This window comes from Helicoverpa armigera, chromosome 24, assembly GCF_030705265.1.
Source record: "Helicoverpa armigera isolate CAAS_96S chromosome 24, ASM3070526v1, whole genome shotgun sequence".
Lineage (NCBI taxonomy): Eukaryota > Metazoa > Arthropoda > Insecta > Lepidoptera > Noctuidae > Helicoverpa > Helicoverpa armigera.
In genome coordinates, this window is record NC_087143.1 from 7087858 (window position 1) to 7376215 (window position 288358).

At 35.2% G+C, this 288358-nt stretch overlaps 10 protein-coding genes and 2 long non-coding RNA genes across 22 annotated transcripts in view; 7 read left to right on the forward strand and 5 right to left on the reverse strand.

The window, feature by feature from the left end:
* Positions 1-13596: 13596 nt before the first annotated feature.
* LOC110371191 (uncharacterized) lies at positions 13597-144218 on the reverse strand. 4 transcript variants are annotated; one of them, XM_064040995.1, is made up of 26 exons: positions 143662-144218; positions 74835-74896; positions 73669-73742; positions 51448-51532; positions 45907-46123; positions 45300-45416; positions 44821-44928; positions 44178-44328; positions 43558-43661; positions 42751-42840; positions 41840-41939; positions 41338-41430; positions 40326-40435; positions 39861-39975; positions 39273-39370; positions 29427-29544; positions 27951-28142; positions 27473-27573; positions 26878-26974; positions 25618-25947; positions 25038-25163; positions 24479-24649; positions 23664-23774; positions 23100-23227; positions 22468-22575; positions 13597-14704 (listed from the first exon to the last, which is right to left on the reverse strand). In XM_064040995.1, the coding sequence occupies exons 1-25, from the start codon at positions 143737-143739 to the stop codon at positions 22468-22470; spliced, it is 3084 nt and encodes a 1027-aa protein (XP_063897065.1). In that variant the 5' UTR covers positions 143740-144218; the 3' UTR covers positions 13597-14704. The 4 variants fall into 4 exon arrangements, with proteins under 4 accessions (XP_063897065.1, XP_063897062.1, XP_063897063.1 ...); XM_064040992.1 differs by lacking the exons at positions 13597-14704; positions 22468-22575; positions 23100-23227; positions 23664-23774 and having other exon boundaries at positions 24348-24649; positions 26890-26974; XM_064040993.1 differs by lacking the exons at positions 13597-14704; positions 22468-22575; positions 23100-23227; positions 23664-23774; positions 42751-42840 and having other exon boundaries at positions 24348-24649; positions 143662-144217.
* On the forward strand, positions 33892-39039 carry LOC110371190 (uncharacterized). Of its 5 annotated transcripts, XM_021327318.3 has the most exons (6): positions 34648-34801; positions 36661-36693; positions 37404-37593; positions 38006-38145; positions 38481-38509; positions 38642-39039. In XM_021327318.3, the coding sequence occupies exons 1-5, from the start codon at positions 34764-34766 to the stop codon at positions 38500-38502; spliced, it is 423 nt and encodes a 140-aa protein (XP_021182993.1). In that variant the 5' UTR covers positions 34648-34763; the 3' UTR covers positions 38503-38509; positions 38642-39039. The 5 variants fall into 5 exon arrangements, with proteins under 5 accessions (XP_049706367.1, XP_063897068.1, XP_021182990.1 ...); XM_049850410.2 differs by lacking the exons at positions 34648-34801; positions 38481-38509 and adding an exon at positions 33892-34024; XM_064040998.1 differs by lacking the exons at positions 34648-34801; positions 38481-38509 and adding an exon at positions 34265-34396.
* LOC110371189 (phenoloxidase-activating enzyme) lies at positions 62775-73151 on the forward strand. Its single transcript, XM_064040997.1, has 21 exons — positions 62775-62812; positions 62906-62938; positions 63173-63190; positions 63412-63444; positions 63552-63599; positions 63924-63980; positions 64066-64080; positions 64182-64217; positions 64450-64497; positions 64592-64666; positions 65294-65338; positions 65558-65578; positions 65848-65928; positions 66569-66598; positions 66963-67120; positions 68005-68156; positions 70361-70524; positions 70718-70880; positions 71271-71476; positions 71713-71873; positions 72172-73151. The coding sequence occupies exons 5-21, from the start codon at positions 63560-63562 to the stop codon at positions 72427-72429; spliced, it is 1710 nt and encodes a 569-aa protein (XP_063897067.1). The 5' UTR covers positions 62775-62812; positions 62906-62938; positions 63173-63190; positions 63412-63444; positions 63552-63559; the 3' UTR covers positions 72430-73151.
* A 1429-nt stretch (positions 144219-145647) lies between the features above and the next one.
* On the forward strand, positions 145648-170236 carry LOC110371161 (structural maintenance of chromosomes protein 5). The gene is made up of 20 exons (XM_049850128.2): positions 145648-145863; positions 146529-146670; positions 147004-147192; positions 148852-149072; positions 149944-150190; positions 150413-150620; positions 151166-151313; positions 151546-151687; positions 152812-153017; positions 153282-153445; positions 153799-153928; positions 154854-154989; positions 156206-156412; positions 163243-163326; positions 163749-163970; positions 164412-164521; positions 165110-165227; positions 165800-165957; positions 166620-166737; positions 167396-170236. Exons 1-20 carry the CDS (start codon positions 145793-145795, stop codon positions 167525-167527), a joined length of 3153 nt encoding a protein of 1050 aa, XP_049706085.2. The 5' UTR covers positions 145648-145792; the 3' UTR covers positions 167528-170236.
* On the reverse strand, positions 156864-160664 carry LOC110371162 (facilitated trehalose transporter Tret1). Its single transcript, XM_021327278.3, has 3 exons — positions 159822-160664; positions 158609-158744; positions 156864-158255 (listed from the first exon to the last, which is right to left on the reverse strand). The coding sequence occupies exons 1-3, from the start codon at positions 159846-159848 to the stop codon at positions 156979-156981; spliced, it is 1440 nt and encodes a 479-aa protein (XP_021182953.3). The 5' UTR covers positions 159849-160664; the 3' UTR covers positions 156864-156978.
* On the reverse strand, positions 170141-180960 carry LOC110371175 (armadillo repeat-containing protein 6 homolog). The gene is made up of 9 exons (XM_064041087.1): positions 180707-180960; positions 180162-180311; positions 179273-179490; positions 178790-178946; positions 177916-178051; positions 177354-177519; positions 174342-174435; positions 172081-172230; positions 170141-171163 (listed from the first exon to the last, which is right to left on the reverse strand). The coding sequence occupies exons 1-9, from the start codon at positions 180821-180823 to the stop codon at positions 170948-170950; spliced, it is 1404 nt and encodes a 467-aa protein (XP_063897157.1). The 5' UTR covers positions 180824-180960; the 3' UTR covers positions 170141-170947.
* Positions 172431-173260, forward strand: LOC135118619 (uncharacterized). Its single transcript, XR_010277689.1, has 2 exons — positions 172431-172826; positions 172911-173260. It is a non-coding gene; the product is annotated as an uncharacterized LOC135118619 (long non-coding RNA).
* Positions 180961-181451: 491 nt separating the features above from the next.
* Positions 181452-186618, forward strand: Shrb (shrub). Its single transcript, XM_021327279.3, has 5 exons — positions 181452-181772; positions 183747-183924; positions 184706-184856; positions 185701-185815; positions 186435-186618. The coding sequence occupies exons 1-5, from the start codon at positions 181592-181594 to the stop codon at positions 186476-186478; spliced, it is 669 nt and encodes a 222-aa protein (XP_021182954.1). The 5' UTR covers positions 181452-181591; the 3' UTR covers positions 186479-186618.
* Positions 186619-191652: 5034 nt separating this feature from the next.
* Positions 191653-199179, reverse strand: LOC110371186 (PRKCA-binding protein). Of its 2 annotated transcripts, XM_064041271.1 has the most exons (10): positions 199017-199169; positions 197759-197915; positions 195938-196049; positions 195387-195515; positions 194710-194942; positions 194039-194213; positions 193433-193626; positions 192834-192986; positions 192311-192413; positions 191653-192037 (listed from the first exon to the last, which is right to left on the reverse strand). In XM_064041271.1, exons 2-10 carry the CDS (start codon positions 197851-197853, stop codon positions 191663-191665), a joined length of 1569 nt encoding a protein of 522 aa, XP_063897341.1. In that variant the 5' UTR covers positions 197854-197915; positions 199017-199169; the 3' UTR covers positions 191653-191662. The 2 variants fall into 2 exon arrangements, with proteins under 2 accessions (XP_063897341.1, XP_063897342.1); XM_064041272.1 differs by lacking the exon at positions 197759-197915 and having other exon boundaries at positions 199017-199179.
* Positions 199180-203334: 4155 nt separating this feature from the next.
* Positions 203335-288358, reverse strand: part of LOC110371137 (uncharacterized) — a 118268-nt gene continuing 33244 nt past the window's right edge. For 2 of the 3 annotated variants that reach the window (XM_064041144.1, XM_064041142.1), the window contains exons 3-6: positions 256675-256706; positions 232903-232949; positions 214268-216166; positions 203335-205784 (exon numbers count right to left, since the gene is read on the reverse strand). In XM_064041144.1, the coding sequence (XP_063897214.1) occupies positions 214275-216149 (1875 nt within the window). In that variant the 5' untranslated portion in view covers positions 216150-216166; positions 232903-232949; positions 256675-256706 and the 3' untranslated portion in view covers positions 203335-205784; positions 214268-214274. Of the gene's footprint in view, positions 205785-214267; positions 216167-232902; positions 232952-256674; positions 256707-288358 lie in introns of all 3 variants that reach the window. The other variant, XM_064041143.1, reaches the window with a different exon arrangement.
* LOC126056153 (uncharacterized) lies at positions 236037-241941 on the forward strand. Its single transcript, XR_010277693.1, has 3 exons — positions 236037-236176; positions 236299-236480; positions 241623-241941. It is a non-coding gene; the product is annotated as an uncharacterized LOC126056153 (long non-coding RNA).
* Positions 237513-240176, forward strand: LOC126055265 (uncharacterized). Its single transcript, XM_049843817.2, has 2 exons — positions 237513-238120; positions 238562-240176. Exon 2 carries the CDS (start codon positions 238618-238620, stop codon positions 239635-239637), a length of 1020 nt encoding a protein of 339 aa, XP_049699774.2. The 5' UTR covers positions 237513-238120; positions 238562-238617; the 3' UTR covers positions 239638-240176.

A 288358-nucleotide genomic window follows, 5' to 3' on the forward strand; every position in this document is an offset into this window, starting at 1 on the left:
TTTAGCTAGAATTTGCTCTTCGACGTAAAATTGACCTTTGATTGTGGTTTTGTTATATTTTTCGGCTTTTCCTATTATAATAGTATCTAATGCATTTCAATTTAATTACGTTATTATTGAATAAGCATAATCACTTAAATTGTACGTAATTTTCTCAGAATACGCATTTGTGGTTTACCAAATATTTAACAAACTATTATTTGCACCATTTTCTTTTCAGGGGCAAAGATCGTTGCCAACTTGCGTTATTTGGGACGGTTTTATATTATTACTTTAAAACTTTAAGCCTATATCAACTAAAACTTTGGAAAGTGGTAAATAATTAGAGTATAGATTTTGCAGACAATCCCCGGTGTGAAGTAGGATCCGGAATTCCGAACATTCTGAAAGGTTTTCATTTCGTTATAGGAACGTGGAGTATAAAGCACAGGAAACAGCCATCAAAAATAACAGAAACATGATAAAAACAACGGAACAAGCATAAAATGTAAAAAAAATTTGAAGGCATAAAAGCTATACAAAATACATTACATTCAAAAATCTGCTGCACTATAAATACTTACTCCTTAATAGCCATTGATTTATCAAAAAAACTCTAATATTATACTGGGTTTTTCCCAACCTTCTACAATACCTAACTAAGGCGTCAACCTGTCTCGCTAGAAACGATGAGACACATCGACTTAAACTGGGAAAACCAGACACTTTTGCAGTACAATATACAGTCACCATTCAGTGCATTTTGTGCATACAAAAGCAAATATTTTATCAATGATCTATTTATAGTCCCGTTGCCGTTTCATCAATTCATTCACTTGCCAAGCCTTTTCCCAACTATGTTGGGGTCGGCTTTCAGTCTAAGCGTATGCAGCTGAGTACCAGTGTTTTACATGGAGCGATTGTCTATCTGACTTCCTCAACCCAGTTACCCGGGCAACCCAAGACCAATTGGTAAGACTGGTTGTTAGACTTTCTGGCTTCTGACTACCCCTAACGACTGCAAAAGATGTTCTAATGATAGCTAGGACCTACCATTATATCGTTCTTTACGAAACACGAACCTTATGATCGGTGAAGCTGACGGCAACATATGGAAAGGCAAAGTCAAGCTCAAAGTTCAAGGTTCAGATTTTAACATAGATAATAATCAACTCTATAGAAATTCCATAATAATGTTACAATACCATTTTCCCTATTTACCTACATAATAGATGAGATAATCCAATTATTATCCCTATTAGTTCTCGGAATTTAAACTGTAATCAATATGACATATATTTACCGTTAATTAATTACATTATAGGTCACAGTTCATTCAGGTACGGAAAGTAGTAAAACTAAGGTAAGCATTAAAAATAAGATCATGTTTAGGATCCCACTACCGTTTGATAGATCGGCAATGCGTGACAAATATAACACAAATATCAAATAAGCAAGAAAACCGGCAATATTTTGTAAAATTATTTAAATATTCTATGATCAAAGTATTAGAAAAAACACCAAAAATACCTACAATTACATAAGTTGAGAAAAGCAGTACATATTTACTCCCACCTGAAAGAGTCGCTCAACTGATATACCTGCCTATTTCATTTCTGGCGGCGCTTAAATCACTCGATTGCCGATCTATCTACTATATACACTGCTTTATATATACCTATTCTGGGGAACGCTTCCATAGTCAACAGTTTTTGTATTTTTTTTTTACTAGCTTTAACTCATGTTTTATATCAATATCTATAAATAGATCATCATCATCATCATCAGCCTATCGCAGTCCACTGCCGGACATAGGCCTATCCAAGTGCACGCCACTGAGATCGATTTTCGGCTTCTAGCTTCGATAAATAGATACTTTTAAAAAAGATCTAAAGTCATCAATAAGGTTGTAAAGTTTTGAACTTCAGTTACATACTAAATTCTCTCACTAAAAACTGCTACGTCATACAATGGGTTTGTCCGTGTAGTATGGGCAGGCGCACGTGCGCTCACTCGCGCCTGTAGTAAAATTATTGAGAAGGCGCTTTACATAACAAATCCAGAACAATGCTACGGAAATTCAAATTAATTAAACCCAACAGGGAATTCGTTTGGCTATTTCTTTGAAGCTTATAAAACGTAGAGGTGAAATCCAAAAAGTTATTTGAAGTATTTCATGAAATAAATAAGCTAGCTACTTAAGCGAATTTCATGTAGTTGATCCGCTTGGAATCTCAAAGATCATTCATCGTCATAGCCAATAATGTCCACTGTTGGACAAATAACTCCGAAGTTTGATATGCCCATGGATTTACCGCGCTGGGTATGCATGCTGTTGGCGTGAAAACAGAATTACTTTTGCATTTATAATATTAGTAAGAATAATATAATTAATCCCTTACTTGTGCTTATTTGTCGCACAAATGCAAACCTATATTAAATTCAGTTCCATGTTATCCATATACCTCTAAAATAAGTAGTTAATATATTATGATATATAATTATTTGTTTACTTAATGTAAAAGGAAAACTTGTTTCACAACAATATAGGCACCTACAGGATAATTTTTATTTACATTTTGTAAGGTTTATCTAAATTCTAAATCATTGATTTGTTTTTGAGAGTTGTGAAAACTTTAGAACTAGGGCTGTATTTGAAGTGGTGAGATAGGCATTCGCTCCAGCTGCATAAAGTTAGACTGTAAGATAACCCCAGCATAGTAGGGACAATTTTAATAAGATAGTTAACAATCTGATGATGTCCTTCTATCCGATTACCGGCTACGGCGGCCGTTCTCACATAAAGAGCTTAACCAGCTGCACAGGACATATGATAGTGCACGAGCATTTGCGCAGACACAGGTGCACTCACTATTCCTTGACTCTCATAGCGCGATGGGACGGCAATCCGACACGACCGAAGAGAGATCAGGCGCAGGATTTAGCATTTACGTGCTCAAACTTGATATAATAGTTTTTATAATAGGTATTTTGCAGAAGTTCTAATATATGTTTAAAATACCTACTCATCTTGCATTTCCTGTGACGTCACAATAACAGACAAGAAATGGGAAATCCATTGCAACAATTTATAGTAAATAGTAACAATAGAATACGTAATACTTAGACAGACCTATAATCCCCTAACACTCGATGACCACGTGCTATAAGTGCAATTGCTCTTACGGTGCACTTACATAGTAAAGCTTCATTCTCAAGTACCTACCATAGTTTTGTGGCAGACATCGCCAAGACTTTTTACATAAGAACGTAATATTTTTTGTCACTTCAGCCAACTTATCAGCCAATGAGCACTATCTTTTACAGCAGTAATAACATTTTTATAAACACAATTATAGTAACGGGTAAGAACTGACGGCGTTAGGCGAATACAATAACAGAAAACAAGTAAGTAGGTGCAAGATATCAATCTCTGCTGAAATATTTGTTTCTTCTTTTGGACACTCTAATCTCAGGATCTACTGATCCGATTTGGATAAATCTTGGATAGTGCATTTATCGAGAGAGTGCGTAAAGTAAAACCAGTGAAACTGCTAGCGAAAGGTAAAATCTAGGTAAAGTGGCACGTATGTGTGTATATGAAGGAGCCTTTACAGGAACACTACACTAGGAATATCTATTCCCTTCCCTATGTATTAATTACTTACCTACGTCACGGTTTCAGTTCGCACGTGCGCTTAAACCAATATACTATTAGTGACGTCATTAATTGGCTTTTTGCCTGGGCTTTGCCCTCGTGAGAAATATTTCTCGTTAGTTTCAGACTTATGTTGACTACGACAATATTCATATCAGCTATTTCACACACCCGGAAAAGTAGCTTTTCGAATAAGCGTACCCGTATAAGGTACAGACTAAAAAGTCGGCCGATAGTTGGACCGATGATTTCTTTAATTGAAAATAGGCACCGTGCGTAGCGATGACCCTGCCACCTCGTGACTTATATCCGAAATTTTCCCTCAAGTGTCAAAAATTGTACTATGAAACCATGGAAAAAATTCTGAATATTCGTGTTAAATTTTGCTAATTTAAGTTATCAAAATGTATTGTTGTATTGCTGGATGCTGTAATACATCCAAAAACAACTCCAAGGGTGTAAAATTTTATTATTTCCCTACTAATAGTACTCACATACTATGGCTTAGGGATAAAAGAATTAAATGGATAAATGCAGTTGTAAAACACGTAATACTTTAATAATAAGTTGGAAATAACTCTGCCATTGTCACTCCTTTATCATAACCCAGTAACTGTCGGTACGTTGGTTTGCCCCATTGTTGTGCATAACTGGTTTTCGATTCTACACTTTCTGCAGAATTTACGTAATGCACTAAGGCACAGACGTGCTTACATTGTCCTGATAGACCTGCCTTGCATTTACAAGTTGCACTTTTAATGTTTCTATTGCAATTAAAAATAGAAATAATGATTTTCTAAAGATATTGTAATAACAATTAATTTAAAAAAGGTACTTCCTGTTATCTTAACATAATATACATTTGAAATTTTTGTCTGAGCAACAATTTTGCCAGTTAATATTGTTTCTTGTTCTTGGCCAACTGTTTCTATGACATCAAAAACATGGCCCGACTCGAATAGCTTTTGGCCTTTTGATATATTTTGACTACGCTGCCGATCATTGTTTATTGGTAGAAAACCATATTTTATAATTTTAATCATTGTATTTTATATATTATATTTTTAATCATTGTAAAATCACATTTACAGACTAGACAGTGACAACCAATGGGTTTGGAAAGTTTCTTTTTTTACTCGCACGGTGTCTCTACTGTCGGGATTATAACGCCATCTATAGTTTACGCACGGTGCCTATAGTGAAGTAAATTAAAGTTTTTAGTCGCTCTGATACCGGTTAAATCGGCCGACTTTGAGTTTTTAACTTTTAATTTTAGTATATTCTTTTAGGTTATTTAGTCTCAGTGAGCACGTAAATATCGGTCCTCCGCTGGATCTCTCTCCGGTCGTGTCGGATTGCCGTCCCATAGGGCTGTGAGAATGAAGGAATAGTGGGTGCATCTGTGTCTGCACAAATGCTTGTGCACTATTATATGTCCTGCGCAGTTGGCTAATTTCCTTACATGAAAACAGCCGCCGTAGCCGTTAATCGGCTAGGAGGACATCATCACTGATCACTCTGAGTACCGGGTACCTACTTAGTAACATTTGTATTACCTACTTCGCGCACCCGGAAAAATCACTTTTCATATAACTCGTAAATTTATTGGAACGTGGCGTCAGTAATTCGGTGTGAGCATATCGTTGCAATGGCTTTCCGGGAAACGGATGCTAGAACTTACCTAATATACCTTATAGGTACGTAATACGTAAAGATTTTTTTAATACGAACGTAGAGGTTATGGAATTTCGGCGAAACGAAATTCGATGCAATGATTTCAAAAAATCTCAACAAGCCTGAGGATAGTTATTCTATAAACAACAAAAATAAAAAGTGCCTACCTACTGTATATGGTTGGACACACCCATAATTCAATATGACTTTCAGTATAATTTAAAATATTTCGACGAAAATCAAAATGCTACTAAACTAGTCTCAACTGAGCTCTTTCGATAAAATAAGGTAAAAAGTTGTTCTTATGTACAAACTAATTTAATTCTGACGTCATCATTAAGCTAAACCAGTTTGCTTAGCTTACTTTAATGTAAAAAAGACTAATCCATTCATACAGTTGTAGACGACATTAAAAATCGCTTAGAACGAAGATGTAGTTATAAATAGTCAACTGGTTTAGCATCTCCGATACGTGCACATAATTTAAACGCAGTTTGTTAAAAATAGTAGTGGCCTAGTGGGTAAAGAACCAACCTCTCAAGTACGAGTGTGGGTTCGATTTCAAGTCAAGCAAGTACCAATGCAACTATTCTAAGATTGTAAGTACTTTCTAAATATATCTTGGACACAAATGACCGTGTTTCGGATGGCACGTTAAACTGTAGGTCCCGGCTGTCATTTGAACATCCTTGTCAGTCGTTACGGGTCGTCAAAAGAAAGTCTTGTTGTCGTGGTATAAGGTTGCCCAGGTACCAAACTGGGTTTAGGAGGTCAGATAGGCAGTCGTTCCTTGTAGCACACTGGTAGGCCTACCTAGCTACTACACCTACTCAGCTGCATCCGGTTAGACTGGAAGCCGACCCCAACATAGTTGAGAAAAGGCTCGACAGATGATGCATGATGATGATTTGTTAAATGATGACGACTTGCAGTTGCTACGTCAACAGTTACCTGAGCTCAGCTTTGTCTTTAATTAAACCGAATAAGTTAATTTTTCCTTAAGGTTTTCAGATGATTACGTTACCATTGTTACGTAAATTAGCACGAAACTTAAACCGCGATAATTAGTTAAATTTTAATACATGATTAATATACATAATATTCGCACATTTATGTAGCGTTATCAAGACCGTAATAACTTTAAGCTGAATTCCTGTAATTACAGTACATTTTTGTTTTAGGCGTGTTCCGTGTAAACGTCGTATTCGTAACGGGATAAAATATGGCCTGTTACTAGGGAAAAGTGTAGCTTTCTAACAGTGAAAGAATTTTCAAATCGGTTTTGTAGTTTTGGAACCTTTAGAGAACCAAACAAACAATTAATGAAAACAATGTTTCCTTTTTATTATATTAGTATAGATACCTATAGATGATGTGAATGTAATGTAACATACATACATATGTATGCGACCTATTAAGAAATATTTTGTGTGATGTTGAACTATTTTCCTTCGACTTTCCCTTCCACGATGTTTTTGATGAAATTGTCGTGACGTATAAGGTGTCCTATCATTTTTCCTCTCCTGTTCTCTATGTTATGCAATAGTTGTCTTTTACTTTCTATTCTGTTTATTACTTTTTCAAAGAGGGGAAGGGGTCGTCCAAGGTAAAGTTACATCAAGCAAATTTAAGAGAAGGTGAATGTTGTGACGTTTAAGGAAGTTCAGGAGTTGGCGCTAGATAGGCGTAAATGGAAGGAGCTAGACCGACAAGAGCTGGGCTCTTAAGTTGATGATGATGAGAACTATTTTCTAAAAACTACCGCTAAAAGAAAAGAGGTGATTCCCCTACATATTATAGTATAAGTAGCACAATTTCTTTGATTTCCTTGCAATGAATCAGTTTGATGCACGTCTAAAGAACTGTTTTATAGGGGATTTTCCTGATGACTAAGTAATTATATTCTTTATGCTTTATTATAGGAGTACTATTGGTGCAGGTCTGTATCATACCGTTATCTTAATAACTTCGATGAGTCGGTTGACGTGGGTACAGTAATTTTGAAGGAATTTGTCCCTAAAATTAATGTAACCACAGAGTTTTGGTTTGCCCAATAACAATTGACAGCCGCACGGTTCGATCGATCCTAAAGCAAGCAATCCATGACATAACGAGTATTTTAAAACCGGGAATGACGTGTTTCGGAAGGTACGTACAAATTGTGGATCTTGGACACCTTTTACAGTTATGGTTAGTCAGTAGCTTAAATATGTTAAAAGCGCCAAAATAGCGGTTTTGCGTCTTACACCGCCTTAAAGGTAAACCAATTCAAGCGCCTAGCAACGTCAGCGTACCTAACAGGAATTCAGTAGGTTAATGACAACATATGTACCTACATATGTGTTGTTTTTCAGGCCTATGATATAATGGTTACAATGACACATTTGTACAGAAAGTCCATTTTACATTGTAACTAATTAGTAATCTTTGCCTTTGGTAATAAAAACTTAGCTACTGAAAGTTGACACGAATAAAAAGTATCCAAGTAGCTAGTACTTGATTCAACTTTTTAAGTAACCTAAAGATCTAGTTTACTATAAAATATGAGGTACAAACAGCAAAATCCCTACTAATATTATAAACTAGCCGTTTTCCCGCGGTTTCACCCGCGTCCCGTAGTACTACTGCCCGTACCGGGATAAAATATAGCCTATGTTATCGTGGATAATGTAGCTTTCGAATGGTGAAAGAATTTTTAAAAACGGTCCAGTAGTTTTTGAGCCTATTCATTACAACCAAACAAACAAACAAAGTTTTCCTCTTTATAATATTAGTATAGATGAGAAAGTGACTATGTCTGTCTGTTACCCTCTCACGTATAAACCACTGAACTGATTTTAATAAAATTTGGTACAGAGGTAGAGTTGACCTTGAGAAAGAAGAAGAATTCTCTTGGAAACGCGATATAACCGAACTCTACGCGGACGAAGCCGCGGGCGGAAGCATATTATAAGTAACATAAGAATTACAAAATACCTCAACGGTTAAATCTCCCATGCTTAACTGTCACTTACTTGTTAGGTACATATTGGTACATTTGGTATATGTTACAAAAGTCACTGAACACAGCTTTTGCATTTCAGATTTCAGTTTTCAATTAAGTATGTACTGAATTGTAATTTTCACTGTGTTAATACTTACTGCAACTTTACTTGTGACTGCAACGGTAAATTAGTAAAATAGTGATAAAACGGACCACAGTATGAATTCACGGTAACTCGTCACAGATGACATGTACCTCTAGGTAACAGGAATTCGACACGATAGAAAATTATGTTCATTACATATATATTGTTGTTAGTAAATACTACTTATGTTATTTTGAAATGTTAGCAACCTTTCCTCGAACTGAAGTGACGTAGAACCATGTGGTCATAACCTAGTTGCTATATAGAAATGTGTGCCTATTACATACTAATTAATTAAATTATATGGAAACGTATGCCGAAAACCGCAAATATTATATTATATACCATTATATCAGGAACTGGTCCAATTTGAAATTATAAGTTATCTTATTTAGTTATTGAGAATTTGTGCTTTAAACGACTTTTATTTTTTAACGACGTCAATAATCATCAAATGACCCCTCCCGCTGTGGGTTAGCAGCGGTGAGGGAGGGTCAGACTCTTACTATCTAAAAACCGTCGTTCCGTCGTAGGCCTTTTATGTACCAGGGCCGCGGTAACTCTTTCGCACAATCCCGCAGCCCCCGCAGACCTTGGCCCTGCTGGGCCGAGCTGGGGTTGCTGACATCTCTTTGAGGAGCGAGTGGAACAACGACTCATTACCACATAGCAACTGATATTCTTGAAAAGTCATTTAAAATGATTAGCTACGTGAGTAAAAACATGTTAAAATTGCCTACCAATTTATTATAATTATGTAGGTACAATCACTTGCCTCCTAATTACCACGACCGCACGCGACTCGCGTTGGGGATAATAATTATTAGTATTACACAAAAGGTGACGTTTAATGACGTTTTATGATGATGCAACTATTACATAGGCTCTTTCAGGGTCTACGTGATTGGTAACATGTTTGAAATAAGCCCTTTTGTTGAGCAAGACAAGATAATTAAAGTACTAGGTTAGGATTTACTTAATAACGTTACTGTGGTTTATCAGAAAGTAGCACAAAGTCAGTATCGGTATCTAAGGCTGGTGACCTATGCTTCATGTGTTTAGGAAAACCATAATTTATATAGGTACGTATAGTTACTAATAAGACGTTGAGAAATTCATGACTAAGTAACACACGAGTCGACGGATCATAAGTGAAACTGCTATTAACGCTGTCTATTAATGGATGGGTGAACATTTGTATCATAAGTACCTTGTTTCTTGGTGGGTCTTCATTTCTGTACCAATTTATACATACTTATACATATTCCAACTTCATTAAATCTACGTTTTTACATAAACAAAACTAAAAAGAGGAAAACATTTAAGTATGTATCAAAAAACCTATCTACACTTGTGTATGTCTTTGACGGGGTTTATGAGTGCTCAGAAACTCGGCAGTTGAGTTCATATAAGCAGTAATGTACAAAAGCATTGTTGCTTAGCTGGCGCCGCGGTTGGTTGACCCCAATTAAATCGGGAAAAGGTTAGACATATGATGACACTAAAAAGTGGGAAAAACATGGATGATGTTATGGTGTACAACATATAACATTGTTATCTATGACGTTTTATGTGTAATAGCTTATGTCGATTACGTAGTGTGTACGTCATTGATGCATCAAATAAACAAATGTATGAAGGCAGTTACTTTTTTAACTGATTTTTTGTTCCTCGCGCTGGTTTCCCGGGCCATGGTTTACCACGACATTCACGAATAATGTGGCTTTCTTTTCGTGGTAAAGGAATATTAAAACATCGCCTTTTTTGATCAGAAGATTATCACACAAGTTTGTGACATAAAATTCCTTCCAATCATATAATATTAAAGGCATAGGCGTCGTAGAAGGGACTTGCTGAAAGCAAAGACCAAGCCCATTTCCACCGACAACATAAATGCAATTTTCCTTTAAACAACTGTTTACCTTGAAAAATTAACGTGAAAATTCATAGTAACAATTGTTTTAAGAAAACTTGCGTTTATGAAGTCGATAAAGTAGAAGGTAGGCTATTCTGAAATTCAGTTCAATTCCTCATAAGCAACGAAAATGTTAAAATGTTAACGGATTTGCCAGAAACTTTTAATTGCCACTTGACTGATGACCTGCGTTTTGGCTGCATCCAATTTAACGCTGTGGTTAATTAATTACCTATCAAACCTCTGGTTATTCTATCTTCTATCTTGCCTTGCTGACCTCAAAATAATACCAAAGTAATTTCAGTGTTGAATACACAATCAGACTCTAAAATACTTATTTCTCACGTTATTTTTTACCATACTACTTACCCCACAAATCTATCTCAAGAGTCTCATATCTGCAGGAAATCTTTTGAAACTTCTGGACTTAGTTTGAAATCGTTTCTGCGTTGATAAATAGTTTTTTTTTTCTATATTTGAAGTGACCACATCTTATAGGTACCTACTTGAATCTTATAGCGGCTACCTATAGGTAAAATTTTGCTGTGTTTTTACCTGTAGTTTATAGTATAATGGGAATTCTAAAGCTAAAGTATACCACCTGGATCGGCATCTTATCGCAGGAGGTACAAAACAATGGAATAGCCATTAGAAACAATTGCTGGATAATATTGTTTCCTTGACAACAGATCCGATGTTTTGATGTGCAGCAATCAAATGTGAGGAAAATAATAAATTTAATGGTGCCTGTTATCTCATGGGATATTTAGTGATGTCACTGTTTATAGCAACACTGGAGTAGCAACATCTCTAGTAACATGAGTGACCTTCAAAGTATAAGGACATTTAGACCCGAGTGTAGAGACAACATGAACCTCACTTATCTTAAAAACAATTGTTTGCTATGGATTTTCATGTTAAGTCGCTCCTTGTAAAGCCCTGGTAATCAGCTGAATCCGGTTAGGCTGGAAGCCAACCCCAACATATTTGGGAAAATTGCCGTTTTATGCTGTTGGTGTAAATTGGCCTTGTACAATGTAGTGCTATGATGTAAGTGAAAATAATTAAAAATATATATACAGTTGAGTTTATCTCTAATAAGGTCACATAACATTTTGACCTCATTTGAGAAATCACACGACTTCATATACACACTTCCATATTTCACGCTTACAACTAGCCTTCTATTTATCTATAGATTTATGGTAAGAAGTATTGTAATAGAACAGAATTTTGTGAGACGAGGAAAAAGCAATAAAACACACAGTTTGGGGGACATAATATTGTTATAATTTTCACCATTTTTATATCAATTACATACGTATCTTCTTAACTAATAGTTTAGTAAATCGGAAGGTTCAAATGTACCTATTTTAGTGGAAACTTATGATATAAATGAAAACATGTACAAAATGGACATTAAACATGCTTTTCAGATACAATAAGCATTACTTAAAACCACTAAAAATACCTATTAGGCATTCTTATATAATTTACAATATCATTTATTATAGTCTTTATTCCAACTGCAGTAAAGTCCATAATTCTAAACAGACAACTTTGCAAATGAGTGTATCACTCAATATGTCATATTTGGCGAGTAATGACGTTGACATAAAATGATGTAAGCGACACTGTGAATTTTAGTAAAGTTTTGTATTGAATGAAGTTTACTCTATAAGTTTAATCTATTTGGGATTATTAATTTTTTTGTTTGTTTGTTTTACTAGGATAGTTTTTTATATGTATTGTAAATATGTTAATATCTATGTAAATAAATGTACTAAGGATTATTAATGTGCGTTGTTGGTTGTATCTATATCTAGTTAAATCTGAGATCCTATTTTGAGATTCTGTGGTAAGTGTCAAAAACTAATTGTTTTGTTGTCAAGTTACATTTTATTTCAAGTCCCGTCAATAATCCACTGGTATTGCCTCAACACCGTGTTTATTATGTATTTTGTATGTGTCATTGCACTCGTGAAAAGTAAAAGGAAAAAATGCAGGTAATTGCGTCCTGTTGCGAAATTATGCACTTTTGATGTCATCAATTTGAGATAGTTCCAAGAAAGTCTGTCTGTAATTTGCATTTTTCCTTGATTTTGATTTTATAGTCCAGGGCATTTATTCTCATAGACAATAAAAATATACTTATACATTTTTTTTTAATCGAAAGAGGATTTTTGGCAGTTCTTAAAAATACAGGTTCGAAACATTAAGTGTTGTAAAAAAAATATTTCACTCCTTTTAATAATAGTGTGAAAATTATGTTATATACTTTTCCTGAAGAGTTATGCTAGGTTGTAATGTAATTAAGCATTTCAATTGTAAAACCGGAATAAATAATATAAACTAAGATCTGTTTAGAATGCTCCTGTGCAGTGTTCCATATGACAATACGACTCAACATGACTTTATTGCGAATTGAAATTAATTTTATTTGAATTTTTTAAGTACCAATTTCCACTAAAACAGATACATTGAACAGGAAGTTAATTCGGTGACATTAAAATGGACGTTCATTCAACTCAACTCAGATATGTGAACATCTACCCTACAGATCTATAAACACACTTACACTAGTTTACATATAAACTTATTACATATAGCATTCAGTACTGCTCGTTGCAAACTATATAGAAAAAGTTAAAAATCAAAACGAGCGAATAGTTTCTAAGATATATATAAAACTATGTTTATTTTTTCGAAAGATTTTTTTTAGCCTTTAGCTTTGAATATCCACGCTTTTGATGATAGATAGCTACCTATTATATATAGTGTTATTTAGGTAACATAAGCAATCCTAATTTTTGCTGTCACTTACATGGTTATAAGCTATTTTTCTTTACATGCAGCGTGAAAAACATTGTCTACCTAAAAAACTACAATATTGATCTATAAAACGCTATATTTAAATATATATGTATAATATATTATAAACATTGTGACATATATGTATAGTACGCAAAGATATTTCACAGACACTCAATTAAAGTGCGGTTCCATGAATGCGATTATTTATTTGTCGCTTGAAGGTGAGTTTTCAACGATATGTGTCTGGATTCTGTTAGTCTTAAAATACTAAGGTTTAAACTATTTTAAACTTTATTAAAATTAACAGAATATTTATTAATTATTATAGGTAATATAAATACTAAATAAAATTGTGCTCAACACAATTGTATCAAAATCTTTTGTAAATTATTCAAAAACACATAAAAAGAGTCGAGGAGATATTTTCACAAAGTCGCATTCATGAGACCCCCTTTACTAAGAAGACATTTTCAAGTCAAAGATATGTTGTTAGTGTATATTTCTCAAAGAATTCTCACATTACAATATAGTATACTACAAATTGTTAGAAAACACGAACATTGACAGAATTTGACACGATCAATTGCCATCACCAATTATATTATTTATTTTAATGATAACTTTTGGTTACCACGTTCTTGTTGATAGCAATCGACGCATTACAAAGTCTTACGGACAACAGTAAAGTCTATCAAATCGGTAGATTAATATTCATTGAAAATAATGTAATAGCAAAAAAATAGTTGAACCTTTTCAATATATGTAATGTTAACAAATTGATATTATTTCCCTTAAAAGCTATTAATTTTTATATTTTGAAAATCTTATACACTATTGTCCTGAACCCAATAATTTTGGGATTTTTCATTGTTCACTTTGAAAACACGGAACACGAATTTTAATTTTGATTTTTTGCATTTTTTCACCAGAATCTAGAAATTATTTACCGAATTTTTTGCAACTACTGTTATGGTGGATTTACAAAAACATCACGAAATCTTAATATTTTCTCAATTAAGTAGATTGACACCATTAATCAACAAAATGCATAATGTAAATACGTAGGAAATTATAATTATAACGTCATACTTTTCCCCCAAAAATACATTATAACCCCACAGATATGGTAATTTCAAAATTAATCAGCTATTCAGGACTTTTTAAATATTTTTTATATTTTTGTGTCATCTACCCATTTGGAGTTCAATTTTGCAATTATGTAAACACAGATAGTTTTGCCTGTACCTTGAAATGCATCCATACCTCTTTTGAAATAAATTAGAGCAAAAAAATCGGTATCATTCATATTTGTTTCATTAATCATTAAATTGTATTTTTATGATTGACAATCATTAATTAAGAAGTTCTGGTCAATTTCGCATTCCGTGTTCCAAGTGAATCTTTTCGTCATATAATATTTGTATATGTATACAATATTTCTCGAAATTTCGATAGCATATTCGCATACTCACTTGCAGTGTCCGGTGAAAATTATTTAACGTTTATCGTGCTTTATTTTTTTCGATGTTTCTCATCCTGTAACAAAAAAATATATTTTTATATAAACATAACATAATTATCATTATTCACTTATACTTTTTTGCAACAAAACTGATACTGTTTTATACAAAAACCAATATGTCAATGAGATTTGTAAAGCTAATACAAAAAAAAACCGGCCAAGAAGGGTTCCGTACCATTATTTATAAAAAAATCACGTTTGTTGTATGGAAGCCCCCAAAATATTTATTTAATTCTAGTTTTCAGTATTTTTTGTTATACCGGCAACAAAAATAACTACTGTGAAAATTTCAGCTCACTATCACGGTTCATGAGATACGGCCTGGTGACAGACGGACGAACGAACGGACGGACGGACAGACAGAGGAGCGAAAACAATAGGGCCCCATTTTAACCTTTGGGTACGGAACCCTAAAAAGAATGTACGTTCAGAATAGGACGAAGGAGTTTTGCGTCACTTGAAGTATAAAAAAGTAAAAGTATTGACAACCACCTCCTTTTCGGGAAGTCACTTAATAGTTCATTGTAACTAACACTTCATAACATTACCAAATACGTAAGTGGGACAAACTTAGTTAATGAAATATCCATAGTATCGTGACCACATTGGCGTGCTTTTCCTGTATTTGAAGGGTACTGAAAAGCATCATTATAATTTGTTAGTGTTTCTATGGAATATGTATTCCATGAAGCCCCTAGCAAAGGAATCACACGAATTTTGTTTAATAATTTGTCCATGAAATAACGTTACTTAAATTAATTCGAGTTATAAGCTAGTTGAATTAAATTGGCTGGCATTAAAATCTCTGACCTCTTCAACCTATTTATTTTGGGAACCCGATATCCCATTATAAGTCTAGTCAGACTTTCTGGCTATTGACTACGCATACATTTATAAATATTTAAATAAATAACGACTGCCAAGGATGGTCGAATGACAACCCATCAACTTAACGGGGTTTCCGAAACACGACGAACTCTTTTTGATAAGATGATAAACCATCCACGGACCGAGAGCGCCAATCGCTGCTTAACCCTTAAGATCGCTTTTTTCATATACTTAGAATTAGTTGCACCATTCAACTATTGCGATAACCGAACCATTTTCTGTTGTCAAATCGCCAATTTGACTAATGGGCTGATTAATGGTACACATTGACCTTAACAGTTTAAATTCTCAGCTGTACCCTTATAAGGTATTGTCCTATTTAGTTTACATATTTCACTAGTTTCCTACCTTCCTTATAAGGCATTACGTCAAAGTGAAAGTTTTCCGGTAAACCCACAGAACTTGATTACCACAATAATGAATTAGGTGCTCTTCGTAAATTAGAATGACGTAAAAGGTGGTCACCGTCGTCACTGAATAAAATGTTCATAGGTACTCAAATTGCTACACTACTAATTTTGTACCTACACGCAAAAGTTTGCTCGTCTTTCAGGCAAAAACTACTGAATGAATTTGATAAAACTTGGCAATAATCAAAATCAAAAAAATCAAAAGTCATTTATTCAAAATAGGCTGAAAATCAGCAGTTTTTGAACGTCAATTTTACGAAAGACAGCCCCCAAAACGCCCGCCCTTCACGACTTCCTATGTGTTTTTGCTGGGAAGAAGAAGTGGTGGAACAAACTCCCAAGCAACACCATTCTGTCTGTATGATTTGAAGAACCGTATACAATAAATAATTGTATATGTGTAGCTTAACTAGCTGCTGCAAGAAGTGACACCCGCTTTCCGAGGGAACAACATTCCGCGACCAGATAAAAAGAAACCTATATGTTATATTATTACACATATTTATTTATTTTTATTTCATTTAGTTAGTACAGGTAATATTTAGGCAATTATTCATCACTTTCACTGTAAAGACGTCAGAAATATGTTAATCATTAATTACTAAGGAAAACTCTTTAATTAAATTAATTTAACATAATCTTTATTAAATTATTTTGAGTTCGGGTCAAAGATTGATTTCTCTTTCGTCAATATTTAATGTATGAATCATTGATACCGTTGCAAATGTTTGTAAGTATAGGTGTTTGTTCTTGTTTCACGCAAAAATTAAATTAAAATTAACATTGCTCATATTTCAAAATAACATATAGGTTTTTTTTTGTCTAGGTGCGGGATTAGTTCTCTCAGGGAGCGTGTGAAACCGCTCATCATCTCCCGACTCTTTTCTCAACTGTTAGGGTCGGCCCCAGGCTACACGGATGCGACTGAGTACCAGTGTTTTACAAGGAGCGATTGCCTATCTGACCTCCTCAACCCAGTTAGACTATTGTCAAACATACTAGCTTCTGACTACCCGTAACGACTGCCAAGGATGTTCATTGACAGTCCGGGACCGTTATACATACGTGCCCTCCGAAACGCAGTAATTGGTGTCCAAGACGTCAGCAGCCTGGTAATCATCAATTACTAGGGAAAAGTTTTGAGTTTTCCTCCTTAATTATATTAATTACAATTTATTTTTCATATCAATTTCAGTTCAGGTCAAAGTTTATTTACTATTTCTTCTATATTGAATGTATGAATCATTGTTATCGTTGCAAATATTTGTATGTTTTGAAAGTTTTGAGTTTCCCTCTTAAATTATATTAATTGAATATTTAATTCATGACTCACTATTATCTCACGTTTTGTGGTCAAATTACTTTCATATTATATGTCGGTTATAACATTTTACCAAACTACGATACAATAACGCAAATATTAAATTAAGCCAACTGAATGAACACATAAATAAAATAAAAATCGAGAACATCTAAAAGTAACAGTATTTTCCTGATTGAAAGTCTACCACAGTGTAACATCTTAATAAAATTAAGATTAAAAGACATACAAAATATCTAGTCATTATGTTAAGAACAGGGACCAAGTAGATAATTATTGAATAACCTGGGTTTTCTAATATATTGACCTTCCTCATAATTAGATATACACATACTAACATCATATGTTGTAACAATGGCGTATGTAAATAACGGGAAATCCGATCCTTTAGAATTTATCACTCGTGGTTATATAACTACACATAGTTTTGTATAAGAAATATACCTACCTATTTCGCCAAACGAAAATAAACTTGAATTTCTTTCCTATAACTTTTCATTTAGTTTGCTAAGTACGCTTAAACGAATAAGATTTTTAAATTCATGTATTAAGAATCTAAATTATGTGAAAACCAAGTATAATATGTTAAAATGATCTATTCTAAAGTATTTTTTTTGTTTATTTATTTGTAGCCTAAGGCCCCTAAACTACTGAACCGATTTGAAAAAAAAAAATTCACTGTCTGGAAGCTATACTCTTCCCGAGTAACATAGGCTATATTTTATCCAAGTACAGATAGAAGTTACCCTGGGATGCAGATGAAACAACCAATAACTTATAAAGAGCAGAGAAACAGAACAATTATTATTCAATAATATGGGTTTTCTAATACCTAACCTTCACACTACATAGAAATATATTAACACATATCATACTAGGTATTGTATCAATTTCGTATGTCAATAACGGGAAATTATTGGATTTCCTTTGAGTTTATGATGCGTATATTGTGCATAGTTACAAAGTAGGTACTACACATAACTACAATATTTATTTATTGTGAGATAAATAAAATATTTATTTATTTAATATTTTATGCACATTTTGTACAATGGCGCACTTAAGTAATAAAAATATACGAGGAGGAATACGAAAATAGTCTTTATTTCTATGCTATAAGTTAGTTAATAATATAGCAAGGTTTTTTGTAGAAAATTCCAAGTTTGTTATGCTTAAGCGAACTCACCTAAGATTTAAATTAATGTGTTACACATCTTAATCATATTACATTCAAGTACAGTAAGTTTACTTTATATTACATCAGCTGTTTCACAAGGTTTTACCGGCATCTCAGGAAAACTTATATCCGTACCCGGATAAAACATAGCCCATGTTCAGCGTAGATAGTGTAGCTTCCTAACAGTGAAAGTATTATTCAAATCGGTTCAGTAGTTTCGGAGAATATACATTTCGAACATGGAATGACGTTTTATGAGCAGATTTTAGCAGATTTCAATGTTATTGTATTCTAATTGTTAATTAGAAAAATATCATACCGAAAATAGCTTTCCTATTTATTGTTTTAAAAACAATAAATATACGTGGAATTTCCAGTTTAATTACGTAGATAATTCTGTACATAGGTATTGTAGGATACATCATCGGTGACGAAATACACCTAAGGAAAAAAAATAGGTAGGTACCTATACAATTTGTGCATTTAAAACAATGCTGGATGTTATTATAAAACTATGAAAGTTTATTACCTACGTAACATCGTAAAACTGCTGAAAGGATATAAGAGAAATTTTATATAGAGGTAATTTGAACACTAAAAAGTTTATTAAATAGGATAATTTTCCAAATAGTTTACTCAATCACATACTCATCAAACTCCAGGTAATGCAAATAATTTTCTAAGAAGACGGGTAAAACCAGGCAAAACCGCTTGTTATTAAAAGGAAATTGCGGTAGCCTAGTGGTTTAAAGGACTTGCAACTCGTGTAAGAGTTTTCGGGATCAATTCTACGTCACCAATTTAACTTTTCTTAGGTATATGCACTTTCTAATGTTTATTTGGACACCGATAACTGAGCATCTGAAGGTAAATATCGCGAGAAAACTTGGACTTTAAAGTCTGGAATTGTCTGAGCCTTGAGTAAGCGTGGTGATTAAAGAGCATTCCTTCTTTATATGAGAAGATTCCTATGCCCTGCAGTGGGCTAGTAAAAAATTTATAGTTTAAAAAACATGCTAGTCATGTATTGTTATCAGAACTCGTAGCATGTGCAAAATTTCATCCTTATCGAAGATCGGGAAGTGGGTCAAATTAAGATTCCAAGATTTTCTTACATACATAGTTAGTTACAAGTGATGCTTATAGAAAAAGCCTGATGATGACCTAAAAGTTCAATACACTTATGAGTCAGTGAAAAACCTACCTTAACTTTATAACTACATATAATATGCATATAAAACGTAGGTAGCTGACTACATGTGTACCTACGTCAGGTACACTGTACGTCATTAAAAATTGTGAAGTTTGTAAAACAAACTGATTCATACAAAATGACAGCATTTAATACTATTTTTAAAGTAAGCGGCGATGGGGAAATTCCTATTGGTTAGTAGTGGTTTATGTGAAAGACTAAAATAAGAAAAAGAATATGATAGAATTAAATTAAAAATTTCGCCTTCTCGGTATATTTTGTTCTGCTTTAATATATAATAAGTCTAGATGAGAAAAAAATTAAAAGTGTATTACAATGATTGTTTAGAGGAAAAGCAATCGGGAAATGTTAGTTTCACTTCGTAAGGTACATAAATATATTTTTTATTGCAGTTTAAAGTTTTTAGGTTTTTTTATCTGTCTTTGAACACTACGAAATGTCGCCGCCATGCTAATGACGTCATTACGGTAGTAAACAAAAGTGTCAGTTAAAATTTTCAATACATATCAAAATATGTATTACTGACAGCTGTAGTTTGTTTACTAACGTAATGACGTCATGACAAAAAACAATCATGGCGTCCGTTGTGTGCCGCGTTTTCGCGAAATACGCGCGAAATTTGAAATTATGATAAAACAATTAATTTATATTTGTACATAACGTGAGAAAAAAAAATATTTTTAATTTTTTAGAGATATATTAAGACTAAAGAATTTATTTAAGATATATTTCAAAAATGCATGTAATACCCTATTGTTTTGTTATCGTTCAGCCAACAAACTAAACTTTGTAATTTAAATATTCTTTAATCTCTGACTCGAGTGTTTAAATTCAATAGATAGATAGATAGATATAATCTTTATTATGTATACCATGTGATTTTAAAGTAGGTGACACAATGGGCGGTCTTATCGTTAAAAGCGATCTCTTACAGACAACCTTTGGAAGGATTGAGACAAAAGGAAATACCAATCTCGATTAGATACCGTTATTGGAATAGAACGATTAAAATTGTGAAAGGCATGCGATCACCGTAAGGGTGGGTACACCATGTAATAACGATAGCCAAATGACATCAATTTGACACCAGGTCATAGTTTGGTTAACCTCAAATTCTCAAATTGTAAACACATACGTAATTCACGAATGATTCGTAGTTTGTTGATCAACAATATGACTAAGTATCAAAACATTCAAAACATATTTGCACCCGGTTTATTTAGATCAAAACAGTAGGTACCTGTTTGGTTTTTACGAAATCAAATTTTGATGCGTTGCACTACAAATATGTGTGTGCCACTGTAAAATGTACCTTATGGACTTTGGCGCTTACGTCGTTTAGAAATACAAATTGTACGTGGTTGTTTAGAATATAGCAACATAATGTCGTAAGTGTCAATGCGTATAAGGTACATTTTACAGTGGACTGACACACATAGCATGCTAAAGCAGTGATATCATTTTAAACATGTAAACATAGTGATACATTTGTTTTGTCAATAAATGCAGGAATTATTAAGAATAGTTAAGTTTTAAAATATGATTTTACTTTCGAGCGTAACTGTCGCTTAACCTAATCTTAGTTTTGCGTATAAAATCTTAATATAAAAATACACACTCGATTAACACTTGGTTCTCGATAGGTGGCTGGGCCAAGGGACTGATTCAGATGGCAGTACTTCTTGATACGGTGCGTATTGTGAAGAGGTTTCTATCTATGAAGCCCTAACGACCGGTACCTTGGACCCTGTGCCCGATATCGCTAGCCATCTATTTCGATGTCAAGAAATTATCAGCATATTTTAAAATGACTTTAATATTTTTACGGGTCTTGGTCATTTTGATGAAACTTGGCAGTATTTTAGCTATAACATCAGAATAACATTTAGACCACATGTTATCCGGGTGCGGGACTTAGTTCCTTCAGGATTTGGGTGAAACTGGGTGTTTGCTAGCTAAGTATAAATTCACATATTAATGATTCAATTTCTATGTTTTATGGGAAGGCCCACCATAGAGTTTTAAATCACAAATCCCACTAGATAAGAAAGCATGAAATATACGTCATAATATTGTATGTACACAGAATTTCTTACATACACTACTGTATGGAAATACCGAGCTAAAATCGGATTGAGGAAAATTGTATGCATTGTTTATTTAATAAATATGTGTATTTATGGCGTATAGAATTATTTAGAAATTAATGTCAATGATTTTGACTCTTAATTTCTTAAACCAAAATACCTACATCGTAAATGCAAAAAAACTGTGCTAGTTTATGTCTAAATATTAACTACGAGGATCTATTGATCATAAGGTTAAGCAACGCTTGACCTGGTCGGTCCGTGAATGGATTACCATCTTGTTATGACGAGTTTCTCCGTGTTTCAGATGCCACGATAAACTGGGGGGTCCCGGTTCTCATTTGAACATCTTTGGCAATCCTTACGACCGTTACAAAAGTCTGATAACCAGTTTTAAAAAGGCCTTAGGCAATCCGTCTGTCTGACACCAGGCTATTATTCACATTTTTATATTGCCGGTTTAAAATTACAACGTAGAATAGGATAAATAAGTATTTTGGGGGATTCTCATACAACAAAACGAATTATTCTACCGATCCCTTTATGCGCGAGTTTGGCTCGCACTTGATAGATTTTCTTTGGTTTTGTTGCTCCGTCCTATAGTAAGTTGTTTGTCTTTAATTATTACAATACGAGAAACAATCATGTAATTAAATAATATGGTAAAAATAAATACATTACCTAGCGTATCTTAGGCGCGGATCGGTCGTTGCAGTGTTTGTTGCGGCGTAACGTTGCGCCGCGTTTGATCTGCTCCATCAGCGAAGTGTGGCAGATTCGAGGGTCGGGCTGTCGATACAAAATACATTACAACTTGTGATAATTACATAAATATCTATTTATATTATGTTGTAGCATTTAGCCTGAAACTACGTCCGGGGGGCATTAGTGTTTAGTTCAGTTTAAATATTTTTATTTTTGCTTTAATATCTGAAGAACTAAAATATGACGAGTTTTCTGAAAAACTCCCGGTATTTAACAATTAATCCCGTAGGTATGATATTTGTTCGAATCAGAAATGAGGAGATCAGCAGAAGAACCAAAGTCATTGACATGACAGCCCGAAGAATTGCTAAGCTGATTATACCGCCACCAGTCGGTCGCCGGAGCCTCCTCCGTTTTCTAACGGACACATGGTGCATCATGAAGTTGGCTATTGGGGCAGAAAGATGTTGTTTTGCCCCTTACATCCACTTCTTAACCCCTTATATGTGCGGATCCACGCGAGACACAACTATTATTTTTATTGTTCTCTAATTAGCAACATATAAGAGGTTAATTTCTCGGGAAGAACAAATGAACAGTATATGTACCTGTGCATGAGCATTGATGATGTCTCGTACGGTGTTGGCGCGGGTGTTGTCGAGTTGTCGCCGCTGTTGCTGGATGGTGGCTGAGAGCTTGTCCAGGAACGCGGGTTGTACTGCGCTCGGGACAGTACCTGGTTAAATATATAAATAAGTATAAGTAAAAGGATATCGGCCCATATCCCTTATATCATATACCCTGATATCGAGACACTTGCAAGAATTTATGATGGGTCCACACGATTACAACATAGAATCTAGTTTATAGTACCTATAGTTGTAATTTCTCCCTTTTTTATTTATTTATAAAATAAATATGTAACGCAAATATTTTTTAACAATCGTAAGCGTGGTTTTTAACGCCCAATCCTACTCTATGTCATAGGAGGCCTGTGCCCAGCAGTGGGTCGGTAAAAAGGCTGACGATGATGAGAAAGAACACGTTCAATAAGTCCCTCCAGCTAATTTTTGTAAATAAGCTGTCGTAAAATTTAAGAATCCCATGTGCAGTAGAACAATTAAAAGTCTAATAACAATAACATTCAACACTAAATGAAGTACAGGTCTTACCTTTCCCCTTAGCAGGTGGGTCGGCAGGCGCAATACTGGAGATGGCGCGGCGCGGGCTGCGCGGCGACGCGGGCGACAGCTTCGCGCTCAGGCTCGCGATTAGACCGCCTTCTGGAATATATTATGCTGGATAATCACTTCTACATATGGTGAATAAGAAAAAAAAGAGAAAATATAATCATTTCATACAGCAAGATAAAAAAACTGCACATATTTAGACATAGCCACGTCTAAATATGTGCAGACGTATGTGTCAGATGATACCAAGGTAATTTGAATCTTATCTCAAGACGTCAAAGTCCATCCATATGGACTGTCTAATATCGAAGGATAGCTATATAAAGTTATGGCAAGCGATGACAAACTGAGCACTTGAAAAGGACTTGTGAAATATGAAATATGAAGATTGGGGAAAAAGAAGAAATTTAAATGTCACTGCTTCTATTAAGATGACACCCGGTAAGTATGCTCAATATTTTGATTACAGTTTTCTTTATAGAACTATCTAAGACAACTACTATTTAATTCGAAAAATTAATAAGATATTTGAAAGATTCCTTATGAACATTCTTAATAATGTTGATGGTTGATGCCAGGGGACTGAGTCTGTCGTGTCGCGACATGTTGTTGAAGCCGGCTATTATTTTATCATTAGACATTAATATTTGTACTTACGTTCTAAATGATGTCTGTCAGCACTGTGTGAGCGGGCGGCGATGTTCTTGCGCAGCGCCAGGGGACTGAGTGTGTCGTGTCGCGACATGTTGTTGAAGCCGGCTATTATTTTATTATTAGATATTAATATTTGTACTTACGTTCTAAATGATGTCTGTCAGCACTGTGTGAGCGGGCGGCGATGTTCTTGCGCAGCGCCAGGGGACTGAGTGTGTCGTGTCGCGACATGTTGTTGAAGCCGGCTATTATTTCCGACGGTTGAGCGTAAATCGTGTTGTTACCGTATTTCTTTTCTTGTTGCATTTTGAAGCCTGTACACGAAAAAGGCTTTTGAACTTCAATGCTTGTGTATATTTATATGTACTTCATATTATAAATAGTTAAAGAAATCAGAACCGATTGAACACATGCCCGAGAGGACATGTATAAATGGCTGAATAACTAAACTATGTGCAGACGATTTATAGGTACCCACTGAAAAAATATGAAAGGCATCATCTATATGCACTTTATTAAGTTTGTTGGAACAAGCTAATCTCAGGAACAACTGGTCCAATTAAAAAAATCTTGCAGTGTCAGCCCATTTATTGAGAAAGGCTACTCTTAGCACGGACGCGGGTGAAACCGCTAGCAAAAGCCAATATGTCACGTTTGGATCAAATAATTTGTCAAACAATTTTTCTTCCATAGATAACTTACCCGTCTGTCCATAATGTGACTCGTTAGAGACTCTAGGCCCGAAGCTAGAGAACGAGTTGTTCTCGCCGTAGCTCGGCGTCGACGGCGACGACCCGTGCGGCGAACCGCGACTTTCACCGTAAATCGCTGCGAAATTATTGGAAAAAATTGTTGTGAAATCGTAGAGTACATATGTATCTAAAGCATACTTTACAGTAGGCATAATTTCATCTTTACAATATACATGCTTACTGGCTGTGTGGAGTTATAATATGTATTAATAGGTACATAAGTATATGTAGTTTATCAATTGTTCAAGTTATTTTAGCATCCAAGCACACACAATCTAATAAATAGCTTACTATGGGGCTAATCTAATATAATATCATAGAAACAAGTTTTAACGTAGGAATATTATACTATTCCTTAATTCATAAATGGTGGCGCCTGTTGCTACGTAAAGAGCAAAACACCTGATTAACAAAACTGTACCAATGTAGTAGTTGTAGGGTTAAAAAGAATATTGCATTATAAAATCAAGTTCTTTTTTTTATTTACAAAAACCATCAAAAAAAATATTACATTAATAAAAATAACTCACCAGCATTCAACAAATCCGAGTTCGAGCTATTCAAACTATTTTTCCTCACGTACATAGAATTTTCCACATACGCCATGATTCTGTGCCCTGTCTGCCCGTATATAGGGTTCAAATTCCCAGTGCTGTTCAAACTTGTCGACGACGAAAAATTGCTCTTAGCTTGTTGGAAGGTAGAAAGAGATGGGGTGGTTGGGGATTGCGGGTTGGCGTTATTCTGATTTTGGTTCTGACTTTGTAGTTGCTGTAAGCTTCGGCGGACGATGCCTGGGGAGGCTGGCATGTGTTTCAACTCGGTCAGTTGTTTCACTGTTTCTGCTACGTTTATGTGGGCTGTAAAGAAAATGGTTGGTGAATTATTACAGAATTCGTACATCTCACAAAAAATTGTTTATGCCAGAGTTTCCTTATAGGAACTGGGCACAAAATAATAAGATTTTGATGGAAGTGTTTGCACAATAAAATGCACAATTGTAACAGCCTTTTTATCGTCCCACTGCTGGGCACAGGCCTCCTCTCACACAGAGAAGGATTGAGCAATAATCACCACGCTTGCTCAATGCGGGTTGGTGATTTCAGACTTTATAGTCCAGGTTTCCTCAAGATGTTTTCCTTCACCTTTTTATCAGCCATTGGTGTCTAAGATATACTTAGAAAGTACATACAAACTTAGAAAAGTTGCATTGGTACTTGCCTGACCTGGAATCGAACCCACGCCCTCATACTCGAGAGGTTGGTTCTTTACCCACTAGGCCACCACGACTTTTGCAAAAAATGCACAATAGCAGTAGAAATACATGATTAAGAAATTCTTAAGATATAAATTCTTTTATTGATGTATAATAAGTTATATTTGTGCACAGATAAAAGAAAATAATGTGTGTGCTCTACAGCATCTAGAAAAAAATATTGTGTCTCTCGTTTCAGCAATGTGCATCAAGCAAGTGCACGTTGTGAAAATAAGCTCATTCTATGCAGTTCGGAAACTTACCATTATTGTGTACAAAAATAAAATAAGAAAATGAAAGAAAAGCTACTGAACCAATGTAGATAAAATCGAGTTTTTGGTGAAAGCTCGAGAGCTGACTCTAAGAATAGACATAGGTTACCGCAGTTTCCTCGACATGCAGCGCCGATCCCAAATAAAATTGGAATAAGGGCAGGAGGATGATGATGAATTATTTTGTCACATAACTAAACCAAAACTGCCCCTATTAAAAAAAAATACTAAAACTAATAGAAAAGTGCACAAAGTATGTATACGGTCATAATCACCGGCGTCGGCGTCAGGTTGCAACAAGAAGGCGGGCGGCGGCGGCAGGTTGTCCGCTTCGGTACATAGCTGGGGACTTTGGGTGTTCTGTGGGGAAATATAGATTGTTTTAAGACAATACACTTTATACTTAGATTGTTTGTGTAAGACGCAACTGTATTGTGGTGTTATGAGCTTAGTCTGAATTAAATGACGAAGTAAATATGTGTTTTTTTTTTATGGTCAGATGGACTAGTTTTGATAGTTCAATTTGTAGACTCTTGTTTTATTAGTCTCTTCAAGTTAAAAATATGTCGATAATAATTAAACAGACATAAAGGTCCTCTTTTTCGAGATTTTTCTTCTACAATGGGAAAAAGAGGTAACATGATAAAGTTTTCGAAATCTCGGTTTGCAACTAAATTCCTTATATGCGTACGCGCATAAGACACACATCAACCGTTTACACCTATAAAATTGGTTTCTGCAAAGTGACTTGAGCAACGCCCGAAATTTTGTCTCCTTTATTCAAAGTAATTTCCAATTATTTACCTTGTCCTAGTAAGACTAGGTAAAAATATACACATAATATCATAACTTCCTGACCTGTTGTCCCCTCTGAGGCCGCGAGATGGAAGAAGACCGTCGCACGGGCGGCGGCGGCTTGCCCAGCGAGCTCGACGACCCGCGCCGGCACCATACTGACGCTGGAATATAATAAAATTAATTAATTTCTAGAGCTAAATATATAATAAAATTATTATGTGACTAATGAATAGGTATGAATTAACACTTAAAACATGCAAACACATAAACATAAATAAAAATCTCGTGCAAATTAAATCCTATACAAAAATAACACAGTAAAAAAACTACATGTAAGTAGTGTAGGTACTTACAGTTTCAGCACTCCCAATGATTCAACATCCAAAGGCCAGATCCTCGACGCTGGGCAGTGATTTATAGTTACAAGTTATCTCTAGAGTTCTATACTCACTTTAGAGCGATTCTTCTGGTTCTACCAAAGACCTCATAAAATACTAGTCTAGCCCTCAAAACCGTCACCATTTTACAAATTCCTCACCGGTCATAGAAACAGGTCTACGTTTGGGCACAGCTGGCTTCTTGCCGATGGTCGCGAAGGCTGGAGTCTCACTCGCCTCGTCTAAACACCTGACAGCTTCTTCCAGACTCCCGAGAGATATGGAGAAGGACTCCCTTGCGCTGGCCACTGAAGCCTCGCTGTCACGGCGTAGAGTCACGATTTCGGATTCGACTGATTTTGCAAAAAAAATTGGCATGCAAAGCGTGGTTACAAACATAAAATTAAAGTAAAATGGGTGAAAAAAGGCAACTTTAGAATATCTTTTCTTCTTTAGAATGATTATAAGTTATCTTTAACAGGGCCTTTATTTAAAAAATATGATTTATATGGCACCATGAAACAGCAGACTATAATGAGATAATTTATATATCTAAAGGAACAAGTTTGATTTGCCCAAAGTAGGTATTATTTGCTGTTATGGTCAGCAATATCAACAATTTTGATTATACTTTGATTGAAATTGTCACATTAGATGAACTTTTCCATGGCATAATTAATAAATAATTCTTTAATTCAACAGAAAATTGCTCAACTAATATAAAAAAAGGAAAAAAACAATAAAACTACAACATCAACACAAATAACGAACATCTAACAAACAAATTCACACAGCACGCTTGCTAATCTAATATGAACCTTATATACATCGATATACATACATACATATTCAAATCAGTCAACAACAATTATATTGTAGAAGGGACTGAATTAGGGCGAATATCAGGGACACACAATATTGAAAAAAGTTTTTTACTATTTTGTACTATTTTGATTACTTTACAAGTATAATGGCAAACATTAAACCACAGTATAATGTGATATGTCTGTTGGATAAAGTAAAATCCAGATTTCTGTAAGTTAGTGTCATTTTCCATGTTTGTAATAAGTCAACGGAACCATTGTTATTATTCTTTGTATAAGATCTGAATCTTATCGCTCCACTTTAAAACAATAACATAATGAGAATCAGGGTTTTTTAACGACATCAAATATCATCAAATAACCCCTCCCGCTGTGGGTTAGCAGCGGTGAGGAAGTGCCAGACTCTTACTGACTAAAAACCCATCGAGTTCCTTCATAGTCCTTTTTTGTACCAGGGCCGCGGTAACTCTTTCGAACAATCCCACAGCCCCAGCAGGCTTTGGCCCTGCTGGGCCCCGCTTGGGTAGAATGAGGGTTCTCTGATTAACTTTTACTTAGAAATAAATATTTGTGAAATTCTAAGGTCCAAGGTCACCGACAACACCATCATCTGTTTTTCTTAAACTGTTTAAAGATTGAACATGAAAATTCATAGTAAACAGTGGATTTAATAAAACTGACATTATAATATCGGTGAACTTTTGCCCCCAATGTCCTTATTTTAACTTCGCCACAACCCAATCCCCCTCAACAAACAAACGCCAATCTAAAAACACTCCTATACACCACAACATAAGGTCTAAATTCCCTCACCATCAGGGTGCTGCACTTGATGCTGGAGTGCGTGGTCTTCGGCAGCGAACGCACCCTGACTGCCGTAACCGCTGGACGATTCGAGTGATGATTCACTGGCACTGCTTTCTGAGCACACCTGGAATTTAAGAAGGAAAAACATATTTATATGAACGTTTTTTTGTGATAGTTTAGGACAAATGTCCTGAAAATATTGAAATGATTCTAAATTAATATTTAGTAACAACATTTTATGTAACTGTATTTATTTGCAAGTTAATACTTTCTCTTTGACTTTGCATATTTTAAATTTTAAAAATTTAAAATTTTTCCAAGCACCAAAGTGTGCTGGATTCTAGGACACAGGCCAGAACCAATGTTACTTTTGTAAGCTGCATATTTATTTATTTAATGGCTGATGATGATGATGATCATAGTTTCGGGAAAATACTTTAAAATTTTGACAATATTTTTTTTAATAGCAATTTACATACTTCTACATTTATCCAAGGTCACCTATCAATGCTAGTAACAACACTGAAGATGACTATAATATATTCTTACTATCATAAATATTTACAACATATACATAAAACAATGATTTATTGGAGCGAAAGTTATGGCTATCATAAAATAATAAAAAACAAACAATGTTGGGAAACTTCATAAGATCATTGTATTAAAACTAAGAATAAGCATATACATTTATTATTGTTTTTTTAAAACATAACATAAGTATAGAATCATTTTGCTAATCCCAAGATGGACTTAATAAAAACCAGGAGTTTATGTTTAAACCATCTAGAGATATTTAAGTAAGGCCTACCAATAACTCAAGACTGGGTGAACCGATTTGCATGACAATTAGTAAGGAGGTAGCTTGGACCAGAGGAAAGGTCTTAGAATACTTTTAAACCCTATGCAGGTTCGGAAAATAGCTCTCGACAGACAAGGGTGAATATGCTAGTCAACAGACATGTGTTGCCAGGGAGTTTGTTGCGACACTTCTTCTTCCAGCAAAAACATATAGGAAGTGGTGAAGGGTGGGCCTTTTTGGGGCTGTCTTTTGTAAGTTCCTGATGTTCAAAAAGTGCTGTTTTGCAGCCAGATTTCGAACAAGCGGATGCTAGTTATTTATAACGAATCACGGGATTTTAAACTCCCAAAATATAGTCAATGTTATGTTACTTAAAAATTCAAAAGGTGTAACAATCATTGTAATAAAGTCACAGATGATACAAACAGATATTGTTATGGTGTGCTCGCATATGAAGCTACACGACGCGACGGTTAGATCGAAGTTTTCATACTTGAAACAATGATATGTTTACAGGCGTGAGTGTAGTAAGTAGGATTGAATGGTTTTGATACTTTTGTAATATGAGTATCCAGTTGGTTGATTTTAAATTTGACTAACGCGGAAATCAAACCTTCCGCGTCCTTCAGCGTATCAGGCAGGTATACTAACTACGCCATTTTTTTTTTTCATAAAGTTTCAGGATGAACATGTTTATCTCTGGAAATTATGAATCTACATAGGGGCGATTCTCTGTAAGCTCGTTCAGCTCCATACAAATTCTGTCCTGGCAATTTTTTTTTAAATTTGACAAAAAACCTAGTCCTATGCCAAAGAAAATTAACTATTTATTTAGTTAGACAAGGAGGCCCACTGAATTTGTACCTATTTTCCGAGTTATTAGCGATTTTCCAAAAAATCATAACAGGGGACTGTTTGAGGCATCAGGGGACTGTTTTGAATGTGAACAGAAACACACATTTTATGACTTTTCTATGATCAAAAGCCATATATTTCGGGTTTTTATTACCGCAAGCATGACACGACATAGATCTTTATACGTCGCAACATAGATCTTCCAGCAACTCCTGGTGATTGTTGTAAGTTAATATGTTAGCAGTATGAAGAGCGCTAAGCTTCATGTCTATGTGACTGTGAACTATAAAAAGACGTGTTTCGCCATTTTGAACGTTTGGTTTGATAACCCATTTCTTTCAACTGCTTACCAATGACGTCGCCGGCGAAAAGGCGTCTTGGACCTCGTGGGTAAAGAACCAACTTGTCAATTATGAGGGCGCGGCTTCGATTCCAGATCAGGCAAGTACCAATGCAACTTTTCACCAAAGACTGTGTTTCGGATGGCACGTTAGACTGTAGGTCTCGGCTGTTATTGAACATCCTTGGCAGTCGTTACGGGTAGTCAGAAGCCAGTAAGTCTAACACCAGTCGAACTAAGGGGTACAGGGTTAGGGCACGCCACCATAGTGGGAACCTCTTTGAAGAGTGGCTCGGGAGGAGTCACGGCGCCCTCATTTACCGCATGACGCAGGTCCTCACCGGACACGGTTGTTTTGGGAAATATCGAATAGGTCCTGAGGTGGCGCCCGGGTGTCACCACTGTGCGGACAGTTTCGAGGACACGATGGACCTCACAGTCCAGGAGTGCCCTGCATGGGAAGGACACCGCCGGATCCTCGTCGAGGGCGTCCGGCCCTGGTTCATGCCATGGTCCGGGGCGAGAGGAATGGGATGCCGTCGCCTCCTTCTGCGAAGCAGTCATGCTCGAGAAGTAGGCGGCGGAACGACAGAGAGTTCGCATCTCTCATCCCGGCTGGACCAGGTAGTCACCACGGGTGCCGGGTTGCGCGAGACGACTCCCGGCCACCGTAGGCCTGGGTCTGTGGGCGATGAGTTCAGATGGTTCATCGTTCCTGCGTCTTTTTAGACAACAGACCCGTGTCGGTGGCGTGCGTAGTTCCACGCGCTCCTCAAGTTGATGTCAGCAACCCTAGCGAGGCCCAGCAGGGCATAGGGCCTCTAGGGCTGCGGGACTGTACGAAAGAGTTACCACGGCCCTGGTACATTAAAGGCCTACGACGGAACACGACGGATTTCTAGTCAGTAAAAGTCTGACACTCCCTCACCGCTTCTGACCCGCAGCGGGAGGGGTCATTTGATGATTTTTAGCGTCGTTAAAAAAAGTCGGTTGCACGGGTAACTGAGTTGTGGAGGTCAGATAGGGCAGTCGCTCTTGCCGCTCTGATTCTCTCTTTTTTTGTAGTAATTCCTCTCGGGATAGCTTCTTCTTTTTAGGAGCCATATCACGTGCGTTCGATCAGCCTGTGTCATATAATTCAAGTTCATAAAGGAAAAAAATAATGCGATGCAATGATAGTTTGATTCTAAAATTAATAAAAGAGACAAGCGAATAAATTTACACAAACAATTCATGAAAACTATTAAACCAATACGCAGAATACACAGTCCCCTGTTTTGTTAAACAGTCCCCTGTTGCGTTTTTTGGCAAAGGACTGTTGCCAGAGGACTGTGTATTTCAGTTAGATTTCACAATATTTATGAAACCGATGTCTTATAGTTTTTTAAGAACCTACTGATCAATTAAGGCACAAATAATGTAACAATTAACTATAAATAGAGATAATTTAAGTAATTAAATTACATACAATTATTTACCAGAGGCCTGTGTGTGGTAGCGGCCCAAACGCTTGTTCGCCTCACAAATGACGCTCTAACACTAAACAGAATGGCGTATCGTTACCGCATTTGATAAGTTTGCCAACTTCACAACAATTGCATTTCGTTGCACTAATAAAACGATTGTAAAATATTATAGTTTTTTTTAAATATTGATTTAAATTTTTGGCAGGGGACTGTATTAAAATTCTCAGGACAAAGTTTACAGGAGTTTATTAAAATGAATAAAGTTGTAATGAGTGCTTGTTTTACGAAAATAATATAATTTCATTATTTTTGTTTGTGATATTAACTGCTAAGTGAAAGTAGTTTCATCAAGTTTTTCGGAAATCGCATTTCTAGGTGTGAATGCAGTGAAAGGGACAGCCAGGGGACTGTATTTTTCGAGCTTCTAAAACGTATAGAAAAAAAATTAAAGTAATTATGGTTATAAAAACAAAGGGCCCGTGAAGCTTCAGGGTTAAAGTTTCATAAAATGTGATTTTTTAAATAAGAATTAAACTATTTATTGAAAAAATCGGTCCGGACAGCCGATTACGAGCTTACAGAGAATCGCCCATAGATTAGGCAATTCATAAAAAGCTTAATATAATGCAATAACTCTAAGTCGATTATGGTTTCTTGAGCAAATAAAAAAAGCAGACAAATCTCGATAAGGCTAGAAATTATGTTACTTATCAGATAACGACAGATAGAGTAGAGGGAAATAAGAAAACTGGCACCGACCTCTAATAAAATTATGATAAGAGAAGATTTGATGAAAAGGAAAAGTTACTGTAAATTAAAATACACTATTAATTTTGCCTCAAAAAAAATCTAAGCCAGGCACATTGACAAAATTAATTTAGGGTAATATAAGAAACCCTTAAAGTATCAAGTCGCGTCGCTCCCCACACGGCGCGATCTCAATGAGCGCTAAGCAATATAACTGGACGAGCATGTAACGTGACGTAACATCGCCGGCAGTCGCGCGCGCGTCGTCGCAACGATAGGTCACAACGTTACCACATAACGTAGTCTAGTACATATTACTAAGTATATAGATTATCTCGCGTTTGGTTATATTAGCCATGGTTACAGCCGGCTTCAAAATATTAGTCAATCTACTGTAAGTACATATTTTTTTTGCATATAGCTGTTAAGATTAGTGTACAACGTACAGCGGTATAACCGCCCTTTAGGAACTTCTCTGCGCATCCGGATAATCTTTCATCAATCTTGCTTGTAAAAAAATCCAAGCAAGTATCAAGTCGCATCGCTCCCCGCACGGCGCGATCTCAATGAGCGCTAAGCAATATAACTGGACGAGCATGTAACGTGACGTAACATCGCCGGCAGTCGCGCGCGCGTCGTCGCAACGATAGGTCACAACGTTACCACATAACGTAGTCTAGTACATATTACTAAGTATATAGATATTCTCGCGTTTCGTTATAATAGCCATGGTTACAGCAAGCTTCAAAATATTAGTCAATTTACTGTAAGTACATATTTTTTTGCCTATAGCTATAAAGATTGTTGTGTAAAGTGCTGTAAAAGAAAGAAAATATTGTCTTCCAACGTACAGCGGCCGAACCAGCGTCCTTTAGGAACAACTCTGCGCCTCCGGATAATCTCGCATAAATCTTGCTTGTAAAATCTCTAAGCAAGTATCAAGTCGCGTCGCTCCCCGCACATCGCGATCTCAATGAGCGCTAAGCAATATAACTGGACGAGCATGTAACGTGACGTAACATCGCCGGCAGTCGCGCGCGCGTCGTCGCAACGATAGGTCACAACGTTACCACATAACGTAGTCTAGTACATATTACTAAGTATAGATATTCTCGCGTTTCGTTATAATAGCCATGGTTACAGCCGGCTTCAAAATATTAGTCAATTTACTGTAAGTATAGTTTTTCATTAATTTTGGAGAATTTTCTTTAATTTTTGTGCGTACCGTAATGATTGGCGTGTAAAGTGTTCTATGTAGAAAAAAACAAATATAATTGTCTTCTAACGTACAAGCAGGTTCATCCGTGTCCTGTAGGCAATTCTCAAAAAGTAGCCTCTCTTGATAAATGGGCGATCTAACAGTGAAATATTTAAAAAAATCGGTTCAGTGGTTCCTCAAATTAGTTCGAGCATACCAACACTTCTTCAGTTTCATAATATTGATAAAAGAGATAGCACCTTAATGCGCTATGCGAAAAGTTAAGACAGATTTTTCCTGAAAGATCTTTCAGGGAAAAACAGGTTTCGTTATTTATGTTTGTATGATTTTACATGGCTACAACACATGAGTAATAGTTTTATCGCAATCCTACGATAAGGAAGGCATTTTACGCTAGGTAGGCCATACCAATGGTATTTCAAAAATCTGTGTGTTTGTTTTTCCTTTAGTATAGATAGATTTGTTTACACATTTATGGAGACTAAATTTTATCCGTTTAACTTTTATCAAGGAAAAAAAGGCTAAGCATTGAATCCTTATTTGGTTATTGTTTGTCCATACACATCCCGAGGGAAGGAACTACTTCGGGCACCACGATAACAAGAAAATACAATAGCCAATTTATCATTGAAAGAGTTTTTTATATTATCCAAATAGTAGTTTAGCATAGAGGCGTGTAGCGCCTTCAAGCATGTATTCTATAATATTAGTATTTTATCATATATTTCCTATAGAAATGGATTGGCCTTTAGAAACACTTTTTAGCCGGCTTCATGAAGTTGTTTCTTCATCGAAACGAAGACGGGTAGTTTACCATATCCAAGATGTTGAGCGTCCGTTTACAAAACATAAGCTTTATGTCGGTACTTCAAACAATTCATTGTTTAGTCTACATGCTACTTAAGAGGCTCCTGACATGTACTTATTACCTATCTGAGATAATATGATGTCCTCCCACCCGATTATTGGCTACAGCAGCTGTTCTCATATAAGGAGATCAGCCAGCTGTGCAGGACATATTATAGTACACAAGCATTACCCTATTATTATAAAGAGGAAAGATTTGATTGTTTGTTTGTTATGAATCGGTTCAGAAATTACTCGACCGATTTGAAAAATTCTTTCACTGCAGGGCTAGCTACATTAGACACGATGAACATAGTCTACATTTTATCCCAGTACGGGTTCCACGGGACGCGGGTAAAACCTTGTGAAAACGGCTAATTAGAAAATAGAAAAATGCATATTTCACAAAGAAAACCAACTTGTGAAAACAATATGGTATTATGGATAATTATTTTAAAATTTCTAAATCTAGCGTGCAGAAAATAAGATTCGGTCCGGTAAAGTGGGCGTTAATAATCACTTGAGAATGCTACTAATAATATTATGTGTAAATACTATGCTTTTCATTCAATATAAAACTGACCGTGAACCAATATACCACTTTTTATTATTTAACAGACATTAATATTTTCAAATCGTGTATCGGGAACATGGTTCTATTACTACTTATTTATTAAGATTTTTCCTACATTACAAAATTATTTAAACAATCATGAATAGGACCTCAACTGGTGACTAATAATAATCGTCATCACAGCCTTTTTATCATCCCACTGCTGGGCTGCGGCCTCCTCTCACACGGAGAAGGATTGACCGTTAATCACCACGCTTGCTCAATGCGGGTTGCTGATTTCAAACTATACATATACATACAGTCTAGTAATAATGATATCCTACAAATATTCGCTAACTACATAATTATAATCGCATTTTTACTCTTTAAAAATATTACTTAAACTTTTCAGAATCGCTGTAAACATCCGACACATACAAGCATGGTGAGTTCATAAATTTCTAAGAAATTGATTAAAACGCTCCAAATACTTGGGTTTTATCGGAATTTTAACGATTGAAATCCAAACGTCGTATGAAAATATTGCGCATAATTAATTCCATAGATTGTTCAGTACAAATTGCGATGCTATTTTATTAGTAGTAAAAACCCAGAATCTTGTAGCTTTGTTATGTAATCATACAAACAATTGTGATTTTCAAACTTCTAGTCATGGAATTTGCGTATTTACTTTTAGATCGGTTTGAAGACTATAAAACTGTGAATGTTATGCAAATAAATATGTTCAGGCATAGTTATTTCCCTGCTTGGATTTCCCTTTTATCTGAAACTATTAATGAAATATTATAAAATGTTTTTTATTTTCAACTTGAGAAAATATTTCTGGACTCGATTCTTCTACCAATGATATGCGATATGTTTTTTTTTTTTAGCTTTCCAAAGATATTGAAATTTCGATCAATGAAGGACACATACCACACAATATTTAACAAATAAAAAATTTGTACAACACTTTAAGGCCATTTACACGACAGTAAACAGTAGCTTTAAAAAAAAACTGACATGTATATTGCTAGTGAACCTAACCAAAATAACCCACTAATCGCACCACTATTTTTCAAAGGCAAAGTCATTTATTATTAGCAAACATGGGTACTACTACACTTTTACATTTATAAAACACTATATTTCCAGTCCCCTAGAAGACGTAGAACTGAAAGCAGCGTACAAATCAGGAGAGATCCACGACCAGGACCCTCCGATTACACTAGAAAAGATCAAGACTAAGCTGAAAGAGAGTGAGATCTTCGACTGGGAGGACCCGGGTCTTACTGAGAGGGAGAAGAAAGAGATGAGCAAGCTGTTTGATACTGTTGAGATTATGGTAAGAGTAATTTATGTTTTACTAGCTTTCGGTTTTATCTGCGTCCCGAGGAAATTAGTTCCCGCTTATGGATAAAAAGTAGCTCATGGTTTTATATATTCGTAAAAAAATTATTTTATTAGATACATATAGGTTGTTTTGCGTTAAGAGATTAAAATATGACATAGTTAATATGGCTTACGCTAATGTTAAAATTCAATCTGTAATCAACGGCCTATCCGTTTTTTATAGAGATCTCCCATTAGAGAACCCCAGAGATAATTAAGGCTACTTGTTATATCTGTGCACTTGAATACCAGTAGTTTCTTTAGAAAGTGGGCATTACCACGGGAAAGTTGCGTATTAATATTGCGTTGCTATTTCATGAATTTAAGGATTATTAATTCTAAACAATGAATAATGCCTATTTCAGACGACATCGAGGACCCGTCAGCCGTCCAGCGTACAAAACATGTTCTCATCACTACGTTTAGTAGAAAGAGTGGTTAAAAAGCAACTGAAAGAGGGGCAGATCTCTGAAGCTTTAGCTGCTAAATTCAATTGGGATAAACTGTGAGTATAAACCTTTAATAAAAACATGCATTTATACTTCCAAACTATCTCCAAATAAATTATTTTTAATGTGAATATAGATTTAGGTTCCTTTGAAAGAATGTACTTAGAGTACTTTTTGATAGTAAAAGTTTTTCTTCGTTTAACTTAAGTTAGGTTCTCGTTCAGAAGTTTTTGTTCATTCTTTAATTATTTTAAATGAAACACCCTTATATAAAAAATATTCATAAAAATCTCTTCCAAAAAGCTATGTCTAAATCAAAAGCAAATCATGCTTCGACAAATAAATAAACCCCTATTATTTGTGTAATAAAATTTTATCGATATCATTCCAGCGCAATCACATCCCTACCATAAGCAATAGGTAAGAACAATGTTATATAAAATCGAGTGAGGTCTCATTGTCGCAGGATCGCACCCACTACATCATTGCAGAAATTATTAGAAGCCACTTATGATACCAAGGAGTGAAACCTGATGACATTCTTGTTTGCAGATCGAATCGTCAAAGGCGCGAGAAACCATCGTACTTATTGGACAAAACGACCAACATGAGAATTTTTAATATTCACTAATTTTTTTTTGTGTAGTTGTAGGATTAAAGTAAGGCTGGGTCGCATCAATTAGAAGTTGTAGATTCATCGATATAATTGTCGATAAGTTTTTATCGAACTGTTATACAGGACTATTTTTTATTAAATAAGAAAACGGTATGAGACCTTTTGTATGTTAATTTATTTCAACTTTTGTAAGACATAGGTGATTTATATTCATAATTAAACGAGTATGTCACATGACTGGTTGATAAGATTAAGATTGATGCGAATCAGTAAATTATTTTTTATTTATTTTTGACTGATGTACGATATACTTTTTTTACTAACAAATAAAGTGGTGTAAAAATTGAGTTGTGTTATTTAAAAGAATTAAACCTTCTTTCTACTTTCTCTTGATTCTAAATTACAACTTTTTTATAGATATATTGATAAAAATAAGGCAAATAACTATAGTTTATGTTGCTATCGTAGGTATTATTGGCATAATAAGCACACACATTTGTGAGAAAAAATCTATGCCGTCATAGTCTGTGTTGCCATAACAAAACAAATAGAACATATAGAACATACCTTCTCTTGTTGCGGATGTTCGGCGTTGTGTTGCTGCGCACGCGACGCCGCCAGTGTCGCTAGCTCCGACATGTTCACGTAGAGGGCTTGTGGCATTTCTGTTAGAGAAAAATACATGTTTTATAGCAATATTTATAGGTAAATATTTCTCTCACCATAAACGCTAAGAAGAAGAAGACCATATATTAACACAGATTGGAGGAGCCCTTTGTCCAGTAGTGGACGTTTATCGGAATTGTCAACTACGATATATTTTATATGCATTATTTTACAATTTATTGCTCACAGAAAAATGGTAGGCACTTCAATTACAAGAAATGGGTAAAGATACAGGTTGCACGGGTAATCGGGTTGAGAAGCCCGGACAGGTAGTCAGGACAAGCAGGACAGGCAAGTATATAAAACACACACTTAGCTTAATCCACTCAGGCTGGAAGCCCCACCCAATAAAGTTTGAAATAGGATAGCTAGTCGGTCTATGTACCTAATCATTAGATTGGGAGATACGCAAGAGAAATATTAGACTGCATGCTAAGTTGGTGGGAAGAAGCTAGACAAATAATATAACAATGATTATAAAATGCTTACCTTTAGTAAGATGTGGTGGCAAAGACGAGGGTTTGGTCGGCTTGAACTCCTGTTGGCAAGTGTTCGCGTTGCCCGATTTGTTAGGCACGGCCGGACGTTCTAGTGATGAGCATCTCTGTGAAATATATTATATATGATGAATATGATGCTTTTCACGGTTGACATTAAGACACAAGTTCGCTGGAACATAAATGTAAGTTTTCTTAAAGCAACTAAACATAATTTATCATGATTTTCAACAGGACCTTTTATGTTAGCGTAGGTGGATGAGTCTAAAGAACCTTCTTATCACCTGTAGTTGAATATGCGTAAAGAGAGTACATTAGGTCTGTCTTAATTCGAATATAATCCTTTAACCAATATTTAACTAGTTCTGAAAAATACATTTTTAATTTAACATAAAATGATTGAGAAGTAGTGTGTAATGTGTTCAGAAAACCATCTCATATAACAATATAGACTTACAGTGGGCAGCGGCGGTCGTGCATATATCTGCGTGTCTCGGGGCGCGTCTAGCTCGGCGCGCGAGAACGTGTGCGCGCACAGCGCCGCGCGCGCGTGACCACGCTCATACGCTGCAAGGGAACAAATAGATTTTATTCTGCTGAGTGCTGAACATCGTAGATTTTATTCTGCTGAATATAGGGACACCTTTCACATATAGTCGGTTAAGGCGAGGAAGTGGTCAACAATAATTCCATAACCGGCACGCGCATCTAAGGCGCCAAAAGGGGTCGGAGCGTCTGAGCGGGGCGAGGATAACAATACGCGCGCTAGCTTATAACTAAAAGTCGTAAGCGACAAAATGGTTTTGTAATTTTAATATTTAGAAATGATAATTTAATAAAAATTCCTACTACCATTTTAAAGAGTATGTATATACTCAACTACTAAAAAAGTTAAGAGGCTTAAATCGGTCCCGTTTGCCCATAATATGTGAATCTCTTTTTAAAAAGAGGTATGTTTGATATATTTTTCTCTGTTATAAAAGTTACCTAATCATGTTTCTACAACTAACAAAATAAGGCTTATATCATGAACTTTCAGGTAACCAAGTTGTATTTTGATCCGTTTTGTATTTACTGAGAAAAATTGAAATCCTTGGCGCCAAAAATTCCAATTCGTCCTCTTAAACGCATTGTAAACTAATTGTTAGGTTGTGTTATGTATCTCTGGTTACTCAAATGTCGATGGTCTAAATCGGCTTCGGACACCATTATTATTATTTCCCAAATCATATAACACGACTGGTCCCGTGAATTCGCAGCGATAATTTTCAACAATAGTGAGAAAGCACTGTAACATTACACCAGTCGCCAGTTACATTACGTTTTCAGAAAATCCATAAATCGTTTCTTACGTCCACTTCCTTTACATGCAACCACATTCACACTTTCACATGATCGTCAAAACATCGAAAACTTAAATCAGATTTATAGTATAAATAACAATGAACATTACACATAAAAATATTTACCTGCTGAAATAGTATGTGGTCTTCCGCCCATGATGGCTGAAGCAGCCCTCTCGAATTGTGCAGTGTCCTTCAAATCTGGCCAAGTTGCTGATGCTGACAATTTCAAAATAATAATCAAACATCTTGTATTAGAAACATTCTAGAAGCATATTTTTAAAAGTATATAAACGAATGAGGAGCGAGAAATTCGAGTTTTGAAATGTTTTTGTTCATATATTTTACCTTTAAGTGACAACATAGACGATCAATTGAATTGCGTATCGACCGTATATAGATGACTGTATATGTAATATTGGAGTGAGTGCAATGAATTTTTGCGACATTTTTATTGCACAATATTCCCATGGTAATGCGGAATTTAATTAATCATCAAGATGGCTCCTCGGTTCACATGAATGAAGTTAATAATATAAATACTTCATAGTAATTTTTGATTTTAAATTTGATTTTAAAGTAATGTTTGCCTTTATTTAACTCTGAAATATAAAAGCATGTAACATACCTGCATTACTGATGACGTCATGTGCGTCGGTGTGTTCGTCATCAATGTGGCTCTTCGCCTGAGTGATACACTCGCTGCTCACGCTCTGATTGTCCGAACCCTATACATATTATAAACAAAATTAAAATAATTACTAACTATTACCTATCAGCCCCGGTGTGACACAGGTTTAAACTATACACCAAATCTTTTGTAGTAAAACTCTTTTTGGTAAAATCAACATGTAAGTTTTCTTAGTTGTTTTCGAGTTACGTATGACTGATAGAACCGATTTAAAAATCTTATAAACGCTTAACCATCTAATGTAATTACAGAACATAATTTGATAAATATCTACAACATCGAATTTACAAGCAACACTTCTAAACTAAAGCAACATAAAGAACAAAAAAAGCTTATTAAAGTTTTTATCGCTAATTCAGTTTTCATTCTTTCCTGCATTTCCCCGAGATGATTTATTATATCTATATTTATATTTTTCCTTGCTATATTTTGTCCGGATACGGCAATTAGTTTCCCCCGAAACGGAGGAATCTGTAGTAATCTATACTAATATTATGAAGAGGTAAAATTTGTATTCCATAGATTCCCAGACTCCCTCCACTCAGACGAGGTCGGAGTGCCGCTGTGCCTTTTAAGTAGGTATACCGGGAACGTTTGTACCCCCGACAGGAAAGGCATGCGTAATAGCATTTTTTACCCAGCGACAACAACAAAAAAAGGGGGTAATCTTTGGAATCGCTGGTCGGATTTCCAAAATTCTTTCATTGATAGATAGCTACAATGTACCTGAGTGCCATAGGCTATATATTATCCCGGTACGGGCAGTAGTTCCCTCGGGACGCGGGTGATACCGGGGGCAAACGGCTAGTATTCTTATATATTTCTTAAAGTACATTATAATTATTTACATTGTCAACGTAGAGCGAGCGTCGCTGTAAGGCGTCTTGCGACCTGAAGCCTGAATCCGCGCTGCATACACTCGACAGCCGGAACGCGGACTGAGAGTAACAGAACATAATCAAGCGAGAAAATAAAACATTGAATAAGCAACTTAAATGTAAAAAGCAAAAAATTTATGAATTAAATAAAAAAAAGCATTAAAAGCAATCAATTCATGAAAAATAAGCTAATGTTGAGAATTCTATATCGTGGCTTGGTTAGTTGGAAAATGTTTGATGTTACTTTAACATTAAAAATAACTCCAAGCCTAATTTTGTTGCCAGTAAGTCTCATGCTAGGTATTTTTTTTTCCGACGTCAAAAATCATCAAATGACCCCTCCCGCTGTGGGTTAGCAGCGGTGAGGGAGTGTCAGACTCTTACTGACTAAAAACCGTCGTGTTCCGTCATAGGCCTTTTATGTGCCAGGGCCGCGGTATCTCTTTCGAACAACCCGCAGCCCCGGCAGGATGCTAGGTATCAACACTACATTTTGACATTGGAACGAATACAAAAATTAAATCAGTGTGACCACCCAACAATAAAAAATACTACCAAAATAGTAGTTAACTAAATTGCGAAAGAAATTAACACATTGATACTCGAATACTTGAACATATTTTCCAACAACCAAACCACGACACTATTGTATCACAGCTACATTCTACACACACTACTACAATATCTATCACACACACACGCACAAAGCTAGTCTATTACAATTTACTGCAACATCCTATTAATAGGGCAACATTTTGTATTGTTAAGTGTAAGTACCTGTGTGAGACAGTGGTGCGAGTCGCTGGTGGGCGCGGGGAGGGTGCCGGCGGACGACGCGTTCGATATCGGGGTCGAGCAACTCACTGTCGACCCTGAAACGCCTGGAAAATTAAAAGAAAATAGTGTTTAATAATCCTGCCGGGGTGCGAGATTGTCCTAAAGTGTGAACGCAGTCTTGGTAAACAGAGGGCTTCAGATGGCATAAAGATGGGTTAGTAAAAGTCTGAAGGGTCACGTGATGATTTGCCATATCAAAAAGAAGGCAAATTATTTATTTCTTCATTAAATCCTCAATAGATTTTATATTTAGATTAATATATTATTTATTTATATTATTTATTCAGAATAGTTACCGACGCTACAAAACCTAAGTATGCAGTTTTTGACTTGGGCGATACGGAACTCTAAAGTATTTGCGACGCAAAAAACCTTAAGCACACATGAACGGTACAGCACAGCGCAATTGTTGTTAGGTAGCTGCAAGCTTGCTTTTACAATGCCGCTGGCCATTTATATTGATGAAAAGTGAGTCGCTGGGTTGAAGCTACGCCGTGCCACGCCAATCATCTATGCCCCTGCGTGACCGAATTGATAGCGTTGCAAAAAAAAAGACTTACCATGCTGCGTATGATCAGAGCACTGGCTGTTGAGCGAGGATATAGACGTGAGTGATGACTTGCGGCTGCCGAGCCGCGACGCCGACGGCGAGTGCGGCGCCGACCCACTCTCCGCCCAGCCGCTGTAGCAGGACTTTATGTCGCATATCACCTGGGGAGGAAGGGCATAAATTATAATTTTTAACTGACTTCAAAAAGAGGAAGTTCTCATAATTATCGTCTGTTAAAAATATAAGTTAACGTCCGATTTTCTTAAAACAACTGTTTATGTTGAAAATTTAACGTGGGTAGTAGTGAAAAGGTGCCTAGAGGGAACACTGCTGTGTATATTGAAGTGAACTTGGGCCTATCATGTCCTTATTATGAGCTTGTACACAAAACTGCGTCGTGGCATCGTTAGAATATCTGCGAACTCGCGCGACGCAATAACTTGGGAAATGATTTGCGTCGCGCACTTCTGCGATGTTTTGTCATGCTTGTCGAAAGTCTTCTTTGTTTTTTCCTTTTTTTTATCTCTTGATCAATGATAGTGACAGTGCTAAACAATTGGCTTAGTTTCCAAAAGATATGTATATCCTATGAATAATAACGGGCAATCCACCAAAAGGTACTATTGAGTAAGTACCAAAAATATAGAAATAACCTGTAAACTAGCAGCAGGTAAGGTCCTAGGCTCGGCCGTGTGTCGGATGAGCTGCTCGCTGCCCTCCTGCAGGTGCCCAACCTCCGCTAGCATTGCCACTTCACATTCCTGTAAATTTTCATTTATTAGGTTAGTTTTTGCTCTGACAAAAATTAAGAAGTTACAGAAGGTAGTTTAGAAAACCGCGTTGATACAATGATCACATTTCCATGGTATGGGAAAGGTGCCCCGATATTATTATTAGAAGTATTTTACAAAGGCAAAAACATTGTACTTTGTCAGTAATTCTAAGCATGAAGATTTCGTAGGATATTTGAAGATACATTTTTGGAGCAGGTCGAAGGTTTTTTTACAAATAGGCTCCAGAAACACAACAATTACCAACACGATTATGAATAAATAAATAAGACGAATCCATGTTAATGTTAATAAAGGGCATCCATCTTTATCTCCACACCATAAGAACTAAATCAGCTCACCACAACGGGATTCAGCAGTGACACGAAGTGACAGAAGCGGCTTCGTTCCTCGATGAGCGCGGCTTTCACCGCCTTCTCTTCCATGTCTTCCAATTGTTGTTTACGCTCTTGTATATCCTGGAATAGACGAAACGAAATTATGTAAAACAATTGCTGTTTATGTATTTGTTATAGAAGTTTAAAAAGATGGCGTATATGGAATAGGCTTATGTTTTAACGCCTAAATTTTTTTAAATAGCCAGAATGAATTCTTCAGTTTAGCTAATTTTGGTTCAGGCGTTTTCAGTTTAGTTGAAGATGTATCTACTGTACGGCTTGGGATCCTGTGATTTATACATTACCTAACATTACATGGCACAAAGAATGAAAGTAAATCACTAAACATGCTTAAGGCAGATTGGCGATTTCAAGCATCAAGTTCAGGTTCCCTCAATATATTTTTTTTCATCTTACTTATCGAAATACATACAAACTGAATATTTAATATGCAGTCCCCCCGTTACACCCCGTTAGTAACAAAGTTCAGTAATCGTTTTGTGTTAGGTTCCCGAGTTGGTCAGTAATCAACCCATCAAAAGAACAACGATTTTCCCTCTTTCACCCTCACCTGCATACAAACATCAGCCCTCTTCTTAGCATCGGGCGGCGCTCGCCTCGCCTTCCGCGCGTGTCGTTGCGCCTCCGTCACCCTGCGCCGCAGTTCCGCGCGGGCACGCTTGCACTCCCGCGCGTGTTCGCGGGAGAGAGCACCAGTTGAGCAAGTGCCGCGACGCCATTCGTCCGCTCGCTCTGACAGCGGTGTTATTAAAGTGTCCATTAGGACGCTGAAAAGAGGTTTTGTTAAGTTAGTTTTTACACAAGTGCATCATTATCAGCCTTTGGTTTTCCTACTGCAGGATATAGGACTCTTTTCATACAGAGAGCGAATGAACATTAATCACCACGTTTTCTTAAGGCGGATTGGAGATTTTTTGCATTTTCATTCAGTTATTGGTGTACAAGGGACCCTTAGAAAGTACATAGATATAAATTATAATGTTACGCAGCCTACTTGCGGGACTTGGTATCTATCCGCACACACTCGTACTTGAGAGGCAAGTGCTACCACTAGCTCACAACGAATCAGCCTTTTACTATCCCACTGCAGGGAAAAAAACCTATCTAAAGATTAAGCATAGGTAATTAATGGATATTTCTACGTCACAATTGTAGAGGTAGTTTATTGTTTCTTTGAACGCGCCCAGGAACCTCTAGGTCGAATTGAACCATTCCTATATATCGAGGACTACATTTTACACGGATAAGGTACTTTTTATCCGGCTATGCGAGTAAGTATCTACGCGGGTGAAACCGTATGGAATAGTTAGTAAGGTATATACCACACAGAGTACTCTCTTATTGCAGTACACAAGGAAAACCCAGTCTCCAACTGCAGTCGAGTAAAACCCGTTTATCTAGCACCGGGAGTCAGGTTATCTGGACAATCATAATATTGAAGTGTACGAGGTCATGCACGGTCGACGGACGGGTAATAATATAACTTGTAAGAGAACAGGAAAATATTTAGTTTATATCTTGTAGTGTTTATGTGTGAGAAATATTGTTTGTTTACTTTGGAGTTGTGTGTAATGTTCAGGTGTTTTATAATCTATAAACTGCTACATAATTCTTTTTGTACCCTTAAAAATTACATTGACTTTTGTATACATGTAGTTTATGTTCATTGTTTACAATAGTTTACATATAGTTTGTACATAATAGTTTATCCCAAAATTCTTCTGCTCTATAACATGTCCCGAGCAGCTCGCTTCTTATGCAAATGTGTGAGAACCATCGTGGTCGATTTGGAATTAGAAAAGTTATACAAGACCCGTGTTTGAATACGGTTAAACCCCATGCGTAGCTAGCTAGCAGAGGCTACCATAATAACATATTATTACATGAAGAAGTTGATTCCTTTGTCTTAGCAGTTTAGTAGACAAACTGGGTCCTATAAGAAAAAAAAGACAATAAACTGGTAAAACTAGGGGTACATCAATCCTTATGAACCAGTTTATTTTCTATGCAATTAAAGCGATGTTTTTCATTATAATAGTGTTAGTGTTTGTTATACTTAATGGGGTGTTTTTGTACCGTGAAATCGACACTGCGTGTGATAACTTAATAACATTTAACAACATTTACGATGTAACGAATGACATTATGTGCGCTACCAATTGGTTTGTAATAGGTCGTTTAATGGTCACAAGAAATGTAGGCCGTAGAAGAGTTTAATTTTATTTATTTATTGAACCAAATACGTCGTAGCCGTAGTCGAAGATGGAGTGAGCTATCAATAATTGACAGACTTTTTCGCAAAGATTGTGGCACCTTCAATGAGTTCTGACGGCTGTCCTCATATAAGGAGATTAGACAACTGCACAGGACCGACATTAACGTGCTCTCCGATGCACGTGTGTATCAAACACCAACTTCCAGGCTCCGAGCTGTTTCTGTGTAAGTATCTCAAACCCACAAAGCGATTTCGTCTCGACCCGGGAATCGAACCCGAGACATTGTGCAAAGCAGCCGCCGCAGGTAGACCAACGAGGCCAGATTCAATACAGATTCAGGAATCAATACTATTATCACTTATAAAACAATAAAAAGAGCCATGTATGAACACGTTTTATGTTGACCACAATGACCACAAATTACAGTTAAATATGTCTGACGCTACAACTGGCCAGTAAGTAAAGACGTCACTGAATCTTTCAACTTTTTTTTATTTTATATTTGTGGTTTTGTGTGGTATTGTGACGCACAGAAAATATTCTGGTTCGCTAGCTCTAGCAAACAGTGACAAATTGCGTGCGAACATTTCTATAATATTAGCGAAATAATAATTTTTGTGTGAGAACACGTGCTAACAGTAGGACACGCGCCGAATTGTATACATTTTACAAATAGTTCTCGCACGTTTTTTGCAAAGAATTTCGATGGAATCACAACATTAATGAACATTTATTAAGGTATGACAATGTAACCCTGCAATTCCACCAAAATTCTTTGCGAAAAATATCATAACTGTTTAAAATTATGGTAAAAAAACAACCAAGTATGAGTGTGTGGGCACAGATTATATAATAGTTACTACGTAACAGATAAATCACTCCATACAAAAAAGTCCATACCTACTGTTATAAGCACCTACAAATTCCCCAACTACCTACAAATTCCTAGCTGCGTTATAAAATGAACCTTAAAAGCTCGAGCACTTGATTGTTAATCCAATGCGATAGCGCACAGTTCAGTGACCGCAACCGTGCCGTGGCCGTGCTTAGGGTTGCTTCTTACAATTTATTAATATTTAAGTAGGAAAACAAAGTTACGCTTATATTAAGATAGCCTTTTTTTAAACTGATTTTTTTAATAAAAATTAATATCAAGAATATTTTTCTTTACTTAACTATTGTATTGCCTACTAAAATGGAGTACGGGTACATATTACTAAATATTACCTAATACGTAAGCATCGGTAAGTACCTAAGTAAAGCTTTCGTCAAAATCAAAGGCGGTTTCCAACTATTTTTCGAGCACAAGTGCCATACCCCATATGGTACAACTCCGTCGATTATTGATACATACCTAAAATTGGCTTCTGCGTAGCGACACGCGTAATGTTCCGAGTCGTCATTAAGTTGGACCAGAACTATACCTACTTACACTCGAGATGTGTTTTGAGCTACAAAACTCACAATACAGTTCATATAACTAAGTAGGTAACTAAAGTAAAATAAGTACCTAATGATCTCTATTGTTAAAATCATAAAGTAGATAAGTATTAATTTATTTAAAAAGAATATAATTACTAGATAAGTTCATAAATATGAAATGTTTCTAAATCTTGCAATAGTCGCATATAAACCAACACAACTCAAAATAATACATCAGTTTGTTAGGTAGCTTAACCCTAGAAAGATAATCATATTTTGTACTACGGAAAAGATAATCATGCGTAAAATTGACGCATGTAATACAATTAGATGTAGCTCTAGGTTTATTAGTTTATTTTAATAAATTATATTTTATTATTTATACACATACATTCTAATTATTAAAACTGCAGATATTTTTTCTTACTTATTTATTTATATTAAAAAAAACATCAAAAATCTAAACCTCTTCTATAAATCAGTGAAATTATATAACACTTACTCTTTCAAGTGATAACTAATTTATTATTCTAATAATCGGTCTGTTTTTTAGGAAAATATCAACAATTAGCTTATCCTAAAGTATAGGAACATAAATTTACATAAAAGTAAGTTACAAACAGCTTTGGCACATATCAACGTTATGCTCACGACATATCACTTTCCTATACATTTTTTGCAGGACGCATTTGCTTTTCGCCTTTTTTTAGTAAGGCAATAGGTACAAAAAAATCGTTTTTTCGCTACTGGCTCACAGTCATTGTCTTCACGTGTTTCAGGCACTTCATTTGGTAATATATTAGAGATATTATCTCGCAAATATCTCTGCAAAGTAGGGGCGTCTAAATCACGAAAAAGATAAGCATGCGTAATTTTGACTCACGCGGTCGTTATGTCACCGTAAGATTACAAACATCGTTAGATTACAATCTATCTCGAGAGATTGTAAACTGTCGAATTATTGTGAACCGTAACATCTAATTGCAATTTAACGCATTATTTTTCGCTATATTATAATCTATCGATGAGAAATTGTCAAATTGTCAACTCTCCGAAAGCTCTCCCTGATTGGTCAGTCTTTTTGTAAGATCGACCAATAATCCGTTGTTCCCATGGAGTTCCCGTAGAGTTAGGAATGAAATAGAAGTGTCAGTTAAATAAAATAAATGCTCTTCAAAAATTCTTCAAGGATTTATTATTTAGTACGAGTATGTAATTAATATTCCTGACATATGGAGAGAACAAATTGTAACGAAATATTTATTCTTCAAACAGAAATTGAAATTGGAAACATATTGATTTCTGACACTTACGCGAATATTAGACATTTAAATAAAACTACTTTTACGGATTTTATCGCGGTTATATTATATTATTTAATCCCGACGACGTTTAAAACCGACCGCGATAAAATCCGTAAAAGTAGTTTTATTTAAATGAAATTGGAAAATTATAAGAAACTTTTATAAAAAAAAAAAAAAAAACAAAACAATTAGGGAGTTTGTCTTCAAACACAAATTCATTCCTAACTCTACGGGAACTCCATGGCAACAGAACGGCTGGTCGTGATTGGTCGATCTTACAAAAAGACTGACCAATCAGGTCGAGCTTTCGGACAGTTGACAATTTGACAATTTCTCATCGATAGATTATAATATAGCGAAAAATAATGCGTTAAATTGCAATCAGATGTTACGGTTCACAATAATTCGACAGTTTACAATCTCTCGAGATAGATTGTAATCTAACGATGTTTGTAATCTTACGGTGACAGTTATATTTCAAAATTGGTGGCACTTACCTTATTGACACGTACACCATACGATTATTCCCAGCGACGAATGAAATGTCATAAACGCACAGCTATGAATTCGCGCTAGTTAAAAAGATATAGCAATTTAAAAAAAATGCATGCGTAAATTTTACGCAGATTATCTTTCTAGGGTTAAAAAACCTAATAAAAACCAACAGCATAACATGCCACGAAATAAAAAATAATAATATTGTGTTGCGCGCGGCGCGTGTGACTGTTGTGCGCCCTGAGCCGCGTGGGGCTACCGGTAACCCAGCGAGCGGTAGGCATTTATCGCGCGCAAGTACAGAGAGTGACAGAGGCCTGGTGTGGGTTCGATTCCAGGCAAGTATTAATGCACCTTTTCTAAGTTTGTAAGAACTTTCTGAGTATAGGTATCTTGGACACCAATAACTGAGTTTCGACTGGTACCTACTCAGCTGCATTCGGTTAGACTGGAAGCCTACCCCAATCATCAAATCATCCGTCCCGGTGCAGCGTGAGGGAGTGTCAGACTCTTACTGACTAAAACCCACCATGTTCCTTCTTAAGCCTGTTATGTACCAGGGCCGCGGTAACTCTTTCGAGCAATCCCGCAGCACCTATACTCAGTACTGAGGTCCAATTAAGTGCAATGACGTCACAAACCATGTTGGCTTACCTTATAAACGTCTTCATCCTCGTCTCGATAGCTCTGTGGCGTAGACAGACGCGCGTCAAAGCGGTACCGATCTCCTTAGTTGCACCTGTAACGAGGAAATTATTATTTAGGAGGATATTGCATTTTGTATAAGATGAAGATGATATATTGTGCTCGAAACCAGGTCTTAAATTTATTATATTCTGTATAACCCTTCCTCAATAACTAAATGTAGCTGAGTATTAGTATCTTGCAGAGGGGTAAAGAACTGCCTATCGGACCTCCTCTACTCAGTTACCAGAGGAACACAATACCATTCTTAAGACTGTAAGTTCAGTTAAGAATCACTAAACGTTACGATTATGAAAAAAGAACAAATGACTTCTGGTCTGGTCTCATAATTTAACATTTAAGTTAAACACTTTGTGTTTACAATAAAAAGTTGTACGTCTGATCATGGCAGAGTATGGTTAGAACTGATAACTACAACCAACAACTGATTTGTACCCATATTCTGACAAATAAATGTTTCTTTCTTTCTTTCCACATGACGCAGTAACTCGTTTTGACTTTTACTTGTTTTGCTTTGTAGATGATCACCCGTTCTTGGACCTATCGCACTAAGCGTCATTGACTTTTGATCATTTGATCCGTGTAACTCTGCCACTAATTCCGTTCAATATTTTCATATTATCTCAAATGATATTGGTCTTCTTCAAATCCAGCCTAAAGAACTTCGTCAAAATTCTCATAAATTCCGGAATGTCCGCGATTAACCACAAGGTTATAAAGCATGCACTTTTACGAAGGTGCATCAACTTATCATGACAATAATTTATGGAGTAGATATGGTATTTATCGCGGCTTGACCGAAGATCAAGAACACCGTGATACACTATCATTTTAATTAACAATAACAGAAATATAATGGCTGCTATTTAAATCTGAACAAAAAAAAACTGATGATATGGAATCCCGATTGCTTGCAGTGTACGAGTTTTTGAACCTCAGTGATTAAATTAGAACCTAAATAAAATAAACTTAAACTTCAAAGATAAATGCTTAGGTATTTTTGTACATTGGTTTACCAAAATATGCCGTAAACCTGCCGGACATAACTGGTAGATACTTAGTAATGCTATTCTACTGTTTCATTATAGGACTTAACAGCGTGTTCACACAATCGGTTTTAGTCTAAGGTATACGCTTGGTTTTCTACGCACGACACATTCCCCGCAGAAAAAAAAACCTTGTAACGCGCGCCTACTTTTCGTGGTCGAGTCCATGGCCATATAAGGCCATCGCATGATCACCGAGCCGACCAATACGTGGCCGGCCGGCAGAGGGGTGCGGGGAGCGAGGGCCTACTCTCACGAGCGGGGACGCTCGCTGAGTCGCCAGTCCGGCGCACGACGCCATATATTTCGCACGCTGTGTTATAGCTCTCGCGACCGTGGCTATGTAGTTAAGTACGACGTGTGTTTGTGAACTACCTATGTAACTAATTACCATGTCTGTATTCGAATTACAATAAACTTTCTATAACCAACAATGTGTTTGTTGTTATAACCTGCCGCTGAATTTCAGATTTCATCATTTGAACCAGTAGTTGTCTGCGGGTTGTTCGAAAGAGATACCGCGGCGCTGGTACATAAAAGGCCTATGACGGAACACGACGGTTTTTAGTCAGTAAGAGTCTGACACTCCCTCACCGCTGATAACCCACAGCGGGAGGGGTCATTTGATGATTTTTGACGTCGGAAAAAAAAAAAAAACAGTAGTTGTCAATTGTTTATTGTCACTCGTAAACTGTTCGTAGGAACCGAGCGTTGCCACGCAGAAAATCCGCTGGTGTGAAAACGTTCTAAAGGAAAATATTGAAAGGAAACCTGGATTAACAGATGACGATAAATTATTGTAGACGTAAATATCCCAGACAGGTAAAGTAAGCTTATTAAAGTGACTCATATGTCGTAGGTATCATATGTTATTTTTAAGCATAAAAATACATTTCGCAACAATAGCCAATCTTAATTTATCCGTACTTGCTTTTTCCCTATTATGGTATTTTTTGTTCAATTTTTAACCGTATTCCTAAAGAATAAGGTTTAAAATGTGTTAATTGCAACCATTCTTGCGTTTTTGTTTTGGTAAATACCAGGCCTAAGAGATAGCAACATTATAGGCTTTTAATTAGCTCAGATTAAAATTTATCCTGTTTAAATTGTACATATGGTAATAATAACTTTGTATTTATTAAAACCGCATTTAACGAGGTCGCAAAAGATAACACCATATTATTTTAATCAGTCTTAACAAGGGTACAGGTAAGAGGTAAGATAGACAGTCGCTCCATGTAAAACACTGGTACTCAGTTACATCTTGTTAGACTGAAGGCCGACCCCCAATATAGTTGAAAAAAGGCTAGACATACAGCTTACTTAGCTACAAGCATTTTGAAACTGACTGTCTTCGAATTACTCAAACGCAACTTTCAGTTCAACTCAAAACTATTTCTGCTGTAGGGACATACTTACATACGTAACTGTGACAGAGAGAAGCAATGATGTTTAAGGAATGTTTGAGATCAACGTTTCAGTATTTAGCCATAGGTAATTTTTCTTCTTTAGAATTAACTGTCATCGCATTTTCAAGTGAAATACAGACTACCGTTACTTACTTGTGTTCCGTAATACACTTTATAGAAAAAATACATAAGGATGGCTTTACAATAATAATGTTTCTTGTGGTTTAAAAGTAGCTCATATTGTTCTAATTTACCTACTTATGCGAAAACAAAAACAAGAATACGTGCGTTTATATGTAACAATGATACAATAGAAATAACATATAAGTGGCGTTTTCCTTAAAGGTTACGTAGACTTTTATTTAACTACTGAAATCAAGACCAGGTGAAAACAAAAGAAAATTAAGTGACCTAGGCAAAATTAGTCATGTAAAGTCCCTAAATGCAATGTTTTCTATGTCAAGTATCATGATTGCTACATGTAGATATAACATCAAAATAAAAATTGTTTACTGTTTCAAGACTTCAGAAGTTCAGACATTTCCTTATTTCAGAGAAAATGTAACTACAGCTGACAGCTGTAGTTCTCAGATACATCATTACTTACATTTTCTCTGAAATAAGGAAATGTCTGAACTTCTGAAGTCTTGAAACAGTAAACAATTTTTATTTTGATGTTATATCTACATGTAGCAATCATGATACTTGACATAGAAATCATTGCATTTAGCCAGCTTCCTCTAATAACCGCATCCAATTCAGTTCATCCATTTAAGCGTCCAAACATATTTTTCGACGGGAGTTAAATATTAGGACTGCATACAAAAATCTTTCTTCTAATTCAGTTTAAGATATTTGGCCCAGACTTTTACATGTTTTTTTCTAGAAAACACTTCTACGTAAAAGGAAAAAATAATTATTACTCCAATAATGATTAAGTCTAACGGTAAAAATGATTCAGATGAAAAGGAAAAAGCGCTAAATTATCAGAAAATAAAGCTTAGTCACTTAAGAATCAACACCGTTATTAATTTATCCTCTCATTTTTCCCTAGTTTTAAAAAGGGCCGTTGAGGAAAATATGGAAATTTCTGCTTATAGGAGGAAAATGGATCATTAACTTAATCATTTAATTATAAAACCTCTTTTTATTTTTCAACAAAATAATTAAAAACCCATCAGCTTTTTCAAAAATGTTATTTGTTGAAAAACCCCAACGAAATACTTGAAATTCCTTAAAACTCCCTTCCTCAAAATATTTCCCCATACCTATTAAGTTAAGTATTTAAATATTCATATGTATCAAAAATCTGCAAAAGACGTACTTACATGATTCTACAGGTTTTAGGTTAAAAAAGAAATAATACACACACTGTACATTTTTTTCCTGTTCCAGCTAATTCTAGAGATAGTTTACCGAGAAGAGACTGAAAAATTCTCCGGCAACAATTTAAATTACCTATGTCAAGCTTTTCCTTACATCCAGAGCAATTACCAACCAGCAATATTGGGGCATTGATAAATACTATCCCACCCAAAACAAAAATGTGAAAGACTGCCAAGTTCGATAATATGGGAATGCTTCGCCTATAAAAGAAGTGAGATCTGAATAAGTACCAAGTTCCATACACATACCTCAGTTAAAAATAGTTACTTTTTAATGACGTTACTTGGCAAGTTTCATACACCTTATTATAAACCTACTAAACGCAATGAATCAAGTATTTAATTTTCTATTAAAACTTGCCAAGTAACATCATTAAAAAGTAACTATTTTTAACTGAGGTATGTGTATGGAACTTGGTACTTATTCAGATCTCACTTCTTTTATAGGCGAAGCATTCCCATATTATCGAACTTGGCAGTCTTTCACATTTTTGTTTTGGGTGGGATTTCATTTATTTTTGTAAGGTTGTTTATTTTATTTTTTTCTTATGGTGAAGTTAGTTAAAGAAATGTCTCATTTATACTATCTTTTAGATTTTTTTATTATGCACTATGTTTCTTACAAAGAAATGAACTAGATTAACTAAATGGACTTGATTTACCAACTGACTGACATTACATGTTATCATATATTATGATCGTGGATCAAAGTTACACATTTGTTATTTTCGAAAGTGACTCACACTTGGCCGTTTTCAGATTTTTACTTTACTTTGACTAAATACAAACCTTTGTACCATTCGAAGATATATTTTATGAATATAGATAAATTTAGTTCGTTTTAGTTCCTTAGGGGTATAAATTTACACCGGGTATAAAACACCTTCATTATTTTCAAACCGACTCACACTTGGCCATTTTCAGATTTTTCCCTTTACCTTGACATAAAGACCTACCTCCATGCCAAATTTCAAGTCAATACGACCATTGGAAGTGGTCTAGGTTTTTGATGAGTGAGTCAGTCAGTCAGTCAGTCAGTCAGTGAGTGTATAGTAAAAATAGCGATTTTCTGACGTCAATATCTCAAGACCTACAATAGGTATATTAATGAAATTTTGTATTTTAGATAAGTGAGGGAGTCTCAACAGATACTAGAAATTTGAAACGCGTAAATAAAATAGATTTTGAGTTACAGGGGGGTCGAATTTGGCCCGAAATGGTTCGTGTAATATAACCCACGGCCGGTGTGTCACTTTTTTTGCTTGAACTTGGCGGACACACTGCCGTGTGTCTAGATGTACCACTGCACCGCCTCATCTTCCAGCAAATTATACTGTTTTTACGTATTCTCTGACCAAGATATCAAAATAAAATTACAATATGGATTGTTTACACAAATGATGAGATCAAAGTTTTAAAATTCAAACATTTTGGCCACTAAACCTGTGATGAAATTTATAATAAGTGATAATAAATTAAGCCTTCAACGTGACAATTACTTTAACGTCAATCAAAAAGATATAAAGTACTATCGAACTTGAATGAATTCACCAACTATGGACTCCCAATTAATAATGTATGAACTATCATCAAAATCAGTCCACATAAATCTATCAGACCGTAGAGGAGCACTAATATAATGGGGCATTCCAACGTGAAATCACTATACTTACTTCGAGACCAGTTCTGCGCAAATATTCGTCATCATTACAAACTATATTCAAGCTATTATCAACTGTTTTGGTAAAGAAATAGAGGTGGGAGTCGCTTGAGGGTCTGACGTCACTCGGTATCCATGTGAGATGGTCCGTCGCCACAACATATTGAGCATAGAATCGTCTCAGCGAGCACAGTTTGTCTGACCACCGACCAGCGCGGACGGGTTTCTGTGTTAGTGTACAATAAAATATGCGGTGATATTTTTTCTATACAAAAAAAAAACAACATACAAATATGAATTTGTTCATCCTTGCCGTTTTCGCTGCGAGCGCCTGCTTTGTAAATGGACGTAAGTATTTTGATATTACCCACATGTTTGTTTTTTTATTAAGGAAGTTGGTTGAAAAAACTTTTTTTCGCGTATTCTGTGTAACATCGTGTGCGAAATAGTGTACATATAAGTTCTTCGAACATCATAATGTTTGCTTTATTATGTTTTATTTAAAGTTTCGACGGACAAAGGCCTTCAAGATTTGACTTTATCCTATTTTGAATGACGGGGTTTTACCCAAACGTAATATGGACATAAATAAACAGTTTTTATTCAAACAGCGGTATTGTTAAACAATGTTTTTTGTGCTTATTGTTATTGAAATATCAGAGGAATAACGTTATTTTTACGTAATTAGTTTCTAATGTGAATAGCAATAGAAAAGCTTTCAATAAGATAACAAACAAGTAACTTATTGTTTTAATTATCATAATGGCTTTTTAACAGGTTGGTTAATTTCATTAACTTTGTAATATACCAATCAACATCACGGTAATTACTTCTAAAATTAAGTGCTTATTAAACGATTAATACAACCAAAATACGATAACAATATACATTGAAAACCAAAATAGTATTTTATCAAACGGAACAAAAACAATGACTATTAAGTTTCAACTAAACGTGGTGCTTAAGTCTCAATCAAAAAAAAAAATTACTATCGTAACATACATTATTGATCTACAAAAACATAAACACGTGTCGAACACTTGTCTAAAAAAAGTGTGGCTTCAAAATGGACCTTATTTCAACGTCATAATCTGTCATTTTTAGACAAGTGTTAAACTGACGTTTTTTTTTTTTTTGTGGTATGACTGAATATATTCAGCATAATATTTTGATGAACCACAACAAATCAAAAATGATTTCGAACCTTAACCAATAACACATTAGCAACAAACACACTCCAACTACAAATCCGAACAAATATTTAACAAGCCTTCTAGTTTTCACTAACGAGCTGAAAAACACGGCTCTGCTTAATGTAATCATAAGCAGATTTATATTAACAAATCGATTTTATCCGACACGACAAAGTAGGTATTCACAATTTAATTGAACATGGACGCGACATGAGCCAAGTAAATGGCTATTGTTACCGATTATGAGGGCTTATTTTTGCTTGTTATTAAGCCTCATTATTTTTATATTAACGCGGTTGCACCCGGGTTACGAAGTAGCTACTTCATGTGTTCGGATCAAATAATATAGCCTATGATACTCACATAAAAATTGAATAAGGGGCTTTCTATTACTGCATTATATTCAGAGCAAATGCTTGTGCACTATAATATGTCCTGCGCAGCTGGCTGATCTCCTTAAAAGAGAACAGCCGCCGTGGCCGAAATCGGTCGTGAACGCCATTATTATATTCAGAGACTGCCTCCTACAAAGTCACAAACAAACTTTTCTTTCTTCATAACATGAACGTAGATAAGTCCACTTTTGGACATAGGATGGCAAAACTGTAGTTTAGGACAGCCTCCTTAGAGATGGCGGGAAGATATAATAAGAAGCAAGCAGAAATTGTTAAGGCATAAGTATGGATGAACCAAGGAGATTTTAGTTATACCTACAACTTTTGGATAAAATTATGCATAGTCATATTATCTACCTTCAACTATAGTCAAAAAACTTATCAGGAACGTAAATTCAACAAAGTATATGTATATGCCAGACACGTGACAGTAATAAAAACAGATATGAATGCTTGACAGTGTTTTAATCGCCAAATAAATCAATTCAGACATAAATTGTTTATTTTACGTCTCAAAAGATAAGGCTGATTGCAATAAACATTAACAATATATTCATATCAGGTAATAACAACTGCACACTTATGTAAAAACATGTATGTAAGTTAAAGTATACAAGAAACCGGCTCAGTAATTGCATAGTTCATGTCCAAAGGGTATTTACCTCTTTGCGGTTCCTTCAAGGAATGTCCTTAACTGATGAGTAACCGATATATTTAATGAGAGGAAGTAGGTATATGACGCAGGCTTATATTACCTTCACATTTATATTAATATATTCAATGTAAATTTGATTGTAATTGAAGAAGAATAAAAGGTTAAAGACATAAAGGGAAAACTATAAATAATACAAGAAAATGTTCAAAACGCAAAATACTTGTTACAATCAAAGTGCAGATCTACGTAACAAAAATTAAAACCAAAAAAGCGGTTATCAATAAAAGAATTATACTTCTTACTATACTGAGGAAAACGAAAAATAAGTACCTGATGGACCAAAAGGCAATATCCGCTTAAGTTTTCCGTGACTTCCCATAAATTATTTGATTGGCCAGACAATATTTTAAATACCAAAAAGGTTTTGTATCAGGTCAACGAATCTTATGACCTTACCGTAATATAAGACAAACAAACAAACCGCATCAAATCAATTACCTAAATCGAGTATTTTCTTGCACCTTAATTTTCAAAAAAATTATATTGAAATCCTAAAAGATAAAGGACTTAAAAGGGAAAATTTTAATTAAATATAACTTTTGAGATCATCTTATACATAAAACTCAAACAGTAAATAAGCCTAAGTTTGATAAGCTTGAAGATGAAATGCATCTTAGGCACGCAAACTAACCAACTCCTGACTCTAATGAAGAACATTTGATAACCACAAATGATAAAGATAAAGTAAGTAATGACCATGCTAGTGGGTTTTCACAAATTGCAGAAGATATTTCGAAATTGATAAACTAAGAAACTAACGTAAAGATACATCCTCATAAACAAATTATTTATTTAACTATTTATGTACACGGTAAACACACACGAAATAAGTAGAAGTAACATAAAATCGTACAAAGGTACTGGTTATTTCTCATGAAATCTCTTCCAGCAGACCCGTTGGAGAGATTTTCCATCATCATCTTCCTGCCCTTATCCCAATTTTATTTGGGGTCGGCGCAGCATGTTTTCTCCTTCCATACTCTTCTATCTGCCGTCATCTCACAAGTAACATTCTTTCTTACCATATCTACTTTCACACACTCCATCCATCGTTTCTTTGTTCTTCCTCTTCCACTATATCCGTCCACGTTCATACTCATATCTTGGAGAAATATTATGGTGACTAAAGTCTATCTTGATTTCTTCTACTGTCAGTAGTTAGGTAGACCTCTGGTACCATTCTGCTAAGCTTCTCAATTTTCTAATCGGTAATATATTAAGTTAAAACACTCCAATTTCCCCAAGCTAGATATTTGTGAAAGAGTTATCGCATCATTCTTATCAAAGAAATTATACGTCTGTTGTATTTCCTATACTTTGTGTATAAGCATGACCCATGACTTTATTAGATAAGTATTATCTATACTTATATAATTTGCATTAGTCTTTGCACTTGATACGTAATCAGGTGAATCAGTTATTTCAGATTTATTAGTGTTATGATTTTCATTTCTCCCATTTGTATTGTTTTCATTACGCACTGGATTCTCTTCTGGTTTTGCATCTCCATAATTATAATCTTAACTTTCACGTTCAGAAGCTAAACAGTAGTCATTTATAGTGTTATTATATTTTTGATATTCCACATTTCCAACATTCATTTTATCTGATATTTCGTCATTTAATAAATAAGTATGAGGAAAATGGTGTACTTCAACTCTTTAAACCATTATGAGGAAAACCTTTAAAATCCCACACGTTATTTGTCATTTACGTCATTTAAATTAAAATCTAGACTTTTGTGGAAATAATTAATGTTATCTCAAATAAACGCAATGTAATATTATTTATTTAACGAATTAACAGTGTTCTTATTATCATAGGTATTGATATAAGTCACACTTATGTGACAAACAAAAACCGGTCTTTAAAGTATCAAAATGTACCTCTAATTTTACGTGTGATTTGTGACAATCTAAGCATTTAAAAATAATGAGATGAAATATAAGTAACAATAGGTATATCGGATTGAAGGCATTGTTTCAAAAATAGCTTGGTAACCCGACAAAGGATTCAATTTTCTGCTCGCGTAATTGCCTAATTCAATCACGCACACAAGAATTAAATAAGTATTATAAACAACAATAAATAACTTGTGAAACACAGCGAACAAAAACTAATCAAATACATATCATCATCCTCCAGCCTTTTACCCAACTATGTTGGAGTCGGCTCCCAGTCTAACCGGTAGCTGAGTACCAGTACTTTACAATGAGCGACTGCCCTATCTGACCCCCTGAACCCAGTTACCTGGGCAACCCGATACCCCTTGGTTAGACTGGTGTCAGACTTACTGCCTTCTGACTACACTTAACGACTGCCAATCAAATAATACATATATGATTTTTTTTAATAAATCTTAAATAAATAAATAAATTTAAAAAACCTGAAAGATTATCTTCAAACGATCATTACAACAGACTAAGTAATACTTGATGCAATTTAGTTGATCAACCAAGACTAACAAAACAACTAAAAGAAGAAAAACTAGAAGCGTCCGAAGCACATGGGAACCTGTTGCCCTTTCAAACAGGATCAGCTTGAAATAGAAACTAGACTTAATCCTGAACTGGATAAAGATAATTATTTATAAGACCACAGCATTGGACAGGGTGAATGACAAACTAAGTTTCTACTTAAAGAAGATTAAGAAAATAGAAACGATAGTAATATAGATTTTGATGATATTTTTATTTTCCTAAAAGGTGAGTAGTTTTAAAGCTATCTGACTCGGATTATCAGAAAAACACGTAGCAAGATAGCAACAGAATTGTCAAAACTTGTTGCTGATTAAAAAGTGTAGGTCAAATAAAATAATAACTATGATTTATTTTAAGAATATATTTACCATTAAATTATCTTCAAACTTAACAGGAAAAGTCATCGTAATACTATTACATGATGTGCATAATATATAAAACAAAATGCATAAGATAACATTGAAACTAAGAAGAGGTAGATAAAGTAAGATGTTGATAAACATACTAATACTCCATGCTCCGAGCCTTTTTCCCAACTGAAAGAAAGAAAGAAAGAAAGCCAGACATATGAGACAGACGAACACACGAAGGCATAAAGAAAAGGTTTTCCAAAGAATACAAAAAGCATCAGGATTTCAATGAGTGCTCTCAACAAATAACCATAAGTGTAATGTAGGTTGATTGTCCATCTATTCAACTTCTTCTATTTATGAGTCATAGTTTGTTGTATGTTTAGTCTGAGTCATGTTAAGTCTAAAATATTATGTGGTGGTGTTTATGTATTCCGTAACACCATCATGTTTTATATAACCAATTTCGTCACTATCACTTATCTGCTAATTCCAAAGTCTTGTGAACTTCTCGATCTTACTAAAAGGGAATGTTTTATCTACACACAGCCTTTTATTCAATCATTATGCCTATACCAGCGATGGTAAGTGTATTCTAAAAATTTTAACGAACATGCAAAATCGACTTAGGCTTATGGTTTATTTCTTTAACAGTCCCAGCAAGTGATACATTGTCGAATGGTATGTCATCACCAGTAAATTATTTTAATTAATTAATTTCATCTTCATTATATTCAAGTTTATTTTTTCAATTCACTTACTCTGTTTCGACAGAACAACAAACCACAGCTGCAACCAGTATACAAGGTAAACTCTTATTGACCACTATGAAATCTGTTTTTGTTTTCATTACGAAATGTCCAAAACTTTTGTTAAAAACATTAAAATCCCATTAGACAATGATTAATGCTCAATCCTTCTCCGTGTGAGAGGAGGCCACAGCCCAGCAGTGGGACGATAAAAAAACTTTATTCCAATTAAACTTTATTGATTTCACTAGTAAGAGAACAGATAGTTTATTTTCCTATTTCATTTGTACAGGAACTAATACTCCGGAGGGTAAGTTAAATAAGATTTTAGAAGATATTTTGGATCATCTAGTTGAACTTGAGAAATTAGAAATAGTTGTTTGTTTTAAACAATGTTAATAACTTCTCTGTTCTATTAATCATATGTGATACAGACAGATCGTTTAAATATTTTCAATATCGTGGACAGTGAACTGGTCACTATACAAAACACCAAATATTCAAATCTATACTTATTTATTGACCTTTTAGAAGCAGAAGTAGTGACTGAGTTTGCAATCCAGGGTGAGTTTTAGATAGTACCTCTAGATGACAAAAGAAAATGAATGAGACTAGTTTTAATAGTCACAGAAAAACGTAAAGCGTATAAACAAAGCAATGTTTTTTGACAGATAAATTCATGGAATATTATCCACATATTGTAATCATCAAGCCCATGGGTAAGTTTTTAATAGATTCTGTTTGGAATAGGATAAACTATTGTTACTTCTTTTTTTCACGTAAAAACTACGAACATTTTTGCACCTATGGTTTTCTTTCTTCCTATAAGTAGCTACAGATCCTGAAATCTGGAGTTGTTTTTCAATCTTTCAATAATTCCAGTGACCTATTAAGAATTACGAATACTCTAAAAGCGTTTATGGTTTGACTGATATTCTCAGCCTAGTAACTTTAAACTTTCTGGTATTTAAGAACATTCTTGCGTTTTTTTTTCACATTTTATATTCGGAATAACGATAAATATTTGCCATCATTTTTGACAGGCAATTCGATGAAACAGTTTTCCAGCTATAATACGCCTCATTTCGTGCCATATAACGGTGAGTTTCTTTGTCATGATTGGATTTTGATAGTTACAAGTGTGTTGTTAAAATAAAAATATTTACTTGAAAATTACTTTGACAGAACCCGGAAAACAATGTAAGTTTCATTTGCAATAAGATATTTTATAGAAAATACTGTTTTTGCTTAGTTTTATTCCAATTTTTTTTTAAATACTTATCTTGCTTATATATCGACAGATCAATATTGGAAGGTTTATACGCCTGGGCAAATCCGTAAGTTTTTAATATTACTTTAAAGAACCAGTTTTTGAAAGCCGTTTCACCCGCAATGTGAAAGTGAAAAGCTACCCTACAGCCTTCCTCGATAAGTAGGCTACCTAAAAAATATTTATTCATATCAATCCAGTAGTATCTGAGATTAGTGCGTCCAAACAAACTCTTTAATAAGTTAAAAAAGAGGGAGTTACACGATGTTTTGTATTTTTTTTTTAAATTAACATTTCAGTTCAACCAATAATGCCGCCTGTAGTTTATACTGCAAACGTACCCCAAAGTAAGTTTTATTGCGTTTTCATATTTTTTTTCTTCCTTGATAATAATATTACATAGAATTTATTCACAAAAATAAACCAACTATTTATTATTAGATGGGGTACCAAATCCTGTTATTGCAAATCAAGTTGAAAACCCGATTAAACAACCAGTAATTAATCGCCAAGATTGTAAGTTATTTTACTTAACATGTTTTTTAATCTTTAGCTAAATATTACCAGGAATAAGTAATATAACACTACGATTTTAGACTACCTTCCCGGATAAAAATATGCCTGTCACTCGGCGACAGTGTAACTTCCCAAGAGTGAAAGAATTTTTCAAATCAATTCAGTACTTTCGAAGCTTTTAAACCCTACAAATGAACGAAAAAGACATCTTTATATTATTAGTATACCTACTCAGATATCAACTTCTGAAGCAAAAAATCAGGAAAATAAACATGATAGCGACAGATTCAAAAATAAAAATATGAGGAAAAAGTAGTCGTGATTTAAATTATATTATCATACAACTATTGTTTTGTTTGTTTAAAGAAACTCATCATCAAATATAAAGAGAATACTATACCAGTGAATAATTACTTCTGTGGAATTCCTTTAGCCCTCTTACAAAATGGTAGTTATGGTATACTCTACTAGTCTTACCGCGATTTCACTATACCCTATGTTATTCGGGAATAGTGTAGCTTCCCAGCAGTGTAAGACTTTTTCCAATCTGTTTAGTAGAACCTTTAGGGTATAAACAAACAAGTTTCCTCTCCATAATATTTGCATTGATAACGTTTTATTTGCCAGACCTGGAAGCAAATGCTACCAAGCTACCTGAACCTCATACCAGGGGTGAGTTAGTAATTTGAATTAGTACCTATTTATGCTAGTTTCTCTATTATTCCCTTCTCTTCTCTTGTCTTGTCTAGATCATCGATTTTGATGAAACTTTTAATAGTTTTAACATCTATGCATAAACGTTCGTCTTTAAAATACAACAAAGACAAGCAAACTTACATTTAAATTTCTGCAGCAAATACAAATTCCTGACTCATATTTTCAATTCTCTAGATACTGAATTCGGAACTACTGGTAAGTTAAATGTATTTTATTTGATAATGAAGATTTCCCGAAAAACAACTGGCTGTATATCGGCCGATATATGGCATTTCATATGGCCGACAATTTGTTGTCAGTGAACTTGGCCCTAAAAGTTTACAGAGCGTGCGAGGATCCAAAAATTCAAAACTATACAGTTTTAAGGAATCAGTTCGGTTAACGTAAATTCATGTATTCTAAGAAATAAAAATACCACACTACCGATATGTATAAGTTATAAATTAACAATTAAATTACTTTAGAAGCGCCAGCAAGTGAAAGCACAGAAAACCTCAGTACCAGTTCCCTTGAACAAACTGGTACTATTGAACAAACTTCCAATGGTAAGTTTTTCGGAGAAGATTTTTCGTAATTCTATGTTTGTTTTCAAAATACTCAGCCTATATTAGTCACTTCGGAGTATAAAAGTATCTTCATATACTCTTACAGTCATAACGTTTTTGGGGCTGTCTTTTGCAAAGTTGAACTTCAGAAAATGTTGATTTTCAGCCTACGTTGAATAAATTACTTTTATATCTTTACTATCTGAATTTCATGCTTAATTCTTTCAAATCTTCTCTAACTTTAAAAATAAATGTCATATAAGCAATTTCTTATACCCGTAAAAGAAAATTGAATTTGCGAAAAATGCTTATAGTGGCGGATCAGGTACCGTTTGTTAACATTTTCGACAACAGGAAATTACTAAATAGAGAAATCGGAATATAATTCATTACATACAAATAAAGTAGCTGTGTGAAAAAACATAATGTACATTTGCATAAAGAACATTATTAAAAATTATCAAATTATTAATACTGTAGAACAGCAGAGTATTAAAATTAAAACTACTGGTAAGTTGTAAGATTTTCAATTACAAAACATAAGTCGAAGTTACATAAAATTCATTTTAAAAACATTGTAAAATTCGTAATACTTTCGAAGAAATGTTATTTAAATTAATTATAATTATTAATACCGTAGAATCGCCGATTACCGAAGAACCAACTACAGGTAAGTTTTCACAAATCGAGAATTTTCACTCAGTTTTACTTACTTTACTTTTTGTTGCAGTTTGTAATATCTTGTCGTAATTCTTATTTACTTATGTAAGACGTGGTAGGTTAAGATTTTATTGTTGTTAATTTTCTTGGTGTACAATAAAGAATAATCTATCTATCTATTTTTTTCTTAAATGTTTCATAACCCATTGCATTTTTAGCCAAAGGTTTGCCTACGATTGCCCTCAATGATCCTTCATTGTTTAGTTGTTTTCAAAAATATATTTCTCTCTGCGTTTCAGCTTGTTTGGTTGTGTTATCACCTGCCTAGCCGTTTCCTATCATCATCTAATTCAATGCTTTTCTATTTCTTCCAGAAAATTCTTGCCAGACGCCCAGCGGCGGCAGTGGCGAGTGCATCTCGGTCTACAACTGTCAAGTTCTGCTAGCCCTGGTCAACAAGAAGGATAGGACCAGCGAAGATGTAGATTTGCTGAAGAGATCGCAATGTGGACACGTTGGAAAGACACCAGCAGTAAGTATTACTGATAAAAGAGATTTAATGTATTTTACTTGACAGCGTTTCGTAACGATTCATGAATTAAATCCAAACGCGATATTTTCCTTTGCCAATTATACCTACACTTATACATGTGTTCGTATATGTACTTTATTGTCATTATACCACACAGTGTTCTTAGTAAAATAATATAGATAAAATTGAATACAATGCAAGGAAAATGCCACGAAAATAAACTTCTAAAACAATTTTTATTTTAACGTGCAACGCAACACACAATCATTGCTATTTGCTGCTTTAAATATAGCATCATTTTCAATAAAATCATTATCAATATCCAAACGAACTTTGCCCTGACATTTAGAACCATGATTCAATAAGGCAGGATTTAAAAATGGTGGCAATGCTTTACTCTGAAGTGCGATCAATCCACTGACAGACACCCCTTGAGACGGAGGCTCAATGAATTCAGAGTCATCGATCAAGCTTTTTATACCTTCCTTTTTGATTTCCAATTCGGTTTCCTGGTTGACATTCATTTTGCTTTTTATTTTCTTTATCCCCTACAAAATGTAATGTATGTGGATACTTCCGGATGGAGGATGTGAATTTTCCAGTATATTTAAACGAGAGTCCATCTAACGTTGTTCATTTAAGAAAAACCATTCTTTAAGAACATATTTTCTGTTGTCCTCCATTGTTTTGGGATAATAATCTGTCTTCCACATTTAATTTGAGTACTTCATCCTCCACATCCTCCGAGCCTTTTTCCCAACTATGTATGTTAGGGTCGGTTTCCAGTCTAACCGGATTCAGCAGTACTTCATCCTCCATTGCAGCATCAAATCTTTCTGCACTAATACCTAATCATAAACTAACACATCTACTTAAATTTCCAGGTGTGCTGTCCCAAAGCTCAGCAGCAAGGGAACTGCTTCACGCCTGAAGGCAAAGTTGGACAATGCATCAGCTTGTACTCTTGTCCTCATCTTGCGAATATGCTCAAGCCTCCCGTGCCTGCTGAGAGCATCAGTTATGTGCAAAGATCAAGGTGAGGGGATACATCACTTTATATTTCAAGCAAAGTCGAAATTAGAATAAGCAAAGATTTTGATATTTGTAAAGTTACATTAAATATTGGAATCATCATCATCATCATCCTCCTGCCCTTATCCCAATTTTATTTGGGGTCGGTGCAGCAGGTTTTCTCCTTCCATACTCATATATCTGCGGAGTAACATTCTTACACAAGTAACATTCTTTCTTACCATATCTACTTTCACATAATTCATCCAACGTTGGACTCTTCTAGATAAAATGATAAAACTCTTAGTCAAGCCAACTCTGCAAGTTTATGTGTTATAAGCAGAAAAGGAACAATCAAACAATAAATTACAAGAAGTAGGTACTAAATTCTGATCATCTAGCTGTACGTATAAAAGCATACGATCAGAAAATAAATGGAGTATTCAAATCACCATCGCATAACATAGGGGAATCCTCAATACTAGTAGTTGATGACGTAATAACAGTTAATAACACTGGCAGACGAGGAAACATTGCAACAATAATAAAGAAACCTGCCAGACTGCTATAGGAATGTCAAGGTTTCAATGTTATTGATATACCTACGAATTTTAGATGATTTTTGAGAAATTCAAGTTTTAGATGACATTTCTTTTGAACTTTCAAACTCAGACTAAAGACAAGTTTCATTTACCAAATAAAAAAAATTCAAACAATGAACACGAAGGTCTTCAAAATGTATTCAAATCTAATCAACCAAATATTGGACACGTATGCAAATAAAGCAAAGTAATATAAACAGATGCATATTCAAGAATATTTACTGTTTTATAAAGATGCATACATTTACATTAAAGAGGACGATCGTCTAGTCATTACCCAGATGACTAAGTGTTGGAACAATTAAGTCAAGTTGATAATTAAGTACACAACTCTTTAAACCAGTTACATACAAATAAAACGTTTTATCAAAAACCTGTTTGGACGAGTTGTGAAGGTAATTGAGGAAAACGTCTCATTATTGTTTCTGATAGAAGCTTCAACATGGTTTCTTAAAATTTTGAATTCACTCAGTCAAAAGATTTCTCTTTATATAGTCGCTGCTTGTAGGTAGTAAAAACTACCGCTAAAACTTATCGTATTATTATTTAGACTTCGGGAAGCGAGCTCGATAAAATAAAAGGTCAGGAAAGGTTAAAGAAGATAATATTTACACTAATCTTGTAATGCTGAACTTGATCTTGCTATAACATACACTATTAACCATACTTTTGTTAATAATCTAATCCTAGCTACAAAAAGAATACCGGAATGACCAATAGTAGACGCACCGCTTGAAGCAGGATGTTATTGCAAAAAAGACGTGTAACTCACCTTATAGATGTATCAACTAAAAAACAAAAATCAAATGCGTTATAGAACCTACTAGTCTGTTACTTAACACAGATCAGATCATCTTACTTTATACGTAAGAGGAAAGATTAGTTGTTTTATGCGAAATAGGCATTTTGGTTACCTTAGTGTTTATGCAAGACACTCATAACGTAGGGAAAAAATATTTTCATCCCACCATCTCGGAAAGAGTATTTTTACCCTTTGATAACTGAGCGCAAAAGCCGTTTTTATCCTCTAGAGCGGCAAAGTGATTTGAATTTGGAACATCGTGTGCAATACTCCATTTGTGACAATCTTGATAAGACTTTTCAAACAAATACATATTCAACAAATAAAATACTGCTTAAAATAATTATTCAATTAATTAAGTAATTTTTATTATTGTTTTTACATAGATTTTTGACCTCGTTCAATTTATAACTGAGTTTTCAAATAAATTAACTTTAATAGGTACTTCTTTTTAATTTGATACTCATATGTGCGCGCCATTTTGTTTTTAAATTTCCTCGATGAGGTGGGATGAAAAGTTACGTGTTGCACTCGAGTGCAAAGATTTTTCACCTTGTGCTCTTTTGATTCCCTCGCTATCGCTCAGGATTCTAATTATTGAAACACTCGCTACGCTCGTGTTTCAATTTTAGAATCCTTCGCTTGCTCGGTCATCAAAATTGAGCCCGCGGTTAAAAAGCAACTTTGCACTCTTGTATAACAAATAACTATTAAGGCCTTTTGCAGGTAGTTCTAGAGATCAAAGTAAGAGTATCCTACCATAAACTGTAAGCATTGAACATTTCATGAAATATGTACTGATGAAAAACAAACTTTCTTTTACAGATGCGAGGGCCCAGAGCAATACAGCGTCTGCTGCGGTCCAGCGCCGAGTCGCAACCCATCCGTGCTGCCTCAAGGCAACTGTGATTCCAAGATGTCTGCCTTCCCCCCTGACCCGAGCTCAGGTTGTTGTGGTTTAGACAGCAGAGTGGGCAACAAGATTGTAGGTTAGTATTGCTGAAGAAGCTTATGTATGAGTGGTGTTTTGGGTGTAGAGGTAATATGAATGAAGATCGCATCTACTTCTATTGTATATGTACATGGATAGGTCAATGTCATTAGGTTCATAATTTGAATTTGAATGTGTAGTCTTCCCAAACCTACATACATAAACTTATTCCCGCATTTTCAAAATTCCAGGAGGTACAGCGACAACAGTAGACCAGTACCCCTGGCTGGTTATGATCGAATACGTCAAACTAGGAGTCACCAAACTACTTTGTGGTGGAGCTCTCATCAGCGGCAAATATGTCTTAACCGCTGGACATTGTGTTGCTGGAGCAGTTCTTGATATTGGAACACCGTAAGTATAAGTAGATGCTTTTGTATTTTATGGTGTTATGAAAGAAAGAATGGGAAGTAAAAGGTAGTCATGAATTTGATTCCTTTGTATGACTAGAGTTGGTAATAGAATGAAACGATGTGCACTGTTTACTTATTTCAGAGAGTCTTCCATAACTTTCAAAAGCTTTGTACGTTAATGTCTGTTTAATCTGTAGTCAAGAAATTGCCAAAATTGTTGACACAAAGTTCTTACACTGTTGCAAGAAGAAGTGACATATCGCACAATACCTTAGGATTTTCAATTTCATGTAACAATTTATAATCGACGTTACTAATGTCAGTAACAATATACATATGTATGTAATTATTGTAAACGTAACAGCACATAACCTTTCAATTCTCTTTCCAGTCGAAGAGTACGTTTGGGAGAATACGACATTTCCCACGAAGGCGCAGACTGCGCTCCAGTGGAAGCCGGCGGTGAAGACTGTACCGAAGGAGTGACGAGGATCGAGATTGAGAAGGTCATTCCTCATCCGCAGTACAACCCAGTCAGTGCTTTGAAGAGGAACGATATTGCTTTGTTGAGACTGAAGGAGAATGCTCCGTTCACAGGTTTGTATGCGGTTCTCTTTAATAACAAATCACTGATATAATTAATCCTGGTTAAGTGTCTCATTTTGGTACATGCAATATCATCATAAACACACCATAGCCATTCAGATGATGTGTTTAGGAATTGTCTACAACTAAACTACTTGTACTGTCGGGAATCTCGTTTCATTCCTTTGACAAAGAAGATAGCAAGTGTTGTTGCTTTTGGAGTAATATTCTTATTTTCAATATTTCAGACTTCATCCGCCCAATCTGCTTGCCCAACAAGGACTTGACATTGCCTGAGAATACTCCTCAAAACTTCAGTTTGTATGCCGCCGGTTGGGGCGCTGTCAGCACGAGGCAATCTTTCAGCAACGTCAAACTTCACGTTGAATTGCCTTTCGTTAGCCAGGATGTAAGTAATCATACTCTTTATGTTTATTTGACCAGGCACAATATAAGTCCTTTTTTTTTTCATCATCAAATGACCCACAGCCGGAGCAACTAAGACTCTTCAGTCTCTTACTGACTCTTACTGACTAAAAACCGTCGTGTTCCGTCGTAGGCCTTTTATGTACCAGGGCCGCGGTAACTCTTTCGAACAATCCCGCAGCCCACAATACAAGTCTGGACTTTACTTTTTTATGATTCTTCAATGTCAGATAGATGCATTGTATTACAATAATGTCTAAAACTGTTATTTCTTTCCCCAGAGATGCCAACCTGCCTACAGCCAGCCCGGTCGCAGTGTGACCCTATGGCAAGGCCAGCTGTGTGCCGGAGGTGTCACCGGCAAGGACTCATGCAAGGGAGACTCTGGCGGTCCCCTCATGTTCGAAGATGGAAGGACCTATGAAGTCATCGGTGTCGTCAGTTTTGGACCCGTTCCTTGTGGCATGGAAGGCATTCCTGGTGTCTACAGCAAAGTATACGAATATCTGGACTGGATTAGGACCACTATTGTTCCTTAAGCTACTTTTATCTTGACGTGTAGTGACCTAATCCAATTCAGATATTTTTGGTAGAGATGCATTTTTTTTTCTCGAAGTACAATTTCTTTGTCGTTTTAAGTGTATGTAGTCAATGCAAAAGTGAGATTTGGAGCATAATATTTAAAACTAAATTTGGGTCACTATCAGCGTTTATTTAATAATAAGACTCGTCCATGACTCAACTTGTTATATCTGACCGCAATAAACTGTAATGATCATTTTTTGTTGCATAGTTTTCATGAAATGTTATAGACCTTTTTGATACAAAAGAAAATTTCGCCCTATCAATTTGTTTTTGATTTGATACTTCAACTATTTAAATGTTACTGTCTTTCCGTTTCTTCTGCATTAAGCGTAAATTCTGCTCAAGATTTCCAACATCGAATGCGTCACATTAACTTTTAAGATTAACATAATTTAAGTCAAATAAGTATACTTAACTATTATTATGCTTGTTGTTGAACAAGTTAGGATTGAAGGTTGATAGTTTTTCAAATCTTGCGTCACTGTCATTGACTTTAATACTAATTATATTTTCTGTATCTTATTTCTTACTATCAATCTCTTTCCTTCGCTCCGTAGTACAGCTCACGCGATGCAAAGATCTCAAGACTGTTCGACTTCAGATGAGATAGTTCGTAAGTCAAACAACGTCTATTGAGATTACTACTATTAATAAATAAGTGTGAGAATTTTCACAATACTGTCGTTTTTTTTTTCTTTATATCCTAACCACGTATACTTAAAAACTCACCACTGATGTTTAAATCGCTAGTTTCTCTTAAACTGACTACAAATAAAGCCTTTCCTCCTTTGGTACACTCTCAGTGAACTACATTATACCCTTGTTCAGGTTATTCCTGTATGGTGTATGCAAATCAGCTACGCTTTTCAAATGCCTCATTTGGTGTAACAGTTGACTCATTCAAACTATTTGTCAAATCATAAATTCCTCTACATGCTTTATGCCTGGACTAATTTTGTAAAAGTAAATAATATGTGGCGTGCACTTGGAGAGGCCTATGTCCAGCAGTGGACTGCGATGAGCTGATGATGGATGGAAGTAATATGTGTAAAGTTTTCCTAGGAACTGACAAAATCCGATCGCAATAAAACTTACGATATTTCGGCTTTGCAATGTGCAGTACACCTTGTGTGGTAATTTGAGATTAAACTACACCTAACTTATAAAATAAGTAGAACTCAAATATAACTTACCTCTAGCATTCGTGGCAGCGTCTGCAATCTTCTGGAATGCGTCCAGGAAGGCTGCGATCGCAACCAAGGCTGACCTGCCAAATTGGAAAGCGCATTTTAGATCGATATCCTTATGTTCTTGTTTCGTGTCTACATTAAGGATGGAAACAAGTTATGTATCAACAAAATGAAATTCCTTTCTATAAATACCAATCTTCTGCCTGCTAAGCTATCTCATTGGCACATACATTTCTATATCTTCATTTACTTTTCCCACCTATATGTTTGTCATTTTTGTGTCAGTGTTCTTTTTTTTTAAACTATCTCTGCATACTGCAGTAGATACGAAAGTAGAGGTATTTCTAAGAGATCAGGAAGAAATCTATTTAAAATTGCAGAGACATTAACATTTGCAGATAAACCTACAACTACTAATAATAAAATCTACACCAAACAAACATCAAAACCTCAAATACCAAACCGCAGCCGTGACCTTTACAAGCGAAATATTGACTGGACAAGACGCACACAACAATAACTCTTTTATGTTCGGATCAGATGCAGTCGTATCATTGTCAATTTGCGAGTCAATAGCCACTCAATTGTCGTTCAGTGTACTTCTGTTACATTGCAATGAAGGGGGGTTATACTTATATTTCGCGAGTACGGATTGTATGATTGCACTTGAAAGGTCAGCAAAATGTTTTAAATTCCAATTGGTTTGATGATGTGAGGTTAAGTTTTTGCTACCCTTTTTATTCGTGGTGGTGCATTTGTGTACTGTTGTGAATTTGCTTGCTAAATTACTTGTAATTATTAATTATTTGGAACTAGCTGTTTCCCTCTATTTAGCAGCGTCCCGGAAGCCACTATGTGTTCCTGAGTAAGCATTTAGACAATCTCTTCAGCAGCATAATATTACTTACTACGTCTCATTATCATCAGGATATTTTACCCAGCTGCTTATGCCTAGCTCATCCATACTCCGAGCCTTTTTCCCAACTGTGTTGGGGTCGGCTTCCAGTCTAACCGGATGTAGCTGAGTACCAGTGCTTTACAAGGAGCGACTGCCCTATCTGACCTCCTCAACCCAGTTATCTCGGCAACCCAAAACTCCTTGGTTAAACTTGCTTATGCCTAGCTATCATAATAATTTAAAGACTGAAGAGAAGAATTTTACTACTTACTTCAATGCTGAGTGGAGTTTCGTAGCTTTTGATATAAACTCCTCCCACATCGGTGCGCTGTTCTGTAAACAAAGAAATAAATAATATTAGTTGTAGAATTCAGAATTGCAAAGTTTATCAGCATCATCAGCTTTTTTTATCGTCCCACTGCTGGGCTGTCACCTCATCTCACAAGATATACTTAGAAAGTACATGCAAACTTGGAAAAGTTGCATTGATACTTGCCTAACAAGCAATAAAACCCACACTCATACTTGAGATGTTGGTTCTTTACCATTAGTTATTTAGCGCAAACTGTACCCAGCTGTAACTGTGTATTCGTTTCTATATGTGTAGAAGTGAAAATCAAAATCATATGTAAAACCACATCCAGAACGTCAAAAATAATTGAAACCGTGATGATCGAATTGATCCATCAGTGTAAGCCATTTATCAATCAATCAGTTGGTAAAAGCAATACATTAGCGCCTGCGGATATAGGAACAGCAATCAATCACATTAGTGCTATCCTGATTGTTTGCTGTTACATATTTTTCAATTAATATTTTGGTTATGATTTACAAAAGGGCTGAACGTATGTTTATATTATTATTTCATGGAGTTGTTTTAGTTAGGTTCACCTATGCCTTTAGAATCTTTTTTTCACAACTCTGCAATAAATAAGGCAACAGATTTTTACTTTTCTGCGTAGTAAAAGGGTCATATTTTCAAAAGTTAACTTTGCGACGAACAATACCATAACGATACTACTTTTGAAACTAAAACTTCATGAAATAGGGAAAGTCATCTACTACCATTTAATCCCAAGGTTTTTGCCTTGTAGAATTTGCTTCTGTTTTTAGTACCTCTATCCCTAAATTCCTACCTTACCCAAATTCTTGATCAAGTGAGTCTTCCTAATTCATACAACCTTCAACTCAATTTTCAACTTTATCACCTTAATCCTTAAATCAAAATTCCCTTACAGAAGCCCAAATGTATCTCAAGGTGGTCACTGAATGGACGGACGGGAGCAATTTGTGGGTACAGGTGAACGGAGAAGGTAATTGTTCCACTGTATACATGAAGGATGAACTTGTTTAGTTACTTAAAACGTCCGTTTTGAGGATAGTTTTTCTGCCGAAGACGCGGTACATGCAAAATATGGACATGTAAATGCGGATTTAATTCAGGTGTGTTAAATGAAAATGTGTCAAAATCAAAATCACAATTTTTTAAATAGAAGTGCTCTGAAAATAAGTATTAAGATAAATCCTTAGGATGACGGAACCTACAAAATCGGTCTTCATTATGGTGTAGGTAAAAAAGAACGAAAAAAGATAGATAGGTCCTCGCTTATCGGACTATGCAAAACTGGTTTCTTATTTCATAAGGAAAAAGTATTCAAAAGAACTTGTATGCGAAGATGAAATACTAATCAACTCCTTGATTGACAGGGTAAATAAAATCACAGAATAGCTAGGTATTCTTAAATACCGATAGACTGTTGATTAACTATTGTATATCCAAATAATAATTTGAAATGACTATAGTCTTACAAAAACTGAATTCAGCTATTTATTAATTGAATCTGAGCATGTTTTTACAGTAAGGTGATTGACTACTTCGGTAAATTAAACAGTAATTTACTGTAGACCTTCAATTGTCCAAAACACTAATCAAAAAGCAATATACCAAATCATTTCAAGGTTCCATCTAACATGCCTTGACTCGCCCTTAACATCGTCAATAAAATTCCATTCAACACTACAGAACGCCAAATCACTTCTAATAAAATCTATGAACAAAACAATGTATTAATTAACGACCTTTTCATTGATTACATTAACCAAAATGAAGATGACGTGTTCACTCAACTATTCATTGGGTTTAATCAAATTGTATGCGAAACAAAAAAATTGGGAACAATCAGATTCGCAAATGGGGCCGATGGAACAATTCGGTCACCGTTGATTGCAAATGAAGTCATGAATGTTAATGACTGCAGACTATTAAGATATTAAGAAAGGCTAGGCTTGAATGTTGATTGTAGAGAAATTGAAGCAATTGATTTGCTTGAACGTCACAAATGGGTTGTAAACGTTTAAGAGACCGATAAGCACGGAGCATGCAAGTTTAATCGTTTCCCACGTTACCAATTTTCTCATATCGTGTAGCACCTATTAATGCCTGGGAAAAAATGTCCTTAGTCCTGAAGTAATTTTCAATCGAACACAATACCAAGTTTTATGAAAATCACCTGAAGTTATGAGATACGTAGGCGCTTAGCGGTAGGTAAGCTCAGAAATGCGTCATTTGATACAAAGATGAAAGAAGACGCACAAATAAAATTAGTATAAGGGCAGAAGAATGATGAGCGGGGAAGCACAATGATTTATTTTCGCTATAAGCAAATTGTGCCTCCGCAAGAACAAATTAAACAATCGTTTCCCTAAATAGAATTAATAACCTAGAGCTAAAAATAAAAGGAGCGTGGGCAGACCTGATAATAATATCATACGCCTACGATGTTTTGTACGAAGATCGTTTTCCCGTGGGCGTAATCAAACTCAGTCAGAATTAAGACGCAATCGTTTAGGTCTTCAGATATAATGGTAATTTGATTATGATGATACCCTTATCCTTCTAAATCTCATTAATCTATTTGAAGATTAGACTCTTCCAAAAAACTCAAAGCTTCTAGAAACTAATTATGGGTATGTTCATTCCAAGCAGAAGAATCTTTTATAAAAACTGGATACTAAAGTTTAAAACCAACAAATAATTACGCAAATACCAGACTTTTTGCTCAACAAAAATGCTCGAAATGGTCAGACAGATGTATGTTTTTTTGGTAAAACAATCTGACCAAGCCAGATTGTTTTACCAATCTTTCTTTTTTCAAATTCAGGATTTTACAGACATCTGTCTGACCGATATCAACGTAATGCCAACGACAAAAAAACTTTTGATACTTATTGCGGACCTAAGCAACAAGCTCAAAATAAAACTTGCCAGGTAGGGATTTCGCTCGTACACGAATTATCGTATTTCAAATGGAATATCACTTCAATCACTAGAATTTTAACGTTGAAAAAAATCTAGCACATGCCACAGCCTAGATAAACCAACCACCTCTTTTGGAAGTCAACATTCAGCAGAGGATGGATGATAGATGGTAGACGTTGGTGTCCTATGACTAACACGATGATGATCAATAGGGAAGCTTTAGCAACACAATATCGAAACAATATATCCTATAGCAGCCCAAAAGCAAATAATAAAACAAGTCACTCCGTAACGGTGATTGAATTACTTAGAATGAATTGCAAGAAGTTTTTGTTCGTATTCAATTTATTTGTTAACCTTTATTGAATAGGCAGCTATACACTAGAGCTAGCGCCGCTGAACCGGGGACGACTAAAGCCTATGGATTTGTCCATGTTCCGATGTTCCTAAGCCTATTGTAATGCTACGCTTTTGTAGAAAACTGGCTGTACCTATGTATTGCAATCCCCTTATTTTTGCGAAACAAGCACATTTTTGCCAGATTACATTCAAAGGTAGACCGGCAATCGATGGTCATCCACCGTCTTGATTTTATATGTGTATAGATACCCGATTACTTGTGCTCCCAAAACTGTAAATTCATAATCTGACAGACAGCTTGTCATCAAGTACCACATACATTTGTCAAACATATTTGTGACCCGTGAGAAATATCAACAAGGTTGTATGTAAATGCTTTTATCAGGTTCTACAAACGTTATCAACTGTTGACCGTCATCCCTGTTTAGGGTATCAAAAGTAGAAAGTTTTGTTGACTTGTCCTCATGTCTCTTTTCATCATGAGTTATGAAATTGCTGAACATATTCCCATGTACTTCTAAAGTTCCCAACCATTGTAAATCTTGCAATATCCAGAAACTGATCATTCATTCATCTACTGCTTATCCTTATTTCATTTGCGGTCAACGCTACTCATCTTCTTCCATATTTCGAATGTATTATCCTTTCTGGTCATATCATCTTCAACACAACTAATATAATACGCCCCAAAGATCAAAACCTTTACCCAACAAAACCAAAAGTACACTTCGTTTACTCCACAATCCTTGATAGAAGGCCATATACTAATAAAACTGTTGCTAATATTAGTATGACCCCTAATCTCTGTTGATTTAGGATCTGTGGCGTAATTATACGTGAACCCGATCAACTGAGAGGGGTCGATTGAAACATGTGTCAAAGGTTCTATGTAGATAGGTATACAGGATGTGTCGTTCACATTTACATGTGGAGATCTAAGGGGGAGGCCTATGTTCAGCAGTGGACGTCCTATGGCTGAGATGATGATGATGTTGATGATGAACGAAACACCCGATATAAAGAGGCTTGAAACATTTGTCAAAGGTTCCATATAGGTATGTATAAGGAGGTTGTATAAAAGGCTTATAGCCGTGGCAGCGGTCAGTAACCTCTTTTCTAAGTGTAGCAAACCTTTTTAGAAGAAGTTTATGGCTTGTTGTGCAAGAGTTACTAGTGTAGGTCTTTAAGTAAGTTGCTATGGGTGATTATTGTGTGGGATGCTGAACTATACTGAGTAATTAGATAAGTAAATAGTCATCTCATATACGGGTGGTATAGCTGTTGTTTTTTGGGCATACTGAATTGAAATGCTGTCATAGTTTTTATGTCAGTCACTTTAAGGAAATAATAGAGTACAAGATGATCAAGAGCAACAACATCAGAAAGATGTATAATGCATCCTACCATCACACAGAAATATCTGCATAATTTGCCAACTCAAAAAACAATTAAGACCCTGCACATACCGCAAATACACCAATGTTTCATAAACAGAAAGAAGCTCAAAGGACCTTTACACAGGCAAAATTAATAAATCAAAAATAACTCGATCATAAAACGTTGAAAGATGAAAGGCCTTATTTGTTAAACATCACTTTCAAGTAGAACCCAGCAACACCTTTCCATTGAAAGCCGAACCAAAGGACCAAATATACAAAACCACATTAATTACTTAATACAAGCCAGAAATACTCCTAATGGGGGAAATTCTATTTATGATTTGAACAATTAACCCTCTTAGCCTACGCGTACACTACAGACTAAACAGTCGGCCGACTGTTGGCCCGGTGCTTGATTTTCTATACTTCTATACTAATATTATAAAGAGAAAACTTTGTTTGGTTGTAATGAATAGGCTCAAAAACTACTGGACCGTTTTAAACCTGATTCTTTCACCATTCGAAAGCTACATTATCCACGAGTAACATAGGCTATATTTTATCCCGGTACGGGCAGTAGTTACCATGGGACGCGGGTAATTTTTTTATAAAATCGTAAATTCAATCAAAGTTTTTAGTCCAGTAGTATTTAAGTAAGTAAGTATTTCCATTCATTGGTCACTGATTTATGACCGCAAACCAACTATCAGCCGACTAAAAGTTTGATGTATGCGCGTACTTTGGGGGAAGGGGGATCCAACCCTTCAATATGGAACGCACTCATGTAGCCGCGGTTCGGACAGTCCGAAAGCTCTTGAAGCGCGATAATGTTTGTGTCACATGCTACGCTTTTAGAGAGGACGGTACGATGACGACACGATCATGATGGAGTGTCCTTCCATGGATGGTGGACAAGTTATGTAGTGGACACAAACGTGGAAGGGTGATTGATAGGTTAAAGTCAAATCATTGAAATCCAGTGTGATCTTCGATCAATCATACTGAAGAGTGTGATGATAACATTCTACCAGGGTAAAGGGCAAGGATCACTCATCCATTTTACCATACCGTTTTGCGTCTCTTATAACCTGCGTCATGCTGCAGTGCCGAACTTGCCGAATTACTTTTGAAAGTCGAGTCGTAGTACATTTTAAAGGTAACGCGTTCTATTATGTAAACCCATAATGATGCACCGTTTTTAACTTCTTTGAAAAAAAAATCTTCAAACTAAGACAAGAACCTCCATGTAGCAAGTAAACAGAAGCTTTATTACAACTGACACGAACACGACACGATCTCACATTAAACATATACTACACAAATCCTACATTTACTAAAGAACATGTTAAAGTCATATAAAGTAGTTGCCAAGGCCAAAGAAAGATCCAAAAGGGTAGGATAGACCCTTCTGTATCCCGGTCTCAAGACCCAAGGGTCATAATTGACGGCTAAAGCTAGTTCAGCCGTAATAATATCTGAGTGTCACGCGAAAGCCGTTACACTTTACGATACGACAGTGGGTAGTAGGAAGATGCCACTTTTGTTTTAAGAGGTTGTTTAAGTCGTTTTAGCTTTTTATCTCGACTTGTAGATTTTGATACATAATTTTCGCATGTAGAGAGATAATTAACAACGTAAGTAATTCTTCTTTGAAAACCCCTAGATATATGGCGAAAACCATATGTAAGTATTTGCATCTAAAGAGAAAATCGACACTTACTATAATGCAGTATATGCAAGAATATACACATTAAGAAGAGGATTCTACAACGAATGCCATGTCATTGACGATTACTGATGATCACTAAAATCACCACAAGTACGATTACATAAACAAGAACTAATGCAACCTGCAACTTTAAAAGAGAAACTCCATACAAAACAAACACATCAACTGACAATAACGACAATTTGTTTACTTCCATACAACTGACCTACTTATTATGAAAATCGCACGTCGCATCGTCACCGTACCGTGTAAGTGATGCTATAAAAGTCAATGACCCGGCCGGGCCTTGTTAAGGGCAAAGCTAGAGTTGGCTAAAGGAGCCTTTAGGCCTTGGAAGAAGCAAGCTTTTGCGAATGGGGATTCCGAGGTCTTTGACGGTGAATTTGGTGATCGTTATTTGTTACTAGGTAGAAACGTAGCCATAATCGCTCTAGCGAAGGTCGAGTTTCTATTACGATGTTTGTCAAGACTGAGCTAGTAACTGAAAACAATACAAATTCTTGAGATAAATCCTATAATACGGTCCAGTAGTGTTTGTGCGATGCTTGAACAAAGACGGATAATATTGATAGTACTATTATAGATTAGATTACATCATGGTAGAACTACGGCGACCCACTATGTGCAGACAATCGTAAGATAAGAATTGTGGTAATGAATGAATAATGGAGAGGCTTTTATGAAATTGCATAAACTATGGAACATCAGGAATTATTTGCTCTAGATAGTCTAAGCTAATATAGAACAGGACGTCCTGTTATAAGGTAGAAGAGTAAGGTTATAAACACAGCTTCAACTGCAAGAATTGATGGTGCAATATAATGTTATACTGCCACAGATTTAAACTTATATTTATGACACATACGGAAGGACAGGTGGCGACCTATTTTTGGGTTTATTTGATCCCATAAAATATCTAATGACTCGTGTGTTTGAGGAAATGTTGGAAAAATCTGTGTCAAAGATATCGACGATTGTGACAAGGCTGCAAGTTAACTTTACAAGTCTAATGAAAATATCGAATAAAACTCCTCCAATGCGGAGGACGATGGCTTTTTAGGGGCGAAAAGTTTCAAGATGTAATGAGCCTGGAGTCACCTCTTATTCGTGCTATCCTAAGTCCTGGAACAAGATAACCTGAGAGATAAAGCGATTAGCGGAAGTCGTGATATTGGAAGGGACCCTGAAGACAAATCAAATCATATTGATTGATAAAAGATTTAATACTGTGGTGTCCAGTCAGTGTCCACAATTACTTTCAGGCTCTATCGCCATAATTTCCATAGAAAGATTACTAGGGTACTAGAAAGCAGCTAACTTATCAAATTAATGAGAATACTCAAACTCTTGAAATAAACCAAAGTTTACATATTCCGCAACCACAAAATCATATCACACCACATTATGACCCAGTCATAACTCGTTGCATCCAAATAACCCGAAATAAAACCATTTCATCGGTTCACCCCGCCAATATAAACTGTTTGGTTTGAACACGGCGTAAGGAAAGATGATCGGAGATGCCATAATGCGAGTAGGCCAGCCGCCTTCTTGTAAGTCAGATGTGTATAGTGGGCATGACCAAAACGGTCAGTTACGAGTGAACTGACGAGGCGTTCAGATTCTTTGAGACATTTGTCAACGATTTTTGGTATTATAAAAAATGGTCAGGTCCAAAGAAGGCGTATAAGGGCGAAAACAGTATCTAACGTTCCTCGTCTCCCATACGCCCGCATTTTGGCACGCTACTTTCTTAGAGGAGTTCCGTTATGGAACCTCCGCTAGTCATTTTGTTCTCCATGGGTCGGAACGTAAACTTGCAAGTCCGTAGATGCGAAATTGTGTAACCGAGGTTCTGTAAACAGGAGCCGAGGTGTGTGCACAAGTCGTTAACGCAAACGTAATTGTAACTGTCTAATGGGATGGTATATTTGAGGTTTGTGTTAGAAAGGTTCGTGGGTAATTGAACTACTAAATAACTATTAGCGAAAGTTAAGTACTAGATGTTGGTTAGGTCTACAATGTTAGCCTAGACATAAACCTAAATAAAGCAATAATACTAGTAGTTAGAAGACAATAGGCTTCAAGACCAACAAAAATGTACCTATTGAAGATTTCCTTACTCCATGCAATTATTTTCATAAGAACTTTTGTGGCTACATAGGTCGTTATCAACAAGTTTATGTCTATAAATGGAATTCCAACCTTTGTGAGTACTATAGCCGCATATCTGTATAAGGGTAAAGTAGACATGACATCACATCATCTCATAATTCAAAGTTCACCATTACATCAGACCATTGTATCCACTTACTGGATAACTTTCAAGAAACAAAAGAAGAATACTCCTTAACTCAAGAATCAGAGGCGTGACGATTAAATACTTTTCGCAACGATTTGGGCTCGTTTCAACGGTCGTTGAACATGAGATCAGCAATGACTTCTGTCATACAGTCTTGCGAATCTGTTTGGCTAGTCCAGGGAGGAAGGAAAACTAGCGGAGATGCCGTAGGGAAGGTAGATCAGGCTCCTTCTTGTAGGTCAAGCAACGATCAATTACTAAAACTAATGAGACGTAGGGTTCCTTGTCAAATCAAAACTTATCTGTCAAGAATTGTTCTTGATTAATTGGTGATTTTATTTCTAAAAGGGTGAGTTCTAGGGTAAGGGCGGAGCTAGTAACTTTCCTCATCCCCCGAAACCCGCAATTTGGCGTGTTTCTTCCTTAGGAGATTTTGCGTTATGTCATCTCAACCTAGTAATTCATTTTGTTCTCCATGGGTTGTACTGTTCATGGAACATTTGTGTTTCTTGATTTATAGCTTCGGCTGGGTCAATGACCGAATGTACAAATGTTTGAGGAGCATCATATTTGGCTGTCATTACATGGTTCGTGAGTTTACTCTTCATGTCTTTGTTGTCCAAAACGGCTTTTGGGTTCGGTTCTATGCTGTTTGATAATGACTTTCCATACTATTATATGTAGATGCATGAACACGATATGTGTTGTCCACAAATTAAAGTTGGTACTTTAAATATATTTAAAAAAAAAAGGTTCAGTTAAACTACAAACTGATTATCTATGGTAGAATCAACAGTAAGTCAATAACTTTTACAAAATCAAATCATACGTTACTTAAACTTTCTATCCGCAATCATTCAATAATCTTATCTGAAATACTAATCGTAATACCATACTTTAACATAAACACCCTACTTACCACCGTTCGACGAGACAAAAATAATGACGGAATAGGAACAGTTTCCACCAAACCAAACCAAACGTAGGGTTGTCAGAATTCATTCAAAGAATCGTAAATGGAGCAAACAAAACCATACCTATAGAAAAGTGTGGAAGGAAAGAACATGCTGCGACCGTAAGTTGATGATGATTATGTCATCTACGATGAAAATAGCGACTTATCAGTAATTAGACTTAGGAGGTCATCCGTGAAATGAACAAAAAAAACTGTTCAAACTACCAGCCCTGAACCACATCATGTAAAACTAAACAGAGACGTTATAAAAACGCATTACGTTGTACCAGCGCTGACAGAACGAAACAAGATTAGGTGCGCGTGCCACTGTTTACTTTAAACCACGCATAATTGTACGAGTTTGTTGAACTGGAGCACGTGGGTGAAGTAGGAGTATGATATATGAATTTGTTGATAGGGTAAATAGATATGGTTGTTGAGGTTGAAGCTGTTAAGGAGAATATGAGGAATAAATTGGAACACCCAAGAGGGAACGAAGACATGACTTAGTAAGTAAATGAACGGAGGAATCATTTCATGACTCATGAACTAAAAGAAAGAGGGTAAGAACTACATGAAATCCCAATATCGAATTAAATTTAGAGATACGTGACGGAGACAGAATTGTAAAGACACTGCCATATTGGAAAGGATCGATAGGTACAATTCGATGGTAGCAAAGAAATAACAACAAGGAAGTGAACCCCGATAAAGATCTTCAAAACACTTATGATAACACAAAACATTCAATTATTCAAAAACCTTACACCAAAACCCCTTAAACCATCATTTCCAGTACCATACGTCCCCACCTGTGTCCCATAAACAAAACTGACAGGTTGCCGGAACATATTTCACATCGATACCACAACTTACATGTCATAACACACATTTGGCTCCCCTACCAATTAAATGGAAGGAACTTTGGCTCCCCTTATAGATATGATGGTATGGTTGGTAGAGTAATTAAAGGCGTAGACATTTCTACTTTAAGCTTTGACGGGTCTACGATGATATCACATGATTTAAAGATGTCGACCAACACATCAGTTATCATCAAGATTTCAAAGTGAAGCAATGGCGGGCTGTGTCAATTGCACAATTTTTCATTAATGAAATAACAGTTTCCACGAAATATTTTTCTTGGCAATGATGGAACTAAACGCTGGACGACGTCGTTTCGTAATTTGAATTGAAGTCTCCAGATATACCCACTTATATGCTACTGAGAGACAACATTCTGATTTTCGGTTTGCCTATACGAGCACATTATCTCGAGCAGATCAATCAGTGAGTCATATTTCTTTGAAAGACCTTTAAGGGTACGTAGTTGAATATGACATCGTCCTGAACTCCTATACAGCAAAATAATGACATAAACGGGACATTGACACAAGCGTGACTTGATGCAGTTAAATCATATCTGATTTGGGTGCAGCGGCATTCATAATTGTTGTGGCTAGGGACGTTTTTGGGGCACGTAATAAATAACTTATTTTTCCAACGAAGTAATCAAAAAGGACATGATATTGTTATGTTAGGGGTTCGAAGGGTAGGACTACAATATGAGAGAAAATTCATAACTTATTTGGGACTGATGAAATTCAGCAATTTTGAATGGTCAAAGAGATTATAAATATAACTATATCTCTGAATAATCAGCGTCCAATAAACATAACTTAAGCGAGTTTATTTTTGGTTTCCCTTTAATATTCCAGCAATGTTCCAATCAGGTTGAAAGGACACACAAAAAAGTTTAAAAGGAAAGTTTTTCGACAAAAAACAGACGCTTCCCATAGCTATTTAAAGAACATAATTAGTTCAGGCGCCGATGATGGGGACGCAATCAAAGATTCCTAAAATAGACATGGAGCTAGGGTAAAGGAAGTAATATCATCACTTGGATAAAATGCTTTTTTATTCTACTCAAATTCAGAAATGTTCAGACGAGAGAGAAAAAAGTTGAGTAGCTCTTTGCCTATGCTGTTTTCATTGCAGAGCAAATTATGAGATATGCGGAGCAGCTTTTTAATTTTGCATAAGGTTGCTTTTAGTGCATTAAGGTCTAATGAACGAGCTGCCGAAATGACTAAGTTTGCATTTGGGAGAAGTAGAATGTTGCCATAACTTTTAAGGCTAAAATTATTATTTAAAGTTCGTAGAGCAAGGAATTTTAATTCACGATACAATAAACCAATTCCTGGCTGCGACTTCAAAAACCTGGAATGTAGTACAACAAACGAACTACGTAATGGAATTTGCATAAGCATAGATGCAATCGCGAGATAATCTGATATAAAGTAAAATAGGCCAAAACAGCGTTCCATCACTTATGTCCACAAGATAAGGATCGGAACTAAGCCGTTGTAAGTAATCGCTTTTGCATAAGTAGCTAATTTTTAACAAACTAGAAAGGTAACGTGAAAAATGTACGTGAAAGCAAAACATTGGCAAATATTAAAAAAGATTAAGATAGCAAAGAAAATAAACGTAATAAAGAAGATGCAATACAAGGCGACAAAGAAATGAATGAATAAATCAGAGACACAAAATGTTCAGGAGCACAAACAATATGAAACAAACAGCGCAAACTAGGAAATGGGAAAGACAATATTAGATTTCATACAGGGGAGCCACTGGAATAGAATTATGGCTGCAAAGTGGGGAAATATGGAAAGCGTTTAGGAATAATTCATGCTTTATTGCAAACGCTTACTGAATGGAAACTACGCGTGTTTCAAAGGCTGAAAGGGCTGTTGGAACATAAAACTTCTGAGAGTTCTAAACAAGAATATTTTGCTAATAAGCATTAGTTTTCATCATCAACTTGAAAAATATCATACGCTATAATCCCTTTAACTACTTAGCTTTCAGTTTGAAATATCGTGAACCCCAAAACAAAAACGCATCAAGATAACTTTCAAAACTCTTTAAGTATGATGCTAACTAAAGATAAAGAAGCTATTATTAGATCAAAATACGTAAAAAAAATATGATGACGTCACAAAATGAGTCTAATGATAATATCGAGCCAACTCGATTTAGAAGACGAAGGGTGCACTAAGAGCGCCTTAAATTCGTTTAAAGTCTCCGTTATTGTATCGTAATAGGCAGGAAATAGGGCTTCTTACTCTAGGGCTCTGAAATTGATTAAAAAGCAGATAATTCTAGTTCTATTTCAGTCAAGGTTTTCGTCTACACAATCTAGTACACAGAATTTACAAAACAACTGCAAAAGCTTACAAGAAACTAAACACTAAAAGCAATTAACCTAATTGAAAATCTCGCTCAGAAACTGCCCACTTTCTTCGTTACACAGCTAACACAAAATTCAGTAATTTAACCACTACAGAACCAGCATTAAAAGAAAATGCTAATAAACACCACAAAAGTCATAACCCTTCAAAGCCAGGTAACCCTGAACACTTAAGCACACCTCAGAAAACCCTTACGCATACAATATTAACACATCAGTCTGAAATTTTCCGCTGACGATGGCTCAACGTTAAGGGCATTTACGTTTAATCCCCGACCGCTCTCGTTTTGTATGGAGAGCTCTCCACGTAGACGCAACGCCCACTCGTCGCAATTAAAAACAAAAACAGGGATAGAATAGGGCTGCTAGAAAACCGCTTTACCACTAGCTCCCATTTTTTACACACACTGTATTTTTTTGTATAGAAACCAATAAAAATACGAACCAAAATGAAGGTAACTAAAATACCGAGCTGGACAATCAATTAAATGAAATGCTACGAAGAATAGCTAGAACATAACAGCTAGATAGAACACAAATTTGTGACAGTAATAAATATAATACATAATCAGATGAAGACAAAGAACATCTAAAGGTTAATTTAGCTACTGAAAAGGATATTTATAAATGAAAGACTGACTCTCATTCGTATCTAATAACCAAAAGTGATATTAGTAAGCTAAGAGTTCTATACAACCTTGAACATAAAGATTTCCCCGTCATATGTAATCAATTTGTCAACCCTACTTTCACGAGGTCAGGTTTGACCTAAATCGTTTGTAATATTTAAAGGGTCTTAAAAGGTAGACCTATATTAATGAATAGGCTTTAAACTGGAGCACTGAGAGCTCTTTGATAGGTAAAAGTGGAACAAAACATTGATGAAAGCGAAATTAAAAATAAGAGAAAAACTTGAAAAGTAAATGGAGCGCGTTCAGTCAAAAAACATGGGTATTACAAAATTAAAAACGAAAAAGCCTTTGGTGAAATACAAACACGTTTTTTTGTTACTGATAGTTTAATTAAGAAGACAAAGGAGTACGGTCTATTGGATTTCGTTCGACTGGTATTAAAAAATAAATCAACCATTGTGATTTTGTGATGGAATCGAAACTTAAATGATATCTATGATATTTCAGACGAAACTACACTAGAAGCTACACTTGCACGACTACCCAGCATTACAAAAACAATCAAATCATCAACTTAAACACTAGCAAAACTTCTTTTGACCTCGTAAGATCGCCAAAAAGGAGCTAAAGCCTTGTCTTATCCTAAATATTGTTCCTAATCACTAACAATAGAACCAGTAGCTCCAACATGCAACATACACGAATAGATTAATGACTATGCTTACAAAAGAGTGACAATGACAGAGAAAAATGGTTGCCCATTGTTCACAACGTATGAAGACTTGAAAATTACACTTCTTCAAGCAAATGTGTCGACGAAAACACGGCTACGAATTTTGTGAAGGTTGTTTTGAATACCTTAGTTTTTACATATTTAGGAAGTCTTAGCATTTCCCTAGATTTACCTACAGACATCTGTGAAACCAATTTCAAAATTATATCCTTATGATATGACCTCAATATCTTATTATTTATTTCTTTACAATTTTTGTACATACGTAAAAAAGGAAGAAAACAGGAAATAGGGAATTTGCAAAGGTAATGCTTAATTCTAAAGAAATCTCTTCCAGCATACCTACGAAAGGAAAACGAGAATAGAAGTGATGTAGACAATGTGTGTGTGTAAAGAGCAATTGGAACAGAAATGAAAAAGAAAGAATACAGCTGTATACTGTATATGTCATTAGATAACCCTGAATCTATAATGGCTTCATAAGATACCTACCTGGAAAAGCGTTTCCCTTTTGTTACTTTTCAAAGAACATTAAATCTCTAATGACGGATGATAGTCGGAAACCAACAGTTTGTTCTTCACTTTCAAAATGAATTAAGTTGATGATATTATTGCACATAAGACTTTCCACGTGTTCCGCATCGAATTCGTATTAGTGGGCGATGGAAGCTCATATCCGATCATTTCAAACAACGTAGTAAAGCACCTTTATTATATCAGAGGTAAGGTTCAAAATAGCATGTCAGAGGCTCCGATTTTACAACTCAATATAAAGGCGATCGTTATTATTTGGCCATTAAAGTTCAATATTGTTTGTCTCGTTACCATAGTGAATGTATCGTAGGCAGACGTAGTGATGCGAACGTGACTAGAATATCGACACAATAATTCGACATTCTGATATCTTGACACGTATTTCGTGTGTAGAATGCGGGATTTTCTTATTATTTGGAATTTTGCAGCCTATTTAGAAGTCTGCATTCGTTTTCTTATAACAGCACTGTTTAAGAATGCGGTCAATTGTGACGTATATTGTTTAATTCCTCTTTCGAAGAAAATTTAGGAAACGTAAACTGTTACAATTTGTTTAGGTTTTTTTTGCACACACGCTATACAAGTCGACATTTCAAAACTCACAGCCCACTGCTAAGCCCATAAAATCTATCGATACTTGTCTCTATCCACATGGCACATCACCAAACGTCCTACAATCAGGGCGTAGGTCGTTCATTGTGAAATTCGGGCCGTACCTCACAGATCAGAAGATAGTCCCTTATTAAGAAACCGCTGAACAAACGCTAAATATTTCTCCGCAGACTTTACAAAGGCACTTCAATAGTGAAATTGTATAGTATTGTGAGGCTTGAGTTATGCACGAAAATACTCAGATAATCTGAAGAAATAAAGATATCAATGATGGTATTGGTGAACTGGATAATTCTAAAGTTAAAATACGAAAATTATGAAAATCAGTATCTGAAAGAATGAGTATTGAAAAGCTGACAAAAATAACACTAGCATAGTCTTATTTACTGCAAAGCAGATACTTTATTACATACCACTTTAAAATGAAAATATTCTAAAAACAAGTCGAAGTTTTTTCTCAGACATACAACAGATTGGTCTCCTCTAAAATTGGTTAGACTTACCTGTCTGAACTAATGAGCTTTAGGCCGGCAATACACGGTCCGCTTGAAGCAGTCAGGGGCGACAGCTTCAAGCTGGCGACCGCCCGAATCAGTTGCAACTGCTTGAGCGTTCGTGTATGTACGACCATAGAACTCTGCAGTTCACTGTGCAGTCGACAGCTTGAAGCTGTCGCCCCTGACTGCTTCGAGCGGTCCGTGTATTACCGGCCTTATATAAAACATCATCATTATCCGTATCGAAGTTATGAAACAACTTGTAACGGACTGACCCACTTTCATTCATGTTAGATCTGACCTTGAGAGAGACGAGACTAACTCCATTGATTGCTGTTGCCTTGCTTGACATTTCTATTGTGACAATGAGTCTTAGTACATTATGTAGTCTAGTTTAATCTTAATGTTCTAATCTTATTTAATAAGAATAACAGCACACTGCAATTTTTTATAGCGGATAGTTCGATCAGGCTCATAAATCAGTATGAAGATGAATGGTAGTGCGCACATTACCACGATCAGGTATCAGATCGACTTAAAAGTTTGATTGGATTGACTAATGTAAGTCTTTCAAATAAACTGTCTGTTGTGTCTGTTTAGTCCGCAGAGTGCGGGGGCTACAATATCTAAAACCTAAAGGTAATGGATCTGTCAAACGCATTCGATATCTAATTCTTCAGAGAAGATACGTGATTCGTTTTACAAAGTATTAGGAAAACTAGTTGAATATTTCAGTGAAGGAAAACGTAGGATTAACCTGTCATATGCCACAGTAACTAAGGTAATGGATATTACTCAATCATATAACTCAAAACAGACACAATATAGGCATTCAAGGATGTTCAAGTATTCGTATAAGACCAATTGGAGATTGCATAGCGATAGAAGATATAAATAATGGACACAAAAGATCAACCACAAATATATCACAAAAAAACAACAGTATTATAAAATCAGCCGACGTCCATCAAAGCAATGGGGTCAAGTATCCAAATTTATTCTTCCTATAAGAGACCTTGTGTTGGATAGTTTTGGCCGAACGCCAGTACAAATTGGAGACGGTAACAATGATATATTTAGAAAGTTTCGTGATTAAAAAGTGGGAGTATTTCAAAACACATCAGCTGTTTATTGTGGTGCCCAAGTTGCAGAAAACTGAGGAGAGTATACATTAAACTTGGAACATTTGCATGGTGAAAGTCTCGCTCCGTTGGTTCAGTGTTCTGAACTTTAAAGACTTTACTTAACAAGGCGAGCGAAACTTAATTAGTGAAATGGACGAACAATTTTCAGATGAACATCAAATTGGCGGAAGCGGTCAATTTTGTTAACCCCTATATTCAGATAACATCTATTAATTAGTATTATGTTATTTTATGACTGAGATGTGATGCTTATTATTTTCTTTATTAAGCCAATCTTAATTGTAATAGACCGTTTTATTCGAGTTTGTTTCTTTCCAACGTATTTTTGCCCGATGAAATTTGTGCAGACGATACCTAAAAAACTCAACCTATGGGTTCTTAAAACCTATGGTCATGTCCTAACCCTTAGGGGATGATTTTATTAAATCCCAAAGAATGAAGGGCTGAACACAAAATATCCATTTTATGGAGATAAAACCGAATTTAAGTCTCCTTCAGATCTTAAACATATGGTAAGTGGATTCAGAAACATGTCTGTGTTTTATAGATCTGGATTTTTGGGATGATTCTCGAATAATCTGGACTTTAGCGTAAGCTTTATTTAAGTCTACACTTTGTATTATTATTACTTTCTTTGCCCTCGCTTAGTACGATTTTTTTATGTAGCTTCTGTTAGAAATGGCTTTTCATAACTTTTACGAAGGTCACAGATTAAAGCCTCATATTTATGATGAAGGCAAAATTTCTGAAAGTAAGGCCTTTCAATTAATTACGGTAGTTCAAAGATCTCTGTGGTTACAGCTTTTAGAAAGATCGTACCGTTAAAAGAAAGCAAATATCAAATAGGTCAAGTAGAAACCTGAGAAGGTTTGATATTGATACAAACGAGAGACCTGTACTAATGACCTCTTTTGAAAGATATGAAAAAGTTAAGACATTTGAATCTGCTCCGAAGTTTGCAGTATTATCTTAGAACTTTTGAATGGATAAAGTTTGGATCTTGGCATCCGATTATAATGTGAAATGTTTTTGATAATATTAAAGCAAGGGTAAAAGGGTACCGAAGAGATCACTGAACGTGTTCATAAATGCCCTTCGGCAAAGTTGGCCTTTCATAACCGGGAGTAAAAGTATGAAGGGCCCAGCTAATATTGCATACCTAAGAGAGCCAGTGTTTATGAAACCAGTGGTGGTTCATGATGTTTGTGACACCAATTGCAACAAATCAATCAATTTCAATTAAAGACATACCACCACTGAAACTATTAAGGCCATAGCCTAGAAAACATCTAGTGGGAAACCAGAAGGCAAATAAATAAGAGTTAAACAATGATTTTTGTATGTTACAAAATGTCCAGACCACCTTGAACGAGAAATGGGCCCACATTATACAATCCCAGCATACCAGATTGGATGCGGTCATTATGCTACGGTCCTCGGTACATTTGTGCTAACAACAAAGAGTAGTTTGAGTTTGACGTCATGAACAGCGTTATAATATGCAATCATCCGTAATGTAGATGTAATGGGGAATTTTAGAGTTCCTTTTTTAGTTGGATCTACACTAATGATTCAATTTTATAGGAGTCGAAACGGTGTCTGATCTCTTTCTCCTAAAATGGCGTAATTTCAATAACCTTGGTCTGTACCCAGTTCTGTGTTCCAAATCCTCTTTTGTGGCATATTGAGGACAAGAACGGCTTTGGACGGTCAGCACTTGTAAGGTTGGTAGAAAGGATTTAGAATTTCTTTAGCATAATTAAATATAAGTTATATTACTGTGGTTTCGTTTGAAATGTTCATGACGTAAATAAGGGGCCACACCAAATTATTGGATAATGATGAAAGATCAAAGGCTTAATAGAAGCTTAGGAAAGCACAATTGAGAATGACGTAGTTTTTTAACGAGTTCGTCTTTCAATGTGTGACTGAGAAAAAACCTCAACCACTAAAATAAATCCTTCATCGGACCTCAATCTAAACTGTGCTTTTAACTATATCAATTTACAAAAGACTCGACTCAATGAATTTAATATACAATAATTACATTCAACAACTTATAGACCTGACGGAACTTACCAAATAGCTTGACCATTGCAAAATAGGATACCCTGTCCTATATATTAGTCTTGTAATAAAAACAATGGGGGGTGTCAGCTATCATCTCACACCGTGAGACCAGTTGGAGGAAACAGCTCATTATACTGGTGGACTGGTCGTATGTCAAGGGCTAGTGTGTTACTTAGGAGCAATCATCTTTAACTAGCTCTGGGCATGGGGTGATAACGTGACGGTCTTGGCTATGGCAATTGGTATTCAGATATCTAGTTGGAGATCAGTCTAAAATGTGTCCGTTGGTTTTCAAGACTATAAGGAGTACAATCTAGTATATTAATGCGTTATTATTTAAAGGTAGATTACAGAGAATTTGGGAACCGGATTAACTATTCACGTTGAACATTTCACGTGTATTCCATCAATTCTCCAATATCAAAAAGATATTTAATGCCATAAAGAAAGCGCCGGCTAAAGCTCAGATTTTCGAAAGGCTCCAAGTACATGTCTAGACTGTAGAGTGCCTAAAGCTTCCGTAAAATGTTGTACTCGTTGAATTTCTTTTTAAGTTACATCAGACAGCTACTGTTACAAACATTCTCTCTTGTCTTGATTATATTTTTAGACATTCTTAGAAGTTCAAGTGGCTACAATGGCCCTTAGCATTGTTCCCGTACAAAAGACCCAAAAACTCGTATAACAAAGTCAACAGTATATATGAATATGCAATGGCATGCCGCGGGTTGTTTTATTATACGCTAGGAAAATATTATTTAGGATGTCACGAGACGACTGCGATACGACTTTACCAAGGACAGACACGAACAAAGTATTTTTACTTAACTTAGAGAGTATTGATTTAAACAGCATCAAATCTGATGCTTGACTATAGCGCATTTGGTGAACTTTGATTCGACATTTATATAGAACCCAACTATACCAATGTATGTGATTGACAAAAAATTAAAAGAGAATTATGATCTAATCGTATCATGTAAAACCTCAACTCCCGTACACGTATGGTGTATGGTAGCTACCCATCCGACATCACAAAACAAAGTTGCGTACATCACAGAAATTATTGATACAGATGTTCGTAACGTCTACAAACTGTGAAAATGTTCAGACGATCCAGACTTAGGGAGTTGCCGCAACTTTCTAGTTGGAGAAGCAAAACTTTTGTTTTATCCTAAGACGAAAACAGGCAGGTGAGGTTATGAATACTTAATTCCTGGAATATCGATCGTCGATACTACTTGAAGCGTTGTCTCGATGACAGTGTCCCAGAAAATGTATTCTTTAGCTGTTACAAAGGTAGAAAAGGGACCTCATATATTTCCCGATGCTGACTAATAAATGTTATACGTTTGAGGAAACGTACACCTGTCTTTTAGGAGTAACTTTTTAAGTTGAATTTCGGAGAATTGGTAACGTTTTCTTTGTTGATCATCTACATAAAATAAACATGTTTAAAAGATATTCTGGTAATAACAGGCCAAGGACGAGATAAATGAAGCATGTTTGAAATGAAAGCAGGAGGCGTTCTACATGCTAAATTACATTTTAAAACGGTTGACGCAAACTAAACAAAGATAGACCTAGGTACAATCGAACTCGTTTACAATCAAGCAAATATTTATTTTATTCGGAACGCGTCGCTGTTGACACAAGTGGTACAGTCACGAGTGTGCAGTAGTGTTAAATACTACGTTTAGGTATAGATGAAGCACATAATGATACGTTCGTACTTGGAAATGAAACATACAAGTCAATAGAAATGATATTCGAGAAACTGAATACACTACATGCGCTGTCTACAATGCAAATTCATTTTGAAGAGCTTAGTGAGAAGAATTGAGAAAGAAATAGGCAATTGAAAAGAACATTGTGTGTTGTCAACTAGTCATCAATCAAGGCAGTTCACGAAATAAAGCAGTCAAAGAAATATAAAAATAAATAAATGATAAAAATACACTTATTGACCAAGATTTGATAACGGTATGTATTCTGAAGCCAGGATCTTAACCAGACGTAGAAAGAATGCATTATGTAACTCTTTCTTTTAACCTCTCTCTACAAGCTTTTCAACCAAAATTGCGGTGATTTGCTCATATACAAGTAAATGTATGGCATGACAAATAGCAGTGTTACGCTCAATTATTTGCTCATCAAACTTGTGTCAGTTCTATTGTTTCGGCTGTTTCCTCTACTTTGATGTTAGGTTTATAAAGCTAAAAGGGGTAATTTGTACGTGTTACACGGTCTTAGATTATTGGGTTAAGGAGTTTCATTTACTTTCATTTTTTATCGGTTTTCCATTCATTTTATTATGACATCAATTTCGTTCTATAGCGTCTTCCAGATTTCTACCTAGTTTCAGAGACTTTATGAAACCATTTCCAATATGATCTTACTATTTTTTTTACTATATTTTCAGATCGTGTTTCTATAGAACCAATTAGCATCGAAAGCTTGGTACTGTCAATCAAATTCTCTGCGTAACGGGAAATATTTGAGAAAACCTTATATATTACAACCCTTATATTACATTTTCCTGTTATTTATTAATTACGCGTTATATCCTCAATCTGTTCCACGTGGCTCTTAATTGGAACCTTGTAATATTTCCGACTAATAATATCGTTGTACGTAACTCTCTTTTTACTTACATTTCTAACGTTTACGTAATCATACGAAATGTTCAGGTTACCTCTGCTGCCCTTTTGAGGGTTGACCCTTTCATAAAGTAAAGGATACATGAGTACGCTCCAGGTAAGCCTTAGCCTTTTTCCTGAGAACACGAGAAAAGATCGAAACTTGTAATAAAGTCGTTCGACTAAAGTTCGACTGAAATTGTCAAAGAAAATTCTGGGTAGCAACGCTTTGAAGTAACGAATTCTGAATTCTAGGCCTTTGTGTGCTCCGATTTCTGAATAAGGTTATAAGGAGATTGTCACAACCAATACAATTGGAAATATATTTTCTTGATTCTCTTGTAATATTCCGTACCATTACGTAAGAAAAAGAACAATAAGTACATTAGCAGTAAGAGCCAATCATTATTTATTCCTACGAAATTAATACAGGATTTCACTGTCGACACCAAAGATATAATAATTGAGCATATTTCCCCTATAAAGAACACACAGAAATCCTTAGAATCTCACATTGGCATACACATTTCGCAATAATTCGGCGAGCCAGCGCGGCGTAACGAAACGGAACGGACATACGATTGCCTTTACACAGTAGCTGTAAGTGCTCTGCCACACTGACTACATTATAATTAGTATCATCAAAGACAAATACTAGCTTCCGAAATAATATTGTAAATGGAAATGTTAGAGTGTGTTTGTTAAGCATTCACGGTGAAGAGGATGAACCAATTGAAATATTATTCGGTATGGAGATAGATGGAACCTTGGAGAAGAAGACAGGTGTATTTACATAAGGGTGCGCTTATTATTTTTTTTGGAATGCGGAAAACAGTGATAGTTAAGTGGCTCTATGACACCATTAGTAACGGTGAAAGAATGGATCATACTGAAATCTGAACTCAAAAGTAAAAAATCAGCAATCCACTTAAGTCTTTTCTGAATAAAAAAACCTTTGACCTGTACTGGGACAAAAAATAAGGTTGTTGATGAAGACATAGTACAAACGAGACCACGTTATTGTTTTCGGAAATGTCGTAAGAAACGCTCACGGCTTTGAAAATGTAAATTTCAATGTGTGGGTTCCCATTGATGTGGTGCAAGTACACTTGAGTGAGTTTATGAGGTAACAAGCCATGTACTTTGCCTGCAAGTTAATTGTGTGTAGGCAATTATTGCAATCAAAATCAATGGCGAGAGGAAACGACATATGAATGGGAATTCTACGACTTAAGTATGTTTATGATTGTGATTATAACGAAAATTGGATCAAATCATCCACACTTTCAAAAACTGAGCATAGAGTCACGTTACTTGACGTCTGCTAAGTTGAAATCACAAAGAGATAATATAATAAAATGTATCTCTCGAAAAGGACATAAGGGAAAGGACCACAATGTAATGATCATAACAGCTAACTAAGTAAACTCCAACACACAAAACAATTGTGTGCTAACGCCCTTAGTGAAACTGTTATTAACAAAGCCAAACGCTTCATCCTGTCTGATGAAACTGATACAAGGGAAACCTGGGAAGTCTTGTGTAATCCACAAACTCATAATACATGCGGTCACGATACTGACTGACAGTTCCTCTGCATTTCTTGTAAAGGACGATGTTTTTACACGACAAGAGGAAGGTAATGATTTTAAGTAAATTATGGAGCTTCCATAGTTGCATCAGGTAGACACGCAATGGATTCGTGGGTGTTTGTGACGTCATGAATCATTGGTGCAGTGAAGGGAGTTGAAATTGATTTCGTTTGTAGGTCAGTGAACGAAACTGATGTGATTATTCCGCTGTTATGGTGACACACAATAAAGCCTTGAGGAAGTCCTCAGAGTTACTCTTTACTTCTGCTTCAAATCCTAATCAGATGCCTTTTTCAATTCAGTGTAAAAATATTAGACTTATTTATTATGGTTTATCTAAACTTACCAACCAGCCATAAAATTGTAACAGTTTAAGACATCAAAGCCACCTTAACACTCAATTTACCTGCAACAAAAAAAACAGAAACACACATTAGATTCACGCTCATCTGTACACAAAACATCACAAAGAATCAAGAGTGTTTTCCCACAAGCTATTAAAGTGGTAGGGAATCAGGTCAATTTGTTATTCATAGACGATACAACAGCAATTTTATGGCGTTTATTAGTAACAGTCACAGTATGGAAATCTATCAGCAAGTTTAAGAGTTACTTGAGAGAAGCGAGAAACTAATGGTTTGTTTTTCCAAAGAAAGTAATGAAGGTGACAAACTAGACATATACGAAGAATAGAAAAGTAAAATAAGACTAGGAATATGGACGGAATGACTAATGCAAAGGGAACAGTTACGTTATCACTCATTATTAAATAAAATAATATAAAATTACATGAAAATCGATTAGAATTCTTAACGGTACTTGGACAAATACTACTTAAATAAGATGTCAAAGTACCCTCATTATTGAACAACAGCTTACAACAACACTAAACGTCGCGAATTCGCTATTAATGCGATAACTTTTGTCCAAGCAGAAACAATGGGAAATTACATGCTATCGAAACTGGTCCTACATTGCTTCCGAAGTGCCTGAACTTGTGTGAAGTGGCAATTTATTATTGAACTAAGTCACGCACTATTTTCCACACAAATTAGGAATATGATCTGTTTATTTGTCTAGTCTTGGTTGGGTGTTATCGTGTACCTAGATCCTGTTAGCAAAGGCCTAATGATATCTAGAATTTACACATGAATCACCATGTTTATTTCTGGTTAAATGAGATCGGTATTTTCATATCAACCTTGAGACGAAACACCGAAACAAAACCAAGGGTCACAGTCTGTTTTAACTACATCCTATCTATGAAACCCAAACCACCCACAATCCATAACTTAGTTAATTTTATATTCGCAGTGGCAGGCATTCAGATACTTTCTGTCACCTTCGTCTCAATTGTGGGTACCGTTGAAATAACACCATATATCTAAAAGGCGGTTAAAGTCCATGACAGTTTTATCCTCCCAAATTAAATTTTATCATTAGTATCCCACAGAATTATATGCTAATCTGCTTTAAGTAGCGGTGTCCGTACTTACCCGACCGACGTTAAAATAAAATAAGCGACGCTCGTGAACGTCAAATTGTGTACAATTATATCTTTCCATATGGTGCAAATGATAATCTGAATGCGAGGGCTGGGATTATTTTTGCTAACACTGAAATACCTAGAACTGCAAACACATGTAATTGTTAGGAAAAATTAAATACACCCATTGATTTTACAGTATGTTGAATGGGATTATTTACTAAGTCAGGACTAATACATACAGCTACTGATCGCAGGATCATTCAATCAGAGCATACAAACACCAAAGTACTACAAACTCCACATAAAATAACCTATTCGGACTACATAACCACACGTATCTTATTTGAATCTCCTTCTGGTGCAGTCGGTTGAAAAGTAATCAGGTCCCTCAGATGAGAAGAAGACTTTCTCAATCGCAAAATAAACATCGATTTACTACAAGACAAATATGGACACTAATGTTCCCGCTCCTCTCATCAACTTGGGCGCCCTAACAAAAGGGTCACAGCACCGCTATGCCAGCCCGGGTTGGCGCCAAAGCGTCTGTCCAACCGCGTACCGTTATGTGTATTACGTCACAGTCGCACTGACAACTCTTGTGACCGATATAAGGGTTTTATTCAGTGGAAATGGCGTGCAAAATATTTTGTTCAATGGCTTGCTCGTTCAAAAAGTTAGCCTGTCCATACGTAAGACTAGTGGAATAAACGCTGTGAAAAACAAAAAGTATAACACAAGCTTTATCACAATGAGAAAATTAAATAATAGCACAAAAGAAAAGCGCTTTACTGTAGAAATTGTCGATAATAGTGAAATTGAAATTGCAGTACAAATTATGGTACTCAGATGTTGAAACAGTAGGGAGCCATTATCTAAAGGCACAAATTACGGATAACAACGGTAGAAGGAAAATACAGAGTAAACACAAGTGCTAATCAGGTGTAATCAGTTTGTAAGTAAACAAAGCAAAGAACGAGTAATATTTGTACAACACAAGTGCAAAACGATACTATTAAATCAAAGGACAGCACGCAATGCATACATTACATGTCTCACTCTCACGGCTCACTAAATAGATTTCCAGTTTAGCATGTTAAAGCAATACAATGAAATGTTGAAACAAGTTCTTCAATTACTTGGGCAAACATATCACGTATTCGCATTTAGCATACCCAGCGCGGAACCCAAAACGATAATAAAAACAAACAGACCAATAAAGAAAACGTTTAATTACATCCTCGCGTGCAAAATCCTTATTGATACAACAAACCAAATATATCCGATAAGCAACAAATATTTAGTACATCCGATGATAATAATTTATGCGAATCCTATTGGCCATAAAGTGAGTTCACTCGTTAGTCTACCCACTACTTGCGCTACCATGTCTGGTATAAATCTCAGTACCGAGACCAGATGGTACGATCGACGTTATAAATCTGATTTTAATCACGTAATAGTTTTCACGAGCGAAACGTTGAGTTGAGTTGCAGCCGCATATTAATAACCTGCCAGTTCGCAAATACTTGTTAAGTTGGCAAGTTTTGGCTTCAAGTAATTTAAGCAAAACACGCCAAGTTTCATATTGATTAAGAGTTTATGCTTTGCTCTTAAGTCGTAAAATATGTTTGGTAGCCCTTGAACGCACACCCATGGCATTTTTGTATTACCTGTGTACACAGTATCACAATACGGTTTTCTAAGAAGCAGATAAGAAACATCAGAGATCTCACGTCGAATAACCTACACAATTTCGAAGAACAATATCCAAACAATTTAATATCGTCGCGATTCACTGAGCCAAACAAGGTCGAAACTCTTGAATCAACAAAAAAAAAGGCACCAAGGGATACAGATAAGGAACTTGCAATTCCGTTACAATACAACCGTAGGGGTCCAAATATGGATTCCGAATGTGGACTAGCAATTAAATACATTGGGTCACACGCGGTCCTCCCTTATGAAGATAGGTGGAATGTCAGCAGACTTAAACAAGGTATACTACAAATTGTTGGGGAGTAGTTTATATAGGCTTAAGGAGGACGGAGTTAGGTGGCAAAAGGTTAAGAATTTCTGCAAATTACTGTCTGCGTCGTGAGTTTTGGTGCCACATAATTTACGTCGAGTTGTGTCCTATATTAGATTGAGATGTTAAAGATAACGGAAATAATGTCGTTTTGTAGTCAATGTGATTAATGTTTAAGGCACAAGGTCAGAAGAACAAATCGTGGAATGCGACTAATCTGATTTTACTCCTAAACCAGGACCAAGGAATCGTAAATAAACTGAGCTCTTATTCAACCCTATCATTTTGAAAGTTAACCTGTGAATAGACAAAATGACAAGTTAAGCCTAGGCGAAACGTGTTCTGCATTAAATGTTGCAGCTTTGCTACTAACTTTATGAACGTCAGAGAGAATATATTGAAAACAGAGAGGATGTGATGATGATAAATACTTCTTCAAAAAATATGTAACGGCAATAATGAAGCATGAAAAACAAAGGCCGTTTTTTTACTCCATTTACAGCCCAATTTGGTGTAACGCCATCAGATGGGCAGACAAAGGGTTACCGCAGTGGGTGACATTTATTATTCACAACACGTCACTTACTTTTGTTTGGCATGGCATAGCTAGAAATTTTGTTATTATTTTTGTGAGTGAACTGGCTATTCTTGGAGCTTCAAGGATTTTTCCCACACAATGGTGAATTAGTTGTTTATTAAGCCATCTTGTTCAATTTAAAGATCTGGACTGAATTTAAGATGACATTTTGAAAGGACTTTGCAGCAATTTCTCCACATCATTAAATAGTAAAAGAATCCTTGGCTATCGCACTACATAGTTTCATAACTATATTTAAAAGATCTTAAATAAAATTTATGTCACTCGAGCAAACGCACCATAATTTTCCTAATGGTATCTCATTAAGTTTAACGATATTACTAGGAGCATCATTAAAAACATCTCTGACTTTACTACAAAATCCAATGCTTTGAAATATCTCAAGGGACGTTCATCTGCGTTCGGATAAAATATTCTTTATAGTGAATCTTCAACTTCTGTAGTATGTTTTGAGTAAAACTAGAGAGTTGGGGCTATAGTTAGCCTTGTTCTAGTTCTTAGTCCTCTTTCAGTAATAGTAGGTACAAGCACTGAAGTTTAAATTGGAACATCGTTGTTGCTTCTCGAGGTTGTCTGGAGCTCCGCAAAGCTTTGTACATCTACTACCTATTCATTCGTGTCTAGAGTATTGGAAACAAGACTTTGAGGTTCTACTTTATATAAATCAAAGACTCTTGTGGAAATATATTGTGTTCGTGTATTTTCTGAGAAATGTTCAACTAAAGCCTGATGTTCAAGCGTTCCAGCTGGATTTTCTACGTTTGAATGATAAGTTGTTTATATATCGTCGTTCGTAGACGTTTCGGTGCATTCGGTTATTACTATTAACACTCCGTATAGTACTATGAAACGTACACTCGACACATTTGACACATTGCCAGGTCCCCTCTATACTTGTGTTATGTTCATTCATATTTCGCAATTCCAGAGCGTGTGTACTATTAGCGGATTGACCTAATTGTAATTTCTCATCCTCAATTAATTACAAGGGCGACAAACTACGAAAGTGATTTTGGTTGCAAAACTCTAGGATCCTGTTGCAAAACGAAGCATTTATTTAACACATTTGATTCTGCTGATTTTATTCTACTATTGCCAAATTCACGGTCATGTCATAGTCCTCCCATAAATGGCCATGTAATACTCAGGGAAGATATCAATACATATTAATAAAACCAATACTAAAATCGACCAAGATATCCTTCAGATCCACATAACAAATCCATAAAAGCCACATTGACAGAATTCACAAGGAGCCGTAAGCTTAGCGACACAAGTTACGCTCTCCACTACAATGGTACACTCGACACTTACATTTGACACTTTGCCAAGCCATTTAGGATGTTACTATTGTATTGGCGAAGGCTTGTAATGGCTTTGAAGAGTTTCTCGCTCTGTTATGAGCAGTTTGATGCTCATTGTTTGAGTTGAGACTTGAATTGGAATGGCTGGATTCGGGTCTCGGATTTGATGATATTGAGCTACTGATATATTTACATAACTGTGTTTCCTCGAATAGTATTGTAATGGGTTTCTAATTTCAGTGTTTTTTTTTAAGTCTTTTGCAATATCAGTCTAGGTATGAAAGACCTAGACATTGTCCTACATAAACTGTATTTAGTAATATAACAGTAACTTGAATTAAATCATGTCTGGCACAGGTGCTGCTGTTGACAGTGAGCCAGCTCACCGCATTCTCAATGGTTACCCTACATAGACAACCGTAGACTATACATATATTCAATATTAGGTATATAAAGCGAGATAAGTCTGATTGTAATTTCTGAAACTTTTGAAAACAAGGTAAAAGTCTAGGGTTCATTGATAAATGATTCACTCTAATCTACATCTTAAACATGCACAAATATGAAAAGAACTTATGCCACCTACGGTCTCTTTCGACAAAAGCGTCTTCTGATACAAGCGCCAACATCTTACGACAGTCGCGTGTATCCGAATTTAGCCTACAGACAAACAATGGTTTGTACCAACATTTTAATCGATACTTCTACGAAACCTACTGATTAGTTTACCCTTCTAACAAGACAAGTCGTTAACAAGTTTAGCCCCCGAATCAATTCAGGAGTGACCTTAAACACTGCGTTATTAACCTAAATTGAAGCGCCCATTAATGAACGCTTATCTACGAGCTGGTATGAATGACATAATTCATTAACACATTGGGCTTCTGTACATTGATGTGTTCATCTGATGGTACTAAAAGGAGCTATTATGAAGAGTATATAAAGATAAATATTATAATTATGATCTGAACCAGGTGTATGCTTGTGTAGGTAGATAATATTCTCCAGATGTGGTTAATCAAATGGAAACCTCTTAAAGCTCATCGTGTTGTGTTATGTCCTGATTCTGAGTATCAAGCCTTTGAATCAGTTCTTCGCCAGTGAAACGCAGTCAATACATGTATTTTGAATTAATTCAAACAACGGGTTGAACCCCATACTTTTATGGAAGAAGCTGAATCATAAAAATCACTGCATTTTTATTTACGATATCGCAGCTATAAAACTTGACTTCACCAAATCGCCATATCTAGCTGAAGCTTACGTAATCAAAACTACTTTATTATTTTATATTTTACCATCATGAAAGCAATAACGAAAACACACCTGAAGTTGATCGAAGCAGAGCTTTTAATGAAAACGCAGTCGTGTCTAAAAAAACAAAACATTTGTTCTTCAAAAGAAGAGACATAGACACAGACGCATCCTTCACTACGAATCGAATAGTACATTCATACATTCAGGACGATAATGCATACGTTGAAAAAATATCTCTCGATATATATTTTGGGAAACAAAAGCGTCCACAGGCCAATGCTCTAGCACAAAGCACTCTCTCTCATACATCCATGCTTTTGTGTCACCCTTCTGTACTGTAGACCATACATTTGAGGGGGGCACTCCTATAGCTCTGATATTGTGCAATGTTTGGGGTATAGGAAATGGTGAGAGCAAATGAGCGTGACTGATTTTTGGTAAATTTAAAAGCTTCCTGTTAAATCGTTTTGTTATCAACAGGTTACAGCGATACTTGAATTCATATACAAATAAGATAAATGCATACGGCCTCTCCGAGCAGAAATGTTCTGTGAGAAAATCTTTAGACCTATTGTTACATAAAAAAATGAAAATAGTTTGTGGGAATATCAACTTCAGTCTTCAATGATAAATGCAATGACAGTCATGTTTTGGAATGTATAGGAAACGTAATGTTGAGAAAATACATGCACTAGATACGATAGGCAAAATTGTGCTCATCCTCTAAGCAACAAATTAAATGGAATTACTGCAGCAACACATTGTAACAACGTATAAATCAGTCAAACAAAGATTACTAGGCCATGTAATTAGCTTCAAACGGTAATCGGGTGATAGACACAGGTTTTTTCGCTGATAGATTATTTCAGGAGCGTGTTGGATCGATGTTAAATCATCAATTAAGCAACATAAACATTAATGTACGGGTAGCTACAGTCCGGTGAGTAGATGCCGTAGACGAGGGAATTCAGAAGGAGAAATACAACGAGTAAAGGAAAATGAAAACATCGAAAACACACATGAAAAAAGTATACAACGTAAACCACCTCATACACATCCAGGGCCGTACAGAGCTGAATAAGAGAGCACGTTCCTGAGCACACACTTAAAGACTCAAGATTGAAAATGATTTGCAGTACTGCCTTTTTTACTAACAGCTTCATATGTGAGTGTGTTGCACAATTTTGTAGAGGATACCAAAAGTTAGACGGTTGGCGACATCTGTAATGTTCCCTCATTTTAGGTCACAATGGTTGTGCAAACTTTTCCAAGATGAGACTTTTTCATATCGTAGAGAATTTAATAGGTACTTGATGTTTTTCGCGAGACAGATGTTCAAGTAATATTAAAATTGTCTTTCGGTGGGCTTCAGTATGGCTTGAGCATCGCTTGAATTTCCTCGTTGAGCCCATAAGTGGGAATTCTGTAACATCTTATGTTGTGGTTTAGATCGTGATACCCGCTGTCACGCACCAACCGCAATAGTGATGCTACGGTACGATACCGATACAATACAAGGTATGATAAAAATAATAATGTGATAAATTAATAGCAAGAAAAACATTGTATGAGACGCTTGCTAACTGTAATGGGGAAAACTGATAAGGACTACACAATAAGAAGTGATACCAATCAAACTATAGGAACAATCAACTTGTATTGGGATAGGTCTCATATAGACGATGTAAACGATTTCAAGTAAACGATCTAAAAACAATTTCAATCTACAATCATCTCAAATCCACATAACATTAACAAAAACCGCAAAACAAATACGGCAAAAAAAAAACATCGACAACGTCCACCGTAACGGTTATCCCATCTCTAGCGGGTCGTCGACACGGCGCTAGTTTTTGCCTCACGTACACGCGCTTCCGTCAAGACGCAGCATCCTACATCTCTATCGACAGTTATGAGATCGCTCCGTCGACTTCCTGTTGGCCAGATAAAAACAATACCGCTATGGACGTTAATCGCGCGCAGATATTCATTATTCTAAGCCTACTTTAAGTTTTTAAAGTGATTTGTGATGGACTTATTAAATTCAAGCATAGTTGACACATAAGGAAAACTGTTCTGTACGGATCCATAGATTATAGCAATACTAATTTGGTAATACGAGGTTCACAAAATAAATCTGGATTTGACATAGAAGAGATAGATGCTGTAGACAAAATAAGCTGATAGAAAATTTCAACCAATCATAAGACAAAGCAGCAACAGCTAAGCAAAATGATAGAATAATTAAGAACCCAGTAATAACTCCATAAAATGCACAAAGGCCTAACGATATACAATAGGTACTAATTAACGTGACTAATGAAGCAAATGACGATAAATCATTGCACTATCCATTACATTGTCAAAATCCTTAGTGGGAGTATTCATCGGAAGTGATAAGTAGTATCCTGTATTAGGCGATTATCAGCTATGTGATCATCCTGTCACTTCCTTTGATCATCATTCATCATAACTAGGTATTTTAGTAAATGTTGAAATCATTATGTAACAAAATAAATATTTACGAAATTGATATTTTCGGGTATAATCCCATCAGGCTGAATAAACTTTATCGTGTGGCAAATTATCGCATTGGTATACATTTTTAGGGTCTTTGGTGTTTCCCATTGCATGTAAATGTAATCTGTAAAACAATACTTTATATCATCATCGTAATTTGTAATTAATCCAATCTTGAGCCTTCATTATCCATTTGGTACTTCCTCAAGCTACAATGCCTCATAATTATCCCAATCACTATTCTAAACCAACACCCAATAACATACTTCAACAAGCGTACCTACTTGACCTACTACTAGAATTGTATGTCCAAGTGCATGTGTGTCAAAGACATCCATAACTGGACTTAAGTGGTTCAACTCCGGAAGGACAATTACTATGTGGACAGTACCGTGACCTATGAACTCGATTCTATGATAGTTTATACATACGTCTATACTACAACATGAAGAAGAGGATGTAGTGGAAGAAAATACGTTACCAGTGACCACTTCTGTACCTGATAAATATTCAAATGTAAGTTTGATTAGAATACGACCCGTTTTGATAGAAAAAGTGAAAAAATGGTTACATAAGACTGGATTAGAGACTAACAATAAAATAACTAGTATTGCTAGCCTGACTAGCTTTTTCTGAACATGAGACTTACATACACAGAGATGTAGATGGTGAAGTGACGTACTACATATAGGTATGGTTCAAATAAAATTGGATAAATATTTTTTACACATGATGAAAATATGTAGAGAATAAAATTCCATATTAATCCTTTTCCATATTTCAATCCAATGACCACAGTTAACAAGCATGTTATTACAAAACTGCAGGCAACCAAAAAATAAAATATAGAAAAACGATCTGCTCCCATTTTCAACGAAAAATAGAGATCTGAAAAACATATTTTTGATAGAGGAATAATATCCGGTGCCGATGAAAAAAAAACTATGAAAAACAAAGGCCTCGTCGCATCGACAAACAGGATTGAAACTAGAATCGATTACTGCAAAAGCTTCACTTTGAGTCTGCACTAAATTTTTTTTTAATATTTTATTGGAAACCTTTTTATGAGAGATTATTAAAGGTTTTCTTGTAGTAATGGAAATGATGAAACAATCGTAGTTATAGCCTGAAATATCTGCTAGAAAAACGTTCAAAAGACACGTGTATCGATTCGCATATACATAATCTGATTTGTTTATTTTATTTCGATTCTTTCTGTCTCCTTGTCAGTATTTTCTTTCACTATTTTCTACGTATACAAGATTTAAAGAATTCGAACGTAATACATTACTATCTACTTTCATTAATGTTCATTTATCTTTCAGATTAAGATGTAGAAGTTCATCCTCTTCAGAGTGCAACAACATCAGGTACATTGCTACCACTTGAGACCACGTCCAAACTCACGTGCAAGGTAAAATATCACGTTTAAAAAACGTAAGATTTTTTATTCTTTTAGACATCGTTATACAGCTCTCAACCTTCGCTTGCTATCGCCTGGGGTCCTCAAAGAAAACTTGAATAATTTAAGTCTCGAATTTTATTACAGCTGGAATAATCCGAGGAAAGTTCAACGGTTTCGGTTTCCCATTAGATAAGAAGAGCCATTTTTATAATGGAGGACATTATTTATTTAACGGATGGCTCCCGAGCTAAAATAAATAGCAGGTTAGTAAATATTTGGTCCCAATTCGCAATATTCGCAATTTTTATATCTTCCATAGCCGAAATGCTGCAGCACGAATGAATTGCCCCCTACCAGCAAAAATGCTTTAAATAATATCCACAAAAACAATAAACCTTGATATCCATAATCTTAATCCTTTTTTATGAGATCAATTGTCTGTCATGTCCTTATCAGCCACTCAGACAATACCTCTAATACATCGAAGGCAGATCACGACAGACTTTCCCTAACATTCGTGATCCAAAACAACAATGGAACCGAAAGTCACGTGAACATTCGACAAGAGAATGATGCGTACAACGCTTTACATTGCCAGATTTACGAGCAATAACAAGCGGTTCCTATTCCCAAGAGTCCGTGGATCGTGATCTGTTTAAAATTGTCGCTCGATAGGCAAATGGATGCTGACTTTATGGAGGTTTATGGGGAGGAAGAATTATGGCACCTTTGTTTTGGAATCTTTCGTGGAATATTTTAGGAGGATCCAAAATACTCTAACAGAAAATACAGAATGAAATAGTGATTTGGTTCGGACGGCTCTGTCTACGTTTTATTTCAATGACTACCTCAAGATTAATTAAAAGTATGATGAATGACTTGATCTATAACAATCCAAAGCTCATTAACCTTCAAACTATCTTCCCACGATATTTTAAACAAAATTCTGAAAAAACAAACAAAGCCATATCGTTTAATCGCGAATATCTACGAAATAATGAGTTCGATGCTCCTAAGACGTAGGGTTAACATACTCAAATTCAATTGAGATAACGCGAATATTTTCGGATCAATCTTACAATTTCTCGTTCATACATTTAGAAATATGCGGTAGAAATGAAACATTAATCAGTCTGAACATTTTGGCAAACCTCTTTATTGCGTCTGGATAGAAATATGTTAATCTGTCTAGTCTAAAATGAAGGAGAAGAAAAGCAGTTTCTACTAGTAAACCTAGATATTTCAATGGAAGTAAATAACAGATACAAATCTCTAGAACATACTTATTGCGTGACCCTATAGAATAGAACATCTCTATATTTGAGATCGATTTCAATCCAAATACGAAAGAAGTAAATAATAGTATTGTTTTCATGAAGAATTTTCTCGTAACTCGAGCCACGGTAAACCAAAATCAATGTTCTTTTTCAATGCTAGACGTTTGGTTGCACACGATGTATTGTTTAGACAGCGTGGCCATTTTGTTCGTTTACAATTTCGATTTTACGGCAGCTATAACAGAGCTTCGTTTCGTATTTTTGGATCACTGCGGCTTTTTAACGATTATTTAATTTAACTCGTACAGTAGCTTGCCTGAATTAAATAAAATGAGGATTGGTTATTCAGGGCAATACGAAACCTATACTAACGTTTCGTTTTACTAGGAATTCCTTATAGTCTTTTAGGAAGCCAAGATTTTATTTCTCACGCAGAAATGTTTTTTAAAGCCCCTGTAACCGACAAAACCAATTTTCCGGGACACCAAAAAGAAAAATCGTCACGATAATAACATACGCAAAGAATTCTTATCTTCCGTTCTGAACAAATTTAATTCTACCTTCTAAAAGCCTATAAAAGGGAGATCTCCCGACAAATGAGAGGCTTATTTGTTAGCAAGTCCAATTCAATGAGATTGCTTTGACTGAGCCTGATAGATTCGAGGCTAAACGTTGTTTTTGAAGTAACGATAGATTGTTTTAAGAGTAAAGAGTAATTTTGCTAAAGGGGTTTTCAATGCTTAGAACATTTGTTGAGTGCTGTTTGACTCGAGCCATTTAAAAACCTTCAATAGTTCTTTACCATCAGAAGCATTAATATCTATCGATAATGCCACAGATTTAGAAATTATCTTCATCCAAAACACAATCGATACTTCAAAGATAATGGCACATTACAAGACTTAAGTAAGAGTATCGACAACGCTAGCATAATTTCTCTGATGCATAACTATGCAGAGACAAATAACACCCCGGACTACGAGAACAGCATGCAAATACACACAAAGACAATAGAAAAGCGAAAGGACACAAAAGAATAGAAACTCATCCACTTAATACTGCTATTTGTATTGAAACAAAGCTGCAATTTTGTTCAGATAAAACGTGGAACGGTTTTAATGAAGGATTTTACTGAGGCGTATTATTTTGTTGCTTGCACGTACGATATTTTTCAATGCTTATACGGGAATTTATTGAAAGCAATTTTATAGGACACGGAGGACTATAAGAACTTTTAAGCCGATTGTGAAGCTATTATATCATCATCAACAACAGCAATTCTTTCAGTAACTATGTATAAATAAAGACCATTTTACAGAAAAAACATCAACTAGTAAATTACCTTCATAAATCTGACCCTATTGATCGTGTCACTACATAGAAGTTCTAGGTTTGATTCCATGTCGGGTCATGTGCTACATAGAATTTAAATAAAAATGTTGTCAAGTACATACACTTCTTTCAAACGATTTTGCGCAAACTGATTCTGAGTTATTTTCAACCATATAGGTTTCATCTCTTGGAAATCAATAACAGGTATGAGCATTTCTATAACAAGCGTTTGAAGTCCCTAGAAACGGCTGTGTCTTAATATAACCCAAAACCTATTACAAAAATGGCTTCTGGCAATTTTTATCATCCTAATGGATCGTCCAAGTTTCAAGGCTAATCTTTATCAACATCGCAGCTAACTTTTAGATTGGCCCATTAATCAAGCATGTCCATCTCAGCCCTATAAGATGCATTTTGTATATCTTTCTTTTACACAACATGGAATATCTGCTTGCAAAGTTTCTATGAATTTTAAAACAGCAAGCGAAATGGTTCTTGCTTTCGAGGTCATTCCAGCACAGTTGCAATATCTTTGCATGAGAATGACCCATAAAATTAGATTAAACAAGCAGGGGCTTTAAATACATCGCGCTGTTACCTAAAGCCTGGAAACTACGTTGACTCTATTTATTTGAGTTGCGAAGGTACATTATTGCACCTGCTGAATTTTGTTTGTGCAGGTTTGGTTGTTCTGAATAAAGTACATAATTTTGAACTCTTACGGAACTACAGCTTGAAAATCATCTTAATTTTGACAATGCCTCAAATGCTATTATTTCAGCAATAGCATAATAATCTTCATCTTGGAGATATCCCCATTTATTCCAAATTAATACAGAATGAGATTTCCTTTCATACCTTTCATCAATTTCATATCTCAGTGTTAACCCTCTTCCAGCCACATTACCTACACAATCTGTCATTTTGATAATCTTGATACAGAATCTACAGCTTTCTCTTCATTACGTTCTATATTATTTCCACTTACATCAATAATGTTTATTCGATATCATTTCTAGAGCAAATTCACGCATTCACGGTACCTTTAAATCAATATTCTTGGAGCGAAATCCAAAATATCAAGTATCAGAAACCCGTTAGTATCAGTCTCGCGGTTTGCGGCCAGACGTGGCTCAATTGACTCCAGCTATAGTTATTAATAAAACTTCCTTGCCAAAGCATACGGAACGAGAATACGCGAATAGTAGGACAAGATTATTGTATCAAATGTTTGTAGACTTTGTAGCCTAGTTTGGTAGACATGAATACATATCAGCTAAAGATATACAATGAGTCGTCAATATAGAGCTCAAAAGGTCAAAGTCAATTTGTATATCATTTTTTAACACATTAAAATTATCACAGGGCTAAAACAACTCATCCAGATTAAACTCCGCTCTAGTATAGCGATGGTGAAACCGCTAGCAAAATTGAGTTATAATTAAATTCTGTATTACTGCCTGAATAGCTGGGTTTATATTATGTCGGATAGCGGGATTTTAGCTTCCGTTGTCAAGATAATAGTTTGAGCTACTGGTTTTACATAATACGATGTACTACAGAACTATCTGTTTGGATATTCAAATGCTACAAAAATAGATCAGGGAATATGAAATGTGATAAAAAAGTTTATTCCCCAACCAGGGCTCTATTAGTTGGGCAAATTGAATCAACCACATTTGAATATCGGCAGCCCTTGTACGTCACCCTCGAAATGTCCCCTTGACGTCATCGAGGACACATTTGAGGTTCATCGGCTTCATTTCCTGCACTTTCCCTACTCGCCGATCGAATTACCAATCAAGGAAAGTGGATTCACATCCCAAGTGTCTTTCGATATCCTTGTGGGATTTTAAGTCTTAAATCCTGTTGGTAAAGGCGAGGTTGGTATGAAGTATTGTTTGGAATTGTAAATTTTGAGGCGGTGTGATTTGCATCATTTGGGCTCGCATGCACGATCGAGTGTTGACGTTCACATGAGACAATGTTCCAAGTACGTAATCACACGGATCGTGTATGCACGACTTGCTTGTTAGGATCTATCGATTAGGTTTATGAAGGGAATAGAAATTGTTCACATTGTGCAAGAATACTTACATAATCTTGCACATGTGAATCAAAAACAGCTGGACTTGCTAAGAAAACTTTTAGCCAAATTGTTCATTTTAAACAAAATCAAGTCATTATCGAATCTATATTTCATCATGATCTTATTGGCAATAAACAAACGGAAAGCATAGATGTCATATAATGTAGAAAAACTATTAACCGTCTTGTGGAAATGAGCCGACATTGGATTTAAATGACGGAAGCTATAGCGGTGAGGAAATTGGAGGCACTTTATACATAGAACTATAAAAAACAAAGACTTGTTTTGTGGCATGTGTGTATTAAACCAACAAGTACAATTATTTGTCAGGCAATTTTAACAGTAATCCATATAAATGCAGTCAATGTGACTCGAAATGATGAATATAACCGTCGTTATCATGAGTGTACTGCATGTTGATACGAAGCTTCTCTAAACTTTGCCATATCACCATATGCACAACGTATTTTAACACATTGCATTACAGAAACACTAGACACAATACTAATCCAAGAATATATCAAGCACGTCAAGTAAGAAAGCTTTACTGTACAGCAGGATTAACAAAGGAAAACTAGAACCATACGTTAGTCTGCACAGGAGTTACCTTTACATATCTTCACGTGTGCAAATCTAGTTTGTGTAGCCATCAGAGTCAAGAACGTAGCAGTAGCATTAGTACGAATTCTGCACGAGGTTGCGTTTACGGCAACTAATATTAGGTGAAGGTTTCGTGGAATAGTATGGAAAATTCAGGGATCCGTAGCCATGTAGGTATCAATTAATTAGAGTTGATACCGAACTGTCTGAAGCTCTTAGTGTGGTTAATTCTAATTTTAGAAGCTTTGTTCAGGTAGTTGGTGATAGGTATTATATCGAAAATATCTCAGTACAATTACTGGGCTTAACTACTGAGCCACACAATACTGTTAAAACATCAAATGTAGTTCGTACTGTGTAATGTAAATTAAGCCAATCTGCTACATACTCCATTCATTGTTCCAAATTGATGACACGACATGAATGACGGTAAAATTAACAAAGACAGCGAAAATAAGATGGATACTAAACTTACTTTTGAACAAACCGAAAGTATAGAAAGACAAGTAAAAGAGACAATTTCTAAAACGTGACCAGTGACCGGAGTTTCACACAGCAGAGAACAATTTACTATGATTAGTGAATAGAAGATGCGTGGGAAACTGCCATTGACATTGATTTAGATGAGATTGCACGCGATTGGTTGGATGGATTGATGTAATCTCACATTGTTTTTGTAAAATCGGTAGGCAATAAAGTCGAAAATAATGGGAATAAAGTGTTAGCGCTGACAAACCATGGGGTATTAAACCTGTCAATTAATTCTGATTAGAAGTATCCTTCTGATTATAAGAGAGATTGATAAGTGATTTTATTACGTTGAGAATCTTACCGATAAGCTCAGGTACTACACTCAGGGGGAGTGCAGAATAATATAGTTTGTTCACACTGCGCCGCCCGTCCACATACTACTTACGAATACTTGGAAGTTTAATAGTGGTAGGTACAAAAAATGCGTTACCTGAAACAAGAAAAGTTAAAATAAATATAAAGTCATTAAACATTTCATGAACTTAACAGAATCCAGAAATGTTCCCCGTAGAATTACCTTCAATAACCATCTAAGCAACAACAATTAATTTGTACCTCCGTTATTTATTTAGCCCCACGACGATCACAAGCTTAAATTTCCAAATTTAAAGAAACATTTACTAGAGACGGTGCCGACATTGCAAACAAGAAAAGCTCATAAAATTCTATAAAGACACATCGTATTTTACTTTGAGACGATAAAAATCTTAAGGAAAACGTGGCAAGGGAAAAATATCGTTTAGCTACGATTTGTTACTGCAACACCTGTTTAGTTTTTGTGATGTAAAATGTTCTAAGCTATTAGAGATTAGTAGTCAGGTTTATGGGTGCATGTATTACTGGATTCAAACGATTGTTGCATCACATTTAAGATCAAAATTGAAATAGCAATCATGAAAATTATCATTAGGTACCGTGCATTGAGATTCAGGCCTCCTTTCTTTCCATATATGATCAAGAGTTAAGTTTCTTATTTCAGCCATAACACTGCCATACAACTTTCCTAAAATTATCCTAATGCATCATATTTCCTTCCAAATCGATCTCGACGTTTCCTCCCCTCACGATAAACGATATTTTTGCTAAAATGGCCGACTTAATTACTCCGAATTTCTCATTCATAAAGTGGTATGGAACAAAGTGGCAATTTGGCTTTAATTAAAGTGATATTAAGGGTACCTTCGGTGCTAAGATCTTAGGTAGCTGTGTAAAGGTCGAATAATCGAATAGGTTCTGTTGATGTGGAATATTCAAGTGCTTTTAATTTAATATGAAGAGGTCTTGAACCGCTGTCTTTTACTGCTTTCGCAAAGATGATGTGCATTGAATATGAATGGGGTTTTTATTTCACTTCCATATGAATAATTCTAAACCAAGATGATGGTTAAAAGCAGAGAGGCACCATCGCTACTGGTACATAAAAGACCAAAACGAAAATAGGAACTTATAAAGGTGAACGCAATACATTATTCAATCAGAACCCTAGTTCGTACATTAGTAAACACGCTCAATACAAGAAAGCTATTTTTACAACCTTCCTTCACGTGAGCTAGTAAACCAAACTGAAACCTTTGAAGAGCCCAGATTTCCGCAGTATGATGTAATCGACGCGCATTCCAACACCTTACTCACCTACTTCTTAATTGGCTGAAAGTGGGCTATTTCTGAGACCTTTTTCACCAGTATTTTTCCTATACTATATCTTTATTGATGTTGTTAAGGCCTTAGAAAGGACAGGATACTTTTATCCTAGTGCTATAAGTAGATCCACAGGGACGGGAGTGCTGGAACTTAGTTACATAACAATAACATATAATAAAGCTCCTAAAGAACCTCTGATGATGCAGCAGACCCTTCATCGATTCTTACGAAACAAACCAAAAGAACAACCATCTCTAAACGAATCAACACTTTCCCCGTAACCATAGCAACAAAACAAATATTATAACAAACTCTAACCCACTCTTACATTATAAGAAGCAACACTGACCAGACGCCACAATAATTCATACAATTTATGGCAACACCGGAAGTTTTGTGTTTACAAATCTTGGGTACTGTCCAGAAATAGTAAAATTGTTTTGAACTGCTATCGAAGAGTCTGGGTTTTTTCGACTTGGAGATTTATTTATGCGTAAGTTCTAATGTGGTTGGTTTGTCTGTGTGTGTGTAAGGGATTTATTGTTGAGACATGTCAAATGTGTTTTCGAAGCGAAACACGCTTAAGATGGATTAAAAGATTCCGTTGATTGTAACTTTATTGAGACAGATAGTGACCCAGATGTTTATTTTAAAGAAGGAGAGAACAACAACAGTGAACAGTGAAGTATCCAAAATATTAACAGACATCACGTGTCACCACCAATGAAGGTAAGTACATCTGAATGACCGTCAATTTAGACCAGGTTGACGAGTCCGGACTTAATTTTAAACTTAAATACCAGGTAAAGTTTAAAATAGTACATAGTTTAAGTGACAAGTTAGGTACAAATGAAGGCGCAGAGCAAGAAAACAATTCAGAACTGTAAATGGTTAGCAACATGCCACCGCAACCCATTTACCGACTAACTGATGACGGGGTAGGGTGACTACATGATGATGAGGATTCAACTATTTCCCAGCAAGAAATAAAGAGTAATAAGACCTTGGTGCAACGAAAGACATATGACTTTGTAACTAGAACTAAATATACAATTAAGAAACTGAATGCATATTAAATTGTTGAACTTCCATAAGAAATTAACATATGAATAAGACCAATAAAACACAAGGGACGGAAAGTAATATTAAAACCAGAAAATAAAAATTACATAGATATAAAATCAAAGTAAATTGAATGACAACATGACATTTCCCACTCATAAAATTAGCTAGATCACATCAAGAAGAAATTGAAACATAAATATAGGACACAAATTATTTTAAGTAGAGCAATCCTAAATTGTGGTTACACGAAACCATCTCCTGGCGCAACTAATGCAATAATAAAGCAATTCCGAGCTCGCTGGGAACTCCCGATGACAAACATGCACCCAGCTATGGAGCTATTAACGCTAAAATATTTTAACCTAACAATTTACAAGTATAACTCTCTATAAATGATCCTATTTGTACAAGTAACTTACTTATAGGCAATGACAGAGACACGTAAGAACATGATTTTTCTCCTTCTGAAGTTATTGATAAGGCTATAGCAGCACCTAATAATTACGTACAACTAATAAACTACATACATGTAGTAAAATATTTGTGTGAACTGGAAACCAGTAACTTCTTCGATAAAGCAGCTTGTTTTGCATTTGCTAATGAGCGCATGACCCGTTAGTTTCTTGCGGGGTGGAACGGGGCAACCAGCCGCAAAAAGGCTACGTTAATCAAGTTTAAATTATCTTCTTAGAACTACGGCATTCTGTGGTTGTGTAACCTTAAGCGATTCGATAACCAAACTGAAAGGGCTTAGCAATCCTCACTTGTGTGCTTCAATGTCTGTGTTAACATTTCTATCAGAATCTCTACTATTGAATACGAATGTATCATCCTCATCATCCCATACTATTACTAATTGCCCGTTTTCATTAGCTATGTTGAAGCCACGAACGGTGGGGTCGCCATACAGTCTAACCGTACTCGAGTGAACATCGGGTACTTGCTTTGCTGCACGCATGAATAGCTTTTAAAGAAACAATTAGGCGGGAGCCGTATTGTCAGGTGGTATACTTCCGTGAGGGAGTGACCTACTTGGAGTTCAAGCCTCCGTTAGTTTTTAGCTTTAAGAAATAAAAGGGTTTTCGTAGCAGGTGCTTTTTATGAGGTTTCTTCGTAAAAATAAAAGTAATGGATTTACTAATGGGATATTGTCAGATTACGATTGAAATGAATTAAGTTGATGATATTCACTCTTAAATTGACACCCACTTACATTTTAATCTTAGTTTCGTTTGTTTGGGACCTTATAAATCAATATTAAATAACCCATTCTTATCGAATGCTCCATCATTAGTATCATCTATACTTGAATTACCAATTCTTCCAGCAACACCAGGTCCTATCGTCCAAAAACTCGGTCATTACACCACAGGGCTGAAAGTTTCCGTCCCCCGATCAGCTGTACTCGCCCCATCCCTCGACCGACATCCAGGGCGCCGACCCGCGCCATTATTGAACCGGATCGCGGAATACGATAACGTTTCTAATATCCTACGACAAACACATAGGAAACTGACGACGGTTTTTTCTTTAAATAAGGGTTTCCTATTCGTTCTTTGTCGACAGGAATGGTGATATGAATCGTCTTTGAATCTGAATTAATTTCGTAGATGACAACGTGAGATGGTTTGGTAGAAGGGCTGAAATATTTGACATGAAATTTAGGCATATAGATGATACAATCAAGATGCGGGAAATAGACGGAAACGGGTGCACAAGCTAGTAGTAGGTAATTAGGTCAAAGTTGTACCGTCAACATTTCTTATTAATCCCACAGGAATGGACGACATGAGAGTTGCAATAATCCTATTAACGAACTAATATCTAAGATGAAGAGAAGATTTAGTATTGATCAATATTATTTCTTTTTGATTCCGTGTACTTATTTAAAAGATTCAGTACCTGTGGGCAATTATATACTTTTTAAAAACTTTGAAGAAAATCGGAGCAGTTAATGCATTATTGCTATCCTTGCATTTACTGGACGGATTCAGTCTAGCTGATATTTCAGCGTATAACTGAGAAAAAATAGCGGTACATTCATTGTTTATCTGCGGAAGTATTAAAAGAGCTAAGAGATCTAGGTTAGCGTGTTACACGTCAAACGCAGGCCTCGATTACAACACTTTATTAAATTCTTCATCAAGAGCCGAGTGACAATGTAATATGCATTATGCATCCTCTTCGGAAGCACAATAGCATCGGGATTTACATTCATTTACATTAATTCTGTATGGATGTGAAGATTTTCTGACGGCACTGTTATTTTTGTAAAAAGATACTCGACAACTCAGAAATCGTTGGCAAAATTTATAGCGATCACACTTCGAGCGCATTCGGCAAATATTTAGGTGGCTGAGAGGATCAATATATTCACAACCATTGCTTTTCATTGAGACCTCACAAATAACATCATCACTAAAATAACTTCTAATGCAAATAATTTATTCAATGACTCCAATAAAACATTAAACACAGAACCACAGTACAACAAAATGGCCAATAAAGCAAAGATCAATGAAATGTTTGCAACCAAAAAGCTCAAACAAGTCATTATAAGCGTTGGTTTACTGACCAACGTATTTACTGTTATTGAAACACGTCCCCAAATTAGATTAAGCTGTTAAATCGTCAACTGTACCGATTTGATTATCCCTGATTGTGGGTCACTTGTTTAAGATGAAACACAAGGGCCTGTGGGTAATGTTGAAGTTAAAATCGTTTAAGATCTTTGTAATTATACAAAAGGAATAACAGATTTAGGAGGTGAGAATACTAGTTTTAAACAAATGCATCAGAAAGAATTATAATAGAATAGGTAGAAAGAACCATATATCAGGACTCAGGACGAATGATAAAGACTTGATTAAGCCCTGTTGAACTTGAACACCATAAAATATTATTGGCCTACATATAAACGAGCACTCAGAAAGAAATTGATACTTTTATTGTTTAGTACCCGACACCGTTTTACAACCGTTCTCCGTTCTTAATACAGTTATATTACATCCTTACGATGGAAACAGTGAGAAAATTAATGAATTAATTGAGTAATAAAATGCGAGGGTATGCTAATTAATAACGCAGTTTCACCTCATCCAGAATTTTTATTGCTGTATCCGTTTAATATTCTATTCTTACACCAATTTTAAATGCAAATAATTAAAGAAGCATAATTTATAATTCAATGACGATATAGCTTTACCAGTCACAAGTTATATCTGAGGTCATCATCATGATCATCTTCCGAGCCTTTTCTCAACTATGTTGGAGTCGGCTTATATCTGAGTTAAGGGTTGTTATTGATAGTGAAGATGTAGGTATTAAAAGATCAACATAATGGTTTTAAACTTGATCGAAGTTTCTAACATAGATTTTCGAAAATATGAGAATTGAAACATCCCAACTCTATATCCAACATTTTGAAAACCTTCTACCTAAAGCTGAAATCAACGATACCAGATATTAGAAACAAACCCAGTCAATGATTACGGTGAATGAGTATCAGGGAACGAAACCTGTTTGTCGGGTCAACGAGACACAGCGTCTACACTAGGCGTCTGGGATCCAAATATCGCAACTGTGGTGCAATTCGCGATAGCAGACACACCTACTTGCATTCTTGTTTATGCTGGTCATTTTATACTCTGAATACGGTTACATTGCGTAGTCTTTATGGCTGAGAACTTGTGAGATATAGGCTGAAATTGTAGATTCAGAGGATAATATTCTTACAACGATCGTGACTGTTGTACTGGATATTAATATACAGAGCTTAAAAATGGAGCGCTATATTCTCACAATCGGCATTGTTGCTAAAGAGAAAAGTTTCAATATTTTTGAAATCCAAATCAGAAACAAGTAGCAAGAAGCAAATGTACTGAAATATTGCTAAACTTACAACAACAATCTTTACGCAATAAAGCACACATATTTACTCTTTAAACTAAAACCCAAAGCAACGACTCAAAATGTTTTAGATACAAAATTAAACTGCTCAAACGGCTGGTAAGCACGATCGGGCACAATTTCGCGAATAGCCTGCGATGTAGGTTAGGAACATTGTAAATCGGACTTCGTTTGATTGGGTGTCGGTTTATGGCTATGCCAATTTTGTTTTTACACCTTTAAGGGGTAACCCGAATAACGTAGACCACACATATGTTTTGGCATGTTAGCATAGACGGGCTGATCCTGAGTTTAAATGGGATAGTGAGCAAAATTTTGGTGGTCATAAAATACAACTAGGCTGACCTCAGTTTCTAAATAGCTACTGGTCTAGTCATAACAATCGCAACCAACACAGAAGTCGTAAATATAATAGTAAACAAAAGGATAAACGAATTCTAGGTATCTTTTGTTGAAGATATAAAAGACAACAACGAAAGACATACAAAATGGAAGATAGAAGGTAAATATTACGCGTAACGCCAGCAGAAATCTCTTTTCATAATACAAATTATTATTAGAACCTAGCGTACATAATCTGAATACTGTTTGCCTAACGGTTTACCACATAATCCCTGCCAACCAGACTAAAGCTAGATCGATCGAGAATCGAGATTGATATCATGGAGCAAACTGCTCGTTAACATAAAACTTGGAATATTATCTGACATAAATATTTTATGATTATAATCATAATATAACTGTACTGCTTGTACTGTTATCACTTTCTGTGATGTTGTGAAGAGGGGATGTAATAGGGCATTATCGTTGCCGAATATAAGCATATTCACACCAATCGAGACCACAACATAGGAACTTTTCGTAAATATTGGGCAGAAATTGGGTAAGTAGGTATGCTAAATGATGAATTACAAATAAACCCACTTGAACCACTTGTTGTGTGTGATTAGAATCAAGTAGCCGAAGAATAGTGCAACAAAATTCAATGTTTCAAGAACTATGAAAAATGCTAACAGATTTGCTAATACATACATTTGCAGCATTAAAATACAGCTTAGATGAAAAACCACTACACCAAAACTCAGGTTGGCAATAAAATCAAAACAGATCGTTTGGAACGATTACAATAAAGTAGCAATTTCGTTCACAAAAGACTTTCAATATTTATTCAATGCTAAGTGGGGACCCGATAACCATATTTCTGGAGGTAGTCACTAATGGATTTTCAAGGTTTTATTTAATGCAACTGTGTTGGATAATCGTCATTGTGGTTATTAAGATAGATTTTATGATCGACCACATCTAGGTCTCACTTAATCAATTGGTTTGCGTTTGCATAAAACCTACGAATACTTCGATCGAGTATTTTGATCCTTGATAGTTTCTACCGAAAGCTGGCTTCAGTAATTTGCATGAATCTTCCATTAATAATATTAATTTTAGACTCAGCGCATTAGTTCAACATGACTTTGCACACGGCAAAATGTCATTTGTACCCATAATAATTTATTAAATTAATTTAATAGCAGGAAAAGAAAGCAAGGTTGATTATGAGTAATACGTACCTACCGACGATTTGCATTTAGCGGCCCCAACGCAATTCTTCCTCTTATGTACGCTCTTATGTACACCCCTTATGTACTCTCTTATATACTCTCTTATATACTCCCTTATGTACTCTCTTATCTACTTCTCTTCTGTACTCCTCCTATGTACTCTCTTATGTACTCTCTTATGTCCTCCCTTATGTACTATCTTATCTACTTTCTTATACACCCCACTTATGTACTCTCTTATCTACTTCTCTTATGAACTCCTCCTATGTACTCCTCTTATGCACTCTCTTATGTAATCTCTTAGCTTTGTTCTTTTGCACCATGACAAATAAAGCCATCATATCCGTTATCCACTTACAGAACATCGAATGGACGTCGAAATTAAATCAATTACTTAACATGTAAAATTCATGATGCAATATCAATTATAAAACCATTCGTTTCTGTAGCTTCCAGTACCGAAAGATTCAGCTTTAAATTACCGTTCATTAAAATGAAATCAGTTATACCACTATGATTAAGGTTTTCAAATGAGCTATAATCAATATAATTTTCATTGTTATTTATGTATTGGAAATGATAATTAAATTCGCAGTTACGTGTAGTGTATAAAGGAAATTTTAATTTATTATTTTCAGGTCATAACGAACAGTTATATAGTAAGCAATACTTGGCTTTATATATCCATTACATATCTATTATATGACCCATTTGGTAACCAGAATCATAAACAAAAATATGAGGCATATCATAAGGAAATAACAAATCCTAACACGGAAGCATTCACCAAACATTTCGAAAAGAACTAAAAGGGCTCAGAGCATGCCCAAAAATAATCAAGGACATCCTGTGGTATTTCAAAAACAAATCTATTCACGGATTTTTCAAGACGCCTATTAATTGCTTTCTTCTTGTGTATTGTCTCAAATCGGCCTGCAACATCTGACGATAATTTTTTACCATATCGTCTGGTGGAATATGGAAACCGACTGTCATGGTATGGGCATGTGATGCGGAGGAATGAAAGTCATGTTGGGAGGAAGGTAATGAGTATGAACGTGGACGGATAGAGTGGAAGAGGAAGACCAAAGAAACGATGGATGGATTGTGTGAAAGTAGATATGGTAAGAAAGAACGCGGTACGCCTTTGGGTAAAACATAGAGACACTTAAATCATACTTGTAACATCTCACATTGCTGTAATTTGACCTAAATATGTTTACAAATAAAGCATTCTGATTCTGATTCTGAGAATGTTACTTGTGAGATGACGGCAGATAGAAGAGTATGGAAGAAGAAAACATGCCTTGCCGACCCCAAATAAAATTGGGATAAGGGCAGGAGGATGATGATGATAGTCTGCATCTATTGCGATTTCCATGGCGATCTCAAAGGACCAAAACTTGCAACATAACGATTGTCCAATCTTAGCACAACTTTAATGCCGTCTCATCAACCTCCAATGAAAGAACTTTGAACTCATTGTCATCAAATTAAACTTGACCAACAGACTTTACATCTTCACGCTTTTCATTATCAAGTGCTTCTTAGCACACATCTATAAATACACACTCGTTATATGCATGTGTGCGTTCATAGCCACACAAGCGTTACTAATTACCGCTATGAGACATAACGGCTTTTCTGCGTATGACCGATCGCATCTTTGATTAGGTGAATTGTTAGTTTTGTTCAAATTTTCTAATTGTACACCATCTGCCTAGTTTTTATCAACTTTGTTCGATTCTGCTTTCAATCTTCGCAAAATGAGCTCAGTACCATTTTTTGAATAACATTAAAACTCCACATGCCAGTTATTATCTAACACAGATTACTCCTTAAGGAGACTATTACTAAGATACTTATCAAACTTTCGGTACATAATGTCCGTACCAAATCCGTAAGAACGAGGGTAGTAACGATATGTGATGAATTATTGGATTCTGTACGGGATGATAAAGCTTAAATAATGGCAATATAGATAGTAGCTGGTCAAACCATAATAAATCTTTAGGGAGTTAATGAAAATCGTAGCGAAAATTGAAAAGTGATTAAGGTTTATTGGGTCGTAAAGTATACATGTTTTAATCTAACCATGCTTAACTGAAATGTAACCTCACGCCCGCATGTCTATAAATTTCCAATTAAACCGCAATTTCTCTACTGCTTTCTCTGTTAGCAGCTATAAAATCCTTTTAACAGCCTTCTTACGGATTCCAGATACCGTTCCTATTCGCCTCATTTTGTTTTAATTATTTGTGTGAATTATCTCCCGGATCTGACCTTAGCACAGTTTAAAACCACGGAACTACGGATTACTATACACCATTGTACAAAGTAACGGTGTGTCCGATATCCCACGGAGCTTCACAATAAACGTATTAAAAGTGAGTTAAGACTACCGTGTAGGTTTGTGCTGTATTTGTTTTTCAGACAAAGAAGGAACCTTCTAATCGATTGCAAAGAAATTGCTGTAAGATTCCTAATCTTTCCACCCTTGGTTACTATGGTAACATCGGGTCGATGCTTAGTCAGAACCTTTTGGGTGAAACCAGGCGAAACAAAGAAAATATGACTTTTATTCTGAATCTACTTTAAACACAGTAAAAATGTAGGATTTCAATACTTTACCATCATTTGCAATGTAACTATTGATACTAGCAATCGAAGGACCGAACTTTTTAAGTCGTTCTTGGACACGATATAATAAAAACTTACACTTTTGTAAACCCTTAAAGTACAACATCAAATGGAAAATAAAAACCTATTTTAACCTGAAGAAAAATTACGCAATAAAATCATAATGCATTCCATAATCCTCTGAAACCACTAATTAGTGGATGCTCAACCAATTCCTTTGAATCCTTCTACGGTAAGCCGAACAAGGATTAAGTCTCCCCTTCATTATTATCAGGAAAGGAACTAGTAAAGTTTTCCCTACGGAAAAATACCTAGTAGTATTAACAGCCGTAGAGCAGCCAGTAATCGGATTGGAGGATTAGCAAAAGTGCATCGTTGTAGAAGTGTCAGGCTTAAGTTGTGTAATTGTACCTTACTAGGTACAATTCTTGTTATAAAAGTCTAGTTGATAGTTCAAGTTTGTGATGTTTGCTCCAATATATAAGAGTAAGGATTATGTAAAACAGTCATGTTTATGAGCCTTTATATACTGCGGTCAAATCGTAAATTACGAATGATTTGGACATGTATTTGCTATCAATAGTACAGTAAGACCATCAACATGCTCGAATGGACCATTTTTTTCAACATCGTTCAAAAGTTATTGGAACGGTGCTGAAACTCTGCACACCCATTTCAAGGACACCTTACCTTATAATATTGATGACAAACAACCAGTACGTACCTGAAATAAAAAAGACAACATTAATACACAGAATCCACAAGTATTATGCAACAAAGGAGTGAATAAAAACGATAGCCAACAATATCAAAACCAAATCTTAAAATACCAGAACCAATTCATGCCGAACCAGTTCAAGCAACAATTGGAAGATTGCAGCAGACTACAAACATAATTGATTTACAATAGATATTAGATCTAACGCAATTCGACACCAAAATGCCGACAATATCTACAAAACTTCAACTTTTATATCGATTTGTTCCGATAGCAACGGAATAGTAATAAATTAAAGTGGAAATAAATACATAGTTACAAAAGGCAATATAAATCGTATAAAGTAGAAAGTAGGTCATCAGGGCAAGGAAAACTCTTCAATGAATAATGAGAAAGACGATACAATTTTAATAGGAAACCGTAGAAATATCTGAAAGACTTTAATGAGAAGAGAGCAATTTTCTTGGTTAACAGGTCAAATTATAAAGTTCATAACAATATTCTGTCGAACAATAAGCTTTCAAAAACCGAGCACATTGAAACACAAAATGATTTCAAGATCAATATCTGAGATACAACTTTCTTAATTTAACTCTCAAGTTTCCTAATTAGGATTGAATCTTCAAGGTTTAGCAATATTTCAGTCTCCATTCTCAAAACATTTAATTAAATTGGAGTCCAGTTATCATTGGCCCGAAAAGCATTAAATCTCAAGCGGCTGACAAACTCATCGAAATCCATTTGAACGTCAATCCTAGCTTTCGAGTACGATTCGAATTTATCAAATTCAGTGCTATGTTCGAATAAATCATTCTCTAAATTGATTTGTTAAGTTTTGTTGTTTGCGTATTTCAATGTGTTATCCTTTGTAATAAAACACATCAGATTAATTAATAAGGTAATAGTTTTGACATCTCATTTTATATGAAAGTCTCTAATACTGCGAAGACAATCATCATTGACATTCATTTTCTATCGTGAATACCATACAGATGCATTTTTTTTCCTTTATCAGATCACAAGATTTATAACGAGGATCACATTCAATTGTGAAGGCCTTTAACATGTTAGTCCCATTGATATTTATGACTCCGACCTACAAATGTACACGAGAAGTAATAGAACTGCAATTTTTCCGATCACGTGAACAAATTCAAAACCAATATTGCTTAATCTGATCCAATCGTAAAAGGCATTACAAATTCGTCGTGATGAACTAATTTTGCTGTTACATGCACAAAAAACATACAACAATGTAATTAGGAGAATCGTTGAGGCAATTCAAGTATTATTTTGGCAATTCATTATTAATATGAAGTTCATTTTCCTCATAAGTAGTATTATTATTTAGTTAAATAAAGAGCTTGCCATATCTACCTCTGATTTGGTTGTTTTTATTTCAATAACATCATCCAAAAATATCAGCTTTTCCTCATGCAGGTAACATATTTACCTATAACAATAAAAATTTACACAAACTATATTTCAACCATTGGTTTAAATTCCATTTATCCCTTTGACGCACTAACGCATCATCAGTCAGGTACGTGTGAATGATTGAATGTTTTATCATACATTTGTCTGTTTTGGTTTTACGCGACCGATACACGATATCACATATTTATATGAACCTTCCCTTAAGGGTTCATAATCTTCCAAACGCCCGTTGATTTACACAGTAATGTCTTAGGGCTGATTTTTCAATCGCCAGATAACTTCTATCTGAGGAATATTTTTAACGTTTTGACAGCTTTTGTATGGAAAATATGTCAAACCGCCATATTTATTCCTCAGATAGAAGTTAACTGATGATTGAAAAATCAGCCCTTAATGAAATAAAAATGATCGTCTATCCTTCCAGACATCGATAACTTCAAGTAGTTTATCGTCCTCCTTGGAACAGACCTTCATACATGAGAATTGTGCCTCAAACAAACTCTTTACTATAGTCTTATCTTCAAACACAATGATACTATTATGAGGCCATTATCTTAAAGTCATGCTGCGTAAATGTAATGGCACTTTCTTAGGTGCACTTGCCCGCTTTCTAGCGCTAAAGATTTCTGAATTAGCTTCAGAGATTGTAAAATTTCCATTTTAAAATGTTCTTTGAGTTGCAGATTAACTTTTGTTTTAAAATCCGTTTAATCCTTCGATGTTCATAATTGATCAGCATCTTCGTTATTTTTTCTGTTTCGTTAATCTTTCAAATTTTCTATTTAAGTAAATATTTAAAATGACATGGTCCGTTGACAATAGTACCTGATCAAAGGACCAAATACCTATAAAAGCACACATATTCACACTAAGAAAAATGTGATCCTTCTAAGACCCTGTTTACAAGCAAACAAACCGATTAATGATATTTGACAGCTGCGTCATATCATTCAATTTTACCACGGAGGTACCATTACATCTAATATTACTTAAACACAAATCGAATAACATATCGTATCCGTACTTAGTTTGTCAAGTTTGGTTCCGTATGTTTGTACGCTATATTAAAGTGGATTACGTTTCAGATTAAACCGGTATTATAACACTTTGAAGACGTCATCGTTTATTGAATTAGGGGAATACCCAGTACAGTGTACTATTAACTTAATAGTTGCCAAAAGAAGGTCTAATTTTTAAAGGTTCCTTATTAGACTTTATTCTTATTAGACCTCATTTTTGACGTTCATAAGTGCTTCTAAAGGCCTAAATAAAATAAATGATTTGACTTTGACTTTTTTTAGAAATCCAAATATTTAGAAGTACTTACTTATGGTCAAATAGAAATTCTAGGATTTGGTGAACTACAAAAAAAAACCGGCCAAGTGCGAGTCGGACTCGTGCACGAAGGGTTCCGTAAATTACAGTTAAATCAACCTATCTCAAAAACTATAAGAGATACTTTGATCAAACCAAAAATCGTTGAAAGAGTTAATTAGCATGCAACACCTCTATTTTTTTTAGAATTTTATACCCCGTAGTTATAAAAATAGAGGGGGGGGGACATACTTTTTACGACTTTGAGAGCTGATATCTCAAAAACCGTTCACTTTAAGAAAAATGTTTTTTAGAAAACTTTATATCATTTTAAAAGACCTTTCCATTGATACCCCACACGGGTATGTACATCGAAAAAAAAAATTTCATCCCTCAGTTACATGGATGGGGGGCCCCACCCCCAATTCTTTTTTTTACTATTTAGTGTCATATTTTTGTAGCGGTTCATACAACACATATTCCCATCAAATTTCATCACTGTAGTACTTATAGTTTCCGAGTAAATCGGCTGTGACAGACGGACAGACGGACATGACGAAACTATAAGGGTTCCGTTTTTGCCATTTTGGCTACGGAACCCTAAAAATGGCAACTAAACATTACAAGATCAAATTCTTAACGTACCTAATTCTTGGATATGACTGACAGAAATGGACCATTTTATGCCTCGAAGGACCAGTTTCCGTATCTTCAATCTACAAGCCACAAAAAAAACAAAACAATAACTTGCCGTCAAGATCATTTAGATCTTCAACAATAGTCGTAAACCATACTAATAGTTGGTTAGAAGAGTTTTGAAACACCGCCACGGGACTGATAGCAGTCCGGTCACGTATGTTCACGTACGTGGCTACGGTAATATAGCGTCCACTATAATGCACTGGGAAGCGAGTTCTGGACTTTCTGTGAAAGCCTTTATGATACGTCTTGGGGGTGTTTTACTTTAGAAGTTTGACACTTTGTTAAAAGATATGTGTCCATTTAAGTAAGCGTACGTAAATATGAAACTGGGACTGAACCGGATCATGATAACATAAGTTGAAGTGGTATTCAAAATTAAGAAAAGAACTTCAATTATATGAATAGATTAAATAGGACAACTCTTTAGCAGAAGAATCACGGATTTCAACGTTTGAAAAACTATGCAAAATTAATAACAGTTAAAAATAAAGTCTGCCGACAAACGAAAACATTCGAATTAACATATGAAAAGAGTTGAATGAAAACACGAATTTTCCGCTCCAAAAGCTTTCATAACTGTATCAAAAAGGCGTGATTAATATTAATGCTCAAAGTAAAATGCCGCTTTAACTTACTATAGAAAACTTTCCTTTTTTCATTCAAAAAAATATACCGTATGTATACTGATGTAATAATGACCTTGTCCAATAAAAATAAGATCATTTTATGCTGAATTAATTAAACTTAATCTTATGACCCGTTAGAGTCAGAAATAATAGCTTAAAATATCCTTGTGTTATGTATGAAACAAGTTATTGACTGTTGCTTAACCAACACGGCCTTGAAAGCTATCAAAACAAGATAGATCTTGCATTAGCATTCTAGCATCCGAAAACGCTCGAACACATGTTCAATTTGTTCTTAAAAGTCAAGCAAGACTTATTTTTGTGTGGATGTACCTAATATTTGTTTTGATTTCATACCTGTCTACCTAAGTATTGCACTCGCTATTTTAACCCTTGAGCATCAATTCTATTGTGGATCTGAATATTTCTTGGACAAACTCACTCTGAGTTTCCAGATTACAGATTCGTTTAAGCTAAATTGATATGTCATCATTCAAGTCTATCTACATAAATGTAGATGACATCATCATCCTCCGAGCCTTTTTCCCAACTATGTTGGGGTCGGCTTCCAGTCCAACCGGATTCAGCTGATTACCAGTGCTTTACAAGGAGCAACTGCCTATCTGACCTCCTCAACCCAGTTACCCGGGCAACCCAATACCCCTTGGTTAAACTGGCGTCAGACTTACTGGCTTCTGACTACCCGTAACGACTGCCATAAATGTAGATGACATAACTAGTAAATAATCCTAACAATCGCACAGAAACAATGACCAAGTCAATGATAATAATGACGATGACAAAATACATGAAGTGCCAAGCAATTCTTCATTCATAACTTTGCACTACCATTGATCATTCTTCATCAGAATCAATTTAGCTAAGTCATTATTCAAAGAGGCAATGCAGCAAAACTTCCGTACCTATTTCAAGAATATTATTGCGTGTGCTATACTAAGGTTTTATATCCTATATATCACAATAGTTATACTTAATTAAAATTAATATAAACCTTCACGCTTTCTGAACCGAATGTTACGCGTTGCAGCAAAAGATGCGATAAGAGAATGGTAGAAAAAAACTAAAAAGCATGTAAACTACTTAACAGAAGAAGAAATAAATTCAGATCAAAAATCTTCATGTAGCGATAGGTCCTGAAATCAATTCAGTTATTGATTTAGTGAAGGACTGAGTATCTGATTTCATGATTCGATGTTCAGAATAGTTTATGACTGCAGCAACAATATAAATTCAGGAAATACCATTGTGTTGAAAGTTATCAGCCGATTCATGAAAAGATATAATTGCACGAACGTTTTAAATATAAATCGACAATCCAAACGATAATAGTCACGTAACCAAATCAATTTCGAGTAACATTCAATCGATTACAAAGTATATGGACAACTAACGAAATATATCTGCTCGATTTTCTGCGAATTTCGATTCATTGATACGCCGAATTGGACAAATTGAAGATTTGCACAATGCACCATTCATTGTGATAAAAACTTAATGCATTGTAACGAAGTGATTTGAGTATGCTTTTGAGATATGAATCATAATGATAAGTCACGAAAAATTAACAAATGCCAACGTGGCAAGAAATACAGACAAAACAAAACATCATAATATTGCAAATATTAGAAAATGTTCTCTTAAAAATGCAGCTAAATATTTTTTTTGAAAAGTCGACTGTCAATTAAATGAGAATAAGTATGCATGTATGAAACAATATTTTATAATATCGATAGTCACCAATTCTTTGCAGGTAATATCTGTTGAAAAGTTTGACTTTCTTAATTTCATTAGGTAGATTCTTAACACACTTTTTACTACAGTACAATTCTTCTGCAATAGAATTGCCATTTTATTACTAGTTTATTGCGTACTCAATGACATATTATTCCAGCACTTTTCTTGGGAATAAAAAATATTTTGTAAGACGGTGACAAAGTGAGTGACAATAAAGCCAAAAAAAACAGACAGACTAAAAGGAAAAGGCATTGGATAACATAATAATGTGTAAAAAATGATGAAAGATAATTAAGAGAGTACTACCAACACCGTCACTGCTTAACGAGTAAATTCATAAGTGAGGATGTTATTCAAAGAGGTATGACAGGACCTGCTGACAATTCAATCGACGATGCAAATGATGGAACTGCCCAATCATCAGTCTCAAAAACCTAATCCGATATCGCAGAACGAAACGAAGCTGCGAACAAAACCGAAAGTGCAGACGTAACCCTAACCTTGCCTAGTAGAAATCAATACGCACCCCCTGCTTACACCCCAAGCCATTAGTATATTCAATAGACTATCATGGCAACGACTGCTGTTACACTTTTCGAGGCCCGTATATTTTATTTAAATTCAATGGGTTTTTGGGCCGAGTTTTCCTGGCGTATTTACACCTTCAAGTGTTGGTGATATTTTTTGGTGTTTCTTAAGGGGATAGATGTTGTGTGTTTGGTTACATTTGGTTGAGAGGATTTAATTTAGGGGAGCTTTGCGATGAAAAAACTGAAAAATCATTTATTGCAGTGAAACAGAATTTGACAAAATGTATTTATATGGAACTTTTACGAGAAAAACTAAGAACAGCAAGCTTGAAAGATCAAGATTTGTTTTACCAAATTCAACTTCAACAGAATTTGGTCCTTTTAAGGACTTCATGATTCTAGTATTCCTAATCTAAACGACCAAACACAAGACTACCTCAAAGATAACAATGTTAATCTTGCTAACATTCAACAGGTCAAGCTGAATAACTTTAGGTATAAAGACAACCAGTTCCCAAGTCAAATGGCACCGGTTTGCAAACCGAGACTTAGCTAGACAATAGGACCAGCCATAATGTCTTTCGGTCAAGGTGGGTTTTATCAAGTTCAGGATCGAAAGATAATAACTTTCAACTGTTATGGGCAAGTTTTGAAACTATCTGCACAGACTTAGAATCTTCAGATTCTCAGACAGCTATTAGTAATGAAGTGTTTGTCTTAGTAATTGAAGGAATTATGTCTGAGGATACAATTTATGTTTAGGGAGAGCTAACAAACACAGAGAGTTATTACAACGACGCTCCGTCTAATCTGGCTTATTCTAAGTTCGTTGTTGTAGTGTTGTCAAAACATTTACATACTTATCACAAGAACATAGACACATAAATGTTTTATGTTTTACTGATCGTAGAATACATGCCGTTATTTTCGGAATTGTAGGACCCATTTCTCACTCTACCTTCAAACACACATTACCAGGGTCAAACACACAAAGACCAAAGTGCATACCCCGTTCTGAATAAGTTGAGACGTACATAACCTGTTCTGAAGCTTACGTGCACCGGTTTCAAACTAGAACGATGCAGCAGACAATAGAAATAGGTTGCCGACTTACGCCTTTGTAGCCAACGATTGCACCCACCTAGTTCGTCTGCCTACTTCCAACACTGTAATTGGGTTCCTAAGTTGAAGAGTAAATATAAGCTTCGGTATTGTCTTGCTCTAAAGTTAGTTGAGTAATTGGTTTGACGTCTGTTGTCTAGCAAAATGGTATGTGGTAACGTTGTTAGCTAATTATTGGAGTAGTACGGTGTTGGTACGAGGTTTTAATGAGTTTGAGTTAGTCTGCTTTGGTGAGAAATTTGATCACGTTCACACTCTCGAATTGTATTGTGTTTTTTAATAAATAAATGCATTTATTAAAACACAGTACCTACTAATGCTGCTCTTCTTTCTTTATTTGCTTACCTCAATAACGGCTTGGAGACAAAATTAATGGAAACGGTATACTTCTGATCCCTAATAATTAACTTAAAAACGTATGACATCATGTTCAATGATTAATTGCCGTTATTCGTGTTCTTGAGAGGGGGCGTCGACATAATTGTCAAAGTTGCATATTTATGAAATGTAGGCGGAGTTCAGTTCTGTAATAGACAAAATTACAATCCTGACTTGTGGCTTGGAACGGCCCACTTTAACACCAGAGTTGTTATGAAACTAGGAAGAAAACGAAAAACGTAATTGTAATTATTGCATGTTTCTGAGATAATAATTAAATAATATTTAGAAGTGCTCCAGTTACGTGCCAACTATATGACCTTGATGTATCAAAACTAGACTATAGATTGTTAGCTAGCAAAGCAAAAACTTGTGTCGAAAACCGTACACACAGAAGCAATACGGTAGCAATAAATCTTATCTCAAAAACCCTAAATCATCAGATAATCTGACATGAGCAGATCAGGAATGCAACGCACACGTAACAAAAACCAGTAGACCAAAACAAAAAACCAGGAAATCATTAACCAATGTAAAATCTAGACCAAATCATATTTCTGGACATAAAAATCCTCATAAAAACAGCCACAAAGCAGGGTTCAGCGACCGAAAACAACACATTAATGTAAATTAATTACGGCAAAAACTTTTAGGCCAAACAGTCCTCGGCACTACTGTATCTTCAAAATTGACGTAAAAGTCACGATTAGAACTGGTTATTTGTTACAAAAAGCGGATGGATAAAACTAGTTTGGTGAACCAATTAACTGAATTACGTGAGTTTTGCAACGAGCAAGTTGAGGTAAGCGAAGCGTGGTGGAAAAAGATATAAAGGCAATTAAAAGTATCTTCGTCAGATTGAAGTGCATGTGCCGTATGGTCATTGGAAGGAACGCTGCAAACCATGAAATAACTGCTATAGCTGAGATCTCTTCCTACTTTGATGCAATGCTTCTTCAGGCCATCATAATTAGTTTTTAATAAGATAGCAAAGATATCAAATTAAACCTATTTTCGCAGTTAACTAATAATGGATGTGGTCGATTCTGAATGTATGTCTTCAAATTGCAGGGGATAAAACAATAGCTTCTATCTGAGAACCATTCCTTAGACCCCGCAACACCGCAGTCTTCAAGAAAAACTCATAACCATTACAATGTGCACACACATTCCTTTCATCACCTTTCAAAGCACCAGCTAAGAATCATTTACTAGCAGTAAAATCTCCAATAGTTTATACACCTACGCATATTGAACCGCCTATCACAATAAACTGTCCACGGCAAACGGCTGATATTTCCGTCGTATATTATTAGATGGCACGTGCTGCAGCGGGCATTTCCGCTAACGCTTAGTATAAGAGCTACCTCAGCAGCGAACACATTTGGGAAATATAAAAATTCTAACAAAGAAAGCTCGGTATCTCCTGAGTGTCGTAAAAGAAATGAACGTGTTACATAAAGACTACTGCTTGATCTCCCAGAATCAGAATTTTTGCCATTTCTAAAAACATTAACTTTAGTGTTTAAATTCTTGTCAGTCAAAAAATTGGAAGCGTTCCACAGAAGGTCAAACTATTCATTTGTGTTGTCATGGCACAATTCGGCACCAAAAAACGGATCGATAAGACCCCAGCCATTATATTTTCCAATATAATTTTAAGCGTCAAACATTTCTCAAACATAAAAGCTTTGAAATCTCTCAAGGGCTCAATATTATCCGCACCGGGACTGTCGCGAGTTCGTTCCCGATGTCTGGTCGTCCAATACACTGAGCGCCCTTTGCGTCTGCCCTCAGAAAAGGTCAAGGTGACTCGGGAAGAGGGCTGAACAAAGAATGTTTTTCGCTATTGAAAATGTTAATGATTAAAAAGGTAAAATAAAGCAATATTTCATACCCATATTTCGGGGTATCTTTGTGTCTAGTGGGTACTATGGACTAGATTCTAGAAAGGCAAAAGAAATAGTGGGACCCACTATCGATGGAAATAATGATAACGATTATTATTATTCTTTATTGTACACAAAAACATTTAAAAGACACACACAACACAGAGAAGGCATGTACAAATTCGAGCTTAACCCAGAACTGGGTTCTCTAACAGCAAACCTTAGAGCGATAGAGAGATGCGATAGGGAAGAGAAAACTTCGTATCCATAATTGACTAACGAGACAATCTTAAAAAGTAGACATCTAAGACAGTTTCTTCAAAAATGACAACGCAACTCTGATGCATCTCAAAACACAACAGGAAGTGCATAAACCAATTAGCAAATAAATTCAGGTCCCAATTAACCTGTTTCAACAATAAACGGCTCCAATAACTAAAGTATCGTGCTAACAAGCAACTGTTAAAGTAAATAGTGCATGCGATGTATAATTTATTTCTCCGTTAATCATACGCTTTGCTATACCACATCGGGTCTTTCGGTGAACTTGTTAAGGGGAGGTATTATTATAGATGATAGATGGCATAGACACGATGGGAGCATTGTGTGATAGAAGAGTATGGAAGAAGAAAATATGCTGCTCGACCCGATATGAAATTGGGACAAGGACAGGAGAATGTCGATGATGATGGTGTAGTAAAAGTACAGAATCAATCTTTATGCTATCACTGTTCAGGAAAGGACAGATTTAGAAATGACACAATATTAACACCAATTTAAAGGCAATAAGACCGGATAGGTTAACATTTAGCATTTCTGCAACTACTACATCATCAGACCAATCATGATGTCATTGATGAAGTCATTTTAATGCCTAATATTAAACTAGCTTTTCCTTTAACCTTAGCGGTGCACTTTATTTTGTTTTTAATAGGTATACGAAACAAAGATGTGTTGCATTCAATCGTAATTAAATAACATCCCATCACTAACATACTTTATTAAGAACACCGGATGCTACAACAGTCAATTTTCTAGAAAGTTCTGTTCTACATTCATGTATGTTCTCCAAAACATAAGGTTCGATCATAAACTCCCACGCATTCCGTAAATAGACTAACATGCCATTTATGACGTGGTTCAAAACAATCAATAGCCAAAGAAAGCTTAATACTCTTATCCCAACGGATTATTCACCATTTTCGTTAGAACTGAGCGTGGGATGTAGGTAGGTACGTAACTTGATGTATGTGGTCACCTTGATTCAGTCGCCCGCGCCGTGGCAACAATTGGAGCTTTCGACGGTGTCACTACATATGGTCATAAGCAGTATTTTTTTATGTTATTGGGCAGCAACAAGAGCTTCTGTTGGCAACCACTTATTTAAGTAAATAACGTCTTCTTGACAAGGGCATCTCGGCTACCAGTTCACTACTAGTTATTGTAATATTAGTACCTATCATAATTGAAGGTGCAACGCTTCTTGATTGCAGAAATACAAATTGTAGCATCAAGTACTAGATAAACCCTTTAAAGTCTTTCCAATATAAAAAGCTGTAAAAGATCAGCGCATATCACGTCAAGAGACACTCAGTTGCAGTGTTCAAATAGCCTAAACTAGATGAGTCAGGACTTTGAATAACAAATTGCAGAAGCGTGAGATATTTTGCGAACATTCTGTCTAGACAGGACTACTAGACTGTAAATTAAAGCGCCTCATTAAGGATCGCCTTTTTGGACCAGTCAGCGTTAAAATGTTGTTCGTAAGTACTTCATTAATGGACTTTCTCAGTAACATACCAGTTAAGATTTGTTATTCCTTCAACCCAAGAAAATAGGTATTTTATTGTATGCGAAGACACCAGAACTTTTTTTAGGGAGTTCATAAGTCTGCTGTCTGATAGGTCAAGATCATGTGTGCCAAACGAAAATTAATTTTGATACTTATTCACGTCCTTTCAAAATGGCCTTAAAAACTGTCAAAATAACATAAGAAACGGACAATTAGTTCTACAAACTGCTCCTTAAGAAGTCATTTTGCGAAACGTTGAGGATAAATGAATTGAAACAAAACTGTGTTGAGCCAATGTATTAGATCTTAATTGTAGTTCCTCACGAAACTAGCGGACTGTGAACACAATGTTAGGATTCATATTTCATTGAGGCAAAAGTTACAATAAAACTGTTGTTACGTAATTTACAAAATAGCTCTGAACCATTCAAAGATGCTAGAGTATTCAGAGCAGAAACATGCAACAAAATGCAGCATTTTGGGATTTCGAATAGTAGTCTCAAATATCTTGTCGTGTCTCAATTACCTCTTCATAAAATCATCAGGTGTCAATCCTCGAATGTAAAAAATTGGTTAAAAAGCTTAACTTAGCCATCACATGTAACAGTCGACTTAGCAAGCGCTGACCTTGTAATCAAGATTAGCAGGTACATTAAAGCATTTTGAAAAAAATACTCTAAATAAATTGAGGCAAGTCCAAAAAACGAATTAAGTAAACACTCCAGGCCTTACAAAACAACAAGCATAAGATTACAGCAATCATAGCAGATAGAAATTAATACAATTTAGATAAGCAAACGTTTAATTCAGTTGAAACACGTAAAGTCACAGTCTGTTTGTATTGGAAAGTACTAATGTATCCGTTTTTAGGACACAGCTAGACAACATAGACCATTTAACCAACCGGATATGCCATTGCCGTACCTACACCTTCTCGTTTCTCAATTTTGCCGTATGCATGCGTAACGATGTGATCGAAAATGCATGAGTGAGCTATCACTGTTTGTTCCGTTACCTCGCATGTCAAGCGAGGCAGACTTGTGAGATTTGTGCTCATGGCGGCTCCGGTTGGTTAAGTGATCTAAGTTAGTAAACGTTTCTTGAAACCGTGTGTAAGTGAATGAGGTTTTCTAATATATTGAATTATGATCGCACGCTGTGGTGTCCGCCTTTCACACCCTATAGAGGGAGGCAAATTGGGTTAGGTCGAGACTCCCAGTCTAAAATTAGAATATTCATAGATTTTACCCGATTAAGGCAACGTAAATTGACGCTGCCAAGTACGACATATATAACACAAATATGGCATCTTCAATATACCAAAAGAAGGTTGTCTGCATACTTTTATTTGGCCAAACCTGACTGCTCAAAATTATATGTTTACCTCTGAATCCGTGCTACTGAATCTGAAACCAAGTACACAAACTTGGATTCCTGCCTACACCACATAAGATTAAACCAACATTCCCAGGTGTTGATACGGAATAGCTGACCAATGCATTAGGTTGTTTACTTGATCCACAATACTATGTACCGGTACAGCCTCAGATTACGTTTGTTATCTAGCTTAACTAAAGCTTACCTTGCTTGAGATTGAATGGTTTCCCATGGTCTTAGAATATCATGGTGGTTGTATCATAAAAGTTAAGTTAAGTTATGTATCAAAGTAAATATTGAAGAAATTAGGAATCATACAGTGGATTGCCAATTACATAACTTGATTGATAGTGAAGTATCGGTATTTCGAGCTAAGGGATTCCATCAAAAACATTTTATAATTTAACCAAATACAGACGTAGCTGGTTCTAGAATCTTCAAGATTAGGATTTTAACCATTTGCTTACCTGATAACATACTCGGCGTTTGCAATAAAATTACATGAGACAAAGCTGAGAAATTTCAAACCCTGTTAACGTCTTACCGCATACAAAGCCATTTTTTTTTTATTGCCATTGATTTTTCATTCATACTAAAAAAAAACTTCGGCGGCATATATGGCTTTGTATGCGGTAGGACCTTAACAGGGTTTGCAATTTCTCATCTTCGTCCTGTGTCCTACCAAATGAACGTATTTGGAAAAGATCTGGCAACTTCTGGTACCTACACTTCCCTAGAAGAAATCATATTTTTATAATTCTATCTACCACCTTCCATCTTCGTAGCTTAGGTATGAAACAAAGTATACATGTACTTACATACAACTTAATTAATGAAGATATATTTTTATTTTATTATCATCCACGTGACGATTTTAGTAGTCACCGACTGTCGGCTCGCCTCTAATTAGTGACAACTATTTAAATTCGAAAGGAAACTGATATCCGGCGGGAACTGCTTATTTAGTCTGGCTTATCAACTAAATATTAATAAATTCGTATTAAGTAATGTATAACAGTAGTATAGTTAATCAGTTGGTACTTTTGGATCGTTATGAAAAGCTGACTCAGCTGAATGCGATTAGACTGGAAGCCGACCCCAACATAGTTGGGAAAAGGCTCGGAAGATGATGACGATGTTTTGGCCGTGGTTGTGACCCATCCAAAAACTGACCGCGACTTGTGTGTCCCAACCTAATTACATCAGCCTTAATAATAGTCAAATAACAGTTGTTCTTTTATCTCTATTTCACTTTAATAGTTGTTTTGGTTGTTTTTTTTTTCTTACACAAAAACGTTCACTCATTTGGTCATTAAATGAAAAAAGTTCGGTCAAATAGGTACTTAATAAAACTTGACCTTTAGATAACCTTGTCCGATGATATAATTATTGCAAATAACTAAATAAGAATGTGTGATATCATCAAAACACTTACTGCACGTTTATTTCTAGGTAATATTATACCGGTGCGGTTTATTGGAAGAATTACAATATTGATTGATTTAGTTAGGGGTATTTCACAATGAATACAGTATGTATTCGATTTTGATTATAAAAAAATAATTTCAGCGCGTCCAAATGTTTTGGTTTTAAACTCTCTCTATCTGCCTAACCTTCTCCCATCTATGTAAGTTGGGGTCAGCTTCCATACTAAACGCAGGCAGCAAAGTGTACCAGAGTTTTACATGGAACGACTGCCTATCCTCTTCAACAAAGGAACAACAACCTGGGAAAGATACCCTTTGCTGAAACAGATTGACAGGGTTTCTGGCTTTTGACTAGTCGTCCTGCTATGGAATCTGCCTTCTAATCTGGCTTTAACTCAGTGTGACACTTCCTTAATACAAGCAGAAACTGATCTCCCAACAAATCGTGATCTAAGACTGGACACGTTTAATTCAGGAATTCTTAGCATGTAGCCTTAAGCAACTATTAAGATGCATCGCACATCAAATGCATTTGATTAGCTTAAAGACCTTGTATGTGTATTGCGACTTAGTCTTAAAATAATCTGAATATAGCAGTATGTCTGTAGGTCATATAAGATAACTGCTAGTTGTAGATCGTTTCAAAGAGTTACCGCGACCCTGGAAGGCAATTGAAGGAACACAGACGCTGTTTTATATTTCGTTTGCTCGTATCTTGGTTCTCGTTGTCGATCATCTTTTGTTGCCTAGACCTTAGCTAGCGATTGTTTAAATGCTTTATAAGAGAATCCAGGACTGAACATACGAAATAGGCAATTATATTCCCATCAATGCTTGAAGGATGCTTTCAGATGTATTTATTTATGAAAGGAGTGGATGTTAGTATGACGGCTCACAGAGAGTTATTGAAGAGGAAAATACATTGTGGCGACCACAAATAAATTGGGAACAGGGTAAGAAGAAAAACTTGGGCATTTGGTCGTTATGATACTCTAGTTTGGTTCGTCCGTCGATAGGTTATTTAAGAACCAAACATTGCAAGTGTATTCTCTGAAGTAAATACGTAAGTACCTGTGGCTGTGATTGAGCCACAAACATCGTAGTTTATAAGACAGTAAACGATTTTTGATCGCGAAGAGTAGTCGTGAAAGGTTGTATTGACGAAACTCTGCGAAAATAACTACGATCTTTAGGTTACCTAGTTAGATGTAGCTAACCTATCACGAGATGCCATGGTACTGAAGACATCATACGTCTTTTAATGGGTACTAGTTAGGAGCTCACAATTTTATATTACTACCAGCTTCTGCCAGCGGTTTCACCCGCATCCCGTGAGAACCTCTGCACGAACCCGGATAAAAAGTAGCCTAATACCCTTTCTCGATAAATGGGCTGAAAGAATTTTTCAAATCGGTTCAGTAGTTCCTGAGATTACCGCGTTGAAGCAAACAAACAAACTCTTCAGCTTTATAATATTAGATAACTTATTTTTTTTTGTATAAAACTGTGAGTACACGGGGCAAAAGGGACGTTTCTTCTACAATATACCTACGAAGCGTTAGTCTCGTATTCGCATTACGCAACTGCGGTGCACGGTGTATCCAGTTCCCAGGTCGTGCCAATATCGCTTTATGGGTTTTAAGAAACTCTCAAAAAGCAGCCCAGAGTTTGGACGTTAAAGACGGTCCTGCGCCTGATTTCTCTCCGGTCGTGTCGGATTGCCGTCCCGACAGGCGCAGTGAGTGAAGGAATAGTGAGTGCACCTGTGTCTGCGCAAATGCTGGTGGAAAATTATGTTCTACGAAGTTGGCTGATCTCCTTTTAAAGAACTACTACCACGGCCGGCAATCGGGTCTGGAAGCGATTATATCTGCCTAAAAACAGACAATTGGCAAAATGAAGGTACAATAAAGAGAATGAAATCTGTTACATTCTTCAAGAATGATGTAAAGAAAAAAATAAAATTTAAGCCAGTGGGTTTCCTTATATTTTAATTAATTTCGTAATCCTACTCATGTCTCAGGCAAGAATAATATAAATCATGAAATAATGACCAAGTTTATTTACCTCTAATTTATATTTTTACTAGCTGGCTGCGCATATAATATCCTAGTATTATATATTTGTGTTACTAATGAATGATTTTACAGGTATATGGTAATTTAAATTGTTAATGCTCACTTTATGTAAGTATTTATTATATAAATATTGAAATAATAATATAGTAAGTTTTACCGTAAAATAAGATGAGAAGGGGAGACCTCAAAAAAATGACCTACACGGAATCCAGGTTTGTACATGTATTTTAGTCCTACAATAATATTAGAGGCTCAAGTGATAATAAGGTTTGGAATAATAGTCCAGGACTAGTAACATATAAAATACTCTCGCAAGTATATTTCATTCTTTTAGATTTTCTTTTCTTGAAGAAACATATTGTACAGCTTATTATATGTGTAGCAATAATATCAAAAATACATAGCTGGTAAAAATAGGCACTGGATTGATGTATATGGTTGCCAAACAATATAATTGCAGTAGAGTAGGGTACATACAGTTTCGTCTCACACAAAAGAAGACCATAGTAAGGAAAGCGTTTTGAATTCCGGTGAACGCTGAAAGCTGTCTTTGGGTTGCTTTTCAACCACATGCTGGATAATGATATAGCTGAAAAGTTATATTTCCAACTTACAGGAGAACATTTCCAACACAAAAGTATATAATCTAAATAAAATTGCTGGGATGTGAATGAAATGGTAACAGGGGGTGTAAGAATTTTGACCCAGCTTTGCAACAATATTTTAAGGGCTGGCTGGCTGAAGCTATAATGTCTTTGATTTCTTTTTCCTAATTTCAAACGGCAATCCGATACCGTCTATACTTTATATCCGCAAGAAAATAATATGGCCCAATTTTTTTGTAACAACTACCCACATATAAAATTATTTACTGCCGTGCAGAATAACTGATCAGCAGCTATCGGAGCGTCAAGCATAGCTCGTTCAACGCGAACAGTTTACCGGGACAACTTCTTAGGAAATGTGGGGCGGCCAACCGGTTCATACTTCGTACAAAGAAAATCACCCAATGTGACCTACCTTCATTTCCGACACGATCTGCTGGTACAGATTCCATAACGGTGAACAATCCTTCTCTGTAGTCCCCTCCATTGTCATAAAAACACGCACTTAACACAAAAATAACACAATTAAATAGAACACAAGATTACACCATCGATCGCTTCCATGTAAGTTTGGACTAACTGTTGCATTTTCGTATTCTAATGACTTTTACACGTTATTATATTCCCTACATCTCACTTCACGTTTCGGGACACAATAAAATCCTTAGAAAACACGATATGTAACAAATCAATATTTATAAACATGAATGCCCTCTTCGTAGTTTAGACACGGGGTAAAACGTTGTTTTGTCACATAAATACACATTAATTATGATTGGTTCTTCGTTATATTTTATAAGTAGGCCGTTTGAGCGCACATTCATCCACGAAAACATGTATTTTCGCTTGTTTTCATTCACAAACATCCGATAGAAATTCACAAGACGCGCATACACCTGGCAAAGCGACAGACGAGCACATCGGTCGGAATCGGTTTGTTTGGCTGGCTCTTGCTTGCCTGAGAACGCTACGATTCGTCAATTTATTCTGCACGGATTGCAAGCTTTAAAAATAGCCGCCGACACCGGCCGGCATTCGATTTTCTTTACTAACAACATTGGTTTAGTGATGTGAAAGATACGACATAAAAAGTTACTAAGTTACTACACAGAAGGTAAAAAAAATAGTATGTAGATTAAAATTATGAAATACTTTTGTATTAAACACACAGTACAATAACTCTTAATAGGTTTGGGAATAGAGAGTGTGCCTAAACATCTGTGCACTATAAACGTCATGCGCAGCCAACTGATTTCCTGGATGAGTATCTTAATAAATTAAAATGAAGGGTTTTCTTTTTATTTTATTTTTAATTCTTTTCCTAGATGACTGACCTAGGTACTTGAATGCAAGGAACGGAAGGTCATACATATCTTCTCAACGTCAAATTACAGCGAAACATTTTTGTGGTCAACAATAAAAAAATAGAAAGTTGGGAATAAAACTGGAATAAAAAGAGAAAAGAAGTCAGTCATATTATCATCCGAATGTCTCGAGAGATTTTAGAGACAATTTTTACTGAAATCTAAAATATCTTGCTTGGGTTTCTTGGCTCAACGTACTCGGTGCAATTATTTTTTTACTTGGCAAAGATAATGCTTTTAATGTAATAAGCTTGAAAATGTAAAGCATTGCTTGCAAATGTAATAGGCTTGAAAAAAGCCATTAATCTGGAATTTACTTTTCTCTCTCGGGTCGTGTCGGATTTCTAACGACTATGAAAGTGTGTCCGCTTGATCACCATAATACACAGGACATAGGACCCTGGCTGATATGTTTACATGAGAACAGCCCCCGTTACTAACAATCGACTTAGATGCCATCGGGAGTGGATGCCGCCCCCAATAAAGGTAGTGGGCACATCCATCCGATATTTGAAAAGTAGGTTGAGTACATAAAACATTATTACCGAGGGGTAGGAATTCTTTTTATATTGGCTCCAAAAGTCTTAAGATAAATAGTAAACTTATAAATGTCATATGTAAAATAAATAATTTCCTTTTAAAGAAACTTAATAATTTTATTTCACTTATTATTCACAAACTTTAACGTATTATTTACTCATGTTTTATTCTCTCTCCTTTCTCATGGTGTTCTTATACTTTTTATTTAACAGACATGCCTATTTATTTATACATTACCACATTTACAAATAAGGAAATTAAGTTAACAACAGGATCTTAATGCACATAAAAAAGCCCTCGGCTGTTTTTACAAACCCAGAAGTAAATATGTAAATGAATAAGATTTGACTTTTCAGTCAATTATTTTCTTTCGTTCTTCAACTCAGCATTAACTTTCTCTCGCTCGATATATTAGCAATAAAAATACCGTAGCTCTGTGGACGGGGGAAAACATTTTTCGGTCAATGCACTTCACTACACTATTACTGTCAGTTTTTGACATTTGTTTGGTTGTGTGACTGTGACGTCAAAACGCGAAAAAACTGTCTATGCCGCTGCGGTATTTTATTATTTCCGAAATTCAAACGGTGTTTGCATAAATAATTAGCATATTTTGCGTAGTTATGATTATAAAAGTGTGAAATGTCGAAAGCAAAGAACAAGAAGAATATTAAAGCCGGCTGTATTTACAGGATAGCGCTTGAAAACTTTGTGTAAGTATACTTTTGGCGCGCAATCCGTGTTTATAATTTTGAACAAAAGAATATCTTTAGAGGTTTTATGGCCTGTATTGCAATTACTGGTCATTGCGTATGTGACCGTAATAATTATTTGATTATTAAATTGGGAATACCTACTAAAACACTGGAGTGCAAAATGAGTCATGTCTCAACAAGTCTCAATTAGATCCATAAATACCTAGATACTTGTTTTTTTCTATTGGAACCTCTTTAGAGGAAGACTTTTTTTTATAATGTTTTGTTGAATTTATATGTTGCTGATTTATTTGGTAGATTGGATTGATTTAAATTCATACAATACAGCATTATATACTTACTGAAATAGTGTTTATTCACAAGTATTCATATCATATCATACATTAATCCATTCAAATCCAATCCTTAAAAATCAAATTGACTGTCTAATGCAGTTTTGTAGTGAAAGAAGTTTATACCTAACATTTTTTATTTATTTGTCTATACTGTCCCACCGCTGGGCGCAGGCCTCCTCCATAGCCTTCCATCAACCTCTATTGGTCGATTTTTGTGGTCAGTCCGCAAGGCTGCTAACAAAATGCTCACACCAGTTTCCTTGGTCTTTCCAAAGTAACTACAGTCCAGCCATTTTTTAAACATATAAGTTTGTTTGTTTTTTCCAGAACATACAAGAGTGTTGAGCTATATCCTAGTACTTCACTGAACTTGATAATCGGACCCAATGGCACGGGAAAGTCAACATTTGTCTGTGCCATCATTCTGGGGTTGTGTGGCAAGACCAGTGTTATTGGACGGGCTAAGAAAGTAAGTATACATACCTTATTTCATTATTTAAACTATATTACATACATTACACCCAGTTTAACAACTGTTTAAATTAAAATCCTCCGCACACACACATGACACATGATTTTTAGCAAGTAGGGTATTTATTGCAGTAAAAAAAAAAAATTATATGTAGGTAGTAAATTCAATAATGATGTTGTTTATTGACTATTTATTTTTTATATCTTTAGTATTTATCAATTATATGTACACCCTAAACTGTAAGGTATTCTCTAGATAAAACTCCATCCAAAGGTTTTCTGGAAGAAATTGCTGATTATCGATTCTTATCGATAATCTATATCATTCTAGATATCCGAATATGTGCGGAGTGGATGCGAAGATGCTACAATCGAGATTGAGCTCTACCAAAGACCGGGCCAGCCAAATGTTGTCATAACAAGGAATTTTGATTTAACCGATACATCCAAATGGTCAATTGACCGTAAGACGGTTCGGGAAAAACAGGTGCAAGAACTTATAGCATCTCTGAATATACAGGTCAGTCATAATTTTGTTACTATACTTTGATCTACAAACTACAAGGAGATGTCAGCAACCCCAGCGGGTCCCAATAGGGCCAAGGCCCGCCAGGGCTGCGGGACTGCTCGAAAGAGTTACTGCGGCCTTGGTACCTAAAAGTCCTACAATGGAACATGATGGATTTTTAGTCAGTAAAAGTCTGATGGTCATTTGATGATTTTTGCCATCACAAAAAAAAGTTATAATTTTGTTTATTTGAGGATATACTCAGGTTTTAATGTGTTCCATTGGAACTTCTTTTCGCACCTGGATTAAAAGGAACATTCAACCTTCCTTATTTAATAAATGTCCTAAAACTAAACTAACACAAGAATTTTTCTTCTCTCAAGAATCTGTAAATAAATGTATTCTATGGATGCAATGGAATAAATGCTACTGGCTCGTACACAATATAAAAAATAAATATGTAGTATAATAGTAGTGCTACTCTGTGTTTACATAACCTTTTTTATCAACTACATTCTGGACTTCCCTATTGCAGCAGTTGTTAAATTAAGTCTTAATTAGAATTATTCTAATGTGCTTATCACTTGATGATGTCATTCACTTTGCTAAAACCATATGCCTAACAATAATGCCTAATGAAAAGTATTATTATTTTAGTAAGTTATCCTCCTACTTTTTAAGACAGAATCGGAATCAAATATTTTATCATCTATCTTGCACTTTTAAGCATATCTACTTTATGATGGTTTAAAAAATTATATATACTATAGCTATACTAATATTATAAAGAGGAAAACTTTGTTTGTTTGTAATGGATAAGGTCAAAAGCTACAGGATCGAAAAAAAAAATATTTGAAAAATATCTGTGAGTAATATAGGCTATATTTTATCCCCACATGGGCAGTAGTTGCCACGGGATGCGGGTATTTGATTTCCCATTAAGCTTTTTTAAACATATTTGAGAAATTCTTTGTGTTATATTTACCAATGATTATGTACGTATTAGGGTATTTTTATTCAGGTTAAAAATACCCCACAACCTGCAAAGTAGGTCCCATATTGGTAATATAAAATAACAACTAGATTAAATTACAACATGAAAATGTAACAAATAGACAATTATTTAGTATTCATAGAATATTACCAGTGGGTATTTGAAGTGGATGATCTCATATTTCTTATCTATTCAATGGCCACTCCATGTGTAGACTGAACTATTGAAGGACTGATATACATTGTATGTGCTCATGTTATAGTTTAAGTAGTTTATAAAACCTAGATATTATTTTACTGGATCCATGAAACTGGCTTATAACTAAACATAAAAGGAAGATTTATTTATTAATTCAACAACTTATGTATACAGTCACACACACGAAGAAAAATAGATTTTATGTATCAATACATACAGATTGTAATACCATACTATTATTGAGAAGAGTAAACCATGGAGTTTCTTGTCCGTTCTTCTCCATAGGATGCTACATTTGGGATGGGCAACTAGAATTAAACTTATTTATATTTTTGTCGTTCATAAGTAGTAAATGCCTAAATTAAATAAATGATTTGACTGTGACTTTAAGTAACAATCAAACACAAACTTTCACCCTTTAAATATTAATTTGTTATATTTTAATATATTATCACAAAATTTAATTCTCACTTTCACAGGTAGACAATCTCTGCCAGCTTCTACCTCAAGATAGGGTCCAAGATTTTTCCAAAATGGATCCCCAGCAGCTGTTACGGAGTACTCTCTCTGCCGTTGGTGGTCAAGAGAGCGTGAACCAATTAGATGAGCTAATAGAGTGTAGGACACAGCAACGGGGTTTATCTACCAAGTTGCAGAATAATGCTCAGGTTATGCAAGAGCAGATACGGTTGAATGAGAGGTAATTCGAATATCTATTTCATCATCATCATCATCATCATCATCTCAGCCATAGGATGTCCACTGCTGAACATAGGCCTCCCCCTTAGATCTCCACAGATACCTGTTGGAGGCGACCTGCATCCAACGTCGACGGCGACCTTTATAAAGTCCACCTTGTTGGTGGACGTCCTACCCTGCGCTTGCTAGTCTGTAGTAATATCTGTTTGTACTATTTAAATATCTACATTTTACCAAAGAAATATTTTTTTTACTGGTTGTTTTGCTTCATCTCTGGAATTGCTGTACAAGGCTTAATAAAAATTTATAGGCATTAGAAGCATTCAAGGTTCCAAAGGAAATACTTCTTTAGCTTTTAGCTATGTTTTTACACAATATACAACAAAAAGTAAAGTAATATAAAATTATTTTTCAAAACGGAGCTGTTTCTTGCCCAGTATTCTTCACAGGACTCTTACCTTTTGTGCAAATAAGAACACAATATCAATACTCAATAACTTTATTGCATACCATAATGTGTACAGGCTGGTGGGTAAAATTAAAAGAAACAATTATGGACCCTGTTGGGCACAGCAAAGTTAGTTTTTAGAGGAGAGGACGAAGAGCGAATTAAATGTAGAAAATCTTATATTCAGATATTTGAGTAGCTATTATTTATAAACATCTTCTTCCTAACACTACAGACTGCTAGACTTTAGCTTATACCTTAGCTCGCCTAGTCAGAATCAGTATTTCATGCATATTCTTCTAAAGTCATGAAAAAGTGACAGCAGTTTCCTTCTCAGATTACACCAACAAACAAACCGAAACATCATTATTAACCTACCCATTTTCCAAAGATTGAAAATATTTTTATATTAAAAACTTTCCAGACTCAAAGTAGTAATAGACGCAATGCAACAACGCAAAGAGATAGAGAAACAAATAGAAATATGTGAGAAGAAGAAACTCTGGTTAGAATATAACGAGTTGAGGAAGAAGGTTGTGGAGTTCTCCAAGGATAAGAAAGAAGCGGAGAAGATTGTGAATACCCATAAGAAGAAAGTTGAACCGCTTGAGAAAGTTATAGATAAAGCTAAAAGTGAGATTAGCCAGATGGAACAAAAGAAGTTGGCTGCTGTAAGTATCTAATTATTTACATCTCAGCATAGGCACCTAATAATAAAAATAGGGTCTAAAGGTAAGATAAAGTTTTAGAGTGATTTATTCAAAGTAGGCTGAAAATCAGCACTTTGAAGATCAAAACAAAAGACAGACCCTAAAACGCCCGCCCTTCACCTACCAGTTTTTACCAATTTAACAAATTCACCATATTTCCTAACCACCATTATTTTTTAACAGAACAGAAAAATCTACGCAATAAAGGACCAAGTAAAAGAGATGATAAATTCCGTCAGAACTCAAGAGTTCAAGCTGAAAGAATTCGAAGCTTCTTACCAAGAGAAGTTAGAACGCTATCGCAATAGAGAAAGAGAGTTGCGCGAAGCCAAAATGAAGTTGGGGAAACTTGAAATGGATAAAAATGTGGTTGAGAACACGGTTGGGGACGGTGAGTTTTCTATGTCAATTAACAGCCTTACTTATAAATAAAATTAATTTATTTCAGACATTGTGCCCATAATGAATTGAGTAAAAATAACAAATTAACAATAATTAAAATGAAATTACAATCAAAATAAAATTAAAAAAAAAAAAAACAATAATTAAAATATATTATAAACATATAAACGTGAATTAAATAATAAGTTATACTTAAGGGCTGTTTAAGAAAATTCTTACTTATAAACGTTGCTTAACTGTAAGCGTCCACAGGCCCGCATCGCACGTATCTGACGTATCGCATTATAGCATAGATGCGGATCATTGGATGCCGTTGTATGAATTCTTATACAAGGCAAGATAAAATCCGTTACGTGCGATGCGTGCCTGTGGACGCTTACCTTAAGCATGTCTTAACTAACATTTAATAACTACTTAAAGCTTAAGTAGTAATGAGTTAAAATGATGCTCAGAGATTTGTATAAGTAAAGCTGTGAAGGTTATTCACCAAAAGACTGAAAAAGTTTCGATTAAATTGTGTAATATTTATTACAGCAACAAAAGTGAAGATGGAGTTAGCAGAACTTCACAAGTCTATAACAAAAACGAATGCTGCTATAGACATCTTGAAGAAGCAGAAGTCAGAAGTGCAATTTGACCTGGAGAATAACATCATGCCGCAGATCAGACTTTATCAGCACAAGTTAGTTTACAATTGCTCATTTATTTACACACTAGCATCCGCTCGCATGTTAATAAAAAGCCTATGAGTTAATCCAGGGCGTCACCTGTCTACATACCAAATTTCAACCAAATCGGCCCAACCGTTTTTGCGTGAAAGAATAACAAACATACAACCATATATTCTCACAAACTTTCACATTTATAATGTAAGTAAGATATGTATAAGTAAGATTGTATTTTTTAATCCACAGGAAACGTGCACTAGAAGATGTGGATGTGAAGCGTTTGAACGTTCTTCACAATTATAGCGAAGATGCCTACACAGCTGTGTTGTGGCTGCGAGAACACAGACAGTTGTTCCAACAGCCAGTATACGAGCCTATGTTGCTAGAGGTATGTCTTCACAAGTTATAGAGCTCTGCCTCATTAACACGCCAATGGCGACGTCGCCGCCTACGTATCCAAGCAGTTAATATTGAAGTGTATAGTACCTAAGAGCCCTGCCTCACGAAGACGCCAATGGCGACGTCGCCGGCTACGTATCCAAGCAGTTAATATAAGAGCCCTGCCTCATTAGGACGCCAATGGCGACGTCGCCGGCTACGTATCCAAGCAGTTAATATTGAAGTGTATGGTACCTAACTCATATGGCGACGGCTTGCCAACGTCGCCAAATTGAGCGACGAGCTACAGTTCTCTACGTGGCTTCTGAATACTCTGGCAGCTTGGCGACGTTGCCACGGTTGCCACTATAATGTACACGGTAAAGTACACCTCGCTCACTCAGTCGCCAGTGTGGTCGCTAGTCAGCCGCCATTTTATGACGCTCACTCGAATATCTCTGACTGTCGAGACGCCATGGCCACTCGACTTGGCGACTTTTGGTTGCCAGAAGTAGCCAGGCCTGCGCCGATGGCGACGTCGCCATGACGTCTCAATGAGGCAGAGCTCATATAGTATGTAGTGCTCTGCGATTACAGCGAAGATACCTATACAGCTGTGTTGTGATACAGTACAGTACACGAGCCTATGTTGCTAGAGGTATGTCTTCACAAGTTATATATGTAATATAAAAAAGAAAAAATATATATTCGTGGTGGCCTAGTGGGCAAAGAACCAACCTCTTGAGTATGAGGGTGCGGGTTCGATTCCAGGTCAGGTTTTTCATTTCTAAGTTTGTATGTACTTTTTAAGTATATCTTAGCCACCAATGACTGTGTTTCGGATGGCACGTTAAACTGTAGGTCCCGGCTGTCGTTGAACATCCTTGACAGTCGTTACTGGTAGTCAGAAGCCAGTAAGTCTGACACCAGTCTAACCAAGGGGTATCGGGTTGCCCGGGTAACTGGGTTGAGGGGGTCAGCTAGGGCAGTCGCTTCTTGTAAAGCACTGGTACTCAGCTACATCCGGTTAGACTGGAAGCTGACCCCAACATAATTGGGAAAAAGGCTCGGAGGATGATAATAAAACGGAAATAATTCAGCAATTACTAAAACAAAACTTATTTTTGTTCACAGATAAGTTTCACGGATCCGAAATTCGCTCGCTACTTAGAATCAACAGTTTCTGGTCGTGACCTAGTGGCGTTCACTTTTGAATCCAGTCGGGATATGAACCTGTTTCTTCAGAAAGTTCGAGTGGAATTGGGCCTGAAGAGAGTCAACGCTATATGCAGTCAAGGTGGGCCTGTTGATAGACCGCCGAGTAATATACAGCAGATTAGGTAAGTTGTGTGATTGTTTGTTTAAAAAGATAAAAAGTCATTTATGGTTAGGCTTAAAATCAGCACTTTTTGAAGGTCAAATTTACAAAAGACAGCTCCCAAAACGCTTACTGTTTGGGCTGCGGGATTGTTCGAAAGAGTTACCGCCCTGGTACATAAAAGGCCTACAACGGAACACAACAATAATATATGTTTTCCGCTTCCATTTTTCCCTATCACTCTTCATACTGACATGTATATTAATATTATATTCTATTATTCCAGCTATCTAGGTTTCTACACGTACCTAGTGGACACGATAACGGCCCCCAATGCAATACTTCGCTACCTCTGCAAGCAGTACTCCGTTCATCGCATCCCGCTCGGCAACGACCATACTTACCGCAACAGCGAGTCAGTGCCTGCCAACATCAACTTCTTTTTTACTGGTCAGTTATAAAAATATAAGATAAAATTGCTACTGTAAAAAAACACTACATACATTACATAACAGCCTTTGTATCGTCCCACTGCTGGGCTGCGGCCTCCTCTCACACGGAGAAGGATTGAGCGATAATCACTACGCTTGCTCAATGCGGGCTGGTGATTTCAGACTTTATAGTCCAGGTTTCCTCAAGATGTTTTCCTTCACCTTTTTATCAGTCATTGGTGTTCAAGTTACACATAGAAAGTACATACAAACTTAAAAAACCGACGGGAAAATTGTTACATATTGTATTTTAACAACATTTTGGTGTAGGTACGTGTGTGTGTTTGTGTACATACGAATTCTTTGTTACAGAAAACCATAGATTCTCCGTCCGTGTATCATCATACAGTGGGGAGAAATCTGTGTCGACCACCGAGGTACGAGAAGCGAAACTCATGGCGAACACTGTTGACCTTGAACAGATCACCAACTCCAATAACCAGTAAGTTTTACTACCGTATTTATAAACAAATAATTACTTGTTGCTAAGTAATTTCTTAAGAAGCTGAATGCACCCAAATCACTATCTTTCTCTCGCCTACGGAATTACGTTCGAGAGAGAAAGAGAGAGAAGCCAGTTGACGCGACGTTCGTAACATACATATAAATTAATAGCTTTAAAATGAGTTCAAAATTAACCAAGTTCTGTATTAACATATGGACTCGTTATTGTTACAAATTTTATCAATATACTTTGTACTATCTGTTCTATTTTTCTTCTTCTCTGTATTCTGTGTGTGTACATAAATTGTTGTTAAATAAGTAATACAGATATTCTTTGGAAGATCATTTCAGAGGTAAGCTTATATTTTTTTTGTATCGAGAAAACTTTTCGAAAACGTGTTTTGAAATTAACAGGGTTCTCAGAAATATGTTCAAGATTAATATATATTTTTTTCGCCGTCAAAAACTGTATAGATTTGGCCAAAAAATTGTTTGAGACAAGCCAATTTCGGCATTCAGTCCCTTAACCTAATCCATTACGCTACGTTAGAATGTTCGTTTGCCCATATCTCTGTCGTTTATCAACCGATGCAGGGCTGCCAGCCTATTCCAATATACAATCTAGATTGTACAAATAAACAAATGACCAATCAAACTCAAAGAAAACAATTAAGCCTGTTAAATTCTCGTCTGTTGCTGTCATTGAACATCCTTGGCAGTCGGTACGGGTAGTCAGAAACCTGACACCAGTCTAACCAAGGGGTATTGGGTTGCCCGGGTAACTGGGTTGAGGAGGTCAGATAGGCAGTCCCTCTTTGTAAAGCACTGGTACTCAGCTACATCCGGTTAGACTAGAATCCGACTCCAACATAGTTGGGAAAAGGCTCGGGAGATGATGATGTTACTTCTTTTTTTTCTCACAGATTAGCAATATTCGAGCAACAAGCCCAAGGACACAAATCCAAAATGGCGGAAATTGACAAGAAACTGCAAATTTTGGAGGGAAACTTGAACGAGTTGAATTTGAGAAGGAAAGCTGTTAACGAAGGTGAAGAGAAAGTAAGTAATTCAATATATTATAAAGCTGTAGTTTGTAGGTTTGTAACACACCAATCTCAAAAAAGAATGGTCAGATTTGGAAAAATCTTTCAGTGTTATATGGTCTTATTCTTATATAGTCTTCTTATTATTTATTATTATGTACTGGTTTAAGAAAAAAATGACACGGAAAAGGCGAAATTCAACCCACGTATGGCACTTTCGTGTACAGAAATTGATTAATTCTTCTGGTCTACTCTCTCTACCAAGATTTCAGAGAAATTGCAACCTTTAAGCGTGAATGCAATGCTCACTGATACTCGTTCAAAAGCAGTTTTGATGCGATCTCGCCATAAGAATAATAATAACATTTTTGTCTCTTTAACGTTTACCATAAGACAGCTACATTATCTGCCAGTAACTCAGTCTATATTTTATCCCGTTACGGGCAGAATTTCCCACGGGACGAGTGAAACCGCTTTATAACGGCTAGTGTCTAAATAAATTACTAAAAAAATATATTCTAAATAAATTGTAAATTTTAAGAATATACTGAAGAAATGGCTTTTAGAGAAATGTTTCTATTCTATAGCTGACTATATGGCTCATAAGGGAAAACGATTTAGGTAACTGCAAGTTTTTAAGAGTTTAAATTGTTATTTGTTTTTAATTTTAATAGTGTATAAGGTCATTTAAGTGTAGTTGTTAAATACCTTTTTTATTTATTTGTATGCCGATGCTTCGGCGAAACATATAGAACATAACGGGTGTGTCGTTCACAATCACATTAAATCCTATCGCATATACTTTATGACATTCTATGGCGAATTGTAAAAAAAATAATCTAATCCATTCAGTGGTTTGGCCACAGGAGTCATTTTTCGTTTTTCTAATTTACAACATCATGTGTAATGCAGAGATAAAGTTAGGAGGATCGAATGTTTTGATCAGTTGACAGCTGTCAGTTTTCAAGGGAGAATTTCAGTTGTTTGTAATGACTGACTTTTATATGGTGTTCTAATTTTCGCACATTTTTATCCTATTTACTTTGTTTGAAAAATTCATTTTTTTATTTTCGCGAATTTTTCTTTTATCTTTGTGTTAATCGACATATATTAACCAGTATGTTAACGTATTTCATTTAATGTGATTGTGAACGACACACCCGATATAACCAATGTAACATCTGTGTACCCCGTCTTTCATACAAATAAAAGTTTCTTATTCTTCCCTACAGGTACGTACAATCCTAGCCCAAATTCGCATACAAACCAAGAAGGTGCAAGACATTGAAACGGAACCTACTTTCGATATGCAACAAGAAAGAGATCGCACTAGAAAGAAACAAAAAGAATGTGTACTCAAACAGTGTAAACTTCACGCTGACTTGAATAGTTCTATGAAAACATTGGCTACGGAAATCAGGAATGGGGAAATTTGGAAGGTAAGTTATTTTTTTACTTGACCTTATCAAAGTCATTTTTTATTTTGTTTTAAACTAGCTTTTACCCGCGACTTCGTTCGCGTGCAATAATGACTTCCGGCAGATTTTTGGTTTGACCAATAGATGGCTCTATATGTCCGGAATAAATTTTATTTTTATATTTTTTTGTAATAATAACTTACCTAAGTCCTTTCTCGAGTTCCAAACTATGTCTGTACCAAATTTTACACAAATCGGTTCAGTAGTTTAGGCGTGAAGAAAAGATAGACAGACAGACAGAGTTACTTTCACATTTATCGTCTAGTTTAGTTAGGATAGGCCAATGAAAGTTCTTTCGAAACGTCAAACTAGTTGCACGGTTCCAAAGATTTGGTCTCATGGAGAAGAACCGGGAAGAAACTCCATACAGGGAGGGGTAGTGATTTTCAAGTGACCATGGCTAAGAGTTATATTTAGACACAAAACAATTTATTTTATAAAAAAATGTATTCGAAAGATATCACAATATAACTTACAAATTACAGCTTCTTAAAATTTAATCGGAGATAACAATATTATTTCATAATCTAATTACCATCAGCCTTTAAAAATCTTTGTCGCACTCCCAAATCAACGTTAACATTATTACTCTCTTTAAAATAACCGACATTATAATATTCTTCTATTTCTTGCAAAGTTTTATTACTTGTATCCGGCACACACATACAAATAATCAGACCAGCGACAACAGTATATAAACCATAGATTAAGAACGCTCCCCACATGCGTATATAAACGCATAAGTATGGGAACGACTTTAAAGCTGAAGAGTGAAATATACAAGTGCATATCACGAATAGACAGCCCCCTAAACCTCGGTGTTTTACAGGCATTAACTCTGTAGCTATTGTAAAACCTACACCGTTTGACCCCAAGCTAAAAAATATCATAAAAACGACTATGCAATATGCACCCAACATAGAATCTTTTGCAACTATATCTACACTTTGCAAATAAGTAACTAAAGCAGCTAAAATCATAAATACAGACGACCCAGACATACTGAATAGTAAAACCTTTTTACTGCTAAAGTATTTGAGTAAAATCGTGGTCACACTGTAGCCTATGAAAAAAGTTAGGTCTAATATAAATTTTATGTGATCATTCTTATTACTAGTGGCATTAAGTGTAATATCGCTTGAATAGATTATCACAGCTGAGCCCCCGGACCAATAAAACACACTAATCAAAATACAAGTAAGAAAAGACGGTATATAGAAATCTTTGCTAGTTAACGTGGTACTAAAATTTTTAATCCAACTCCGCCTACTCGGTTTTAATTCCGAATCATCCTTATGCGAATTGAGTAAGCCATTTAGTTCTTTCAAAGATTCCTTATCATTACCTCTAAGCATTTTAAATGTTTCCTCACACTCTTCAAATCTGCCTTTAAAAGCTAGCCAAGACGGTGACTCGGGCCATGCAAATCCGATCAAAAGAGCCAAAATAATTGGACAGCACATAACCAGTCCTGCAATTTTCCAATGAACATACCTGCCTATTATTCCTACTACTGACATGCCAAGCGCTTGAGCCGTGCCGTAGAATAACAAACACATGTTTCTATACTTCGGTTGCACCATTTCTGATATGCTTAGAAAGCTAATTGGTAGTAGACTGTGGCCTCCCAACCCGTGGAAACATTCGCCTATAATAAGGGTCTTGATATTAGTAGCTGCGTAAGTAAATATCCATCCTATGATGATGAGGATGCAGCTTATAATGTACGCGAATTTTCGGCCTTGGTACTGCATGAGAAATGGCATTAGAAAGCTTGGGATGCCTGCTAGGCCGTGCACGGAACCTGGAATAAAAATTGTTTTTAATGTAAAAAAAATCGGTGGGGCAGCTAAAAAAAAAGTAGCATAATATAATTGAACGGGAAAGTTAAAACGACGTTGACCTTAATAGGTCAATAATGCTATAAAACTAGATTGAAATAATACTAGAATGAACAAATGAAACGAAAAGCTAAAAATAGTAGAAAACAAATATTTGCATACGTATATACTCGTAGTATAGACTTCAGTAATTTAAGCTTTTTTAATACACATAGGTACATTCTGGCAAATAAATTACTTTGACTAGGATTTTGTAGACTACATTGAGCGCCTACCTACAAGTACAATTAATAAAATTGTCTCCAAAAATACATACCGATCCATGATCCGTTATCCAAATCGAGGTGTATGATAGTATCGTTAGCTTTGAACTGCTGTAACAATACCCCTGGATATGCCACCACGCCACCGGCCGTCAATGCTGCTAGGTGCGTTGATCCCGCCACTAGGAACTGAACAAAATATTCCACTTATAAAATAAAATCTGAAATAACACTCACAGCTCGAGGTGGCCTAGTGGGTAAAGTATGTCACCTTCAAGTAGTTGAGGGCGTGGATTCGGTTCCAAGTCAGGCAAGTACCAATGCAACTTTTCTAAGTTTGTATGTACTATCTAAGTATATCTTGGTCACCAGTGACTGTGTTTCGGATGGCACATTAAACTGTAGGTCCCGGCTGTCATTGAACATCCTTGGCAGTCGTTACGGGTAGTTAGAAGCCAGTAAGTCTGACACCAGAGGTCTTACTAAGAGGTCACACTTTTCACAGGTAATTTGGTTAGTGAGGTCAGATAGGCAGCCGCTCTATGTAAAATACTGGTACTTGGATGCATCCAGTTATACCGCTAGCTGACCCCATAGTTGGGAAAAGGCTAGGCAGATGATAAAGGATATGCACATGAAAAAATAATTAATCGTTTTAAAAATTAAAAAACACGCTTGTCATTTATTGTCATCAGAACTCAGAGCGTGGAACGAAACCTGAACGCAAAAAAGTCGTGGTGGCCTAGTGGGTAAAGGACCAACCTCTCAAGTATGAGGGCGCGGGTTCGATCCCAGGTCAGGCAAGTACCAATGCAACTTTTCTAAGTTTGTATGTACTTTCTAAGTATATCTTAGACACCATTGGCTGTGTTTCGGATGGCACGTTAAACTGTAGGTCCCGGCTGTCATTGAACATCCTTGGCAGTCGTTACGGGTAGTCAGAAGCCAGTAAGTCTGACACCAGTCTAACCAAGGGGTATCGGGTTGCCCGGGCAACTGGGTTGAGAAGGTCAGATAGGCAGTCGCTTCTTGTAAAGCACTGGTACTCAGCTGAATCCGGTTAGACTGGAAGCCGACCCCAACATGATTGGGAAAAGGCTCGGAGGATGATGAGAACTCAGAGCGTGTGCAAAATTTCGTCCTAATCGAAGTCCGGGAAGTGGGTCAAATTAAGATTCCAAGATTTTCTTACATACATAGTTACAAGTGAAGCTAATATAAGCGTGTTAATAATAAACATACGTAATAGAAACACACAAAACATACCTGTCGTGCAAGAGGCGGGATATTCATAATGAAAATGTTTAACAATTATTTAATTCATATTTCTTGTGTTGTTGGCCGTACCTACCCGGTCAAAGGTGTCAAGCTGATTACAAGATCTGAGTGTAAACTGATATTTAAAAGGATGCGAGTGAACGAATGACGGGGCTTTTTATTTCATTTGTAACGGTAAACTCAGACGATAAGTTTTGAAAACGTGCGTTGAAACCGAAGACCCTTTTTCGAATTTTGAAAATGGTGATGATGATTTTGATGTCTTTTGATGTCCTGAGATTAGGATATTGAAAGAATTTGCTAATTGCAAGTGTTTAAAATATATATAAAAATAGCTTCCGCCCGCGGCTTCGCCTACGTCGAGTTCGGTTATTGCATTTCCAAGAGAACTCTTCAAAAGTCCGGGATAAAAACTATCCTATGTTCTTCCTCAAGGTCAACTCTATCTCTGTACCAAATTTTATTAAAATCAGTTCAGTGGTTTAGACGTGAAAGCGTAACAGACAGACAGACAGAGTTACTTTCGCATTTATAATATTAGCAGGGATGGAAAGAAAAGCTGAGGAGACAGCAATCATTGGCCAGTTTTATGGCTTGGACGTTTGATTTAGGTAAAAAAAATGTATACTTCAAGTCGTTTTTCTTTACAAAGATACAAGTACAGATAGGATGTAATTATTTATTTTTATTAGCAAATTTAAGTATTTAGTAGGTACCTGCATCTACAGCTTAAAAATCTGCCTATATTTGTGGGGTTTTCCGGAGATTACTTTTCAATTATTTTATAAGCATGTTAAACGAACCGCAAAGATATTGCTGTTACAGCAATTTAATTATCTTTTGTTTCTAAATTGCTTTTTAAAAAGTAATAAAACGTTATACTTGTTTTCGGTACCGGAATTGAAAAAAAATAAAGACTTAACCTAAAACCTAAAACCCTGAAAATTGCGTCACAGTTGGCTAATGTTCTGAAAACATACGTAAATACGTACGGTAGACTGCACATCAGTGGTAACTGTCATGCACCTTAACTCTATAGTAATAAGTACGATTTTCCTATAAAACTGTTACCACTGACCTGAAGTTGACTGTACATACATGTAGGTCAAACCGATAACCCAGTTTTTTAAGTCAGTTAAAAAACCTCTACTTTCAACAACCTTTTTCCAATTATTCTTGCAAATCGACATATCTATAAACTTGCTTGAAAGTACTTTGGATTATCCGAATTCCGAATATGGTGAGCAGTACCTACATAAAATTCGTTTTATTCTTGAGGTTGTCATGTGGAGAATTTACAGTTGACTTCGAAATAAGGGCCCGAACACATCGATACAATATGTCTTCTCATCTGTCATAAGGATTAAAACAAACGCAAATAGATTTAAACGTAGATTAAAATTTTATAAAGATTTAGAAATGTTATGACTTCTTGACATTGATAATCAAAATTGATATTAAGATATAATGTATGTATTAATCCTTTTTATTATAATAAATAAACAACTTAATTGTTTTCCACCATAAAAGAAAAGGATGCGATTTTATTATTGTTCTACTCCTTAGGATTATCGCATTTTGACTAAACATTTACCGTCGTACCACAAAAACTTTTCAACGTCTATTGAACACTGGTCCTAAAAATGACAGATTATGACGTTCAAATAAGGTTGGTTTTGCAGCCACACTTTTTTTTAGTCAAGTGTTCAACAGATGTTTATGTTTTTGTAGTAAGGCTTTTAGTTTCCACAACACTTTTTTTCTAAACCATTTTTTATGAGGTTGGCGGTTTAAAGGACCTCTGTCGCATTAGGCCCAGTCTCCTGACAACATAAACCTCTCTGTTTTTCCTAAAGCCAGTTGTTTTTCAGTTTTCTGAAAATTTAACGTAAAAATTCATTATAAACTACTGTTTTGAAAACTGATGTTTAAGTGGTCGCTGAACTTAGGTCTTAGTGTGTGCTTAGCTTTAGGCACAAGCCAATTACGACAATACTGATTTAAAGAATTTGGCATCGATTTATTCGTCAAACAGTGGAGAGATTTTATGATTCTTATTTTCCAAAAAAGCCTTTTGTGGCGAAAGGAAGATTTTGTAATCTTGCGCAACTCGAAAATACTTAAGTACATGACATTGCCAGTAATTTTGAATGTTTATTGCAACTTGTTTTTTTTTTGTTTATCTTGCAATGATGACGATGACTCGAGAACAGAGGTTGTTCTTGTCTTACAAACAAGTTTCGAAGAACCCAAACTGACGATTAACGTCAGTGTAAAGTTTATGACCGTTCCATATATGTATCTTTTTTTTAATATTGGTTGTCTTCATAACATGAATCCTAACTGATGTTATAAATGTGAAAGTAACTCTGTCTGTCTGTCTTTCTTCACGCCTAAACTACTGAACCGATTGGTGTGAAATTTGGTATAGACATAGTTTTGAACTTGAGAAAGGACATACAATAAAAGAATTATTATTAAAAAAACAAAATACCCGACTGCACACTAAAAAAAGAGTAAAACAAGCCCCACAATAATATTGATGGAAAGCATCGCAGGCGGGGACCAACAGAGGCTTATTTATAGTCATTTCGGTTGTGCACCATTTAGCAGAATTTTCGTTGGTGGCGGTCAAGGTGGTCCCCGCCTGCGATGCTTTCCATCAATATTATTGTGGGGCTTGTTTTACTCTTTTTTTAGTGTGCAGTCGGGTATTTTGTTTTTTTAATAATAATTCTTTTATTTATAACTTTTTAGCTGTTTTTATTTAACGAAAATGTTGTAGATGTAGAAGACTATGTACCTTACTTTACCTTATGCGTGTGCCCGCATTCGGGCTGTATACTCGAGCACATCCCCCTCCGCACCGCGCCGCGCGCCGCATGCCAGGCCACGCCCTATCTTTTTGCTTGCTAACGCATGAGTTGCTTTGCGTTGACGCAGAATTAACATGTTCCCGTGGGAATTTTGAGAAAAAACGTATCCTATATTAATTACTCCCGTGATTGAAATGAATCTAATGATACCGCATACATATTTTTTTAAAGGGAAAAAATATCCCGTGGGACTTTTAGGATAAAATGTATCCTATGACACTCCCGTAATCAAGACAAATCTAACGATACCTCATACATCAAAATCCATCAAGCCGTTTAGGCTACAGGAGGTCACAAAGGAACAGACATACATACATACTTACATACACTCGAAAAACATTACCCTCCTTCTTTGGCAGTCGGGTAAAAATACAAAAATCAAAAATAAAATTTATTCCGGACATATAGCGCCATCTGTTGGTCAAACCAACCAAAAATCTGCCGGAAGTGACTATTCCACGAGAACGAAGTTGCGGGCAAAAGCTAGGTTGCTTATTTGACCTCTTTACTTAATGTTTCGATTTTATTTCCAGGCAAAACTTGAGTTCTACAGGAACAGTATAGTACAACAGGAAACTGAGTTGCGAGAATTGAAAAATGAATTGAGAAATGTTCAGGTAATTAATAATATATTTTTTTTTTAATTCTAAGTACATTGCACTTTTTTTTCTCTAAAGACCTTGCCTTAACTATATTATAGACGATAATATAATATGATAGTTGAAAATATGTGTGCTTTGCGAACTTTTTAAAATTGCGAAATGAGTATAATATGTATTGAGTTATATGTATATCTTTAGAACCTAAAATTAACAACGATTTACTATTACTTAACTGATCGCCATTGCCCGAAATCGTCTTCATAACATTCTAACGTTACAATTTTATAGTATAGTAGTATAATATGTGGAGGCTTGTTATTAGCTATTTGATAACATAACCATCACTATCTCATTTTTCTGTTAGTCTATAAGCCTTCTTTAAAATGTAATAAATAAATACATTTTAAGACAAACACAAATTCATTTTTTTTTAACAGGCAACCCTAGAAAACATAGAGAACCAGCTCACCCGTGCTAAATCGAATGCCAAAGAGAAGCTTCTGGAAGCTAAAAGGAGTTGCAACAACAAACTACCGGATGACGACGATTTTCCTTATAAAGAAGATTTTGATATCCTACCGGCAGATATAACGAGATTGCAGGAACATTGTTACGAGTTGCAAACTAGAGTAGATTGTATGGATCAAGGGGATGAGCAGGTAAGAATTTTGTTAATTATGTACTAGCTTCTGCCAGCGGTTTTATTGGCATCCCGTGGGAAGCTATGCACGAAATCGGATAAAAAGTGGTCTATGGCCTTGCTCGATAAATGGGCTATCTAACACTGAAAGAGTTTTTCAAATCGGACCGTAGTTTCTGAGATTAGCGCTTTAAAAAAAACAAACTCTTCATATTTATCATCAACTAGTGGCAAATCTAGGCAATCAGCTTAAAATTCTGTCATTGAAACAGTTCACACCACTAATTTTGACTATCATTTAGATTACGATTAAGATTTCAATCTACCTTGCAAAAAAAAAACTATTAACTTGGAAACAAAGCAATAACAGCTTTTTTCTGTTGTTATCTTCTGCACATCATATTTTGTGAATAAATGTGTTTTCTTTCTTTGTTTTTCAATTTTTATTTTTATTTTGAAGGTTATCAAAGAGTACGAAGAAAGAGAGAAGTTAATAGCGAAATTAAAATCGGAACTTAGCAACTCCAGTGATACAAACAAGATGCTTGCGAAGAAAATGGCAGCTATACAGTAAGTTACAAGTTCTAAAGTTTTTTGATTTTTCGTATTTTCAATCATGAAAAAAACTGGCCAAGGGTGAGTCGGACTCGCGAACATGCTCTCCATAGCGTTATTAATATCTAAAAAAATATGCAAACATGGGTGCTATGTATCAAATATTTATCATAGAAATACAACAGATTCTAAGTGGCTGCGTTTCTATTCGTATTATGAGATAAGTTTTTCATGTACTCAGTAAAAGGTTCCAAAGAAGGCTACTCGACAACTCGCAGCGTAACATGATGCCGACGCTTCGTGTGCATTAGTTTTAAGTTATTTATATAAAATATTTATTAGTGTATGATTTAATGTCTAACCAAGGGGTATTGGGTTGCCCGGGTAACTGGGTTGAGGGGGTCAGATAGGTAGTCGCTCCTTGTAAAGCACTGGTACTCAGCTACATCCGGTTAGACCGGAAGCCGACCCCCAACGTAGTTTGGGAAAAAGGCTCGGAGGAAGAGAGAGTGTATGATTTAATGTTATAATATTTATGTAGTGCATTTTCTCTAGGTCTTATGTCTGATTTAAATAAATAATTAAAAAAAAAACATTTTACAGAGCAAAATGGCTGCCGCCTCTAGAAAATCTACTGCGGGATATAGGCAAAAGTTTTGCAGATATGTTTGCTAAGTTGGGCTGTGCTGGGGAAATTAAACTTGAGAAAGGTGGAAGTGACGTGAGTATATGAAATTTTAATTCACCTCTGACTGGCTCAATATAGTCTTCATAAAAACTAGTAAATATTGCAATGACAGATGATGTTGTCTTACTAGCATATTATCGGCTACGGCGGCTGTTCTCACGTAAGGAGATCAGCCAGCTGCGCAGGACATATTACAGAGCACGAGTATTTGTTTGGACACAGGTGCACTCACTATTCCTTCACTCTCATAGCCCGATGGGACGGCAATCCGACACGGCCGGAGAGGGATTAGGTAAGGAGAGAAAATTATAGAATAGAATATACAAAGTCGTGGAGGCCTTGTGGGTAAAGAAGCAAACAAGCAACCTTTCAAAGTTATGTACTTTCTAAGTATATCTTGGACACAAATGACTGTGTTTTAGAGGGCGCGTTTAACTATAGGTCCCGTCTGTCATTGAACATATTTGGCTGGCAGCAGAAATACTTCAAACCTTTTAACCTTGTATAAGACTTCTTTTTCCGCTATTTATTAGCCTATCAATATTTAGTGAAAAAGGACCTTATTTTTCAGCGATTAATTATTATTTTCATTTAAATATTTCCAGGAGGATTACGACCAATACGGCATAGCGATTCTCGTACGTTTCCGCGCATCGGAAGAATTACAGCAGTTGACTCGTCACGCGCAGTCTGGGGGTGAACGAGCGCTGTCCACTGCGCTATATCTGATGTCGTTACAGCGACTTACTACAGTGCCATTCAGGTAATATATACGTACATAGTGACACACAGACACAGTAGTTACGCCAAAAAACTCGTCACATACTGTCCGTGAACGAGCATTGCATTGCTTTATATCTGATGACGTTACAGCGACTCACTACAGTAACATTTAGGTAACACATACACAAGGTCATACATACTGACCTCACAATGACATACATGATGACACACAGACATCACTTACAACAGTTGACTCGTCACGCGCTGTCCGGGGCGAGACAGCGCTGTCCACTGCTTTATATCTAATGGCGTTACAGTGACTTACTACTGTGTCATTTAGGTAACACATACATACTGTCGTAAAAAGTGACCTCACAAGGACATACATGATGACCTCACAATGACATAATGTGACCTCATAATGACATACATATTGCCATAACACTGACGTCACAATGACATACCTACATTACAAAATACAAAGGGACTCGGCTAGGAAAATTATACGACAAATATAAAATTTTGGAATATAAAAATACTCCTCGAGTTTCAAATGTTTATACGTTTCTTTATTTGACTTTTTAACAATACCTTCTTTCTGAATAGATATGACGAAAGTTACTGAGTACGTACATACACGTCACCAATATTTTAACATAACGTCAATTTTTTTTATTAATCTTATATTACATTTTGTTACAGATGCGTAGACGAAATAAACCAAGGCATGGACCCTATAAATGAACGCAAAATGTTTGAGCTACTCGTCAAGGTGACCACCGAGTGTGATAATGCACAGTACTTCTTATTGACACCTAAGGTAAGCATTTTAATATTTTTGCTACTCAAAATGAAAAATCATTTATTCAAAGTAGGTTAAAGAACAGCACTTTTCGAACGTCAGTATTACACGAGGACAGTCCCAAAAACGACCACTAACTTTGTCTAGCTTAATAATCGAAATCCAAACCATTCTTGATGGCACTACGCACCAAACTATCAATTATTCTCAGCAGATACTTCTTGTCTTTTCTCCCCAATAGATAGATAGATAGAATATCCCACCCAAAACAAAAATGTGAAAGGCTGCCAAGTTCGATAATATGGGAATGCTTCGCCTATAAAAAAAGTGAGATCTGAATAAGTACCAAGTTCCATACACTACACATACCTCAGTTAAAAATAGTTACTTTTTAATGATTTTACTATGTACGTGTAATATAACCCACGGCCGGTGTGTCGCTATTTTTTGCTCGAACTTTGCGGATACACTGCCGTGTGTCTAGATTTCTTATAGGACCTTATAGAAACAACAAAACGCGTGCATGTCTGCATTCAAAAGACAAATATGCGTGAGGACAAAAGGCGGTCTTATCGCAAAGCACTCTTACATCCAACTCTTGGATGGAGTCGATTTGTAAAGAGATACATTGCGAGCGTACAAATAACGACTTGTTAAACATTTCTTTCTTTTACAGCTTCTAACAAACTTGGAGTACAACTCAAAAATAATGATCCACACAATTATGAACGGACAGAAGATAATGCGTTATAACAAATGGAATTATGACTCGTTCTTACAAAACGCGCGACAGTATAGGATGGCGTGACACCTATGTTTATTTGCTTTTTTCTATGTTGTATAGTCGTTTTTAATGAGTCCGGTCAATATAGACATTTGAAATAATATGATAAAACTTACCGTTTTCGAAAGAAATTCAAAATACATTTAGATTTTGATGTTTGACTCTGAATAACTTTTGAAGCACACATTATGGGATCGATGGGGACTTTCAGAACTTTTTTGGAAATGGTAAATTCAAGCTCTCCACCAATATTTCGATTTCCGGGAATTATTGTTATTTGACCATTATTTTTATGTCTAAATTGACCGGACTGAATGTTTATCTTGTACTTATGTCGTTTTGAGTTACGTGTTTTGTGTCTAAAAGTTTTCTGTACGCGTAAAAATATGAAATGAGACCTAAAATATTTTGTGATATTGTGGCTTCCAATCAATGCAATAGGTGTAAATAGCTGATGAATGTTGCACCCTTTAACTGTTACGATAACCGAGCCATTTTCAGTTGTCGAATCGCTGGTAAGTTAACGACTGGTTATGGTTTGGTTACAGTAAAGTTAAATGGTACAAACTGATCCTTAGTGAGTACATATTATTGCTTGTGAGTTGAAAATGTCTATATTTGTATGTCAGACACGAAATCGCGTAATGTTAATACAATAATTAATTAATATTAAAATCTGAAACCACCAAAATAATAGTACAAAGTAGTCAATAGTTTTTATATTCAATACAATATATACTTCCAATAAAATCGATCTCAGTGGCGTGCACTTGGAGAGGCCTATGTCCAGCAGTGAACTGCGATAGGCTGATGATGATAATGATATACTTCCTAGTAACATAACATAGCATTTTTTAAAGATAAAGAATAAACACATAGTGAACAAGTCCTTATCTTGCATTTGAAAGAAATGTAGGTTATTTTTTCATGTTTTTTAAAACGTGAAAACTCAGTTTTCATGAAATACGAATAATTTTAATTGATGTTTGTGTCATAATTCTTGTGTGGTGCCTAACTTCATGGCGTCTTGTAAAATTGCGTAAGTCTATGGTACTAAACCATTTTAAGGTATGTATCACTGACCTGTATATTTACCACTGGACCGGCTGTTCCGTACGTTTGACAGCAATTTTTTTGTGCCCATTTGAAGCGCCAATATCGTTCTGTCCACAGAACTAATTTTGACGTATAATTTCAAATGGCTGTGAGAGAAGTGTTTGTTCATTGGTTCACTGTAAAATAATGTTAGTACCACGAACACTCGCTACATCTAACAGCGCCAAAATGGCGATTATCAAACGGGCACAAAAGCACGTTGAAAACAGACGGTCCAGTGGTAAATATAGAGGTCAAGTGGTATGTACGAACCTGTGCTCTGAAGTTAGTCACAAGCCGCCATGAAGTTTGGCGTGATCTTTACTTTTTTAAATGTCGTCTAAATGTCTTTTATACGTATCTTAATTTTAAATCTATATTAATGTTATGTATTAATACATTTAATGTATGATCAAAGAAAATGTAAGTGATAATCAAGCTGTGTTGAGTATTCGTTTATAGTTTTAAGCCAAGCCCAAGTTCAGCGACAATATATACGTCAGTTTTTATAAAACAACTGTTTATATGAATTTTCACATTCAATTCTCAAGAGGCTGACAGCACCCAGAACAAAATACATACGAAAGAAGCCTGATGACGGGATATAAATAAATAGCTTTAAAATAAGTTGAGTAGTCAAAAATAAAAATCAACCAAGTTCTGTATTTACATATGGACTCGTTAAGGTTACAAATTTTATCAATGTACGTTGATAAGTAATACAGATATTTTTGTTGGAAGATCATTTTAAGAGGTAAGTTTACATTTCTTTGTATCGAGAAAACTTTTCGAAAACGTGTTTTGAAATTAATAGGGTTCTCAGAAATATATTCAAGATTAATACATATTTTTTTGCCGTCAGAAACTGTAGATTTTGCCAAAAAATTGTTTGAGACAAGCCAATTTGGGTGCTTCTTGTATAGCACTGGTACTCAGCTGAATCCGGTTAGACTGGAAACCGACCCCAACATAGTTGGGAAAAAGGCTCAGAGGATGATGAAGCCAATTTGGGTGCTGTCAGCGCCTTAAATTTTATTTTAAGAAAAACTGACGTTTATTTTGTCGGTGAAACTGGGCATTGAAATGTTAGTGTATAGTTATTTTTGTATCTGATTGTCTCTTTGTACGTCACAATGGATATATATCATAGGAATTCTGTATTTTTTGTGTTTGAGATTTTAATATAATGGCGTTTACACATTACGCGGCACGCCGCAGTGATATTATTTTGCCTTTATCAACTACATTCTGATGAAAATTCCGTCAATGCGCAGTGTGTAAGGACTAGATTCCAAGAAAGCGGACCAGATTTGTTTAAATAACCCATATAATTTCTCTGCTTAAAAAGCAGGCCGATGAGATGATTACATAACTTAGCTCTATGTGTTGTTCAAATAATTTTTCGCTCTGCTTTGGTGGAGTCTCGTCGTAATGTGTAATTGCGCTATTTGTATCGAATGCAAATACATTTTTACTCAAATCATAATTGATGATGATACACAATAAAAAACATATAATGCAGGAATTTAAACAATAAGTCACTTTTATACGATAATTAAGTTTTTTATTCAGTATCCAAATACATTGCGTATTTCAGTGATAATGTTATCGTAATAATAAATAATTATTTTTTAATAATTAGCTGTTTTATTTTGAAGCTCTGTGTGTTAATGGCGTTAGAAATACAAAAAATACAAATCTATCACAACCTAAATACAATTTACTTTAGTACAATAATACCTGGTTATTAAACTGTTTAAAAATATACAAATGACAAAAGCTATTAAATAATTCGGGAATGTATAGAAAAACAAAATAATCGCCAATTTTACCCAATAGTTACACGAACTTGACTTTCAAAAAACATAATTCACTTTTCATTGGAATAAACAATTCAATTTTCTTTAACGCATAATTATAAAACTAGCTTCTAAATAAGGCATGTTGTGGTATGTGTATAGAAGCTAGGTTCCGAGGGATTCAATTCCCGTAATCGGGTAAAAAGTAGACCTCAGACTACCAAATTTTATTTACATCACTCCAGCAGTTTTCTCGTGAGTTAGATAGTAATATGAAGTATCCGCAAACTACAGATTTTTGGTCGGCCGACAGTTAGGGCTCAGAAATCAGTATTAAGATAATACCTATGACCTAGGTATTAAGCCGGTATCAAACCGACTAAAATCTATTTCTTGAAATATTTTTTTTTCAACCATCGGGTCGAGTTTCGACGGACTGTTAAGTTTTAGTGTGCGGGTACCTACTCTTTCTCTCGCATTTATAATATTAGTAAGGATATGCTCGCGAAAAATCCTTCCAGAATTTTCTCCCGAACCAAATGCTACTCTATCAATATTCCAACTGCACTCCTTTGCCGGTCCACTGTTCGTCCAACTTGACATCGCATTCCAAGTCTCTTAAAGCCGACTTTATGTCAAAGCCGAAGTCGTCTCCAAACTTCTCGTAAGCACTGTTGAGTAGAGGTTCGACTCCCAGCTCGTGAAATTTCGCGTTGTGTTCTTTACATCTCGCTACCATGTTGCGGATAGCCCAGCAGGCGTTTTTCTGTGAACAAAACATAAATATAAAGAAATTTGCAAAACTGCGAAATATGGACTTAGGTGTGTTAATATAGTCTATCCTGAATGGATTTTAATGAAACCTGGCAATACATAATTTTTGTCTCCAAACGACATCCCGGCTAATAAGCGTGTCAGTGAAAAAGTAATTAGTCAATCTTTTAGATAACCCTAAAATAATGGACACGTATTTTTTCTTCTCTCTCACAGACCAATAGCAACGAACATACAACACGTTTTAATTTTGTGTTACGTCATTTCTAGGTAAAATTTTTAATACAAATATTAACATTTTACGTGGATACAAGGCATTCAAGGTTGGAGTTGGGAGTTTGTGACGAGAAGTGACGTAACACTTTTATGTACCAGGGCCGCGGTAACTCTTTCGAACAATCCCGCAGCACCGGCAGGCTTTGGCCGTGCTAGCGTTAATGTGAAGTACCCTACCTGTACAGCAGCGCTCGCGCAGGCACAGCGCCGCTATACACTTAAGAGCTCTGCCTCATCAAGACGCCATGGCGACGTCGCTGGCTACGTATCCAAGCAATTAATATTGAAATGTTTTGTACCTAACTCACTTGGCGACGGTTTGGCAACGTCGCCAAACTGGAAGCGTGGCCACGAACTATAGTTCTCGTGGCTTCTGGCTACTCGACGTAGCCACTCATACCACTATTATGTACCTACACGGTAAAGTGCACCGCACTCAGTCGCCAGTGTGGTCGCCAGTCAGCGAGCGAACGTTGCTTGTACGAACTGACTGTCGAGACGCCATGGCCACTCAACTTGGGGACCTTCGGATGCCAGAAGTAGCCAGAACTGCGCTGGCGACGTCACCATGGCGTCTTAATGGGGCAGAGCTCTTAGTGTTAGCGATGTCGCTGTATTGTGTAAGTATCCTACCTGTACAGCAGCGCTATCGGGATGTAGCTTCATACACTGCAGGATAGCTTGCGGCGCGGCGGCGTCCACGAACTGCTGCGAGTGCGGCGCCTCGCGCAGGCACAGCGCCGCTATACACTTTAGTGTTAGCGATGTCGCTGTAGCGTTGTTCTGCAATGGGCAGAAAATAACATAGATGAAGGACAAATCAATTAATAGTTAAAAATACACTAGAAAAACAGGCAACAACTTTGCAGGTTCACGGTTTCAAAACGTTAGTCTCAGTCGGCAAGAAACTCTATAGATAGACACTCTTTCAAAAGTAATATGTTCAAAAACATTCTATTACATAAATATAGTAGGTTGACAAAGTTATACAATAGGGTGGAGCGATTTTATTTTTTTTGAATTTTTGCTTCGGCATACCTGTATAAAGTTGCTATTTTAGGTCATTACTAAATACGAGAAAGCTCAGTTTGTTTACGTCAAGTTTAGAGGTGCCCCCATCATCGTAAAGTTTTGAAAATTTGCGCAAATTCCATAAAATCGCAAACATTGTATAAACTCGGAATTATATTCTTAGCGATGCTTTATTAGTGTAAACTAAACAAGATTGAACTGGAAACGTGTTTGTTCTGATCGGTAGGTTCCCTCTCATCAAAGAAATGGCATTAGCCAACTCGCGCGCGTACACGAGCTCACTTGTTTGTCGTGCACTTAGGTACTTGACACATCGAATCTGACGGCTGGGAACAAATACATATATTGTAAGTAATATTTTTCACATTCAAAACTTGCAGTTTCGGTTATAACCGTAGTACTATTAAAAGTATTCTTTGTCTTAATTACAGAAATATGTTGCAAGTTAAAACACGACAAATGTCAAGCTGTCCTGCCTCTGGTTTGCCAGAAAAGTTGCCTGTTTCCCAGTTACCAACTTACAACGACATTATGAAATATTATTTATTTATCAAAAATGAATTGAAGCCTGATATAGCAACAAAAGAGCCAACAGTTCATGAAATATCTGAAAGGCTGGCTCAAGAAGTTTTATAAATATGGCAAAAATCGTCGCTGCCAACTGTAAGTTTCAAAAGAATCCTACAATTGATTCGCGTTTATCATGACAAATACAGATGCTTAATGAAACCATATCGAGGCCGTCAAACGGACATTAAATACCAAGAAAAAAATAATAAATTCATATCAGACTTTTCATTTCTTTCATTTCTTTGATATTTGTAGCTGCAAATGCAAAGTTATATCGGATTGTAACTGTCCTAAAGAATGTCGCATTCCCAAGGAGGAAGTTGTTTTTTTATTGGATCAAAGAACGACCAGAAAAATGATAATAGGCGGTGTCGATGTGGCTACAGCGGCAAAAATAAAAAAAAGCAAGAAAGAAAAGAAAAAGCTTTATATCGCAGTAGAGAGGTAAACTATTTTGATAAACCTTGTTGTTCTCGTTCATTGACTGATGATTTGGTAACAGAAAGCAGCAGCTCATGCGATAGTTTGCTTGTGCCATCTACTAGTCCTCAGTATAAAAACCCAGAACAGGTAAAACATAAAGCTTCGCCACCTAATAAAAATAAAACGATTGAATTTAACCTCATTAGCTCTTGCATGCGATCGTACTGGAGTTTCGCATAGAGCCGCTGTTATTATAGCTTCTTCTGTCTTAAAAGATGTAGGCATTATTGAAAGCTTGAAAAATGTGGTCAAGAACGGTCTCAGTATGTGTCAGATTATTGATTTTCCATGTCACACTCAAGCAGTAGAGCGCTGCATCAAGTTGGTGACAGAAGCATCAAATGCAGTTTGTGGAGATAATAAAAGAGACGGTTTCATTAGAGCGAGACTGCTTTCGCGTAAACGAATGCCTACTTTTAATACGAAAAATCAGTTTGATATTTAAGTTTGCTTTTTTAATGTTTAATTTTTGCAATAAATAGAAAAATTGGATTTTTTTATATTTTTTATGTTCATCTCCTCTGGGGCACCTCAAAATATTGCGACTGGTAAGTCAAATTTTGTACACTTGTTTTGAATATTATAAGACAACTTTTCATCCCTATTCCGTTGAGAAAAAACGATTTTTTTTTTGCTCCATACATTTTCGCTCCACCCTATTATACAATGCAACTGAAAGGTAAACTGCAAATCTATATACTATACAAGAGAAGAAATTTTCTGGTCAAAGTTCATAACAAGACTTCTAATACGTCTAAATACAGCATAGCATATATCCAAATACATATTTTTTAATGTTTTGAACTCACCGCATGCCTGTTTAGAATCAACACCGTGATTGGCACGATACCGCTCTTGACCAGATCTCGCTTGACGTCATCATGTCCCGCTAAAGCAGTAATTCTGTAACAAATACATTTACAAATAGTAATCAGTAACCTCAGTTTGGATTAGGCTCGGTTTATATTGTTTTCATCTTTAAATTCATTAAAATTATAATTTATCTTTTCTTTTCTTTTCTCCGTAACTTTGTAATGTGCTATGTTAGTGTAGTGTTAGTGTTAAGTTAGTAGTAATATGTGGAAACGTTGTTGATTGTACATTTATATTTTAACTGTAGTAATTTTGTATTTGTAAGATTTGATGTACAATTGTTTGTTTTCCCAAATAAAATAAAATAAAATAAAAATCAGAGATTTGGATATCAAATAAAAGTAAATATTTAATAGTTAGCAATATTGTAATTAGAGATAGGCAAGTACTTATTCAAGTTAGATTTTTTTTTTAATAATCTTGCGATCGGCTTAACCAGCCTTTAACAGATTTTTGTGAGGATTTATTGACAGTTGAGAACTGTGCCTCCAACGAGGAAACCGTCTTATATTAAACTGGGATTAGTCAACAAAGAAAGTCCCATGTTAGACATTCAACATGATGAAATAGGTTGGATTTTAAACGTTTTTTTTTTTCATTATTGCATTAAATCGCGTGTCGACGAAACACAAATAAATTAGACCCACTTTTACTCCCCATCCACCAAATTAAATAGGTCATCCCCATAACAACAACCTATTTATTGCCATGACAACAACAACCAGTTTACTCAATAAAATCCCTAAAAGAAAATCGTCATTCTACTGAACAATTTCGGAAGACGATGACAACACAAGAAACAACTTATCGCTCAAGAAGAATCTAATATCGTCCAAATCAGACTATTGTACTATCAAACCAAAAAATAAAAAAAATCTGAATCTAATTTAAAAATAAAATCTTGAGAAAAGGATCCTCAAAATGACAACAGCAGAAAAAGGCGACTACCTATCCTTCGGCGATCGAAACAACGCCTTATCTACAATCAAAGTCTGGCACGAACATAACCAAAAAGTCTTAAAAGGAGACATCATCAGAACCACTGATAAAAACACTGCAATCACCAAGAACAGTATTATTAAGGTCAACCAGACTTCTTGCGAAGATTTTAGTGATAGCACCGACCAATTGAAACATAGATCCAGACATATAAACTATTGGAAGGCAGAATTAGAAAGAGCTATCAGAGATATGGATGCTGAAATTAATGTTCTAGAAACTCAAAGACAGCAACTAAAAAATGCTATGGACACTTTGAAAATACCTGAATATATAACTGAGGAATGTCTAGATTTGAGAAGGAATAGAATGCAGTCAGATCTGATATATGATGAGCCACAAGAAGATCTGTTTACGGAGTCGGCTTTGATAGAAAATGTGAAAAGACTTCATAGAGATCTGTTAAGGGATGTTGAGTATCAACTGGATATGAATGTGGCTTCGAAAACGTGGTTGGAGAGGGATTGGAGTGATAAATTCTTGGCTTTTAAGTATGAGAGTCAGAACGCTTATTTGGAAACGAAAGCTGTAAATGTTAAGGATTCGGCTGGTGCTACTAGGCTTTCTGAAGGTAAGAGTTTTTTGAAAATCCAAGACCACACTAGTCTGTAACCAGTCATGGAATTTAATATAAATAGCATTTTTTTTAGCCATGTTGCTTAAAAAATAATTTAATAAGACTTCCTGCTTATCTTGACTTTTACAATCATGTCATATCAAATCTAGACACACTTTGTTTAAGTATGTCTGGGAATCATTGACACTCACATCACCATCTGCCTAGACTTTTTCCCAACTATGTTGGGGTCGGCTTCCAGTCTAACCAAATTTATATGAGTACCAACCATTTTTCTAGTGACTACCTATCTGACCTCCTCAATCCAGGAACTCGGACAACCGTTACAATAATCGAAATAATGTTTCTTTCAAGGTCAATCCAACGTGCCATCATGGGAACAGCACACGATAAACGCCTTAAACGAATTCAAGGTCACCATCGACAAATCTAAGGCTTTAAGAGCTAAAGTCGACGCAGTTCTCATAAACACTTCTCGCGATCTTCGCTCCCAAGATATTAAGGTCAACAAATCATTGAGCGAACGCATCGCAAGGACTGAACAAGTAAAAACCGAGTTAGAAAACCAGTTGAAATTGACCTTGGAAAAGATTGTGGAGACGGAGAATATTTTGGAAATGCTACATGAAGAAATGTTGAAGGTTTCGCAGAGAATACAAGTAGCACAAACAAGGCTGAACACGAAGAATTGTAGGCCAAATGTTGAGAATTGTAGAGAAGGTTCGTTAGTGGCCTTAATAGAAGAAGTAAGAGATTTAAATGATAGTATGAGTTTGTTGCAAAAGAGATCGATAGAGACAGAGAAATTAAGGGCGGAGTTGATACACGAAAGGTCTTTGTTAGAGAATGAGATTATCGTAAAGAAAAAGACACTGTTTTTGGACAACGATAGGTGTCTGTTTTTGAGATCGCACTTTCAGTCTGCTGAGAAAATGTGTGGGTTTTAAAGGTCTATAAATTAGTGATCACTCTTAAAAATAAACACATGACATTGGGACAAAGCACACAATATTTAATTTACACGCCGGTTTAAAATGTTTTTGCACAAATGCTTATTAAAATATAGTTGCTAAATGGTGTTTAACTTCTAATCCAGTCCATAAATCAACATAAAAAGCAGATAAAAATAAACCTTTGTTCTTTCTCAGGATGAAGACTATCTAGTTTCGTTTCGTCTAAATCGGTTGAGCAGATTCAGCGAGAAAGTCGTTCGGACGGACTTACATAGCTCATTTTTATTACTAGACAATAACTGCTGTTCTACCCGAATTTTGAAGCAAGTAGATGCAAATTGCACTACGACCTTCACCGAAGGTCAAGGTCAAAACTCAAGGTCACTTAATAGTAAAATTTTTATGTAAAAATTACTTACAATTTATCAGCCTGTTGTACAACGCCCACATTATCGTAGTTATCGGCGAGAATAGTGAAGAGTACTGAGACGCCGCAATCGCTCACCATCTTACATAGCTCGTGGCGGACCAACAGACTGGCTATTGTTAACATTAGTTCTGATACTAGCGGGGGTTTTGTGTTTTCTGTAGAAAAGAACGTACATATTTGTAATTTTAAATATCCTCAAAAGAAATGAAATCTGAATTTTTGTAGGTATCCATAAAAAAGTTCTTTTACGGCATCGGAAATTAAATTATGGCTTTTGAGCAAAATTATAACTTCAATTCAAAAAAATTGTTCAAATTCATTCATATTAATAATATTAAACTGAAGATTTTATTTGTTTGCTTGAAAGCGCTATTCTTAGCAACGTTCTTCAGGAAAAAAATATTTTAGATCCAGATGAGCTATCTAACTCTAAAATGATGAATTGATTGAGGAAAGACATAGGCTAGTTTTTATCGAGGTGCGCGGAGTACTTCTTCTTTCGGCACCCGGTGAAACCGTTAGCATAAAATAATAGTCCTACTAAAACGTACCTTTCAACAAATTAGTAAGTGGCTCCAACATTTGAGCGCCCAACTCCTTAGCGTGATCATGTGCTTTACCAAACTCTACCCTAACATCATCATCCAGTGTTAACTTTCTTATTACTTGCAGTGTTTCACTTAGAAGCTGAAAACAAGATAAACGAAACAATAAAAAAATCTGTGCTGCTATTAGCCCCATTTCTGAGTACATCTGACTGTAGTTGTTTATGGAGACATCATATATTATAGTGCACACGAACTCGCACAGACATAGGTGCACTTTATGTTAACTCACGGACTGCAATCTGACACGATCGGAGAGAGATCAGTTACTTTTACAGCCTTTTTATCGTCCCACTGCTTTGCACAGGCCTCCTCTTACACGGAGAAAAATCGAGCGTTAATCACCACGCTTGCTCAATGCGGGTTGGCGATATCAGACTATATAGTCTAGGTTTCCTCAAGATGTTTTCCTTCACCTTTTTATCAGCCATTGGTGTCCAAGATATACTTAGAAAGTACATACAAACTTAGAAAAGTTGCATCAGGCACAGGACAAACATTTACGTGGTTTAAAACCCCGGGCTGCTTAGAAAAAGTTTATTAAAGCCCACAAAGCGATTTCGGCCTGAATCAAACCCGAGAACAACGAGGCAGGCCTTTAGTACAAACATACATAAACGATATACTTGAAAGTATGGTTACCCTACCAAACGCGCTGCCGAACAAAATAGCATCGCATCGCATCGCAGATTTGTGTGGGCGCCCTATGGATTGAGTGAAGCTATAGGAAACTGCCAGTATGAAGATATTTTTTATTTTTCTATAGAAAAATAGTTTTTATTTGATTTCCCTTCATACATAAATTATTTTTTATACTTACTTTAGTATTCCCGGTAACTTTAAGCAAAAGTTTAAGGTTTTCAGCAATATTCTTAGCAAAAAGTTTCTGTCGGTTCATCTCGTGTTTGATACAGCAATTTGTGGTCCATTTCAGTGTCGCTATTATTATGTCTTCGTTTTCTACGTTATCTAGAATACTGAAACGTTAATGTTAGTTTAATACAGAATTTTTATGATGGAGTGGTAAGGCTCACACTCAAAGCAGTTTGTCCACACGTTCAGTAATATCCCTGATTATAGAAACTACATTGGTTGTTGAAAAACTTCTAAGCTCAGCTTGCTTTTTTGTGAAAGTTACAAAAGAAAAGTAGGTAAGTGTTGAATCAATTTTTATTCCTAGAGGTGGCACAAGTCAAGCTGTAATTTTTTTTCTATATAGCTGTATAGTAAATGTAAGTATAATTGGTGCTAATATGTACAGTTATATTTAATACTTTTGATTTTCATATGCCAAAATACTCACTTCTTAATCAAATCAACACCTTTAGCATCCAACAAATCAGGCTGCATTTCCATCAGTGCTGACAATGCATCCAGCACACTTATCATGAATTTTGTGTCTCTGTCTCCGAGCTCTTCAAACAGTTTGCTATGCTGCGAGTAAAGGAGGTCTAACAGCACTTTGTATGCACCCTCCTTGCCGGCTCGAACTCTATGGGCGATGTCTTTTTGACATTCTGACTGGAAATTAAAAAAAAATTATGTAAGTATTTTGAAAGCATAAAAGTATTATATTAAGATGAAAGTTAAAGGTAGGTAAAGCTTATATGATAAACAGGAAAAATAGAGTTAAAGGTAGTTAAAGCTTTCTATGATTATAAACAGGAAAAATGTGATAAGTTCAGGTTTTCTAAGAAAAAAGTTATATTAAAAAAATCATTATTCATCCTTATTTCTTATGCTATTAGGTTCAAAATGTCATGTTTCTTGAATGTCAGACTTTGTATAATTAGTAGGTAATAGGTATAGGTTTCTATAACAAATTCACTGGAAAAGATGCAGTCATTATCTATTTTAGTTCTTTATGTCATCAAATCTACTAGAATGAACTATTGCATTTAAAATATATCCTGCTGATCACGAATGCAAAAGTTTGTCTGTTTGGATACTTTTTCCTCTTACACGCAAAAACTGACAAATAGATTTTGATGAAACTTCAGAATAACATATAGGCTACTTTCGAATCCATGCGCTAGATGTTCCCCTAGAAACTTCTGAAAAATCATCTGTCTAGCCTTTTCCAATGTATTTTGGGGCAGATGAGTACCAGTGCTTTACAAGGAGTGACTTCCTATCTGACCTCCTGAAAATACAGAGAACAGCTAGTACAAAATTTTTAGAGTAATTCTTACCTTCAACACATCCAATTCCTTTAAAACTTCATCAGAATTATATTTCTTAGTGGCACACAGGTCCTTTAGTTTTGAAATTGTTTCTGACACCAAATGGTTGTCTCCCGATCCGAGAGCCAAATCCTTTATTATGTTTGAAAGATCCACACCCTGGAAATAAAAGATGAATAAATTAATCTAGACTAATATTATAAAGCTGAAGAATGGCCAAAACTAATCTCTGCAACTGATAGACTGATTAAAAAAAATCTTTCAGTGTTAGATAGCCAGTTATTTTATTAGGGTGCGTTTTATCAAGCACTTCTCATGGGAGGCGGGTGAAACCGCTTTAAGAAGATAGTAAATGTATGTAGGTATCATACGAAAAGCTATATACAGGACATCGTGATTTATAATTCCATGATTAGATCACCTCAATAGAATTAATTAAGGACATGACTAACTCGATTTTAATGGCGATGATCAAAGACTTACAAATAAAACACCCGTTCTAAATATAAATTTGCATGTACAAAAAATAAACTAAAGGCTCTAAGGAAACTTACCTGTGCCTCAAATTGGGCAATCGCCTCTTTTATAGCTTCGTCCGGAGTCATATCAAATTCGTCAATGTTTTCTTTCACCACCTCGTCGTATGTTTCTTGAGTTATTACACGAACCATTTTTGAAGATAACTTAAGGTTTTTAATTCAGGTATAGTGCGAATTATGCAGTACTTTCAAAGGAATTTATTGTTTTATTCACATGAGGTGGACTGCTGCCGAATGAATAATGACAACTTTTCATTGACATATAACTATACAACTTTTCGTGAAGTCGGTGAGTGAAGTAATCTGTCAACGTCAATCAAAACAATTTGATGTCAAAGTGGCTTCGTTCTGAAACCGAAACCGTTTTGCTTAAAGGGAAGGAAACTATATAATTATGTAATTTACTAGAAAAACTGATGATGATTTGTTGAACATAATGTAACTTAAACTGAAATTATTTACACATACAATAATTTTTATAGTAATTGCATCATGAAGATCAATCATGTGTTAAAAACAGAATTTGACATTAAACAGCTTGTGTCATGGTGCGTTTTGAAACTTAATCAGAAAAGATATATTTTTGGCCCAAAAACGATAACTTTAATTTGTGATACAAGATCTGCAAATAACGGGGGCATAGAAATATCATTTAATTATGAAAAAACCTTAGGAAATTCTTTATACTCTCACTTAATTCTGATATCGATTGATGTCTCAGGAAAGCTAGAAAAGATAACTTTGGGCAAGTGTTATGCTTTGATTGTCACCTGGGTGACGCATACTCCCGTAAAAGAATCGGAATCGAAATATTAATTTCATCTTTTTACGCGTAATAAGTGAATAATCTTTGCATCGTGTTGTTTATTTAGCATTTATTAGGGTAATAGGACAATCAGAATGAGTTTTCTTGGTAAACTCTTCGGCGGGAAGAAAGAGGAGAAGGGTCCGTCGACACATGAAGCGATTCAGAAATTACGTGAGACCGAGGAGTTGCTGCTTAAAAAACAGGAGTTTCTAGAAAAGAAAATCGAATTAGAAATACAGACAGCTAGGAAAAATGGCACGAAGAACAAGCGAGGTAAGTTTACATCGAACTACTATAGCATTCGTAGCACGCATTATTTTTCGCAATCACGGACTCGATTCTTTGTTGACATGTAGGTATATGACCTTGTTTATCAATTAATTGTTAGACAAATTATATATTTCGTTGGTAGGTACATCCTATTGTCATCTGCTATTGAGAGTTTTATCCTGGCCTAATATTACAAGGCTTGTAGCTTCTGATTGTTCTATATAATAATTAAAGAATAAAGCCTAGGTAATACTTGTAAATTAAATCATAGTAAATTAAATTATCAACAAAAACTGTTCAATTTATGTTTCTTTCAGTGTTTTTTTTTGCCTCATGAAACCCTGAAGATGAAATCAGAAATGGTTTCATCACCCTATAGATCTACAATATCCTAAATAACTTATTTCTTTGATACAAAATCCTTTGTTAATTTTAGTGTATTTTTCATTTACTTTGAATTTTCATAAATAATTCTTATACCAGCTCTGTCAGTGAGTGATTTAGTGACAAATAGGTCTGCCATTCTCGAGTTATACATAGAAAGTTCAAAAATATAACTTTCTTTGATACCTTTCTTTGATTCAAAGTACCTTTGAAAGTCTGATATGTATCACGTGTAAGTTAATTGTTGTTATATGAGTCACAAAAGGATGTTTAACTTTGTTTTCTCAATCTCAATAAAAATGTTTTAGATTCCATAATACTTTATTTCAATATCAGTAGCTTATTATTCTACTGAACTGATCACAGAAATAAAATATCTTATTATAATAATATCACATTCCTGTGTGAAATTAAATACATTAAAGCAAGGTTGTTAGAATTAAAGCAATAGTTGAAGTTCTGTAGCTCTACTCTTTCGGTTTATATCTTTAAAGTATTCCATTTACTGAACTAAATTTATTTTAAATAATTTAAGTCAGGGCCTATTTTTTAATCATTACTTAACTTCTGAGTTCAAATATGGTGATTTGACATGTTTTTTAAATTAAAGCTGTCAGAACGTCAAACATATTCTTCAGATTGACAGTTACTTGGTGATTGAAACATCGGTTTCCAAAAATTGGTACAAAAAAAAATTTGCTATAAAGTAGGTACCTTAAATATTTACAAATTCATCAAAGAACCAATGAACTGTCACAAACACAGTTTTTTACACAAAACTACAATATCAATCTCGTTGGTGACCTCATTCTTACTTACAAACTATGTATAATCTATTAGACTTGTCATTAACTAGCCATTGTACTAATACACTTTATTATTGTAGTCATTTGTAAGAGATAACTAGAACTTGTTAACTGGGCCTTTACTTACTATGCTGGATCTAGATTTGGACATGGATTTAAGTTGCCAAGGAATAAGAAAGAATAACCATACCTACAACATAATAATGATGTCCACGGCCAATTTCGGCCACGGCGGCTGTTCTCATTTAAGGAGATCAGCCAGCTGCGCAGGACATATTATAGTGCACAAGCATTAATCACACAACATATATTTGTACAATAAACACTGGTACACTCAAACCCACAAGTCAATGACTGCTGACTTGGCATTTACATTATGCACCGGTTTTGAAAATTTATATCTTGAGGTAGCTACTTTTGGGGTTGACTGTAAATGATTAGAAGCCCATAGTCACTATGTAATACTTACAATAAAGTTTGTAAGGATGTTTGTCCTACTTTTGGACTACTGATTAGAATAACATGAAACAATAGTAATGTCATGCTTATTTCTTAATTATCATAGGGTATTTAGTGTAGTGCAGTAGCTTTATATTTCTCCAGCTTCAAAGTACAGTAGCTTTACATTTCTTCAGTTTCAAAAGATTTTAATATGTGCACTCAAAATTGGCATAAACCCAGTGTTTTCGAAACCACTCAGAAAATCCAGTCCCCAATCTTTTCCCAAATCTCTCTATTTATCATAAATCTCTGACACCTACTAAATAAATCCTCATTCTCTTTCCAGCGGCGATCGCAGCCCTAAAACGCAAGAAGCGCTACGAGAAACAACTGACACAGATCGATGGTACGCTCACACAGATCGAGGCGCAAAGGGAGGCGCTGGAAGGTGCAAACACTAACGCTCAAGTGCTGAACACTATGCGCGATGCGGCTAATGCTATGAAGCTCGCGCATAAGGATATGTTAGTATTTCTTTTTTTTTAAACTTGCTTCTTGTACATGGATAAAAAGTAGCTTGTATGCTATTCTGATATTACTGTATTACTGCCAAATTACATCAAAATCCTTCGGGTAGTTTTTGTGAAAGAGGAAAAACCACTAATCATGCGAATTTTCACGTTTAATAAAAAAGCCGCCGCGTATTAGTATTAATATAGCCAGAAAGTGGGTCACCAATCATAGGCTTGGTGTGGTTGGTCCGTGGTTTGGTGACCATTATGAATTGAAGAGTTCCTCAGTGTTTCGGCTGTCATTTGAGTATCTTTAGCAGTCGTTGTCGTTGTACGCAGTCTAACCAAGACATTGGGTTGCCTGAGTAACTGGGTTGAGAAGGTCAAATAGGCTATTGCTCAATTTAAAACACTTGGTACATAGCTGTCTCTGTTAGACTGGAACCCAACCCCAAAATAGTTTAGGAATAGTCTAGGCAGATGATGACCTAAAAACTAAACATAACAAATCTAGAGGTGGGGACTAATGGCCGCGACACAGATTTTACAAACTAATGCGGCTATTAACGAACACTAAACAATAAAATATCATTTTTTTTTCTAATACTCTGATTTATATTTATTGGTTATTATTAGTTATAGATAGTAGATAAAGACATTAGTTTTAAGTATAAATAATTTATATGTAATTAAGGCGCATTTATCGCATTGGGGTAACCTGTAATGGTAAATGAATGTATGTAGATGTAATGTAGAATAAATAAATAAAATATTTCCTCTCTTCAACTTACAGCGACGTCGACAAAGTACACGACATAATGGACGACATAGCGGAACAGCACGACATTTCCCGCGAGATCACCGACGCCATTAGCAACAATGTGGCCTTCCCCAACGATATCGACGAGGATGAACTGGAGAAGGAGCTTGAGGAGTTGGAACAGGTATGGAAAAGATAAAGAATACCATAATACCATCATCATCAGCCTATCGCAGTCCACTGCTGGACATAGGCCTCTCCAAATGCACGACTGAGATCGATTTTCGGCAATCTGTAATACTATATAATTTTTAAAAAGAGTAACCATGGAGTTTCTGGCCCGTTCCTCTCCATAGGACTACTACTGCTACTTTTGGAATGGGCAACTACAATCGAACTTAGTTATGTTTTTGACATTCATAAGAGCTTGTAAAGGCCTAAATGAAAAATTAAAGAAAAAAGATAAAAAGTCAATTTTTAAATGTAGGCTGAAAATCAGCATCTTTTTGAAGGTCGAATGTACAAAAGACAGCCCCCAAAACACCCGCTCTTCACCACTTCCTATGTGTTTTTGCTGGGAAGAAGAAGTGGTGGAACAAACTCCCTAGCTTATATGTAAAGATCTCGGTAAATATGGTAGATGGGAATTAAATTCCGAGCAAAGGTCCAGAAGGTTTCTAGAGTGATTTGTACAATGTTTTGAGGCTCCATAAAGTTCGACAAGAATGATTGCAATGAGATTATTTTAACAATATAAATTGACAACCTTTGAACTTTGTATACAATTTATATTGTACACAATGCAGTCTTATCTACAACTACTAATTTCCGCCCTTGTCCCGAAGCAGATACTTACTATGTCCAGATGGGGATAAAAAAGATCCTGCTAACCTGATAAAGGGTCAAATATTAAAATAACTTTAAGCCATCTCCTCATCTAGTTTGTAGCTCGTTCTTGAGTTATAAATAGTGTAACTTATACGTCTATTACATTAAACTAAACCAATTCTCTATTCTTACATTCACAGGAGGATCTGGACAAGGAAATGCTCGGTATCAACGTACCAACGGACAAACTGCCCGACGTGCCCACCTCCGAGCTCGTGCACGACAAGCCCAAGCCCAGCAAGTCCAAGCAGGCTGGTCAGTAATCTATTAGTTTAATTTGTAATCAATTAGTTTAGTAGTCGTAATCAGTTAGTTGAATGGTTACTTTTGAGATCGTGCTTGACAAACAAAAGTCGAAGCAGGTAGGTTAGTAATCTATTAGTTGAATTGGTAATCTGTTAATTGAATGGTAATCACTTTTGTTTGAGACCGTCCACGACAAACACAGGCCATTCAAGTCCAAGCAGGCTGGTGAGTAATCATTAAATTGAAATGGTAATCAGTTAGTTTAATAGTCGTAATCAGTTAGTTGAATGGTAATCACATTCGAGATCGAGTACGGCATACACAAGCCCTTCTAGTTGAAGCGGGCTGGTGAATAATCTATTAATTGAATAGTAGTAATCAGTTAGTTGAATGGTAACCACTTACGAACTTTTGTGCTACAAACCTTGTAAATTGAAGCAGTTTGATGAGTTGATTTCATAGTAGTAATCTTTTCATTCAATAGTAATCAAATAGTTAAATTGAAAAAAAAGCCTTTCGACTTTGTCTGCACTGTCCGAACTGGACTATCAAACAAGAAACTGAACAAAACCAACGAAAAATTCAATAGAGATTTAATTTTAATATATTTCTTTCTGTCAAATTACAGAGGATGACGACGAGTTGGCACAGTTGCAGTCCTGGGCTACATAATGCGATGCACGCAACTCGTGTATTTGTGATATCTATAGGTATTGTATAGCTGCTCGCTTTGTTTCAGTATTTGTGGGGATAATGGATCTAAAGGCCAATTTACTGATAACATAAACGTCCGTTTTTCTCATAATAAGTGAATACTATGAATATTGAACTCCAAAAAATCTGTAGGTCCCGGCTGTCATTGAACATCCTTGGCAGTCGTTACGGGTAGTCAGAAGCCAGTAAGTCTGACACCAGTCTAACCAAGGGGTATTGGGTTGCCCGGGTAACTGGGTTGAGGAGGTCAGATAGGCAGTCGCTTATTGTAAAGCACTGGTACTCAGCTGAATCCGGTTAGACTGGAAGCCGACCCCAACATAGTTGGGAAAAAGGCTCGGAGGATGATAAACGCGAAAAAAAACATGATCACAATCAATATATAGGAATTCATAGTAAACTGTTTTTTTTAAGAAAAATAGATGTTTATGTTGTCGGTCTCACTCAATTAAAAAATCGGAGAAAAATAACTAAAGTAAGAAAATCTCATTCAATGCAGTCATCACAATATTATAAGAAGTATGAAGGTTTTAAGCAAGGAGAAAGATACTGCTGAAAGTAGGAACGAACGCCAATATATACATAGATAGGTACATCATATACTAATAAAAATGAATAATAAGTGATCTTATTACATTTGTCATAAAGTGCTATATAGCATAAACTTCCAGATTAGATTATTCACTGATAAGACATGATTTCAGAGAAAGGTTTTCATGATTTCTAAAGATAGTAACATAGAGGTAAGATTTTAAATCATTGTGTTTTTAACAGCTAAGATATTTTTACCGTAGAATTTGGATAGAAGGTGCTAACTAAGCTATTATTTCCATCTAGACATATAAAAAGGTACAGCAATTGATTGCAATAACTCAAAAAAATTTACAAATCCATTATCCCCACAAAACTCGTACAAAATATTGTATAAATATGTATTTAAAGCATGTCGACTAGAATTCGCTTTCGTATTTCAATAGTAAAGTAAAAATAAAATAAAAATAATGTACACTCTGCCTTATATACAATTTTCATATTTACTTAGTAAAAATATTGATTGTATTGGTAAGTGCACGGGAAGTTCAGTTTTCAATTTTTTTGTTAAAATTATTAAGTTTTAATTTAACCCATTTATTGGCATCATTTAACTATAACGATAGCAGGACCATTTTCAGTTGTCATATCGCCGATTTGACCAATAGGCGGCAAGTATACGGCTGGTTATGGTTTGGTTATCATAAGAGTTAAATGGTGCCCTAAAAGTTTCTACATTGTTACCGAATTTCTGCAAAAAAAAAATAATAAAAAAGTTTTTCAAAATGGCCACTTCGCCAGAATGGATACCTACATATACATACATACTTCCAAAATGTTAACCAATTTTTTTCTATATTTTTAAAACTGTAAAAAAATCTGAATTCTGAAGTTGTGTGGTTGCTGGATTTCAACTATTACAGGTCAAAAAGAGTATGATAACTCCCCACCATTTACACCGAATATTAACTAAAGAAATAGCAATAATAATAGCAAAAATAAAAGTAACTAATTTAAACGGAGTAAATGATGCCGGATTTATTATGGTCAGTTTTTTTTTAATTTACAGGTAATCTATGTAATTTTCATAATAATGGAGGTATGACTAATATGCCGATAGACAACTATAGAAAAGTTATGATGAATTTTGTGCTTATGATAAAGTAAAAACAAAAGCTGTGAAGTTTTTTGATATTATTTCAACTTTCTATATTTGTTGATTGGCATTTGGCATAAGTCATACTGATCATTATAAATTACACTGTATATTTTTGTGTACGTTTTTTTCTTTGTAAAATATTAAAATTGCTTAAGTTTTTTTTAATGTAAATTGAAATTAATTTTCTATAGTTTTTTGGTATAATTATTAAAATCGCAATTTAAAGTTCATATTATCTAATGGTAAAGCACGGATTAAGTACGGATAGCAAGAGATAAAATAAAAACTTTTGTTATGCATTAATTGTTAGTTAATAATTAGGATTAGAGCTAACTATCTGAAGCGTAAATTTTTTTAAGCTGTAACATTGGTTCAATAATATATTTTATTTTAAGAATATTTTTGTTTTATTTCTTACAAGATGACATTTTTATCCGCATCCTTATGATAAATGAGAAAGTATAGTTCTATTTCTATCCTACCTATGTACCTTGGTTATAAGAAGTGATTTAAAAAAATATTTATATTATTTTTATGATATAAATACCAGGTTCCGTTCAAACAAGAATACATACTGTGACAAACATACTTCTTCTTCCGTGCAAAAACACATAGGAAGTGATGAAGGGTGGGCGTTTTGGAGGCTGTCGTTTGTATTTTTTTTTTGACGTTCGTAAAGTGCTGTTTTGCAGCCAAGTTTGAATAAATGAGTTTTGATCTGATTACTCAATTTCATCTCAATCGCTTCAACGGTTTGCCGTAAAAACAATACAGATTGATCGCAGTACTACAGATCACAGATTACTTAATAGTTACTACGTGTAATACTTAGTACCCAAACAATAACAAACCTAGATATAATATATGTATGTGTATACATAATAGTTACAACATGATTAGCTGGCTATAAATCTTCATGTCAAACCATGTTTGTCAGTCAGAAAGCAATTCAAATAATTGTGAGCGGAATTTTGATAATACAATGTATGGGATACTTTCCCTTTGCAGGTGTATTCTGGTAATTCTCTCATTTATCATTCATCCTCCGAGCCTTTTCCCAATCATGTTGGGGTCGGCTTCCAGTCTAACCGGATTCAGCTGAGTACCAGTGCTTTACAAGAAGCGAATGCCTATCTGACCTCCTCAACCCAGTTACCCGGGCAACCCGATACCCCTTGGTTAGACTGGTGTCAGACTTACTGGCTTCTGACTACCCGTAATGACTGCCAAGGATGTTTAATGACAGCCGGGACCTACAGTTTAACGTGCCATCCGAAACACAGTCTATGGTGTCTAAGATATACTTAAAAAGTACATACAAATTTAGAAAAGTTGCATTGGTACTTGCCTGACCTGGAATCGAACCCGCGCCCTCAATGGTTTTCAATTTATATAGGATCCTTTAAAAGTTTCATACCTACAACTTTTAAAGTAGTTTAAAGTAAACTAACATACGACACCCAAAACCTAGCGTTACTTACCTATTGTAGGAAAAATAAATTGTAGCTACTGGTATAGCGAATTGACACCGAACATTTTCATACAAGTAATTTCAATTTCCTATGTTATTAGGTACTTCTTATATTATACCTCTATTATCCAAATAACGCGCTATTGTTTATTTTATTATGAAACTTTATATTCATGCGTTTCGCTCAAATCATTTTAATCTTATTGTTTTCTCTTTTTTATTTCTTAAGTTATTCCTTGTTTTTTGTTTATTTTGTCCTGTCTTACCCAATGTTTAAACAATTACTATTCACTGGCTTAACAATTGCTAAATTCTAACGATATACAAGCACTTAATGTATCACAAATCGGATTTGGCATCACTTACCATTGGAATTTAAACCTTATATTAATAAATTTAAGATCATTGGGGTTGTAGGATTGTTTGAAAGAGATACCGCAGTCCTGGTACATACAGGGCTTAAAAATAAACGTGGTAGGTTTTAGTCAGTAAGAGTCTGACACTCCCTCACGCTGCACCCACGGCGGCAGAGTGATTTGATGACTTTCCACCAAAAAATTACCTATACTTTGTTACTCACAAATTGGATTTGGCCAATAAGGTAGACGGACGACCTTATAAAGGTCGCCGGAAGACGCTGGATGCAAGTCGCCTCCAACAGGTATCTGTGGAGATCTAAGGGGGAGGCCTATGTTCAGCAGTGGACGTCCCATGGCTGAGATGATGAAGATGAAATTGGAAGCGATATCGAAACAAAATCGCTGCTTCAAACAATATTAAAACGTTATGGTGCAGAATAGGACTGTAGTTAATTTAATGGTATGCGACCATAAGTTTATATTAGAAGGCCGATATGCGATAGCTCCAGTGCTTCTGTGTTTACCCTGGTATCAACATGAAGACTTATATCTTGGTGAGTTTATTATTTGACTATTATCTACGCAGTTATAAGCAGAAGATTTTCTAAAGAAATATTTTCATCGTAAGGACTGGTTCGTATTTTAGGTAAACTCCCTTTATACGCTTAAAAAAAACTTCTGCAATATATTGGCCCTAAGTCTAAAAAAAAATTGCAAATCAGTATCTAAGTTAGTCACTGTTGGGCCTTGGGACCCATTTATCGGGCATAGACCAGAGCTAAGTTGTACGTTTTTTAGTACTAATTTTGTCCGTGTTTTCATTTATTGTCATCGATACTTCTTTTACCTTGTTATTTTATTTTTGATTGTAAACTGTTTTAATAATTTTCAGTTCCTATCCGACACCATTCTACCAACTTTAATACTATAACTCCAATTTTTTTTGCAGTGTCTCCTAATAGTTCAAGCCGTTCAAGCATTTGTTGCACTCGATCAAAAACAACTTCAGGATCTAAAAGACACCGCATTTGCGAGACTAAAAGGATTCAAAGATGCTGCATTTACTATATACGCATCAGCTTCAAAAGCTGCCTCGGAGAAATTATTTAAATTGAGGGAAAAGTATAAAAAGATGCTTCCGAATGTTCATGCTAGGGGGTATGTTGCAACACAAGAAACGAGTGGCGATCCAATTGTGAAAGAATTTTCGTACAGCACTAGGAGACAAGAATGTACTTAGCTGTTTGATAGATGTAGACCAAACGAGATTGTATGGGATGCCAGAGAGAAGCTATAGGAAGGAAGAATTGTTTTTCTTGTGCAATATTGTTTGCTAATAAATTATTATTTCTTGCTGATTTTTTATTTCTCCATAACCATTTTAGAAGTTAAGTCAGAGTAGGACGTCCACCAACAAGGTGGACAGACGACCTTATAAAGGTCGCCGTCGACGCTGGATGCAGGTTGCCTCCAACAGGTATCTGTGGAGATCTAAGGGGGAGGACTATGTTCAGCAGTGGACGTCCTATGGCTGAGATGATGATGATGATTCTAGAAGTTAAGTTATTGAAGGAATTAGTTTCAGAAATTGGAAGAAAATAAAACAAAAAAATCCTAAACATTTATTTATTTAAATTACTAAAATCACTTAACAAATCCTCAAAAATATCATTCTTATCCTCGCCACTGGTTTTGGGCATAAATTCATCCAGCAATCCATTCTGAAAATCTCCAAAGTCATCTTGGACATTCGTGTCAGCCAATCCCAATTCTGTCAGTAACGTCAAATTGTCCATATTGTCAGATTTGTCGACTTTGTCATAGTTTAGGGTCACGTTGTCAAAGTCAGGTAGTAATTGTTCTGACGATTCGGTGTCGTCGTTGTCTTTGGTCTGACGGCGATTGACAAGTTTGGGCTCCTTGTCAATGTCAGCAATGTCATGATATTCGTGGATTTCTTTGCCGAATTCTAGTTCTTCGTCCTCTTCTTGGCCGTCCTGTGGAGAATTTGGGAATTTAAAAAAATCTTTCCTAAGTAGGCCACAAATCATCTTAGTGCCAAAAATACACTTTTTTTTCTTATTTGAAATGAACTGATCATCCTTTACAAACTCTTTTGAACTTCAAAATAATTGAACAAAAAAAAAAACATTTTTTTTGTATTTTAGACTTAGGTAATTTTTTCCTTGCGATGACTTAATGCCACGGGACAAAATATCGTTCTACCAAGCGCTATACCTATATAGGTTGAATATAGTATAAACGGTTACCTGAATAATCTGCGCAGTAGATTTGTACTGGAACGCGTTCTGAGAGAGATCCACTTCGACCGGGAACAGAGTCGCGTTGTCTTTCAGATGTTCTACCGATTCACTGCAAATACAAATATACAATAATATGTTATGTTGGAATACAAGAAAACTATTAAATAGAGGTATGGATTGGTACAAAAGACAATACCTAGGTATGTCTATTTAATTTATTACAAAAAGATTCAATTCATATTTTTGTACAATTAGGCAATCCCTTTCATTTGATGTGCCTATCCAAAATTAGGATAAGCTAGATTTAGGACAAAAAAGTAATAAAAAGAAATACGAATTCTTTGGATTTGTGAGTTTTCATCACTTTCCGAAAAAGTTCTCAATTCGTCTATCCATATATTGTTTTCGCGATTTTAGACTGACGAGGTAAATATTAATTCGGTTATAGAGAATACAATTTCTTGATCCCTATCATACATTCACTAAGAATTTTCAGTAAAATTAGAAGTAATACCGAAACAAAACTCACTTATGATAAACAGCAAGCCCCTGTATAAACCTTCTCAGCTGGTAGGCAACGTCCTGTGTCTTCTTGTTCTCCAACAGTTCCAACTTGACCAACACGTCGGAGCGAAGCCGAGCGAAGCGCGTCCGAGCGTCTTGACGACAGCGGAGAATCAGTCTGCAATGGAGGAATACCTCTAAGTAATTTGCTGAAAAACTTTGTTATTTGGCTCGGATCTATAGCTCTATAACTGTTTGGATAACAATGGCAATAAGTTTCATAAGAGAAATGAATTATTTCGTTTTAAGAAATTCTGGTGTGTTCAGAATGTTTTCTAAAACCTCGGCTAGGATTATGGGGAGTTCCTAATACTATGCAGAGGACTTCGCGAATCAATATTCTTCCAAAGTTTTTTGAATGGTAACGGCTATAAAATTGCGTAAATGTGCGTACATCTATGTCTATAAATACTTCTGAAATCACATCAAAGATATCAATTTAAGAAACTCATCTGGGGTAACTTGTAGACCGGACACAATAATGGTTTCTGATTGATTGAAAAAACATCAGAATTTATAACCTCTTTTTTGGAAAGAAGAAACTTTGCAAATAAAACCTCTCACCTATACTCATAATTCCCAGTCTCCACTCTATACAGCGGTTCCTGCAGTGCATTATACCCGTACTCCTCGTCATCCATCTCCTTAACCTTCAGGCAGTAGGAGAGGTACTCGAACTTCGTGTCGGCATACTTGCGGATAGTTAGCTTTGTATCTGGGATAGCTTTGTTGAGGTATGTGCCCATGTCTGATAAGATCTGGAGATAAAGTTTGAAGAGAATTTTACAATCTGTTTAGGCTTCTTCTGTAATGGATTCAAAAATTTAATTCAAAAAGCATTTATTATTATTGGATATTATAATCGCAGTTAAGTACTACTGGTTTGTGGAATTAAAAACTGGCGTCACTAATTCCTGAATCCTGTGCCAATGGACTGTTTGACCTTTAAATCCCTGAAGGGAGGGGAGGGTGAGTGTTAAACGTTACCCCTTAATAAGTAAGTGTCCTATTTAAAACACCATGGTAAGTAGATATTTTGAGGTCAACAATTTTTGTTTGCTAATTTGAATAGAACTGCAAATTCTACTCCCAAAAGTAGGATCCGACAGCAAGCAAAAGACAAACTGATCAGAAAAACATGAACATTTAAATATATAGCAGAAAACTTACCGGCTTCAAAGCTTTCAGCATTTTAATCCCATCTCTTTCCAACAGCCGATGGTATTGTCCGAACTTGGTGAAGGCCTCAGAAGCCCTAGCTTGGGGCTCTCGAACTCCTATGGCAGCGAATATATCCCCAACTGACTTGTATGTTTGCAAGAGATCGAAGTACGCCTTCAGCATTCTGGAAGAAGAATTTTCGAAATGGAAGAAAGAAATTGGATGTCATAGAACAAAAAGAAACATACATATATTTTAGAAAAACTGAATAAAATTCCTAGTTTGTTTTATGTTCAGAATGAGGATTAATCGGATATTTATATGAAATCAACAGACCAGACATTAATCGTTAACTGGACTCCTACTTTGGCATCATTTAAGTTGTTCATGGTTTCCCGAAACCCTGGATAAAATAGGCAAATCTAAATGTTGGTTAGCAATACCATGATGCGTTGGACAAGCTGCTATACTGTTTGCTGGTGGACCAGAGCGAGTAGACCAGAAGTAACATTTGTATTGTAAATTTTACAAATGACTCCCGCTGTGAGTTAGCAGCGTGAGGGAGCGTCAGACTCTTACTGACTACAACCCACCATGTTCCTTCGTAGGCATTTTATGTACCGGGGCCGCGGTGACTCTTTCGAACAGTTTCACACACCTAAAATTTTATTTCGTTTTACCTTTTGGCATTCTCCACGAGTCTCTTATAAGTGGTCTCAGTTTCTCTGAGCTCATTCAACTTCGCCACCAGCGTGTCGTTACACAGTATTGCTCGCGACAGTCCGAGCGCGTCCGCTGCTCCAGACGACATATTCTCCACCAGACGATGCTTCATCTTCTTCATTATGATGTCTAAGGATTTCCCTTGTTTGGGATCAGCGTGAAGTTTGTTGTAATTTATTGTTACTTCGTCCTGTGGAATGGTTTGGGTTTGTAGTAACCTTTGCGGTGCTGAGATGACGCTTAAATTACAAGCTGTTTTCAATTATTGAATTCGAGAGTTATTTGAGGTTATGCAGCTACACAATTTTAGGCATACTGTATCTTGTCACCTGTTAATACGGGCCTGGCATTATATATTTACAACCTATTTACTATTTTGATACATCCTCAACACATACGTTCAAATCATTCACTTCATTAAGGTCTAACAAGCAATCAGGAATGTCAAAAATATAAATTAGTTTGGCCCTAGTTGCCCCTTCCAAAAGTAGCTTCCTATGGAGAAGAACGGGCTTCCTATGAGAGGTATTTCTTTCTTATTAATTTTCACTTCGGTTTTCTAGCTCATCCTTCTCCTTACCCTCTGTTCACACAATTGAGTGGTACCCAAGTGGTTTTTTCTGAAATAGCTTACCTTAGCCGATTGTATCATCTTAGCTACTTCAACCTTAGTCTTGCCCTTCACAGTTTGTCCATTGACTCCGACCAACTCATCACCACTTTGTAACGTCCCATCTTTTGAAGCTGGCGTGTTGTCGAATATCTGAAAGAATAGGAATTAAAAAAAATACAAATATAGTAGAAGAAGTATTTTCATCATCATCATCATCATCATCATCATCTCAGCCATAGGACGTCCACTGCTGAACATAGGCCTCCCCCTTAGATCTCCACAGATACCTGTTGGAAGAAGTATTTTACGACAGAAAAATTAAGATTTTAAAAGGTTGGGTAAATTATGGCACTAAAAAGATTTTGCTAGTTTTACACTCTTTTAAATGCCATATCCAAATACCTACTATTTATAACCTTAATAATTTGGTAAGCATTTCATTTTTGAAGCAAAGAATTCTTTTCAAGCACAAAAACTTATCCGAATAAATCTCTCGACAAATTTATACAGACAGAATAAATTTGTCGAGAGATTTATGAATCCTTATTAAACGAATAAACCAAATACTATACCTGAACGATATACAAACACGGACATAAAGGTGCTCCTCCGCCTATACTGATACCTATCAGGTTCTTCTCATCTTTGCTTAACACCACGCTGCCTGATGTTACTGTCATACCCCTGAAAATTTTATTTAGTAAGAAATCTATACTAATATTGTAAAGCTGAAGAGTTTTTTGTTTGAAGCTGCTATTCTCAGGAACTATTATTTTTAGCCAAGAAGGTACTCACCTGAATATTAACATAGGGTATAGGGAATACGGCTGGATATAAATAGCGTGTTATTGGAGAAATAAAATAACAGGTGCATTTCACTCATCTTTATTTTAGCGTAATTACAAAAAACAATTCTAAAAAATAGCCATAGAGCTTAGTATGAAACCTCCTTCTTTTTGGGAAATAGGTTAGGTAGTTAGACAGATATGTACAGTGCATAACAATTTTACACCAGTGCTTACAATTTTCAGTGGTTCCCTACGTTTAGCTCCAACACGTTAATAGGATCTCTTACATCTACAATCTAGCGATAGAAACTCTACCATCATTGATAAAACCTGTAAAATAAAATAGCTCATTAAATTATTTTTACCGACTATCTTAGCAAAACAGGTTATAGCTTACATGGCAGTAGGAACAACTCTTGTGTGCATTATCCTCGACTTTGAGAATAGTGTTAGGCTGGAAACAGTGCTTGACCGACGGTCAGCGCTGACGTAGCTATATCTGTGCAAGTCTATGAACGCGAACACAGCTACGTTGTCGGTACGCGCGTGATTTTGTATGTGATTCGGTCTGGACGTACGGTCAGCGCTGACCGTCGGCCGAGCACTGTTTCCAGCCTTAGCAGGCATGAAAATAATACTGTTCTATGTACAAAAACATGGCAGCTACTGGTCTACTGACTTACAGCAGATCTTGATGCTGTATCGTATATCTTTCGTAGCGAAGATCGTTGAAAATGCATTCGGTTTCCACCTCTACAAGTTCTTCCTTTGGCTTTCTAAGTAAATAAATAAATAATCAATTTCAGTTGCGCTGTCACACTTAAACTCCTGAGCCGATTTACTTAAATGATTTTTTTTACACCGATATGATATTTAGAGAAATGTTACTAGTTCCCTAAAGAAATATTTATGAAAAACATACAAAATTGGTACTTACTCTTCAAATATTTTAATCTCTGAAACATCCTTCGTAATATCTTGAATCACTGGCGCAGCACTAAGTAAATAAAATGACAAACGATAAATTAGACAGGTAAACTAAGAAAACATATAAAAAGAATAAAAACTTTTTTTTTTACTCACTTCTCTTCAACCGGAAGTAACAAGTTGGAAACTTTTCCATTTTGTTTACTAAACAAAAATAACAAATAATAGATAAACACAAGAAATGAAATATAATTTCAAATTAACCACTAATTAAACACTAGGCAATCGCGGCGGGAGACTCGTAGGTATAATATGAAAAAAAATACGTCGTAAAAATACGTAATAATAGTCCTAAATATTTAGGTTATAACGATAAATCCTGAAAACTAAAATAACATTTAACACCAACTAAAACTTTTACTACAATTATTTCTATTAGTTAGGTAGGTATTAGGTATTACAATTACTTTTCCATACCTACTATCTACATGATATTAAAAAAAAACAGCTAAATGTTCCTTATGGTTTTTAAGTTGTAGGTACAAAAAGTAGGTACTTACAACAAAGGAACATGCTTGTTCAGTACTAGGTACTATACGCAACATACAACGTACTTAAATTCAAATTAAACAAACAAAAAAAAAAACTAAAAATAAACAAAAAAAGGTTGATACACACATTTTATCTTCAAACATGTTATGTATAGTAGCTTGAAGCTGGGGACAAATCCTCGTATCATTGAATATATAAAACTGACTGTTCTGTTGCCACATGTTCACAAAAATCGATAGAAAACCGTAAACTTAACAAACTCGTTCAAACAACTGATAGTGGGCTGCAAAATAAAGGAAGTTACAGATAACTTGTGTTGCGATATTGACTAACGCATGCGTTTATGGTTGCTTAGAGCGTTTATTCAACTGGAACCGCCATAAGCAGGAATTTCTGTGCGAATGTCTGCCAATTTCGTGCAGGGGCAAATATCTGTGCGAAAAAGTCTGGTAATTTACATGTGGGGACGAGACAGCGCAACAAATAGTGCTCACTCATGCATTTTCGATCACATCTTTCTTTAGGCACAAACTTGACGCACAGTAACTATTAAGTAATTTGTGGCAGCGCTGTAGTGTCTTTGGCAGAGTGCAAAGGCATATCAATGGTGTCGGTTGGTTAAATGTTCTAAGTATGGTTCGTTCGAAATAAATGCAATCGTCTGATTGGTTTTGTATAGTTACGATTTCAGACGATTCCAGTAGGTAAACTACTGGTTAGTTGCGTTATCTGTGGTTGTCTCTGTCGCGGGTTTATTAAAAATAGTACCAGCCTTGTACCTATGTATGAAACAAGACCATCTTGCTTGTTTAGGCAATGAACGATCCATGAATAGTTATAGGACGCTGTAATTTTTGCGTAAAAATGCTAAATAGTACCTAATCTACATTACCATTCATCTACATTGAATTTCAGATACCTAATAGACTCTACATACATTGCCTATAAAATTAAAAACCTATATTTTTTCCTGTGTGTCAAGGCAAGGCAGCGTTTTCCACCTGTAGCTTTGTTATGAAAACGCCATAAAAACAGTTTGGAAAAAATATAAATTTTGAAGAGTTTCTGATGATTAAGGTAGACATGCTAGTTACAAATATAAACATTCTGAGAGCCTCTATCAATACAAAAGAGATTTTTTTTTATACATACATGAAAAAAATATAAGTACTTATATAAAATGAAGCCTCCACAATACTCATTTGTGAAAATTAAAGCCTACCTATATAGAATACCAAATAAATAATATACTAACACACTACACTTATATGAAGTCCCTAATTTAATAAAAAAGCACCAACCCACAGATAAGTCCGTTCACATATTTTAGTTCTCACGAAAAAAATGTAAAAGCATGCAATATACAAAAAAATACAATACATACATCTTATCCTCTTCAAAGAAGAAATCGTCGTCATATTCTTGCATCATTTTGTTTTAAATAAATACTTAATATTATTTAACTTTGAACAAGGCTTGCTAAGAACGTCACGGTATGTTGTTGAAATTATTGATTTTTCCCGGCGACTGACAAACGTCAGGGAGTGTCGGTAAAACAGGGTGGGATAGAATGGGAGACTGAAATTCAACCTCTGTGGGTTTCCTTACTCAGTTTTCCCGCGTGTTTTTTCAGGAACATTGGTGGTCTTACTACAAAAACTTAAACATGTGTCAAACACTTGTCTAATAAAAGTGTGCCTGCAAAATGGACCAAATTTCAACGTCATAATTTGTCATTTCTTTAGAAGTGTTAAACTGACGTTTAAAAGTTTTTTGGTAAATCGGTTGATGACTTTTTCTATTAGAAAGTTTTTCTTAAAAAATAATTTTCTTTGGTACTTTATGATATGCGGCTGGAATGAATTCGGTAATCTAATTATTTGAGCATAGTCTAAATGCGGTTGAAACATTATTGATGCTGGAACAAAATAGCCCGATATACCTAAGTAACCTTATTTTTATGAATGAATCGAGTAATACCCACGATAACGGCGCTGATTACATAAGATAATTATTTTAATAAAGGTAGTATGCCATGTTGTCGGCACGCAATACGGATTTCAATACCATCATAATAACAGACTTCAGTTCTACAGATCTCCTCAATTTTATGGAATAACTTTGTGGCTAAACAAATCGTTTTAGTGTGTTTTTAGATTGATAGGTAGCTATCAAAGGAATTCTATCAATTTTTGATTCGTCACTGTCTAACTTAATACATATTTTGGAACATCAGACCTTATACAGAAAGATAAATTAGTAGTTTTAATTTAAAATTAAAAAGTGGTAGATAATAAAAATATTAGACTCTTGCATTCTTTCACAAAAGAACGTCATATATTTTTAAATTAAGTATTTTAATAATAATTAAGAAGTTACAAAGCATTCCACCAACAGCCAGTCCCACCCTGCTCAAAAAAAAAGGTTCGTTACCCAATCCTAGTGACGTAACGATATCAACGTCTCCACAACAGTTAAGCAACTGCACTGCTTTATATGTAAAAGTTACATTTTAACTTGTTCCACCAGTCTCCGTTCACGCGCCACACAGTTTAGTCATTAACTCCAAACAAAACAAAATAAAATAAAAATGTATAAATTAATAACAGTGAGTATACGTTTCGAGTGAATCCGAACGCGTCAGTGATTTTGACAGGATTTTAGGCGGGAATCAAAAAGTTTTTTTTTTTGCTTTGTTTGTGCATAATGTGATTTGTTTTTTTTTGTACGAGTGAGAAAGTTTGTGTGGTATAATATTACTTGACCTTGGAATATCAAGTAACTATGAATGTGTGTTTTAATTGGAATCTTTACTAATATTATAAAACAGAAGAGCTCGTATGTTTGTTTCAACGCGCTAATTTTAGGAACTGCTGATCCGATTTGGAAAACTGGCTACTTTTATCCGTGTGTGCGGAATTGTTAATCTAATACTGGATGTTCAAAATCAAGCCTTGTTATTGTGCTCGGAGGATGCTAAGAAGCGTAGAGGGAAGAGGCGACAGGGAATCATGTTTGTTGATAGCCAAAAAAAGGTGTTATTAAACTAAAAGTTACATGAGGTTTTTCTCGCGTCCCGAATCAATATTTCTCATACATTGAAAACTTTTGATAAATCTCCCTTCAGGTTTCAGATTTATCTTTAATTAGGTAGTAAAAAATAACGTAACGTAGGAACCATCTCTCCGTGTGTAATTAGGACTAAGGCATCCTTTATTTTGCAAGATGCAGATATCTTCGTAATCTGCAAGTTATCTGAACTTTGACTTGCAAGCAAAAGTGAATAAAACAGGCTTTGCTTGCTACACAAAACTACTAGATACTTTAAATATATTAAGCAACCCATAATGATTAACTAATGGTTTTAATGTGACATTGGAATGCAATGGTGGCCTTTTGGCGCGTGACAGGTCGCAAGAGCTAGTTTATATTCACTATTGTTCTAAAATTATTAACAGTCAAATTTATGAATATACAAACCATATTTCGTAACAAAACTTTGACATGTGATGCAAATATTACACGGTCAAACTTAATTTACAAACAAAACCTGTATAAAATAATTTATGCACAACAAAACAAAAAGAATACAGACAGAATTTTCGCGCCATTTCTCAATCTGACATTTGACATGACAGTTATCTTTTTTTTTCAGCTGTCATTCTGCATGCTCCTGTTTTACCGACAAGTTGAAGCACAAAATCCCACAGGACCTATAGCTGGATTTATTCGAACAAACCTCATTGGTCATCCAGTGATTCACGATAAAACTACTTGGATCTTCGATCCTGATGTGGCTTTGAAGAGACGAAGACAGTTCATAGAGTTACATGGAGATAAAGGGGAGAAACTGATTGAAAGACTGGGTTTAGGTATTGATGGCAACGATGAAGAGAGACTACAAGAACAAAGGAAAAGGGATGAGGGTCATTTAGGGGGACTTAATTTTTATTTACCTTAGTTAAATTAATTGGTAGTTAAAACTTTTATATTTAATGTAATTAGGTGAAAATATAGGTATTTTTTAATTACGTGTGGTTGTTTTATTTTAGCTTTTACTTTCAGGTCTATGGTAGTACGGAAATTAATCTAGAGGAAGGTGATGGTTCACATTTTGCTAAATAGCATTCACCAATTGTTTTTACGACTAAAAGATGTGACTACTCTCGCGTACACACATACAGACATCCGTTAAGAATCACTGCCTTAAAAAAAACCGGGTCACAAAAAACTTCTACGAATATTACTCATTCACAAACTTAACAAAAACTCCGTTATTTCATAATTTCCTATGCTCATCATTTATATCGAAACACTACTTACCTTAAGGTCATGAGTGTTGCCAGCGTTCCCCATTTCGAATCGTTGCATAAGTGTTGCCACTTTTTTAAATATTTTATACCAATCATTTACCTTGGCCTGATACGTGCATCTATCAATTTAATGATCATGCATTCTTAGAGGTAATAGTAATTGCTTGAATATTTGTATTTTCTTTATTTCTTCTCCATCGGAATGTTTCCTTAGGCCCATCTTTAGATCTTGACTCATTATGAGATCTTCTCATGACGAATTCCTCCGTGTTTCGATGGTATACATAGGGGGTATAGACAGGATATATATAGATAGGGGATATAAAAAGATGTAAAAGATGTAAGGGGGTTCATTAACGATGACATAAGGGTGTACATAGGGAAATACATAAGGGAGAAAATGTGGGGATGCATGAGGGTGTCCGGCAGGAAGTACATATAACACTTATAACAGTATATAGTTTGTTTGCATAAGGCTGTGTTTAGAGGGATTACACAGGAAACTAAATAACATTACACCTGTATTTACTATTTAGAGATTTTATTTTATTTGATTTAGGTACTATGTAGAGTAGACATGCCGCGAAAGCGTGAGTATTTTAGTTTTTATTTTATAGATTTAAAGAAGTAATAAGATTTCACTGGATTCATTCGTTTTGTGTGAAAGACTAACAAACATCCTTATATCCATACTTTCAAGTCTATAGGTGTGAAGTGGATATCAAAGTTATTCTGCGATTTAACACTCATTAACATACCACAACGACAATTTATTAAAACAATTGAAAGTTTTTCAATACAATTGACAGCTTATGCAATTGTGATGATAATGAAAAAGAGATGTAAAACAGTAGTCACAGTAGAAAACGCTACAACAACTACAACTACTACTCAACTAGTAGTAAGTATATTGGGATGAAATTAAACCTATGGTCTAAGATCAAAAGATATTACTGAGCAACTTGTGTTGCAACGCCTTGCTTTTCATATTTACAAGCGCCCTCTAGCGCGTTCATACGAAACTATTTCGTGTTAAAGAATGCCGCTACTATAAATAAAGAATAATATTACTGCGCTTAACATTCCAATACTGAAGTAGCAGAATATTATTTTTAAGAAGATAGTCGTACATATACAATTATAATTTTAATTAGGTATTATGTAACTGTAATGTCAGCTATCGAATTTAGTTTCAGTCGCTCTTGAAGTAACTTATCACGGAACATAACTGCTCATGAAATAACTTTTAGTTTCCTTATTACTTTCAGTTTGTAATTCCAAATATTCTTATCATGAGGGAAAGCATTTAAATGAAATGTACCTAGTAGGGTACTGTAGAAGAGCACAGGTAATTTTACTATTCGCTTAGGACAGAAAAAAAACGATAAATTCAATATCATTTCATTTATTTATCGTAAAGTATTACAATATCGATTGATATTTCAATAACACTGAATGAAAACTTATTCTAAAGATAATAAAATATACCCTAGGAATCATTAAGTGGTGGCCTAGCTTACTATCGAGAACAATATTTGGAATACAAAATTCATAATCGATAAATCGTATCGAAATATCAAAATCGATTTTGAAATTCCGAGAGATTTATCCATAAAGAGTATGTAGACTTATCTAAGGTCTGTCGATTTGTTTTCATTTTCATTTTAGAGAGAACAAAAATCACCATTAGTGATAAAATATTTTTCTATCATATTTTACTTGTCAGGAATTGATTTATAAGGCAATCATGAAGCTTTTTGATATAAAATTTCATTTTACGTGATTTAATTTAAAAAAAAGACATACTATAGAAATGAAAATAAAAACAAAACAGCAGCTTGTTAATTAAAAGGATGTTATTTGCGTTTTAAATAAAGCTACTATGAATACCATTCATTTTTAATTAGAATGTAAATATTATCATTAAATATTTTTATAAAATTATGTTGACTTTTGAAAACTGTAGATTTTTTTGTTAAATTTTTAGCTGTGACAAAATCAAGGAATATCACTGCCTATGCCGATACTTGAGTTTTACTTTGTAAAACCCGTGGCAAGGCATCTTGACAGTTATCCAAAAATGGAAAGAAATACCAGAAAAACTTTTAAAATATTGCCAGAAATATGGGATAGCACAGCATTATTTAAAACGCAAAATAACCGTGCACTAAGAGAAACTATGACTGTAAAAAAAATATAAAAAAATTGAATAAATGCATATCAAGAATTGCATAACCGGTAGGTACTTAATTACTAAAAAAAAAACCTAAAAAATCGAAGATATTTGTGACTATTTCCCTTAACACTAAGACATTAATATTACAAAGATATTTTTTCGAAAAAAGCATTTTTAAGGCACCTCGCATTTTTGGTTTGCATCGACGGAAGGAATTTTAAAACGTTACAATGTAGTAGAGAAATCTTTATCTAATTAATATAATAGGCTCATGATTTTGATTCATAGTTTAATTTGTAAACTGATTTCTAACTAGAAGTATCCGACACGCGAGCATCGTATTATTATTTTTACAACGGATTTCAATAACCGATCTAAGTACCCGTTGTATTGCGATTGGAGACTGAAATCCGACTTAATTAATTCGAAGCTAATGTCAAAATTCAATCTCTAATCGAAAAACAATGGATGGATCGGGTTATTGAAATCCGTAGATAAACATCAAGATTGACTGCAGCCATTTTGGCATTATAATTACAGTTACCTATAACTGTTATTCAGAAACAGACGTTAGTTAACGTCCAAAAACGATTATTAATACTTAACCTATGTTTAAGAATATCATGAGCCGTGTGTTGGATCTTTCATCTATTTTATTTTCAGTTAAAATCTTTTTCAAATGCATTACATAGTCGGCCATCTTTGTAGCTTAGTTCTGTATTTCACTACTAGATGGCGTTGACTGTCTATTCAGTCGCGTTTTTCTACTTGCCTCATTTTTTTCAATGTTATTTGGTAATGCAAAGATTGTTTTCATTTTAGCATTGATTTAAAATGGTATGCTGTTGTTAATTCATCCATGTTTTTTGGATAAAATTTACCTTAACAGTTTCTAAGTTGGTAGATTTTTTTTGTGATGAAAGACCCGCTTATAATCTAATAACGAACACCAATGAAGTATTATACTTTAATATGGCATTACATTCATAAATAATTATTCATTAAGAGATCAAAATTAAGTTCTTTTTCGTTATAAAAATTATTAATTTCTCTTACATTTTCACACATGAGTAACATTTCTTTTTATATTATAAAATTTTCAAAATTATTGCATGACAGATTGTGATTTGTTGTTTCATATATTTTTAGTAGGATTTATTAAACCAATTAATATAAAAAGAAATGTTATGTAACACAAAATTACAATTTTTAATGCCTAATATACACTTCGGTTCTTCGTTTTACAAATTTTACAAGTTATGCAAGACAATTATTTTAAAAATTTGTTTAAATTTTAATATACATAGATACATAATTCATTACAACGATAATTTAGGCATATGAGATACTAATTTGAAAATAGGTTAATTAGTTTTTTTCCTACATTAATAAAAATACATATACAAATTGTCTTGATTTTAAAAATCGTATCTTTGTAAACATAATAATTGCGTAATATTCGTTTTGTTGTCCAAAATGTCGTTGTCTCGCTCTTCGTCATGCTGTCTCTGTCTCGTGGCCGATCGTTGCCGAAGTTAGCCGAAGTTCGCCGAAGTGTGACGTGAATTCAAAATGTAACGGTTTAATGTTGTCGTAGTCGTACTGTTTGTTCGTTTGTCACAAAACTTTGGTCGCACACGCCTGTCGTTTAGACAACGCGGACCTGAAACGAGATAAAATACATTTTAGTAAAGAAAAATAAAGTCCACGTTCAGCGGTGGATGGCAATTGGCTGATATGATGAAAGAAAAACATTTCCTTGAGTGTAGTCCAACAATAGGAATGGAAAAAATACAATATCAGTAACTACAGAAACATTATATGAACTAATAAAAATATGTTAAATATTCATTTTTAAAAAAAAATTTAGTTAGTTTTTTAGTTAGTTGTACTTCAGCTTTATTTGTCATTTCATTAATTTTTTTCTTGTAAAGTTCATTTAGTTTTAAGTCTCTATTTATTTTAGTTTAGTTTTAAGATTCTCTTTTATTCTTTTTGGTATGCGGTATTTACCTTTAAGTAATGTTTGCATTGTACCTTATAGATTAATTGTAATTACTGTTATTGCTTGCTTTATTGCACAAAATTGTTGATAGACCTAATAAATAAATAAAAAAAATATATTTTTTGTATTAAGTTATTTGTTAAATATTTGCAGGTTCTTGGTTTCAATAATTATAAATTAACTAATTATGTGAAACTTATTTTAGACCTTATTTTTTTTTACTTTATCATGCATACAAATTCCCTACATGATTAAATTCATTTTCACACACACACACACACACACGTCCTATTACGTCATACATCACTCACACATGCATTAAATTACGTCTAGATTTACAACTACCGTCAAAAGACTACGGTACAATTAGAATGCTAAGCCATTTCACGCATAATGGATTATCTGTGTACAGATGAAAAAGTCCCACCGAAAATCTAAGACAAGAGTACTTTTACGACATAATAAAAATAACTAGAGAAGGCGAAGTCAGAAAGAAGGTTTTTTGGAAATTTAAAAAACGTAAGAAGTGTAAGGTAAAAAGTGTAATTGGGAAATAAGTAATATAGGTATAGATTTTAAATTATTTAAGATACTGTTCTACCTAAAACAGATTATTTACTTTCAGTTAGTCCGTACCTAGTAGTTTTACGTTTAGTAAAATTAAATAAAAATTAAGTAAATTGCATTTGTGTACCTGTGTGTAGTTACTTGAAAAATAATTTGTTTATGGAAAACTGGACCCTCCATTTGATTCATCGAAATAAATATTATTGAAATAATTAAATAAACCATACTGGCTGTATCATGTTATAGTTAGTATTCTCTAGAATTCCAGAATTTCTTTTTAGGAAAAATACTTGTAAAAAACAGTTTATCTCTTAATAGAACACCGTTAAAGTTTTGGGTTTTCTGCATTCACTTATATTACGGCAAATATCTAAATACAAATCTTATTGGCTTGCATAATGCGATTCGTAACTAAGATTAGTAGAACATTTTTGTTGCTGTACGCAGATACAATCAGTTTCTCAGTACCTCTTGAATTTTTATGCGCGCCTAGTACCTGGGAAGCGCATAAATGGATATTTTAACGCTGCCCGTGATAAGTAAGGTGCCTAGAAGTGATAGATGGGCTTTCAGATGATATGCACGCATTTTATGCTGTCCTAGTAATTCATAATCTTTCTGTGAAATCATGAGAGATGGTTTTCAAAAGTAGGTTTATTGTGTCTGGTCAAGATGCTTAGTTATACAATATATATATATATATATACAATATATATATATATATATAAGATACTTAGTTATACCCGCTGGTTTAGGATGGAATTAAAGTTCATAAATTTTTAACCGACTTCTCAAAAAGGAGGAGTTTTTTGTATTTTTTGTAGTAAAATGACAAGAATGGAGTGCCTATTAATTATTGCATCATTTTTAGACACGCTCTTTTGCGTCAGGCCTTATAAATGTAAGTAAGTAAGTAGTAAAATAAATCTGCATAAAAAAAAAATGCTTACTACTTACTTAAGTAGTCAGCAAAAAATGCGCTAACAAAACTTTCTCAAACTTACAATAAAATAAAATAAATATATTTATTCATTCTCTCACGGATACATAATGCAGTAACCATTCACACAGCTGCATGAAACTCCTTACTAATACATATTAAAAAGGAACTATCTATCTATCTATATCTATAGTGAAGTTTAAACAGCGTTTTTGCTGCGTTTTTTGTGCGTGCTCACTGAACTCTAAGAAGTTAAAGGGTGTTGGTTTTGTAAAGGGCGATGTACATTTACAGGCTTGAATTTTTTTAAGTTGACGTTAAAGGTTAAAATATGAAGGAATTCCTGTAAATAACTATACGCGTTAAATTGCTATACAGATAAGAAAAAGAAAAAAATCTTATAAAGTTTAAAATCATTTTTGACATTGGTAAAACAGAAAAACTTATTCTAATCCTATTGTCTTACAGAAAATTAAATATTATTTTCAAATATTTTATTACCCATTATTTTTTATTTAAAACTTTTTAAAGAATATCCGACTTAAGCATACAGATTCTGTTTAATCCTTAAAACTCATTTAAAATAACATGACACATGAAACCAAAACGTCAAACGTTCCCGCTCAAACGATCACAACAGATTAAAAATCAGATTGACAGATACACTCATTAATATTGGTGTAACTAGAAAACATCCCACATCATACTTAGTAATTGATTTGATATAATTAATTACTAAATATGTAATAAGTTCAAAGATCTTTGATATACAGTCTATGTAGCAATATTGACAGCTGATCACTTAGTGGGAACGTAAAAAGTTTGTATGTGAAACAAAAAAGTGTTTGTAATGAAAGCTATTAGAAATAGCAAGAGTAATTATGAGAGATACGAAAAGAAATTTAAATAAAGATATAATCACAATGTAGCTTTTCCTTGCGGTTTTCACCTTTATCTCGAGGATTTACTTTCTACAAAGTGCATCAAAACGGACAAAATTTCATCAACATTTGTTCAGTGGTTTTTGAGTGGACGGGTAAAAACCACAAAATAATATCTTGTTCTATTTTATGGTTTTCCTTTGGTACATGATTATTAAAATTGGAAATAATTACAACTAGAGAAATATGTATAGGTATAACGAAAGTTATGTGCTTAATCATTAAATGCATACGGTAGGTAATGATCCAGTTTCATTGTTAATTAAAATTAGGATTATTTCAAGTAGAACATGTTAGGAAGAGGAAATTTATAACACGCTCACTTTCACCGGTTTTTTACATTTTAGTCTAGTCTAGTTACGCTATTTGTATATAGCTTAAGTAGTCTAACTAATTAATTACACTATTCTATGCTTAACTTGCTAAAAATCTTAAACGTTCAACATTTTGTACCTAACGGACTTTTTGAAAACCTGTCATTTTCAACGTTTTGAACTGAGGGTAATTTTTGAAAATCTGTCAATTTCAACTTTTTGAAAGTTTTTTTTTCAGAACAAAACACCTACAAAATAATCTTCTTTGTAGTTCTTCACTATTAACTTGATAGTGTAAAGCACCTTTAAGTTCAATCTATACATAATTCAAAGCTTATTTATAGACTTACATTGAAAGCCAGGACCAACTCAACAAAAACTAGACACACAGTTTTTGCCCCTTCTTGAAGGAACTTGTACGTAGATTTTCTTTGAAGAGAAAGGATAAAATAGCATTTAATTCTTTAAAGGAAAAGTAAAGATAGAAGACCACTTTGATTCTTGGTTTTTTGCGAGGTTAAGCTGTGCAGGTACGGTCATAAAATGGATGGGTGACCAAACTGTATTCAATTACCACTATCGTACAAAAATCGTGGAATATTTCATGAATTAACTATTATTCTCATATACCTATCTTATTAGAAATCCAAAATTTGAAATACCTAGTCACACTTTTTAGTCTCGCAAATACAGGATGTTTTAAACGTAATAAAAAACAGGAACATGAATTAAAAAAACTAATCCTGTATTTTTTCAACAAAATTTACATTTTAATAAAGAAAAAGCACCACCGTTAAAACGTATCGTGCAGCTAAAATAATCCGAGCAATTACCATTACATAGAAGTATTTAGCAAAATGAAAATTATGATGTTCAGGGCGCGGTCTTCGTGGCGAAAATAGGCGTTGGCTGCACGGGTGCGCCTCAATTACAGGCAAATTAGTCGCGTAAAAGTTGGCAAATTGATGCTAACATTAGGGCATGACCTTGACCTTGGGATATCAAAATATTGTCGTTAATGAAAGCTGTCATTAGTGCAGTGGGTAATGTGTTTTCTATTTTTGGCCTTGGTGACTTTTGTATTAAAATATTAGGTTCTATAAATACCTACAGCCATCAAGAGGGTCAGTTTACAACATTTAATAAAATGAAGTACACAATAGGTTCTTTATTTTAAGGATGAGATTAGTACCAGAGGACGTTCGAGAGAAAATAGCCAGTAATACAGTTGGTACATATAAGGGATTCGTCAAGTATTTTAAAGATTTCCTGTATATTCTTAACTTATTCTATGCGGGAATCAAACCCACAACACAGCGCTGATTAACCACTGCGCCACTCAAGCCATTAAAAAATAGATTATCTCTGCAAATTCTATACTTATGTAGCCTATTTCGAAATTAATAGTATTAAGCACTTTGTATACCTAATAAAAAATACGAGATAGGATTGGCACATAAGTCAAAGCTACATTCAATCAAAGCCATTTGCATTCGTCTGTAGATGAGTTAAGTACATCCTGCGGAGTTCGGTCAATAACTCTAAAACACACACTACAAACTTTTAGTCGGCCGATAGTTGATCTTCTCCAGAGCCTTTTCCCAACTATGTTGGGATCGGCTTCCAGTCTCACCGGATGCAACGTACCAGTGTTTTACAAGGAGCGACTGCCTATCTGACCTCCTCAACGCAGTTACCCGTGCAATCCAGTAATCCTTGGTAAGACTGGTGCAAATTTTACTGGCTTCTGACTACCCGTAACGACAAGGATGTTAAAGGACAGCCGGGACCTACAGTTTAACGTGCAATCCGAAACACAGTCTTTGGTGTCCAAGATATACTTAGAAAGTTCATACAAACTTAGAAAAGTTGCATTGGTACTTGCCTTCGGTATGAGGCCGACTAAAAATTGATTGAAATCATGATTTTTTTTCTTACCAACGGGCCGACAGTCGGTCGACTATTAAATCTGCAGTGTGCGCGCAGATTAACAAAAAACCTTAATCAAGATACAAGCTAATAGGTTTTCATCACACAGTTAGCCAATTAATATTTTGGCTAGACTTTTTATTGAATGAATTGGAAATACCGCTCGGTTTTGTGTTATTGTGATAGACGGTGTTAGAGAGGTACGCTAGCTTAGATTGTAAGTAGTTGCTAAGCTGATTAGATTTTTGTAAGATATGAGCACTAGAGAGTAAGTAATCTTACAGTTGCTTATTAAGCTTATTACGTACATATAATACATATTTTTTAACTATGCTATTAATTAGAAATGACAGAAAACAGAATTTAATAGGTACACTTTTTTGCTAACTGAGTTATAATTGCCTAGATCTTTTACTAGATTGCACCAAAATTGGTCCAGTAGTTTAGCTATAGCACCTTAAAATAGCTCGCTACATAAATAAGCATTTGTATGTATGTATATTCATAAGTCAGTATTAAAAATAATTTACATACAAAACTTAACTATCTAATACCCCCCCCACAGACTGCACATCAGTGGTAACTGTCATGCACCTTAACTCAATAGCAATAAGTACGATTTTCCTATAAAACTGTTACCACTGACCTGATGTTGACTGTACCTATATTTTATCAACACCCTGTATGTTTTCATCATCTCTTCAGTTATTATCAAATCAGCAAATGACCCCTTTTTTGTCCTTTGAACATCTTTGGCAGTCGGTACGGGTAGTCAGAAGCCAGAAAGTCTAACAACCAGTCTTACGAAAGGGTATTGGGTTGCCCGGGTAACTGGGTTTGAGGAGATCAGATAGGCAGTCGCTCCTTGTAAAACACTGGCACTCAGCTGCATCTGGTTAGACTGGAAGCCGACTTCAACATAGTTGGGAAAACGCTCGACATATGATGATGATCTCTTAGTCTGTGTGTGGTTGCAATATAAGGGAGTGTCTGACTAAAACCCACCATGTTCCTTATGGAGCCCTTTGTGTACCAGGGCCGCGGTAACTCTTTCAAATAATCCCGCAGTAGGCAGGCTTGGGTACGGACGACCCAAGCACATACCTCAATCTGTCAAATTTCTTTAATAGATTTTTAACCTTATCACATTAGTGGAAGGTTAATGTTCGATTGGTATTGACAGATTCGGATAGGTTGACCTGCTGTCGACTGTCCATTATCTGAGAGGCTGAGAGTTTCAATAGTAGCCAATCATAAACAGTGGCACTTTACTACTATATTCCGTAATTTACTAATCATTAAACAACAAACAAATGTTATCAATTAACAAAGAACCTAAATCATTTACTACAATCGAAACATGAACACAATTTGCTTAATTACAAATCGGAATAACCTATTCGATTCAAGAATTCGGAGTTACAAAATACTAGGGATCGATACTGATGTACCGAGCTTTTCATTTTCACAATTTATAGGAAACTTTGCGGTTGGCATATCACGATGTGTTAGTGACATTTGAAACTGTGTTTACACATTTGTGTAAGACGAACGGGAATTTAAATCGATAATTTGTATGGAGTTTATTTTGTATTTTGATAGGGTTTTAAATATATGTTGGCTTTGAATATAAAAAGTAGGTATTTGTATCCCAATGCCCAAAATATTATGCATCATATTGGGAATCATTAGGAGACCGAGGTAATCAGTTCGGTAGTTGCAAGGAAAACCATTGTAATGGTAGATTGAGTGAAAAATACAGAATCTTAAATTATTTCTAAAGGTAAAAATGGGATACTGAAGATGAACATTATGAGAAGTATCTATTCCTTCGGATTGTTCGGATGTTAAATGAATGACTCGCAACTCTGCTATACAAAGGAAACCAGAATAACATGAATGGGATTCCATCCAGATCAGGACTCTAGTTTTTTTGAGTTATTACAGAAGAGCCATATAATTATATAAAAGGCATAGTCCATCTTGTCTTAAATGATTACTCCAAAATGTCCTTCGTACTACATATTTGTAACATATTGAGCGAATACTCGTCATTACCTTTACACAAACAAACAAATGACTGTGCAAATGCGTCCACAGCACCGAAGATTTGCCAACACAACGATTTATGATAGAAATCACATGTTTGTACGTGAATCGTGTAATTGCATTGATAATACGTGTTTTACATAGTTTAGAAGATTGTAACGTGTTTGTGAATTCGTGGTGACATCTGATGTTTTAAACTTAGGGCCTTGGGGCACTTTGATTTGCATATTAATTTTTGTTCAAAGAAACGTTTGTCAAAATTGAGCTCATAAATAAGCACTTTTTAATCGTCAAAACTAAAGATAGACTTTGAAACGCCCACCCTTCAAAAATTTCCTATGTGTTTTGCTGAGAGGAAGAAGTCAGGATGTTTAAGACTATTATAGACTGGGCATGTGATCTTTGTCGTTTATTGAAATTGACCAGATTTTAAGGCATAGTATATTTTTTTCTATTTATAAAGCAACTTTCAAACGTTCTCAGTGTGTCATGTCTGTTGAAGATACGCAAAAGTATTGAATAAGTTTCGAATATAAACAAAAACAGTGAGACTAAAATGTAGAAACTTCATTTAACTATACAAAACACTATTTTAGTAAACAAACACGCGAATAAGATTGAAGATGCAATGCTTGAGGTCGTGACCTCTGACTTGAATGCCTATAAGATAGTAAAAGTTTGCACGCTAAAGTTAAATTACATGTTAAATACTAAGGACAGTTTCCAAATCAAATGTCATCATCCTCCGAGCCTTTTTCACAACTATGTTGGGGTCGGCTTCCAGTCTAACCGAATGTAGCTGAGTACCAGTGTTTTACAAGGAGCGACTGCCCTGCCTGACCTCCTCAACCCAGTTACCCGGGCAACTCCGTGGTTAGACTGGTGTCAGACTTACTGGCTTTTGAGTACCTGTAACGACTGCCAAGGATGTTCACTGACAGCCGGGACCTACAGTTCAACGTGCCATCCGAAACAAAGTCATTGGTGTCTAAGATATACTTAGAAAGTACATACAAACTTAGAAAAGTTGGTACTTGCCTTTCCTATCAAATGTATTCAAATAGAATTCTCGATGTCGATAGCAACGTAGTATAATTTTATGTGATTTTTCCTGGATTTAAGTGTAGAAGGTTATCTAGAGATAAACCACCTTCCTAGAAAATGGTGTTTTACTGGACTTAGTGCTATGTTTATAGCTTTAACTTTGTTCGAGGCAATGGTTTATTCCTAGTATTAAAGTCAATTCTTTGTAAGGACCACGTTTTATAATAAGGTGGGAGCTGTCTAGATGTTAAAACCCCCAAAACCTATCTTTAAAATGGCTCAGCATCCTAATTTTTAATGGACGAGTATGACATGTGTTACTTTTAGGTTAATATTGAAAAGAGATGCGAAACTTACCAAAATTTTAAAGATACAACGTCGGCACCCTCTTCTGAGCTCCCAAAGACAATTTGTTACCAATCTTCTTGTAGCCTTCATTCTTAACTCTAGTTTTAGGTTTATCTGGATCTGGGCACCCCTTGAGCTCCCAAACCAGGTTCGTCAGTGACTTCGGTCTGCTTAACTTCCTAGATCTTTTTTCTGGGAGTTTAGGACCATTTCCAGAATCTCCCGACGTTCTCCCACCGGAATGACTTGAGTCTAAAGTTCCATCTAACTCCATGGCCTGATGGATGTTCGATAAGCTCTTATATCTTATATTGAAAATTGGAGAGTCACCTTTTATTGGTCGTATTGGACTAGCGACGGGACTAGGGGCCTCTTTAGTCGGCGAAGTACTTTTTTGACGGAATACCATCCTATTCTTATTGTTGTTCACACTATTTTTGATGTAAAGTTTTGGCAGGTTAGGTGCCGGTGCTATGGAACATTTCTCCTTGTATACAGTGACTGGGGTTTCCTTAATTGGTGTAGGTGCTTTTCTAGTTCTCTTTTCAGCTTTTTGGATGTTTAATGGCTTCTTTGTGGGTATGGTTTCTATTGGCGGTGGTTCTGGCTTTATTTCTGTGATGAGAGGCATGTGGATAGGAGTAGCAGCGGGCGATGATGGTGCAGACTCGTGTCGTGGAGTTGGCTCGTTTGAATATGAAGCTTTAATGTTTTTAGGAAGTGGAGCGAAGCCCCTGACGTAGTCATAAATTTGGTCTATTTCATCGTATTCATCTGGGATACTGTTCTCGTCTCGATGACTGCTGTAAATGTGGTTGTGGCGTGACATGTGTTTGTGTTGGTTAGCTGTGTCAGAAGATGCGCTACGCCGAAGGAAATATCCAGTTTTGACTAACGGTGGCGCATGTAGAGGCCCATTCAAAAGCCTCTTCGGGTCTCCTAACTTTCCATCTAACACGTGTATTCTGTCTACGACATCTACTAACAAACGATTGCACTTTTCCACTAATCTAGAGAACTCCATGAAATTCTTTATTTGTTCCTCATTTTTGCATCTTTGCATTTTTAATGGTGCTGCCAAGGGTAGTGCTACTAATGCATTGCCTTCTTTAGGGAGAGGGAGAGCGAAGACATGTTCTTCTTCATACATTGACAACAGTCTTAATTCTGGAACAAAATGGCTGGCACTCTTAAGCCCTCTCGGCGGAGTGCCGTGAACTAGCCTCACAGTTATAGGCAGACGTTTTGTCAGTAAAGTCTTAGCTGTATGCACACCACTTATATTCTCTTCCTTAGCGACTGCTGAAAACTTCCCCCTTTGATCCAGACTTAATAAAACCATATCACCTTTAGCGTCAGTGCACTTCAAATACTTGTTCTTGCCTAAGAAAGTTTCTCCTCTCGGCATGATAACTTCTCCAGCTGGCAGATTCCTGGCTCCATCAGCGGTAACATTACCGTCCAAGTCTGTTTTAGCACAAATAACTCTAACTGGTTCTCTAACAAGACATCCATCATCAAGCTTCCTTCTAGCTAGCTCTGATACTGATTCAATGCACCTTACAGCCCGACCTTCTTCACTAAGCAGTTCAAAATACCCTTTATAAGTTTCGGGTATAGCTATCCTAGGTCCAACACTGACCATCCGTCTTCCTTCTTTAAGTTTGATAGCTTGAGCAATGATTTTCTTTCTCTTTCCTGCTGATACAAGGAGTGCTGTGCTTTGTAAGCCGGGGCTTGGTAGCGTGGGGACTCCAAGACCACCATATTGTCCTTTAATGATTTTCGCGACGCTTGGGAGTCGGTTCTTGATGGCGAACTCTCGGAGGTAGCTGCCCTCGTCGCACCAGCGTGACGCTGCGGCCACTACTTGGCCGTCTGTGGCTGCCATCGTGGGTTTAGTCACATCTGTGGAAGGGAGAGAAAAATATATGTTAATTATGAAGTAAATTAATGTTTGCCTTAAGAAAATTTGTGGTTAATTTTATTTACCACTTGCTTCTACTTTTGTACTATAAGTTAGACGCATGGAGAACAAAAGGACAATAATGTCTGATGTCATAAACAGATAGCTAATAGAAAGTTTGTATGTAACGAGAGATCTGTAACTACTGGACAGCTTCCAGAATTTCTTACAACAAAACTATTGGGTAAGACTTCCTCATCTCCGAAACTGTATGTGTTACACATAAATAAACGCAATTGCTACCGTATGCGGTTAAAACCGTTAAACTAAACTTCGGTTAACCGAGAGGAAAACCCAGTTTTACAATAAACGCAGATCACGTGCTGAGTAAAGTGTAAACTGATGGCATGAGAGGTATAAATTGTTTATATTCTGATGTAGATTAGGGCGCACACAGATTGTTGAGACGCAACGACGCGGTCAAAACTGTGTGTTGGCATTTTTTTATGGCAGTGGTCAATAGTGATTTATGCTATGCTGTAAATTGCAATGAAATAATTTGGTGTTATATTGAGTTAGTTTTAATACTTGTAATTGATTAAATAGACAATTATATACATAAAACAAGAAGTAAACGTTAATTAGACGGTAACTTATTAGATTCTCGCTTGATTTTTGTTGTCTTGTGACAAAAGTAACTTACAGCCTTTCTTGATAAATGGGCTATCTAACAGCCTAATTATTTTCAAATCGGTCCAGACTTACTTTCGGAGTTTGGCGCTTTCTAGCAAACAAAACAACTTTTAGCTTTATAATATCAGTTTAATTCACAAATCCTCGATATTTCTCTTCACAAAAATTTTCCTTATCCAGTGCAACAAATACCTACAGTAACCTCTAAACGTTCGATTAGCTAACAGAACAACAAAGAAATGATCGGTCAATAACGTCGGTTATAAAACCACCGTTATACAATGCGTGTAGTTATTTATCGATAAATACTTCGCCACAATGACTAAGAGTTGACGCAGACTGGAGACTTTTAGTCGGCCGACAGTTGCACTTATTTATTTATATACAATTTATGCACACACGCATAAGAAGAAAGAAGACAGGAAAAAAAGAATTTACAAAGGTACACTAATCAGTAAATACATAAGGAATACAGACAGTATTGTACAAAAGCGAGCTTAACCCAGAATTCAAAATCCTAACTAATATTGTATAATTTCAATACTTACTAACACATAGGTATTTATTTTTCAGTCTGTATGCACTTAGTAGATTTACATAATGATAATGTACACATACAGACTGAAAAATAAATACCTAAAAATAAATATTGTTTAATTATTTACCTATTCTGAAATTGTGATGTAAATAACTACTTAATATATGTTTGATTTATACTGGCATTAAATGATAATGTTGCTATGCACTAACAGGGTCCAAAATAATTGTTCTTAGCTATAATCCAAATGTCACACTTGAAAAAACTGTAAAAAGCAAATTAATTATATGAGTATGAATGTTATAAAATTTTTAATTAGTCTGTTTGATACCGGCCAAATACCTGATCGTTTTAATGTGCGTACTACCATTCATCTTCATACTGATGTATGAGTCCAAACAAACTATCGGCCGACTAAAAGTTTACAGTGTGCTCTCTAACCGTTTGCTTCAAAGATGTTTGGTTATGCAATATCAATGATGGACATTCTTATTGATTTGTTACGGGTGGAGAATAGCATTTTCATGGGTTTTGGTACCGTAAAATTTGTTATTATATTTTGGTTGCTTAGCACCTTATTTGCAATATTACTAAGTAGTATTGGCTATTTTAGTCATGAAAATTAAAGTGGCTCCTTTTTTGTGACCAGAAGTTTACGTTCAGTTTTATTTTACAAGTAATGTTATGTGTTTTGTTTTTTGAAATAAAAGTCGTACTTTGGACCTGAACTTACGATTATCGATTATTAGAAATAGCATTGACAGTGAAACTTAGCTTTTTCCATCTAAGAGGCATCCTAGATTCTTCCTAAGGTTTTAATCAACTTCTAAGATAATCATTTAAAGCTCGTTCATCAAAAAGCATTGCATTATACAAACAACCATATATATTTACAATTACAATTATAAATATGCATTGCCATCCAGGCGTGCAGACAGCCTTTTGGGCACGATCCCCGCTGACAGCGATGCGGGTGAATTTTTTGATATAGGTATGTAAATGCTTTTATTTTTGTAAATATGTAAATATCATTGTAAAATTATACACATATAATAAAGAGGAATTATAAATATAATATTATTAAGCATTCCAGCATTGCCAAAGCACCTATACCGTTCTACGCGCTAGAATTCAGGATTACCGATAAAGCTCATATACCTAATGTCTGATAATATGCTTATACTTATATCATTTATCGCTTCTTAACACTCTGTAGTAGATATTGAATACCGGTCAACTACCGGCAATGATAGTGTGATGTTACTGCGGTATGCGTAACAATACTGTGTAATCTTTTGGGGTTATTTGAAGGTGTAGGCAAGATACACTGCTGGGAATGAGTGTTAATCTCCACGCATGCTGAAAGTTAATTGACGATTTTTCAGACTTAAAATAATAATTTTTGTGCTATGGTTTAGGTCAGTCTTGTCTTGGCCAACAATGTCAAGAAATACCTACCTTAGAAACGCTTTTATGCTTGCTGCAGTTGGCCAAAGCATGGGTAGACGTGCATCGAAATGTACGATAAATAATTAAGTACATTTACATTACATAACCTATCTACCTGTAGGTTTGCTTATATTTGACATCACTTGTCTATGGCTTATGTTATTGAAAGCCGAACTTACCCTATGACAATCGATAATTATTGTTAGAAGCCAAAAGGTCTGACTACTAGTCTTACCAAAGGGCTACCTACCATTCAATTAACTGAGTTTAAGAGATCAGATACACATTCACTCCATGTGGTACACTAGCATTGCCTCAAATTATTACCAACTCAACAATTACAAAAACGCAGATAAAACAGAAGATACATAAAAATTCTTTCCACAATCACAGGATTGGCTAAAAATTACCTAACACATTATACCATTTGCCCTTGTACCGTGCGCCGGCGCAACGTATGCGTAACAGCCATTGTTTTGTGTACGTTGACCTTAAACTTGGTAATACAGTTTGTTTTAAAGTTTTATACGTTATGCCTTAATTAGTTTTCGGTTTGTTACCGTTTTTTGGAATAACGGGGTCTTGAGATTTTGTCGGGTTTTTTGACTTCGTGTGTTTGGTGAGTTTAGGATTGGTTTCAGATATTGGGATTGAAAGAGTTTTGCAGTTTTTGCGTGAAGAAGGAAACAATTTCGGTCATGTACCCAAAACTTATCCCTAAGATTGGCTTCACTTCCAATGGTTTAATGCTTTTTCTCGCAGCCATGTTTTCTGGTTCGTTCACTGACTGGTAATGGCAATTGATCTGATGAATGAAATGAGGACTTTGTTTATTGAGCACAGTTAGTCGAAGACTGGTAAGGAATGAGTACAGAATTACAGATTCTTATGCAACTTTTTGGTAGGTGGTAAATCATTAAACTACTCCGTCAGCTGTGGATGCGGGATAATACACCACATAGGATGGTTGGGCCATACCACTCATGGTTGATCAGTCCAACCTGAGAGTCTGATTTGGAATCTTTTTAGGTCTTACTTAGTGTTCTTTCAAAAATAACTCTTTTAATAAACCTGGACTATTGGAGATGATAGTTCAAACTACGTTTTTGTTGTAGTTTTTATAGATACCATTTGTCATTTAAATAGAAGGTACCCAACAAGTGGTACGGAATAAGCACCTGTCTAGAATTAATCACAAATTATTATTTCTATATGGTGCGACGGCCATTGAGCATGATTGACATTCGATTATATAATTCCGTTCAACGCTAGCGTAATAAGGAGTCATGGATATTTTTTGTACGTATCAGTATAATAGTACCTAGTGTAAGATTTCTAAGTTGGTATAAAAATGTGAATTGAAGAGCTTTTGAATGGTTTTCAACTAGTTGGTTTAATACTGAAAAAGTTAGCTCTATAAAACTGCATTATTTCATTTCAATTTCATTTTATTTAGCTTTAGCGACAGACTTTTCTGAAATCGTCCTAAGCGAATTGTCCTAAACTGCTACTTACTTTATTTAGAACCACTGAAACCTACGTACTAAATAAGCATCATGATATAATGTATAGACCAGTTGAGTAGGTACAACATTTCATATGACCCTTTCAAAATTGTTCCTTAATTTTCTCGTCCGTTTTAGTGATCCTCTAAGTCCCTTCAAGCAAAATTACTCTTGACGAGTCACGATCAAAAATCGCGTTAAAAAACTGGTTCTTCACTATTCGAACCCGAAGATGACTTTCAAGAAGTTTTAAAAACAGATCACAGATAAAAATTAGGTATAGTTCGAATTAAAAAGAGGTTCCGATAGCAATGCAAACTCGTTAGAATTTATCTGATTGAACAGACCATGAAACTCTTTTAAATGGTTCCTTATTTAAACTTGAACAAGTATTAAGTATTTTTCTCTATAAGGATTTAGTCATTCTCTCCCTTTTTTTTTGACTATTTTATCGTCATATAGTTTATCGCTTTTTGGCTAGCTAGCCGATTTCCCGCGGTTTCACCTGTATCCCGTGGGAACAACTACATGTGCCAGGATACAATATAGCCATGTTATTCGAAAAAACTGTAGCTTTCCATCAGAAAAAGAATTTTTTAAATTAGTTCAGTAGTTTCTGAGCAATTAGAGAGACAAATAAACAAAAAATATTAGTATAGAAGTATAGATTAGCTTAGATTAATATCCTAGAAAGGGTACTAATGTTACTGGTAAAACGTGCCAAGATTTTTCTAAATGCAATTTTTTGTAGTCTCTTCGAACATTACCGAGCATTATGAAAAATCTTACAATATATTTTACCAAATAAATCCTGCAAAATTATTTTTCTCAAACATTTTCCTCAAACCAAACATCTTACGAGTCCAAAAACTGATTTTACCCCATCATCACGATTTTGATACCAAAAATAATACTTGGGAACGGTTCTGTCGCCGATAGTACGTCACGACTGTATCGCACGATTAAACCTATTGTGAGCGTCTAGATAATATTGTGGGTAACTGTACCCCGATCGCTGGTAGACAAATAAGGAGCGAGTTGTGGGGGCAGGGAGTCAGCGGGTGGATGGGAGTTGGCGGGTTGGAGTTTGTGGGTGTATAGTATGCATTTTTGAAGAGCAATTAGCACTATAAAGTAACCATTTAAACTTAATTTTAAAAATATTGACAGTATAATTTTGTTACTTGGCTATTGTCATTCTGTCCTTAAAATGAGTACATATGTGACCGTAGTATGTGATTAAAGTGTCTCTTCAATATGTTTGAGACAGAATCGATCCTAACTATATGATAGATGTAACACTAGCTACAAGAGCCTTTGGTAACGATATCCCACAGCATGGCAAAGACTTATAATCATGCCTCATCTTCTAATCGAATGTTGGGTTACTGAGTTTTAAGACTGTAGAAAGCTTTTCTTATAAGTTTTCAAATTCAATAAACAGAATAACAATCTTCAACAACGTACAAGGATATTTACCACACTTCTCAGCTCTCACAAAACTCTCACACGCAAAAAATCCCGTCCCAATCGCCAACTCGCTACTTTACCCTCTCTCTGATTTCGTAGCCCGACCTTCCAAGTACAGTCTGTCAGACCGCTAGAACTCGTTTCCCATGTAGTTTGAAAACTTGTTCAGTCCTCTGCACCAAATTAGGTATCATATTTATGTCCAGTGATAATTATAAGTTTTATTATGATTACGTTATGATGGGAATCCGTTGGCAGTCGGGTTTTCACGGGGTAAATGTGTCTTTGAAGTTTTAACGGGAATTTTTGTGGGCTTTTGTCTGTGGTCAGTTTTATTAAGTATCTATAGACTATAGATACCTTATCATCCTCCGAGCCTTTTTCCCAACTATGTTGGGGTCGGCTTCCAGTCTAACCGGATGTAGCTGAGTACCAGCGCTTTACAAGGAGCGACTGCCCTATCTGACCTCCTAACCCGGGCAACCCAATACCCCTTGATTAGACTGGTGTCAGACTTACTGGCTTCTGATTATCCGTAACGACTGCCAAGGATGTTCAATGACAGCCGGGCCCTATAGTTTAACGTGCCACCCGAAACACAGACTATAGATACCTATAGGTAGTCAAAAGGTTGTAAAGGCTTAAGTAAGTGGTTAAGGATAGTTGAATTAATTATTGCAATTGTTTTAAAGGTTGATAGGTAGTTAGTTATAGGACCGGGTAGCCTAATGGATATTTTTGCAGAAAGTTGCCGGAAGAAATTCACAGATTGACTTTTAATTATTATTATGTATATAGCCTCATACCTCCACAAAGGAAATAATATGGACTCTATGAGGTACAGATTAAAGGAGTTCTAGAGCTATTCGGTAACTTTTAGTATTTTCTCTACCTTCTATACATTTAATTACCTTAATGTGGTAGTAATGACTTAGTAAAGTTGTTCTTTATTTTATAAACTAACAAATAAAAAGAAGTGGTCATCGCTTTATAATTAAGAAGATCTAGGTTGTCTCTGTCGATTGTTCTCATAACTATCTTCATATTTAGGAAGTTCCATTGTTTTTACACAAACTATATACACAACCTTATTCTTTAGGGCATAAAGTTGAAATTTAAATGGATACATGTCGAAAATATCTAATTGTTTTAAGACAAAGTTATATGTGTAACCAAGAAAATGATTATAAAGTCTTATGTTTTGGGCAAAATTGCAATGGATATATTGGCCTCACTCCATTCTAAGAAATGTTTCTCGACATTCTGGAAAGGTACTAAAAAGCTCAATGTCTCTCCAAGCTTACCATTTAGCGTGGAGGGTGAGAGTGACCACACTGGGATAGCTAATATATTTAAAGAGCAGTTTATTGTGAGCTCACCTCTTGAATCTATGGGAAGGGTGAACGATGCTGAGTCTTCTCAGTCAGGAGCACCCTTTAAGTTTACGTGTACAGAAATAAAAGCAGCCATTAAATGTATGAAGCGGGGAAAGTCTCCTGGGCATGATGGGCTCAGCATTGAGCATCTTCAAAATGCCGGTGTGCACTTGCCAAGAGTATTAACCATGTTTTTAAACCTTTGTATGGGCCATTCTTATCTTCCACAGGAGATGCTCGATACGTTAGTTGTTCCTATTGTAAAAAATCGGACGGGAGACATAGCTGACAAAGGGAACTATAGGCCAATTTCGTTAGCAACTGTAATAGCCAAAGTGTTTGACAGTGTGCTTGACGTGCACCTGAGTAACTGTACAAAACTTCACGACACACAGTTCGGTTTTCGTGCGGGGCTGTCTACAGAGAGTGCAATACTTGCGTTAAAGCACACTGTCAAATATTATACGGACAGGAAGACACCGGTGTATGCTTGTTTCCTAGATCTTTCCAAAGCGTTTGACCTAGTTTCATATAACGTTTTATGGGAGAAGCTTCGGAGGGCGGGAGTTCCGGCTGCATTGGTGTCAATATTATCTATCTGGTATGAAAAGCAAAGGAACTTTGTTAAATGGTCTAACGCATTATCAGAGCCATATAAATTGAAATGTGGTGTGAGGCAGGGGGGTCTGACTTCCCCGAGAATATTTAATATTTATGTCAACAACTTGCTTGTTGAGCTCAGCAGCACTCATGTCGGTTGCCATGTAGACGGAGTAAGTTTAAATAATTTAAGTTACGCAGACGATATGGTGCTGCTGAGCCCCACAATCGGGGGAATAAGAAAGTTACTCACTATATGTGAAAGGTACGCTGAACAGCATGGGCTGAAGTATAATCCCACGAAAAGTGAGTTATTGGTTTTAAGGGAAAAATAAAAGCCCCTCATATATCCCACACGTAAACTGAACGGGTTACCGCTAAACAGGGTAACACAATTTAAATATCTAGGCCATATTGTGACAGAGGATTTAAAAGACGATCTAGATATGGAAAGGGAGCGCAGGGCGCTGGCTGTGAGGGGAAACATGTTGGCGCGCAGGTTTGCTGGTTGTTCAGCACCGGTTAAAATAACACTTTTTAAAGCGTTTTGTCAAATATTCTACACCAGCAGTCTGTGGGCTAATCATACACAAAAAGCGGACAGCGCACTGCGCATTCAATATAATAACGCCTTCAGGGCGCTGTTGAGGCTTCCACCTTACTGTAGTGCGTCAGGGATGTTCGCGGATGCGCACACTGATGATTATTTCGCGATCATGCGCAAAAAAGTGGCATCAGTGGTACGCAGATCGAGGGGAAGCAGCAACAGCATTCTGAAGGTATTTTCAGAAAGGCTAGAAGGGCCTGTTATGGATAGATTTATCAAGCTGCATGTTAGACATGGGACTTGATAAATCTTCTAATAATCCTGGATGTATTGTGTGTATTATTTTATATTATTTTGTACTTGTGTGTTACTACTAACATAGTTTGTAAGTTTGTACTGTTTACTAACACGCTATGGGCCGTCGATGCCTGAAAATAAAAGATTTTTATTTATTAATATGGTTGAAATTAGTTTAACTTTTCAAGTAAATAAATGCAATTAAAGTTGGTTTTATTGAATTAATGTTTTTGATGTGCTCTGCTTCGCTAATAATACAATTTCACGGTCAAGTGTGAGTGGCTATAAAATATAAGATCTAGATTTTAATATACTTTTTATTTTAGCGTCTACATTTCCTCTTTAATTAATTAACAACATTATATCAAATCAGAATGTAGCTGTCACGCTTTTACTCTGAAATCACTGAACTGATTTTGACAAAATTTCATGGAGACAGAGATGGAAACTACATATGGGGTAATCAGAAGCCAGTAAGTCGGACAACCAGTCTGACCAAGGGATGTTGGGTTTGCTCGGGTAACTGGGTTGAGGAGGTCAGATAGGCAGTCGCTCCTTGTAAAGCACTGGTACTCAGCTGCATCAGGTTAGACTGGAAGCCGACCCCAACATAGTTGGGAAGAAAGCAGGATATTAAGTAATTTTTAATAGAAATCGTGTGAATTAAGCATTGAAAAGATAAGGTAATTTTATATATCCAAGTATCGGTAATAATATGTTTTGCGCTTAGCAATTAATCGAGGTTTTGTATAGGATGTAGAGTATTTAATATCTATCCGGCAATTGCTATAAATCGTGAAAAGAGGTTGTTATAGAAAAGGCGGTCGTGAGAACTTCGTACTAAACGTAAAAAAAACTAAGTTACTGATTGGGTAGAGTTGAAAGGATTATACAAACCATTTTATTGATTTAGAAAATGCAGAGTATGATGCATTTCCGTCCCTATGATCTGGGTGTTATTCATAGGAATTAAAGTTTCAATATTAAAAAGGAAATTGCTGCAAATGGCATTTGGCTACCACTTGGTATATTATATTGTAACTTAAATCTGGTTAACTTAACAGCGAATCAGTGAATTGATGTATTGGCTGTTTGAAAGCCTCTCAAATCTTAAAAAAACATGGCCTTGAAAAGGACCGACTGTAGTTCTAAGTTGGGACCATATTGTGTTATCCTAAGCTGGCTTTTTGATCTTATAGCATATTTTTTTTTAATAATATTTTTTTAAAAAACTTATATTTTGTTAAATATACCAAGTTATGAGTAAATAAGTTAGCTACAATGTAATGTTGCTTTAATTAAACCTCTCAAGTTTGCTTTTAAACCATGATATTTTTTTTATCCTATTTTTTTTCTTCTTTTTTAACTTTTATGTTGTCTAACATACATATGTAGGTATTTTTTTTATATACCTAAGAATACCTACAGTTCTGCTTACCACGTATGGTGGGTATCACGTGCTAATAAGTTGACTGGTCCTCACCGTTATGTCTCACTCCGACTTGATGCTCAAGGATTTATAACAAGGTGCCTACACTGCGTGGACGAAAAATATACCAACGCGATTTCGAAAAAAAATGTTTTGGAATAATATGAAATATGGAATGTTGAAATAGATTATTTTAGTATTTAATGTAATATTGGTCAAATTAAAAAATATAATTTTTGGTCATGTTTATTACAGTTATAAGTAGGCCAAGATATTCAAATAAAATTTATAACTGGCTAAAACCATAATTACAAATTAAAGAGACCTTTACAAACGCTGCGACCAAAGAAATTATTTTAATGAGCCCTGTTTGTTTGTCATACCTAAAGACACAGGTTGACAACTTTAAATAATGACTCCACAAAGACAGCCACACATTTCTTAATGATGTATCATTACCATAGAAAAGTATCAATAAAAAAAAACTAAAAAGTACTTCAAACTACATGTAATCGTGATTAATTACGAGTATTGACTTTGTTTTTTGTTTTGAAGCACACGTGCGTAATTATACGGTCTATTAGTCAACTTCTAAAACTGTTTGCGAAGCCGATACAATCTATGAACATTAATCTATATAGTTACATGAAAATAAATCATGATTTTTAAACGAGTGATCTTTTTGCTTGTTACTTTTTTCTGTTTAAAAGATTACGTGATAAAGTTCAATCATCCAAATCGATTTAGAACAGTAGGTATATCCCAATATTTCTTACCAATATCATGCATGAGAATTCAACTGTCGGTTTGTCCTTAATAATTGTTCGGAAAACCAAACTAGGCAACTGAAATAGTAGATTTCATTTATTATTTATGATGTATATTTTTTATTTATGATGAAGACTAGTTGTATTTATGAGTTATGCCCGATTCGTCATTTTAGTGATTTGGCATCCATAAAAAACGTGTCCCAGTTGGTCATTCAATAAAATATTTTATTTGCTTAGTCCCAATTGGTCATCCGTACTTTATTTTGTAAAAAGTACTGTCAAAAAGATAAGCTTTACAATATTGTAATATGTTTTTTTTTATTTATTTTGGTTATGTTTTTTCCGAATATGGCAAGACGCTATTAATAAAATCGCGATTTCAACGGCGTCACACACCGCACGGCCAAAACCAAAATACCAGGATCGCATAGATCAGATGAGTAATATACCAATCAACGAGTGTCCATGGAACTGCCCACCGTGTACTAGGACCGCATAACTTACAGGAGTATAGCAGTCAAGAGTGTCAGGATTTTACGTTTTTTTCCTAATTGTAGATAAACATACCAATTTACACCATCATTCATCATTTTTATGTATACAATCTCTTTGCTAGTTATGGGCCCCTGGTACTTTTGTTACCGGCACAAAAAGTATCGAGTCACATTTTCGGGTTTATAAAATGCCCATGTTGTCTTCACCTGTGTTTTAATGTAAATTTTATTATATTTATATGAGAGCTATACCTTTACCTACATCGAAGTTTTTCATTTAAAATTTCTTCTAACACTTTTATTTCTGACGGTACTCTAATACGTGAAATTTTATGCGGGTGACCAATCGGAACTCAAAATTTAAATATTAAATTATTTATTTTGCTCGAATGACCAATTGGGATTTGGTGTATGGAAAAAATAGTTGGTGACCAATCGGTACTAATGACAAATTGGGAATAACTCGTATTTATGTTATTGTATTTACGGTATCCAATAATATCTTAATTAAGAAAACAGTTAGCTATACAGTTTAATGTCAAAACTGTACATTTAAATGATTGACATAACAATAGTAAATGCAATTACTTGCAACTGCATTACGAAGAAATGAATATTAGAACCATCATAATTATATAATTAGAAGTTATACCACTAGATAGATTAAATAACTTTATGAGTAGTTTTAACGTCAAACATGTTTACTTCCAAATGTATCGATGTATGATTTTTCTTATTTTTATCTATTTTTAGTACACATTTATAAATTATTTAAATAAAAATATTGAGAAATGGGTCAATGCACTGTTCAAATGTAAACGTTTGGAAATATACAACACATATGTTACGCTAAAATATGTAAATTAATACAAAAATTGGATCGATATCTTTGAATTACGGTAACTATACTGCTTGAATAATCTAAATATCAAAATATTTTAACATATTTATCTAGGTATTATCTTTTTACTTCTTTCGACAAAAATCTAATTTTTACCAAGTTAAATTATTAAATTCAAAGTTTGATTTGTATATATTTCAAATACACCTACAGTTTTTTTTTAATTTAATTTAAATATGAAATACCAAAATATTTTTTCAAACACTTTTAGTCATCCTCATATATCATACACATCCCAAAAAAAAATGGTACACATGTACATACACATATTTATAATATCAAAAACACAAACAAAAAAAAACATGAATATATTAAACCACCTACCCACTTTTCTATGCGACCAAAAAAAATTAAAACCAATTAAAAAAAAATGGAAAAAAAATCCTCATACAAACTGGCTACTTTTCCATGTCCCGGCGTGTACGACTGCGTTATAGCTTTTTGCAGCGCTCTGATGGGGTGAATGTCCTGCGCGCGCACTAACGTAACTAAATCGTGTGTCGGTTTGTACGTCACTGTAGGTATTAAAATCAAATGGATTATGTATGTGATTTTGAACGCTTTTGAAGATTTGTCAACGATTTTTTTTTGACTTGGTACTTATGTTTCTGTGTGACAGTTTTGACGTTTGAACTTACTGCCGTGTTTTTTGCAAGATTTTGGGTAACTCTAAAGCGATTTTACTGGACATGTTGGAAATTGATAGGACATTGTATAAGTCGGATAAGCAGACCTTCTTCAGCATTTATAGTTTCAAAAATACTTGTGAAATGACGACAGATACGCAGACCGAAAATTAAATTAAAATGAGCGCAGGATAATAAGCTCCGGAGGAATTCATGAGAGCTTTTTTGACTATAGGTATTTTAAATGCAAAATTACAAAACACTTGACGGCACTGCAAACATATAAGTACTGTAGTAATAAGACATTTCGATAGGATCGTTTTAATGTCTAAAATAATGGAGAACCGAAGAAAACTACTTGTATATAATACAATTATACATATAAAAATATCCTTACAATCAAATACTTAATGTTTACTACCAAATCAATGCAAATAGTCACGATTTTCACGGATTTTTGAGAAACACATCACCCACCATAAAAATACAATAATAAAAATAAATTCGAACAATTATGAATTTCACAGTTTTTGTTATAATATCGTATTTTAACTGATTTTATTATGTTTGCTGCAAAAAATGGTTAATGTATTTTTAATGGTTTTAGGTACTTACGAGTATAACTTATAGCTAAAAACTAAAGCTTAGAAACTTCTGGTCTGTTTTTTAAACTTATATCAGTGCTGTATGGCCGTGTGAAACCACAAAGATTTTGGACGAGATAAAAAAATTTAGGCGTACCGTAAAAAAATACAAGAGAAAGTCAATTCGAAACAGCTCACTGTTTTCCGGGAGAACTTCTCCCTGTATTAGGGTAAAATAGAGCTTATGTTATCCAGGGATAGTGTAGCTTACCAACAGTGAAATAATTGTTGATATTGGTTCGATAGTTAGGTACTTACAGAATCTTAAGTACAGAAACTAAAAAAATCATCTTTATAATATTACTAGCTTACTTACACCCATGGCTTTGCCCGCGTGGTGTGTTGATAAAAAGGAGCCTAGGTATGTGTTAATCTGGGGTATGACCTATCTACATTCCAAATTTTAACCAAATCGATCTAGCCGTTTTTGCGTGAAAGAATAACAAACACACATTCTCACAAACTTTCACATTTATTATAGGATTTTAGACAGGAAAAAACTTACAGTATTTCACCTATGTATGTACATTCCTATAAATCTCTGATTTCCGCATCAATCTCTTGAGTCCTTAACGAGAATCCATCTCTTCAAGTGTTAGTCGAAGCTCTTAGCTATTCCCAATATTATTCTAAGAGCTGTTAGATGGTTTTATAACGCTTAGATCTTAGGAAAATACTTTATAGTATTTACTATATACCCGCCTGTGCAATGTAAAAGAGGTAATGTTTACCTACTCTTTGAAAGTGTTCAAAGAAAAATCTTATTACTGTGTATTTGTAAAATAGTCTGGCTCTCCATGTAAAACACTGACATGTATTCAGCTGCATCTAGTTCGACTGGAAACTGACCAGCGAAAATAATTCTGTCTGTGTTGCCCTTTTATGCCAAAAATTTCTGAACCGATTTAGATGTTTGGTACACAGATATACATACATATACAAGCCTGAGACAGGATACTTACCCGGTTGCGGAAACTGGTTCCCTCGGGACATGTGTGTGAGAAAAACTATTTGCCGATCCATTTTACTACGGTAATTTTATATTTTAACCATCTATAAAGAAACTTTACTTCTTTAAACGCTTTTGATTGAATTCCAAGTAACGTTAACTTAACGTAAACTCTTTTAACTTTACGAGCATTCGTTACAATGTAGCTTTCAAAATCACCTGTTTTGTATTACCTATTTTATTTGCGCGAACATACTAACACCTAGCCGGTATGCAGCACAGATCTAGATGGGCTAAAGTGCCTGCCTAGGTTAAATTTCTTCCTGGATAAACGATAAAGTGTGGTATAAGGGAGAAACTTTTAGCGGATTTTGTGTTTAAAACTAATTTACTATCTAAGGAACCTACATTAATTATACCTTGATAATACTTATTAGATGCGTTCCGTTGAACCTAATTCCCGCATCTGGTTAAAAATAGACTTATCATGTAATTTCTCGAGTTCCAGTCCCAAATTTTGGTGAAACCAGTTCAGTAGTTTTCTCATGAAATACATAGGTACTTACTTACATACAGGCTTACTTTTACATTCAAAATATTATACATTTTTGAAGAATTTCATGTTATTTTATTCACATATTTTTATGATATTATCTATGTATGTCATTTTTTTTTCTACAGCTATCCAGTTAATTCTCTTCGCTTATTAAGAATAGTTTCCTCATGAATCATACTTTGATTGAATATTAGTTACGGATGTTTTTTGCAATACTTTTAAATAAAAAATATTTAAAATATTTCTTGAAGAATTTTATCGAGTTTAAGATTTTATTAGTAAGTACCTACCATTGCAAATCAGTAATCTTTGGCCTTAGACTGTGTTTTAGAAATTCATATTTTTTAGCGAGAGTTGAAAGATTTCATTCATTAATTTGTATATAGCTATTAAATTAAATTAAGTTGCATCCCAATACTATAATTGCTCATATTTTTTTAGCCAAAGCATATCCGCGTACTTAAAAAAAGATCAAGAATGATATAATATATTTTCTCTTCAAATCTAATTTGAAAATGCCAATGGAATATCCTTATATACATATAAAGCCTTTTTTTTCCGACGTCAAAAATCATCAAATGACCCCTCCCGCTGTGGGTTAGCAGCGGTGAGGGAGTGTCAGACTTTTACTGACTAAAAACCGTCGTGTTCCGTCATAGGCCTTTTATGTACCAGGGCCGTGGTATCTCTTTCGAACAACCCGCAGCATGTATATGTCGCAGGGATATGATAAAAACGGGGATTTGATCAATTCCCTAAGGCATTTGATCAAATCACGGATGATGTTAAAATAACAACACGATTTTATCTTTTCTCTAAACTAATCTAGTGAATTGAACAAATCCCTAAACTGGTTCAGTGAAATTACAAAAATAATTTTGCTTTGATATTTTAAAGGTTTATTTGCTAAGATATACCTACATAATTATGATAATCACGTGTGTGTTAAATTATAAGGAAATATTGATATAAAAAATCACCATTACCTACTCAGAACAATAATTTTTTTTTGAAAGAATGAACAAAAATTTCTTTAGAAAATAAAAAAATATTTTAGTTGCGTATGATATGCCTATTTGTAATAATCACTTATTTAAACATGTAGCTGATTTGTGGCATCGTGAATTACATAAAAGAATTTCTTACAGGCACAGGACAAGAACTGGCATGTTTTTTTGTCATTTCACTGAACCAATTTAGGGATTTGTTCAATTCACTAGATTTGTTTAGGGACAAGATAAAATCGTGTTGTTATTTTATCATCCTCCGTGATTTGATGAAATCCCTTAGGGAATTGATCAAATCCCCGTTTTTATCATATCCCTGCGACATATATAAAGCCTTATCTAAACTTCCAGAAAGTTCCACCAAAAATTGCTTAGCGCTTCTAACTTGTACCACAACCAAAGCACTACTTGGAATTGATTGAGACGAGTCTAATACAGAGTTAATTTGACCCTCATTTAACGGGACCTCGGGACCAGACCTCCGAGTCTAGACCTCTGGACTAGCTTTAATCTTTAATTGCTACACACTGTGGGTAGTTTTGTTGCGTTAAATAGGTACCTACGGGTACCGGGTTTTGTTGGTTAACAGACTGCTGGTTGTTAGAAGTTTGTAGTTGCTTTTGGTTATTAAATATATGGAATTTTTGGGTTCATGTTGAAGGAAAATTTAAATGATTTTTAGTTCGCCAGACATTGGTTGAGCTGGTCTTATTATGAATAGTGATTGGACCGGTGTTTCAATTTCAGACATAACATATCTACCATTTATTTGGAAAATTAAGGTTTTGGCCATGTGCCTAAAGAATATGAAGTAACCGGACAATTTATAGAATACATAACTATTATATTTTGCATTTTAGTATTAAATATACTACTTTAATAATTACCTTATAAACAGACACGAAATAAGTGATCTCTCCACTTTAGAGTTTGAATCTGAAACAAAATGAAATGTACTTTAGAATTATAGGTATTTAAAGCTGTTAGTAGTTTCTGTCCAGTGTAATATATTTTTACTGTTTTTCTTTACATAATCTGATAAATTGACACCTCCTTCAGCAATTTGAGTGGTAGGATATTTTAAATTAATGGCGAACAGTTTTTGGGGCAAAAAAATCTAGCTAATACATAGAAATTCTACATGTGAATATACAAAGTATTGTTTTTTTACATGTAGGATTTCTGTAACTACTTGTAATTCTTTAAAAGTATAGGTAAACCATGATTAACTAAAGTAATATGCGATGCGATGTTTTTGGGGTCAAAAATGTTACGGCTTTAGTTGCAACGGCAGATACAAACATGCCTAGTTTTTATTCAGCTTGGTACTTATCTGCTTATTAGACAACTGACCCAAAGCTAGATCCATTGGTGCTTTTAACCGACAATACCTCAAACGCCATTCTCCATATATACAGACAAACAGCTACATAACAACATATAAATCGCTTTTAAGCTAATTAGCCGCTTAATCAGCTAAAATCGCCTTGTAACGGATTGCTGAATGATCAGTCGTGCGTATAGTGGCCTAGTTAAGCTGTATATAATTCATTTATACTCAAATTATGAAGTGCGGGTTCTGTGGGTATAGCGCTAATTTGTGAGTCGTAGGTCGGCAGTTTGAATGGTGGGGATCAATTGATTTTATCTTAAATTTTACATGGTAAATACTAGTTATTCTCACAGTCGCACAGTCGTCTCCCGTGCGAACTACTTATCACTCCCGGATAAAAAGTAGCCTATGCCGTTTTTTAGGCTCCAGAGGATCTGTGTAACAAAATTCATTTTTTTTTAATCGGCTCAGAAGTTTTTCGCAAAAAGGGCAACAGACAGACGTATTTATTTTCGTACTTATAATATTAAAATTGACTATTGTTATTTTTAAGAAAGATACTTTTAAACTGCGATTTTTTTAATATGTTTTTGACTGTTAAACGGAGTGAGAATATCTCCATGTTTAAAACCTGTAACTGTTACCATTTCAATGATTTAAATTGTATAGAATAGCTTATTCTCCGATCTACTTAGAGCCAAAGTAAACTTTAAGGCTACATTTATATCGCAATAATTTAAATAAAGCAGTATTTATATCAATACGTCCTTAATCCTTCCTTATTGTAAATATCAGAGTAACTGTCTGTCTGTTACAATTTTACGCTACAATAGCTGAACCGATTTTAATGTAAATTATGCGCACGATATATTATGTTCCGGACGTAGTACAAAAGTTTGTGTGGGCAGTTACCGGGTTATAGTTTTGAGCAATAGAAAATGTTTTTTTTTTATTTATTTTTATTGGACGATTAGGTTAGGAAACTATAGAATAAAAATGAGCCTTCCGTCATGTTCCATCGTAGGCCATTTATGTACCAGGGCTGCGGTAACTCTTTCGAACAATCCCGCAGCCTCGGCGGGCCTTGGCCCTGTTGGACCCCACTGTGGATAAAAATAAGCTTATCTAAGTCTCAAAGTCATTTTCCATCTTCGTACGTCTCAATTAAATCGATTTAGTTGATCTGACGTTTGAGCGTAACTAAGAAACAAAATCACTTTCGGATGGTATTTGTAAGGATGTTACAGCACTGGTTAATACTGGCATTTTATAGTTGCTAGTAGACGATTGTAAGCCACAATAAAATGAATGGGTGAGAATCCACTTCATATCGAAACATCTTTACTTCAAAAACAAGTTAAGCCGTTCCCGTCTGCAATTTACATGTGTGACAAAACATGTAGTAAAAACACAAATATGTATTTCAAGTTAAAACAACCAGTCTTACCAAGGGGTAACATGTTATTCAGTTACTGGGTTATGAAGGTCAGACGTAACTTGCAAAATAGTGGTAATCAGCTGCATCCAGTTAGACTGGAAGATGACCCTAACATGTTTGGGAAACACTGGGTAAATTGCATTTGGTAGTATGTGAGTGGTTTTATTTGTCTCTTAGTTGCTGGTTGCACCAAAAGGTGTGATGTTGGGAACTCTAAAAAAATACTGTACATTTTTTCATGTATTTTGCAAATAGGTATCGATCTAAGGCCTAAGTCAACGACAACATAAAAGTCAATTTTCTTAAGACAATAAAAAAGAACGTATATGTTTTCGGTTAACTTAGGCCTTAATTGGTTCAGCTAAAGCTTAGTTTACAGAAAGTGCGAGTTCGAGATTTTAGATTAGCACGGGAATAGACAAAATATAGCCTATATTGTTACTAGGGGATAGTCTCTAGCTTTAAAACAGTGAAAGAATATTTCAAAAACGTTCAGTAGTTTTTGATCCGGACAAACAAAATATCTCTGCTCTCCGATATGTTAGTATTGATGTCAAAATAACATTACCTTTACTAAAAAAGAGTTATAAATCTAAAAACTATGTTTACTACAAACGCCTACAAATCTGTTTACCCCCACAGCTAACTCGCTGGTATCAGTAAGACCACACCAGCCACCGGCCAGAACGGCCGGGTAGGTCCTGGGTTGCTCGGGTAACTAGGTTGAGGTGGTCAGATAGGCAGTCGCTCCTTGTAAAACACTGGTTCTCAGCTGCATCTGGTAAGACTGGACGTCGACCTCAACATTGAAGAACTGGAGAAAGCCTAGGCAGATGATAATTCTTAATGACAAATAAAACCCACTGTACTACAAATGCCTACAAATCTGCTCACCCCACAGTTAACTCGCTGGTATCAGTAAGAGCACACCGGCCAGTAGGTACACAGACGTATGACCTCTCACCTACATATCGGTCACTGTCTCATTAACGGGACGCTATGTGGGGTACAAGTTAGGAGATGTAGCGGGAGAGATTTATTTGTAAGGTCAATGTTTTCTATTTTCTTTAAGAAGAATGCAAGGAACAAAATGATACTTGTTGATTTAAAGTAATGATTTCCAGTCATGGTGAAAAATCTACTCAAATCTGAAGTTTGTTTGTATGATTGAACACGCTAATTTCCAGAAATAAAAGTTTGATTTGAAAAGTTCCTTCAAAGTTAGATAGTTTATTTATAAAAGAAGCAGCGTTGCCAGACCGTACCAAAAAGTACGGTTTTCCGTACTATTCATCACACAACCGTACCACAACCGTACCTCAGTGTAGACCGTACCTTTTTCGTACCTTTTCTATATTAGTGATTTATTTTTTACTGCAAACTACAAAGGGTAAAAAAAAAATCGCCTTCTCCTGTTTTGTCAACATTATGAATTTGCGTTTAAAAAACTTTTTTCTTCCATCCAAATAAGACTTGGCTGTTTGGATTACATTCCTTGCCTTCCTTCCTCAGGAGCGATGAATTAAAAAAAAAAACAGAGCAAACAGAATATAGTCTGCGGGACTATCGCCGTTCGCCGATGTCTATAGTCAGTCTGGAACCGAGATCGAACTAAAGATAACTCATTCTCACAAGTATGTACGACGTGTGACGAAACAATACGAATCTATAGACGGAAGAAAAGTTAAGTCAAGGTAAGTTGATGTTGATGATGGTTTGCATTTTTCATGTTTTTTGTTTGCACTGCAAGAAGGCAAAGTTGTATGACTAGATGACAATGCTATTATCCTACTTCTTTTCTTATCACCACTGCCAAGGTGTGGTTCATTGCCTTTTATCCATTATTATTAAATAGATACTGACAAACTTAAAATTTTATGAACTATCTGTTCCGATCTGATGGTCAAAGGTAGAACTTTATTTAATCGCCTCGAATGTTTGACATCTAAATAAATTATTTAAAAATAATAATCACCACTAGCGTCAAAACGAAACAGATAAGTTTGATGTTGAAAAATGTACGTCCTGTTTTTTTAATGTTTTATTGAGGTTGCCATCTTGTGAAATAACAACCAAATTTGGATAATTTCGGAGCATTTACGTATATCACATAAATTCATTCAAGTAATTGGCTATTTGACAGTTGTAACGATGAAATATGTTCAATATGATAGCTTGTAACCAAATAATATAATTACACAATAGGTATTTCGCTTCAAAAGAAATTTTAAATATTTTATTTTTGCAAAATAGATTTGCCTTTTTATCTGTGGATTATAAGATTCGAAACGTGGTCGGCCATCTTGTGACGTCACATCTCACAGAAAATGTCAAGCAAAACGTCATCTGTTAGTTTGAAACAACGTTCACTGATTGGCGAGAAATTGACGTTTTTGAAATGCGACGTCATCAAATGTCACGTGACCAGCTGTTTTCGCGTAAATTTTAAATTAATAAATACTTTTTTTACTATTAAATAACGCTTTTTTTCGTAAAAGCATAATTGTAAGAGGTTTATTATAAACGTACGTAAGTTTTTAAATATTTTTTCGAAGGCTGTCAAGTAGCCAATTGTATGTATGCATGTGATTCTAATATTTGAACTTATTATATTAAATAATAAATTATACTTCGTTTTAATATTTTTTGTTTCATAACTTTTTTTTCTACCTATACTTACCTACATTTTTAATAAGAAAATTGTTAATATTGTATTATGGTGTACGTATGGGTCATAAACAGAACATTAAAATTATGTGTGCGTTGACTCAAACTTAACTAAAACAATGTAAATCAACCATATTTATACTTACAGTTATTTAATATGAGTGTACACCATTAATTTACCAGGTAATTTTTACATTTTAATTATTAGTTTTAAAAATATTAAAATATAAACATCCTTTTTGTACCCCTCCGTGGACCGTTTCCAAACGCGGTTTCAAACTTCATGATCAAAATTAAAATGTAATAATTTACAAATACTAATACATCACCTCTTTTAACCGTTATTAATATAATCAAAATCCATTTTTCCACTGTTATACAATATTTAAATAAAATTTCTTCAAATTATGATACATGAACAATTTGTTATTAGGTCCGCGACTCTTTCCGTGGTCATAATATATACAATGTTTGAATTCTCAATATTTGGAACGCAGCCTAAATTGTTTATTTGAACTGGTAACATTTCAATCGCTGTCAGTTTAAGATACCTTGGTTTCGGTCTGCATGCGCTCCGTCAATTAAAAAACAAAAATTGCTTAAATCAAAGATTATTTCAGTATAATATAAAAGATCATTGCGACTTTTCTGTGACTTCGATACCACGGTAAGTGTTTTATCAAATATTATGGAAATCTATTAACATCAATTGTTATGGGACGCCATTTTACAAGCATTGCTTTTAAATTCTAACCTAAAATTTTGACGTGTTTTACGCTTGATTTGATTGATTTTCTCATCCGTGGACAAACTTTTCCGTAGACAGTCACTTCTGTGGACGTAGACTTTTCTGTGGACATTGACACGGAAAAGACTGTGTCCACAGAAGTGACATCTATTAAGACTAAAACTTGCTTTTGCAAACAAATTATGTGTTGAACAGCTAGAGCATTTGTTTTGTTACTTTGCATAGGATATTATGCCATGTATAATATATTTATTGTCATGTTTATTATGGGACTTTTACCAATATTGTGTTGCATTTACGTGTTATGTCTTTTTAATGCTTGGCTTGGTGTGGGTACATGGTTCATTGTCATTGTTTCAGTAAATTAAAATGCCTAGAAAAATACACTAAAGAATCTTACTGATGAAGAAAAAAAGATGAGACGGCGTGAACAAAAAAAATTAAGTATGCGTCGAGCTCGGGCTAAGTTAACTGAAGCTGCTGTTGAAGAGATACGCAAACAAGATAGAGAAAGATACCATAAGAAAAAGGATAGAGGAGATATTAAAACAATTGATCAGTTTACACCGAGGCAACAGCGGCAAATAAGAAAAATGTGGCGCGAAAAATCGAAGAAACGGCGACAATTATTAAAGATGCGAAAAGCTACTGAATCACTTATACAAGAAAATACTCCACCGGCAAGTCCGTCTTCCTCACTCTCGCGAGTTGAATCTGGACGTGCAGTAGCTGCCCGAAATAAAAGAGCAAGAAAAGCTGAAAATGAGGCTTTAAAGAAAAAGGTGTTTCAGATGGGGAAGGTAATTAAAAAGTATAGAATGAGAATACGAAGACTAGAAGAAAGAAAACAGAAAGCATCGAAGTCGAGTTCTAGAAATAAAGTCTTGAAAACGGATATAAGAAAAGCTGTGCATGATTTTTTAATAAATGACGAATATAGTAGATTAACTGCAGGTAAAAATGAAACAATAACTAGGAAAAAAAGCAAAAGGCAAATTCGTTTACTAAATGACACACTTTTAAACTTACACATAATATTTAAACTCAAAACAGGATTTAATATTTCATATCAGACTTTTAGGAGATATAGACCTTTTTGGGTTCTGTTTCCAAAAGCAGCTTCAAGAAACACGTGTCTCTGTACGTTACACGAAAATAATGATCACATAATTCGATCACTTCAAAAATCGAAAGTTGTTTCTTACGGATCTGCATCCGATGCCGCTAAGGCATTGTGTTGTAATAATACACTGACTCCTAAATGTTTAGAGAGAGAGTGTCAGAGCTGTCTTTATAAGAAAATTGATTTTAATAACTTTGCCGAAAACGATTATATAACTTATGATAGATGGGTTACAAAAGACGTGGATGTAGTTATCAAAGGTGTACAGAAAAGTGCAAGAAATGTGTTAAAGAAACTGTTAAAACTACGATAGGTGCGCTAGTGAAGTTATTACATTTAAATTTACCAGTATTCATGCAACATGTAGCTAATATGATTCATCAAATGAGATCAATACAAACATTTAAACAACAATTAACGTCTACCAAAGGCTTGTTGCATGTAGACTTTTCCGAAAACTATAATTGTAAGTATAGTGCTGAGGTTCAGTCGGCTCATTTTGGTGGCTCGAAGCCTCAATTGTCTCTTCATACTTGCGTTTATTATAGCGCGGCAGAATTTCCGAATAATGGTTTCCAAACTACATCCATGTGTTCTATTTCAAAAAATTTACGCCATGATCCTGTTATGATCTGTGCCCACCTTAAACCAATTCTACAGCGAATTAAAGAACTCAGTCCAAATTTAACAGAACTACATATTTTGAGTGACGGCCCAACGACCCAATACCGAAACAAAACTATGTTTCTTTTAATTGTTAAATTCATTAGTCGAGAATTAAATGACGTGACCGATATTGTTTGGCACTATAGCGAAAAGGGGCATGGCAAAGGTGCTCCAGACGGAGTAGGTGGCTGCATAAAAAGGCTGTGCGACAGTTCGGTTGCGATGGGCAAAGATGTGTCTGACTATGACTCACTTATGTTATGTCTAAAAGAGAACTGTAAAGGAATTGAGATCTACGGAATTGGGGATCCAAATATTGAAGACATTCAAGAAATAGTAGATAAAAATGCGATGAAAGCTTATAAAGGGACATTTAAGATACATCAACTTTCTTGGAATCAAAATGATCCAAATATTTTACATGCCCGAAGGCTTAGTTGTCTGTCTTGTGCATCTAATGCTGTTTGCCCGCATTTTGAAATTGGCCAGATAAAGGTTCCGTCCAATAATACACAAACGCATAGTCCCTTGAGTATGGCTGACGCAAGGAACGTTTCTCCGAGAAGTGAAGACACGGCTAATGCTTCTACAATAACTTATAGGTCAGATCAGATTACACCTGATGGAGGTACTTCTCATAATGTCCCATCACGTCCCTGTAAAAGATTTGGTTTCCTGCCAGACTCTGATGATTCAGACGTGTCTTTACCTCTGCAGGATGAGAGATCCAAGTTCCTTTCAGACTCTGATGACTCTGATGTTATTTTTACACCTCGCTATCGTCATCCATTGCCCACAGACAGCAGCAGCGAAGGCGACTTCATTGTACGACCTAAGCAGTCTCAAAAACCTTTTGTCGATCCCTACACTGATAGTGGCGATGACGAATAAAACAATATGATATGTCTCATTATGTTTATTTCTATATTATTTTACGTTCAGTTTGGTTGACATTATGTTTGATTTAAGTCAACCGAAAATAAATCCCTTCTGTGGACATAAATTCATTATTTTTTCAAAACGAGAGGATTGTTTATTTTATGACATTTTTTATGTGAAGATGATTAATACAGCCAGATTGTTGTAATTTTAATAAAACTCTTTTATTTAGTTTAGAATTATTTAGACAAATTACAACTTTTGTCTTTTCTGTTGATTGTGAAGTCTTTTCTGTGGACAGTTATAAATTAAAATATTGAAAAACTAATTAAAATCAAAGCTTTGATCTCTGAGAATATTTTTATTATAATTATTTTATGTTTCTCAAAATAAATGCTGATTCGAACCAAACAAAATACGACTTTGATTTTATTTTTATTTTTGAAACCCAAGTTTGTTTATGACCCGTATATACTCCGTGAACGGTCGAAGTAAAAGTTTGCGGAATGCACAGAACACAATGTATCAGATAGAAATGAAGACAATTGAAAATCTTAGTTATTTAAATTGTTAGTTGGCCTAGAAACTTTCATGAACAGATGGCGCCACCCGTCACATGCTTATATATTATATTGTTTCTATTTAGTGAATTACGCAAACTTACCTTCCCTTTCAAACTAAACTATCCGTACCTTACCGTACCTTTGCATGGTGCTGTGTGTGATGGATGGCATGTTTTTTGTCCAAACGCAGGTGTTGGGAAATGGACAGATTTATAACGAAGCGAAAACGTGACCCTCCTGATAATAATAGCTCTCAAAATAGTAACCAGCCTACTAAACCTGGTCATTCAACTAAGAAGAAATGTTTAAGTCCTAGTATCCCTGGCCCTTCATGTACTGATGCACTAATAATAATAAAACCTACCCAGCCACAAGAATCAAATCCTTCCAACGACTTCAGTTTGCTAGACGAATCAAATCTATCTAACAAAAAAAAACCACAAGCCTTACTTGATACTTGTAACGAAAATGAAGAAATCCAGATAGCAACAAGTAATGAAGAGCATAAAAAAATATTCCAACCAAATCTAAAAAGCATCGGATAAGACTGAAAAACATTTATATGTTTTAGCGAGAAATGGTTAGAAATTAAAGAACTTTCAGAGTGGCTAGTTTCAGACACAGTTAAAGGCACAATCAGTGCAAAATGCAAATACTGTCAAACTACGTTACCCAACCACAAGCCGCACTTGATACGACACTCTGAAACTGATAAACACAAATCAATAATGAAAGCCATTAAATCCACATCAAATATTAAAGAATCATTAAAACCATCAGATGAAGATCTCTCAGTAAAAAGAGGTGAGCTTAAAATTGCTGCAATGCTGGCTACAAATAATTTACCATTCCTCTTATCAGACACTCTAGTTAGCTTAATAGCGGACATTTGCCCCGATTCGAAAATTGCTCAGAAGATGAAGATGGGTCGTACGAAAGCAACAGCAGTTGTAACACAAATTTTAGGGCCCAGTCTTCAAAGTACTTTGCATGATTATTTAAAACAACCCGGTAATTTCTTTTGCCTAATAATGGACGAAACAACTGATGTTGGCACAAAAAAACAATGTGCGATGACAGTGATATATTGTGACAAAGAATTTAAAATAAAAACAGAATTCTTCGATTTGCTGGAAATGGCCTCAGGTACGGCTGATGACTTGTATAACGCATTAATACAGAGCGTTGAAACTAAAAATATCCCACTAGAAAACTTAGTGGGATTTTCTTCAGACACGACGAACGTGATGGTCGGCGAAGAAGGCTATATTTATCCGGAACGCGTGGATCAGTTCCCATGGGACACATGTAAAATCACTGGCAGGAGTAAGTAGTAATTTTTTGTCACTTTCTTTTCTAGCTCTGGAAATATTCAATGAAAATAATTACCCTTGAGCAGATGCAAAAGAACACGAATAACATGAGATTAGTAACTTACCAATGAAAAATATTACATAGTTATTTGAATATATTTTACAGAATAAAAAGATCGCTGTTTCTTACCACTTGGGCCACAAACGGATGGTCAGTTCAAAGGCCTGGTCAGTGCTCATTTATTTATATAACCCTGACTGTTACGAAATCTGTGTGTTTACCTATATACTTATATGTCAAGTATTTACTAACTAGCTATGGTATAGTGTGGCATACTGAAGTATTTCTAAGTGTTTGTAAAGTCTCAAGTAGAGTGAGAATCTTGGAATATCATCTTTAGAAAATTTTGGATATATTTGACGACATAAATGTGTGAATAATCAAGTTCAGAAGTTATCTACGTGAAGTTCAATTAATTAAACAAAGAACATCAAATTAATGGCAATGTGAGAATCAGGTTAAGCAACGCTTGGCGCGGTCTGTGTGTGGATGGGTGACCTTCTCGTCATGATGAGTTCCTCTATGTTTCGGAAGGTACGTTAAATTAGTGGGTCCTAGCTGTCATGATATAAAAGCTACTGTTCTAATAATTGCCAGAAGTTCTTCGTGATAAAAAGTAGAAATCATTAATCATGCTTATTAAAATAAGATAATGATTTCACACTTCATACAAACAACGTTGCCAATTTAATTTCGCATATTATTTATTTAATTCAATCACCACATTTGACATCTTCAACACGCTTAACCTTTTACAAACTGAATACTGTTAAAAAGAGGCCAAAGTTAGTTATAAAAAAAAACGTATAATATGCTCAAATCTTACGCAACTCTTCAATTGTTGAAGTGATGAAAGTGACAACTGACAGCTAGATATTTAGCAACCGTATTATTGTTGTAAGTTGACGAGCTCAGTCGTGACGGTAAGAGTGTTGGTTTAGTTGGCATAGTAGAATATGAGCGGATTATTTGCGGATTTTAAAATATTATTTTAAAGTACCCAGTGATAAAAATAATAATATCAAGTGTAAGTTAATAAATTATTATTACTAACTTCATTGGCAAACTATAATACACTACAAAACAAGAGTTTGAACACATACATTTTAAGCGACTTTTCCCTATCAAATCTTCCAGTAGTAGTGGCTTTTTATATGTACTTTTTCCTGACATTTGCGCATATAAAACATTTAAAGAAACTTTAAAATATTTCAAAAACATTCCTCCTTCATCCATCGTCAATACCATGTTTGACATTAAAACTCGAGCGTCCAATACGAACTTGCCAAGTTATAACAGATTTATTTTTCTAAGTAATTCTCGACTCGTTAAGGTCAACGCAAACAATATGAATTTCGGATGTATACGCAATGGTTACGGGTTCATAGTTAAAGTAACTGTAACGGGATGAGTGTTATTTAATTTTAGTGTTCAGTTTTTTCTAAGACAAAAGTTTGTCTTTGTCTTAGCCTTATCGCGGCTTTGTTGAGGTGTGGTTTAGTACCAGTGTATTGCAGTGATTGCCTATCTGACCTTCTCAACTCAGTTACATAGGTAATCCGATGATGGATGGGTGAGCCCTAGTAATTAGAAGTTGATTTGGTAGGAAGGATAACCTGTAAATTCTTTTGTACTAATATCATAGTGTATTTTTTATATTGTGCTAAAACAAGCTGAAGAGTTTGTTTAGTTATACCACTTAGACATGGGAAAAACGTATCATTGAAAAGAAAAGATTGATATGTATCTTTTGATCACTGGGATATGTATCACTCTTTTGTATCTTTATATCCTTTCGAATCCGCGAGTGACATTGTACTGTTAGTCAGAGTGACTCGCTTCGTTCAATTCAATCCAATATATCACTAAATCAGAACAAACTACGAGTGATAGATTCAGAAATGTTTCAATGTTAGATAACTCATTTATGTAGAATCTCGAAAGGCTATAGGTTACATTTTAATCAGTGCGTTAGGTAATTTCACCAGGCTAGCCGAAACTGAGGATAAATCATGAGTACCTTTACTTTCACAAGAAACTTTATCAATATCAAAACAATAATTTTAATGGCAGACTTCATAGTTATAACTTTCCACAAATCAGATAAACGCCGATTGATTTAACACAGACGAGATATCTAAGTCAAACCAACAAACAGTTGTTACGAAATATTTCTATTATTGTTGCTGAGATGCGGAAGACCAAATAAACACATCGGGGGATTGATAAAACTGGAGATTTATGTTTTGTGCCAAACAACAGTTTCATTCAGAAGACTAAGTAGACTGTTCAAAATGCATTTCACCAGTTGTTGCACCGTACATATCGTACCGGGATAAAAAGTAGCTTGCAGCCTTTCTTGGTAAATGGGCTATCTACCTCTAACACACTTCCAATCAGTTTAATAGTTTTGGAGGTTAGCGCGTTTAAGCCAACGAGGAAATTCTCTAGCTATATAGGTAAGAGAGGATTTTCTCAAAGCGAGTAGTTTGGAAGTAAATGCACGAAAAATGGAATCCTGCTAATAATACACTGTTTTGATTTCTTGTTTTACTCTCGACTAGCAGTTTCCCGTAGACTCAGCAATCTCAGCATTTTCACCCACGTCTCTATAAAATATAGCCTCTATTACTTGTGGATAGTATAGATACCTTCCCAACAGCAAAAGATTCCCAAAATAGAAGTGCTTACAAAACGGAGTGGTACAAAAGAATAATAAAAAAAAATGTTATCCCTTCTTCTTCTTAGATTACGTATTTGCCAAAATGTTTACCTTCTGCCAATCTCACTTTTGTGTAGTTTCCGTGTAAAGGTAAATCAGCGGTGGGTAGCGGGTTCGAAGCCGACCCGTCACCCACGTGAAAGTTATGCTTAGTGCTCTATAGAGGATTGTGCCTTCATGAGCAGATTGTTTGTATCTTTATGTCATGTAATAATGGTGGTGGGCTTAACTGGGAACAATAAAGTTGTTGGAATTATATGAGGATTTAGCTATATGTTTGGTTATTGTCCCAAATTGGGCAATGTTGATTTTTAACCTAAATTAGTGCTAATATTAAAAAGCTGAAGAGTTGGTTTCTTGGATTGCTTGAACACGTAAAATTTTAGGAACTACTAGAGCGTTTTGAGATTTTCAGTGTTAGATAGTCCCTTTATTGAGGTAAGTTATTGTCTACTACGCTGACGAAAGCTAAGTACTTTATTCGTGAAATCTTAATAAGAGGATATGCGAAAAACTTTCAAAGGATAAAGGCCTCTTCTTATACATATAGAAAAGGTATGATGACTACCTACCACACTTTTCTAAAAGAGTTGGTTTGCAGTTCGTAAGTCCAGGTTTCCTCACGATATTCTTGGATAATCAGTGAAGTTTCAAACATACTTTGAAAATATAAGTATTTTGGGAATATCACAAAGTTATAGTCTATTTATTCGCATGCATGAAACATCATTCAGGTTCAGAGTTGAAACCGGAGGAAACCAGCTACGATTGCTTAAACATTTCGCAATAACCAACTAATATTACCACAGTACTATCTCTAGTCCTAAAATATGACAGTACGAATGGTATTTTGAGTTCCGTTAACCGTTTCGGTGCCTAAGGGATAATGGTTTCCGCGAAGGTACAAGTTCGATGCCCCGGTCAAACGCTAAATTACACAGATGAGTCGACTTTGAGATGTGTGTGTCATTTGGTAAGTGGGGTCGGCACTCGGCAGTGCTTGGGGCTTCACGTGGAAATATGTAGGATTGTTGTGGTTAGGGTCAAAGTGGTAACTGTTGGTAAAGGTTTGATTAGGTAGGTATCTACGTATGTCCATTAATGTACCTCAGCATTAGGTACTAATAGCATGGTGCTAGAAAATGTTTCGTATTAACGTTTTATATGCTTGGTTATTCTGAAAGGTTTCAATTTCTGGCAGGCAAGATCTTTGTGGTGATTACGAAAAATGGATTAGGTAGCATACGCCCGAGGTTTCCACTTCATAATGAACGAAATACTAAACGTACTTGAATAAAACAGCTAATTTCATCACAACGGAACGAATCATCCAAATTCACAAACTCCCTTTTATAATATTGAACGTAATTTTTTGTAAAAAATATTTTTGAAGATTTTCTGACCTAGATCTGATTATAACGAAACTATCGGAGTAGCAATTTACAAAATCCAAAATCCTAGATATTTCGCCTACCAACGACTACACTAATGACTAATCCATAGCGATCACTATCTTTCCATATTAAATGGGAAAGTCCGGAATCACTCATTATACTAATCGCCGTTTCCGAAAATGGTGGCCATTTAAAAATAAATAATAATTAATACGTGTGAAGTGGGACAAATAGTCTAATTAATGTGTCATCGGCGAGTTCAATGACCGTGACTGTGAAGTTTATGCTAATATGCCAAGTGCGAGTTGTACCTATTAAAAGATTTCGGAAGTAGATTAATATTTATCAATTTTCTTGCAAAAAATACTGTGTGAATTTGGGTGCATGGAAACCTGTCATGATGTGGGCATGTGATGCGGAGGAATGAGAGTCATGTTGTGAGGAAGGTGATGAGTATGAACGTGGACGGATATACGTGGTACAGGGGAAGAGGACGACCGAAGAAACGATGGATGGATTGTGTGAAAGTGAAAGAAAGAAAGTGAAAGATTAGAAAGAATGTTACTTGGGAGATGACGGCAGATAGAAAAGTATGAAAGGAGAAAACATGCTGCACCGACCCCAAATGAAATTGGGATAAGGGCATGAGGATGATGATGATGATTTAATTTATTGCGGAAGATAACCAAACATTAATATTGGTTCAGTAATTTCCGTGTGAACGTGCAACAGACAGATTTACCTTACTTAACAGTGAAAACTGCTGATTTTCACCCAGTTTTCTGCAAAACTACTTTTTGCTTTTAACCACACTAAAACCGACAAGCGCATTTACTATTACATAAAACATATGTCTAAAACATATATGACGTCACAACCTTATCTCAATCTACCGTTACTTAACTCCTGTACTTAAACTCAGGCTCAAAGTTAAGTACTAACTGTCGCTTACAGTTATCTCAAGTTAAACGCAAATTGTTAACTAAATGACTTATTTAATGCGTCATTAATTATTGTCCGGCTTAACGGCTTTATAAATGGTTTGTCATGCATTCTTGTGGGGAGTGTACTTGCCATATGGTACGAAAAGTTTTACTGGCAAATGTTTGTCAGTTCGCCTGTTCAATCAACTGAACATTTGATTGCAAATATTTTTTATCAAGCACTAAAATAATTATAAAAAAAATGGTTTGTATTGTGGCAGAAATTTCAGGTGCGTTTTGAATTCTAGCTACCGACTGCAACTGCTGACCGCACTTGCAGCGACTCCATTATTTCGTTGAGTCGTTGTTACAATTACTTATCTGAGGACGTCAAGCGGACTTGAAAGTCTCCTGCCATTAGGTTTTGACGGTTGACAAAACTTACATTGGCGGAACATTGGATTTTCCCCTCAGATTTTCAAACGACGAATCACAAGCAAGCAAACATTTTTTACTGTTAATATGAATGCGATAACAGCATTGAAAAAATTACAATCTAGCGAATGAGTGATTTAATTTTGTCTTAATTTGCTAGGAAGCAAACAAATGACAACTACCACCTATAAATAAATAGGTTAAAAATCGAGCGGAAAATTCGCCAGTCTGAATCCACTGTGAGGCTTAATCATCAGTCATCACTAGCCTTGTCAATAATATTCTAATTATATTCTCATCAGGTATAATCGTTCCGCACCATATTTGAAGCCTATTGGTATACCGGTACTATTGGATATTAGTCACCGTTATGTCATACCTATATTAATTTGAATGTCTGTCCATATTTTTATATACATTATAATTTTTCGCGCTGCACAATTTTCTTGAAAAATAGGTATATCGAGACACCATCTTGTCTAGTTCCCAGGTAAGCAGTTGTTCACTCCATGTAAAACATTTGCACTCAGCTGCATCCGGTTAGACTGGAAGCCATCCTCAATATAAAGTCATTTATTCAATGTAGGTTGAAAATCAGCACTTTTTGAAGGTCAGAAGTTCAAAAGACAGCCCCCAACAACGCCCGCCCTTTATCACTTTCTATGTGTTTTTGCTGGAAACAAACGGTTGAACAAACTCCTCAGTAAATATATGTAGTTGGAAAAAGCCGACCCCAACATAGTTGGGAAAAAGGCTCGGAGGAAAAGGTTTTGCAGATTATGACATCTACAAATCTGAACTTTGGCTAATTAACAGAGTTAAGTAAAGTTAAAACAGCAAACTCTTTATCTTCACACCAGTATAGATATAGTCATAGAAACCCGATACCTCAAGAAAACAATAGACATCAGAATTCCCAGCTTCAAACCACTTAATTGATCAACCAACACCTTTCTCCGTACCTGTACAGTCGGTAACATAACACTATTACTTTTATTTTTATGCCCCGTCTACAATATGACGCTCGCTTGTAACTCGAGCAGTGCATTGCGTACAGTCGCGAACAGGTATACAAGTGTGGAAAAAAATAAGTAGTAGCTAAGGAGTGAGTGAACAGTGGGAATGAAATGTGGGTTCCCTACAGAACCCAAATTTTTGGGTTGGTATTTCTAAAAATACATAAATGGAAGGAGCTATACCGACAAGAGCTGAGCTCTTAAATTAATGATGAATGATGATTTCTAAATATGGTGACTTGAATTTGAATATTGATCGACGTTTTATTTATACATTTTGGTACCTATATTTTTACACTCCACTAGCTGGTACGATACCTTTTTTGAGTCACCTTGTACATATTCTCATAAACAAAACCACTGACCATTACGAAATATGTATACGGTATTCCCAAATGATGATTAGATATGCCTACGTGATATGTGCTGTCATACATATTTTGAGTTTTTTCAACACCAATTTTCCAGTATTCGTTACGAAATTATTAGCACACCTAGCATAATTTTAGTACATTGGTTGTTTATCTTTACATGTCTTAAAAATAAATAAACATGCGTTCAGAACCTCAGTCTTGAAAACACCATGATTCTAAATTGACCTTCCGTAATTCAAACGAAATGGTTTTCTTACAAATCCTACGGAACTCTAAACCACGTAACCAGTAAGTAGTGTTTTATTTTTAAAGTTCCTCTCGCCTGTCTGATAATCGACTCCTGAATGACAAGAAGTTATATGCTAATGAAGTAATATTATATTGTCCAGTTATTTTTGTAATTAATTGGTTTAATTATGGAGCTGCGTCCATAAAAGTAGTTGGGAACACAACTGCTGTAGGTGGGTACAAATCTCGTCAAATATCTTTGCCTTTTTGAATTCAACCATTTGACTCTTCGCAAATCTGTAATACATAGTGTCTTGTTCGTATATTTTGACTATTGTGAAGTCATTCGCAGAGAACATCAGAGCGTAAAGGAAGGAAAGAGAGAAAAACTGTTAGATTTCTACTACTGCTTTAAGCGATTTAAACATTTGACAAAGTTATCTTGTTTAGTCGTTAGTAAGTTGGTACCTACGTACAATAAAGTTTCAGATGGAAAAGGGGAGGTAATTGTAATAGGTACTTGTCCTACCAAAGTTTTTCATCCTATTTTTTGTCTTATAAAGGTTTTTTTTTAATCTCCAAAAAAACTACTCTTGGACTCGTATTTGATTTTCAATACATATATGTATTTTCATACTACGGAAAAAAGCAAATACTTTTTTTCTTTCAAATCTCTAATTCCGTACAAAACCGGCGTTATTCGCTAATAATACCATTATGTCTATCAAATGTGCAAGTGAGCGAAAATGTTATGCCGGGAATGCGACGGAGAGACGATACTGCTGTAACTTAGTTTTGAAGACAAATTGAAACAAAGAAAGGAAAAAGCGTTTATTCACACAAAAAGAGGAATACCAGATAGCAGTTAAAGAAATAAATAGTTTCATCAACAAATACCTAAATTTAGGGATCCCCTAAGAGCATTTAGGGCACACTTAATACAAATTTCGTTTTCACCAAAGTTTAAGTTTCTCTTATAACCTTATTATTGGGGAAGTCCTTACTCTAAGTGACACTTAGTTAGGGAAACGTTAAGGGATGTTTCGTGAAAACGGGCCGATTTTCAAATCGCCAGATTTTTATCTGAAGAATATGTTTTTTTGATAGCTTTTGTATGGAAGATACGTCAAGCCGCTATATTTACTAATCAGATAGATAGAAGTCAACTGAAAACATTTGAACAGTTGGTAGGTCTTCGTGTAGATGACCTATTCATTATGGGGCAGATTTAGTGAGGCACTTAAATGGGTGATACTATATTCGTTATAGAGGGTCTTGTGAATTTCAGAAATCATTTTCAGCTTCTAAGTTTCGACTAACATTTAGGCCATAGAGCGTCGCAAATTGGTGGATGTCATCTGTCATTTGAATATCTTTGTCAGTCGTTAGAAATTCCGAAAGCAAGTCTTAACAAAAGCTATCATCGGGTTGCCCGGGTAACTTGGTCGAGGAAGTCAGATAGGCAGTAGCTCCTCGTAAAATACTAGCCACCACCAAAATAATTGGGAATAGGCTACGCAGACGATTATGGGGTGATAATACTTCTCAGTACGAATCTCTTTACACGCTATTAGAATAGCGTTTACACGCTATTCTACTTCCAAAAGATATGGATAAAATATGTATATGATATTATGTGTACCTATATCTATCGAAGTATCTATTTATGGGTATAATGATATGCATAAAAATGCGTGCTGTCATGTTTAATTTAGCATGCATAACCTTTTACGGCATATAGCACACGATATAATGTTTATGTTTTGTTATAAAATTGTAGGCTTGTGTGTTTGTTTATAGAACATTTTTTTTTGGAGGAAGATACCTATATAACTGGTTCAGTGGTGTAATTGCTAAGATAGGTCTTAAATTGATATTTAGGTCGATAAAACGAATATGGTTTGAGTTAAGGCTATTTACTTTGTGATTGCTATGCTCATTTTAAACGGAACTTAAATAAAATCTTTACACATTGATTTCAAAACCTTTGGAAGAAGTCTTTCTATAAATTTTTATTTATTGTGTAATACTTACTACAATTTACCCGGATCCAGTTTGACACAAACTATAGCAAAACCTATATTAATTTTACAACGTATATTCATGTAAAAACATTATACAACACGACCAAAATCACGGCTAAAACCAAGTACATTTCGTGATATCGCCATATACTAGTGATGTGAACACTCGATAAAATTCTATCGATATTTCACTCGCGACGTTAGAGTGCCTATAAAACGTACGTTACGAGTGTTACGACTTTATGTGGCTATAAAAAATTTAATAGATATTAAATTTATAATGTCAGCTGTCTTTGTTATTATCTAAGGTAAATTATGGCTTAATAGGCTGTGGTTTTAACTAAAGTGCTCTTTTTTCTAACGATTCCAGGTTTTGATTGCCATTGTAAATTTTAATTTCATTGCGGTGTAAAATCTATACGACAGATATTTAACTATTTAAAATGGGACTTTTACGAGATAGTGCAGTGTAGTTTCAGAAAGCGTGCAATAATGAGTGCAGGATAATTTTATCCTTAGCTAATGTTTTATTATCCTAACGATTTTATTTGAAAATTATAGTGTTTAATATACCATTATTTTTCCACCATCATTATTATCTTAAACAGACAGATTTGAAGCTATAAATAAACACTATGGATTGTTGATTTAAAAGAGGTTTATTTAAGACCGTTCTATCGCACTGTTTCACAAACATGATCGACATCGATAGATCGATGCGAATCTTTTCCCATAAAAATAAGATATACATATTTTGATGTGAAAAAATCACAAAAAATATCGATAAAAATCTAACCTTCACACAGTTTATCGACATCAACAGCCCATCACTACGCATTAAGGCTAACATGTCAGTGACAACGTGATCTCGCCTACACGGATTCCTGACGCACCGTCATAGCCTAGCCTTGGCTACGACCTGGATCGGCTAGACATTTAGACTTCTACTGTTTTGTAATCAGTATGAAGTGTTTAGTGAGTGTTTGTTTACTTGATTAGGTAGTATATTGGGTGAATTTGGTTATTGGTCTTGGATAATTTGAGTAGGTATAGGTTTTAATTTAATATTGAGATGGCATAATTTGGTGTATGATAATATTTTCCTTAGGTTCTTCTTCCGAATTTAGCTTGCATTATCATCGCACATCGCATTCATATATGCCATTTCGGTATCAGTACAGCATTTATTTGGCTTTCATACATTTCTGAGGGATCTTAGTATTCACGGCCTTCTAGGCTGTTTCTTCGACATATTTTAGACATCATTTTCTAGGATTCTATGAAAACCTTTCGTAGTTCATGAAAAAACAGCGTAAATAATTATGCGCATACGAAACTTAACTGTCAATACTGTTTTAAATATAACCAAATGTAAATAAGTTTATTTACATTTATAATTATTCAACCACGACTTCAGTAATACTTTAATTGATTATGACAAAATTAATGCGATATATTGACTGCCCATGTAATTTACTTAACAGTTAGACTTATTAATCTGTTATATACTGTTTGTTTAAGCCATTTATTCATGCTTATAATAATTAGCATATGCATGCTTCATCGATATCTTGCATATTTATTGCATAGGTTTATGCGTAGAGGTTGCTAGGCATATGACCTTTTATGTATACCTACTTGATTTAAAGGTAAAGGTAAGAGGTAAAATGTTTGTTTGTGTTTAGGTAGATTATAAACTACTGACTTTATACAATCTGATATTACTTTTTTAGACTCGCAGCTAACCTTACCTACTAGTGTGTACTTACGTGTTTTTGTAATGGTTATGATAAGATAATTTTTGACTTCGAAAGTGCATTATATTATATATTAAATGCATTAGGGGAACAGACCGTATAATATTAAAGATCAGCTTCATGCTATTTCCCACTCTATTTTGAGTCACTTTTGCTACTATGTATTTCATAAAAATCCGGAGAAAACTTATTTTAAATTCTTTCAATAAATACCAATATCACGTTGAAAGTATAATAAAGGCTTATTTACTTTCGTATTTATAATAATATAAGTAAGGTAAGGACCACCTACAAAGAATGTTTTTATTAAAAACCTATAAAATAGACAACTAACAATGTATTCATACCTAGTTTTAATATTTCCCTATTATAGATTAATATTGATTATTAACAATGTATTGACAATTTAAGTAGTAAATTCTAGATAGCAGTATTCTTAAGCAGTATCGGAATTTTATGATACGTTTATAGGCTTTTAAAATGTCGTAAACGTACAAATACGAACATATTTTGAAACTATTTTTTGTATTCAATGCAATTTGTTAGTCATTTTTGTTACTTGAGCTACTTTATCTTAAAGTAATGGAAATTAAACGTTATCGGGATGAAAGGGTAATTCCAGTACCTACATCTTCGAAAAAAATGAATTCGACTACTGCATATTTCATAATAGTGACGAACCCGTGTTAAATTCGCCCAAAACTGTAAATAGCTTACTTCTCTCTGTAGCCTTTTCGAGTACCTATTTTAAACCCGACCAATAGTTCCTGAAATTAGCACGTTCAAGCATTTATTAAAACAAACACTTCAGCTTTATATCCTTTAGTATGTACAGATAGTAATACAAATTGGGCCAACTGATAAAAAAACATTTCGAAAAATTATTTATCTCTGTGTCAGAATATTGCTACATTATTTACAGTTGCGAAATTAGACAATTTGGGCGCACACAGCGGGTGCCGAGTAAATCATACATTCAGATTAATCTTGATACTAAATAGTTATATACCTAATATATCACTATGTCCATTTTTAAGAACACTGACCCACAAATTGTAGTAAAAAGTAACTATATTTGTCTGTTTATCAATCTATACTTCTGTATCCCAAATGCTCCGAGAATACTCAACCGATTTGAAGGTTCTTTCACTGTTGAAAAGCTACACTATTCCCGAGTATCAGGAATAGTGTAGGCTTTGTTTTATGCGGATAGAGGAAGAAACTTTGTAGTTCTTTTTAAATAAATAAATAAAAATAATACTGAACTACAAATTGTAATAAAAAGTGACCAGGTATGTCTGTTTGTCATTGCTGATAATTATTTTAATTCAAGAGATAAGCTACTAAAATTACTAGAGATAAAAGGTCCTTTTATGGGATACTACTTTGTAAGCACACAAGTTCTATCACAATTTTATTACACACAAAAGACTTTGAACTGCGAAGGAATTTGTTTTACATGCTTTTTTGAAAAAAAAGTGTCTATGGAGATTTTTTTAAACCACTCTTTGGAAACGTGCAACTAGTTTAAAGTTTCGAAAAAGCCATAATAACCATTGTTTTTAATGTGAGTTTTATAAATTATCGATTAAGATTATGGGTAAAGATAAGTTCGATTGGTTAAAAGCGCTAATCTCAAAAACCAATTTTAATAAATCCTTCTATGCTAAATAATCCATATACCAAGGAACACTACATTTGTTCTACCTTTTATTCAGATACACAAAGTATTTCCCTCGGAATATGGGTAAAACAGCGAGCATAAGTTAGTGTAGAGATACAGCATCTAATATCTTCATTAAAAGTCGCGTGATCTCTCTTATTAGAAAGATTACGTACACTAGATAAATACAGATAAATATATGTTCAGTAACTGGGTGTCCGTTTAGCAAGAAAAAGGGAAAGTATATAATGTAATGGAGAGTATATAATTATGGTGTATTATGTATGGTGTATGTTATGTGTCACGCACTGTTTAATGGTTTTGTGAAACATGGCGTGTAAATGGGGTTTTTAATGCTTGGTAATTTTTGTAGAACATTATTTTATGTGATGGGTTATTTCTAATTAAATATTGTATGTATAGGTGTGTATATAAATTATTATTATTATGTATGGCGAAAATTATTAAAAAACGTTCATTCCTTTTTACATAAAAATTGTCGTCACCTAAAATTCTTTTTCTCGGCAAAAACATGATAACTCAGTAAAAAATATATAAGTTGCCTATGATTACCATTTACGAGAAAACCAGCATAATCTTAATATTACATGTATTATGTCAGTAATAATTGTGTACCTGAAGGCATCATTACCGTTCATATTACAATCCAACTTACGCCAGGATATACAAGACTAGTTTTCTAATTTATCGATACATTTCCTCGATACTTAAACATCACTATTAAACTAAATCACACCATCTGTCAAACTAGTGTCGGTATTTTAAAATATAATAGTTATTTTCATAAACAGTAATAGCCTATTTAATATTACAATAACCACCTTCCTAGTTTAAAATTAACTGAAAGTTTAACTGGCATTCATCTTAACGTAAAAGCGGTTTAACTAGTTTCAAATTTAACTTCAGTTGAACCGATAATTTCTGGTCTAAGTGCATATTAACATAAAATTTTATATCATATTATTATCGTTCCTACTTTTATATTTTGTTGTATACGTTTACATACGGATTCAAATTGTATACGTACTACATAATATTTGCACCTACCTATTTATCCACCTCCCAAAGGTATTTTTTATTTAATTCGGGGTTTTTATCGACATGGATATTTCAACCCCATCGTACCTTCTAAATATAAAGGTAATTTGGTAGAAAATGACTAAGGCGTTAAGTCTGCCGTTGTGCAATGTGCAAAAAGTATTAAATAAATAAACGTGAAGTTATTTAAATTGCATGAAAATCGAAATTAAATAATTCAATTAATTAAAATTTCACTTAGAAATTGTCTTTCATTTCGCGACTCATTAGCTTATCTCTAATTACTCTAGCAGCTCACAGTAAATCTGTAGACAAAGAAAAAACAAATAATTAATTTTAAATAGGCCTTCTCATTACTTAAAAATGTATATAGGAAAATAGAATTTAACATTTCAAACACAAGGTTCAAAGTCAAACACAGGTTATACCCATTTCCTTACAAATCAATGATAAAATTTCCACCAAATGTCATTAGCATTTGTTATAGTTTATTGACCTACAAATTATATCAGTCGCTCATATGTTACAGTACTGAATAAAATGACGTCACGGATCGGTGGGCACCCTAAGTTAAAACAATACTACTAACATTGCAAACTCAACCTTATCTAAGACATCATAAGGTAGAAAATTCACTGTTAAGAAAAAGGGATATGATAACAAAGTTGTCGTTAAACCAATTTGAATTCAATTTGCAAGGTCCTAAAGTTCAATATGGAGTGCAAGAAAGAGTTTAAAGGGTACTTAACCGTAACGAAATGCGGGTTTTATAAAATGAGATATTTTCGCAAAGAAAATTATAGACATATGCGAAGGAAATGTAATTTATAAATTGTAGTTCGCGTTCGAATTTAACGGGTGACAGACATTTATAAGTTAGAAAGAAAAACTATGTGTATGAAACATTATTATATCTTTTCACACGATATTCATATTTATACTGAGTTTTTTTGTAGCCAACAAGTAATCAAAATTTATTTAATTAATCTTACGTTCGGACTTTTAGCGTCCTCAGATTACGATGAGTATAATATTTTAAAAGCATCTCAATTCGTTTGTATATTCTTTTATATAGACCAACTTACTGACATCCAAAATCCAATCAAATCAGGTACCAGGCAACACTACATAGACACAGAAAGTTTGTACAAATAAGTCTATATACACGAATGCCAAAGTTCAATGAATAATATCCGAGATCAACATTAATACATATATTTTAGATATGGCTAAATAAAAGGCGATAGTCACCATCTACCAATTACCCTTAGCAAGCATACCTTACTCTTATCCAATAGTTCTCTGAACCATTATAGTCCAAGCTCCCCCTAATTTCTCCATTTTATAAAAATGTTGCCCACATTAATATGCGCAAACGCATACAGGTATCCTTTTAAGGGCGGCGCATACTGCGCGGACGTCCTGCCTGAGTGTACACTGTGCACATATTAATAGCCTTATTGGAAAACTAGTATTGGTCCCGACGAATACGGGTAGGGGTGTGGATGGGCAATTTTTAATAACACTATAAATAAATAAAATAAATAAACATGTTTATTTGTCTCAAAACATTCAGAATAATTTTATAAATGAGACAACCCCAGTAAGTAATTAATAATACTTGTGTTGGGGCTATCTCGCTCTTTCCCTTATGTAGCAAAATTGAGACTAGGTATGACTATCTTCACTTATATTAAACTGATAAACGTTGAAATATTTGAATGTTACTTAACTTGAAGTTCTTAGCTCTAAATGTGTCAGAGATATAATAGTGTTTGAGTACTCGTTAAAACTGAGTGGCGTTCCAGTATACCTGATATTCAATTCGTTGATTTTGTTCAAGGAGCTAAAATGATGGATTGTTCGAAAGAGTTACCACGACCCTAGAACACAAGGGATTCCAGAAGGAACATAGGCTGGTTAGTCAGTTTGTTTTTTTGTGGTGAGAGTCTGACATTCCACCATTGATTCTGACCCGTCTTTCTACTTTATAGTCTGACCCTAGCCTTTGGGAAATACCCGTTCATTATTGATGATTTTGATTCGTACTAATATGTACTAAATGTAAATAAATCCTTAAACTTCGTTGACTTGCGTGTAAAGAGTTTTTTTTTAACTACTGATAGATTTAAAAAAATGGTTATTAATAAACACATGATCAGCCAATAACAGGATTTTATATAACAAAATATCTCATTAGATGAAACTTGACACACATTCTTAGCACGAATGAAAGAAATATTGAGATTATAAAGCTTTTTAGGACATAAAAAAAAGTAATTTCCTAGCCAAAGATATTTAAATATTCGGAACATTATCTGAGTAATTACACGCTACTTTAGGTAATGAGCGTACATATAATTAAAACGATTTTTTAAGCAAATAACAAGTTTTTCTTGTTCGATAAGTAGCGTGAGAAAATAATTTTTTGAAGACGATATGATGGCGATTATTTAAATACTTTTTGGTGTACTACTTAATAGTTTAAGCATGCATGTGTGTGTTTTAATGAATCAGTAGAGATTGCTGTAGGGAGTTTGATAGAATTTGGCACTGATTTAGTTTTGTTAGTATTTTTTTTGTGATTCAGAAGCCATGATTGTTTATTTATTCATTTGAGTTATGATAAGTTGTACAGATTTATGGAAATCTAAAATATTTCCAATATGAATGTTTTAAAAAATAATTATATGCACTCACTGTTTCTTAGTTTATTGACCCAGAGTTTTAATAACAAATTATTTATGTCGTCATATTTCTATTAATAGCTTATGATAAATAAAGTTTGTTTTTGTTTGTCACAAAAGGCATTTATTCAATGATTTATAATTTAATGGAGGCCTTTTTAAAACAAGAGCTAAAGTATGTTTCTCTAATTCAATCCGGAATTAATAAATAAATTAAAAGAAATCAATTTCTAAATACTTAATAATATTTCGGTTTTAAAGGCATTTTATACATCAAACTCTTGACTTTATAAATTAATATAGTACACAATTTTAATATTTCAGAAAAACAGGTAAAATAGTATATCAAGCGACATCCTTAAAACTGATCCAAGCCCGCTAAGGAAACGCTTCGACACGCGATTATAAATCGCGAGTGTGCGTCAACCTTTACTCGTTACTAGACGATGCGTTTATAATGATTATGTATGTGCTGTTACTTATTTAAGTTTTTTCTTTTATTTATTACGTTTAACATGAACCGTGTATTAAATAAAGCAGGTGCGTGTTTTTGTAAATTGTATTTTTGTTTACATGACAGCCGTTTATTGAAATTGCTTTTACAAGTCTCGAACCTCGGACATTGACCATAGAGTTAAGAGTTATGCTTTTTACAAGATGGCGTCTGGGAATATTTGTGTTTGTTTGCAAAAAACATATAGGAAAAGTGTATTTTTAGGTAACAAAAAATAAATATACAAGTTACCTATTTTACTGAAAATATTATAATGATTCTGCAACTTCATTAAAAATTATTTTTATAGGATGTAAAGGTCAAGTAACTTAAGAAATAAATGGTTGTAAATTATGACATTGCTTGTGGAATAATGAAAGCACATTTATTTATCACCTAGCCTCTTTACTCTTTACAATACAAACAAAACTTACAAACCATCTAATACAACAAAACTTCAACTATTTCTTCGCACTAATATTTTTCCGAAGCCTCGCTTGCTTTTCCAAATTCAGAACCTAACAACTACCGTCTTGGTTATATTCCATTCCTTAAAAGAAAGGTGTCTACTCCAAAAAGGTATTGTTTGCTTAAATCGTGAGGAATCCCTTAACAGTACCCGCAGACTATCGACTAAACAGTCGGCCGACAGTTGACCCGATGGTTGACAAATCCCAGCGGGCCCAAAAGAACCAAGGCCTGCCGGGGCTGCGGGATTGTTTGAAAGAGTTACCGCAGCCCTGGTACATAAAAGGCTGAAGAAGGAACACGAAGGGTTTTAGTCAGTAAAGAGTCTGACACATCCTCACTCTGTCATTTTGATGATTTCCCATAAAAATGGTTGTCAAATATTTTTTTTTAAGAAAACCTTGATTTCAATCGAAGTTTTTTTCAGTCGTTCTGACACCGGCTTAATACCTGATCTTTGTAATGTGCCTACTACCATTCATCTTCACACTGATTTATGACCCCAAACAAACTATCGGCCGACTAAAAGTTTGCAGTCTGCCCTAAAACAACTGACTGATGTTGGTTTTAAAGTCATTTAAGTACAAAATAGCCGTGTTTGTACATTCCTAGTGTGAATTAGAAGGCGTTTGTTCTAACTCCTTTGAACTTATGTGGCCCTGGTACTTTTTACACCTTTGGTTTTTTTGGCGTTTTTGTTATGTGGACTTTTAGTAATGTTTGGTAAATGTTTTCGACTTTAAATTAAAGTAGCTTAGTGAATTTTACAATATTTCCAATTGGTTTTGGAAATGTTTAACAATTCCTTGGAGAACAAAGTTTTTAGCAATACCTACCTAGATGTTAAATAAGTACTAAAATGTTACCTATTTTTTTTTACGACGTCAAAAATCATCAAATGACCCCTTACGCTGTGGGTTAGCAGCGGTGAGGGAGTGTCAGACTCTTACTGACTAAAAACCGTCGTGATCCGTCGTAGGCCTTTTATGTACCAGGGCCGCGGTATCTCTTTCGAACCCGCAGCAAATGCTACAAGGCTATATTTTATTCAGTTACTGGGAGTAGCTCTCTTAAAACATAGGAAAGTGTGCAAAGTATATAAAAAGTTAATAAAAAAAGTTCTGAGCAAAAATTTCTAGAAATCTGTAATATATGGAATAACTATCTGGAATAAATTCTTATCAATTTTTTTTTTAAGTAAGAATGTACCTTATGTCACTACAGATCTCTTGTAGATATGAACTTGCCATACCACACACATTTTGTAACAAAAACCCTAAAGAATTTCAACGACGCAACTCACAAATCACACGAAGGACAATACAACGCAATATCAAGGAAAAGGAAGCAAAATCAGCCATAACCTTTTAGTACAACTTCCTATGACATCATGGGAACATAGCCCTTTCTTTGCGGGAATTACTATCTCCTTATTAATATGCGAGCCTGGTACCTCTAACAATGGCGCGAGGTTTATATGCGGGGACACGAACAACGCCATCTAGTGAACGTGGTTGAAATCTTGATTTCATTATGGCGGCTGGAGGTAGAAATATGGACGCTTGTCAGCTGTTTGTGAGTTTGGTTTGAACTGGTTTTGTGGTTGTTAGGGCTGGTTTTTTTAATGTTAAGTAAAGGGTTGATAATTTTGACTTTACAGTTCAGTTGTAAAGTAGTAATTAGACAGCCCTTCTTGCCAGTCAGGTAAATTAGAAACACACTCATGCATTTTTCTAAGAGAAACTAAGATATCTAGACAGTAGTAACATTTTTTCGAAAGTAAAGCTAATAAGTAATAAGCCATTGTTTAAGGGTTCAATTAACTGTGCATAAAATCACAATTTCAAATCAAAAAGTTTAGAAGTTAAAAATTTGGCCTTTGATAAAGGAAAAATATGATCAATCAACGAAAAAAATCTATAAAATCACGACAAAAATAATGGCCATACCAACTTTTTATCCCATTATCCATCTAATCGGAACATCCCAGGACAAAATCCTCTTTTCTTGTTAACTTAAACGACACACATCAGTCAAGTATATGACACATAACACACGCTCTTTATGCTCATCAAAATGTCGTTAAGTCAAGCTTAACGTTATAATTTAAATTCTCAGTAACTAATTTTTCATTTTAAATACTGCATTTTATGCGAGCGTGGCTTGTGTTAGGTTAGGGATGTGGGTGTGAAAGAAAGTTTGCGGATAATATGTGCGGATATTTTTGTTCACCCCAACAATAAATTGGGATAAGGGCAGGACGCTGACTTTTCTTTTTCAGGCACAGTGTGTGTGGGTCGTAGAATGATATTTATGATCACATTTTTAAAGACAAGCAATCTTTAATATGTCAAATAGGTGCTTCTTTTCACCTTGATGCGTGGAAAGAGAAATAGAATAAACTTTCTTGAATTTTATTGGAAACTTTTGAAAAAATCAATTCTTTATTCTCCTCTCAAAAAAACATAGTCATGTTGTAACAGTTATATGCAACTTATCTACTGGAATAATTTCATTAGTTTTCTTTAATACGCTGTTCAATAAAAGTTACCCTGATCTAACACAACCATTTTTCGTACACATATCCGCAATCCTTAAGTCACATCACTAAAAATTCCTCAAGGCGGTACTAAGCCGGTGTAATGCACACAATTTACATGTCACGGATAACATAACGATGTACGGAATTGACGACTCGGATTAACTTCTCGGATATTTTTGTTTTAACATACTTTTGTAATTTCATCTTGTGTTTAAAATTCTTGGTGAGAGCAACACTAGAAAGCGGACTTCTATGTTATACGAACTTATTGAAATAAATATATAGGAAAGAAGTTAAAGTCTGACTTGATTTGCTTTTGCAGGATTTAGTTAATCATCATTATCTGAGCCATAGGATGCTCGAAGCTAGTCATAGTATCATTGATTTCAAAACTAATTTGCAGAAAATATCAAGTAGAAATCTAGTCACTGGTTTTTGCCAGTGGTTTCAACCCTGTCCTTTGGAAACTACTTCACTCACCCGGATAAAAAACAGCCTATAGCCTACCTATAAATGGTCAATTTAAAATTTAAAGAATTTTCATATCGTTTAAAAGTAAGTTGCAAATTCATCAGCTATATAATATTAAGCACCTTGAGCAGTCGTGAAATGCATGCCTGCATAAGATGATGTTTGATTATAATGATTGATATAATAATCGGTATTATTAATTGTTAAGGATTATGGCAATGACATCCCTCAATCAAGTTATTAAACGTTACTTATCATCGACTAGCTGTTTCCCGCGGTTTCACCAGCATCCAGTGGAAACTAATTCCTGTACCTGTGTAAAGTATAACCCATGTTACCCGGGATAGTGTAGCTTCTCAACAGTGAAATGATTTTTCAAATCGAGCCAAACAAACAAATACCTAATTCATTCTCTTTCATATCATTATTCGACTAGTTGTTTTCCCCCGGTCTCATGGTCGTGTCTCATGGAAATTGATTCCCATGACCGGATAAAATATAGCCTGTGTTATCCGGGAAGAGTATAGCTTTCCAACTGTGAAAGAATTCTTAAAACAATTCAGTTGTCTTTAAGGCCCAAACAAACAAATCAATTCTTCCTCTTTAATATTATTAGCACAGAACAATGATGATTGATATAATAATTGGTATTATTAATTGTTTAACACAACGCCATTGACACTCCTTAAACAAGTTATTAAACATGATTTATAACCGATTTCAGATTCTAGGATGTTTTGGTTAATTCGTTAACTTGTTAAGTTAGAAACTGCATTGCCTTGTGCCAATAACATGTTTAGATTTAACTATTGGTTAGTGATGTTGTTAAATTTATCGTTTATAGTTTATGCGGCATCCTTCAACTGTGACATACGGATTGTGGAATGTGAGGGTAGGACTGCTTTTTAGGGTTCCACTATGATATTAGCAGTTTTTTTTTGTAAAATATTCTAGGATTGTGTAAGGCTTTATCAGAGCGAGGAATGCGTATTATCATTATGCATTATTATAACTTGTCGTTCTTAAAATTTTGCGTTAAAGTTATGAACCACATTTTTTACTTTTAATCTTAACTTTTAATCTTCCTTTTACAAACTGCGCTTGCATATGTAAATACTTGAGGCAGCAGTTTTATTTGGGATACGACGACTAGCTACTTCTTATAGACGGATAGAAACCCTATCTTCGTCTCTAAGGTCTCTATCTGTTTCCATATCCATTCGAACCTATAAAACTGTTCTTCTCGTGAAAACGTAACAAACATCCTTACATTTTTATACATTTATTCGTAAGTATACGGAACCACACCTTTAAAATCATATTTCAACCTCAACACAAGATTTTATTCGTCTGTTTTCACGGGTGATTACGAAGGATGCCAGGAATGTGGATCCCTGATGCATTCCTAATGATGATTAATATCCTGCATGTCAGTGGGTGGCCAGAGTACGGCGTTTATGGGATTGAGAGAAAAAAACTTATGTGATATGCGGAATTAAGGATTAAGTACAGCCTAGTTTTAGTACGTTTTAAAAGTAATAGATGTTCCAAGCTGTTCCGAGTCCCGAGAGAACTGCTTCCCGCAGCCGGATAAAAATATTATAAATGCGAAAGTACCTGCCGCACTTTCACGCCTAAAGTACTCGACCGATTTAAATACAATATGGTAGACATATAGAGCAAAGGAAAAAATATGAGCTACTTTTTATGTGGCCGAGTTTAAAGGAGAAAGAATATAGGTTACTTTTTATCCGGTTGCCGGAAGTGAAGACGCTGGTGAGACCATGGGTAAAGCTAGCTGAAATATAAAAGAAACTCCTCTTCCGATAAATAATTGGTTGAAGGTCAGTATTATTATTTTCTATCGTTTCTAATAAAGTGATTAATACATTATGTAAAATCCTAAGCTACTTGTGATTGATGAACACATAATTAAATAAGACTTTTAGATATTTTTTTCCTAAAAATGATTAATGTAACAAACAAAATGATTTCACCTAAATCAATGATTTCATTCATATTTATTTAAATATGTTTGTGTTATATTCTTGGTACTATCGAAGCATGATGAGTTTGACCTCCTGGGCTGATGACAAGTCGTTTTGTACTTAAGTGATGTAATATGTGTATAGGTCAATGTTGCTGACATAATAGTGTTATATACTATAGATTATAGATAGTGGTTTTAATAAAGCGAAGTATTTTAGAAGTGTTTAGGAGTTATTAAGATTTTTGTGCAGTTTATCCACAATAGTACTGTTAGGGACTATTTATTAGGGATTGTTCACACCAAACGTATTGTCCGCCGCTGACTGTGAGTATACTTACTGTCTGCCCCAGTGTGAACGTCGACTCAATCTGCAGAACGCGTACTCACCAAGCCGACAATAGGCTATAGCGTACGATGCGCTACATGTGTGAACAAAAGAATAGGCTCGTGTAGGTTCACACTAGATGCGTACGCTGAGCGGCTGACTATTCTACACATAAAAGGGCTCAGTATTTGAAGTTGCTCGTAGTATTTTATAAACGATAAAACTAGCTTAATTTATTTTTTTCAAATCAGACTTTTTACTGATATTTCAATTAAATGATGCGCATTCAGATAGTTGATTGTGGGTACATCCCTTAAAGAAGAGATGTTTTCTTGGTCAATTTCATACTTTATATTTCGAATATAGACTTTATCGAAATAAGTTCAAGAAATATTTTCGTATGACAGTAAAACATTCGATGAGTTACTATCTTTAATACGTTTAAGTTTATATCAAAGGGACACTAATTTATCGACGTGCTGTACCGAGGCGCGGTGGTGCGTACGCGGCGGAGCGGCGCTATTCGGCAACTGCGTCCGCGTAGCCAATCCGCGTCCGCCGGGCATAGTCGCGTAGTAAAATAATCGGCCACTGAGAGTCAGCTACAACAGACGACGTAACAGCGTATAGTCGGTTCGGTGTGAACGACAATTTCAATATATATGGAAAAGCAATAAACTGCGTAACGCGCGCTCACAGTCAGCGGCCGACAATACGTTTGGTCTGAACGATGCCTTATGGCTTAGGTACGTTTTAACGGTGGTAGTACCAATGCAACTTTTCTAAGTTTGTATGTACTTTCTTAAGTATATGTATCTTAGACACCAATGACTATCCCAACCAGCAAAAGTTATTTGTATAGAAGGCCATAGAACGTTTTGTAAAAACTAATCGATGGTCAAATAAAAGGCCAAAAAAGGTGCACCTACAAAGAAAGTGGCGCAATTATATCTCCATTCAGTCTTAAAGTACAACTATAACGATATCAGGCATGACAATTTGGGCCCGTTGCAGTTTATGTAACAGTAACGCAATCTCTATATTTGGTGACATACAAGCCACAGCAACACTACTAAACACTTTTTAAGAACTGTAGAAGAGTTCATGAATCCATTACAATATTCATCATTCATTCATTTTACATTCGTTCACGCTGCTGCAGTGTTTTATTTAGAAGAGAAATAAAAGATAAATCAGAAGAGACGAGGAGACCGTGGTAAGTTAGATATTATTTTGTAATCGAGTTATTCGTCTCTTACGGGGAAAATGACGTGCGCCTGTAATTTTACTGATAAACTATATACGGGTTTACGACAATATTTGAATGCCCCCTTCGAAGTAATGAGCTTTAACAAAAACAATTACGAATGTTAAGTCATAAATATACTTCCAGCTTCCTAAACTCTATTATAGTACTCGTTATCATAGATATTACAACCACCATTACATGAAATTAGGGTTCCTTTTGAGCTTGTTTCTTTGTTTTGCTGTTTGTCCTTATTCCATAATGTGATGAATACTTTTTATTAAACTTATAAAAATACCACGTCAGAAAATATGGGTTTATACTATACAGCTGCGGGTACTACGACGTCAGAGTTATACTTTTTCGTTATTATTTAATACTCTGAGGTTGTCAATATATTTTTTTAATTAGCTTGTGTTGTCCCACTGCTGGGCAAAGGCCTCCCCCAAAGGTTGTTAATATAGTGTTGTTTTTTTCTTTTTCAGTGTAATATTCTGCAAAATGGTAGTCTGCAAAATTATAGACATCGATAAGTTTTTGACTCGTGACGACTTCAAGCTACTTGCGAAAGTGGAATGGCCGTGGGAAATTACACATTTTCTGTTAAATAAGAATTGTGTTAACTGTGGTCTACATACCAATTCATCTTTACCAAGGCACTTCATCATGAGCAAAAAATATATGATATCTTTACCTATTATGTCTATTTATGACCACTACATCCCTGATGAATGTTATTATTGTGATTAATTATTCTACATATTGGCTAAAACTTTTCGTACTACAAATCCATTAGGTATTTTACTATTTATTAATTGTAGAAAAATTAAAATATCTTATTAATAACGTTGTTTTGAAGTTTACATAGCAAGGCAAGCATTAAACCTACGTACCTACATGTCTCCATCCGATTAATTTTGTTTCCCACACTGCGCCTCGCGCCGCCTCACTCACTACTGTCCCACTGCTGGGCACAGGCCTCCTCTCACACGGAGAAGGATTGAGCATTAATCACCACGCTTGCTCAATGCGGGTTGGTGATTTCAGACTTAGTTAGTAGACTTAGTACTATAGTCCAGGTTTCCTCAAGACGTTTTCCTTCACCTTTTTTATCAGCCATTGGTGTCCAAAATATACTTAGAAAGTACATACAAACTTAGAAAAGTTGCATTGGTACTTGCCTGACCTGAAAAACTGTCATACCTATCTAGAATCATTGTAACCATTTGAATAATTCTCCATTTCTTCATTAACGTGAACTATATTTTGTACGGAACCATTTTCTATAATTGGGTCTTCAAAAATATTGGTTGTCGCATTAATTACGCTGAATCAAAACGTCAATATTGTTGTAGAAGAGCGATAGAAGTGCCTTTACGAAATTGAATTAGCTTTTAAAAGCATTGCTAGCCTACTTTTATACACAGTAATAATGTTTTAAAAGAGACAAGAGCTCCGTTATACTACTATTGTGTAATAGAGGGACTATAATAGTTATAAAAAAACAATACTCTTCTAAAAAAGTGTCTTTGTGATAAGTTTATCACTACAACTATAACGAGCGTTAACAACCTTTTATATGGCAATTTAGCTACATAAATAAAAGTTGACACTCAGTTATATCACCAAATCACTCTGTTGTAGACTTTTTGTGCCCACTATAGTACTATGTACTGTAACGACGATCTAAAATGTCTCAATATCACAATATCGTCCTATTCTTGAGTTATCATCTCTGCTACAACGAAAGACACATCATAGTTCGTTTCGAACCTTTATTGCGCAAATCAGGCGCATTAGGGCGACAGTAAACACTGTTATAAAGTTCTATCTTTGTATACTAGTAACAATGGAGGTTGCTATAACGCCTGACTATAACAGCTATATAATGTTGTGAAGTAAACCTTTACATCAATTCTTAATAGGTCGTTTTTGCTGTATAAACTTATAAAGCCAAAATGTGTTGTCAAACGCTTTTACACAACAATCAGTCACCACCGAATCCTTTATACATCGTTCACCCAGCTTTTTTGAGATATAAGGTTTGGTTATATGGCAAAATTGTTGGTTGGGATGTTTCGGATGGCACGTTAAACTGTAGGTCCCGACTGTCATTGAACACCCTTGGCAGTCGTTACGGGTAGTTAGAAGCCAGTAACTGGGTTGAGGAGGTCAGATAGGCAGTCGCTTCTTGTAAAGCACTGGTACTCAGCTGAATCCGGTTAGACTGGAAGCCGACCCCCACATAGTTGGGAAAAAGGCTCGGAGGATAATGGGGTACGTTTTAACGGTGTACTTAATTGGTAGCCAAGATTTTAGTTAAATCTATAGATCACTAGTTTCTGCGAACTTAGAACTAATCCGCGCAACCGGATGAAAGTAGTCTTTAGCCTTTCTCGAAAAATGGGCTATCTCACACTGAACGATCAAATCAGTCCATTAGTTCCTAAGATAAGCGCGTTCAAACAAACTCTTCAGCTTTACAATATGTGATCTAAAGGTATTTTTAGCACCTACTTATATGTAGCCTTTGGAATTCCACACACATGGCACAAAAATGCAACACTTCCGTTGTCTTAATTTTTATTAAAAGAAAAAATATCTTAACTTTGAATCACCCAAAACAAAGCAAGAATTGCCAATATAACCAATACATCTTTGACCACCACTAAACACAAAATCAACTCTATTACTTACAATTTAAGGTTGATAATTGAATGCACTTTATTTCTATAGGACTCTCGTGGTATGCGGCCACTAAACACAAAATCAACTTTATTGCTTACAAAATAAGGTTCAATATTGATTGCATTTTGTTTTTACCTGAGTTTATATGCTTACGGTATAGGATTCGTCGAATTACATACGAATAACAAATAACATGGTTCATAAAACGTGAGAGGAAAGTTAAAGATCAAATGTCTCGTTATATCGTGGGTTCCGTATAATAAGGTCTCGTAGGAAAATGGAGCAATTCTGTTTCGTCACGCTTAGGTTGGTAATAGATTGGTCATTGACAATATTCTGTGCCTAAGTCATTATGTAATACAATAACATGGTAGCTATGAGTATAATTTTTTGATAATAAATTTAATATTATTTCCTCACAGAAGCTTTTGGAATCTTTTTTTAAATTAGACTTTGCAATTAAAGACATTAAAACAATTTGATTAATTTCACAGAAATATCAGTTTACAACATATTTTATTTTTATAGTTAAAATAAACACACATAAAAAACGTCATGTACCAAGTTAAAATAACATATACATTATACCCGCAATCCACAGTAACACTTAACTTTTAACAGTTAACTACAGGCTCCTAAATTTTAAACCAAACGGTCAAATACTAACGGCTCCCATTGGCAATGTAACCCGTTAAGCGCTGACAACTTATTTAATGTTCAGTACAAAGATTGAAAATTAATGAGATGAATCATGCGCACTTTGATTTAAATACGCGTCGAATTTCGTCACGTTTCGTCACATTTCGGTCCATTTCGTCACATTTTTAGGAAAACGGCATACCTACGTGGTTAGTGGCAATGGCCTTTAGTTTTATTAGAAAAATAGACGAATCATGTAATGAGATGTTATGTGTCATATTTCTCAGAAGATTGTACTAATTATTTTAATGAATGCAAGTTCGATAAACTCAGGTATTGGGAAACCACCCATCACCACCTAGAAATTCGATGTTAAGAATTGACATTCCTCTACTTATAGAATTTTAGTATTTCAGTATTAGTTATTTGTCATGAAAATTAGGCCAAATCTTCTTTCATTTTCAGCGTTTAGACCGACTTTCTTTGCTCTTTTTATAAAAGTATTACTCGGGGATTAAAATTGATGCACTATGTAAAGCCTCCAACAGGTATCTGTGAAGATCTAAGGGGGGAGCCTATGTTCAGCAGTGGACGTCCTACGGCTGAGATGATGATGATGAAGACTATGTAAAGTGATTTTGAAAGGTGCATCAATAAATAAACTTCACAATAAATAAATTTGTTACCACTTTTGTAGCTCAATCTCTTAATTATTTACCATGCTAAAACCGTGGGTATCAACTAAAGCTACAAGTACACAGCTGATTTCTACTAAAACAAAGAGATAGAAAGTGTTGGCCTACAGGCCTACTGAGACAGAAGCCGACAATGTAAAGATTAAATACTTGTCGATTATACTGGTTTGTGTGTGTTTAGTTTTTTTAAGTGATGTTTGGTAGTTTGTGTGTTAATGGGAAGTTCTTTAAAAGGCAATGTTATCTTGAAGTTTTATAGGATTTAATTTACTTAGGTATTGGTACTCTAATGGTAGTGTCTCTGAGTGTGTCCATAAACTCTATAGGTACTGTTGTTAGGCGTGGAAGGCCGATATACACTGCTTAAATTATATTTTTAAAGTTAGGTATTGTAGGAATACACAGGATGAAGTATTACCAAAAAAAGTTGCCTTAGGCTGTGTTTAAAAGACATAAAAGTTCACATATTAAGGGCATTTATGCGGCTTTCTATCTTGCCTATACCCCAGAATTTAAAAAAAAAAAACATTTTCAAAATTTATTAGTTTACTGGCTGTAATAAAGGAATAAAAAGAAATCAGACCAGCTCTACATATAGGTATGTATTTACAATCGTACTAATAATACCAATAATTGAATTAGAAACAAAATCCAACTGTCCTCGAAAGCCCTTCTCTAATCAGTAACACAATAATCAGATCAAAAGATCGTATCAAAGATAAAGATAAAAGATAATTATATTATCGACATACCAAAGTGTTCACGCCCGAAATTATACTCCAATTATAATCGTAATAAGAATAAGTATTTGAAATGAATTAATAACTGACAATAGGTAGAAACAATGGCTTGATTTAGATAATTTTAGTTTAGACTGAGCTAAGAATTTTAGTCTGTTACGCAACCTGATTAGTTGTGTGTGGTATAAGTGTAATGATAGTAGCGAGGTCAATTTTGAAGTTACTGCTCTCGTAAATTGAGATCTAGTTATTCGTTTGTTTTTTTTTTGCGTGGGAATATCTTAGAAACTGTAACTGAGTGAAAACTTTATGATAGAGTTTATGTATTCCATTAGTATATCAGTTTTTAATCTACATACATAAGTTGAAGAGCTGGTTTGGTCGAACGCGCTAATTTCAGTAAATACTGACAACGGTGTAAGTTAGTAGTTTAGTTACCGAGGATAGCTGTAAGTATTTTATACGGGTGTTCAAAATAGTTCCTACCAGTCACTGCAGTGACTGCAAGTGGAAAATTAAATACTAATTAAATTAAATTCTATATTTCAGACATTTTCCCGGAGATACATAATATACAAACAAAAACATTACATTAATATAAGTTTTTAAAATCCAAACATTTCACTGCAACTGTGATAAAAATTATGTTAATCAATTAAAAACACTTAATCCCGCTAATATTTGCACCACACAGCACCAAGTCGTTTTCCAATGATGTCGACACACTGACATGCAGCGGCCACCTTGACCCGCTCAAATTGTCACTCTGTGTCGATTCATTTCCACGCTTCCTTTTATTGTGCTTCATAAATCATAATTTTAGAATCGACTGTGACTTGTCACTAATGGAAATGTCGTTTTTAGATTGGATTTGAAGTGGGATATTTTTGTATTATGTTGTTAAAGATATTTTTATTATTTTTTTTGTTTTGTGCCTTTTTGGTCATATGACGTTATGGGATTAATGTCGAGGTTAATGCTTTTTGACATTTGATCAGATACTGAGCTTTTTAATTAATTTGAGGTTCGTTTTGATAAATTACGTAAGTGTAGTGTGAGGCATAAAATAACTATGCTTAGAATTTTCGCTTAATATTCCTGGTAGAAAATAAAATGTTACACAGCTGACACAACTAGAAGTTACCGAATAAGCTATAAAACACATATGGAGCAAATTTTTTAAGCAAGTCACGAAAATACTAACAATGGAAAGGTTAGAAGCAAACGCATTTTTACAACTTTTTTTGCATGTAAATTGTTATGTAGAGCAGAATAAAATTATTGTTGTCCTAAGACGTCACGGTTAGAATGAGAATGTATATTTATATCTCATTTTATCCATTTTCAAATTACACCGATCATTTGCCGATTGTAAATTCTAAGTAAAGTTATTACAGAATTGAATTTTGTTACACTAAAATTCCTAGAACATAGCTACTATAATTTACGAAGTTTTGTGATAATAATATCTATGACTAATCCTAATAAAATTTCTTGCTAATGTTTTTGTTATAAATCTCTTTTTATACAAGTTTCAACTTTAGAGTTGACTCGTCAAAAAAATCACATAAATATGCTTAATTTGCATATAAATAGTTTGTTTTGTCTATATTTGTAAAGTTGTATGTACAGGTTTATAATATTTGTAGTTCATTATGGAGTTATGAGATAATTAATTGTAAACTTGGCTTTGATAGTAACCGGTAGAATATATTTTTTGACATTTTCTGCCTAGTGACCTGTAAACCAATCACGCAGTTTGATGAAATAAGCTTAAATGCACGCACATTGATTGGTTCCAACCTTCGTTTTGCAAATAATTTCTTAAAGATGCGGGTGAAACCATGGGTAGAAACTAATCTTTACTACAATACAGTAAAGAGGAATCATTTTAAATGTTTGTCTACTTGCACCCTTAAGGTTCCGAAACCGATTTGAAAAATTCGTTCATCGTTGGAAAGCTACACTCTTCCTGAGTAACATAGGCTATATTCTATCTCTATACGGGCATTAATTCCCACGGGAGGCGGGTAAAACCGCGGGCAGAATCTAGTACAAGGTACATAATAATAATTTATTTTTCCCTTAATTAAAACAAATGGAAAGAATCACCAATAAATAGCAAGCATGGCTAGGTCAGCTTATTGTTATCTAGGACACAGAGCAACTGAAAATATTCCTTCGTGATCACAGTTAGACGTCTTCTATGTCATTAGGCTAAATTAGTTTCAGTAAGGATGTGTCTACATTGCAGAGATTTTTTCATAAGAAAGTTGTACTTTTTAGTAGGTTAACTAAGTGACCTAAGCAACCCGATACCCGCGATTTAAATACTTACAATATTTTAATTGGACAAAATCATACAATACCATCAATCAGTTGACAAAATCAGTCAATCTGGGATAATAAAGAATTTGTTTGTATCCACAGAGCCCCAAAACTACTGAATCTATTTAAAGAAATATATCATTGCTGGGAATCTACACTCAAGAGTAACCTAAGCTAAGTGGAAGGTGCGTGTTTTGGGGGTGCTGTCATTTTTGTAATTAGAAAGCTAATCTAATGAGCCTACTTTAATAAACGATTTTTGACTTTGACTGAAGTTTTGTTCGGGTAACGTAACAAGTTTCCCTGGGATGTAGTATGGGAAATGCTATTTATTTGTATTACTAACTTTAGAATTACTAACACCATGAAGTTGTTCTTTTGTTTCAGACAGGATTTTCGACACTCTGAGCATTGAACTTTGAAGCTACTGTGAACATACCCCAAAACGATGTACTATCCTATCGATTTTATGTTTGTCACCAATTGGCGCGTTGCCCAATGGTTTCGACACGGGTTTGTTACTTCGACCCGTCACAAATAAAGCAAGAATGACATAAACTAAGCAATTTACATGTAATGGGATGGTATTACATACTTTTTCTTATTCGTTCTATATTATTCGGAGTTTGTGCCAAGAACTTTGTTATTATTGTTCGTAGAATTGTGTCGTTTGTTTTTTGTTTATTTTTTTGAGTGAAATGGAACAGTTTTGTGTAGTTACCACGTTTTGATTTTGTACAATCTTCTTTTGGCTCATCTATTAGCTAATTTTGTTTTGTAGCTATTTAAGTCGTTTTGTATATCTAATGAATATATATAATATAATAATATGTATCCCTTTTGGTCACAGCCAGAATCCGTTTGGTCACAGACTGTTTCTGATGGCACGTTAAACTGTAGGTCCCGGCTGTCATTGAACATCCTTGGCAGTCGTTACGGGGAGTCAGAAGCCAGTAAGTCTGACACCAGTCTAACCAAGGGGTATCGGGTTGCCCGGGTAACTGGGTTGAGGAGATCAGATAAGCAGTCGCTACTTGTAAAGCACTGGTACTCAGGTGAATCCGGGTAGACTGGAAGCCGACCCCAACATAGTTTGGGAAAAAGGCTCGGTGGATGGTCACAGCCAGAATCTTAAAAGTCTGAGTTATTAAAACTAATATTTAATTATAGATACAAAGAATTGCGACCCCAACCTAGATGCTTGTACAAAATAACCTTTCAAACCTCGCGAGGGATGACAATCACATACGCAATTATTCTCTTTAATTACCATCGCGAACCGGTAATAACCGCTTACATCCAGTAATGGCTAGTAATAACTAGTTATGCAGCCTTCAACTGTGACTTTGCTTACATTAAGTTGGGATTATTGACAAACAATTGGTATTTGGCCTTATCTATCCTTTGTTATTTGGCACGGAAAGAATGTATGTGTCGTGTTGCTAAGAAAGCTTTACTTCAAGGTTATCCTCTAATGGTTAGTATTTTTTTAAGGCTTCTAACTTCTATATGTCAGACCACTTAATTGATATATGATAAAAAAGTAAGTCACTGATTCATCTAAATTAATGGCAGTTACCGGGTTGTTAGAGTGAGGAATGGATCGTGTAAGATGTATCACAAATAGTGACAGGTATCGCAGATACTAAGTTTTGATTAAATTCATATAGGTACATACCTACAGTTATTTTGATAGTATAGTTTAGTTATTTGGATGAAGTCCTCACTTACATCTATTTGCTTTTATAAAAAGTTTACATTCTTGATAATATTTTTGTACATTTATTAAATATCCATTAGCATATCCTTTCCGTTAAATAGCCTTAATAAACCTTTTAAATGGCATCTGATATAATGTGACGTTAATTTCTTACACTACTGTCTATTCCTTTGAGGTATCTCAAAAATGTTGCCTACAAATCTTTCGCAGACAATTATGAAATTGTTAAAATCGTCGCAACAGTTATTTATCGAAATATCTGATCTGTCAACAGTACTGTGCATTACACAGACCGCATTCCCGATGATTCATGACTATTAGATTTAGGTTTAGAGTATTTAAACAACTAGATATGCCGGGAGCACAACTCTAGAGGGCGAAAAAGTCTTTCAACTCATACACAGGGGGCGAAGCAACAACGCAAAAAATATTGATAGTTCACTCATGCATTTTTGATCACATCGTCACGCACGCACACAACTAAATTGACAGACACAAACTAGTATCTCCCTCCGGTGGTATGGATTGTCGTCCCATCGGGCTATGAGAGTGAAGGAGTAGTGAGTGCACTTGTGTCTGCGCAAATGCTTGTGCACTATAATATGTCCTGCGCAGCTGGCTGATCTTTCTTCATGAGAACAGTCTCCGTGGCTGATAATCGGCTAGGAGAACATTTTGATAGTATATTTTACCACTGATTGCTTGCGCTTCAATATATGTATCTGATGACATGATCATCATCATCATCATTCCTAGTCAGAGAAGCGTTCCCGTACCTTTAACTTGGCAGAGAGGAAAGCAAGGCAAAGTCGTCTTCTGTTGGCTAAATTATCTAAGCATTTAGCACCAAAATATTTTATTGTTTGCAACACAATAGTGCTGTTAATTTAGATTACAGTTAAATTGTTGTAATGTTTGTTAGTATTATTTATTGGATGTTTACATGGCTCTGCGGATGTTGAAAGAGTAATGCTAATTGAAATTGTTTGGATTAGGTGTACCATTTTGTATTGGTAGTATGGATTTTACTTCTCTATTAAGTTTCTGTAAGTGATCAGATTTTACTTCTCTATTAAGTATTCAGCTCCTGGCCTTTCAAGCTCTTTAAGTGGGCAGTTTTGTAAAGTAAAGAATTCATTGCTATAACTTCAGTTTTAACTAGTAATGAAAAATTTCTATGTCATATGTGGTAGGTAAGTATTTTCAGATGGGGATGGGGGAAATTAGTTTTGAACAGATTCCAGTATCAAACAGATACCTCATGCCACTAACTGTATCATATTGGTATCCAAGCCGATTGTCACGTCGGCTGCTCTCACTAGGAAAGAAGATCAGCCAGCTAAACAGGCTATTTTATAGTGCACAAGCATTTGCTTGGACACAAGTGTACTCAATATTCCTTCACTCTCATAGCCAGATGGGACTGCAATCCGACATCACCGGAGAGAGATCACAAGCAGGAACGACTCAAACAAGATGTCATCTATATAGAATTCTTTACTTACAGTTAAAAATAAATAAGACTCATCATCCCAAACCTTCAAACAATAGCAAAACATATTTTTTTACTGAAACTTTTTGCATCGATTCATCGGTAATCGACAAAAAATCATCCGTAACAAATACATAGGTATCGATAATCGAATGATGTAATAAGCAACCATATTCGATTGTAGTGCTTTGCCGAATGCCATTAAGTCATAAATCGTAATAGGTGTTAAGAATCTAAAATTAGGTGTGAAGTTTTTAACTAATGGGTAGGCTAGAATTTTATACTCAGTCAAAAAAGTTAAGGATACCTTAACACAATTGTAAAGCACGTTTGAAAACCAAATTACATGATCATCATCTGTCTATTTTTTTTCCAGCTATGTTTCTAGTCTTTAATATGAGTCCTAAAGAACTCTTATTAGTTACTAACGAACGCTAAAATTCTCTAGTAAATCTGATTTGCTAGAAAACTGACATCTAAACTCTATCTCACTTAAGGGTTTAAGTACCGTCAAAGGTTTACAAAATGACAGCTGACACCGGCTTCGTGGTATTACAAAATCATTGCTAAGCCTTATGTACAAAGAGTCTCCGTGGCCCTATAAAGTTAGGGATAGCTAAAGACTGATGAATTTTGACTAAGACACATTTTCTGTTCACATCCGAATCTAAAGGACCCATTATTATTATCTTCCGTCCTAAAGTAAAGAGGTCTCATTATACATAAAATGGATAGCACTAAGTATCACCAACTGGGTTGAGGAGGTCAGATAGGCAGTCGCTTCTTGTAAAGCACTGGTACTCAGCTGCATCCGGTTAGACTGGAAGCCGACCTCAACATAGTTGGGAAAAGGCTCGGGAGATGAAGGATAGCACTAAGTATCCATTTCATAGTCACACTTCCTAATTTTTTCTCCATTCTACAACATGTATTATTCTACTAAGATCTGCAGATTGAACCATGAAACTGATGAGTAAGTAACCTTCAGTATTTTGTGGGGAACAAAAAATGCCACGTTTTGTATCACGCCAGACGAATATTGACACGCTATTGGTGGATCCCTAGCATTCGATTGTTTAGAACTTTAGTTTCAAGAGGTTATCTGATAAATGTGGTACTAAAGGTGTTTGTTCTATGGAAAATTCCAGAAATATTAGTTAAAAGCAACGGTAACTTCAACATGATGGTAGAAAAAGCTTGTGTCATTTATTTAGTTTTTTTTTTTATATGTATATCTAATGAAAGTAATGTAATAAATATCACGATCTCTCTTAACTTTATCTTTAAATCGAGTATTTTTGCCAATACACATATTTTTTTCAAGTGATTTCCAATAACTTTTATCACCCTTCAATCTTAACGATCTCTTCATCCCTATTTTTATATCGTTATTACATCGCTGAATATGAAAAAAATATCTCTTAAATATGTATATCAAAACTGCTTGTGAAAGTTCACTGACCTCAAACATCCTTCTACGGGCTTCCACATATCCTGTTGCCATGGCAACCGCACTAACAGGATAACACTAACTCGTGTGATCCCATAAAAACTTAGCCTTTTACAATACGTCTTTAAGAAGAACATTTTCTATATATAGTTTTAGGGCCACTAAGATGCTGCTTTGGCACGTTTAGCTTAGGTGATTGTCATTACAAAAATCTAAATTGAGATCCTATTCGGTTTTGGGAAGTCGGTCAAAATCTTTGTCAATGCAATGTAGATATAATAATAATTATTACTGTTTAAAGTTCATGGGCGATTCTCTGTAAGCTCGTTCAGCTCCATACAAATTCTGTCCTGGCAATTTTTTTTTTTATTTGACAAAAAACCTAGTCCTATGCCAAAGAAAATTAACTATTTATTTAGTTAAACAAGGAGGCCCACTGAATTTGTACCTATTTTCCGAGTTATTAGCGATTTTCCAAAAAATCATGACAGGGGACTGTTTGAGGCATCAGGGGACTGTTTTGAATGTGAACAGAAACCCACATTTTATGACTTTTCTATGATCAAAAGCCATATATTTCTGGTTTTTATTACCGCAAGCATGACACGACATAGATCTTGATACGTCGCAACATAGATCTTCCAGCAACTCCTGATGATTGTTGTAAGTTAATATGTTAGCAGTATGAAGAGCGCTGAGCTTCATGTCTATGTTGCTGTGAACTATACAAAGACGTGTTTCGCCATTTTGAGCGTTTGGTTTGATAACCCATTTCTTTCAACTGCTTACCAATGACGTCGCCGGCGAAAAAGTCGTGGTGGACCTCGTGGGTAAAGAACCAACTTGTCAACTATGAGGGCGCGGCTTCGATTCCAGGTCAGGCAAGTACCAATGCAACTTTTCACCAGAGACTGTGTTTCGGATGGCACGTTAGACTGTAGGTCTCGGGTGTTATTGAACATCCTTGGCAGTCGTTACCGGTAGTCAGAAGCCAGTAAGTCTAACACCAGTCGAACTAAGGGGTACAGGGTTAGGGCACGCCACCATAGCGGGGACCTCTTTGAGGAGTGGCTCGGGAGGAGTCACGGCGCCCTCATTTACCGCATGACGCAGGTCCTCACCGGACACGGTTGTTTTGGGAAGTATCGAATCGGTTCTGAGGTGGCGCCCGGGTGTCACCACTGTGCAGACAGTTTCGAGGATTCGATGGACCTCACAGTCCAGGACTGCCCTGCATGGGAAGGACACCGCCGGATCCTAGTCGAGGGCGTCCGGCCCTGGTTCATGCCATGGCCCGGGGTGAGAGTAATGGGAAGCCGTCGCCTCCTTCTGCGAAGCAGTCATGCTCGAGAAGTAGGCGGCGGAACGACAGAGAGTTCGCATCTCTCATCCCGGCTGGACCAGGTAGTCACCACGGGCGCCGGGTTGCGCGAGACGACTCCCGGCCACCGTAGGCCTGGGTCTGTGGGCGATGATTTCAGATGGTTCATCGTTCCTGCGTCTTTTTAGACAACAGACCCGTGTCGGGGGCGTGCGTAGTTCCACGCGCTCCTCAAGTTGATGTCAGCAACCCTAGCGAGGCCCAGCAGGGCATAGGGCCTCTGGGGCTGCGGGACTGTACGAAAGAGTTACCACGGCCCTGGTACATTAAAGGCCTACGACGGAACACGACGGATTTTTAGTCAGTAAAAGTCTGACACTCCCTCACCGCTTCTGACCCGCAGCGGGAGGGGTCATTTGATGATTTTTAGCGTCGTTAAAAAAAGTCGGTTGCACGGGTAACTGAGTTGTGGAGGTCAGATAGGGCAGTCGCTCTTGCCGCTCTGCTTCTCTCTTTTTTTGTAGTAATTCCTCTCGGGATAGCTTCTTCTTTTTAGGAGCCATATCACGTGCGTTCGATCAGCCTGTGTAATATATAATTCAAGTTCATAAAGGAAAAAAATAATGCGATGCAATGATAGTTTGATTCTTAAATTAATAAAAGAGACTAGCGAATAAATTTACACAAACAATTCATGAAAACTATTAAACCAATACGCAGAATACACAGTCCCCTGTTTTGTTAAACAGTCCCCTGTTGCGTTTTTTGGCAAAGGACTGTTGCCAGAGGACTGTGTATTTCAGTTAGATTTCACAATATTTATGAAACCGATGTCTTATAGTTTTTTAAGAACCTACCGATCAATTAAGGCACAAATAATGTAACAATTAACTATAAATAGAGATAATTTAAGTAATTAAATTACATACAATTATTTACCAGAGGCCTGTGTGTGGTAGCGGCCCAAACGCTTGTTCGCCTCACAAATGACGCTCTAACACTAAACAGAATGGCGTATCGTTACCGCATTTGATAAGTTTGCCAACTTCACAACAATTGCATTTCGTTGCACTAATAAAACGATTGTAAAATATTATAGTTTTTTTTAAATATTGATTTAAATTTTTGGCAGGGGACTGTATTAAAATTCTCAGGACAAAGTTTACAGGAGTTTATTAAAATGAATAAAGTTGTAATGAGTGCTTGTTTTACGAAAATAATATAATTTCATTATTTTTGTTTGTGATATTAACTGCTAAGTGAAAGTAGTTTCATCAAGTTTTTCGGAAATCGCATTTCTAGGTGTGAATGCAGTGAAAGGGACAGCCAGGGGACTGTATTTTTCGAGCTTCTAAAACGTATAGAAAAAAAATTAAAGTAATTATGGTTATAAAAACAAAGGGCCCGTGAAGCTTCAGGGTTAAAGTTTCATAAAATATGATTTTTAAAATAAGAATTAAACTATTTATTGAAAAAATCGGTCCGGACAGCCGATTACGAGCTTACAGAGAATCGCCCTCATATTGATTTGTACGCTTGTCAATTTATGTGATAGCATTAATACTATACTTAAAACATAATTATTTATTTAACATCTATCTCTCGTTTCGTGCTCAGTAAATCCCGAATTTTAAGGTCAACGCTTTGTCTACCTGGAGATTTTATCTTAAGTTTAACGTACCCAATTATAATGAAATGAGAGTATGAAGACTACATGGGATGATACTTAAAATAAAACTGTATTATGAATATAAGTTACCACAACGAACTATTTTTCACTATCAATTTGTCACTAGATACTACAACTTAATAAGAAGCGACTTTAAATAAAAATATATGTAATTACTTAATTATATTAAAAAAAAAACTCACAGCAGCTTTCGAATTAGTAGTTAAAGCTACTGCAAGGTTATATTTTAATAAATTAATTACAATACTACAAAACAAATAAAACAAAACTTCAACATGCAACATTTTAGCACACCCATACACATACGACTCAATCGCGTGTCTAAGCGCACGCAACATGATACACGATCATAACTGAGTATCTAACTTTAAATACTTGTTTACTTTTAGCTTTTAGTTTTAGTTTTAAAGTTGGTTACAGGGTTGTGGCAGTCAACAGTAGTGGAATGAGGGATTCGCAAAAAACTAGTATTTTTTGCGGTAATTACAGATATCCGAAGTAACTTCATTTGAGTGCCTGTGGTTCTTGAGACTTGAGATAGTTAAATTAATGTCTCATTTCTCTATAAAAAAATCTATCAAAATCAACCAATGCTTGAGATTTCCATAAACGCAAAAAACAATATTTTTGTACTTTAAACAATACCTAATTCACTCTCATATTTTTTTATTTATCTATTTATGTAATTTACCTATTTATTTTTAACCGACTCCCCAAAAACTAGGAGGTTCTCAATTCCGTTTTTTTAGATTTCCATAATTTGTCCTCAAACTACTATCCAATTTCTTCCTTACTAATATCCTTCCATGAATCAATATATCTACTAGCTCCACTACAACAACTAATAAATGTTCGATATAAAAAGTTGTCAGCATCTCATATCCTACAGATGCAGTAATATCTCCCGTACACACAGCTGATTAAAACTTGCTACATGTTCACTTGTTAAGCGGAGGTTCTTTACTGTAGCTATTATTTGCACGTCTCGACCAGACCACGGGACTACAGTCCCGGATTTTTGGGAGGCGAAAGTGGGGTTGAAACCAACACGCTAAAGCCCTTTTTGAGACAATTTTAATGAAATGACGATTTATAATTAGTATTGGTCAATACTGAGGAAAAAGAAGCATATTCAATAATAGGGATAAAATTTGCTTCGGAGCAAAATCGATCTAGGTGCCGAAACTGGAAGATACAGATCTAATGTGGTACAAATATGACACCTGTTGTAAGTCAGATATAATTTTTTGTTTTTCCTTAACTTTAAGTCAGAGGCATTATAAATAATAAAATATTTTGAGGTCCTCGTCAAATAACTTTTCTACTGAAAAGCTGACTTTCAGCAACTTCACAATACTCACACTGCGCAGGACGTCAAACGTCTTACTTCGGAACGGCATAATCTTTGATGAGAATTGTACTTCACGAATACAAAGCAGGTTTCCTGTCTGATTTCGTGATCGCTAATTTAAAAAACTATTTTGTATCGTAAGTATCCTTTTTTTGTCACACACAGTAGCTTGATCTTGATTAGGCAATCGTAGGCATTAGTCATTGCCCGATATAACCCACGTGCCCATTTTAAGGAATGACGTCCTTTCAAAAGGCTATATGTACCAATATTATATATTATACCAAATAATAATATTCTCCTGAATTTGTACGAGATTTCGGATGGCACGATAAACTGTACGTCCCGGCTGTCATTTGTACATCTTTGGCAGTCGCTGTGGGTGACCCACTGGTTACCAGACTTACTGGCTTATGACTATAAGCCAGTAAGTCTGACAACCAGTCTAGTCTAGGAGTATTGGATTGTCCGGGTAACTGGGTTGAGAAGGTCAGATAGGGCAGTCGCTCCTTGTAAAACACTGGCACTCAGCTGCATCTGGTTAGACTGGAAGCCGACCCCGCTGGGAAAAAGCTAAGTAGATGGAATTTTCACGAGATTCCAATGCATGCAAATGACTAATTACCGAGTTTTTTTTATGTTTTCATAGACGCGCCTTTAATACGATTAAAAATAACTTTTAATACGTAGTGAGACCATCCTCTTAACCAGGATGATAATAATTATACGCCGCCGTTATTTTTTTGCCGATGCTACTATACTCGTTTGTGCCGCGGCTTCGGTCGGGTTTTATCTTTTTTTTTCTACATATGATTACGGGTCTAGGGTTGGTGCGTGTATTTTCCTAGGTAGGTTTAAGTTCTGATATAATAAGAGCGATTTTTTGAAGAAAAATGTATTGTATCAGAATGTTCAACAGATTTTTTTATATACTGCTCCATTTAAAGAGCATACTATTTGGGGGTATAACAAGAGGAAGGGGTAGGAATATCATTTTGTACTCTTATATTTTAAGCAATAGGCACGTGTATTTTAGAACTTATCTTTAGGAGTGTAACAGCATAGTCTAGCTGAGATTTTATTGAAGATTTTTGTCCTTAAAATCCTGATATAAAGTAATGTTAATCCTTAGAAAATTGTCCTCATTTCCATTAAAAAATAAATTACATTATAAACAACATACTATTATATAATAAAACTTACATTATTAATTTTTAGTTTTAAGGATTAATTTTATTCGACAGCCCTGTATAATATTCCTGATACTCATGTCCAACGGAAGGGGTTGAGTGAATTTTAATTTATTACTTGAAGTGTATAATTACGATTATCATAGAGGTAATTTATCTTTCTTATGAGCTAAGTATGAGAATGAAATTGTTATTATTAGTATTAGCCTTGGCAAGGCTTCAAAACGCAAATCACTAATGCAGTTCAAAAACCTGTGGGTTGTCATGACTAGTGGTAGAAAGTCCAAAGTTATCCATATTTTGTGTTCCTTGTTTTTTTCTATTGAAAAATACAATCATATTTTTTATATTGACAAATAATTTCATATTGGAAGAATTAAACTATTATTAACAAACAATTTGCGGTTTTGTATGTTTAGGGTACCTAAGCACAACGTTTTTCAATTCAAAAAAATGCAAGTTTGGTTGTAAAACAACTACAAATATTTTGGGTTTCTTCTGAGTCTGCTTGCATATTTGAACTACAGTTCGTAGTTGTATTAATTTTTGAAGTTTTTTTTTAAATTCATCAAAATTGTTTAAAGATCAGAGTCAGTAATCCAGCACAACTCAGGAAATAAATTAAAGAAACGGTACACCGATCTAGCCCACACACCCTATTGTTAACTCTCAGGGTTCAATCCACACGATTCTCCAATCGATATTACCGATACTCAGCGATTACGTATGCAGAACTGCACTTACGATAATCGAGTAATAAGCTATATCGATATAATGACTCGATCCAGCTCCTGCTTAATTGTAGAGCGTATTTGCATTACTTGAATAATACGGCTTGTTCTCAGATGCTCCATAAGTTCTTTCCTAACGGGTCCAAAGTGAAAAAAAAACTAAAAAAATACTTAGTAAAATGCTTCGCCCGAGCTCCAAAAGACTGTAAGAACAGAGACGTAATTTTGATATTTTTTTAGCAATACACAGATTTTTTTGGAGCCATGTGGAACGAATTTGAAGATATATTATAATTTATTTATTTTGTTCTACAAAATTTTGGACCCTTTTTTTATTTTTTTAACGACGTCAAAAATCATCAAATGACCTCTCCCGCTGTGGGTTAGCAGCGGTGAGGGAGTGTCAGACTCTTACTGACTAAAAACCGTCGTGTTCCGTCATAGGCCTTTTATGTACCAGGGCCGCGGTATCTCTTTCGAACAACCCGCAGCAAAATTTTGGACCCAAGTGGAAGAAATGTATGAAAACTTTGCTAACAGAGAACAATGGGTTTGGAGTATATAGGAACAAACCAATAATACGGCAACCATCTTGTGGTACATAGGGTGATGTTATTACGGATTCTACACGGTTTAACTATTTTCTTTCCTTATATATTAGTTTCGAATCTTAAACTGTAGGTCCCGGCTGTCATTGAACATCCTTGGTCACTGGTAGTCAGATGTCTGACACCAGTCTAACCAAGTGGTATTTGGTTGCCCGGGTAACTGGGTTGAGGAGGTCAGATAGGCAGTCGCTTCTTGTAAAGCACTGGTACTCAGCTGAATCCGATTAGACTGAAAGCTGACCCCAACATAGTTGGGAAAAGGCTTGGGAGATGATGACTAATATTATATATTATAAAATTTTTAGGTGCATCGGCCTAGAATTCGGTGTCTAATGGATGTTACTAAGTTAATTTTGCCACCGACTTCTAGGCCGATGCACCTAAAAATAGTTTTTTTTTGCTTTTTAGTGTTTTGGGAAGTCGGTTTAATTTTTTTGTAAAAAAGTTTTTTATTTAAAGCTTTGCAGTGATACGTATAGTTGTCACTATCCATACAAGTGGGAAGTTCTCATCAATACAAAGAATATAAGTCCAAATACGAGGTATTTTACATATTCAGTTGTCGAGTTCCCTCGACTTTCTCTGGTCTCCATCATCAGGTCAGCTCCAAACCTTCACTGTTAAAAAGGTCTTGTTAATACAAATAATTTAAGCCCAAACACGAGGTAGTTTACATATTCAGTTGTCGAGTTCCCTCGACCCTCTCTGGTTTCCATCATCAGATCAGCTCCAAATCTTCACTGTTGAATAGTGCTTTTAGGCGTACACCTGAGTATCAAGTTTTTACCCTATGTATGCCTACAACTTTCGAAGGTTGCCCTCGATTTCTCAGGGTTTCCATCATCAGATCCTGACCTGATGACTATGGGACCAACTGGCCGCTATTCCGAGTCGAACAAAAAAAGAATCACGTAAATCGGTTTATAAACCTCGGAGTAATCGATGTACATACATAGAAAAAAAAAAAAAAACATACCGGCCGAATTGATAACCTCCTCCTTTTTGGGAAGTCGGTTAATAAAGAGGAAAACTAGGCTATATTTTTCCCGGTACGGGGAATAGTTCCCACGGGACGCGGGTGAAACCGCGGGTAATGTTCAGTTATTACATTAGTTTCGAAATGTTATGTATTAAATCGAGTGATATAATCGAATGATTTTGCTATTATTTGTGGTTTGAATTTATTTCACTCTCGCTTTAGTCATTGTTCACTTTCAAAACCTGGTAAGTAACTGTAAGATGAATAATGAATTTAGAATGTAATTAATTAAATATTGCGTAGCTTACATAATAGGTGATGTTAGATAATACTTTGGTATGTAATTAATGTCGGTAATGATAGGCTCGTGAAATATTTTTTCTTCGTCATAGAACTATGTATCTAACGTGGTGATGACAACATTCAAGAAGGTATTAGATAGCTTTTGAATATTAAACAGTGTTGTAACTTTTATATTAGTAAGAGGATAAATCCCTTTGTTTTCGTTCTTATTTACGTCAAAGGAGTATCTTTATTTGGCATCGGTGTCAGTACTTTATTTTTCGTTTTACGACTTCAGTGTCAATTGGTATTGTCACCAAAAATATTAAGGTTTTATATACCTAGTAGTTTTTCTTGAATGCTAAGTCTGTTTTTTTTTTCTGAATGTGATTCAGCTTGAGGGAGTATCAGACTCTTACTGACTATAACCCACCATGTTCCTTTTTTCATGTTCTTAAGCCTTTTATGTACCAGTGACGTGGTAACTTTCTCGAACTATCCCACAGCCCCCGCAAAATCTTAATTATAATAAACCAATAGGTATTCTCTCTAAAACTACATGAAAAATAATTTATCAAAAATCTTACTTATGCAATATTTGAACAGCAAAACTCAACGTGACTCAAACTCATATAAGTTTATTTCTTACCATAATTTTTAATTCAAACCACGCCTTTAGGCGGTCAATGCCTTGTATGACAGCGACATTTATTTATAAAAAAAAATCGACCTGTCAAACGATTGACATCGAAAAAGTACGAATACCTTGACATTAGGAATCGGGATGTCGAAATGTGTTCTATTAGTTTTGAGAATAGATTGTGGTAGATTATTCTTGTGATTTGAAAGTTCGGTTTGATAGATTCTTCGAAATCAGCGATATTTTAAACCTTTATAAATGTATGTTCTTTTTGTTACTAAAAGTAAGGTATCTTTGGTTATAAATTATATTCTTTGAATCCATAAGCCGTTTTCTCGTGGGACCTACTGCCCCCACCGGGCTGAAATATAGCCTATGTTACTCGGGAAGAACTTTCCAAGAGTTAAAGAATTTTTCGAATCGGTTCTGTAGTTTCGCCTTTACGAAGCCTTTTTTTGGTACAAAGAAACAAAAATTTCCCCTTTATTACTGATTACTAAAGAGGTCACAAAATACTCTTCAGTTTGATATAATTTAAGATACGAGCTACAAGATCAACTCTTTCTTCTCTCCAAATATTTAATGAATTCACTAACCAAGTATCAAAACGTGTCGATCCACGCACACCACTCTTACTATCAGACAATATAGTTTTAAATGTCATACTTTCTCCGTAACATTCGCACCACGCCCCCTTGGCGTGAATAAAGACAATGGCATTAGTGATAATTGTATGCCGGCTAAATATTATGTTGTAGTTCGATGTTAAGTCGGTCTTTTTGGGTAATATCTATTTTTTTAAGATTTTTTTTATTTTTTTTTCGTTATAGTGTACTGTATTGATGTACTTTATATAAATTATATCACATATATATTGGGAAAAGGCTCGGGAGATGATTGCATAATATAAGGCATTGTATGGAGATGAATGATGGAAATTAAAAATACAACTATAAAAATATGTCTCTCACACGAAATTCATTCTATAACTTCCAGCCAACTTGAAATGTTTCTATGCTTACCTATTAACTAAGAGCAATTATTCGAGATACCACTGAACAGTGCTCAATAAAGCGATATAAAATTACACGTTTTGTACAGAGTCCTATTAAATAGTTAATAGGAGGAAATCGTTATGGAATTGGTAGGCGTAGCTCATTACTTTGTGTGGGATACCTATAAACTAATCTT

Coding starts and splice junctions, on each gene's coding strand:
- LOC110371191 (XM_064040995.1), bottom strand. CDS start 143,739: ATGACAATGGAGGGGACTACAGAGAAGGATTGTTCACCGTTATGGAAT. Junction 41,940..42,750: donor GCTCGCTCTACGTTGACAAT/GTAAATAATTAT, acceptor TAATATGTATAG/GGTTCGGACAATCAGAGCGT. Junction 25,948..26,877: donor CGACGCCGGTGATTATGACC/GTATACATACTT, acceptor TTTTCTTTACAG/CCCACATAAACGTAGCAGAA.
- LOC110371161 (XM_049850128.2), top strand. CDS start 145,793: ATGTCGAAAGCAAAGAACAAGAAGAATATTAAAGCCGGCTGTATTTAC. Junction 149,073..149,943: donor CAGATACGGTTGAATGAGAG/GTAATTCGAATA, acceptor AAAACTTTCCAG/ACTCAAAGTAGTAATAGACG. Junction 151,688..152,811: donor ACGAGCCTATGTTGCTAGAG/GTATGTCTTCAC, acceptor TTTTGTTCACAG/ATAAGTTTCACGGATCCGAA.
- LOC110371175 (XM_064041087.1), bottom strand. CDS start 180,823: ATGGTTCGTGTAATAACTCAAGAAACATACGACGAGGTGGTGAAAGAA. Junction 180,312..180,706: donor TTGCCCAATTTGAGGCACAG/GTAAGTTTCCTT, acceptor TTTTATTTCCAG/GGTGTGGATCTTTCAAACAT. Junction 172,231..174,341: donor TGATTCTAAACAGGCATGCG/GTGAGTTCAAAA, acceptor TGCCCATTGCAG/AACAACGCTACAGCGACATC.
- LOC110371162 (XM_021327278.3), bottom strand. CDS start 159,848: ATGAATATCCCGCCTCTTGCACGACAG. Junction 158,745..159,821: donor TCCCGCCTCTTGCACGACAG/GTATGTTTTGTG, acceptor TATTTTGTTCAG/TTCCTAGTGGCGGGATCAAC. Junction 158,256..158,608: donor GGATAACGGATCATGGATCG/GTATGTATTTTT, acceptor TTTTTATTCCAG/GTTCCGTGCACGGCCTAGCA.
- LOC110371189 (XM_064040997.1), top strand. CDS start 63,560: ATGGAATATTATCCACATATTGTAATCATCAAGCCCATGG. Junction 64,218..64,449: donor TTATACGCCTGGGCAAATCC/GTAAGTTTTTAA, acceptor TTAACATTTCAG/TTCAACCAATAATGCCGCCT. Junction 64,498..64,591: donor TACTGCAAACGTACCCCAAA/GTAAGTTTTATT, acceptor ATTTATTATTAG/ATGGGGTACCAAATCCTGTT.
- LOC110371190 (XM_049850410.2), top strand. CDS start 33,987: ATGGTTACAGCCGGCTTCAAAATATTAGTCAATCTACT. Junction 34,025..36,660: donor AAAATATTAGTCAATCTACT/GTAAGTACATAT, acceptor TAAACTTTTCAG/AATCGCTGTAAACATCCGAC. Junction 36,694..37,403: donor ATCCGACACATACAAGCATG/GTGAGTTCATAA, acceptor CTATATTTCCAG/TCCCCTAGAAGACGTAGAAC.
- LOC126055265 (XM_049843817.2), top strand. CDS start 238,618: ATGAGACGGCGTGAACAAAAAAAATTAAGTATGCGTCGAGCTCGGGCT.
- LOC110371186 (XM_064041271.1), bottom strand. CDS start 197,853: ATGTGGCAACAGAACAGTCAGTTTTATATATTCAATGATACGAGGATT. Junction 195,516..195,937: donor CGTGTTTGTATATCGTTCAG/GTATAGTATTTG, acceptor CTATTCTTTCAG/ATATTCGACAACACGCCAGC. Junction 194,943..195,386: donor AGATGATACAATCGGCTAAG/GTAAGCTATTTC, acceptor ACCATTCCACAG/GACGAAGTAACAATAAATTA.
- Shrb (XM_021327279.3), top strand. CDS start 181,592: ATGAGTTTTCTTGGTAAACTCTTCGGCGGGAAGAAAGAGGAGAAGGGT. Junction 183,925..184,705: donor AAGCTCGCGCATAAGGATAT/GTTAGTATTTCT, acceptor TTCAACTTACAG/CGACGTCGACAAAGTACACG. Junction 184,857..185,700: donor AGCTTGAGGAGTTGGAACAG/GTATGGAAAAGA, acceptor TTACATTCACAG/GAGGATCTGGACAAGGAAAT.